Source organism: Oncorhynchus mykiss, chromosome 11, assembly GCF_013265735.2.
Source record: "Oncorhynchus mykiss isolate Arlee chromosome 11, USDA_OmykA_1.1, whole genome shotgun sequence".
NCBI classification, from domain to species: domain Eukaryota; kingdom Metazoa; phylum Chordata; class Actinopteri; order Salmoniformes; family Salmonidae; genus Oncorhynchus; species Oncorhynchus mykiss.
In genome coordinates, this window is record NC_048575.1 from 10771724 (window position 1) to 11060081 (window position 288358).

At 42.2% G+C, this 288358-nt stretch overlaps 4 protein-coding genes across 23 annotated transcripts in view; 1 reads left to right on the top strand and 3 right to left on the bottom strand.

Moving 5' to 3' along the window:
• LOC110535257 (protein 4.1) overlaps positions 1-56108 on the bottom strand; it is a 118054-nt gene extending 61946 nt beyond the window's left edge. For 6 of the 9 annotated variants that reach the window (XM_036934834.1, XM_036934829.1, XM_036934832.1 and 3 more), the window contains exons 1-3: positions 23592-23723; positions 914-1047; positions 385-591 (exon numbers count right to left, since the gene is read on the bottom strand). In XM_036934834.1, coding sequence (XP_036790729.1) covers positions 385-591; positions 914-1036 — 330 coding nt within the window. In that variant the 5' untranslated portion in view covers positions 1037-1047; positions 23592-23723. Of the gene's footprint in view, positions 1-384; positions 592-913; positions 1048-23445; positions 23551-23591; positions 23724-52840; positions 54399-55939 lie in introns of those variants that run through there. The other 3 variants (XM_036934835.1, XM_036934830.1, XM_036934831.1) reach the window with 3 other exon arrangements.
• Positions 56109-64873: 8765 nt separating this feature from the next.
• Positions 64874-81074, bottom strand: LOC110535259 (transmembrane protein 200C). 2 transcript variants are annotated; one of them, XR_005034555.1, is made up of 3 exons: positions 80276-81074; positions 66537-70978; positions 64874-66492 (listed from the first exon to the last, which is right to left on the bottom strand). XR_005034555.1 is itself a non-coding variant. In XM_021620149.2 (2 exons), the coding sequence occupies exon 2, from the start codon at positions 70934-70936 to the stop codon at positions 69308-69310; it is 1629 nt and encodes a 542-aa protein (XP_021475824.1). In that variant the 5' UTR covers positions 70937-70978; positions 80276-81074; the 3' UTR covers positions 64874-69307. The 2 variants fall into 2 exon arrangements, 1 of the variants encoding a protein (XP_021475824.1); XM_021620149.2 differs by having other exon boundaries at positions 64874-70978.
• Positions 81075-100247: 19173 nt separating this feature from the next.
• LOC110535260 (lethal(3)malignant brain tumor-like protein 4) lies at positions 100248-223698 on the bottom strand. Of its 10 annotated transcripts, none has more exons than XR_005034557.1 (21): positions 223596-223698; positions 204289-204395; positions 203304-203401; positions 198844-198898; positions 198490-198578; positions 196064-196168; positions 195517-195652; positions 194897-194988; positions 193751-193902; positions 187487-187563; positions 177694-177779; positions 175988-176098; positions 169342-169456; positions 166221-166332; positions 159284-159466; positions 157237-157386; positions 144108-144175; positions 110128-110297; positions 102885-102947; positions 101828-102037; positions 100248-101541 (listed from the first exon to the last, which is right to left on the bottom strand). XR_005034557.1 is itself a non-coding variant. In XM_036934842.1 (20 exons), the coding sequence occupies exons 3-20, from the start codon at positions 203382-203384 to the stop codon at positions 101882-101884; spliced, it is 1998 nt and encodes a 665-aa protein (XP_036790737.1). In that variant the 5' UTR covers positions 203385-203401; positions 204289-204395; positions 223596-223698; the 3' UTR covers positions 100248-101881. The 10 variants fall into 10 exon arrangements, 8 of the variants coding, with proteins under 8 accessions (XP_036790737.1, XP_036790735.1, XP_036790736.1 ...); XR_005034556.1 differs by having other exon boundaries at positions 101735-102037; XM_036934842.1 differs by having other exon boundaries at positions 100248-102037; positions 198490-198575.
• Positions 223699-253913: 30215 nt separating this feature from the next.
• The window catches only part of LOC110535262 (rho GTPase-activating protein 18), a 38963-nt gene continuing 4518 nt past the window's right edge, over positions 253914-288358 (top strand). Inside the window, exons 1-10 of one of the 2 annotated variants that reach the window (XM_021620151.2) lie at positions 253914-254203; positions 277523-277725; positions 277956-278176; positions 280848-280932; positions 281177-281376; positions 281633-281798; positions 281988-282079; positions 284857-284934; positions 286581-286740; positions 287072-287154. In XM_021620151.2, coding sequence (XP_021475826.1) covers positions 254091-254203; positions 277523-277725; positions 277956-278176; positions 280848-280932; positions 281177-281376; positions 281633-281798; positions 281988-282079; positions 284857-284934; positions 286581-286740; positions 287072-287154 — 1401 coding nt within the window. In that variant the 5' untranslated portion in view covers positions 253914-254090. Of the gene's footprint in view, positions 254204-267905; positions 268156-277522; positions 277726-277955; positions 278177-280847; positions 280933-281176; positions 281377-281632; positions 281799-281987; positions 282080-284856; positions 284935-286580; positions 286741-287071; positions 287155-288358 lie in introns of those variants that run through there. The other variant, XM_021620152.2, reaches the window with a different exon arrangement.

A 288358-nucleotide genomic window follows, 5' to 3' on the forward strand; every position in this document is an offset into this window, starting at 1 on the left:
TAAATAAAGAAAATAAAGAAATATCAGTGAGACTAACTTTGATACATTAAGGTCCTGCCATCTCTGACCACCCCATCTCTATCCCTGGTGAACTCTGCCACACACACACACACACACACACACACACACACACACACACACACACACACACACACACACACACACACCAACCCACTTACTGTTTCACAACCGGCCATGATTGGGAGTCCCATAGGGCGGCGCACAATAGGCCCAGCGACGTCTGGGTTTGGCCAGTGTAGGCCGTCATTGTAAATAGGAATTTGTTCTTAACTGACTTGTCTAGTTAAATAAAAGTGAAATCATTTTAAATAAATAAAAACCTACCTCCTAAACTCCTCTCCCCAAACAGCGAAACAAACCCACCTCCACCATGCAGGTGTAGGCGGAGCCATCAAGCAGGGTGACCTTGCACTGCATGTTCCTGGCGCTGCGGACACTCCGTCCTCCACCGGGAGACCTGGACAGCTTACTGGTGGACGACCTGTACGAGGTCCTGTCCTCCTCCGCCTGCGATGGCTCCAGCTGATTCCCCTGTGGGACCACGCCTTCCTCCGCTCTCTCGTCGCCGTTCTGGACAGGGGGGCACATGTTTTAACACAGCACCGTGGGCATGTTGAAGAGCTATGATTATGATCATGTGTTGTTTTGGACCAAACAGGTTGTGACACGAATGGTCAAGTGGAATAAATAGTTGGTTTGCCGAATAAATCTGACAGGAAAGTTCAGAGAAAATATTTGGATACTTGTTTATTATCATGTGGGTGTTTGATATTGTATCAAATGTTTATGTGACTTCCATTCAAATTCTACCATTTAAATCGAATATAAAAGCCTTTTCCTAATTCACTTCCTGTATGACGATGACGGTGCGTATTTTGTGGGTGTGGCTAACCTGCTCTTTCCTGACAGGCGTGCTGTGGGCGGCAGCCGGGGGAAAAGATTCCGCCTCCAGTGGCGGAGCCGCACTGGCCTCCTGCTGGTCCGCGCTAGACTCTGAATTTGGTTCTGTCGTCATGGCGATTCACCCTACCACACAGGAAATAAAAACACACAACATGAGACGGGAGAATTTGGACGGAGAAAACAGGTACAACACATTGCCCTTATACATGTCCGCATGTCTAGCTACAACTCAGACCCAACTCGTTTATAAGAATACGCTATAATAATAAACTGAATACTCTGTGCATAGATTCAAAATGACAGCTTACGCTCTTAGATATATAGTGCTACCTGAAACAGAAAGGGTTCTTCGGGTTGTCCCCATAGGATAACCCTTTGAAGAACCCTTTTTGGTTCCAGATAGAATCCTTTTGGTTCCAAGCAGAACCCTTTTGGGTTTATATAGGGTTTCCACATAGGGTTCAACATGGAACCCAAAAGAGTTCTACCTGGAACCAAAAAAAGGTTATCCTATGGGGACATCCGAAAGAACCCTTTCGGAACCCTTTTATCTAAGAGTGTACAGCAATGCAGGGATATCATCATATTGACAACCACCACATCGTCCATCTGAGGAGCACTTCCTTATGTGTCAAAAGATGAATATGGGATAAATAAAGAACAACCTGCATGAAGTACAATTCCTTCCTGCCAATGCCAAACATATCTAGGGCAGCTGCCATGATAAGAAACACTTGATGTGAAAGTCAGCATTGATTTGACAACTGATGTATTTGACATGTCTTCAAGTTTGAAACAGAGGTGCCACTACAGTACTTCTCTTTGTAATAAAGCTTGTTTGAGACAGCAGTGATTAAACTGTGATTAAAATGATTGAAGAGTTGTGAGAAACTCCCACTCACCCCAGCACTAATATCTCTCAATGTGTCATTGAGACAGTCCGTCAGTTTTCCCCAAGTGTCTTTCAAATGTAAATAAAGTCACGTGTAACTGGCAACTATAGCAGTCCACTACAATTTACAGTACTATATTTTTGACACGCAAAAAGATGGCTGCCATTTTCTGTCGGCAAACCATAAAAGGACTTAGATTTTGTGCATATGGGTTCCACTGAGTACACACTACTGGTCAAATAACTACTGGTGAATAACTACTGGTCAAATAACTACTGGTCAAATAACTACTGGTCAAATAACTACTGGTCAGATAACTACTGGTCAAATAACTACTGGTCAGATAACTACTGGTCAAATAACTACTGGTCAATAACTACTGGTCAGATAACTACTGGTCAAATAACTACTGGTCAATAACTACTGGTCAAATAACTACTGGTCAGATAACTACTGGTCAAATAACTACTGGTCAAATAACTACTGGTCAGATAACTACTGGTCAGATAACTACTGGTCAAATAACTACTGGTCAAATAACTACTGGTCAAATAACTACTGGTCAAATAACTACTGGTCAGATAACTACTGGTCAAATAACTACTGGTCAGATAACTACTGGTCAAATAACTACTGGTCAGATAACTACTGGTCAAATAACTACTGGTCAATAACTACTGGTCAAATAACTACTGGTCAGATAACTACTGGTCAAATAACTACTGGTCAAATAACTACTGGTCAAATAACTACTGGTCAGATAACTACTGGTCAAATAACTACTGGTCAGATAACTACTGGTCAAATAACTACTGGTCAAATAACTACTGGTCAAATAACTACTGGTCAGATAACTACTGGTCAGATAACTACTGGTCAAATAACTACTGGTCAAATAACTACTGGTCAAATAACTACTAGTCAGATAACTACTGGTCAAATAACTACTGGTCAGATAACTACTGGTCAAATAACTACTGGTCAAATAACTACTGGTCAAATAACTACTGGTCAGATAACTACTGGTCAAATAACTACTGGTCAGATAACTACTGGTCAAATAACTACTGGTCAAATAACTACTGGTCAAATAACTACTGGTCAGATAACTACTGGTCAAATAACTACTGGTCAGATAACTACTGGTCAAATAACTACTGGTCAGATAACTACTGGTCAAATAACTACTGGTCAGATAACTACTGGTCAAATAACTACTGGTCAAATAACTACTGGTCAAATAACTACTGGTCAAATAACTACTGGTCAGATAACTACTAGTCAGATAACTACTGGTCAAATAACTACTGGTCAAATAACTACTGGTCAGATAACTACTGGTCAGATAACTACTGGTCAGATAACTACTGGTCAGATAAGTACTAGTCAGATAACTACTAGTCAGATAAGTACTGGTCAGATAACTACTGGTCAGATAACTACTGGTCAGATAACTACTGGTCAGATAAGTACTAGTCAGATAACTACTAGTCAGATAAGTACTGGTCAGATAACTACTGGTCAAATAACTACTGGTCAGATAACTACTAGTCAGATAAGTACTGGTCAGATAACTACTGGTCAGATAACTACTGGTCAGATAAGTACTAGTCAGATAACTACTGGTCAGATAAGTACTGGTCAGATAACTACTAGTCAGATAACTACTGGTCAGATAACTACTAGTCAGATAACTACTGGTCAGATAACTACTGGTCAGATAACTACTAGTCAGATAAGTACTAATCAGATAACTACTGGTCAGATAACTACTGGTCAGATAACTACTAGTCAGATAACTACTAGTCAGATAAGTACTGGTCAGATAACTACTGGTCAGATAACTACTGGTCAGATAACTACTAGTCAGATAAGTACTGGTCAGATAACTACTGGTCAGATAACTACTGGTCAGATAAGTACTAGTCAGATAACTACTAGTCAGATAAGTACTGGTCAGATAACTACTGGTCAGATAACTACTGGTCAGATAACTACTGGTCAGATAACTACTAGTCAGATAAGTACTGGTCAGATAACTACTGGTCAAATAACTACTGGTCAGATAAGTACTGGTCAGATAACTACTGGTCAGATAAGTACTAGTCAGATAACTACTAGTCAGATAACTACTGGTCAGATAAGTACTGGTCAGATAACTACTAGTCAGATAACTACTGGTCAAATAACTACTGGTCAAATAACTACTGGTCAGATAACTACTGGTCAGATAACTACTGGTCAAATAACTACTGGTCAAATAACTACTGGTCAGATAACTACTGGTCAGATAACTACTGGTCAAATAACTACTGGTCAGATAACTACTGGTCAAATAACTACTGGTCAGATAAGTACTGGTCAGATAACTACTGGTCAGATAAGTACTAGTCAGATAACTACTAGTCAGATAACTACTGGTCAGATAAGTACTGGTCAGATAACTACTAGTCAGATAACTACTGGTCAAATAACTACTGGTCAAATAACTACTGGTCAGATAACTACTGGTCAGATAACTACTGGTCAAATAACTACTGGTCAAATAACTACTGGTCAGATAACTACTGGTCAAATAACTACTGGTCAAATAACTACTGGTCAAATAACTACTGGTCAAATAACTACTGGTCAGATAACTACTGGTCAAATAACTACTAGTCAGATAACTACTGGTCAAATAACTACTGGTCAGATAACTACTGGTCAGATAAGTACTAGTCAGATAACTACTAGTCAGATAACTACTGGTCAGATAAGTACTGGTCAGATAACTACTAGTCAGATAACTACTGGTCAAATAACTACTGGTCAAATAACTACTGGTCAGATAACTACTGGTCAGATAACTACTGGTCAGATAACTACTGGTCAAATAACTACTGGTCAAATAACTACTGGTCAGATAACTACTGGTCAAATAACTACTGGTCAAATAACTACTGGTCAAATAACTACTGGTCAGATAACTACTGGTCAAATAACTACTAGTCAGATAACTACTGGTCAAATAACTACTGGTCAGATAACTACTGGTCAGATAAGTACTAGTCAGATAACTACTAGTCAGATAACTACTGGTCAGATAAGTACTGGTCAGATAACTACTAGTCAGATAACTACTGGTCAGATATATTCAACTGTCTTAAAGGACAAAGTAAGGTAAAAATATAAAATGCTTATTTCCAAAAACAAACCAAAAAACCACTTCAGTCCATTACAGTTCATTTGACACCATATCAACAACTTATTACCATTTTATGATTCCTGTGTGCTAACTTCACATTAATCACTGTAAATATGTATTAGTGTCATTCATGACGTATCCATGCTGTAATGAATCTGCGAGGGAGACTTTGGCCTGCATGGCTGGACAGACGGACGGACGCGCTCACACACGCACACACACACACACACACGCACACACGCCTGTGGCAGGGTTGTCATAGCTGTTGATGCCCTGTCAGTCATAGGTAAAGTTCTATGTACCCCACAACACTGGTCAAAAATTATACCATTCAAACCACAACATGGGACAAAAATATATGATTCAAACCACAACATGGGACAAAAATATATGATTCAAACCACAACATGGGACAAAAATATATGATTCAAACCACAACATGGGACAAAATTATACAATTCAAACCACAACATGGGACAAAAATATATGATTCAAACCACAACATGGGACAAAATTATACAATTCAAACCACAACATGGGACAAAATTATACAATTCAAACCACAACATGGGACAAAATTATACAATTCAAACCACAACATGGGACAAAAATATATGATTCAAACCACAACATGGGACAAAATTATACAATTCAAACCACAACATGGGACAAAATTATACAATTCAAACCACAACATGGGACAAAATTATACAATTCAAACCACAACATGGGACAAAATTATACAATTCAAACCACAACATGGGACAAAATTATACCATTCAAACCACAACATGGGACAAAATTATACCATTCAAACCACTTCTCTTAACTCACGGATGTTTTACAAATGACCCCACAATGAACCAAATATTTAAGTTTTTTTTACTCAGTTTCAACAATATTTTAGTCACAGTGTCAAATATCAGACAAGCCCAAGTACATACTGTTTTGTCAAAATTGAGGTGAAGACAGGTGCACACACACCCCCACCAACAAAGGGCCCCTACCAGGGTTGGGGAGTAACAGACATGTACAAGTAATGGTGCAACTGCTGTCGGCATCCATAGATTATCCAATTTGAATAAACGCTTGGAGGTAAGGATGAGAGCAGTGGTTTAGCATACAGGCGATACGGACATCACTTCTTATTGATATCTACATAGCGCATTGATGTGAATCACACTGCTGCTGTTTCATTTAGCTATTTGGCCTTCACGGATTGTGGGTGTTGTGGATGGCTGTTCACAAATCTAAATGTGTATTTAAACTCAATAATCATTGAATTCAAGAACTTTAAGCTGCCTGTCAATCATTGTTTTTGAAACCAGATGGACAGCCAGTGAAAAATGCGCTCTTGTAACAGATGCACAGTGCGGATCCCAGCCTATGGAAAAATAGTGGGGATCCCAGCCTATGGAATAATAGTGGGGCTTTTATTGCTCAATCTAATTCATGCTGATAAAAATATAAATCCATAGGTCTAATGGACACACGCTCAAACTTGCATGCTTTTGATACACTTAAAGGGGCAATCTGTATTTGCTGTGTCCATTTTTGGACTTAAATTATATTTAAATATATCCAATGATTCTTGAAGAATATCATTTATAAATGCCACATGAGTTTAATTCAACTGTCATACCTAATCAGAACCCAAAATATGAACTTGTTTTTCTCCAACGTTTGTAAACATTGTAAATATAAACAAACGCTGTATAGCCTCATAACATGGTTATAACAATAATTTTGATATCATGGATGGTCAGTCCTTGCGTGCACAGCTGTCTATTAATCTGAGAGTGGTTACAACAAAATCTTAAACAACAGAGTGGGGCTGGCTAATAAATCCTTCGTTTTGGGATTATGTTTAGGTAAAACAATTAGGCTAATCTTTACTTCCATATTTCCAAGTCCTATTCTTGAAGATCAAGGGGTATAACATTTATTGTAATTCTGATAGAGAGGGATTTTAATGTAAAGCTATAATTTAATCGCATTATTATATGCAATAGAAAGCGATGGGTTAGAAGAAGCCTACATAACCAACCTATAAAGTACAATTTAACATCCACATATGGCCAGCTATGTAAACTTTAACATTGATTTATCCTGCAATAGATGTAGTTCAATTTGTAACATACATTTTGTCTTCTTCTAATGCCTCTTAAGGAGGAAGTAATCTAAAAGTAACTGAATGTAATCAGATTATGTTACTGAGTTTGGGTAATCCAAAAGTTACGTTACTGATTACATATTTTGGACAGGTAACTAGTAACTGTAACTAACGGATTACATTTAACCTACCCAACCCTGGCCACTGCGGCCCGTGGCAGTCAGAGTATACGGGGTTCATCAGGTACTACTGAAACAGACCATGTGCTTTACTGAGAAACCAACTCGATGTTGCACTGAAGTTGTTTGAACATTGTACAAAAACAAACTCTCAGCAACACGTCATGAACTGGTGTTGAACTCACTGCATTCATTTCATAACGCATTCATTCAATTAAATGCTCACCATTGCAAAACAATAGCCACTACAAAGACCGCCGAGGTCCACCCAACAACACATCACCTAGTCAGTCTTTACCCAGCATTCAACAGAAGGCTTATCCTTACAGGGTTGTAAATGGACTCCGTGGGGTGTAAGCCTGTGGAACCTTCCCTTGGTTTAATCGACTATCTGTAATATAGGTCAGTGTGCACTGTTGGCCAGGCAGCATGATGTCACACCATAAGCTCTCCCTCTGTTTATTCCAACCAAACAGGTGACAGATTAGAGTAGGCCAGCTAGAAGGACCCCGTTGGCATGGAAACTATTGGTAGGCAATAAAAACGCCAATACCAAAGACCAATCTCCAAAATGACTTTTAGTGATTCTTTCATATCCGAGCTTCAGGGCAAAGCGGATGTAAAAGCTGGAAGGGAAGTGATGCAGACTAGCTATGACAAGAGGCGACATGAGCATGCCTGTGCAAATTAAACAAAATGCTAGAGAAAGATTGCTAATTTCTGATCTAGATTAGAACATGATCCATTTTTTTTTTTTAAACTAGACAACGTTTCCCTCACTTGCATAACCTTAGCTTCATTAGTCTAACGGTGACTGCAAATATTGTATAATCCATTCCAATTAACATATAGAGAAATAATGTGTATTTTCTTCAAAACAATAGACACATTTCTCTAAACAAAGAACTAAACGTCAGGGGATAATTCAAAGAGGTAAAAAGAGTGTCCTTGAGCGGATAGAAGCTAATAGAATTTACGGCCACATTAAACCAGGGCAGTAGACTTTGAAATGAACCGCTCCCAAATGTGGCCTGTTGATGTGCTGATGGGGAAATGGATATCTCTCCAAAGGTAAAGTCGGAAGGGTAAAAGTGGGGAGTGGAACATCCTTTTTAACTACTCCTACAGTCTGAGGTAGGAGTAGTGATGAGTCTGCTGTAGGAGTAGTGATGAGTCTGCTGTAGGAGTAGTGATGAGTCTGCTGTAGGAGTAGTGATGAGTCTGCTGGAGGAGTAGTGATGAGTCTGCTGTAGGAGTAGTAATGAGTCTGCTGTAGGAGTAGTAATGAGTCTGCTGTAGGAGTAGTGATGAGTCTGCTGTAGGAGTAGTGATGAGTCTGCTGTAGGAGTAGTAATGAGTCTGCTGTAGGAGTAGTGATGAGTCTGCTGTAGGAGTAGTGATGAGTCTGTTGGAGGAGTAGTAATGAGTTTGCTGTAGGAGTAGTGATGAGTCTGTTGGAGGAGTAGAGATGAGTTTGCTGTAGGAGTAGTGATGAGTCTGAGGTAGGAGTAGTGATGAGCCTGCTGGAGAAGTAGTAATGAGTCTGCTGTAGGAGTAGTGATGAGTCTGCTGTAGGAGTATTGATGAGTCTGTTGGAGGAGTAGAGATGAGTCTGCTGTAGGAGTAGTGATGAGTCTGTTGGAGGAGTAGTAATGAGTTTGCTGTAGGAGTAGTGATGAGTCTGTTGGAGGAGTAGTAATGAGTTTGCTGTAGGAGTAGTGATGAGTCTGTTGGAGGAGTAGTAATGAGTTTGCTGTAGGAGTAGTGATGAGTCTGTTGGAGGAGTAGAGATGAGTTTGCTGTAGGAGTAGTGATGAGTCTGAGGTAGGAGTAGTGATGAGCCTGCTGGAGAAGTAGTAATGAGTCTGCTGTAGGAGTAGTGATGCGTCTGCTGTAGGAGTATTGATGAGTCTGTTGGAGGAGTAGAGATGAGTCTGCTGTAGGAGTAGTGATGAGTCTGTTGGAGGAGTAGTAATGAGTTTGCTGTAGGAGTAGTGATGAGTCTGTTGGAGGAGTAGTAATGAGTTTGCTGTAGGAGTAGTGATGAGTCTGTTGGAGGAGTAGTAATGAGTTTGCTGTAGGAGTAGTGATGAGTCTGTTGGAGAAGTAGTAATGTTTTTGCTGTAGGAGTAGTGATGAGTCTGTTGGAGGAGTAGTAATGAGTTTGCTGTAGGAGTAGTGATGAGCTTGTCAAGGAGTAGAAATGAGTTTGCAGTAGGAGTGGTGATGAGTCTGCTGTAGGAGTAGTGAAGGGAATGAGCTCAATAAACGCTACAGTCCAGGCTGAAATTACCTATATTAGTGTGTGTGTGTGTGTGTGTGTGTGTGTGTGTGTGTGTGTGTGTGTGTGTGTGTGTGTGTGCAGCTCTACAGACCCTCTCTAATGTAAATCGGGGATTTGTGGATCATAGAAATGCTATGTGTGGTACTCTAAATAGCCAAAAGTGCCCGTCAAACATCTCATTCCAAAATCATGGGCATTAATATGGAGTTTGTCCCCCCTTTGCTGTTATAACAGCCTCCACTCCTCTGGGAAGGCTTTCCACTAGATGTTGGAACATTGCTGCGGGGACTCCCACAAGAGCATTAGTCGTGCGCTGATGTTGGGCGATTAGGCCTGGCTTCCAGTCGGCGTTCCAATCCATCCCAAAGGTTTTCGATGGGGTTGCAGGCCAGTCAAGTTCTTCCACACATATCTCGACAGACCATTTCTGTATGGCCATTGCTTTGTGCACGGGGGCATTGTCATGCTGAAACAGGAAAGGGCCTTCCCAAAACTGTTGCCACAAAGTTGGAAGCACAGAATTCTCTAGAATGACATTGTATGATGTGGCGATTTCCCTTCACTGGAAGTGAGGGGCCTGAACCATGAAAAACAGCCCCTGACCATTATTCCTCCTCCACCAAACTTTACAGTTGGCACTGTGCATTGGGGCAGGTAGCGTTCTCCTGCATCCGCCAAACCTAGATTAGTCCGTTGGACTGACAGATGGTGAAGCGTGATTCATCAATCCAGAGAACGCGTTTCCACTGTTCCAGAGTCCAATGGTGGCCAGCTTTACACCACTCCAGCCGACGCTTGGCATTGAGCATGGTTTTCTTAGGCATGTGTGCGGCTGCTCGGCCATGGAAACCCATTTCATGAAGCTCCAGACGAACAGTTCTTGTGCTGACGTTGCTTCCAGAGGCAGTTTGGAACTCGGTAGTGAGTGTTGCAACAGAGTCAGGTGATTTTTACGCGCTACGCGCTTCAGCACTCTGCGTTCCCGTTCTGTGAGCTTGGTGGCCTACAACTTCGCGGCTGAGCCAGTGTTGCTCCTAAACGTTTCCACTTCACAATAACAGCACTTACAGTTGACTGGGGCAGCTCTAGCAGGGCAGACATTTGATGAACTGACTTGTTGGAAAGGTGGCATCCTATGACGGTGCCATGTTGAAAGTCACTGAGCTCTTCAGTGAAGCCATTCTACTGCTAATGTTTGTCTATGGAGATTGCATAGTTGTGTGCTTGATTGTTTACATCTGTCAGCAAAGGGTGTGGCTGAAATAGCCAAATCCACTAATTTGAAGGGGTGTCCACATACTTTTGTATATATAGTGTATATTGCCATACTGAAAATTGGACCTAGCCAGCTCATACTCTCACTTTTAACAGGACAGTTTTGTTGGAGCCCATCGTTTTATTCTTGTTTTTAACCAATGGGTAGGCTTTTACCTCACTGCTAGAGTTTGGGAAAACATTTGTGATAGAGAAGAAAAAAGCTGACAAAAGCTGAGGACAATCTCATCTCAATCACACTTTTACACCAATTCAAACAAATGTTGGTAAACAGCAAGAAGGCAACAGCTTGGTTTCCTTTCTTTTCCCTCCCCCTCTCGTTTCTTTCAAAGATCTAAAAATATCCCCCAGCATGCTACGCATCTCAGAGGCTGATGGGTAATGATGGGAGTCACTCCGAACACTCTGCCAGAGGGGATGTTGGGATATGTTCTGAGACAGCCCCACTGACCCCTAGGGAACGATAACATCCTCTAACATAGCTGTGACGTGCTGGGGGATATTTTCAGATCTCTGAAAGAAGCATAGGATTGTCTTTCCCCATGTCACCTTTCTTCCATGGAGGGTCAGGGATGAAATCAGGCACTAAGAGTTAAAGAGATTTGGGCAATTAAGTTAGGGCTGGGCTATATAGCCCAAATATCATATCACAGTATTTAAAAAAAATGGATGGTATGACATTATTTGACGGTATTTTGTTTTTTAATAATATAAGTTCTAAATGTGCTTTATGAGTAGTGAGTACTAAGGTACTTTATGAGTAGTGAGTGACCCTAAGGTACTTTATGAGTAGTGAGTACTAAGGTACTTTATGAGTAGTGAGTACTAAGGTACTTTATGAGTAGTGAGTACTAAAGTACTTTATGAGTAGTGAGTGATCCTAAGGTTCTTTATGAGTAGTGAGTAACCCTAATGTACTTTGAATAGAAAGTGATCCTAAGGTACTTTATGAGTAGTGAGTGACCCTAAGGTACTTTGAGTAGTGAGTGATCCTAAGGTACTTTATGAGTAGTGAGTGATCCTAAGGTACTTTATAAGTAGTGAGTGATCCTAAGGTACTTTATGAGTAGTGAGTACTAAGGTACTTTATGAGTAGTGAGTGACCCTAAGGTACTTTATGAGTAGTGAGTGATCCTAAGGTACTTTATGAGTAGTGAGTGACCCTAAGGTACTTTGAGTAGTGAGTGATCCTAAGGTACTTTATGAGTAGTGAGTGACCCTAAGGTACTTTATGAGTAGTGAGTGATCCTAAGGTACTTTATGAGTAGTGAGTGATCCTAAGGTACTTTATGAGTAGTGAGTACTAAGGTACTTTATGAGTAGTGAGTGACCCTAAGGTACTTTATGAGTAGTGAGTGATCCTAAGGTACTTTATGAGTAGTGAATGACCCTAAGGTACTTTATGAGTAGTGAGTGATCCTAAGGTACTTTATGAGTAGTGGGTGACCCTAAGGTACTTTATGAGTAGTGAGTGACCTTAATGTACTTTGAGTAGTGAGTGATCCTAAGGTACTTTATGAGTAGTGAGTGATCCTAAGGTACTTTATGAGTAGTGAGTACTAAGGTACTTTATGAGTAGTGAGTGATCCTAAGGTACTTTATGAGTAGTGAGTGATCCTAAGGTACTTTATGAGTAGTGGGTGACCCTAAGGTACTTTATGAGTAGTGAGTGACCTTAATGTACTTTGAGTAGTGAGTGATCCTAAGGTACTTTATGCGTAATGAGTGATCCTAAGGTACTTTATGAGTAGTGAGTGATCCTAAGGTTCTTTATGAGTAGTGAGTGACCCTAAGGTACTTTATAAGTAGTGAGTGATCCTAAGGTACTTTATGAGTAGTGAGTACTAAGGTACTTTATGAGTAGTGAGTGACCCTAAGGTACTTTATGAGTAGTGAGTGATCCTAAGGTACTTTATGAGTAGTGAGTGACCCTAAGGTATTTTGAGTAGTGAGTGATCCTAAGGTACTTTATGAGTAGTGAGTGACCCTAAGGTACTTTATGAGTAGTGAGTGATCCTAAGGTACTTTATGAGTAGTGAGTGATCCTAAGGTACTTTATGAGTAGTGAGTACTAAGGTACTTTATGAGTAGTGAGTGACCCTAAGGTACTTTATGAGTAGTGAGTGATCCTAAGGTACTTTATGAGTAGTGAATGACCCTAAGGTACTTTATGAGTAGTGAGTGATCCTAAGGTACTTTATGAGTAGTGGGTGACCCTAAGGTACTTTATGAGTAGTGAGTGACCTTAATGTACTTTGAGTAGTGAGTGATCCTAAGGTACTTTATGAGTAGTGAGTGATCCTAAGGTACTTTATGAGTAGTGAGTACTAAGGTACTTTATGAGTAGTGAGTGATCCTAAGGTACTTTATGAGTAGTGAGTGATCCTAAGGTACTTTATGAGTAGTGGGTGACCCTAAGGTACTTTATGAGTAGTGAGTGACCTTAATGTACTTTGAGTAGTGAGTGATCCTAAGGTACTTTATGCGTAATGAGTGATCCTAAGGTACTTTATGAGTAGTGAGTGATCCTAAGGTTCTTTATGAGTAGTGAGTGACCCTAATGTACTTTGAGTAGTGAGTGATCCTAAGGTACTTTATGAGTAGTGAGTGATCCTAAGGTTGCAACACATTCATTCTAAGTCATTTCAATGAGTCTTTCTCCATTCTAATTGGTTTATACTGTTCAATTCAACTTCAACCAAAATCAATCAATTCTGTATTTCCTGCACTCATTTGAGATCATTTTCACACTGCCACGTAGTGCTGCACGATACAATCTAGGCCTTTTTTTTAAACATATGTTGCAATGTCTTGCGATTTAGAGCAAAAGACTTAGGTGAACTGTTGGAATATTGGAAATAGAATGACTATTGTAATTTTAGTAAGAATATGATAGTGGTCACTTTGCATACAGTGTTGTTTGACATGACAATGGAATTGCCAGGGAGAAGTTATTGTGACAGGTTAGGACCAAAGTGTTGGTAAGCGTTTCCTAGGAGACACTATAATCTTTGGCTACATTGATTGTTTTCTCTTAGCTACTTCAAGTAGCTAACATAGTCATGCCTCACGTATTCCTCTTTGCTTTAGAAGATACTGTTGCACAAACAACATGCTGATTTGGGTCTACACCATCACTGGTATTATCAGGATGTATAGCTAATTGGTTTGCTCTGACTCAGTAAATGTATTTGCTAGCTATCTAGCCAGCACACTAGCAATTAGCATTAGTGGCTAACAAGATTTAGACCCAACTTGCTAAGAAAAGATGTATGAAACACAAATGAATAGTGTAATTATAGAACGCTAGAGGATTTATAATAAGCAAAGTGAAAACAGCATCGTTGTCGGCATCATTGTTGCATGTGCTGCGTTGACCATGCAGACTGAACAGAAGTGTCACCTGGTAGAGGAACAACAAATGCGCTCATTGAGTGACGGGGGGCGGGGCTAGGTCTGTGTGGAAAGCGGCGTGGAGAAAGCCAGAGCAGAGAGATGACTCAGGTGGCGGAGTAAAATATAAAAACTGACATTTACACACGGTATATCACATCAAACAAACATCCTACATTCCTCCCCACCTTTATTTAACCAGGTAGGCAAGTTGAGAACACCTTTATTTAACCAGGTAGGCAAGTTGAGCACAAGTTCTCATTTACAATTACGACCTGGCCAAGATAAAGCAAAGCAGTTCGACACATACAACAACACAGAGTTACACATGGAGTAAAAACAAACATACAGTCAATAATACAGTAGAAATTAAGTCTATATACAATGTGAGCAAATGAGGTGAGATAAGGGGGGTAAAGGCAAAAAAAAAGGCCATGGTGGGGAAGTAAAGACAATATAGCAAGAAAAAACACTGGAATGGTAGATTTGCAGTGGAAGAATGTGAAAAGTAGAAATATAAGTAATGGGGTGCAAAGGAGCAGAATAAATAAATAAATAAATATAGTAGGGGAAGAGGTAGTTGTTTGGGCTAAATTAAAGATGGGCTAAATATCGTTATAGAAGGTAAAGTAAAAACCCAAACAGGTCCGTGCATCAATACCAGTATATCATAAAATGCGGTATACCACCCAGCCCTAAATGAAGTCCTTTATTTGTATTTTTGGGCAATTTGGGCAATTCAACTATTTTTCTACTAACCAGAGTCAGATGAATATGAATAAAGATTTCTCTGTGTTTGAAGGTAGTTCCATGAGCCATTGCTAACTAGCATTTAGAGCAATGACTGGGAGTCTACTGGTACAGCTAGCAGAGACATAAACATGGTATCCAAGGACTTCATCTGACTCTGGGTAAGTAGAAAACGGGCTTAGTTTCTAGGAGCAATATTCAATCAAACCCAGGTATGCCTTCCTTGTTTCTGACTGAACAGTGTAACGTACAAAAAAATACTACTAAGTCAAGAATGTTCCATTTGCACAGTGTAAGTCAGGGGACTCCAACCTTTTCTAAAACAAGTCGCAAGCATGTCTTCCCCGGGTCCAAGAGATGTCTTTGGTTCATAAACAGTATTTGGTATGACAGGCCCCATTAAATGATATTTTGTGTTTTTTCAAATTCTGTTTTCTCTGTTTTCTTTTTCCTGGTTTGGGATATTTGTCTTTTTTTAAACTCTCAATATTACAATTATTCATAAAGAAACAACGAAAATGGATGTTCTGAGTCCATGTCAACGCTTAAATCACTCCAGAATACCATTTTTTGTTTTGGTGTGTAATTCCCCTTTAAATGCTTTCTCGCTGTGCAAGGACATTCTTCCCTTCCCCGTATTACTACTGTAGGTTTAATGGTGTCACGGGTTCCTTCCGGAACTTTCATCACGCACACTATTCCCACTGATTAGTATTTGTGTATGTGTGCCCTTTGGTTTCCACGGTCTTGTCGATTATTGTTCCAATGTCCTTGGGGGGGGGGGGCTGTGCTGTATGTTTTGGACTTTCGTGCCCTTGTGGATTGCGCAGATGATTATGGGTTTCTTCCCATGTGGTAATCATTGTGCTAGTGTTATTTTTTTCGAGGTACTCCTCACTCTTTTGTTTGGGTTTCAATCCCGTGTTTTGTGTACATGTTTGTTTGGTCTTCGTCCCCGTGCCTTTACACGACACGCCGTAATTTGGGCCAAATTTAAAAAAAATATTACGCATTCCTGTGCCTGTCTCCCTTGAATCATTTATGCCAACGTGACAAATGGAATACGACCCTGAGTTATAGGCTTATCTTAAAAGGATGGCCTCCATCCATAGCAAGTCAATTCCACTCTTGAGAAAAGCCTTTTTTTTTGTGGTCATTACTCTTGTGTTACTAGTACTACTTAGTTATACAAGATGGGCTGACATTGCTTCAGTCCAAATGATACGCTCTAACTACAGCATACGTAAGATACAGCACTGAAGAGATGTCATACAACATGTAGGCTACTGTGCACCATATTTCCATAAAACACAATCACTATTGTTACACCGTGATAAAATTAGCCTGGGAGAAAAAAAAGACAAAGGTGTCCATTGCTGTGGCAGTTACTATGGCAGGATTACAGACAGTCCAGGCTGAACAGAGGGAGTTTGGGCCAGCACAGCAGTCTTCTGTTGGATTAATATTGCAACAGCAGAGTCAGACATTACTGCCGAACAAGAAAGATCGTGTCACCCATGAAGGTCAGGAAATCCTTTCTGATACAGGAAATTATAAACATAAAATGTTGTAAATGTAGCCATACTGTTTATTTGCTTGAAATATCATGAACATTTGACATTTCTCTATCTTCGTAGTAAGCAGAAATATGAATTATTCAAGCCATCATTTGAAGGTAATTTATTTCTCAGAGGATTCAAAATATTTCAAGCAGAATTAGTCAACTTTCATGGCCAATGAAGCAAGGTGAAAACCAACAATGATCAAAGGGAGAAAGTCAAGAGAATTTCCTCACAGAGACAAAACCCAGTAGTTTCACAAAAAATAACATGTTATCTAAAACAAATGGGTAGCTTCTCCAACCTCTGGTGGAAACTGATGTATGGTATTTTGCACACAAGTCCCAGGGGAAAATGTCTCTCTGGACTACCATTGTGGCATGAATGAATGAATATTCTCTCTCTCTCTCTCTCTCGCTCTCTCTCTCTCTCTCTCTCTCTCTCTCTCTCTCTCTCTCCCTCTCCCTCTCTCCCTCCCCAGTTGGGGCCTAAAATTAGCAAGGCTGTCAATACAGACCGGGTTGAGCATAGCTGTGCAGAGAATCCCTGTGTGTACTGGGATCTGTTACACTACAATCTATAGTCTGTGACTCAGCCCAGCGAAACTATCTCCGGCATGCGTCCTTCTCTCCACTCACAGCTGGAATGCAGACAGCTGTTTGAAAAAGATGGCCGCTCTGACATTTACTGGCTTACTGTATCCGGAGTGTACTTATCAAAAGTCTGTCTCTCTGCCTGAGGTACTGTGTGACTCTTCTAGAGAACATATAGCATCAAACTATGGGCTGTCTTCAAGTCAGACACAGCTGGGTTCAAATGGTGTTTGTTTTCATTCAAATACTCAAGCTGCGTTTGATTGAGTTATTCTGGTGAAAATGGAATAGCCACAGAAGTGGAAACCTCACCAATTCAGCACTCCGGGCAGTCTCAATCAAATGCTCAAAGTATCTAAAAGCAAACAAACTCCTCTGACTAGATATCATCTGAACCCTTCTTTTCCTATCTCTATTTACAGCACAGAGACTACCAACAGCCTATGTCCCCTCTTCAAATATAATTGTATCTTATACTTGCTTCCTCCACCTTGCTGTTCTCTCTTGAATTACTCCCAAAGGCCCAGATTGTCTCCTTCAATTTGATTGCTTTCTTCTCCGTATGGCATCTCCCTTAATCTTACTGTTCCACTAATGGTACCGGTGGGCCGGCAGTGTGCCGGCAGAGTTCAGAGAGCCGCTCCAGACAATTACCCAGTTCACCGCAGCAGCTGGTCCTCTTTACCAAAGAGCCCTTCAATTTAACCATCCAGCAGCCCGCACAGAGGCAGGATTCTCCCCCAGACCTCACAGGGAGAGGGGGGGGGGGGGGGGGGTGTACAGTTGAATAAACACACTGGGGGGAGTTGATGTACGCCATGGATTATGTCTGTTACAACGCGCTGTATCAAGTACGGAAGTCCAGAGAGGACATATGAATTTTAAAAAATATTCCTTTGTTATGTCGAGATCACAACTTATTTATCTCACGATCACTACATAACAAAAGTTGTTTTGTCGAGATCACAAGAGAAACTCTATAAATAGGAGTGACGTATTGCTGATAGATTGACAGTATGGCTGAGCCGGCAGAGGCCTCGGTGGACCAACACATACGTTTCTACTGATTGCTACACAAAGAGATGTTTGGCTACATTTCATGCTAACATCATGCTTTCATTTGTGTTTGGAGCTCATTATCAGTTTATAAATGAGAAAGTTAGCAAGGTAAATGTCCCTTACCTTGAGCTAAGAACTCGTGGGGGAACTACGCCCTTATGGGGCATTTAAACCATGAACGATGCCTGACAGGCAGCCCTGTCTCTCAGGTAGTGTGCCATCCCCGAGACCACAGCCAATCGCATGAAAGCAACAACACAGCTAACTTGGCTAGTCTTGTGAACGAGCGAGTGACCTAGCTAGCTAGTTAGCTAGGTAGTCTTGTTAGCTGGATACCTAGCTAGCTAACTAGCGTGTTATCTATGCTGTTTGTTGCCTTGCATAACTGATATGTGTATAATTGTAAGGGAAACTTCATGTTTTATGGATAATGTTTACATTTACACTGGGTGAGCTTCATTCCTGACAGGCTGATCAGATTCAATTTCTGCCTCAGAGCTTGATCAGATTCAATAGCAGGCTTAGAGGCTGATACATCAGGATGCTGCCTTGTAGGCATTCTGCAAGGAGCCTTACATATGAAAGCATACAAGGCAGCATCCTGACATCTATTGAGTCTGATCAGCCTGCCAGGAATAGAACTCATCTCCTGGACCAGATATGTATCTGTCTATAAAGTACTTTAACAGCTAATCTGCCTGCAAGGAGCCTGACCTATAAAACGGCCTAAAAGTCAGCATCCTGACTTATCCGCCTTTGAGGCTGAAGTTTAATCTGATCAGCCTGTCAGGAATGGAGCTCGCCCAGTGTAAATGTAAATATTATCCACAAAACATGAAGTGTCCCTTATAATTATACACATATCAGTTATGCAAGCTAACAACCAGCATAGATCACAAGCTAGCTTGTTAGCTAGCTCACAATACTAGCCAAGTTAGCAACATTGTTCCTTGCATGCAATTGGCTGTGGTTTTGGGGGGCGGCATGCAGCCTGGGAGACAGTATGCCTGTTAGGCATCGTTCAGGGCTTAAATGTCCCTCAAGCGCATTGCGATCAATGCAGCCACAGGGCTCCTTGATGGGGGGAGGTTATCGTCAATCTGAACATATAAATGGATGACGCGTGGTATTTTCGATTATCTCGTGATCTCGACAAAACAACTTTCGTTATGTAGAGATCATGAGATAAATAAGTTGTGATCTCAACATAACGAGGGAATGATATATTTTTTGTTAATAGGTCCTCTCTGCACTTCCGTAATTAAGGCCTATCACGGAAGAAACCTGTTTGATGAAAAATAGTATTGAGGGCAACATTGATCTGGATGGGAGAGAGGTCCAATCAGCTGACATGGTTTAGATGAACCCAATTATTATATGGGTTTACACATTTTACACTGATGGTCCAAAGCCACACTGCTCATGAATAAGGAATTAGTCCAATACTTGGTATCTACACAAACATGAATCACTACTTTCCTGAAATTAAGAAAACAGAATTGCAATTACAAAAACAACGTTTTTTTATTTATTTAAAAAAAAAAGTGGTATCATTAAAAGAGTCAGCTACTGTAACCTAGCAACCCTGCCCCATTGAAGGCAAAGCAAAGAAAACAGACAGCATTTCATATAGCCTAATACTGATGACGTTAACATTATTGACGAGGCATGCTTACCACCAAATGACCTCTTCAAAAAAAAGCCAATACCATTTCACTAATGAGAAATATGAATTATTCAATCAGGTCCATCTAACTGCAAACAGAACCTGGTTAAGATGGCTAAAAATAGAATAATTATAAGATAGGAAAAAAAATGGAATGATTGGATTTTAGATCCTAATTTTGAAAAATGCATGTACTGATCAGATCGGCATATTAAGCTCCAACTGTTTTTCTGTTTGTTCTTGTCGTAAAGAATATCTCCCATGGAATCTAAAGCAGGATTGCACCACATGGAGTTAGATGTTACAGTAATATCCACAGATCCAGACAATTACAGAGGGTGCTTAAAGGCTGTCATTCAAATGTAGCATACTGTGAAGATTATAATCCATATAGAGCTATAGGCCTATCCATATAGAGCTACAGGCCTATATACTGTCTATAGGCCTATATACTTTCTATAGGCCTATATACGGTCTATAGGCCTATTTACTGTCTATAGGCCTATACACGGCCAGAGTATTACTATTAGAAATGGAGAATACAACCTCGAAAAACCTAGATACAACCTCCAAAAACTTAGATACAACCTCCAAAAACCTAAATACAACCTCCAAAAACCTAGATACAACCTCTATAAAAACCTAGATACAACCTCGAAAAACCTAGATACAACCTCCAAAAACCTAGATACAACCTCTATAAAAACCTAGATACAACCTCTATAAAAACCTAGATACAACCTCCAAAAACCTAGATACAACCTCCAAAAACCTAGATACAACCTCGAAAAACCTAGATACAACCTCCAAAAACCTACATACAACCTCCAAAAACCTAGATACAACCTCTACAAAACCTTGGATAGCGCTTCACATTAAGCACAGAATAAAGTGGTAACAAGTTATGTTCCTAGTTGTTGCTGTAACGTAAAGGTTACAACCAAACCTTTACATAACCAGTGTTAAGTTCCTCTAAACTGCTTATGGTTCAACGCATAGGCTGCATCAGGGAAAGGAACGGCAGTGTTTTGTGAAACTGCATATATCTGTTTCAATGACATTGAATTATCCTGATGACAAAGCAGCAGCACACCTACAAGGCTCCCTGATTGACCTTCAATGGCCCTTCCAGTGCCCACAACAGTGTTACAGGACTTGAACTGGGTCTGATTGTCTCGTCAAAGCCTGTGGTGCTGTCCATGGTGCCCTTGTGCTAAGACACACCTCCTTGAGTTACAAACAAGTGGATGCAGCAAGCTCTGCTAAGCATAAATTACATAAAGCATATCTGATCGTATAAATTAGTCTCCATGCAGTAATTGTGTACTTACACTGCATAGCGGCAGCCTAAAAGTACTGTGAACTCTCTTGGATGAGATAAGGGTGCACAACCGAACGCCTTTATCCTGCCATTGACAGAAATGCCCCAGTAGCTTCACTTTCTTCCTGCTTTGCTCTGAGAAGGCTGCTACTCTGTGACTTGTTCCACTGTAGCCTAAAAGAAGGCTGCTACTCTGTGACTTGTTCAACTGTAGCCTAAAAGAAGGCTGCTACTCTGTGACTTGTTCCACTGTAGCCTAAAAGAAGGCTGCTACTCTGTGACTTGTTCCACTGTAGTCTAAAAGAAGGCTGCTACTCTGTGACTTGTTCCACTGTAGTCTAAAAGAAGGCTGCTACTCTGTGACTTGTTCCACTGTAGCCTACATCCCAGTGATTGAAACAGTAGACACAGGAGACCGAAGCCAATTAACTCTTCTCAGCAAGGACACATGGCTGATTACCAACTGTTCACAACGCTTTCCAAGAGTACACACAGGGAAACATCCAGGATGGGAAAACGTACAATATGTATACAAGGGTCCACAGACTGACAAATCGAGACCAAGCGTTATCATTTGGATGCCAGGTCCACTGGTCCCCTACAATAATAGCCTGAATATAACACACTATAAACCTTTTGGTTATGATAGGAGATTGTGTATGTGACATTCTCCCACGTAACCTTCCACCTCAGCACAGTAGCAGTATTGTTGCAGTAGTCCGTAGTCAGCATAAAGGCACTTTAAGTCATCCATCAAAGTCATGGGACACGGGGATACGACACATCCACAAGGAAAATGGTACAGATCCACTGCTCCTAGACTGAAGAGATCTATACAAGGTTTAAAAGTGCACTGCCATGCCACTTTCTACTATCCAAAATCTTATAACCGTTGAACATTTTGCTATGTTAAAATGAAAGCTATTTCACTAATATTGACCAATGGTCGGCTGAGCTCTGGCCAAGATAAAGGATATTGGGCAGGTATTAGTGAAAAGCACAACAGAAATCTGTGCCAGTTTGTTTATTTTCTCTCTGTTTGACATCAACAGGCTTTGAGTGAGTCACCTTCTGAAGAGGTGTCACTGGAACAACAACACTACCCTACCATGCAGCTAATGTAAGGGAAGCCATGACAATCACTATTCTGTGGACCTTACGTTCATGTCCGCTAATCGGAAAGAGTAAGTATTGATATGGGCACACGTTGAATGACCTACCTCTTCAAATAGGCTATGAAAATAAAGAAGGTTCCAGTTGCCCTGTGACTTTAAACATTTCAAGCAAAGTGGTGCAGGCAGTTATCATAACATCCATCTCATTTCAAGCAGAGTGGTGCAGGCAGTTATCATAACATCCATCTCATTTCAAGCAGAGTGGTGCAGGCAGTATCATAACATCCATCTCATTTCAAGCAGAGTGGTGCAGGCAGTTATCATAACATCCAGTTCATTTCATGTCAGTCATGGCATTTTCTTGTGGTGCAATTTGTATTTTCTACATCATAAATCAAGTGATGATAAAACAAAACACATCCAAAAATAGTAAACAATGGCCAACTACACCTAGATTTTCTGACTCATTTTGCACAATGCACCATCACCTGTGACAGTAAGCATCTGCTCTCACTCTCTAACCATGACGTGGGCTGAAAAATGCCCCATCAGACGGGTAAACCAGGGCAAAGCGGCCACATAGGCGCTCTCCTCTCCTCTCTCCTCTCATCTCCGTTCTCCATCTACCGAACAGCCAGGCCACACCCACCGCATTGCAGAAGCACATCCCGAAAACCGAGACCGGAACTTCACGATTGCAAGTCATAACTGTTATACGCCAGTGATATAGTCTAGTCTACCAGCAACAAAACCGCTAGACGTAACGCATTACGCAATAGTAAAGAGCACACAAAAGCGCACAACTCTCAAAACAGAATATAACCGATAACGTTTGTCTGATGCGCAAGAATCCGTGCGTTATTGTATTATTTGGCCTAGACACTTTTGAACCAGTCGCTACTAGGCAGTAGGCATCGGGCGTTTTGATCACATGGACAATATACAGTATCCCGAGTAAAAATAAACACATACACTAGGCTACACAGCAGCCTATGCATGGTTTCTCAAATTACAATGTGGGACACTGGATACAAAGACTAAATAAAGATGTACATTTCTTTTCGTCTTAAAGGTTAATGTTGCTCTACACCTGAGCAGTATTTGTTGGTGCAAGGAATCCGCTTCGTCACCTACTGTAAATGATGCGACGCCGGCACGTCACATTTTCAGATGAAAACCTCGATAACGAAACTATTTTCTCTCTTTCCACAATTATTGTGCGACTATTGAATTCAACACATGACTCTCCTTTCTGAAAGATGGAGTTAGTAGCATTTTACCGGGTATCCTGTGTCCTCCAAAATCTCTGGTCTAAGGTGCAGTTCCTCCACGCTTTAGCTGCAGACCGGTAAAGTCTCCCCTATGTCATCCTGCCACTGCCTGCAGCAGCCAAAATAGCTTGCTACACTCTACACCGGGGAAAACGGAATTCTGGGATAGCCAAGGATGCCCACCTTATGACAAAACACGACCCACCCACAGATGGATAATACCGGGTGCAGGTTTATACTATTATATGTGCGCAAAATCCCCCTCCTCCAATTGAGAGGTCCTAATAAAATAAATAGGAGCTATCACACATTGGAAACTGACCTTGGGGAACACATAGACTACCTATTCAAACGTCTGTAATACTTTTTAGATTACTATTATCTATTATATAAATCTAAATGAAAACAAATAATTTGCTTCAACTTATTTACATACTGTAGTGAATACCAGGACTTGAACCCAGGTCCAAAACCTGTCAAACCAACACCTTAACCATTATACCAAGAGGTCCAAACTTCTTAACAAAGTTGCTAGTTGTTGGATTAAGGTTGCTACATTAACCCCTTCCCTCAGGAGAGCGTTTCCCCACACTTTTCTCATGCATACACACCACCCCGATGGCCTCACATGCGTCATCCCGCTTCTAACACCATTGTAGCCAAATCGGGAGTTAGCCCTGACCAGGTCTCAAACCCAGCTTGAGCGACTGTCAAGCCAACACCTTAACGGTTACGCCAAGAGGTCCGGCCTTCTTGACGAGGTTGCTAGGTGTTGATTTAAGGTTGAGTTACAACATTGATATTCCACTACATCAGGGTTTGGGATCATAACATGATTATGAGCTATTTGGTCGGGTGGTCCTATATGTTGCATAGTGCCACACCTCAAATCACAGCTGGGCATCGGGTGATGCCATGGGTGCTTCCAAGTTTGAGCTTTTCTGAACAACATATGCATCCTTGAAGCTTTGGTAAACAACTTGCTATAGCTGTAAAGCACTTCTATCTGGCTCTCAGGAAGCACTTGTTAAAGTGGCGGCTTGTGACATAAAAAGTTGAGGAACAAAATTGAGCTAACATAAAAAACAAGCTAATGGGATGACAATCTTTTAAGGTCTGAGCTACCGTCTATCTAAGATGCATAGAACGACATCACAGCTTAAATAGTCTATTACAACACAACTCATAACTACTACCTGAAACCATACACAGCACACCAAATGCATAACATAATGTCTGTCTACTGTTATTGTGCAAAAGACAACCTCGAATCCTGACCTTAAGTTCAGTCTGATAATGACCTTGAGGGGGCCATCTGGGGCCATTTCTATTCAGACAGATTGTCTTGATTCTATTTGCGATATTCATTTATATGAAAATGCCCCTGAAAATACAATTATAATGCTCTGCAGACCTGAGTGCATTAGCTGATATGGTCTGGTGCTATTAATGACCACAAAACCATCAAATTATAAATCAGTTTAGACTGCTCAAAATTAAGATTCATAACAATATTGTGTGTGCAGATTGCTTAGATTAAAAGTTGAATTATGAAGCCAGCAAACATGATTAAACTTAGAAACATTTACGGTCATATTACCAGATCAAACGACGATGAACCTCCCCTTTTATGCTAAAATATGCTAAAAAGTTATAATTTAATAAAATAATTTGTATGACAGGCATATTACATGTGTAAAATCTTAATTTGATCACCCTGTTGCAGAACTTTTATGAACTGTTGGAAATTAAAAACTTGAAGTGTATTTGAGGTTTAAAAATGCTTCTGAATTGTGTCATTACCCCTTTGAAATTTCAGACTTGATTTTCCCTTTAGAAAAATACACTAGATGACCAAAAGTATAGACAAATTGCATGGCTGTGTGTTCGATTTTATACACCTGTCAGCAACAGGTGTGGCTGAAATAGCTGAATACACAAATTTGAAGGACTGTCCACATGCATTATGTATATAAAAGCATGTGGACACCCCTTCGAATGAGTGGATTCGGCTATTTCAGCCACACCCGTTGCTGACAGTCCTCACCGCCGAGTGCCAGGCCTCATCGCCCAACATCAGTGCCTGACCTCACTAATGCTCTTGTGGCTGAATTGAAGCAATGTTCCAACATCTAGTGGAAAGCCTTCCCAGAAGAGTGGAGGCCCCCCCAACCAAGGGGGGTCCAACTCCATATTAATGCCCATGATTTGTAATGAGATGTTCGATGAGCAGGTGTCCACATACTTTGTGTCAGGTAGTGTACTTTTATATATATATATATATATATATATATATATATATATATATATATATATATATATATATATATATATATATATATATATAGTGTATATCACAGGAGGTTGGTGGCACCCGTAATTGGGGAGGACAGGCTCGTGGTAATGAGCCCTTCCATTTGCTCCATTCCGGCCGTTATTATGAGCCGCCCTCCCCTCACCAGCCTCCAGTAGTGTGTATCAACGCCTACAAAAATGGCCATTCATTATAATCCACATAACAAGTCACATTTTCTGTTGCTGCAGGATTACTTTCCTGCTGTAGCAAACGGACTCAAATGAAGTTCCTACATCTGTATTAGATAGCTGAAAAGCTAACCCTGAATTAAAAGATGAATAACAGTACACAAACATCCTAAAACTACATTCCCTTAGAAATATCTGACTTGCTGATTTCCAAGTGAAAACGTTATATAATTATATCATTGACCACCCAGGACACTGTCCCAAAAGCACAAGGCATATATTAATAAGTTAACACCTATTAACGGCCTGCTGATCCAGTACGATTCATCTGAAATTGAATTATTAGCTTTTCCAGGGTCTGACTTCTGACTGTCATCTCATCTACACAAGTTCCATCAGTTCAAAGAAGAGAGAGTGGGCTGAGTGTTGACTGTCCTCATACACCCCCCCCCCCCCCCCCCCCCAACCACCCTGGGGGGACGTCAAAAAAACAAATTTCAGATAGGTGGGATGAGAAGGAAATGGGTTGGAAGGTTCCCAGAGACTGAGCACTCTGACTCAGACCCTTCAGAAAATGTGAAGGGTTGCCTGAGCGGTGCCGACTCCAAGCCTCATTTAGTGGTTGATGCATTTCTGTGAAGGCCAACCTAACTCCTCCAGCTGGCAGCCGAGGTCTGAACGGTGAGCCAGGTTCCTGCAAGTGAGAATGATGCCATAAAGTAGCACTAGCTACACTATATATACAGCAATATGTGAACACCCCTTCAAATTAGTGGATTTGTCTATTTAAGCCACACCCGTCGCTGACAGGGGTATAAAATCGAGCACACAGCCATGCAATCTCCATAGACAAATATTGGCAGTAGAATGGCCTTACTGAAGAGCTCAGTGACTTTCAACATGGCACCGTCATAGGATGCCATAGGATGCGACACAAGCTCACAGAACGGGACCTCAGAGTGCTGAATCGCGTAGCGCGTAAAAATCGTCTGCCCTCTGTTGCAACACTTATTACCGAGTTCCAAACTGCCTCTGGAAGCAACGTCAGCACAATAATTGTTCTTCGGCAGCTTCATGAAATGGGTTTCCATGGCCGAGCAGCCACACACAAGCCTAAGAATACCATGCTCAATGCCAAGCGTCTGCTGGAGTGGTGTAAACTCGCCATCATTGGAGCAGTGGAAACGCATTCTCTGGAGTGATGAATAACGGACAAATTTGTGTTTGGCGGATGCCAGGAGAACGCTACCTACTCGATTGCATCGTGCCAACTGTAAAGTTTGGTGGAGGAGGAATAATGATCTGGGGCTGTTTTTCATGGTTCAGGCCCCTTAGTTCCAGTGAAGGGAAATCTTAACGCTACACCATTCAATGGCATTTTAGACGATTCTTTGCTTCCAACTTTGTTGCAACAGTTTGGGGAAGGCCCTTTCCTGTTTCAGCATGACAATGTCCCCATGAACAAAGCGAGGTCCATACAGAAATGGTTTGTTGAGATCGATGTGGAAGAACTTCACTGACTTGCACAGAGCCCTGACCTTAACCCCATCGAACACCTTTGGGATGAATAGGAACGGTGACTGCGAGCCAGGCCTAATCGCCCAACATCAGTACCCGACCTCACTAATACTCTGCAAAACTTTGCAATACCCTTTTGCTGTACTGTAACAACCTGAAACACCCTCTAACACCCTGTTGCTGTACTGCAACAACCTGAAACACCCTGAAACACCCTGTTACACCCTGAAACGCCCTGTTGCTGTACTGCAACACCCTGTAACACCCTGTTGCTGTACTGTAACCACCTGTAACACCCTGTTGCTGTACTGCAACACCCTCTAACACCCTACAACATCCTCCAACACCCTGTTGCTGTACTGCAACACCCTGCAACACCCTCCAACACCCTGTTGCTGTACTGCAACACCCTGTAGCACGCTCAGCACCCTGTAACACCCTGCAACACCCTGTTGCTGTACTGCAACACCCTGTAGCACGCTCAGCACCCTGCAACACACTGCAACACCCTGTAAAACACTGCAACACACTGCAACACCCTGCAACACACTGCAATACATTGCAGCACCCTGTAAAACCCTGCAATACCCTGCAACATCCTGTAAAACCCTGCAATACCCTGCAATACCCTGCAACACACTGCAACACCCTGTAAAAACCTGCACCACCTGTAAAACCCTGCAATACCCTGTGGTGTTAAAACATTGAGCAACGGAAAACAAAGATGCATATTCCTTATTGAACAAGTCCAGGAAGTCCCTACCTGTTTCAGTCATTTTTCTCTCTCCATTTGGTGCCAAATAAACACGACCCGGGTCACCAAGGAAACGCCAGTCAACTCCAGTGTTTCGGGTGTCATTTTGATGGGCTCCTGTCGCTCTTCGTCACAACGGTACGACTCATTACAATAGACACCTAATTATCGGGTGAAAAATAGGAAAGCCGAGGGGGATTCATTAAACACTTGACTGCATCTGTCGTGAGGGGCAAGTCAATCACGGTTTAATCAGGAACTTAATGACTAAGTATGCTTCAAGAAATACCTGTCAAAACACAAGGTAAGTGAGAAGGTGGAGGAGAAGCAGTGGCAGAGATAAGAACATTGAATTAGCTTTTTAATCATTTTCAAAGACAGAAAACAAACTGTCTTCTAAAACGTGTCTAGTCTGAGCTGAAGCCGACCATGCAAAGCCCTTTATTGTGTTAAGGACGTTCTTGAATTACATTGGCATTTTGGAAAAAATGTATACAAATCTATCATTTGTATTTATTTGAAAAGTACAGTGCATTCAGAAAGTTCTCCGACCCCTTGACTCTTCCACATTTTGTTACGTTACAGCCTTATTCTAAAATTGATTAAATCGTTTTTCTCCCTCATCAATCTACACACAATACACCATAACGGCAAATGTATTAAAAATAAAAAAGTGAAATGTCACATTTACATACAGTCATTCAGACACATTACTCAGTACTTTGTTGAAGCACCTTTCACAGCGATCACAGCCTCAAGTCTTCTTGGGTGTGACGCTACAAGCTTGGCACACCTGTATTTGGGGAGTTTCTTCTCTTCATTCTTCTCTGCAGATCCTCTCAAGCTCTGTTAGATTGGATGTGGAGCGTCACTGCACAGGCTATTTTCAGGTCTCTCCAGAGATGTTAGATTGGGTTCAAGTCTGGGCTCTGGCTGAGCCACTCAAGGATATTCAGAGACTTGTCCCGAAACCACTCCTGCGTTGTCTTGGCTGTGTGCTTAGGGTTGTTGTCGTGTTGGAAGGTGAACCTTCGCCCCAGTCTGAGGTCCTGAGCGCTCTGGAGCAGGTTTTCATCAAGGATCTCTGTGTACTTTGCTCCATTCATCTTTCCCTCGATCCTGACTAGTCTCCCAGTCCCTGCAGCTAAAAGATATCCCCACAGTATGATACAGGGATGCAAACTGATGAGGGCACAAAAAGGTGACACTTATTTTTTTGGGGCACTGAAACATGCAAAAAACCCTGCTCGGGGGAAACGCAACAACAAAGAATATGATCTACATGATCAGTCTCTGTGTGTAAAATAAAATGTGCTTAATGTGAACCTAACCCACAGCTAAAAAATTTTTTTAAAGAAAGCAATCCAATGTTATTTGTTGCCTAGACTTTACTGCAAATGACACTCAAGTCTTGAGAAAAAAACAATATTAATATTAATATTTCAGTTAGCCATGACAGCCTTTATAATAGAACGCTTGTGGCCACACAAAACATCTTAAAGTAGAAATAGAATGAAACAAACAGGCATTCTATTTTTGCTCTATTATAGTGGCCACTATAGTAGACATCGATCAAGTGCACAAGGCTACATGTGTGAAAAAATAACACACACACACACACACACACACACACACACACACACACACACACACACACACACACACACACACACACACACACACACACACACACACACACACACACACATGTGTTACTGTCAAGTTCAACATAACAAAAACAATATCTTTGGGCTACACTGCACATTATTGGCATTATTACATTGTACACTTTCTTCCTGTGGACATATGTTCTACAATGTGGAAGCAAATGTGGGAAAGAGGGAAAGTGTGTGGTGTTCCTTTCACCTCTATAGTGAATAGCATCCAGCTTACAGTAAGCCAGGCCCAGATCTAGCTACACTTTAACCCTGAATCCAAGCAACGCCTCATTTTCACCATATTCTCTCATTCTGAAAATTAACCACATACTGTAGAGGGAAAACACTAGTTAACAGATAGTGGTTAGTTCGTTAGCTAGTTAACTAGTTGGTGACGATAAGCAGAAATAAGGGAGTACCATCTCTCGTTGTAGTCGATGTGAGTTTCTCTTTCAAACAATCCCCTTGTACACAGCCAATAACTAACTAACTAGCTAACGTTAGCCAAAGCAAGCTATCTAGCTACTGATTGTGCAACCCTAAGTGACAGTAAATCAAATCAAAGTTTATTTGTCACGTGCGTCAAATACAACAGGTGTAGACCTTACAGTGAAATGCTGAATACAACAGGTGTAGTAGACCTTACAGTGAAATGCTGAATACAACAGGTGTAGTAGACCTTACAGTGAAATGCTGAATACAACAGGTGTAGTAGACCTTACAGTGAAATGCTGAATACAACAGGTGTAGTAGACCTTACAGTGAAATGCTTACTGACAAGCCCTTAACAAACAGTGCAGTATTTAAGTAAAAAAATAGGTATTAGGTAAACAATAGATAGGTAAAGAAATGTAAAAAAAAAAAAAAAACAGTCGCTATAAACAGGTGGTACAGGTACAGAGTCAATGTGCGGGTGCACTGGTTAGTCGGGCTATTTGAGGTAATATGTACATGTAGGATCAGTTAAAGTGACTATGCACAGATGATAAACAGAGAGTGGCAGCAACGTAAAAGGGGGGGTGGAGGGGTTTGGGGGGTGGACACAATGTATAGTCCGGGTAGCCATTTGAGTCTTATGCTTGGGGGTAAAAGCTGTTGAGAAGCTTTTGGTCCTAGACTTGGTGCTCTGGTACCGCTTGCCATGCGGTAGCAGAGAGAACAGTCTATGACTGGGGTGGCTGGAGTCTTTGACAATTTCTAGGGCCTTCCTCTGACACCGCCTGGTATAGAGGTCCTGGATGGCAGGCAGCTTAGCCCCAGTGATGTACTGGGCCGTACGTACTACCCTCTGTAGTGCCTTGCGGTCGCAGGCTGAGCAGTTGCCGTACCAGGCAGTGATGCAACCAGTCAGTCTCGATGTTGCAGCTGTAAAACCTTTTGGAATCATGAATCTCTGACGTTTGTAACTGGTTTGGCTTTACGATATTCGATCTCGACCAAAAAACAATACTGTGTAAGTCGTGTAGACGCTAGCCAAAGGTGGAAACACCAACAATATTTTTCACCACCTGAAAACCTTGCATGTGCGCGAATATGAAGAATCTACCAGAATGCGTGCAACAAACCCCCAAGACATCTTCTACAGACCCTCACTCAGCTATCACGCAAGGCATCATTCGTTAGTGGTACTCCCTATGACAAGAAGAGCAACAAGTGGAATTAGATAATGAGTGCAGTTACGTATCACATAGCGAAAGACATGGAACCAATTCAAACTGTGGAGGAAGTCGGTTTCAGAAAGTTGATTCGAACTTCAGACCCAAGATACAAGATCGCGAGCCACAGAATGTCGGGACAGAGTTGCCAACGAAATCCGTAACACTGCATTCTTCTCTCCCACTGCCGACGTTCGGTCAAACAAGTTGGCCCTCTGAGAGAGCATTTAGCACTAAGGGCAATGTGTACTTTAAATATTTTTGTATAAAATTTTACTGCATATTTATTTAACTCGTATACCTTTGTTAATGTTTCAAGTTTGCACAGGTTTTCCACAGAAGTAAAAAATAATAATAATATATATATATATAAAATGTGCAATGCCCCCTTTCAGTTTCTACAAGGATAAAGCAATATCATAATTTTTTTTAACATTTTTTTTTTTACATTATATCGTGATATTACATTGTTATCGTCCGGACAGTGGAAAATATTGTGATATGAATTTTTGTTCATATCGACAACCCCTAGGTGGTATACAGAAGATAGCCCTATTTGGGAAAAGACCAAGTCCATATTATGGCAAAAACAGCTCAAATAAGCAAAGAGAAACGACAGTCCATCATTACTTTAAGACATGAAGGTCAGTCAATCCGGAAAATGTCAAGAACTCTGAAAGTTTCTTCAAGTGCAGAGGAGTTTCTTCAAGTGCAGTTCAGAGGAGACTGTGTGAATCAGGCCTTCATGGTTGAATTGCTGCAAAGAAACCACAACTAAAGCACACCAATAATAAGAAGAGACTTGCTTGGGCCAAGAAACACGAGCAATGGACATTAGACCGGTGGAAATCTGTCCTTTGGTCTGATGAGTCCAAATGTGAGATTTTTTGGTTCCAACCGCCGTGTCTTGTAAGATGCAGAGTAGGTGAACGGATGATCTCTGCATGTGTTGTTCCCACCATGAAGCATGGAGGAGGAGGTGTGATGGTGTGGGAGTGCTTTTGCTGGTGATACTGACAGTGATTTATTTAGAATTCAAGGCACACTTACAGTGCCTTGCGAAATTATTCGGCCCCCTTGAACTTTGCGACCTTTTGCCACATTTCAGGCTTCAAACATAAAGATATAAAACTGTATTTTTTTGTGAAGAATCAACAACAAGTGGGACACAATCGTGAAGTGGAACGACATTTATTGGATATTTCAAACTTTTTTAACAATGAATGAGAGTGATGCTGTACAATTTTCCCTCATTTTCAGAGAGCAACTATTACGCCATCTTCCTTCCCTTGTTGCTATGTAACATGGGTATGGTACTGTTGCTATGTAACATGGGTATGATACTGTTGCTTTGTAACATGGGTATGGTACTGTTGCTATGTAACATGGGTATGGTACTGTTGCTACGTAACATGGGTATGGTACTGTTGCTACGTAACATGGGAATGGTACTGTTGCTTTGTAACATGGGTATGGTACTGTTGCTATGTAACATGGGTATGGTACTGTTGCTATGTAACATGGGTATGGTACTGTTGCTACGTAACATGGGTATGGTCCTGTTGCTTTGTAACATGGGTATGGTACTGTTGCTTTGTAACATCTGTATTGTACTGTTACCATGTAACATCGGTATTGTACTGTTACCATGTAACATGGGTATTGTACTGTTACCATGTAACATGGGTATGGTACTGTTGCTATGTAACATGGGTATTGTACTGTTACCATGTAACATGGGTATTGTACTGTTACCATGTAACATGGGTATTGTACTGTTACCATGTAACATCTGTATTGTACTGTTACCATGTAACATGGGTATTGTACTGTTACCATGTAACATGGGTATTGTACTGTTACCATGTAACATGGGTATTGTACTGTTACCATGTAACATCGGTATTGTACTGTTACCATGTAACATCTGTATTGTACTGTTACCATGTAACATGGGTATTGTACTGTTACCATGTAACATGGGTATTGTACTGTTACCATGTAACATCTGTATTGTACTGTTACCATGTAACATCTGTATTGTACTGTTACCATGTAACATCTGTATTGTACTGTTACCATGTAACATCTGTATTGTACTGTTACCATGTAACATGGGTATTGTACTGTTACCATGTAACATCTGTATTGTACTGTTACCATGTAACATCGGTATTGTACTGTTACCATGTAACATCTGTATTGTACTGTTACCATGTAACATCGGTATTGTACTGTTACCATGTAACATCTGTATTGTACTGTTACCATGTAACATCTGTATTGTACTGTTACCATGTAACATGGGTATTGTACTGTTACCATGTAACATCTGTATTGTACTGTTACCATGTAACATCTGTATTGTACTGTTACCATGTAACATCTGTATTGTACTGTTACCATGTAACATCTGTATTGTACTGTTATCATGTAACATGGGTATGGTACTGTTGCTATGTAATATGGGTATGGTACTGTTGCTATGTAACATGGGTATGGTACTGTTGCTATGTAACATCTGTATTGTACTGTTACCATGTAACATCTGTATTGTACTGTTACCATGTAACATGGGTATTGTACTGTAGGACTACATGCAGCAATGTACCAAACATACTGTATGAGGCAATCTTCAGTAAGAACAGAGATCTGCTCCACATTCTACACTAATAACATCTAATCAAGAATTCTGTTTCAAATCCACAGTAAGTCTTCACAAGACTCCAAAATGGAAACGATGCTCAGCCCACAACAGCCAGAAAAATATCCACTGAATGACTGAGAACTCCACAAAGACCTAATTATCTTGTAATCAAAGACAATATAACAATGCAATCAAAGTTATTGTAGAGGCTGATAATCCATTCATATTTGAACATTGGCAAGCTCTTTGTGAAACTCTAGTATCAGTGTTGACAAAAGTAGAAAATGGTTAAATTAGGCTAAACTGTGATGTGACAGAAGGACATTTGTGTGAGCATGTGTGGGTGTTTGACAGAAAATATGTATGTGTGAGAGAGACAACAAACTCAGATAAGCACAGATATCTCTAGCCAACAGATGTACACATGATGCATTGAGAAGATGCAGTTTACACACTGTTTGCTAATTGGCAAGATGTCTCACAGATGTGTGTAGAATACCTACATTCTAAATTCTACAGTTCTACATCGTATATACGACGGCCAAGCGTCAACATTCCATTCTGATATCTCAGCGACGTCTTCCCAATGTGCAAACGCTCTCCACATTATATATTCCAAACACATGTTGATACTTTGGCCAAAGGTGTTTACTGGGAAGGGAGCTCTTGGGATTTATTGTATACGGTGGTCCTATATGGCTCAGTTGGTAGACCATGGCGCTTACACCGCCAGGGCTGTGGATTCGATTACCGGTGCCACCCGTATGTAAAATGTACACACGCATGACTGTAAGTCGCTTTGGATAAAAGTGTCTGCAAAATAGCATATACAGTGCCTTGCGAAAGTATTCGGCCCCCTTGAACTTTGCGACCATTTGCCACATTTCAGGCTTCAAACATAAAGATATAAAACTGTATTTTTTTGTGAAGAATCAACAACAAGTGGGACACAATCATGAAGTGGAACGACATTTATTGGATATTTCAAACTTTTTTAACAAATCAAAAACTGAAAAATTGGGCGTGCAAAATTATTCAGCCCCCTTAAGTTAATACTTTGTAGCGCCACCTTTTGCTGCGATTACAGCTGTAAGTCGCTTGGGGTATGTCTCTATCAGTTTTGCACATCGAGAGACTGAAATTTTTTCCCATTCCTCATTGCAAAACAGCTCGAGCTCAGTGAGGTTGGATGGAGAGCATTTGTGAACAGCAGCTTTCAGTTCTTTCCACAGATTCTCGATTGGATTCAGGTCTGGACTTTGACTTGGCCATTCTAACACCTGGATATGTTTATTTTTGAACCATTCCATTGTAGATTTTGCTTTATGTTTTGGATCATTGTCTTGTTGGAAGACAAATCTCTGTCCCAGTCTCAGGTCTTTTGCAGACTCCATCAGGTTTTCTTCCAGAATGGTCCTGTATTTGGCTCCATCCATCTTCCCATCAATTTTAACCATCTTCCCTGTCCCTGCTGAAGAAAAGCAGGCCCAAACCATGATGCTGCCACCACCATGTTTGACAGTGGTGATGGTGTGTTCAGGGTGATGAGCTGTGTTGCTTTTACGCCAAACATAACGTTTTGCATTGTTGCCTAAAAGTTCAATTTTGGTTTCATCTGACCAGAGCACCTTCTTCCACATGTTTGGTGTGTCTCCCAGGTGGCTTGTGGCAAACTTTAAACAACACTTTTTATGGATCTCTTTAAGAAATGGCTTTCTTCTTGCCACTCTTCCATAAAGGCCAGATTTGTGCAATATACGACTGATTGTTGTCCTATGGACAGAGTCTCCCACCTCAGCTGTAGATTTCTACAGTTCATCCAGAGTGATCATGGGCCTCTTGGCTGCATCTCTGATCAGTCTTCTCCTTGTATGAGCTGAAAGTTTAGAGGGACGGCCAGGTCTTGGTAGATTTGCAGTGGTCTGATACTCCTTCCATTTCAATATTATCGCTTGCACAGTGCTCCTTGGGATGTTTAAAGCTTGGGAAATGTTTTTGTATCCAAATCCGGCTTTAAACTTCTTCACAACAGTATCTCGGACCTGCCTGGTGTGTTCCTTGTTCTTCATGATGCTCTCTGCGCTTTTAACGGACCTCTGAGACTATCACAGTGCAGGTGCATTTATATGGACACTTCATTACACACAGGTGGATTGTATTTATCATCATTAGTCATTTAGGTCAACATTGGATCATTCAGAGATCCTCACTGAACTTCTGGAGAGAGTTTGCTGCACTGAAAGTAAAGGGGCTGAATAATTTTGCACGCCCAATTTTACAGTTTTTGATTTGTTAAAAAAGTTTGAAATATCCAATAAATGTCGTTCCACTTCATGATTGTGTCCCACTTGTTGTTGATTCTTCACAAAAAAATACAGTTTTATATCTTTATGTTTGAAGCCTGAATTGTGGCAAAAGGTCGCAAAGTTCAAGGGGGCCGAATACTTTCGCAAGGCACTGTATCCAGGTGTTAGAATGGCCAAGTCAAAGTCCAGACCTGAATCCAATCGAGAATCTGTGTAAAGAACTGAAAACTGCTGTTCACAAATGCTCTCCATCCAACCTCACTGAGCTTGAGCTGTTTTGCAATGAGGAATGGGAAAGAATTTCAGTCTCTCGATGTGCAAAACTGATACAGACATACCCCAAGCGACTTACAGCTGTAATCGCATCAAAAGGTGGCGCTACAAAGTATTAACTTAAGGGGGCTGAATAATTTTGCACGCCCAATTTTTACGTTTTTGATTTGTTAAAAAAGTTTGAAATATCCAATAAATGTCGTTCCACTTCATGATTGTGTCCCACTTGTTGTTGATTCTTCACAAAAAAATACAGTTTTATATCTTTATGTTTGAAGCCTGAAATGTGACACAAGTTCGCAAAGTTCAAGGGGGCCGAATACTTTCGCAAGGCACTGTATTTTTATTATACTGGCAGTGGTAATATCCCTGAACAATATGGCTATAATGGGTCGGATTGTGACAACCAACCTGACATTGTTTTATAATGGAGTTGATAGTGACAACCAACCCCACATTCCATGTGACATCCATCCCCAACCACCCCCCAATGCTAATGAAGATGCTAGTAACCACATGGCTTGACTTAGTAACTCAGAAATAGGTTTGAAATACAGCACTCCCTTTCCTATTTTCAACAAACATAGTTGTTCATAGATACTCCCATAAAGTAAACATATAAAAATAAAATACCAATATATGTTTATATATTTTCTTTTACCTTTGAAAAACAAATTCCCCTCACTTCAATATTTTGTCACGCTCACATGAATTGAGTTCTTTCAAAGAATTCAGCAATTTTAACCTTAAAAATATTACACAGCTCCATTTAGATTGGAATTAATTAGCACTGTGAGACAACCAACCCAGGTCTCCCCTATGCACATCGACCAGGCATGGTAAACTTTGATAGGAGTGGGGGCCACAACATTTTTCATTAATCATTGAGGGGCTGCAGTTGCTCCCGGGTCTGTGTACCCACATCCATACTCCCACACTGCGAGCAAAACATTTTAGTGGCCCCTTATTGACAGCGCAGAATTTGAAAAAACATTTTAGTGGCCCCTTATTGACAGCGCAGAATTTTTAAAAACATTTTAGTGGCCCCTTATTGACAGCGCAGAATTTTTAAAAACATTTTAGACTTCATTTTGTGCAATTCTACTCACGTTGTCTTGGAGTGTAGAGAAAATGTTGCAGTTTTAAAGCAAGTTTTCTACAATTCAACACATTTTGCCATGTGGCAGAGAGAAGGGTTAACAATTTTATAACTAAATTCATGCAATTCTACATATTTTGAAATAGGGTGGAGAAAAATGTTTGCAGTTTTATTTAATATGATATCTGAGTGAGACTGACTAACAAAATCAGTGGGTGTCACCCCAGCCGGTACTTCAACCATGATAACAAGTTTAGATAGCTGGCTGCTAAACTAATTTAGCAATCTAAAAAATGTTAGCTGACATGAGCTATCAGTGTGTCATGACCGTTGGCCTGGGGGTAGGTTTATGACAGTCATAAATAGCTCTCCCCCCTTTTTCCTCTCTCTACCCTACTGATGTTACATTTGAAAACCCCTTGGTTAACATAGAGATTCTGGGAACATCAGAAGGTGGGGGGAAATGAACTATATTCTGGTAATCCGACCAATTGAACAGAGACATAGGTTGTAAACTATGAAACACACCCCTTTTCTCCCTCCACTATATAAGCCCTTGACGAAAATGTAACCTCCTGTTCCGAGGATGTGAGGACGACGGTCCGATGTCAGAATGGTTCAGATAATAACTACAGAACGAAGCCAACATCAGCGTGAGCTTTGGTTGCGAATGGTATGAACTTTGAACTCTTATTCATTACAGAAGTGATACCTCCTAGCCGTTGAGTTAGCAACAGCAGCTGCAAACGAGGGTTAGGAAGGAACAGACAGAGTATCCCGTCTATCACACAACGACGTTAATACAACGTATTCAATTGACCACCAGAGACGTTCTTCAAAGGACAAAGGACTTGGTTTGGCAACACGGCCTTCCATCTACCACCAACCTACTGAAGCGCAGCTCAGAGTAAATATTTATTGCATTTTCCTTTTCCAAATGGGCGGTAATTTAGAATGCATAAAATACTGTATTTATGATAGCACAGCTTCTTCCTTTGGTCCTCAGTCTTCCCGCTCTTCCACTCAACCCCAGCCCTTTTCTTTTGTGTATCCAGCTGTCATATCTGTTCCGCCCGCTAGGGACGTTTTCCTTTATGACGTCATTTGTAATCAAGGTATGATTAATTCTGTGTATATGTAATTCTGTGTGATTAGTTGGGTATTTACTAAATAAATAATGAAACCCAATTTTGTATTGCTGATTCAACTTGTTAGCCAGGGTTAGTGCAGATAACCAAGAATTTACAACTTTCAGATGAGACTGAATTAAGGTGACGATTAATATTGACTGCTATTGATGTAAAATATTACTAGGTCTTTAAGAGTTTATTCGGAAGATAACACCTCTATAAAAATTATTTTGTGGTGCCCCGACTCTCTAGTTAATTACATTTACATGATTAGCTCAATCAGGTAATATTAATTCCGGATAAATTATTTTATAGAATAGCATGTCATATCACTTAATCCGGCATAGCCAAAGACACGACAAGTGTAACAAGGGGAAAAGTGTTGATGCACAACCACATTTTGAAACTGTGAATTCTTACAGAGTGTACTCAAGTGTAAGGATCTGAATGGAGTACACATTTAAATGTTTCTTCACGGACGATCATAATAATTTTTGCCTGCCAGTGTCAGTAGCCCAGTATTCCATTGTCAGTATCCCATGAGTCGAATAGAAACCCATCACATCGCCAATCACACTTTAGATGAGAGTGTGTGTGTGTGTGTGTGTGTGTGTATGTGTGTGTGTGTGTGTGTGTGTGTGTAGCAAGTGAGTGAGCGAAATAAAGGAAGAGAGAAGATGAAGGGAGCCCTGAATCCTGTTATTACGGGCTGTTCTGGCAGGCAATATAACCAGACGTGATAATGACTGTACAGACAAAATGTACGACTGTTTCCTGAGAGCAAGTCAGCATGGCACTATGTTCGTTTAGAAAACACTTGATGAATTTCATATCGTAAGCATTCCATGTCATGCTATTGATGTATTGCTGATGGGGTCGTATCCATCTGCTGCCAGCAGGATACTGCCATGTAATAGTGTGAAGAGGCTGTGGGAGAGAGGCTAAATCAGATTGTGCTGAAGTGGTGCCCAAGGCTAAGAGAGCCACTCTCCAGGGTCAACCTATAACAGGGCTAAAACACCATCACTTTCTCTTACCTGAGAGTATAGGCCGGGTAATCGTCACTTAGCCTCTCCAAAAAAAAAGCCCTATACACAAATCATCTGTTATCAACGAAATACATCAATTATGTCTCAAATTCCTCAACGTGTTAGTGTGGTCCAAGCACAGATACAGTATCCCGCTGTCAACAACATTCTATCAACATTCAATCAACATTCAATACCTCCCAACTGCCCTAGAAGCTGCCCTTTCCCTTGATGATTACACTGTCTCTTCACACCCTGCAGAATCTGTCCAGCCTATGACCAATCCAGACACACATTGTCCAAAACTGTGATTTAGCCATTGGATTACAGCTAATCTGGATGACTGTAGTAAACCCCCAATCCCTCGCCACCAACAGATTAGTGTTCCATTTCAAATGAACACAGTCACCTGCATTACTGTTGCACACTACTGTGCCCTTAATGTCAAGGATGGAAGCAAGAATGAAATGAAAAACACATCAGTGTGTCAGTAATACCAAGATTTGTCTGATAAACCAGGAGGACTAGGATCCATTTTGTTAGACTAAAACCTTTTGACACAAACAGTGACAAAAACTATTTGTGGCCCATGAGGGAATCAAACCCACAGGCCTGGCATTACCAGCACAATGCTTTAACCCACAGGCTTGGTTACCAGCACCATGATCTAACCCACAGGCCTGGTTACCAGCACCCTAATCTAACCCATATGCGTGGTTACCAGCACTATGATCTAACCCACAGGCCTGGTTACCAGCACTCTGATCTAACCCACAGGCCTGGTTACCAGCACTCTGATCTAACCCACAGGCCTGGTTACCAGCACTCTGATCTAACCCACAGGCCTGGTTACCAGCACACTGATCTAACCCACAGTCCTGGTTACCAGCACTCTGATCTAACCCACAGGCCTGGTTACCAGCACTCTGATCTAACCCACAGGCCTGGTTACCAGCACTCTGATCTAACCCACAGGCCTGGTTACCAGCACTCTGACCTAACCCACAGGCCTGGTTACCAGCACTCTGATCTAACCCACAGGCCTGGCATTACCAGCACCATGATCTAACCCACAGGCCTGGCATTACCAACACCATGATCTAACCCACAGGCCTGGTTACCAGCACCATGATCTAACCCACAGGCCTGGCATTACCAGCATCCTGATCTAACCCATATGCCTGGTTACCAGGATCCTGATCTAACCCACAGGCCTGGTTACCAGCATCCTGATCTAACCCATATGCCTGGTTACAAGCACCATGATCTAACCCACAGGCCTGGTTACCAGCACCATGATCTAACCCACAGTCCTGGTTACCAGCATCCTGATCTAACCCATATGCCTGGTTACCAGCACCATGATCTAACCCACATGCCTGGTTACCAGCACCATGATCTAACCCACAGTCCTGGTTACCAGCATCCTGATCTAACCCATATGCCTGGTTACCAGCACCATGATCTAACCCACATGCCTGGTTACCAGCATCATGATCTAAACCATATGCCTGGTTACCAGCATCCTGATCTAACCCACAGGCCTGGTTACCAGCATCCTGATCTAACCCACAGGCCTGGCATTACCAGCATCCTGATCTAACCCACAGGCCTGGTTACCAGCATCCTGATCTAACCCACAGGCCTGGCATTACCAGCATCCTGATCTAACCCATATGCCTGGTTACCAGCATCCTGATCTAACCCACAGGCCTGGTTACCAGCATCCTGATCTAACCCATATGCCTGGTTACCAGCATCCTGATCTAACCCATATGCCTGGTTACCAGCACCATGATCTAACCCACAGGCCTGGTTACCAGCACCATGATCTAACCCATATGCCTGGTTACCAGCACCATGATCTAACCCATATGCCTGGTTACCAGCATCCTGATCTAGCCCATATGCCTGGTTACCAGCACCATGATCTAACCCACAGTCCTAGTTACCAGCACCATGATCTAACCCACAGGCCTGGTTACCAGCACCATGATCTAACCCACAGGCCTGGTTACCAGCACCATGATCTAACCCATATGCCTGGTTACCAGCACCATGATCTAACCCACAGGCCTGGTTACCAGCACCATGATCTAACCCACATGCCTGGTTACCAGCATCATGATCTAACCCACAGTCCTGGTTACCAGCACCATGATCTAAACCATATGCTTGGTTACCAGCATCCTGATCTAACCCACAGTCCTGGTTACCAGCACCATGATCTAACCCACAGTCCTGGTTACCAGCACCATGATCTAACCCACAGTCCTGGTTACCAGCACCATGATCTAACCCATATGCCTGGTTACCAGCATCCTGATCTAACCCACAGTCCTGGTTACCAGCACCATGATCTAACCCACAGTCCTGGTTACCAGCACCATGATCTAACCCACAGTCCTAGTTACCAGCACCATGATCTAACCCACAATCCTAGTTACCAGCACCATGATCTAACCCACAGGCCTGGTTACCAGCACCATGATCTAACCCATATGCCTGGTTACCAGCACCATGATCTAACCCACAGTCCTGGTTACCAGCACCATGATCTAACCCACAGTCCTGGTTACCAGCACCATGATCTAACCCATATGCCTGGTTACCAGTACCATGATCTAACCCATATGCCTGGTTACCAGCACCATGATCTAACCCATATGCCTGGTTACCAGCACCATGATCTAACCCATATGCCTGGTTACCAGCACCATGATCTAACCCACAGTCATTTAAACCACAACTAATACAAAAAAATGAAGAATCGGTAAGAAAGTGTAATATCAGGAGCGACAGATTGATTCGCTAGATGAAGGGAAGGGAAAGCCACAGGGCCATAAAACAACATTACAGACTGGTCTGCTTCTCCCATCCATCCTCTTTATGGACCCAGCAGCTGAACTGGTGTGTTAGAATTCTCCTCCTGTCTTCACGAGACTGGACTCCATTCAACCAACACACCACCACCACCACCATGCTTAATTCACGAGTTCAATGTCCCATTAAGTAACAGGCATACATGCATTACACTGACTGTACATGGCTATTTACATACTGTTAGACTGATAAAGCATCACTCCTTGTCTCCTCTCCTTGTCTCCTCTCCTTCATGTTGACTGAAAAACACAGGATAAGTCAAAGGAATATCGAGAATGATCACCAATTTACTTTCACCTATCTTGTGCTTGAATGTCACTGCAGAGGAAAGGACTGGTTAAATAGATCCTCAATTATTCACAGCGTGGGGCGAGTCCAGCACAAAGCAGACACGTGTCTTCATTCAACAAAGAGAGAGATGATAGCTACTGGCTGATAGTGATGTAATCGGTAATCTGTCTGTCTGTCTGTCTGTCTGTCTGCATGGTGCGTACAGAAGAGATGACACTGTCTGTCTGTCTGTCTGTCTGCATGGTGCGTACAGAAGAGATGACACTGTCTGTCTGTCTGTCTGTCTGTCTGTCTGTCTGCATGGTGCGTACAGAAGAGATGACACTGTCTGTCTGTCTGTCTGACTGTCTGCATGGTGCGTGCAGAAGAGATGACACTGTCTGTCTGTCTGTCTGTCTGTCCGACTGTCTGCATGGTACGTACAGAAGAGATGACACTGTCTGTCTGTCTGTCTGTCTGTCTGTCTGTCTGACTGTCTGCATGGTGCGTACAGAAGAGATGACACTGTCTGTCTGTCTGTCTGACTGTCTGTCTGTCTGACTGTCTGCATGGTGCGTACAGAAGAGATGACACTGTCTGTCTGACTGTCTGTCTGACTGTCTGCATGGTGCGTACAGAAGAGATGACACTGTCTGTCTGTCTGACTGTCTGTCTGTGTGTCTGTCTGCATGGTGCGTACAGAAGAGATGACACTGTCTGTCTGTCTGTCTGTCTGACTGTCTGTCTGTCTGCATGGTGTGTACAGAAGAGATGACACTGTCTGTCTGTCTGACTGTCTGCATGGTGCGTACAGAAGAGATGACACTGTCTGTCTGTCTGTCTGTCTGACTGTCTGTCTGTCTGACTGTCTGCATGGTGCGTACAGTAGAGATGACACTGTCTGTCTGTCTGTCTGTCTGTCTGTCTGCATGGTGCGTACAGAAGAGATGACACTGTCTGTCTGTCTGTCTGTCTGACTGTCTGTCTGCATGGTGCGTACAGAAGAGATGGGACTGTCTGTCTGTCTGTCTGACTGTCTGTCTGCATGGTGCGTACAGAAGAGATGACACTGTCTGTCTGTCTGTCTGTCTGTCTGACTGTCTGTCTGTCTGTCTGTCTGTCTGACTGTCTGTCTGACTGTCTGTCTGTCTGACTGTCTGCATGGTGCGTACAGAAGGGATGACACTGTCTGTCTGTCTGTCTGTCTGTCTGCATGTGCGTACAGAAGAGATGACACTGTCTGTCTGTCTGTCTGACTGTCTGTCTGTCTGACTGTGTGTATGGTGCGTACAGAAGAGATGACACTGTCTGTCTGTCTGACTGTCTGTCTGTCTGCATGGTGCATACAGAAGAGATGACACTGTCTGTCTGACTGTCTGTCTGTCTGACTGTGTGTATGGTGCGTACAGAAGAGATGACACTGTCTGTCTGTCTGACTGTCTGGCTGTCTGCATGGTGCATACAGAAGAGATGACACTGTCTGTCTGACTGTCTGTCTGTCTGTCTGCATGATGCGTACAGAAGAAATTACACTGTCTGTCTGTCTGCATGGTGCGTACAGAAGAGATGACACTGTCTGTCTGTCTGACTGTCTGTCTGCATGGTGCGTACAGAAGAGATGACACTGTAGGTCTGTCTGTCTGTCTGTCTGTCTGTCTGTCTGTCTGTCTGTCTGTCTGTCTGTGTGTGTGTGTGTGTGTTTGTGTGGTCCCCCCATGTAGGTACTGCTGTTGAGTCAGTCAGAGCAGACATGGCCCATGGTGAGGAGGAGTGGAGTAGCTCAGTGTCACGTTCTAGGGATGGTTACACACACAAGCTTAGTCCCACACACACTGACTGAGGTGATGGAACACTCCTCTTCCATGCTCCAGACTTCCTTTTATTTCTCCCGGCACTCTATCTAATAAGACAGAGACTATAATTGCTTTGCTGAGCAAATGGGCTCTGGCTCTGGCAGCCCCTCAACACAGACCACCTTTAATGATGTCTGAAACCTCCAACAGACTTTTACAGTGGACTCAATGTGAAGAGTGGGCACAATTTGTTGGAGAGAAAGCCAATCACAGCACAGCCAGCCAAATGAGAAGTGGAACCTACAGAGGATCGTCAAAACGCCACGACGTGTGTGTCTCGACAAAGTAGGCTACCCCATCCTCTTTCTGTATTAATAAAATATCTATTAAAAAGTAAAGTCCACGAGGACTGCCACTCCTAAAAGAAAAGTGTGTTTTTGTCACGAACATCCATCTAGAGTACCTATTTGCATTCATTATGTAAGCTCTCCAAGCAGCTGAACTGACGCTGAAAAGCTTTTTGAGTTGATCTAGTCCACAGCTAAGGATACCAATGTTTACCCATTCACCACTAAATACACAACAGGCTACCCAGGCATCCTTCTACAGACAGGGGCACGTCGACAGTGGGGTTATGTCATTAGTGCTTCCCTGTACTTTTCTGTTTCTCACGCTCGATTCCTGTTTTAACACAGCAATCCCAGCTGTTGGTGAAACCTTCGGCCCTGATGTCAGACCCAGGGGCTTGAGATTTAGTGAGGTCAAGAGCTCATTCGCAAAATCCCTAAACAGTTCAAGAACTTTCACATGCTATTTGGAGAACGGCAAAAAACAAGCAAAAATCACCATTACCACCTTGGCTGATGTAGGTTCCTTCACCTCAGTCCATCTATAAACACATAGCCTATTACCTACACAATTGTGATGTTGTACCGCTGAAAAGGAGGGGGAAATAGGAGAAATTATTCACATCAGCGAAGAAACGAAAACATCGGAGATTTTTACGACTGTGTTATTTGCGTGTTGATTGGATTGTAATGTCGACCTATAGGGAAGATAGGCTGGAGATGTTCATATTGAAACATACAGTAGCTTATTTTCTTAAGGTCCTGAAATGTTTATTAAGTTTGAGAACCACTGTACTAACCTCTCTCTCTGTGTCTCCTCTGCTTCCTCCTACATGCATCGCAGCTTCACCACTGAGCGCCACATCACTGTCTGTCTCAATAGCCTCAGTAGTATTATGAGATATCATTAGCGTATTTCTTGCTCCCGCTGAGGTGGGCTTTGTTTAACATTAGCTTCTTACCTCATCCTTCTAGCTGGCTACAGGGCCTTCAGAAAGTATTGATACCCCTTGATATATTCCACATGTTGTTCAAAATGGATAAAACAAATGTATAATCATCTCTAACCCATCTACACACAATACCCCATAATGACATCACAATACCCCATAATGACATCACAATACCCCATAATGTCATCACAATACCCCCATAATGACATCACAATACCCCATAATGACATCACAATACCCCATAATGACATCACAATACCCCATAATGACATCACAATACCCCATAATGACATCACAATACCCCCATAATGATATCACAATACCCCATAATGACAAAGTGAAACATGTTTTTAGACATTTTAGCACATTTATTGAAAATTAAATACAGAAATATCTAATTTACTTAATAAGTATTCACACCCTTTAGCTATGACACTCCAAATTTAGCTCAGGTGCATCCAATGTCTTTTGATCATCCTTGAGATGTCATGACAACTTGATTGGAGTCAATTCCATTGTTTGAACATGATTTTTTTTTAAACACACCTGTCTATATAAGGTCCCACAGTTGACAGTGTATGTCAGAGCAGAATCTATACCATGAAGTATAAGGAACTGTCCGTAGTTCTCCAAGATAGACATGTGATGAGGCATATATCTGGGGAAGGGTATAAAATAATTTCTAGAGTGTTTAAAGTTTCTAAGAGCAAGGTGTCTGCATCATTGGGAAACGGAAAATATGGAACTACCCAGACTGCCTAGAGCTGTCCGTCCGACTAACTGAGCACGTGGGCAAGAATGACCTTGGTCAGGGAGTTGACCAATAACCCAATGACCACTCTGACAGAACTACAGAGTTCTTTGGCTAAAATGGGAAAACCTGCCAGAAGGTCAACAGTTTCTATAGCAATTCACCAATCTGGGCTTAATGGGAGAGTGGCCAGATGGAACCCACTCCTGAGAAAAGGGCACTTGACAGCACACCTGGAGTTTGCAAAAAGGCATGTGAAAGACTCTGTGGTCTGATAAGACAAACTTTTAACTCTTTAGTCTGAATGCAAAACGCTGTCTGGAGAAAACCAGACACAGCTCATCACCCGTCTAACACCATGGTGGTGGCAGCATCACACTATGAGGACGCTTTTCAGCAGCAGGGACTGGGAGACTGGTAACAATAGGGGGAACAACGAACAGAGCCAAATACAGGCAAATCCATGATGAGAACCTGCTTCAGAGTGCAAACGACCTCAGACTGGGGTGAAGATTTACGTTCCAGCAGGACAATGACCCCAAACATACAGCCAAAGAAACGCTGGAATGGCTTCAGAACAAGAATATGAAAGTCCTTGAGTGGCTCAGCCAAAGCCCAGACCTGAATCCCAATGAAAATATGTGGAAAGAGTTGAAGATTGCTATTCCCCACCACTCCCCATCTAACTTCAGCTTGAGAAAATCTGCAAGGAAGAAAATCCTCAAATCCAGATGTGCACAGCTGATACAGACAAACCCAAGACAACTCACAGCTGATACAGACAAACCCAAGACAACTCACAGCTGATACAGACAAACCCAAGACAACTCACAGCTGATACAGACAAACCCAAGACAACTCACAGCTGATACAGACAAACCCAAGACAACTCACAGCTGATACAGACAAACCCAAGACAACTCACAGCTGATACAGACAAACCCAAGACAACTCACAGCTGATACAGACAAACCCACGACAACTCACAGCTGATACAGACAAACCCAAGACAACTCACAGCTGATACAGACAAACCCAAGACAACTCACAGCTGATACAGACAAACCCAAGACAACTCACAGCTGATACAGACATACCCAAGACAACTCACAGCTGATACAGACATACCCAAGACAACTCACAGCTGATACAGACAAACCCACGACAACTCACAGCTGATACAGACAAACCCAAGACAACTCACAGCTGATACAGACATACCCAAGACAACTCACAGCTGATACAGACATACCCAAGACAACTCACAGCTGATACAGACATACCCAAGACAACTCACAGCTGATACAGACATACCCAAGACAACTCACAGCTGTAGTCACCACCAAAGGTGCTTCTACAAAATATTGACTCAGGGGTGTGAATACCTATGTAAATGAGATATTTCTGCATTTCATGTACAAACATTTATAAAAACAGTGTAGATGGGTAAGAATAAATGCATATTTAATCCATTTAGAATTTAGGCTGTAACACAACAAAATGTGGAATAAACCAAGGGGTATGAATACTTTCTGAAGGCACTGTAAGTAATACTAGCCAGAGCCCATCAACATTACTGCAATAGAGGTCTCTGCCAGCAGCTAGCCACCTGACTGACAGACATATCTAGAAGCGACTATTTACCAGCTGTGCAGTCATTCTCCAAAAGCCAGGTTTGGTTTGTTTGGGGGATGTCTGTAGACACGGCAGGAATCCCAGGACGGTTTTAAAATGGCATTTTGTCCACCATCTCGCAAACACACTGTCAGCCCCATCTCAAGTTGCTTAATGCAAGCTGGGGCGGTTTGTTTCACAGCTCAGACTCTCGTCCTGTGCGGCGAGAGGGCGGAGCTAGCCAGCTGAGAGGGTGGTGAACGTGCTGCTAAAAAGGCCAATCCGGGGGACGCAGCCAAACATAATGAACAAACCCCTGTTCATGTTTCCACTAGTTTGTAAAGAGGCAGGAGCTATTAGGACTCAGTCAGATCGATAATAGAAGGGTTCTAAGCATTGATCAATGCTGGGAGCAATATGTACATGTGACCCGTCATTTATTTTCTTTATTGTGTACTAAATATATTTTTTATAATGTTATGTATTTTTTCAAATTAGAAAAGAAAGTACAGCGGTCCGGACCTTGGTATCCGGTCCTTGGTATCCGGTCCTTGGTATCCGGACCTTGGTATCCGGACCTTGGTATCCGGACCTTGGTGTCCTCATATGTAGCAACGGCCATGGTCAGACCTCCAGTGTGAATGACAAGTCAAAAGACCCAAAATCAATGAGCAAGTCGGGCTACTTATTCTTACCCTGTTAAGCATCATCATTGAGACCGCTGACACCAATTGTTCGCTTGACTTGGAACAATATTCTTTCAGTCAATGATATAAAATCCCAGAGACAGCAGAAGGACCAATATTGACTCAGGAGATGAGCTTTTCATCATGGCCGAGTACATCGACAGAAGAGAAGAGCTTTTCATCATGGTCGAGTACATCGACAGAAGAGAAGAGCTTTTCATCATGGCCGAGTACATCGACAGAAGAGAAGAGCTTTTCATCATGGCCGAGTACATCAATAGAAGAGAAGAGCTTTTCATCATGGTCGAGTACATCAATAGAAGAGAAGAGCTTTTCATCATGGTCGAGTACATCAATAGAAGAGAAGAGCTTTTCATCATGGTCGAGTACATCGATAGAAGAGCTTTTCAATCATGGCCGAGTACATCAATAGAAGAGAAGAGCTTTTCATCATGGCCGAGTACATCAATAGAAGAGAAGAGCTTTTCATCATGGCCGAGTACATCGATAGAAGAGAAGAGCTTTTCATCATGGCCGAGTACATCGATAGAAGAGAATAACTTTTCATCATGGTCGAGTACATCGATAGAAGAGCTTTTCAATCATGGCCGAGTACATCGATAGAAGAGAAGAGCTTTTCATCATGGGCGAGTACATCGATAGAAGAGCTTTTCAATCATGGCCGAGTACATCAATAGAAGAGCTTTTAAGGTCCAAAAACGGCAGACATGGTCAATGAACAAACAAATCATTATTACTGTTACAGTCAATGTGCAACACTCATCACACAGTGTATGACAAGGACCTCCACTGAGTCAGCTGAGAGCACCTACCCACTGGGCACATTTGTCAGTTCAATGTTCACTTTTGATAAAGATTTGATAAGACTTAAAACTGAGTCAAATTATTGTTGCTCTTTGGTTTGATGCTGGGGGGGTGGAAAAAGGTCTGTTGATGAGCATTTCGTTTTCCATTAGTAGCCGAAATGTGTAAAACATGAACCCCTCCCTCCGCAACTGGATACTGACTTCCTGACGGGTTGCCCCCAGGTGAGGGTAGGCAACAACACATCCGCCACGCTGACCCTCAACACGGGGGCCCCTCAGGGGTGCGTGCTTAGTCCCCTCATGTACTCCCTGCTCACTCACGACTGCACGACGTACACGACTCCAACACCATCACTACGTTTGTTGACTACTCAACGATGATTGGCCTGATCACCGACGACAATGAGACAGCCTATAGGGAGAAGGTCAGAGACCTGGCAGTGTGGTGACAGGACAACAACCTCTCCCACGATGTCAGCAAGACAAAGGAGCTGATTGTGGACTACAGGAAAAGAAGGGTCGAGCACACCCCTTCCACATCGACTGGGGTGTAGTGGAATGAGTCGAGAACTTCCAGTAAGGAGTTATCATGGTTCACACACATGGACCATGATAATATAGAGGTCCCTACCATCCAGGATCTCTATACCAGCCAGTGTCAGAGGAAGGCCCCTTAAAATTGTCAGACTCCAGCCAACCAAGTCGTAGACTGTTCTCTCTGCTACTGAATAGGAAGTAGACTGTTCTCTCTGCTACTGCACAGGAAGTGGGACCGATGCACCAAGTCCAGAACCAACTAAATAATTAGTTAAATAGTTAACCAAATAGCTACCAAGACTATCTGCATTGACATTTTTTGCACAAATTATTTTAACTCATCACATACGCTGCTGATACTGTTTATTATCTATCCTGTTGCCTAGTAACTTTTTCCCTACCTACAGTATATGTACATATCTACCTCAATTACCTCGTGCCCCTGCACATCGACTCGGTACTGGTACCCCGTGTATTTAACCAATTTATTGTTACTCATTTTGTATTTATTCTTTGTTATTATTTTCCTATTCGTCTCTCTGCGTTGTGGGGAAGGGCCCATCAGTAAGCATTTCACTGTTAGTCTACACCTGTTGTTTACGTAGACAGGTCCCCCTAAACATGTCATTTTATCCAGAATGATCACAAAGGCTAAATTGATACTATATCAGCACTCTTACTCTGAGACCCTTTGTGAATATGGCCCTTACCTCTATTCATTGCAGTTTCGTTCACCTTTTTAAATGGACTCATTGATGCAACATGCATATAGCCCCGAGTCCAGGGTGAGAGGAAGTCGACTTTCAGTGTACAATAGTCACTAGTAGATCTATGATTCGTTGAGTAGACCAGTGTATTGTGAATGGAATCCACTTCTGATCTTGTCTAGTGTGAGATGTGGCAGATTTTATAATATCAAACAACACGTGGAGGCCTTCTCTGGGTGCTGCTGGTGCCGACTGTCATCATTTCTGAGTGTTAGTGTGTGTGTCTGTGTCTGTGTGTGTGTGTGTGTGTGTGTGTGTGTGTGTGTGTGTGTGTGTGTGTGTGTGTGTGTGTGTGTGTGTGTGTGTGTGTGTGTGTGTGTATGTGTTTGAAAGCTAAGATGACAGGAGAGATGAGGGAGTTGGTTTGTGCATAGCTTTGTGCATAGCCCTGCTGGTTCTTCTAACTTTGATGAGGGAGAGCGCAGTGCAAACTGAGATTTTATGTTACAATCTTAAAAAGGAAATAGAACTATTTCATCAGTGTATAACGATCTTGCACTCAGAAGCTCAGGTTACCATACAGTATATTACTTTACCAAAAGTAATCATTTGAGTACAGAAGGCCTTGCACCAGAGTTGAATTACAAAGAATACAGGCACAACAGTGGTTGTTTTCTCCCAATCTACAAGGCAGGGAGCAGGAACACTGGAATAGGCCTAGCCAGGGTATACCAGTGTAATATTTACATCATGCTGAACCGGCACTTTGACAGCACTTGAGCATTCAGAATCATCCCATAGGTTTTGCTATATTAAAAATGTCTGTTCAGTCATTCAAGTTATGGAGCGCTTTATGACTTACTGCTGGGAAAGAAGAATAAGTCTGAATTATACCTGCAGATAAATAAGGATTACAGGAAAACACTGTTCTGGGAGAAAGAGAGAGAGAAAGAGAGAGAGAGAGAGACAGAGAGAGAGAGAGAGAGAGAGAGAGAGAGAGAGAGAGAGAGAGAGATGGTAGGGAATAAGTTACAGGGAAACTGGAGAGAGAGAGAGTAAGAGAGAGAGAGAGAGAGATGGTAGGGAACAGAGAGAGACAGAGAGAGAGGGAAATATTGGAGAGAGAGAGAGAGACATGGGAGGGAACAAGTTACAGGGTAATATTGCCGAGAGAGAGAGAGAGAGAGAGAGAGAGAGAGAGAGAGAGAGAGAGAGAGATCGTTGTGCAGTTGTACCCTACAGTATATCTCACAATTTGTTGACAGGTGCCAAGGGCTGACTCCTCAACCAGGTAGTTCATTTTGTGAGTAAATGTAGGAAGTATGTATTTGTACTCACCATGACAGGTCATATACAGCACATCCAGATTCCATCCACAATTCCATTCAGGTTGATCCGGAGCAGTGTGGGGGAGAAAATGGCATAACAACTCAGTAGTCCAACACTCAAAGTGTAACATGTCATAACATGCCAACAACATAACCCAGAGATCAAATATACCAGTATAATTTTTTGTCAAACAGTTATAATTTAGTCTACGCCAATATTTGTACAGCAGTGCTTATTCCAAGCTGCAACCAGAACACCAATGTTTTTGATAGTTTGCACAACAATCACGGCATGTCAACATTCTTGCCTGCGCAGAGACTAATATTCTAATCTAATATTTTCTCTACAGTCTACTGCCAAAGACCATTGTGCTGTGGCTGATATTAAAGGGATACTTCAGTATTTTAGCAATGAGGCCCTTTATCTACTTCCCCAGAGTCAGATGAACTTGTGGATACACATTTTATGTCTCTGTGCCCATTACGAAGGAAGTTAGAGGTAGTTTCGTAAGCCAACGCTAACTGGCATTAGCACAATGCCTGGATGGGTAGCCTAGTGGTTAGAGCATTGGACCAGAAATGCTCTGGATCGAATCCCCGAGCTAACAAGGTAAAAATCTGTCATACTGCCCCTGAACAAGGAAGTTAACCCACTGTTCCCTGGGTGACGCAAGATGTGGATGTGGATTAAGGCAGCCCCCCGAACCTCTCTGATTCAGAGGGGATGGGTTAACTGCGGAAGACACATTTCAGTTCAAGGCATTCACTTGTACAACTGACGAGGTATCCCCTTTCCCCTTTCTAAACATAGATGTCTATGTTTGGGCCAAATCAAGGCTGGTCCAGACCAAAAACCAACGTCTGTGGAAATGGAAATCAAAGTCGGTCTGGACAGGACCAAAAAAAGACTGCTAGTCTGGACAGGACCAAAAAAAGACTGCTAGTCTGGACAGGACCAAAAGAAGACTGCTAGTCTGGACAGGACCAAAAGAAGACTGCTAGTCTGGACTGGACCAAAAGAAGACTGCTAGTCTGGACAGGACCAAAAGAAGACTGCTAGACTGGACTGGACCAAAAAAGACGGCCAAAAGACCATCTGTCTGGGGTGTAGCCTACCATGTCGGCCTGCATTGGAATGTTATGAATGCCCATCCATGTGGTAGGACCACCGTTTGTAAAACAGGCTGTTGCATTGGCTTAATTAATTAGTCCTAATTCCTGTGACTTAATTAATTTGGCTATTTAAGCTCTGAATATCAGCTACCCGACTTTATCAGGAGTTATCCTGAGCCGATTTGCAACAGGAAATGCAGAAGTTTTTTCTTCTTCGCTCATTTTGACAGATACAAACTTGTAACCACTGATCATGACAATTTAGCCGATGGGGTGAAACTCCTGGACAGCAGCTGTGAGTAGCCTGATCATCCATTCCGTATGGTCCTATTTAGTTTGACCGGTCCTGTTTATAGGATATGTTGTTTGTTAACATGTCAGCACATTTTTTTTATTTGATTGGGAGCGATGCAGCATACCAGCAGCATACCACCCTGCATACCACTGCTGGCTTGCTTCTGAAGCTAAGCAGGGTTGGTCCTGGTCAGTTCCTGGATGGGAGACCAGATGCTGCTGGAAGTGGTGTTGGAGGGCCAGTAGGAGGCAATCTTTCCTCTGGTCTAAAAAAATATCCCAATGCCCCAGGGCAGTGATTGGGGACACTCCCCTGTGTAGGGTGCTGTCCTTTGGATGGGATGTTAAATGGGTGTCCTGACTCTCTGAGGTCATTAAAGATCCCATGGCACTTATCGTAAGAGTAGTGGTGTTAACCCCAGTGTCCTGGCTAAATTCCCAATCCGGCCCTCAAACCATCAAGGTCACCTAATAATCCCCAGTTTACAATTGGCTCATTCATCCCTGTAACTATTCCCCAGGTTGTTGCTGTAAACGAGAATGTGTTCTCAGTCAACTTACCTGGTAAAATAATGGATAAAAAAATGTAGGTTAGGCTAATTGATCGTAGCAACGTGCATGATGTAATTGTCATACATGTTATCTCCAGCCTGTAGGCTACCGAAAAAGCCACACGCTCTTTCTACCATATACTCTCTGCTACATTATTTATGTTAGATTATTTTGGGGACAGAACGTTGGTGGAGGGCTGCAGCAATAGGTCTCCAACAGCACCCTGGAGAGGCGCGCTGGGAATGGACACTAAATATTTTTGACAAATTGAGCACTGCTTATCACAGGGAGGCATCAGCACTCACTTAAAAAAAAGCCCATATGCCACTGGTTGAGAGACATTGTCGTTGTTTTTGGGCAGAATTATGTGGAGTTTTTTTGTGTTGTTGGTGTGTCTTGGTCAGTTTAGCTGCGCTGCAGAGGTCTATATCGGTCCGCTAATGGCTTTTTACAATACCTTTGGATTCCTCAAGTCTAACTCATTGTTGGAAAAGTTTAGTACAAATCGGATGTTGGGTACTAGATTTATGGAGTATTATATGAATCATATACATTAAAATGGCCAAATTGGGTGCAAACAATTAGCTTAATTTCTCAGCAAAATAATGTTGCAGGAATGCTATCGTATCTTTCTCTAATAACAGAAAGAATTTCACAACAGCCTGTGATGGTGGGTGTCGAAATCCTGTTGTGCTTTTTGAAGTGGAACGACCCAGTAGCCAGTCTATTCTCAAGGCATTAAAGCAAATTATCTGCGACGTTACGCACAGAATACTTTGTATAACCAGCTGTTGACGTCATGGAGACAGGATACGGTCAAATACAGTAGCATATCAATACAATTATCAGTCAAGAGAAAACATGGCATTTTCCTCGCGTACGGATGTGGGATATTGTTTTATCAACAAGTCATTTTAGCAAATAACGAAATCCGCAATAGGCAATACAGTTACCTCGAAAATGGTTTGACTACTTCTAAAATAAAACTGCAACAAAGTACACTTTTAAAACAACAGTTGATCTTCACAGTAAAAACACTACTGTGCAGTGACCAAAACAAAACCGAACAGATGTTACTCTCATTCATGCACTGAAGTCCGTCCCGAATGAAACAAGCATAGGGACACTTCATTTGTAAAGATATGTTTACCTGATTCCTATAGATGTACTGTCCTTTCCAGCCCTCTGATACGATCCTCTAAGATAAATAGCGTTATTTCTGAAACGTCTGGTTGGCGGGACGACGTAAATCCAGTCCAGGACAGCGTAGAGCGCCTCTCACACCTGCACAACAGTCCTCTCGCTGTCCACTAACAGTCGACGCTACAACCGAACCATCGCTCCTCACAGACACGCCCCTCTATTGCGCAATTGGTCATCTTCCACACAAGCCATTCCCAGCAAGAGAAGTCACACCCATTCTGGGCAAAGCCTCTTTCCATAACGGGATAGGTCAATCCTCATAGGTCAATGTTACTGTCAGTTAAAATATTAATCACATATGTGGGCTGGCTGTTGGCTCTCCAATCCAGTGGCTTTTATTGAGTGAGATAAATGCTGCTTAGTGTCCCTCTGAGCAAGCCTAATGCTGCTACTGTCCCTCTGAGCTAGCCTAATGCTGCTACTGTCCCTCTGAGCTAGCCTAATGCTGATACTGTCCCTCTGAGCTAGCCTACTGCTGCTACTGTCCCTCTGAGCTAGCCTACTGTAGTCAGAAAAATGTCACCGCTGCTTCTTTCTGCCTAATGCAATGGCTGGAAGGATAGTCTCTGTAATGGCTATTATAATGGGTTTGCATGCACCAATGAATAACTAACCCAAGATAGTAGGCCAGCTGGTTTATTGCATGGCAAATGTCTATTTCAGTCTCTATCTCTGATTGTATAGTCTTCCAATGGGACATAATCAGATTAGACCCTATCTCTGAATGTCAATCATCATTGGAGAAGGCACACAGAAGTACTGATTTCTGATGAGTTTACGGCTTGATTTTCAGCCACTGATTTAGAGGGAAATTCAGAGGCAAAATGCTGGGAGTTGATAAAAAATATGTTTAGGCTATTAACAGACCAACTTGCTCTGGGTATGATAATATATTGGCCATATACCACAAACTCCCGAGGTGCCTTATTGCTATTATAAACTGGTTACCAATGTTACCACGGCTGTCAGCCAATCAACATTCAGGGCTCGAACCACCCATTTAATAATTCCCTTTAGACAATTAGAATGTGATGAGAATTACAAAGGCTGTCACCAGGACACATACTGTCAGTAGGGCTACATCTTCTTAGTACACCTCAGACCACACTCATCTTTACCCGCATCCCTTTGAAGGGTGTGTTCCAACTTTCGTATGAATTATTGAAAGTAAATCTGTCACCTGGAATAAATTGATGCCTCTCGGCCCCCTCCCACAGCACAGACGTGGTCTGCAAAAGACAAGAGAGAGATTTAATCTCTCGAAGTACAAAACTTCTCCCGTCATGTGGGGCCTAGATGCAATGTGATGCAACTTTATTAATCCAATGAAACAGTGATGTGATCTCTGGAAAGTAATTATTTATATGACGGATCACTACAGTAGCCATAATAGCCTGACCTGAAATGTCAGTCCAGTATACTCTTTTATTAGGACGTACCACAAGGAGTTCTGGTATATAAATGGCTGTAGTGTGACAAATGAAATCAGTGTTGTAACAGAAGATAGATTCAGCCGGTATAAATCATGTGCGGTCATTTTGCAGTCACATACTCATTGGAGCACATTGTGCTTCACTGCCATTGTGTCTTACAGACTCACACTATGGTGTGAAGTGTAATACTGGCTTCATGTGGCTACGATTGGAAGTGCAACTGCAAACCACTTTTCACACAGACAATTCTGATTTATATTTATGAATTATGTACATAGAACAAAAGACAGCTCTTCAATAACATTGACACCAGTTTAATAGATCATTAAGCAGCATAGCATCCTGCGTCCCACTGCTGGCTTGCCTCTGAAGCTAAGCATGTTTGGTCCTGGATGGGAGACCAGATGCTGCTGAAAGTGGTGTTGGAAGGCCAGTAGGAGGCACTATTTCCTCTGACAATTATTATTTTTATCCCAAGGCAGTGATTGGGGACATTGCCCTGTGTAAGTTGCTATCTTTCAGATGGGACTTTAAACAGGTGTCCTGACTCTCTGTGGTCACTAAAGATCCCATGGCACTTATTGTAAGAGTAGTGGTGTTAACCCCGGGGTCCTGGCTAAATTCACAATCTGGCCCTAAATACCCTCATTGCCACCTAATCGTCCCCAGCTTCCAATTGGTTCATTCCTCTGCCCTGTAACTATTCCCCAGGTTGCTGGTGTAAATGAGAAAGTGTTCTTAGTCAACTTACCTGGTAAAATAAGGGAGAAAGAAAAGAAAACAAGAAAATACCAGTCAAAGGAAAAATAAAGATACAAATCTGTGCTACAAGTGCTACACAGTGGGGAGAAAAAGTATTTGATACACTTCAGGTTTCACAGGTCACAATTTTACCACAGGTACACTTTTTTTATTATTTATTTTTGTACCTTTATGTAACCAGGCAAGTCAGTTAAGAACAAATTCTTATTTTCAATGACGGCCTGTTCAGGGGCAGAACGACAGATTTGTACCTTTTCAGCTCAGGGGTTTGAACTTGCAACCCTCCAGTTACGAGTCCAACGCTCTAACCACTAGGCTACCCTGCCGCCTCACTTCAACTTTGAGAGACGGAATCTAAAACAAACATCCAGAAAATCACATTGTATGATTTTTAAGTAATTGATTAGAATTTTATTGCATGACATAAGTATTTGATCACCTACCAACCAGTAAGATTTCCGGCTCTCACAGACCTGTTAGTTTTTCTTGAAGAATCCCTCCTGTTCTCCACTCAACCTGTATTAACTGCACCTGTTTGAACTCGTTACCTGTATAAAAGACACCTGTCCACACACTCAATCAAACAGACTCCAACCTCTCCAACATGGCCAGGACCAGAGAGCTGTGTAAGAACATCAGGGATAAAATTGTATACCTGCACAAGGCTGGGATGGGCTACAGGACAATAGGCAAGCAGCTTGGTGAGAAGGCAACAACTGTTGGCGCAATTATTAGAAAATGGAAGAAGTTCAAGATGACGGTCTATCACCTGGGGGCTCCAAGCAGATCTCACCTCGTTAGGCATCAATGATCATGAGGAAGGTGAGGGATCAGCCCAGAACTACACGGCAGGACCTGGTCAATGACCTGAAGAGAGCTGGGACCACAGTCTCAAAGAAAACCATTAGTAACACACTACACCGTCATGGATTAAAATCCTGCAGCGCACGCAAGGTCCCCCAGCTCAAGCCAGCGCATGTCCAGGTCCGTCTGAAGTTTGCCAATGACCATCTGGATGATCCAGAGGAGGAATGGGAGAAGGTCATGTGGTCTGATGAGACAAAAATAGAGCTTTTTGGTCTAAACTCCACTCGCCGTGTTTGGAGGGAGAAGAACGATTAGTACAACCCCAAGAATACCATCCCAACCGTGAAGCATGGAGGTGGAAACATCATCCTTTGGGGATGATTTTCTGCAAAGGGGACAGGACGACTGCACCGTACCTCCTTCCCTCAGTAAGAGCATTGAAGATGGGTCGTGGCTGGGTCTTCCAGCATGACAACGACCCAAAACACACAGCCAAGGCAACTAAGGAGTGGCTCTGTAAGAAGCATCTCAAAGTCCTGGAGTGGCCTAGCCAGTCTCCAGACCTGAACCCAATAGAAAATCTTTGGAGGGAGCTGAAAGTCCGTATTGCCCAGCGACAGCCCCGAAACCTGAAGGATCTGGAGAAGGTCTGTATGGAGGAGTGGGCCAAAATCCCTGCTGCAGTGTGTGCAAACCTGGTCAAGAACTACAGGAAACGTATGATCTCTGTAATTGCAAACAAAGGTTTCTGTACCAAATATTAAATTCTGCTTTTCTGATGTATCAAATACTTATGTCATGCAATAAAATACAAATTATTTACTTAAAAATCATAAAATGTGATTTTCTGGATTATTGTTTTAGATTCCGTCTCTCACAGTTGAAGTGTGCCTATGATAAAAATTACAGACCTCTACATGCTTTATAAGTAGGAAAACCTGCAAAATCTGCAGTGTATCAAATACTTGTTCTCCCCACTGTACTTAGCATTATAAACTGTGTGGTTCGAGCCCTGAATGCTGATTGGCTGACAGCCGTGGTATATCAGACCATATAGCATGGGTATGACAAAACATTTTTTACTGCTCTAATTACATTGGTAATCCGTTTATAATAGCAATAAGGCACCTCTGGGGTTTGTGGTATGTGACCAATATACCATACCTCCTTCAGGTCTTATTGCTGAAGCAAAGTATAGCTTCAATAGTCTTCCCCGTCTCCCTGCATTATTCATTCAAATATAAACCCCTTTATGTCTCATCACTGGCTTTTATTCCCAGTTCAGTTTCTCCAATCAGGTTGCACAGAGAGTGAGGCAGCACGTACGCAGCGCTGCCAGGTTCTTTGTCCTGGTCAAAGTGTGGTGTTATACCCATTACAATGCAAAGCTATTCTCTGAGAAACAGCCAATGTGGTGCATCGCTGGAGGAGACCTGCTGCTCAGTGGATAGTGATAGCATCGTGCAGTGGGGAAAATCACCATGAATAAAACATTTGTTATTAGTGTGGCTTCTCTTACTATTTTGGTCAAAGTGAGTCAGACAAAGCAATAGCTCTTTTGTGAAACTAGGAGAAAATCCAAACACAGATGTGGCTGAAAGTGTTAATATAATTTTGCACGCCCAATTTTTCAGTTTTTGATTTGTTAAAAAAGTTTGAAATATCCAATAAATGTCGTTCCACTTCATGATTGTGTCCCACTTGTTGTTGATTCTTCACAAAAACACAAAGTTTTATATCTTTATGTTTGAAGCCTGAAATGTGGCAAAAGGTCGCAAAGTTCAAGGGGGCCGAATACTTTCGCAAGGCACTGTATATTAACCTTAGAGAGGACCCAGCCACAGAGAGACTCCTTACAGAAAGGACATTACTTATTACAGACAGGTTTGCCATGTCCGCGGATTTACCGCGAAATTTGGATACTTTAAAAACGATGTCACATCCACGTGAAATATCAGAGAGCTTTGTAAGGGCTAGATTAGTATCCACTGGGCATCTGTTTGTTGAGTCAATTTGTATCGAAAGGGGAAAATCTAATCCCTTGTGCTACATTCCCGTTCGGGACTCATTTAGACTCACACATTATAAAAGAAGCTAGGATTAGCTGGTTAACGTGACAGAGCTTCAGACGTCAGATAAACAGGAAATGGTTCATGGACATGTAGGCTGGTAAAATAACTCAGTGTGGAAGAAAATGTGGTGATCCTGCCCCCCTGTGGTCAACACACAAACAAATACGGTCCCTGTCTGTGCTGAGTGTAGTTTGAAGTTACCCCCACTAATGATTAAGGTTAGGATTGGGTGAGGAGAAGTTGAAACTTCCCCCAAGAGCGCATGGCTGCAGTGCACATTTGTGACACGATCACAACAGCTGAAACAGGCGAGGCCACTAGAACAGGCTCTTTATGTGTATGATTTCTTCAATGGTGCAGTTGATTGGACTTGTTAGGAGAAATTCTGCAAGCATTTCATTTAACCGAAATTAATGATGTCCCGAAAGGCAATGTTAGATACGTAACGTTTGCCTTTTAATCCAGGTTTATCCAAATGTAGTTCATCTGTAACGTCTTTTAATCAAATTAATCAGAATAATGATTATGATATGCGTTAGCATTTTGTATTTTGTGCATTAGGACAGGGTGCTGCTTGTGTTTTATGGTTTAGGACAGGGTGCTTTAGGAAATAATGTTGTATTTTATGTTTTAGGACAGGGTGCGTTAGGACAGAGTGTTGTATTTTATGGTTTAGGACAGGGTGCTGCTTGTATTTTATGGTTTAGGACAGGGTGCGTTAGGAAAGAATGTTGTATTTTATGGTTTAGGACAGGGTGCGTTAGGAAAGAATGTTGTATTTTATGGTTTAGGACAGGGTACGTTAGGAAAGAATGTTGTATTTTATGGTTTAGGACAGGGTGCGTTAGGAAATAATGTTGTATTTTATGGTTTAGGACAGGGTGCGTTAGGAAAGAATGTTGTATTTTATGGTTTAGGACAGGGTGTGTTAGGACAGAGTGTTGTATTTTATGGTTTAGGACAGGGTGCGTTAGGAAAGAATGTTGTATTTTATGGTTTAGGACAGGGTGCGTTAGGAAAGAATGTTGTATTTTATGGTTTAGGACAGGGTGCGTTAGGAAAGAATGTTGTATTTTATGGTTTAGGACAGGGTGCGTTAGGAAAGAATGTTGTATTTTATGGTTTAGGACAGGGTGCGTTAGGAAAGAATGTTGTATTTTATGGTTTAGGACAGGGTGCGTTAGGACAGAGTGTTGTATTTTATGGTTTAGGACAGGGTGCGTTAGGACAGACTGTTGTATTTTATGGTTTAAGACAGGGTGCTGCTTGTATTTTATGCGTTATGACAGGGTTGTTGTGTCTTTGGCTATGCCGGATTAAGTGATATGACATGCTATTCTATAAAATAATTTCTCCGTAATTAATATTACCTGATTGAGCTAATCCTGTAAATGTAATTAACTAGAGAGTTGGGCACCACAAAATAATATTTATAGAGCTGTTATCTTCAGAATAAACTCTTAAAGACCTAGTAATATTTTACATCAATAGCAGTCAATATTAATCGTCATCTTAATTCAGTCTCATCTGAAAGTTGTAAATTCTTGGTTATCTGCACGAACCCTGGCTAACAAGTTGAATCAGCAATACAAAATTGGGTTTCATTATTTATTTACTAAATACCTAACTAATCACACCAAATTACACATACACAGAATTAATCATACCTTGATTACAAATTATGTCATAAAGGAAAACGTCCCTTGTGGAACAGATATGACAGCTGGTTACACAAAAGAAAAGGGGCTGGGTTTGAGTGAAAGAGTGGGAAGACTGAGGAACAAAATGCGAAGCTGTGCTATCGTAAATACAGTATCTTATGCATTCTAAATTACCGCCCATTTGGAAAAGGAAAATGCAATACATATTTACTCTGAGCTGCGCTTCGGTAGGTTGGTGGTAGATGGAAGGCCGTGTTGCCCAACCAAGTCCTTTGTCCTTTGAAGAATGTCTCTGCTGGTAAATTTAATGTTGTAGTAGCGTCGTTGTGTGGTAGACGGGATACTCTGTCTGTTCCTTCCTAACCCTCATTTGCAGAGGCTGTTGCTAACTCAACGGCTAGGAGGTATCACTTCTGTAGTGAATAAAAGTTCAAAGTTCATACCATTCACAACCAAAGCGCACGCTGATTGTTTTCTGTTGTGTCTGTCACCTTATAGAACTGTTTAGTTTCTCCTTTGTTAGTTTGTTTTGTGTTCTGTGTTTAATAAATATAATGATGAACACTTACCACGCTGCGATTTGGTCCTCACCTCATTCCAATGACGAGCGTTACAGACAGGGTGTGTCTAGTATTTTCTGCATTACAACAGGGTGCGGCCCGTATTTTATGTGTTAGGACAGAGTGTTGCTCGCAAATGTGTTAGGACACAGTGTTGCTAGTATTTTGTGTTAGGACAGTGTTGCTAGTATTTTATGTGTTAGGACTGTGTTGCTAGTATTTTATGTGTTAGGACAGTGTTGCTAGTATTTTATGTGTTAGGACAGAATGTTGCTAGTATTTTATGTGTTAGGACAGAGTGTTGCTAGTATTTTATGTGTTTGGACAGAGTGTCGCTAGTATTTTGTGTTAGGACTGTGTTGCTAGTATTTTATGTGTTAGGACAGTGTTGCTAGTATTTTATGTGTTAGGACAGAGTGTTGCTAGTATTTTATGTGTTAGGACAGAGTGTTGCTAGTATTTTATGTGTTAGGACAGAGTGTTGCTCGCAAATGTGTTAGGACACAGTGTTGCTAGTATTTTGTGTTAGGACAGTGTTGCTAGTATTTTATGTGTTAGGACTGTGTTGCTAGTATTTTATGTGTTTGGACAGAATGTTGCTAGTATTTTATGTTAGGACAGAATGTTGCTAGTATTTTATGTGTTAGGACAGAATGTTGCTAGTATTTTATGTTAGGACAGAATGTTGCTAGTATTTTATGTGTTAGGACAGAATGTTGCTAGTATTTTATGTTAGGACAGAATGTTGCTAGTATTTTATGTGTTAGGACAGAATGTTGCTAGTATTTTATGTGTTAGGACAGAATGTTGCTAGTATTTTATGTTAGGACAGAATGTTGCTAGTATTTTATGTGTTAGGACAGAATGTTGCTAGTATTTTATGTTAGGACAGAATGTTGCTAGTATTTTATGTTAGGACAGAATGTTTCTAGTATTTTATGTAGTAGGCCATTAAATGAAAAAACAAAGAGACACTTATTTTCAAAAGTCACAACTAGCCATTAGGGCAACTAGTACCAACTTCTTTTTTGTTTTTTTATTTGTAGCTCACATCAATGAAAATAATTCAATTTACTGTCTTTGACTGCAGAGGATGGGCTCACTTTAATGGCTGGAAAAGTATGAATGCATCAAACACATGCAAATGAAAGTAAAATTATCATTACGCGCGCACGCACGCACGCACACGCACACACGCACACACAAATACTATTATCCATGAGCGCTGTAAAGGTAAAGATGACACCATGACAGCAGCTTGGGAATATATAGCAGGCCCACTTGAAGCGCTGCATGAAAAAATCATATATATATATATATATATATTCTTTAACATACCACTAGATGGTGCAAAAAGACGGCATTGTGTATTTATCGGAGCCTACACAGCCATTTGATACAGCAGCCAATGCATGGTCATGAGGTGATCTCAAAATGTCATGCTTTACCTCCCAATTACTAGGCCACATGTGACTCACATCATTAGATGTCCACATGTCATTCTGTGCGCACACCTTGTCACATTGATGTGGGTTATACAGTAATGGAGCTGGGTATGACTAAGACGAGGAGTCATATATCTTATTTGTGGACCTGGGGGGAGGGGGCGCCCCGGCTCACTGATTGTTATTCAAGTTAATGTGTGGGATGCTGAACGGCTTTTTCACCTCCGAAAATGGAAGCTGTAAGCTGTGCTTGGACAGACCTACGAGCTGTTGCGCTGCACTGATGCGCAAGTGATGGTGACAGGGAGAGAGAGCGGTACAGAGAGATGCTGCTAGATGTTTGGGCGTGTTATATAAACGGCATCTGTCGTTACATAATCCAACTCCGGTCTTAGCAGAAACATCACTCTGCATCTAACCCCTTTTCCTTTTAAAGGTGAACATGGGTTAACTCCTTCCACGGTTAACACTTTCTCACTAAGCGACTGTTTTGATGATGCATAGGTTGTTGATTCTACTCGCCCGAAGTCTTAAGTGTCACATTCCTGATGGTAACACAGTTCCCTGAAAAAAATATTCTATTAACATAAACACTAACAACACACTGGTGTGGGTGGAAATCTCAGGTGGAAATGCCCACTTAGTGAACTGTTCTTATGTTTTTAAAGTTGTCTTGGCCTACAAAAATATGACAGGCGGGCCTACCACTGGAAAACAGGGCTACATACCTAATCAGACCCATATCTGTGGTTCAGAGCCTACCTTATAGTAAGTCATGTGATCATACTGTAATATATTCATGCTTCCTAATTTATTCAGACTTGATTTCCTCTGAGTCACTGACACTAAATAGTTGAATGCAAATGTTTACCAGGCTTTCCTAATACTGTCAACATGAGGAATCCAGGCTTATTTTATTTTTCAGCACGATGTGCCTGCTATGATGATAAAACGTCCATAACATTTTGATTGGTCCAAGCAGATCCTCAATGTCATTTACAACAAGTGCAGTAAACTTGATTTGGCATGTCAGTGGCATGTCAGACGATCTGTCATGTAGATCAGATGTTCCTGACAGACATGGGATGTAAAACAATGTGACTGTCGATACTCTCATTGCGTCACGTCAAATTTACTGAGACGAGCTGAACGTGGGATAGATGTGCCGCTTTTATCACTGTCAAATAAATTCAGATGTAGAGATTCTCGAAGGAAATGTATTACAAATCCAGAAAAGTAGGTTTAATGAAGACAATAGTATATAGTATAGTAAGGATTACCTGTGTGCTGTCCCTGTATACCTTGGTGAACATTAAGATGAAGTACTTTTGTTTGTATATCTTATCTGAACATAAACGGGGCCAGGGAGAGGATGTTGGAAAGGGGTGGCAATAAGCCTACGGTTGAGATAAAAATGTAACATGAGGAATGTATTTCTCTTCCAGGTGAAGAAGCCTATATGCCATCGGTCTACACTCTATGTATTTCTCTTCCAGGGGAAGAAGCCTATATGCCATCAGTCTACACTCTATGTATTTCTCTTCCAGGTGAAGAAGCCTATATGCCATCGGTCTACACTCTATGGCATTGGATTTGGTCTTCAAATTGGTATTAATGCTAGACATCACTTGAGAAGTTGTTGTAAGTAGGCTCACTTTAAAAATAATCGTCAAGAGGACTCACAGCTCATTATCTTAATGAGCAAAGAATCGCCACATCAGCTGAAAAACTCTAAGGGAAGACTAGAGGAAATCCGTCACCTGAAGAGAGGAACAGGAGACTGACTACACCAAGTACATATCACCTGAAGAGAGGAACAGGAGACTGACTACACCAAGTACATATCACCTGAAGAGAGGAACAGGAGACTGACTATACCAAGTACATATCACCTGAAGAGAGGAACAGGAGACTGACTATACCAAGTACATATCACCTGAAGAGAGGAACAGGAGACTGATTATACCAAGTACATATCACCTGAAGAGAGGAACAGGAGACTGACTACACCAAGTACATATCACCTGAAGAGAGGAACAGGAGACTGACTATACCAAGTACATATCACCTGAAGAGAGAAACAGGAGACTGACTATACCAAGTACATATCACCTGAAGAGAGGAACAGGAGACTGACTATACCAAGTACATATCACCTGAAGAGAGGAACAGGAGACTGACTACACCAAGTACATATCACCTGAAGAGAGGAACAGGAGACTGACTACACCAAGTACATATCACCTGAAGAGAGGAACAGGAGACTGACTATACCAAGTACATATCACCTGAAGAGAGGAACAGGAGACTGACTATACCAAGTACATATCACCTGAAGAGAGGAACAGGAGACTGATTATACCAAGTACATATCACCTGAAGAGAGGAACAGGAGACTGACTACACCAAGTACATATCACCTGAAGAGAGGAACAGGAGACTGACTATACCAAGTACATATCACCTGAAGAGAGAAACAGGAGACTGACTATACCAAGTACATATCACCTGAAGAGAGGAACAGGAGACTGACTATACCAAGTACATATCACCTGAAGAGAGGAACAGGAGACTGACTACACCAAGTACATATCACCTGAAGAGAGGAACAGGAGACTGACTACACCAAGTACATATCACCTGAAGAGAGGAACAGGAGACTGACTACACCAAGTACATATCACCTGCCGTTGGAAGACAACTGAGCATTTCCACTGTTAATTAGAAGTAGTAATTAAACATTGATGAGAAACCCAGTTTAATCTGAACCATAAGGGAATAGGTGATGCTATGACATTGAGAATAAGGAAGAGTTCTGTGATATGTGAGTTAGAGGCGGAGGGTTTAAAAGAGATGTTGAAAGATTCAGAGCTCACTGCAGGCCATAGAGCGAGAGCGGGAGAGAGGGGAAAAAAAACCCTTCAAGCCTTCACACATCTGCCTTGGCTGGCTGAGAGAAAGGTCAGACAGGTAAAAAAAAAAAAGGAGAGAAGTCAAGTCAGAATTTGGCGGCATAAATGGGTTCAGTGTATATAATCCGTTTCAGGGTTGAATTTATGTTGCTCTAGGATTCCCATGAACTATAGTAAATGAATACATGTTCGAAGAGCACACACAAAGACCCTGGAAAGACTGCAGAGAAGAAACGTTAGGTGTCCTATCCACAGGAAGGTTACATTCAATCCATAATGATCATTCATAAAACTGAGTGGCCACGTTTACATAAGATGCCGACAGCTTGACGATTGGCACTAAAACACAGGGAATTAGTTTGCTTGTAATGGAATACACGCTGCCTTTTTTTTCTGTCTATATTAAAGCTCCTTCTCCCCATAAACAGATGGAAACCTCGCTCTCCCGACTCCCAAGAACCAGAATTCTATACCAAATGGGTTTCACTTACACTCTACTCTCTATCATGTTCTCTCTCTCTCTCTCTCTCTCTCTCTCTCTCTCCCCCTTGGGTTGATAACTTGATTGACAGAATGTCAGAAGGTCACCAATTACAGATGGTACAGATAATGAGACAGCCTAGTATGTTTATTTGAAGACTGATTGACCCATAGGACGACCATGGGATGTTTGACGTGACCATGGTAACCAGCAACAATTGGAATACAATACATACTGCAGGTTTGTCATTGAACAACAGCCAACTACAAAAACAACCCAGCTGCTTTTGCACAGGAGAACATTGATTTGATATTTGTTTTCTACACGGATGGTTACTTGTGGTAAGGTAGTTATGCTACTTGTACCGAGATACAAGTATTGTGCTGTGAATTGTGCTAGTCAGTGTGTGGTTCTCAGTTTCCCTCAGGCAATAGCGATGGCAAAGATATAGATTCCTTAACAAGCAAGTCAAAACTGTTCTAAAAAACTAAACAATAACATATGTCTTGTTCAGAGAATTTTAAGAGACTGGCAAATATGCCAACACTGTGATTACCCACAAGCAAACAGAGATGGTCAATTATGTATTGCTATTAAAGTTTGAATTCAAACCTTCCTCTGGCAACTGACAAAAACGGTGCAAGGACATTGCAGTATAAAATACATGCTGTTGAGACAGCAACTCTCAATCAATATACTACCACAGTATCAGTAGTGACAGTGGGTGGAACAGCCACAATTATATTTCTACACATTATATAAACTATTACATCTAGTGGATGGTACAGTATCTGTACAGTCACCATTTAAAAACGGGCCCTTTTTGGTTAATGTTATCTTTTTGCTGTGAAACTCATTCTGTTGGGCGCGATGCTTCCAACCTACACAAACAAACGCTTGACAAAATACTACTCACACACAGTCTTTACTTTTCATAGCCCACCAAAGACCATGTTAGTTTTTTTGGTCATGTATCGATAATTGCATTTGCAATGAACAGCAAGATACTCTAGATTTCAGATCCTATACAGTTTGTTGTAATAGTCATAATTGCTTGAGCCTGTTGTCAGGTGTCTTTGATCAACACCCTGCCAGTTATCCCGTGTTCATTTTGTTCAAGTAAACTCATTACGCTATTCAGTAATCCGCCAATCAGCAATTATCTAATCAGCAATCGTCCAATCATATGTCTGTGCTCTCCACCTCCTCATCATCCAAAACGGAGTCTGACTGAGAGATCATAAAAAGTTTATCTTTGTTTGAGTATCGCCTTGAGCCCCTGTCCTGTGGTTCCCCGGATCTGATCTCCTGTTCATTGGCTTCTCCTCCATCCCTCTGACACTTAGCCAGAGCCTCCTCTGAGGTCACTTGGCTGAAGGCAGTCATCTCACATGACTCCCTTGACTCAAATGACTCCCCCCCTAGGTTGCCCAGTTTGATGTACCCACCGCCTCCCAGTACTTCTAGGCGAGGGCAGCTGAGTCGCCGAGAACGTTCCACTTTCCAATCGGTGGGGGTGGATGGAGTGATGCCCAGGTCGATGGACCGGGAGTATTCCGTCAGTGCGCTGAGGGACAGGTGGGAGCCTGTCACTCTGTGTCCGGTGGGGGAAGAGGGGAGTAGCTGCACCTGTGAGCCCTGCGGCGCCCCCTGGAGGCTACCACTGCTCTTGTATACTTCTACCGAGTCTTGAGGCAAGAACATGGCCGTCCGCAAAGTCTCTACCTTGGCCTGAGTGGTGGTTTCTGGAACTACGTACCCCACCCGAGCCTCATTGTCTTCCTCCCCAGAGTCGCACAGCGCGGCTCTGCTCCTGCCTGCCTCTGCTTTGGCCGAGGGCCTGCGCTGGTGCTGGTTGGCCCGGTGGTTGGGTTTGGTCATGGGGAGAGTGAAGGCGTTGACCGAGGAGGCCACTATTGTCTTGGTCTCCCACTGTTTGGGGATGGGAATAGGGCTGCTCTGCTGGCCGGCCCCGCTGTGTCTGGAGATAGTGTAGACTGTGTCGGTGAACGTCTGCCTCTCGAGTGACGAGACCCTTGACCTGGTCAGGGAGTGGCATCTGGAGGGGCCCCGACTGCCCTCATCCGGCGAGCCCCCTGAGGGCCAGGTTCCTTTGGCCAGCAGGGCGGCGGTATACGCAGCACTAGGGTTCCCTTCCACGCCTTTGGACTGCACATAATTCACAAAGCCATTGAGCGGCGTGTTCTCCTTAGTCCGCAAGCTGTGGATGTCGATGACTGTGGAGTAGATGTCCCTCAGGTTGATGACTTTGGTCTTCTTGTCGCGGTTCTCGTGGAGCACCGCGTTGGCGCAGATGAACAGAAAGATGCCAATGCCCATGATGAGGGGCCCGAACACCTTCAGCTTGTCTGAGTACAGATAATTATCCAAGAACTCGGCCAGGAAGCCCATAGGAGGCTGCTCTAAACCTGTGCCGTTGGAACGATTGTTACTGACCAAATCCCTATCCATGTGAAATCCGACCTTTGCGTTGTTTGTCCAGTTGCCTGTCAGCCCTGACTCTTCCTTCTTGTCGTAAATCCTTTGGGTATGGCGCGGCGCAGGGTATAGTGGGCTCTCCCTAGGCCAGTAGCCCAGTATGGCCATGGAAATGCCCACCAGTAGGATCAGAATCCCAATGGCCGCCACTACCCCCGAGATGGAGCATAGATTCAGCTTGCCCTTGACCACCACCACCTCGTTCTTCTGCTTCTTCTTGGCTTTCCTCTTGCGCTTGTTCTCGGCGCGGCTCTTGGAGCGCAGTGAGTCCTGCCTCCTGTTGATCCGCAGCAGGCCTCCGGTGGCGATCATGGTTGGGATGCAACGGATGGACGGACAGCTCACTCACTCATCCTGAGGCCAGAGAGAGAGAGGTGAGGGGGAGAGATAAAGGGGGGAGGAAGAGAGGAGGGGAAGAGTGAGAGATAGGCAGGGAGAGAAAGAGGAAAGGTTTGATAATAGCTCTAGATTAACAATATCGATGATGATACTCAAGCAGTCCATAATAGTTAATGCACTGCTGAATTTGCCAGTCCTATTCAGTTGAATAGAGCTACACCTCTGCTGTGCTCTGACTAATTTAGATCATCCCAGGGAAATATGCTAAGTTCTGCTCTTTCAGGATGAAGGAGGAGGGAAACAATAAGAATCAATGCAAAGTGAAGCCTGTTTCCCAGAGGCACTTGCTCACTGGGTGACAGCTCGAGATGTGTGGGAGTGATGACATTTCTGCCACAGCACAGGGAACAGAGTAACAGAAATTAATGTGCACACACAAGTCTGGACACACACACACACACACACACACACACACACACACACACACACGCTCTGGGGTGAATGCACCAAAATGACAAGGCGGCATGGCAGAGCGGGCGAGGTAGACATTCTGTGGCTTCACAATACACTGTTCTAAGATCAACAGGGGATATAAATACACACATCTTAAAGCCTAGCGGACTGTGAAGAATGAAAACAACTGGCCATCCCACACTGCCACACCTCTCCTCTTTCTAATGTAAGGGGCGAGAGAGCAGAAACGCCAGGTAGCACCGTTACTAAGCTGCATAGAGAATCAGGATCACCCTATAGAAAACACTGAATACAGGAAGAAGACTGTCCCTTAAAAGTCTTCACAGTGTGTGTAGTGTACTTGCTGGATCTTGCTATGCACAGCACATCAGGAACGGATTTGAGACTAAACCTTGGGGGACTCCTGGAGTTGAATGATAATTTTTTATTTAACCTTTAACTAGGCAAGTCAGAACAAATTCTTATTTACAATGATGGCCTACCGGGGGAACAATGGGTTAACTGCCTTGTTCAGAGGCAGAACGACAGATTTTTACCTTGTCAGCTCGGGGATTCAATCCAGCAACCTTTCGGTTACTGGTCCAACACTCTAACCACTAGGCTACCTGCCGCCCCATTGGGCCGGACAAGTTTTAAAACTTTGAACTAGGTACATCGTCACTATCAATAGCGATACCAAAAACAATGCCAATACCTAAACAATGAGAGGAGGAAAATCCCCTTGAGATAGAGGCAGATAAGGAGATAAGTAAAAGCATCCAGTGACCAGCAATGTGCCTGTAAAGGTGTTCTAAAGAGTGTTGTGTTACAAGATTGAGATTATATTGATGTTATTGTGCAATGAGTGATGATGGTACACATATGGTGAGCTAATGCACCACCTTGAAGCAGCCAAGCAGCTCTCCATTGAAGAAGGTGACTACAGATCTCCTCACCTAAACCAGAGAGGAGTGAGAGAGGAGAGGAAACTCAGACATGGCTGCTGCGGCAGACCTAGCCCCTCGGCAGACCTAGCCCATCTGACCTGGATGTGAGTCTGATACACTTTGATACAAAGAGCTTTACCATCTGTGGGAGTCGTTAAAAAGATTCTCTCTGCTCTCTGACTACTCTGCTGACTACTCGGAAGAGCCAGTCGAAGCGTGATTCTCCATAACACTGGCACATCTACCACCCCAGGAGGGCATATTCTGATACATAATCCAAGACCTAAATCTTGACCACAAATGTTAATTGAGATGCATGGAGATTGGTGCGCAATGCAGTTACCAGCTGGAGCGAGTGACTCTCTCATGGCGTGAAACAGCCAGTAGCCTCATATTTACTCAACAGCGACCCCCAGCGTTGAGCTGAGTGCAACTGTATATCCGGACCACGGCACCACTCTAAAGGATGTTGCGCTGCTTGCTTAGCGAGTACCGCTTCCTCCTGATTCGGCTCACACGAGGCTCAAACTCAGGACCTCTACCTTGCTAGCACAGGTGACTGCCCTCCTGAAGCATCTCACCAGTCGGCACCATGCGAAAAGCTAGCTATACGCTGGCGCAAGTGGGGACACTTCCGGCTGAGGAGTAAGTTTCACACACCCCCAATGTGTTACATGCACACTTCCCTCTGCTCCCAGGTGTTTCGTTGGCTCACAGACACAGCTGATTATTGATGGCTACCAATTATGACATTGGAACAATGGCTTCAGTGTAACTAATGACCAATAGTCCACGAAAAAACAAACCAAGATATAAGGGTTCAATAAATCAATCACAAATAAATAATTAAATTGTGCAATACACCCTGCATGTGCAACACAAAATATGTTGATTGCTCATCCTCTATCATAAAATGATTATCTTACAAAAAATAGTGAGAGAAATAAAAACACACCACATCCCTGACATATGATCATTTGGTAAAGTGTACCTTAATAATAAAGACTTAAGAGGAAACAGCTCTTTAGAGGGCTAATAAAAAAACAAGCTCCTGGGTGAAAACTAAGCCTCTTTTAATACTCCCCTGGCTGGCAAACAGACGGAGCAGAAAGAAGCACCTGGTGTCAGAGATAATTCAAAGAGACAAGCCAAATGGCTGCTGGGCCCACAGGAGCACTTTCAGGGCTGTACCCCTGCACGCGGCATCCACCCAGCTGAGACTTCTACACACAGCTAGCATAGCGACTAGTGGATGGAGGAGAGAAGAAGCTAGCTGGTAGCTAACAATTTCAGGCAGGCACAAGTGTTTGTGTTGGCATTTTTGCATTAACCCTTGATCATAGAAGGTCAGTCCAATTAAAAAGGGCTAGCTGTGTGTAGGCTAGCTCATTTAGCTTCATATGATGGCTTCAATGTTAGCATCGGAGGGAAAAACTGCCTTTTTTCTCGCAACTCACAAATGATGAGGACAAGGAATTGTCCAGTGAGTTTGACAGCTCACAAATGATGAGGACAAGGAACTGTCCAGTGAGTTTGACAGCTCACAAATGATGAGGACAAGGAACTGTCCAGTGAGTTTGATCAGATTGGCGCTATTACCGGTGAATGGCAGTAATATTTAAATCCATTTTGTTTTATGCGTAGCTTGCAAGTGTAGAGCACACAGGGGGGGGGTATGCCATAAAATGTAAATATCCATCAATCCTAAATCAGCAGGGAGAGAGAGAGAACAGACAGTGCTGACATTTGGCCGGTGACATTTGGCCAGGAATAGCCTCCTGGTTATACATTGCAGCTATAATTCTTCATTTGTGATGACAAATGTACTGTCCAGTTGCAGGTCTAATTAAACCGTTGTTGCCTGAGCATTTCTCTCACTTAGACTAATGAATGGACTGCATAAAGGCACAGGCCTACATCTTACAATAGGGAAAATATACAGTAAGGTTGAAGGCATGCTTTGTTCATTGTGTGTGAGCCACTGTTGCCTGGTGCCTAGGGGTGTAGCTAAAGCAGTGTGATCAAGCTGGGTATTGTGTCAATCCATTAACTAATGTACTGTAACCCTTCACCACATTCACATCACCAGTTACTTTCTGTTCCTGCTCTTTCACGTCACAATAACCCTCAGTAAATCCTATTTCATACCACAGGATAATTCAGTCTTGACCATAATGTCAAGCGCATTATTGAGGGCGGGTGTGGATTGCAGCCTCTGCAAAATGCCAAGTGGAATCCAAGGCAACCCCAGATGAACGCCCACAGCTAGCTGAAATGGATTTGTCTCGGCCAGAATCATTGGCTATTGATGGATCACCGTGTTATATGAATTATAGCACAGTTTTACTCCTGGCAATATATTTATTCTCTGGTATCCAACTGAATTGCTGTCTGCTTCAAAGAAAAATGACAAGTATTTCTCCTCTTTTGTTGAAGGATGCTAGATGGTGTAAAGAACATGGGTTCTCTGTCAGGAGGAAGAAGAATGTCCAGTAGCGATTTGCTTTTTTACAGGCCACAGTTGCCATTTTTAATTATCACTGGCAGTGGCCAATCATTAGAGAGAGCATGAAGTAGCAATCAATTACGTATATACTTGTTAACGCAGTTATAGTTGACAACTTTGAGCTAATTAAAAGCTACAATACAAGTCAACCAATTTTTCTGGGATTTAATTAAACCTGCATTGTGGAAAGTAACATTGCTTTATCTTATGTTGAAACCCCCTATTTCAAATAAGACATTACGTGCATTGTGTTTTTCATGGAGTGTGCTTTCTGCAGTGGGGGTTTGATTGAAATTCAAACTAAAACTGGTGTGACTAAAAAGATACATCATGTCAGTTAAATTAACAACCCCAAGAAAATATCAACACAACCCCTGACTCCTGATTACATTTTTGTACATTTACCAAAGAAATAATTGGACATGCACTGTGGACAGCAAAATGTATTGAGGAACCGAAGCATAACAGGGTTGTATTGTCATCCTCCTGCGAAGTCGATAAGGCATTTATGATCAATGAATTAACCTTTGAACTGTAAGCTGACATGTAACCTCAGTGTCACACACACACACACACACACACACACGAGGGACCTATTCTATGCTTAATGTAAAATAAGAGAGTAGATAACCGTTTACTCCTGCCGTACGGCGGCCTGGCTTCACACACATTCTCAGGGCTGTAGAGGCACGCTGAGGCAGTAGTAACCATTGGATACATCTCTCCATCATCAATCTTGAATGACTCTATAACAACGGCATCATAACTTGATCTCTCCTCCGTTCTCCCAGGACTGGTACATAAGCATGGTGAAATAGTACATACACATGATGATCTCATAAATGGTACATACACATGATGATCTCAGAAATGGTACATACACACGATGATCTCAGAAATGGTACATACACATGATGATCTCAGAAATGGCCACTGAAGTGTTGAAATTAATGATCAGCGCCGGCATGGACTCACTTAGGCTGTGGTAAATTTCAATGACTCGGGGAAAGTTAACAGGCTTGAAGTAAAAATGACATTCTGGTGATGTGGCAATAGCAACGAGGTGCAATTGAGTTGCTCCTTTGATTCTGCCGACCTCCTGGGCAGCACTATTCTCTACCTGTCTCTCCAGTACACCTTAGGGGCCTTCATAATTGGTTATTTTTATATATACATCTATACACACTACCGTTCAAAAGTTTGGGGTCAATTAGAAATGTCCTTGTTTTCCATGAAATTAGTTGCAAAAGGAATAGGAAATATAGTCAAGACGTTGACAAGGTTATAAACAATGATTTAATTTAAATAATAACTGTATCCTTCAAACTTTGTTTTTGTCAAAGAATCCTCCATTTGCAGCAATTACAACCTTGCAGACCTTTGGTATTCTAGTGATTCTATTCTAGAGATTCTATTCACCCCATACTTCCTGAAGCACCTCCCACAAGTTGGATTGGCTTGATGGGCACTTCTTACATACCATACGGTCAAGCTGCTCCCACAACAGCTCAATAGGGTTGAGATCCAGTGACTCTGCTGGCCACTCCATTATAGACAGAATACCAGCTGACTGCTTCTTCCCTAAATAGTTATTGCATAGTTTGGAGCTGTGCTTTGGTTATTGTCCTGTTGTAGGAGGAAACTGGCTCCATTTAAGCGCCGTCCACAAGCTGTGGAATGGTGTTGCAAATAGGAGTGATAGTCTTCCTTCTTCAAGATCCCTTTTACCCTGTACACATCTCAAACTATACCATCACCAAAGCACCGCCAGATCATCACATTGCCTCCACCAGGCTTGACAGATGGCGTCAAGCACTGCTCCAGCATCTTTTCATTTTTTCTGCATCTCACGAATGTTCTTCTTTGTGATCCGAACACCTCAAACTTAGATTAGTCTGTCCATAACACTTTTTTTCAAATCTCCTCTGTCCAGTGTCCGTGTTATTTTGCCCATCTTAATCTTTTCTCTTTATTGGCCAGTGATATATGGCTTTTTCTTTGCAACTCTGCCTAGAAGGCCAGCATCCCGGAGTCGCCTCTTCACTGTTGACATTGAGACTGGTGTTTTGCGGGTATTATTTAATGAAGCTGCCAGTTGAGGACATGTGAGGCGCCTGTTTCTCAAACTAGACACTCTAATGTACTTGTCCTCTTGCTCTGTTGTGCACCGAGGCCTCCCACTCCTCTTTCTATTCTGGTTAGAGACAGTTTGCGCTATTCTGTGAAGGGAGTAGTACACAGCGTTGTACAAGATCTTCAGTTTCTTGGCAATTTCTCGCATTGGAATAGCCATCATTTCTCTGAACATAAATAGACTGACGAGTTTCAGAAGAAAGTGCTTTGTTTCTGGCCATTTTGAGCCTGTAATCGAACACACAAATGCTGATGCTCCAGATACTCAACTAACTAAAGAAGGACAGTTTTATTGCTTCTTCAATCAGAAAACAGTTTTCAGCTGTGCTAACATAATTGCAAAAGGATTTTCTAATAATCAATTATCCTTTTAAAATTATAAACTTGGATTAGCTAACACAACGTGCCATTGGAACACAGGAGTGATAGTTGCTGATAATGGGCCTCTGTACACCTATGTAGACTTTACATTAAAAAAAGGTGCCATTTCCAGCTACAATAGTCATTTACAACATTAACAATGTCTACATGGTATTTCTGATCAATTCGATGTTTTTTACTGGACCAAAAAAATGCTTTAAAAAAATAAAAAAAAAATAAAAAAAGGACATTTCTAAGTGACCCCAAACTTTTGAACAGTAGTGTGTGTATATACAGTATGTACAGTTTATTTAAGGTCTGCTATTTATACCCACCTCTAAACTCCTCTTCGCAGATAGACATAACCACCTTTAAACTCCTCTTCACAGATAGACATAACCACCCCTAAACTCCTCTTCACAGATAGACATAACCACCAACACACCTCTTATCCTCCATCTCTACATAAATAGCAAAATACCTCGACAGCCCTCAGCTTTTCTACTGCAGTATATTGGTCTTTCTACCATGTCTCCTCAATAGAGTTGGATACAGTAGATGTATCACTATGGTATCATCCCCCTCTGACGAACACAGAGACTACTGTACTGTGCCCTCAAACTAATTCTCATCCCCCTCTGACAAACACAGAGATGGCTGTACTGTGCCCTCAAACTAATTCTATGAACATCCTTCACCATTTGGTGCCGTGCGTCAGGGTCACTATAGGTCCACAACTCTATCCATCCTCATAGTGGTGAAGTATCAAGCTCTATCAGACTAGAAAACTCTCAACACTCCACATTTCGGTTCCTGGACTCTGCTTGTCTGTTGAAAAGCACATTAGCCAGCTAATTTCTGACCCAGAGCAACTCTTCAGGTCTAAGGAAAGCTAAGGTCACCAAACCACCTCTGTTACAGGAGCATGCTGAAACATGCCCTGGGGTTCTACAGGAGTCATTGTGATGGGGAGGTGAAGTGTCACAACCTGTGTTGTAGAATAGGAAGAAACCTGTTTCTCAGAATTCTTTATCTGTGTCTGTGCTTTCTGTTTATCTGAGGGATGTTCAACATGCTTTTACTTATGATCCCTGAGGCAATGACCAAACACAATTGCCTATCTTATCAGAATTATATTTACCATAGGAGAACATTTGATAACCATGCATTGACATTGCACCAATTTATAACTATTTAGCAGGTTATAGAATCATAAGATTTCAATGTCAGCTGTTTTCCAAACATAATCCTAATATTCTTGTTTATGTTCAAAAGACAATTTCAACAGACAACTGAAGCACATTTGAATAATTGATTACATAATCAGCGTTATAATGACGAGTTTAGTGCAGGGGAAGTACTGCAGGGGCTCCATGGCCAGATAAAAAATGATAATTTACATGAATATTACACACAGATTAAACAACTATTGACAAAGGGATTGTTTAATAAGTTTAAAGTGTGGAATACAATGTGCTATTATGTTGTTAACCCTGGGAAACATGGGTCTGGGAGGTTCACAGGGATATTACTGTAATCCAGCAATTATACATTTCCGTAGTTCAAAGCTATCCCCAAAAATGTTTTTTAAAATGCACTGTAATTTAAGCTTAAAAACGGCAAAGTTTTCTCTCTGCCTCATCGCAAAATGTGTAGAATTGAAGGATATTAGGTTTAAAGCTGCAAAAACAACAATGTCTGCTCCATGACAAAATGTGTAGAATTGAAGGATATTAGCTTAAACTGCTAAATGTTCTCTCCAATACTAAGAGGTGACCTTTTAAATATTATTTCCCCGGGTCTGACACTTGGTTCGTCCAGCCACTGCATACATCATAGTAAAACTATATATTTTTTATTGCACTCGAGTTGTGTTGTAATTATGAGGGGTACTTTATGAATTTGCTATCAAAGGGGTCCCAGAACAATTTTGGGGGGAGAACCCTGGTTTAGCACACTCAGTTGGTAACTGATCTACAAATTGCTGTTAACAAAAGTGAGGTTTCTGATTATGTGAATGCCCCCTCTTACCTTTCAACTGCCTTCAGTCACAATGTATAGTGAACCTTTAAACCCCGCTAAACCTTCACTGCCCCCCCCCCCCCCCCCCCCCCCCGCATGCACGCGCGCACACACACACACAGAGAGCGACACAGAGGCAGGCACACACACGCACAGAGACACAGAGGCAGGCACACACACGCACACAGACACAGATGATGATGATAATAACAGTTTCAGTTAAGAGGAACACTCAGGTGCCCATGGCAAGGCATATCTATGACCATGCCACAGAAACAGACTGATGAGAAATGCACCTATTGTGCCATTAAACGATGTTCACTTGATGCTGAATAGGAATTTAAATGTAAACTAAACACAGAACAGACATGTCTACTGTAGCAGAATTAAGATTTTAAAAACTATTCAGTAGCCTACATAAAAAATGACGAGGACAGTTATTTAGGCTCGTCGATTTCTGAGTAGGCTATGCAATAATAACAGATGCGCAATGGCCAGTGTTTTTACTGTCTCCACATCTAAACGCATGACGTGTGTCAATTATTCATTCATCCAGTCCTTGGACAGGCAACTGAGTATTCATAAGTGCAGTTGATTAATGTTCAGTAGGCTATTCAAGGATATGATAACATTACAGGTATTGATAGACATGTATGAATTGTCAGATATTGATATGGTGCATTAGGTCCAATACATAGATAACCCCCCCCACCACCACCACCACAGAACAGGAGCAATTAAATTATGTTCAATTTATGCGGTCGTGACAGGAGCCATCTACAGTATAACGCATAAACAAGCACAGTGAAATTGCATGAAATTCAGATGAGACGCTTATTCTAGCCCTAGTTCTTCAATATTATATCAAAACACCTATAACGAAAAGCTTACCATAGAAGACAGGCAAAAACAACCACATCTTAAACACTAAAATAAAGTTTAGATTCCTGGGCGTGGATATCTCATGTCCTAAAAGGAAACTCTGTTCATTCCATGTAATTCCATTTTGGCATAGGTTTAGCGATCTTCAGCAAGGACAACCAGTCACAGTCACTAGGCGCTGTAGTTTTCATCGAGGCTCAAGCTTTTCCAAGTCATCCTGCATCTGGGTGAAAAGCGTATCCCTTTTATTCGGCGTACTCGCGCTCCTCTCCAGGGAGTGTCTTTTCAGCGAGCAGCGCGCCGAGTTTCTAACGGACAGTTTTGAGCTTGCAAGGCAGTGGGTGAGAATGCTGATGTTTCTCTAATTCTTGGGTGTTGTTGCTATGCTACCACCACAGCAGTCATCGACTGAAATTTCGGCAGGATTTTAATAATTGTGTTCTTAACTATCCTCTCGTTAACATAAAGTCCCCATCCATGGTTGGATGTGCAGGTGCGCTGAAAGCGAAGACCAGTCGTGCTGTGCTGCGGTCAGAGCGCGTATGGTGAGACCTTTCCAACGTTTTCGGCTAGAAGTAGGACCAGTGGACTATTGTTAGTGACGCCAACTAAAATGCGCAAGGCACCTGGCGCATTTAGAAACATAATCTATCCAGAAACATAATATATCCAGAACCTTCTATATCTGCCGCATCACATATGCTTCCAAAATTCCTGCAAAAAAACATACCTGTAAATTGCGCGCCTTATTTATGCCAGATACAACGGTAATTATTTTCTGCCATTGAATCTGATTCCACTGGTCACACACTGGTTCAATCAATGAAATGACGTTGAACCAACGTGAAATAGACGTTGAATTGACGTCTGTGCCCATTGGGGTAGGTCTAACTGTCCATCAAAATGTTAAATGAAAAATGATGTTTATATGGGAAGAATGGCTAGGTTAGTGGCTTACCAATAACAGAGACCAAACAGAAATGTGCATTGCACATACAGTATAGTATCTCTTCTCATTCCCAAACAGATTCTGGGGATGAGGAGTACACATTTTGATCCAACATAATCTCACACTCAATTCGTGCAAATATGTACAAAAAGTATTAAAGCAGATGTAATGTGTTTTTGTGGATATTTTCTCTGCAGGTGGAGAAAGTATCTTACTGAATGAACAATTGCACCTGAGGTGTTAGGCTATGTAACAGTAATGAGTATTTCCCAGCACCATGCCGTGCCTACCTACAACATGCACTATGATTTTGATGAATTCATTCTGTAATTATGTGATGTAGCATATATCTTAAAGAAATGCATCCATCAAATGCATATGATATATATATTTTTTTAAATACAGGAAAATTTACTTCATATGTTGCCTTCTATAAACGGGTTTGCTGACAACGTCAGGAAAATGATACACACGCAACAATGTGGCCAGAATGTGTGCATTGTGCCTTCAGAACAGTGCCTTCAGTCAGTAAGTATTCAACCTCTTTGTTATGGCAAGCCTAAATAAGTTCACGAGTAAAAATGTGCTTAACAAGTGTTGAATATGATTTTTGAATTACTACCTCAGCTCTGTACCCCACACATATCATGATCTATAAGATCTCTCAGTTGAGCAGGGAATTTCAAACACATTCAACCACAAAGACCAGGGAGGTTTTCCAATGCCTTGCAAAGAAGGGCACCTATTGGTAGATGGGGGGGAAAGACAGACATTAAATATCCCTTTAGCATGGTGAAGTTATTCATTACACACAAAACTTGTGACAAAGCAATTCACTTTTTGTCCTGAATACAAAGTGTTATGTTTGGGGCAAATACAATACAACACATTACTGAGTACCACTCTCCATATTTTCAAGCATGATGGCTGCATCATGTTATGGTTATGCTTGTAATCGTTAATGACTGGGGAGTTTTTCAGGATAAAAAAAGAGTGGCGCTAAAGATAGGAAAAATCCTAGAGGAAAACCTGGTTCAATCTGCTTTCCACCAGACACTGGGACATGAATTCACCTTTAGGCAGGACAATAACCTAAAACACAAGGCCGAATCTACACTGAAGTTGCTTACCAAGAAGACATTGAATGTTGGCCAAGTTACAGTTTTGACTAAAATCTACTTGAAAGACCTGAAAAGACCTGAAAATGGTTGTTTAGCAATGATTAACAACCAATTTGACAGAGCTTGAAGAATTTGGAAAAGAATAATGGGCAAATGATGCACAATCCAAGTGTGGAAAGCTCTTAGAGATTTACCCAGAAAGACTTACAGCTGCAATAGCTTCCAAAAGTGCCTCTACAAAGTATTGACTCAGGGGTGTGAATAGTTATGTAAATTTGATATTTCTGTGTTTAATTTTCAATCATTTACCAAAAATGTCAAAACACCTGTTTTCACTTTGTCATTATGGCGTATTGTTTTTTTATTTTATTTTTTATTTCACCTTTATTTAACCAGGTAGGCCAGTTGAGAAAAAGTTCTCATTTACAACTGTGAACTGGCCAAGATAAAGCAAAGCAGTGCGACAAAAACAACACAGAGTTACACATGGGATAAACAAATGTACAGTAGATAACACAATAGAAAAATCTGTATGCAGTGTGTGCAAATGAAGTAAGGAGGTAAGGCCATAGTGGCAAAGTAATTACAATTTAGCAATTAACACTGGAGTGATAGATCTGCAGATGAGGATGTGCAAGTAGAAATACTGGTGTGCAAAAGAGCAGAAAAACAAATATGGGGATGATGAAGATAGTTGGTTGGATGAGCTTTTTAAAGATGGGCTGTGTACAGCTGTAGCGATTGGTAAGCTGCTCTGACAGCTGATGGTTAAAGTTAGTGAGGTAGATGTACAGTTGAAGTCAGAAGTTTACATACACTTAGGTTGGAATCATTAAAACTCGTTTTTCAACCACTCCACAAATTTCTTGTTAAAACAAACTATAGGTTTGGCAAGTCGGTTAGGACATCTACTTTGTGCATGACACAAGTAATTTTTACAACAATTGTTTACAGACAGATTATTTCTCTTATAAATCACTTGATCACAATTCCATTGGGTCAGAAGTTTAAATACACTAAGTTGACTGTGCCTTTAAACAACTTGTAAAATTCCAGAAAATTATGTCATGGCTTTAGAAGCTTCTGATAGGCTAAGTGACATCATTTGAGTCAATTGGAGGTGTACCTGTGGATGTATTTCAAGGCCTACCTTCAAACTCAGGGAGTCTTTGCTTGACATCATGGGAAAATCAAAATAAATCAGCCAAGACCTCAGAAAAAAATTGTAGACCTCCACAAGTCTGGTTCATCCTTGGGAGCAATTTCCAAATGCCTGAAGGTACCACGTTCATCTGTACAAACAATAGTACGCAAGTATAAACACCATGGGACCACACAGCCATCATACCCCTCAAGAAGGAGACGCGTTCTGTCTTCTAGAGGTTAACGTACTTTGGTGTGAAAAGTGCAAGTCAATCCCAGAACAACAGCAAAGGACCTTGTGAACATGCAGGAGGAAACAGGTACAAAAGTGTCTACATCCACAGTAAAACGAGTCCTATATCGACATAACCTGAAAAGCTGTTCAGCAAAGGAAGAAGCCACTGTTCCAAAACCGACATAAAAAAAGCCAGATTACGGTATGCAACTGCACATGGGGACAAAGATTGTACTTTTTGGAGAAATGTCCTCTGGTCAGATTAAACAAAAATAGAACTGTTTGGCCATAATGACCATCGTTATGTTTGGAAGAAAAAGGGGGATGCTTGCAAGCCGAAGAACACCATCCCAACCGTGAAGCACGGGGGTGGCAGCATCATGTTGTGGGGTTGCTTTGCTGCAGGAGGGACTTGTGCACTTCACAAAATAGATGGCATCATGAGGTCGGAAAATTGTGGGTATATTGAAGCAACATCTCAAGACATCAGTCAGGAAGTTAAAGCTTGGTCGCAAATGGGTCTTCCAAATGGACAATGACCCCAAGCATACTTCCAAAGTTGTTGCAAAATGGATTAAGGGCAACAAAGTCCAGGTATTGGAGTGGCCATCACAAAGCCCTGACCACAATCCTATTGAAAAATGTGTGGGCAGAACTGAAAAAGCATGTGCTAGCAAGAAGGCCTACAAACCTGACTCAGTTACACCATCTCTGTCAGGAGGAATGGGCCAAAATTCACCCAACTTATTGTGGGAAGCTTGTGGAAGGCGACCCGAAACGTTTGACCCAAGTTAAACAATTTAAAGGCAATGTTACCAAGTACCAATTGAGTGTATGTAAACTTCTGACCCACTGGGAATGTGATGAAATAAATAAAAGCTGAAATAAATCCCTCTACTATTATTCTGACATTTTACATTCTTAAAATAAAGTGATGATCCTAACTGACCTAAGACAGGGAATTTTTACGTGGAATAAATGTCAGGAATTGTGAAAAACTGAGTTCAAATGTATTTAGCTAAGGTGTATGTAAACTTCCGACTTCAACTGTAAGTCTCCAACTTCAGTGATTTTTGCAATTTCTTCCAGTCATTGGCAGCAGAGCACGTGTAGGAAAGGCAGCCAAAGGAGGAGTTGGCTTTGGGGGTGACCATTGAAATATACCTGCTGGTGCGCATGCTACGGTTGGGCGATTCTATGGTGACCAGTGAGCTGAGATAAGGGGGAGCTTTACCTAGCAAATACTTATAGATGACCTGGAGCCAGTGGGTTTGGCGATGAATATGTAGCGAGGGTCAGCCAACGAGAGCATACAGGTCGCAGTGGTGGGTAGTGTATGGGGCTTTGGTGATAGAACGGACGGCATTGTGATAGACTGCATCCAATTTGCTGAGTGGAGTGTTGGAGGCCATTTTGTAAATGACATCGCCGAAGTCAAGGATCGGTAGGATAGTCCGTTTTTTATGAGGGTATATTTGGCAGCATGAGTGAAGGAGGCTTTGTTGGGAAATAGGAAGCCGATTCTAGATTTAATTTTGGATGGAGATGCTTAATATGAGTCTGGAAGGAGAGTTTACAGTCTAGCCAGACACCGAGGTATTTATAGTTGTGCACATATTCTAAGTCAGAACCGTCCAGAGTAGTGATGCTAGTCGGGCGGGCGGGTGCGCGCAGTGATCGGTTGAAGAGCATGCATTTCATTTTACGTGTGTAGACGGGTGAGAAAAATGATCAATTGAATCCAATTTTAATTCAGGCTATAACGCAACCAAATGTGGAATAAGCCAAGGAGTAACAATAATTCCTGAAGGCACTGTAGCTAGCAACAATGACAAGAAGCTGCCTTCTGGGGAATCGTATGTGACTCGTTTCATCTCAGTATATCTTGTTATTGATACCATGTCTCGTATTGAGGTTTTTTGACTGATGTCATGTCTATGCTAATATCAGCTAGCTAGCTGACCAACAACTGTTACGATATATTTCAGACACAACAAGTGCTCATTGTGCAAATGTATTTATGTTTTCAATAAACATTGAGACTAAATATAGTTTAGATATTGTCAACAGTCTAAGCCAACCCCGTCTGTTTTGCCCCATAGTTAAGCAGGTGTAGGTTTTTGTTGCTCGACATCATACCCATCTACTGGTATTGCAGTATATAGCCATTGGAATCCATTGGTGTACAGCTAAACATGTGATCGCTAATTAGTTTAATCATTCATATGCACTACCATGATGGCATAGCAGTCAGACATCCTTTGTCCTCGTCTTGTCGTGTCCTGTGTATATATACAGTGCCTTGCGAAAGTATTCGGCCCCCTTGAACTTTGCGACCTTTTGCCACATTTCAGGCTTCAAATATAAAGATATAAAACTGTATTTTTTTGTGAAGAATCAACAACAAGTGGGACACAATCATGAAGTGGAACGACATTTATTGGATATTTCAAACTTTTTTAACAAATCAAAAACTGAAAAATTGGGCGTGCAAAATTATTCAGCCCCTTTACTTTCAGTGCAGCAAACTTTCTCCAGAAGTTCAGTGAGGATCTCTGAATGATCCAATGTTGACCTAAATGACTAATGATGATAAATACAATCCACCTGTGTGTAATCAAGTCTCCGTATAAATGCACCTGCACTGTGATAGTCTCAGAGGTCCGTTAAAAGCGCAGAGAGCATCATGAAGAACAAGGAACACACCAGGCAGGTCCGAGATACTGTTACAAAAATATTTCCCAAGCTTTAAACATCCCAAGGAGCACTGTGCAAGTGATAATATTGAAATGGACCTGGCCGTCCCGCTAAACTTTCAGCTCATACAAGGAGAAGACTGATCAGAGATGCAGCCAAGAGGCCCATGATCACTCTGGATGAACTGCAGAGATCTACAGCTGAGGTGAGAGACTCTGTCCATAGGACAACAATCAGTCGTATATTGCACAAATCTGGCCTTTATGGAAGAGTGGCAAGAAGAAAGCCATTTCTTAAAGATATCCATAAAAAGTGTCGTTTAAAGTTTGCCACAAGCCACCTGGGAGACACACCAAACATGTGGAAGAAGGTGCTCTGGTCAGATGAAACCAAAATTGAACTTTTTGGCAACAATGCAAAACGTTATGTTTGGCGTAAAAGCAACACAGCTGAACACACCATCCCCACTGTCAAACATGGTGGTGGCAGCATCATGGTTTGGGCCTGCTTTTTTTTCAGCAGGGACAGGGAAGATGGTTAAAATTGATGGGAAGATGGATAGAGCCAAATACAGGACCATTCTGGAAGAAAACCTGATGGAGTCTGCAAAATACCTGAGACTGGGATGGAGATTTGTCTTCCAACAAGACAATGATCCAAAACATAAAGCAACATCTACAATGGAATGGTTCAAAAATAAACATATCCAGGTGTTAGAATGGCCAAGTCAAAGTCCAGACCTGAATCCAATCGAGAATCTGTGGAAAGAACTGAAAACTGCTGTTCACAAATGCTCTCCATCCAACCTCTCTGAGCTCGAGCTGTTTTGCAAGGAGGAATGGGAAAAAATTTCAGTCTCTCGATGTGCAAAACTGATAGAGACATACCCCAAGCGACTTACAGCTGTAATCGCAGCAAAAGGTGGCGCTACAAAGGATTAATTTAAGGGGGCTGAATAATTTTGCAAACCCAATTTTTCAGTTTTTGATTTGTTAAAAAAGTTTGAAATAGCCAATAAATGTCGTTCCACTTCATGATTGTGTCCCACTTGTTGTTGATTCTTCACAAAAAAATACAGTTTTATATCTTTATGTTTAAAGCCTGAAATGTGGCAAAAGGTCGCAAAGTTCAAGGGGGCCGAATACTTTCGCAAGGCACTGTATATTTACATCTTTCTTCACATATCTTTTATATATTTTCTTTTCCAAAAACTCAACTTCAAAACACTCTCCTGCAACCCGCCTCACTAATTAAAAAAAAAGTATTATTTACCTCAAATCTGAAATCCACAATAGAAGCTAGCCAGAAGCTAGCCAGAAGCTAACCAGAAGCTAACCAGAAGCTAGCCAGAAGGTAAACAGTTTACTGGTTAACGTTAGTATTCAGCTAACCATGGTTTGTGGTCATCAGCTATCCTTTAGCTCGAGAAGCTATTGCCAGATCTATTTTTCTCTCCATATCCCCGGATTTCAACCGCAAGCTCTGGACATTTATACCTGGATCTCGCAGCTAGCTAGCTTCTATCCGTGTGACTATTGGCTTACGTCGATCCCTGAGCAAACATCAATTTTTCTGGAGCTAGCCAGCTGAAGAGTTCCATCAGCCACTCCTGGGCTACAATCACCTATTCGGACCCGTTTTACTGCCGATGCAGAGCCCCACCGGGCCTTCACGACTGAACAACCGACGTTATCTGCCCAAGGGAGTTATCCAACTGGCCCCTCCGTCACAACGTTACCTGAACGCCAATCTGCAGCCCACTAATCGTTAGCTGTCTTATTGGCTGCTATCTGAATAGGTCTATCGGAAAATCTTTCTTGGGTCACTATAACTATATCTATTTTGCCAATTGGATTGATCCCCTCTACCACAAGGAAACCCACTAATCTACAGACGGAAACGCACGAGGTGGCTAAACACAGATCTCCAGCCTATGCTAGCTTGCTACCGATGGCCCGGCTAGCTGTCTGAATCGCCGTGACCCCAACCAACCTCACTACTCACTGGACCCTTATGATCACTCGACTAAGCATGCCTCTCCTTAATGTCAATATGCCTTGTCCATTGCTGTTCTGGTTAGTATTTATGGGCTTATTTCACTGTAGAGCCTCCAGCCCTGCTCATATATCTCAATATCTCTCTCATCATCACTCAATACCTTATCCAACCTTTCAGTTCCACCACCCACACATGCGATGACATCACCTGGTTTCAATGATGTTTCTAGAGACAATATCTCTCTCATCATCACTCAATACATAGGTTTACCTCCACTGTATTCACATCCTACCACACCTTTGTCTGTACATTATACCTTGAAGCTATTTCATCGCTCCCAGAAACCTCCTTTACTCTCTGTTCCGGACGTTATAGACAACCAATTCTCATAGCTTTTAGCCGTACCATTATCCTACTCCTCCTCTGTTCCTCTAGTGATGTAGAGGTGAATCCAGGCCCTGCAGTGCCTAGCTCCACTCCAATTCCACAGGCGCTCTCTTTTGATGACTTCTGTAACCGTAATAGCCTTGGTTTCATGCATGTTAACATTAGAAGTCTCCTCCCTAAGTTTGTTTTATTCACTGCTTTAGCACACTCGCCGTGTCTGAATCCTGGCTTAGGAAGACCACCAGAAATTCTGAAATCTCCATCCCTAACTACAACATTTTCAGACAAGATAGAAAGGCCAATCTACTGTAAAGATAGCCTGCAGAGTTCTGTCCTACTATCCAGGTCTGTACCCAAACAATTTGTACTTCTACTTTTACAAATCCACCTCTCTAAAAACAAGTCTCTCACCGTTGCCGCCTGCTATAGACCACCCTCTGCCCCCAGCTGTGCTCTGGACACAATATGTGAACTGATTGCCCCCCATCTATCTTCAGAGCTCATGCTGCTAGGCGACCTAAACTGGAACATGCTTAACACCCCAGCCATCCTACAATCTAAGCTTGATGCCCTCAATCTCACACAAATTATCAATGAACCTACCAGGTACCAACACAAAGCCGTAAACACGGGCACCCTCATAGATATCATCCTAACCAACTTGCCCTCTAAATACACCTCTGCTATTTTCAACCAAGTTCTCAGCGATCACTGCCTCATTGCCTGCATCCGTAATGGGTCAGTGGTCAAACAACCTCCATTCATCACTGTCAAACGCTCCCTGAAACACTTCAGCGAGCAGGCCTTTCTAATCGACCTGGCCGGGGTATCCTGGAAGGATTTTGATCTCATCCCGTCAGTAGAGGATGCCTGGTTATTTTTTTAAATGCCTTCCTCACCATCTTAAATAAGCATGCCCCATTCAAGAAATTTAGAAACAGGAACAGATATAGCACTTGGTTCTCTCCAGACCTGACTGCCCTTAACTAACACAAAAACATCCCATGGCATTCTGCATTAGCATCGAACAGCCCCGTGATATGCAACTTTTCAGGGAAGCTAGAAACCAATATACACAGGCAGTTAGAAAAGCCAAGGCTAGCTTTTTCAAGCAGACATTTGCTTCCTACAACACAAACTCAAAAAAGTTCTGGGACACTATAAAGTCCATGGAGAATAAGAACACCTCCTCCCCGCTGCCCACTGCACTGAGGATAGGAAACCAATAAATCCACCATAATTGAGAATTTCAATAAGCATTTTTCTACGGCTGGCCATGCTTTCCACCTGGCTACCCCTATCCCGGTCAACAGCACTGCACCCCCCACAGCAACTCGCCCAAGCCTTCCCCATTTCTCCTTCTCCCAAATCCAGTCAGCTGATGTTCTGAAAGAGATGCAAAATCTGGACCCCTACAAATCAGCCGGGCCAAACAATCTGGACGCTTTTGAAATTGTTTCAACCCCTATAACTAGCCTGTTCAACCTCTCTTTCGTGTCATCTGAGATTCCCAAAGATTGGAAAGCAGCTGCGGTCATCCCCCTCTTCAAAGGGGGGGACACTCTTGACCCAAACTGCTACAGACCTATATCTATCCTTCCCTGCCTTTCCAAGGTCTTCGAAAGCCAAGTCAACAAACAGATTACCAACCATTTCGAATCCCACCATTCCTTATCCGCTATGCAATCTGGTTTCAGAGCTGGTCAGGGGTGTACCTCAGCCACGCTCAAGGTCCTAAACGATATCTTAACCGCCATCGATAAGAAACAATACTGTGCAGCCGTATTCATTGACCTGGCCAAGGCTTTCGACACTGTCAATCACCACATCCTCATCGGCAGACTCGATAGCCTTGGTTTCTAAAATGATTGCCTCACCTGGGTCACCAACTACTTCTCTGAAAGACTTCAGTGTGTCAAATCGGAGGGCCTGTTGTCCGGTTCTCTGGCAGTCTCTATGGAGGTGCCACAGGGTTCAATTCTTGGATCGACTCTCTTCTCTGTATACGTCAATGATGTCGCTCTTGCTGCTGGTGAGTCTCTGATCCACCTCTACGCAGACGACACCATTCTGTATACTTTCTGGCCCTTCTTTGGACACTGTGTTTACAACCCTCCAGGCGAGCTTCAATGCCACACAACTCTCCTTCTGTGGCCTCCAATTGCTCTTAAATACAAGTGAAACTAAATGCATGCTCTTCAACCTATCGCTGCCTACACCTGCCCGCCCGTCCAGCATCACTACTCTGGACGGTTCTGACTTAGAATACAAATACCTAGGTGTCTGGTTAGACTGTAAACTCTCCTTCCAGGCTCACATCAAACATCTCCAATCTCCAAAAGTTAAATCTAGAATTGGCTTCCTATTTCGCAAAAAAGCATCCTTCACTCATGATGCCAAACATGCCCTCGTAAAACTAACCATCCTACCGATCCTCGACTTTGGGGATGTCATTTACAAAATAGCCTCCAATACCCTACTCAATATATTGGATGCAGTCTATCACAGTGCCATCCGTTGTGTCACCAAAGCCCCTTATACTACCCACCACTGCGACCTGTACGCTCTCGTTGGCTGGCTTTTTTTGCCTTTACCTCCCTTATCTCACCTCATTTGCTCACATTGTATATATACACTTACCTTTCTACTGTATTATTGACTGTATGTTTGTTTTACTCCATGTGTAACTCTGTGTTGTTGTGTGTCGAACTGCTTTGCTTTATCTTGGCCAGGTCGCAATTGTAAATGAGAACTTGTTCTCAACTTGCCTACCTGGTTAAATAAAGGTTAAATAAATAAAATAAAATGTATCTTGTTAATGTTGAGAACCCAGTTCTTCTCCAAGCACCATTATATAAAAAAGCACTCCATCAGATCAATGTATAGGCAACATATCTATGTAAATTGCGATGAGTGCAGCTAACTTCTAAGCAATTGATGGTATGTGTATGGTGTATGGTCAACTGGGGCAGCTGATATCTACTATACATAGATGATTGACTATTGGAGATGCATTACAATATCCATAGTTAAGACCTAATTGGGTAGGATGGAAATGGGTCTCCCATATCAACATCATATTAACACATTTGAAGTGGGGTCTCTCAATAGAATACATTAAAAAAAAATCCATATTGATGCTTGTAGCCTATACTACTACACTTAACATGTTATCCACTGTGTGATAAAACATACAGCACCTACAGCGAAATCATTTTAAATTAATCTCCGCATAGCAGCAAGCCAGCAAATTTCTCAGATAAGCTTGGATTCAAAGATAAAGCAGTTTGCTACTAACAAGGCCCATCGTGTTGAACCAGCCACTCGTGCTGAGAAAGCCCCATGTGTGCCTGGAAAGATCTTTAATAAGGAGGAAACCTCCTCTGCCTTTGATGTGAGCAGCTTCTGCTGCAGCCTATATAGTGAGTGTACAAAACATTATGAACACCTGCTCTTTCCATGACAAACTGACCAGGTGAATCCAGGTGAAAGCTATCTTCCCTTATTGATATGACTTGTTAAATCCACTTAAAATCAGTGTAGGTGAAGGGAAGGAGACAGGTTAAATAGAGACATGGATTGTGTATGTGTGCCATTCAGAGGGTGAATGGGAAAGACAAAATATTGAAGTGCCTTTGAACAGGGTATGGTAGTAGGTGCCAGGTGCACTGGTTTGGGTCAAGAACTGCAACGCTGCTGGGTTTTTCACGTTCAAACGTTTCCCGTGTGTTTCCAGAATGGTAGGCCGTCATTATAAATAAGAATTTGTTCTTAACTGGTTAAATAAAATAAAATGGTTCACCACCCAAAGTACATCTAGCCAACTTGACACAACTGTGGGAAGCATTGGAGTCAACATGGGCCAGCAGAAGGGGGTGCAACTTGATATTAGGAAGGCGTTCTTAATGTTTTGTACACTGTGTATAGCCTCCGTCTGTTGGAACATACAGAGCCATGAATCCCTTTCATTTTCCTGCTCCCAGCAGCCCTCAATACCTCCAAGAACATGCTTGTGTACGCACGCACACACACAGCATTGCACACACACTCAAAGAGCATGTGTCACCACACACTATTATTTACCATGGGAGGTACGCTGTTAAAGAGGCAAAGAGAAAACCCTCTCGTCATCCGTTAGTGTCACAAGACATACAATGATTTGTTTGGGGAGCTCTTCTACAGGCACGCACGCACGCACGCACGCACGCACGCACGCACGCACGCACACACACACACACAATGGGTCCCTCTCCCTGAGGAGTTTTGTCTGCCTTGCCTTTCTTTCCACTAAAGCACCTGGGTCCATCCGGTCCAAGTTAAAATGTGCTTGGTCTGGTGCCTTGTAGTACTGTTTGACTGCTGTACTCAAATCACTGGCTCTTTCCTCCACTTCCACACAACCATAGTAGAGAAGAGAGAATTAAAATGCTCTGCGACAAGAGTATCCCCATAACACTCCTAGAAAGACCTAAAGCAGCAGACCATCTGCTGATGACCAGGGCTGGAGCATTAGAGGGGTTTGCTTGCCCATAGGGAGCCTGCTGCTGTTGTTCATGTTTTAAAAACCAAGGGACTTTTGGCAGGGCGCTTGTCATATTCGGATGCCATTAATGGGTTGTTAATGTGGTGTGTGTGTGTGTGTGTGTGTGTGTAAGAGAATGAGAAAAAGTAGAGAGGGGGGAGAGAATAAGAGGACGGGGGGGAGAGAGAGAGTAAGAGGACGTGGGGGGACAGAGAGAGTAAGAGGACGGGGGGGAGAGAGAGTAAGAGGACGGGGGGGACAGAGAGAGTAAGAGGACGTGGGGGGACAGAGAGAGTAAGAGGACGTGGGGGGACAGAGAGAGTAAGAGGACGGGGGGAGAGAGAGAGAGAGAGAGAGAGAGAGAGAGTGTTCCCAGAGGCAACAACAGGGAATATTGCACTGAGCGAAATTGCACCAACAATTTCCCTACTTTACGCCCAGAGTCATTTATTTCCACTGTTATTATATCGCCGATCTTTAACCCACAGATGAAAAAAAAAAAGTGAAAACATTTATGATCACTATAAAACCTACCCGTATATTTTCTACCAGTGGTAAGAATATATACTGGATCTGCATTCTCAGTTGTACATTAAACAAATGAACACTGCAGTAACTAGATCATTACCTGTAGTGCAGAGAGTTAAAAGGAACCTTCTAATTACAGTTTAAGTCAGTGGGGAGATGGTAATACATCACATAGACTTTGTTTCTCAAGCTACCATTTCCAGTACTGTGCAGAGCATAACTGCATCCAAACACACTTTAAGAGACACCCATCCACAATGTCTATAAGGGTTCGTTACAATGATCACATCAATATAGATTCGATACATAGGCTTACTGCGCACTCTACATCAAGAGACAGAACATAAAAGACGGATGGTTTAGAGGATGACGCCTGCACATGATGTGGGATGTGCCTCCATATACCCTGCTGGGTTACATCAAAACACTCCATACCAGCCATGATCACGTGCATCTATTTTGTTCAGTCAGTGTGTTTGCGTGTAGGTATTTACATATTCAATTATAATGGCACCGGAGGGGATGGCTGACGTTTTACAGGCTCCTAACCAACTGTGCCATTTTGTTTGTTTTTTCGCATCGTTTGTAATTCATTTTGTACATGATGTTGCTGCTACCGTCTCTTATGACCGAAAATAACTTCTGGACATCAGAACAGCAATTACTCACCTCGAACTGGACAAAGATCAGTCTGACGTGAACGATATACCATTTGTCAAGACAAGGCCCAAATCACCGTTATCAGCGTGAAGAAAAGCCAGAGGAAAAGGGGAGGAGGACGGGGTGCCTTGTAAGAATTTGCCATCGAGTAGATAAACCACCACTACCCTCCGTATTATTGGCCAACGTGTAATCATTGGGGAACAAACTGGACAATCTACGATTAAGACTTTCCTACCAACGGGACATTAAAAACTGCAATATCTTATGTTTCATCGAGACGTGGCTGAACGACGACACAGAGCTGGCTGGCTTCTCCGTGCATCGGCAGGATAGAGCAGCTACGTCTGGTAAGACAAGGGCGGGGGTGTCTGTCTATTGTCAAGAACTGCTGGCGCGCGATGTCTAATATTAAAGAAGTCTTGAGGTATTGCTCGCCTGAGGTAGAATTTTTTATTATTATTTTTATTATACCTTTATTTAACTAGGCAAGTCAGTTAAGAACAAATTCTTATTTTCAATGACGGCCTAGGAACAGTGGGTTAACTGCCTGTTCATGGGCAGAACGACAGATTTGTACTTTGTCAGCTCAGGGATTCGAACTTGCAACCTTTCGGTTACTAGTCCAATGCTCTAACCACTCGGCTACCCTGCCGCCCCAGAATACCTCATGATAAGCTGTAGACCACATTATATACCAAGAGAGTTCTTATCTTTATTATTTGTAGCCGTCTCTTTACCACGACAAACAGATACTGGCACCAAGATCGCACTCAACGAGCTGTATAAGGCCATAAGCAACCAAGAAAATGCTCATCCAAAAGCAGCGCTCCTAGTGGTCGGGGACTTTAATGCAGTCAAACTTAAACCGTTTTACCTCATTTCTACCAGCATGTCACATGTGCAACCAGAGGGAAAAAAATATTCTAGACCACCTTTACTCCACACACAGAAACGCATACAAAGCTCTCCCTCGTCCTCCATTTGGAAAATCTGACCATATTTCTATCCCCCACTTGCTCAATACATCATGCCGGAAACTCTAGACCCTCTCCAATTCACATACTGCCCCAACAGATCCACAGATGACGCAATCTCAATCACACTCCACACTGCCCTTTCCCACCTGGACAAAAGGAACACCTACAGTGCCTTGCGAAAGTATTCGGCCCCCTTGAACTTTGCGACCTTTTGCCACATTTCAGGCTTCAAACAAAGATATAAAACTGTATTTTTTTGTGAAGAATCAACAACAAGTGAGACACAATCATGAAGTGGAACGACATTTATTGGATATTTCAAACTTTTTTAACAAATCAAAAACTGAAAAATTGGGCGTGCAAAATTATTCAGCCCCCTTAAGTTAATACTTTGTAGCGCCACCTTTTGCTGCGATTACAGTTGTAAGTCGCTTGGGGTATGTCTCTATCAGTTTTGCACATCGAGAGACCGACATTTTTTCCCATTCCTCCTTGCAAAACAGCTCGAGCTCAGTGAGGTTGGATGGAGAGCATTTGTGAACAGCAGTTTTCAGTTCTTTCCACAGATTCTCGATTGAATTCAGGTCTGGACTTTGACTTGGCCATTCTAACACCTGGATATGTTTATTTTTGAACCATTCCATTGTAGATTTTGCTTTATGTTTTGGATCATTGTCTTGTTGGAAGACAAATCACCGTCCCAGTCTCAGGTCTTTTGCAGACTCCATCAGGTTTTCTTCCAGAATGGTCCTGTATTTGGCTCCATCCATCTTCCCAGCAATTTTAACCATCTTCCCTGTCCCTGCTGAAGAAAAGCAGGCCCAAACCATGATGCTGCCACCACCATGTTTGACAGTGGGGATGGTGTGTTCAGCTGTGTTGCTTTTACGCCAAACATAACGTTTTGCATTGTTGCCAAAAAGTTCAATTTTGGTTTCATCTGACCAGAGCACCTTCTTCCACATGTTTGGTGTGTCTCCCAGGTGGCTTGTGGCAAACTTTAAACAACACTTTTTATGGATATCTTTAAGAAATGGCTTTCTTCTTGCCACTCTTCCATAAAGGCCAGATTTGTGCAATATACGACTGATTGTTGTCCTATGGACAGAGTCTCTCACCTCAGCTGTAGATCTCTGCAGTTCATCCAGAGTGATCATGGGCCTCTTGGCTGCATCTCTGATCAGTCTTCTCCTTGTATGAGCTGAAAGTTTAGCGGGTCGGCCAGGTCTTGGTAGATTTGCAGTGGTCTGATACTCCTTCCATTTCAATATTATCACTTGCACAGTGCTCCTTGGGATGTTTAAAGCTTGGGAAATCTTTTTGTATCCGAATCTGGCTTTAAACTTCTTCACAACAGTATCTCGGACCTGCCTGGTGTGTTCCTTGTTCTTCATGATGCTTTCTGCGCTTTTAACGGACCTATGAGACTATCACAGTGCAGGTGCATTTATACGGAGACTTGATTACACACAGGTGGATTGTATTTATCATCATTAGTCATTTAGGTCAACATTGGATCATTCAGAGATCCTCACTGAACTTCTGGAGAGTTTGCTGCACTGAAAGTAAAGGGGCTGAATAATTTTGCACGCCCAATTTTTCAGTTTTTGATTTGTTAAAAAAGTTTGAAATATCCAATAAATGTCGTTCCACTTCATGATTGTGTCCCACTTGTTGTTGATTCTTCACAAAAAAATACAGTTTTATACATTTATGTTTGAAGCCTGAAATGTGGCAAAAGGTCGCAAAGTTCAAGGGGGCCGAATACTTTCGCAAGGCACTGTATGTATGAATGCTGTTCATTGACTACAGCTCAGCGTTCAACACCATAGTGTCCACAAAGCTCATCACTAAGCTAAGGACCCTGGGACTGAACACCTCCCTCTGCAACTGGATCCTGGACATCCTGATGGGTTCCAGGTGGTAAGGGTAGGCAGCAATACATCCGCTACACTGACCCACAACATGTGGATCCATCTGGGGTGCATGCTCAGTCCCCTCCTGTACTCTCTGTTCACCCACGACTGAATTGCCACGACTCCAACACCATCATTAAGTTTTCTGACGACACAACGGTGGTTGGCCTGATCACCGACGACGATGAGACAGCTTATAGGTGGGTCAGAGACCTGGCAGTGTGGTGCCAGGACAACAACCTCTCCCTCAACGTCAGCAAGAAAAATGAGCTGATCGTGGACTACAGGAAACAAAGGGCCGAACACGCCACCATTCACATCAACGCGGCGGTAGTGGAGCGGGTCGAGCTTCAAGTTCCTCTGTGTCCACATCACTTAGCACCTATTCATGATCCAAGCACATAAACTCCGCTGTGAAGAGGGTACAGCAACGCCTCTTCCCCCTCAGGAGGCTGAAAATAATTGGTATGGGTCCTCAAAGACTCAAAGTTCTACAGCTGCACCATTGAGAGAATCTTGATTGGCTGCATCACCGCTTGGTATGTCAACTGCTCGGCAACCGACCACAAGGCGCTACAGACGGTATTGTGTACGGCCCTGTACATCACTGGGGCCGAACTCCCTGCCATCCAGGATCTCTATACCAGGCGGTGTCAGAGGCAGGCCCTAAAAATGATCCAAGACTCCTGCTACCGAATCATAGACTGCTCTCTCTTCTACTGCACGGCAAGCGGTACCGGAGCGCCAAGTCTGGGACCAAAAGGCACCTGAACAGCTTCTACTCCCAAGCCATAAGACTGCTGAACAATTCATTAAATGGCTGCCCAAACTATTTACTTTTATTTATTTCATCACATTCCCAGTGGGTCAGAAGTTTACGTTCACTCAATTAGTATTTGGTAACATTGCCATTAAATTGTTTCACTTGCGTTAAACGTTTCAGGTAGCCTTCCACAAGCTTCCCACAATGAGTTGGGTTAATTTTGGCCCATTCCTCCTGACAGAGCTGGTGTAACTGAGCCAGGTTTGTAGGCCTCCTTGCTTGCTAACGCTTTTTCAGTTCTGCCCACACATTTTCTATAGGATTGAGGTCAGGGCTTTGTGATGGACACTCCAATACCTTGATTTTGTTGTCCTTAAGCCATTTTGCAACAACTTTAGAAGTATGCTTCGGGTCATTGTCCATTTGGAAGACCCATTTGCGACCAACTTCCTGACTGATGTCTTGAGATGTTGCTTCAATATATCCACATAATTTTACCTCCTCATGATGCCATCTATTTTGTGAAGTGCACCAGTCCCTCCTGCAGCAAAGCACCCCCACAACATGATGCTGCCACCCCCGTGCTTCACAGTTGGGATGGTGTTCTTCGGCTTGCAAGCATCCCCCTTTTTCTTCCAAACATAACTATGGTCATTATGGCCAAACAGTTCTATTTTTGTTTCATCAGACCAGAGGATATTTCTCCAAAAAGTACAATCTTGTCCCCATGTGCAGTTACAAATCATAGTCTGGCATTTTTATGGCGGTTTTAGAGCAGTGGCTTCTTCCTTGCTGAGTGACCTTCAGGTTATGTCGATATAGGACTCGTTTTACTGTGGATATAGATACTTTTGTACCCGTTTCCTACAGCATCTTCGCAAGGTCATTTGCTGTTGTTCTGGGATTGATTTGCACTTTTCACACCAAAGTACGTTAATCTCTAGGAGACAGAACGCTTCTCCTTCCTGAGCGGTTTGACGGCTGCGTGGTCCCATGGTGTTTATACTTGCGTACTATTGTTTGTACAGATGAACGTGGTACCTTCAGGTGTTTGGAAATTGCTTCCATGGATGAACCAGACTTGTGGAGGTCTACAATTTTTTTCTGAAGTCTTGGCTGATTTCTTTTGATTTTTCCATTTCCTATTTCCCAGTTTGAAGTTAGGCCTTGAAATACATCCACAGGTACACCTCCAATTGACTCAAATTATGTCAATTAGCCTATCAGAAGCTTCTAAAGCCATGACATCCTTTTCTGGAATTTTCCAAGCTGTTTAAAGGCACAGTCAACTTAGTGTATGTAAAATTCTAACCCACTGGAATTGTGATCCAGTGAATTATAAGTGAAATAATCTAAATTTTGGGGAAAAATTATGTCCTTGTCGACTTGCCTAAACTATAGTTTGTTAACAAGAAATTTGTGGAGTGGTTGAAAAACAAATTTTAATGACCAACCTAAGTGTATGTAAACTTTCGACTTCAACTGTACATACTGTATTACCTCAATTACCTCATACCCCTGCACATTGACTTGGTACTGGTACTCTTTGCATACAGCCACATTATTGTATTTGTGTTACTGTTTCCTTTTTTTATTTCGCAAATATTTGTCTTATTTTCTAACTCTGCATTGTTAGGAATGGGCTCGTAAGTAAGCATTTCACTGTCAAGTCTACGCCTGTTGTATTCGGTGCATGTGACCAATAACATTTGATTTGATTTGCACAGCAGTGTTTCATTGTCAGTCTGGTTGTGCAGCAGTGGATGACTCATTTGCTGTCAGAACTGAACGTGTCACACCACACAGGACTGCCAGTATCCAGATCAATTGTCGACTCCGTCCACCAGAACACGCTGCTGTGCAAATCAAATAGAAAGTGGTCTTCAAAATAGCACTATCTGCAGATGAATAACTCCCGGCCACAGTACATTTATTTCCATTTCAGTACATAACAATAATGTCAAAGGGGGACTTTGAAAGTTAGAATTCAGTTTGGGCTTGAGGCTTTGCACTGCGGTCGTCCAAAAAAGTATTTAAATAATGCTGAATTAGCTTGAGAAGAAAAAGTTCCAGAGACAACAGGGCCTTTGCACTGTTTATTTGGGTTGTGAAATCACGTAATATGAATCCATCGAGTTGTACAAAGTGTTAATTCCGTGTAAGAAACAGGGTTTACAAATATGTACAGCCCATATATTCACGGTTAAATTAGTTGTCATTTTCATAGATAAGGGAGCGATAAATGAAGGTAGATATCACCCCAAATAGATTGTGAGTCTCCTAAATATGTTTCGGTGGATATCTACCTCCATATTGGAGGTTGTACCAAAATTAAGCGGTATTTTCCATGCACTAAAACAGCAGTCTGACACATTAAAGCAGTAAGAAAGACAAGCAGCATCAGAATAAAATATACCTTTCTGTATGCTCAACATTTTGGGATAGAGAGAAAGTCCCTATAAGGAAAAAAAAAATAGCAGAAAGTACAGTGAAAAGTTTCTTCACATTCCTGAAGTTTCAATGGAGTTTGGTTGCATTTTAGTAGCAACATGTATATGAAGACTAGAGAGCAAATGATAGAGCATTTGTTTCAGTATATAGCTTAAATTCCAAGTTATAGCAAAATATAAGATTAAACTCTTAAATTGTGCAGAAGAGCAAGTATGCTGTTCTTCAATAATAAGAAAACACCTTCAACCTATTGTGACTGTGAGAGAACTTACCCCCAATGGTAAAATGTAAAAACTAAACAGACAATATTGGTCCTGGTCTATCCGAATGGAGCAAAGAGTTCATAAAGACAAACATACATGTTAACTGACTCTAGAGTTACAGTTTCCACAAAAAGTAAGTCTAAGATATCTCAACTAATAAAACATTATAATAACAGAAATTATACTTATTTAGATTATCTTCAGCTCAAAACTATCCCATGGTTTTACATTTTCCTTAAACGTAAATTATTTTTCATTCTTCTAATATGCAAATTAAATAATATTATCAAATTAAATAAATTCTGAATTTAAAACAAAAACCCTTTTGATATTTTCAAAAACAATTTGCTCATATATAATATATTAATTTCCTTCAACTATGCAAACACCTAGATATTTTTCACAATAAATATAGGTGAGTCCATACAAGTACTGTAACATATCATAATTAACATTCATACAAAATAGAATCAAAATGGCAGACACGTTTACAGTATGCATCTCAGTTTGAGTCGGTAGACAGAGATCGTAAACTGGTACCAGAGGTCAACTCCCGTACTGTGATGTAGACTGTTTGTATTCGGAATACACGTAGCACCGTGATGACCCAGAAAAAGCACAGGTTTGTCATGGCTTTATACTGTTGGTGGTGATTGTCACATCTGTAAGGGAAAGTAAAGAAGGGAGAAGTTACAGCGTAAAAGACATAGAAAACTGTGCTGTATATCTGGAAATGCGGGTTTTGTTGAGTTAACCTTCATGACACCTACGTTTGAGTATTAAAGGCAGATTGAGGCTGTGTCCAAGACACACACACACACACACACACACACACACACACACACACACAGTAACCTGAAAGTCCATAGGTCTGGACAGATCATGTATCGGCTTTAGTTTAAGTCCTTGAACTCAAGTGCCTGTAGGCCAAAGAGAAGGAGCAGGAACCTATGTGTTTGACAGACACATAAGATGGGTCTGGTGGGTGTGGCTTCCGATGCTTCATGTGTTGGCGTCGCCGGCTGCCGATTGGTTGTCCTCAGCGTGCTTGAACATTAAGATAGAGTTGTAGATCTTGAGGGCAGGGCCGAGTTTTACACTCATGATCTTGACGATGTCGCGCTGGGTCAGCAGCAACAAGGCCTTCCCGTCGATTTGCTGTTGGAAGACAACCAATCAGATTACAGCATGGGTCAACAGCTGATGTGCAGTCAATTGAACCCAGTGAGAGAGGTAAAAAAAAATCCCTCTCACTCTCTAAGGGCTACAGATGGCCCTATGTTATATGTCACTATATAGAGTATGAGCAGTTTGATCAGTGGACACTAGTCATACAATTCCTATTTAATTTATGAAATGGTAATCAAGTACTTATCAGTTGGATCAGATTGTGATGTCTTGTCCAACGACTAGACATGCCAGTCACAATACACATTTTACATTTGAGTCTTACAATGAGCGCATTCATCTTAAGATAACACATTACATCAAGTACATTTTTCCTCAAAGTATATATCAGCAAATACAGTACTAGTATTTGGGGGGGGGGGGGGGTGAGAGTTATTTACAATAACTCTTCAAAGAGGTAGGGTTTCACAACTGTGGAGCCTCAACTGGGATTGCTGAAAGAGGGATTTCAACAACCAAGAGACCAGTGGCAAATACTGTAGTCAGATTAGCTGAGGCAAATCAAATATGGCTGTGCTCGGAATGCTAATCACTACCGCTATTAGCTTCCAATGAATTGCTTTGTATTCCAGTGATGTCTCCTTACGTCAGTATAATTCTCAACGCAAACTAACCCTAACCAAACACAGGGGAGGGGGGGAAAAAAAGAGGGGAATCCATTCCTCTGGGTGTTTTGTTGCAGACAACTGTAACAGCAAAGGCTACTCCGCACGTTTCCCCTCATTTACTTAGCCTTACGGAGGAAGACAAGCCTTAAAACTCTTAGATGACTCCAGACTGGGAGACTAGAGGAGGTCCAGATGTTGTGTCCTCTTACCTCCCCTTTGAACTGATTGGCTTGTTCATCGCAGCCGGGGAGAGAGTGGATGAAGTCAGCCACCTGGACAAAGACAAGCAGAGGACAGACAGTTTAGCGTCTGGGAGACCGTCTCAATGGCAGATACAGTTGAAGTCGGAAGTTTACATACACTTAGGTTGGAGTCATTAAAACTCGTTTTTCAACCACTCCACAAATGTCTTGTTAACAAACAATAGTTTGACAAGTCAATTAGAACATCTACTTTGTGCATGACACAAGTAATTTTTCCAACAATTGTTTACAGACAGATTATTTCACTTGTAATTCACTGGATCACAATTCCAGTGGGTCAGAAGTTTACATACACTAAATTGACTGGGCCTTTATTCAGCTTGGAAAACTCCAGAAAATGATCTCATATCTTTAGAAGCTTCTGATAGGCTAATTGACATAATTTGAGTCAATTGGAGGTGTACCTGTGGATGTATTTCAAGGCCTACCTTCAAACTCAGTGCCTCTTTCCTTGACATCATAGAAAGTCAAAAGAAATCAGCTAAGATCTCAGAAAAATAATTAGAGACCACCACAAGTCTGGTTCATCCTTGGGAGCAATTTCCAAATGCCTGAAGGTACCACGTTCATCTGTACAAACAATAGTACGCAAGTATAAACACCATGGGACCACACAGCCATCATACCGCTCAGGAAGGAGACGTGTTTGGTCTCCTAGAGATGAATGTACTTTGGTGTGAGATGTGCAAATCAATCCCAGAACAACAGCAAAGGACCTTGTGAAGATGCTGGAGGAAACAGGTACAAAAGTATCTATATCCACAGTAAAAACGAGTCCTATATTGACATCAGCAAGCAAGAAGCCACTGCTCTAAAACCGCCATAAAAATGCCAGACTACGGTTTGCAACTGCATATGGGGACAAACATCATACTTTTTGGAGAAATGTCCTCTGGTCTGATGAAACAAAAATAACACCGTTTGGCCATAATGACCATCATTATGTTTAGAGGAAAAAGGGGGATGCTTGCTTGCCAGACAAAGAACACCATCCCAACCGTGAAGCACAGGGGTGGCAGCATCATGTTGTAGGGGTGCTTTGCTGCAGGAGGGACTGGTGCACTTCCCAAAATAGATGGCTTCATGAGGAAGGAAAATGATGTGGATATATTGAAGCAACATCTCAAGACATCAGTCAGGAAGTTAACTTCTTTGGGAAAGGGGGTGGTATTTTGACGTCCGGATGAAAAGCGTGCCCAAAGTAAACTGCCTGCTACTCAGGCCCAGAAGCTAGGATATGCATATAATTGGTAGATTTGGATAGAAAACACTCTAAAGTTTCTAAAACTGTTAAAATAATAACCCCGAGGACAAACCATTCCAAAAACTTTTTTTCGTCCTACCACTGATTTCAATGGCTGGGACTTTTATAATAGGGAGAAATCGTGCCTGATTGCAGTTCCTAGGGCTTCCACTAGATGTCAACAGTCTTTAGAAAGAGTTTCAGGCTGGAGTTTGGAAAAATTAGCCAGAAATTGTAGTCTTTCTAGGTGGCTCCCATTTTGGCTGTAGTGTTTCCAAGCGCGTGAATGAGAGCGTGTATTTTGGTATTTTTCTCTGGTAAAGACAATAACGATTCTTTAAGACGATTCTCCGTCTTAAACGTTATCGTTTATTTATTTATTTGCATAGGGTACCTAAGGTGTGATTATAAACATTGATTGACTTGTTTGGATAAGTTTATTTGTAATGTTTGGGATTAATTTTGTATGCATTTTGAAGGAAGGAAACGGAGTGGATTATTGACTGAAGCGTGACAGCTAAATTGAGTTTTTATGGATATAAAGGAGTTTATCAAACAAAAATGACCATTTGTAATGTACCTGGGACCTTTTGGAGTGCCAACAGAAGATCTTCAAAAGTAAGGCATATATTATATCGCTATTTCTGACTTTCGTGTCGCAACTCCCTGGTTGAAAATGAATTGTTATGGATTTGTGTGCTGGGCGCTGTCCTCAGATAATCGCATGGTTTGCTTTCGCCGTAAAGCCTTTTTGAAATCTGACATGACGGCTGGATTAACAACAAATAAAGCTTTATTTTGATGTATTGCACTTGTGATTTCACCAGCATCACACTGATCCGCAGGAAGTTAAACCTCGGTCGCAAATGGGTCTTCCAAATGGACAATGACCCCAAACATACTTCCAAAGTTGTGGCAAAATGGCTTAAGAACAACAAAGTCAAGGTATTGGATTGGCCATCACAAAGCCCCGACCTCAATCCTATTGAAAAATGTGTGGGCAGAACTGAAAAAAAGAGTATGCGAGCAAGGATGCCTACAAACCTGACTCAGTTACACCAGCTCTGTCAGGAGGAATGGGCCAAAATTAACCCAACTTATTGTGGGAAGGTTGTGGAAGTCTACCCGAAACATCTGACCCAAGTTAAACAATTTAAAGGCAATGTTACCAAGTACCAATTGAGTGAATGTGAACTTCTGACCAACTGGGAATGTGATGAATTCAATAAAAGCTGAAATAAATCACTCTCTCTACTATTATTCTTAAAATAAACTGGTGATCCTAACTGACCTAAGACAGGGAATTTTTACTAGGATTTCAGGAATTGTGAAAAACTGAGTTTAAATGTATTTGGCTACGGTGTATGTAAACTTCTGACTTCAACTGTATCTTGTGTAATTACCATAGTAACACTTTGCTTGAACTCTCCCAGTCATAAGGCCAACATAACATAACATAACATAACAAGTCATGACTGATCATGACATATGCTATGTCATTCCTTTGAAATTGTTATTTAGGCCTTAAGATGAAGGGTTTCAGTAAATAAAATCAGAGTAAGTGTTGACAGAAAAACAACATAACAGCTATCCCATAATAGCTGATCTCGCTGATGTCATGTTTTTTTTGCATTCATGCTACATGAGGGTGTGCTAAACAGCTGAGCTATAGGACTGATTATGAAACAGCAGTTTGGTCAAGTCTCAGACCCTTCAGACCTCACCTCGCTAACACACTGAAATAACACCTCCCAAAATCTATTACCTCAATGTGCATCACTGGCCAGTCCAAAAATAAACACAGATGTCCCTCTCCACTCAGACCCAGGCCCTGTTCTTAAAATGGATCCTTCCTGCCTTGAAGTAATCACGTATCTGACATGACTGGAAGGAAGAGTGTGTTTCAAGAGAATCTGAACAAGGCCACAGTGGCTAGAAGGCACAGCAATTGAATGTCAGTGTTCATAGATGTCAATGGAGCTAGAGGATGCTGTCGCTACAGGTTATGAGTCTGTGGAGACCAATAAGGTGTTTCCATCTCTGCTATGCAGAATCGTGAAAATGCAGCATCTGTACATGGTTCCTTGAAGGAACTGGCCAGTAGCCTGTACCGGGTTCAAATACTATTTGTTTTCTTTTAAATAATTTGAGCATTTGATTTAGCCTACCTGGAGTGCCAGATGGGTGGAGTTTGCACGCTTAATTCCATTGGTTAAGCTCAAGCTCAACCAAGCACAGCTTAAGTATCCGAAAGCAAACAGGTACCATTTGAATCCAGGTCCACCGTGGTAGGTCTAGCAAGGCTGAAACAGTCTGCTAGCACTAGCTGCAGCGGACTGCATGCTACCTGAGTGACATGTCAAATATCTGGCCTCGACATCAGACAGAGTAATGTCAGTGTCTGTCTACATTACAGTGAGGAGAGACATCTGAACTGCGACATACTGTAGTCCCTGGGTCATGATTAGCTAAATGCTATGTATGAAAGTTCTTTAAAAAAAAACTGATCAAGACATATATTTCTATATATTTCTAAAGTGGGTTGGAGTTCAAATCGGGAAATCTACATTTGTGCTGGAATTACTAAAGAATCAAAACAGTTATCCAGTTTCAAAAGCATCAGCCTGTGAGGATGTTATTACCAATGACAACACTTTACGTACACCATCACCCATTTACTACCAACAATATCAATTTGTAACTTTTGAAAACCTTTCCCAAACAATCATAAATCCTGGTTAACATCCATCCTCCTTGATCCAAGCTTCATCCTAACACACCATACAATTCCGAGTATGTGCTCCAGCGCCACAAATGCAAATGGCTCAGTAAGCGAAGTGTTTTCGTCAGCCATATTGGCATGGTAAACCTCTCCAGCCAGTGTGTGTTAAAGTGTGGCAGGAGTGGTTCAAGCATTAGAAGCCTGTTACAGTCCTGGGTGCGAGAGCAGCACACTTAGACCAGAGCCTTTGCGAGGCTGGTCCCATGGCAATTTAGTGAGACTCCCAGCACTACTCCCACGGAGGGTGGCACAAGAGGACATTCTCCTCTCCTCCACGTCGGCTGCTGACACCCTCTCTTCTTTCGCCCCTTAGGAAAATATGATGGGCTATAATTGGCCTCGCAGGAGTCCAGGCAAAGGGGCCTGAAACATTGACCTTTCCGTTTGAAAGCGCCGCTTTTGAAGAACTTTGACTCTCTCTCTCTTTGATAGAGGGGGGGGTTGTGGGAGTTGAATGCCAGATGGGTTATAGTCATTGTAGTGTCACTGTAGTGGAATGAGTCAATAGATATGATCGGGATCAAGAGCTGGCAGGATAATGAACCCCATGAATGAAAGATTCAGCCTGAGTTTCTAGTACCTTAACTACAGTATGTCCCAGCTGAATGCTGAAAGGAGATGGGAAATGCACAGGACGTACCATCTTAATAGATATGTATGAGAGGGTTGATGAAGATACAGGAGATACTGATGCTCCAGGACTGTGGCTCAGTAGGTAAAAGTGTGATGCTAACAATGCCAAGGCTGTGGGTACAATTCCCAAAAGGATTGTAATATTATTTTTTATATGTTTGCACAGTGCTTTGGATGATAGTGTCTGCTATTACATGGTGCAATGCTAAAACCAATCAATTAGCTACTGGTTAGGTTGGAGAAGTGCTGGCTGATTGGTGATAGTGAACTGTGCCCATTCAGTACTGCTCTTGACTATCAAGCTATAGGCTTAAGCTATAGAACCTTGGCTAAGGACTTCCTGACTATGAGGGGCATGGGTGAAGTAGGGAAACATCTGTAGGCTGGGGGGGGGGGGGGTGTTGGTGGGTGTTACTCAAGCAGTGCTCTTCTCCCTCTAGTCGATCCCTTTACAGTCCTCCTCTCTTTCTCTCTACTGCAATCTCACACCTTCCACTCAGCCAAATCCCCACAACCGCCAAGACAAAACATCCACCTCCGATAAAACTTGATGACATTCTATCCTCCCCCTCTCTGCAGGTTTGCAGGTTGCTGTCATAAGACAAGCCTGGGCCATATTCGGCAGGCACAACACTGAACTTTGCAGATTGAAACGTCCAGAAAAGCCTACGTGATGCCTTATTCTAGACGTCAGAGGGGTGCGTTTGTTCAGCATCTTCGATGCTGGGTTTCTTTACTGATTATTTCACATTCACACAGGTAACACAGCTAGCCACCACTCTTCACTGCTTCAGCCCTACTAACCCTACTGCCGTCCCAGGTGACCCCCCTTGCCTCTCATTAGCCAAATCAAACTCTTTGGAGGACAGTAGCCCAAATTACCATTTGTTCATTCAAACTATAACCCTCTTTGGAATTAACGTGAATGGTTATGATGAATAATAACGTTCCCAATATATATCTGAATGTCCCACAACACGTTGCGTTGCTGTTGTGAGTTCAGAGATAGTCTTGGTTACCTCTACTGTAGCATCTCTCTCTTCAATCTGTGCTGTGAGGGGGTCAGATCTTTCGCTCCTCTTCTCTCTTTCCTATCTTCCCTCCTCTCTTTCTTCCCCCTGGTGTGCCTCATTGGTGCCCGCATTAGTTGGAAAATACTCAAACCCGTAACACAGGTGTTTGACCTCGTTACCGTTGGAGATGCTCAGTGGCGGCAGTGAGGAGCGGAGAAGGTGTGTGTGTGTGTAGTGAAAGGGGAATAATCACATTAAGTCCGGTAGCCTCATCTCATGAATCAACAGAGATGAAGAGAGAGTGCTTAGCAACCGCAGGAGGATCGTGGCGTTGGCCGTATCGCGCACGCCGTTTAGACGGGTACGTAGGCATGTCAATTAATTCTTAAGAGTGGAGCGGCCTCGCTGAGGGATTCTGATATTTCATTTGAGTCTCGTACTCGAACCAGAGAGGCAAACATCCAAGGATTTTTCTTTTTCTCAAGTGACGGCTGACATTTCAATAGATTTGGATTGATATCAATTTGGCTTGACAAAGCAGGTTTAAACCACAATACAAAGGGACTAATAAATGATGCTAGTCTGTTCAATAGAGCAGATTGAGGGAACGGCGAGGACTAACCACATCAATAAAATGATTGAAAACATTATTCATACGCCTACACATTACCACTGCATATCTACCACTCTCTCCTTTATGCCCACAATGCATCAACTGTAAACAAACAGTCAAATCTCTGAGTCTATTTACCACGAGGCTCTCTGGTTGCTAGTGTCAAAGTTTACGGCCACACCTGGTTGCTATGGTGATGTGCCTTTGTCAAGCTCATGAAGCCTGATATCAACAGTAGAAGAGAAATGACAGCGTGGAGAGGAGACAGACTGGACAGTACTTTACATGAGGGAGGACGCTGGTTCCTATAAACCCAACTGACAGACAACTGGGTTACATAACAAACGTTCATATAAAGGGAATAATGTTTTCTATAAGTGAACTAAGGGAAAATAGAATCCTTAACACTGCAGCAAGCCACTTGTACAGCAAAGTCAACAATACAAGGGCCTGTACAATGGCTTATAATAACCTATAATAACCTATTTAAGGGCCTATAATAACCTGTACAAGATACAATACCAGATGAAGAAACAAACTAAGGTAAGACATCGGCTGAATCTCAAAATCACCCCCATCCCCTCACCCCTCCATTTGTTTCAGCAAGGAGGCCTATAAACCTGACTCAGTTACACCAGCTCTGTCAGGAGGAATGGGCTTCTGACCAACTGGGAATGTGATGGAATAAATAAAAGATGAAATAAGTCATTCTCTCTACTATTATTCTGACATTTCACATTCTTAAAATAAAGTGGTGATCCTAACTGACCTAAGACGGGGAATTTTTACTAGGATTAAATGTCAGAAATTGTGAAAGACTGAGTTGAAATGTATTTGGCTAAGGTGTATGTAAACTTCCGACTTCAACTGTATGCGAGAGCGTGTGGATGTATGTGTGCTCTCACCTCATCCACGGTCCAGTGGGCCACGCAGCTGGCCTGCAATCCGGCCACCCCAGGCAGCAGCTTGCAGTGCTGCTCCCAGCACAGGGGTAGGTCCCGTCCGGGTTGAGCCGACATGGCCGACAGGAACACAGACTGGTGGAGGGCCTGCTGCAGGCTATCCAGACTGCTCTCTGGAGGGGGGAAAGAGAGAGGGTGGGTAAACATGTTATTAATGTGTTGCCAATGTGACTGTTAGTGAATGAGTGAGATCACTTACAGACAGACAGACGGACAGACGGACAGACAGAGGGAGAGCGAGAGAGTGTTTATTCAAGTGTACAAAACGCACAGTAGTAAAGTCAAGCGACAGGTCTAAGACTTGAGTTATTTTTTCCTTTTGATTTTGCAGTGCATCAACGAACAAAGCATTTTGCTTTCAGCTTCCTTTCCTTATTTTCCAATAATCTTACATATCTAATACTCTTATGCCATTGTGCCAAAACAGAGGAGTAAAGGAATAATCCATTACTTAGTCCCATTTGACAGCACAGTGCAGATGCATCTCTCTTCATTATCCGTAGCACACAGCGGTAGATAAGAAGGATGAAGTGCTCCTGATTTGTTAGTAGGCCAATGGACTAGGGGATGCACTAATGGTTGTCACGACTGACTGATGAAGAGACCAGCTAAAATGCCCTTTCTATAACCAAGATCCACCCTGAGTTTTGGCAGGCAGCACAAAGTGGGGCGAGCTTTGAGTGTGTGTTTGTGTGTGAGTGGGTCTGTGTGTCAGTGTGTGTGTGTGTCAGTATGTATGGGAGAAAGAGAGTGTGTGTGTGTGTCTCAGTATGTATGGGAGAAAGAGAGTGTGTGTGTGTGTCAGTATGTATGGGAGAAAGAGAGTGTGTGTGTGTGTCAGTATGTATGGGAGAAAGAGAGTGTGTGTGTGTCTCAGTATGTATGGGAGAAAGAGTGTGTGTGTGTGTGTCTCAGTATGTATGGGAGAAAGAGTGTGTGTGTGTGTGTCTCTCTGTGTCTCTGTTTCTGGGTGTGTGAATGCGTGTTTCAGGTCTGTCTGTCCTGACAGCAGGAACAGGGTCAGATATAGGACATGCTGTTTTTCTTCTAGTTGTCTCCTAGCGATGTCTCAACGGAGCAGAGATGAGTTTGACACGCTTGTCAACTGTGACATTTGTCTAGGTTTGCTGCTCCGGTGACCAAATATAACTAAAGTCTTGAGCCTACGCTAAAGGGTTTTTAATAGTTAAAGATGATTATTATGATTAAGATTGAAATCAGTGTGTCATCAGTGTTATATTGCACACAATATGGTATAGTGTGAGGGGATTTCTGTGAGAACTGGAATACATGCAGACAATGTGAACAGATATAGTATCCTTTCGACTGCTAGTCTCAACTAAAATTGCCTTTCTATTGCCTTTCTGCTCTTACCTTTTGAAGCTGTCGTCCAATTACATTTTACGGTGTTGTTTGGTATTATTACGAACAATCTAATAACTTGCATAGACAATGCAATAGATTTGAAGTGCTGTCCAATTAACATGTTTTTTTTTTTAGTTAGATAATGGCTAAATTACAGTTTAAGGTTCTAAAAAGGTAACAGTATAAAGTCACTTAAATTTGTGGATTTTGAGATGACAAGACCTAATACATTTTTTTTTGTATACAATTATTGTCAATTAAACAACTCTAGAGCTCCCTCCATTTAGTTGACTTCCTGCCGACAGCAGACACAGCCACAAACCCTGCCACAGTCTGAATATCACCTCCTTCCTGTTTGTGAAAAAAAAACAGGCGCGACACAGAAAGCTTTAATGTCATTACAGGAACACAGGCCTACTTTGATCATACAACTTTGATCATTGTGCCATGGTACAGCGCCCTTAGAGAAAGGAAGTTCACAGCACAGCCCCGTAATGGGGAGCGCACAATTACGCCACAACAAAATATAGGGCCGAGAAACTAGACAGGGAACACGGATTGGATCACCTTAGCACAGGGTCTGCAACCTTTATGAATGGAAGATAAAAAGAAATCCACGCACACAAAAAAAAAAAAAAGTGTTGAGGGAGCCACACAAGAAATTACAGCCCTTTTCAAGTGCAATAGTGACAATATCTGATATTCAGCACCACGGATAGCAGTCGGATCAAATAAGCATGAAATCTGGCGTTCAGGGTCACAGAGCAGTGAACACAGCAGCAGCCTGGTGAAGTTGCAGGGAGAATTGAATCTCGTGAACATACAGTAAAATATAACATATGCTGTAGGAGTGATGTTACTTTTTGATTTAAAAACCTACCAATGAAGGAAATATTGTTCTCCAGTGATTCATTGAAACACACACATCAAGTTCCACAAGAAGCTGATTAACAAAACATTGATTTTATAAAGTTTTTATAATGCAAAAATAAGGTTTGATTGTAATCAATATTTATTATAATGCTTTAACTGATAACAAAGTGTCTTGTGTTTCTTTGCTTTTATAAATTATTATTGTTATTTTTGGTACATTTCAAAAACAGAATAGAAATAAGAGACTGCGATTTGAAGTTGCCACGAGCAGCACTGCACAGATATTGAGATGAGAGAGATGCAAGACTTGGCTCTCACACAGTACTGCGCATGTGCACGGGTTCGCTTCACGCTGTTACAGCATGGTAGCCACGGGACCAAAACAGCAAAGATGTTGAGCATTGCGCTTCAATCCTCTTAGTTGTTGCATAAATTTACCCACAATGCTGTTTACTTTCTGCATCGATGGAATATCCCTGAGTCTACCTTTAACATGTATTGTCCTGTAGATTGTAACGTAGCCTATCTTTCCAAACCCAAATATAATTTTTGTCAATAAATTTAAAAAAAGACAAATATGTGTCTTTCGGAGGCGGAAATCTAGCCAGGGAACCACAATGGGCAGTATGCAGCCGACAGCATTTGACCCTCCTATTCTAGAACCAACATCCTCCCCCTGTGTTTTCTACAAATAAAACAATAAGGCGTACCATCACCATGCTATTTGATTGGACGACAGAAGAGATCAAACTGAAAAGGTTTTAATCGATGTGAAAAGAACGCAAACATTATTATGTACGTATTTTTAGACAAACAAATTCAATTACCCTGCCCTATTTTGCTCCATCAAAATAACAAGCTCAGGAGAAAATTGACAACGGTACAGTAGTTACCATGGCAATGTTTCTATCTAAAGCAGGGGCTTTACTGTGTTGCAGTGTTTTGGATCTGTCTGCTTTGTTTCAACGACACACACCCCTCCATCTGAGTGAAACTGCGATTTCCCAGCCTTCAGGCTACGGGGGGAGAGAGAGAGCAGAGGAAAACATAAAGGGCCTTTTAAAGCGCCCCCACCCTTCCCCCTCCCTCTCCCTGTGGGCATAGCCAAGGAAGCGTCTTGCTCAAATGTTACTGGAGAGAAGAGATGAATTTCAAACGTGTGGAGAGCCAGCAGACAGGAGCACTGGAGATATGTTAATGTCTGGTGGTGTCCATCTTCTGGGGCGGTATAGGAGTGAGGCAGTGGGCTGCAGGGGGACAGAGCAGACATGGTGTGTCTCACTAGGGAGACATCCTGGCTCCAGGGATGGCTTCTCCCTCATTACTAAATCATCTCAACGTGTGTGTGTAATAATAATAATCCAAATTAATGTGTGTGTGTGTGTGGGTGTGTGTATGTATGTGTGTGTGTGTGTGTGTATGTATGTGTGTGTGTGTGTGTGTGTGTTACTGCTAAGAAATAATATCAGACAGCTTGACAACGCGTCAGGAGACTGACACTCCACCGTGTGATAATAATTATAATACAAAATAATAATGTGTGTGTGTGTGTGAGAGACTGCATAAGAAATACCAGACAGCTTGACAATGCGTCAGAAGACTGACACTCTACCGGTGTCCCATGATCTGTGACAGTAGGACCGTGAAGCCTCGTCAAGTTATTTACGTATTTAAATGATTGAGTGTTCCTGATCGATTTACCGACACCTGAATGCGAGAGTTATGGAGTCCAGTGAACAAGTCAGGGCAGTTTGATTCTGTAATGCTGCGAGCCCCAGGACTTCAAACACTGCGCTAACAGACCAAAAACAAATGGATTTCCTGGCAAACACTTCTTAAAACATTCTGAGAATCCCCCGTGGCGGTTGCATTTTTTCCATCCCCCAGGGAGCATGAAACTCCTGTCAGTACAAAACAGACCGCTGCTACCAAAGCCTGCATGCGTTTTAACCATATACGGACTACCTGCACACCTCCCCCGAGAAACCAATTTGCTTACTGCCGGGTTAGCGCTAGAGCTAACAAAAGCTAATCTAATCTAACGTGTCAGTAACAGCAGACCTCCGGTTTCACATTGAAGCACACAAACTACATCCACTATCATGCCCCCAGTGATGAAGGCACTCTTGTGGTCACTGGATTGATGGTAGCAGCACCGCCAGGAAGAAACAAGAACATTTAGTAATGTTTCGCAGCATTAATGACACGATAGCGCTGACCTCACACTGTGTATTTGAGTGGAACTATTAAATCATGATTAGTAGAATAAGATAAGATTTTTGTTTTGAAAACGCTTTGATGTTACTTATGATAAATTAGATGGATTCCTATGGTTATTAGTAAGCATAATCAATTGTGATGGAGTTAATGATAAACCGCCATTCAATCTTCAAACTTTTTTTTTTTACAACTTAAGTGGGGAAGCTTAAAAAGAGTCTTTACATCCTCAGCTCATACCGTTTCAAAATGTCACGGACCAGTGGAGTCTACCGACGTTGGGGATGTCCTCTGCAGTTCAGGACCACATCTGACCCATGTCCATGTTCGAGGAGAATACAGTGACGTACAGAAGTTTAATTATCACTGTCCAGACCTGGGATAACTATAGTTTTATGCTTTGTTGAAAGCAACTCATTTTCCAGGGGAACAAATAGTAACTTTGGAGGTGACTAAAAACTAATTGAATACAGATCTCTGAAAGTGTCTACTTTTCAAAACAGATCTCTGAAGTGAATACTTTTCTAAACTATTTGAATACAGATCTCAGGAAGTGACTACTTTTCTGAAACTATTGGATTGGCTGCCTTCAACTTATGGCAGGGCTACATTTGGAACTGCATGTTGAAGATAGAAACATAATGAATAGAGAACATACAATATCCTATACTATTCCACTCTATTTGACAATCATATTTGAGCTACACAATATATTTTTTTTTTACATATACAGTGTACTAGACTAATTCAAATGTAATGGTTGTAGTTTTTGTTTCTTCAAATATTATTCGTTTTTTTGAGACATGGAGTTGAAACTATATACAACTTCATTTGACTACCTTGAATATTTGAAAAGTTGGTATTTTCAAATAAACTACAAAATATAACTATTTTCTGCCAAGGTATGCCACAGTCATCTCTGTTAAATCCATCTCTGCTCCTCCTCCAACTTGCTCACAAAACAGGCCTGATCGGTCATTACAATGGAAGAGAGGGAAGAAGAATCCATTCTGCCATGTGCTTCAGCCAATATACAGCAGTGTCCGTGGCTTCATATTGTCAGTCAAAATTCAAATGGCTCTTAACCACAGTTCTGAAAGGCTGTGTCGCTGAAGACTCATGTGCGGATGATAAGTAATAATGTGAAGGTGGTATAACTGAAGGTTGAATGAAGGTTGAATGAAGGTTGAAAGTCTTCACGTGGCAAAGGGAAGACCTCCAAACAGCAGCACCTCAAATACAGATTGGCATTAATAAATAAATAAATAAATAAATAACTCACCTCATAAAAATAAATGTTGTGTTGTTTTCCTTTAAATGTGAAACTGATGATGCAACAATGAATAACAAATGATGGGTGCCCCTCTTTCCACTGGGATTCTCTGCCTCTAACCCTATTACAGGGGCTGAGTCACTGGCTTACTAGGGCTCTTTCATACCATCCCTAGGAGGGGTGCGTCACTTGACTGGGTTGAGTCACTGATGTGATCTTCCTGTCTGGGTTGGCGCCCCCCCTTGGGTTGTGCCGTGGCGGAGAACTTTGTGGGCTATACTCGGCCTTGTCTCAGGATGGTAAGTTGGTGGTTGAAGATATCCCTCTAGTGGTGTGGGGGCTGTGCTTTGGCAAAGTGGGTGGGGTTATATCCTTCCTGTTTTGCCCTGTCCGGGGGTGTCCTCGGTTGGAGCCACAGTGTCTCCTGACCCCTCCTGTCTCAGCCTCCAGTATTTATGCTGCAGCAGTGTATGTGTCGGGGGGCTAGGGTCAGTTTGTTATATCTGGAGTACTTCTCCTGTCCTATCCGGTGTCCTGTGTGAATTTAAGTATGCTCTCTCTAATTCTCTCTTTCTCTCTCTCAGAGGACCTGAGCCCTAGGACCATACCTCAGGACTACCTGACATGATGACTCCTTGCTGTCCCCAGTCCACCTGGCCGTGCTGCTGCTCCAGTTTCAACTGTTCTGCCTGTGATTATTATTATTTGACCATGCTGGTCAGTTATGAACATTTGAACATCTTGGCCATGTTCTGTTACAATCTCCACCCGGCACAGCCAGAAGAGGACTGGCCACCCCTCATAGCCTGGTTCCTCTCTAGGTTTCTTCCTAGGTTTTGTCCTTTCTAGGGAGTTTTTCCTAGCCACCGTGCTTCTACACCTGCATTGCTTGCTGTTTGGGGTTTTAGGCTGGGTTTCTGTACAGCACTTTGAGATATCAGCTGATGTACGAAGGGCTATATACATACATTTGATTTGATTCGCTGCGACCAAATGACTTTAAAGCTCAATATTCACCGCGAAACATGACACGCCATTAGCGTAGAGGACTCCACTTAAAGGCAGAGTGCAGTGAAAAACATGATTTGTCTGTGTTATATATATATATATAAATATATATAAATAAATAAAAGATAATCATAATCATGATAAGAGCTAGAAAAGACAGCCTGAAACGTCAACCTGTTTTGGTGGGATTGTTTTGGACTGCCTGATGACATCACCAGCTGGTAAATTGGTTGTTAGATCAACAAGAGAGCTCCATACCTCTTTTCCAATAACAGCTAGTTTTCCCCACTCCTAGACAGTCCAAGCAAAATTCTTGCTTGCTATTTTTGTTTGTTTTCAATTAAAATGGTCAAAAACAAATCACAGTAAGTTTTTGTTACCCAGAAATGATTTGATATTGATATCTCATATAGAGAGGCAATGCAAACAGTTAACGCTTTTGAAGACAGTATCGTTATATTACATATGCAACCATTTGCATATACCATGGCCAGCATGTAGCCCCAAGGGATCTGCATCCGCTGTGTAACAGCATTGATCTTTCTTCTTTTCTACAAAGAAACACTGCCAACTCTAGATTCATTGCCGAGTCATTGGCTGGTTCCAGGTGATTAATCATTGGTAGTACTCTGGCTCGTTTATAAAATGTTATAAGAAAAGAAAACAAAGTAAAGTGGCCTGTACTGTGATTGTGATGTGAGCTATTATACACATTCAGATACGTAACTCGTCTAGACCTGAACACAAGCACGCTTCAAACTAAGAAGCAGAGGTCATCACATTCAGCTATTTGGTCCTTCAAATCGGTGTCCAGAATTTTTACAAGCAGGATAATGAGATAATAGCCACAGCTGAAAATAAAAGATCTGCTCATCGTGCTGCGCATGACTCATCGTTGAGCAGCGTCTGAGAGCCATTGTGTGTGTGTGTGTGTGTGTGTGTGTGTGTTCTGAGTGGCCAGCTGGGACATTGTGACCCTGCATGCTCCTCAGGGGAAGCAGATCAGACGCGTATGTGAAGTGAAGATGCTCCGTCGCACTCTGTGGGTCCTCCTGGGTCCTCTCAGCTGGGTACTGGGGTCCCGTGAGACGGCCCTGTCACATATTACACACACTGTGGTGCTAGCTGAGGCCTCCAGCTATACTCTAGTTCAGGGCTCTCCAACCCTGAGCGCTACAGGGCAACCCTAATCTACCACACCCGATTCTAATAATTAGCTGGTTGATAAACTGAATCAGGTTAGTTACAACTTTGGTTGGACGCAAAAACCTACAGGATGGTAGCTCTCCAGGAACAGGGTTGGAGAGCCCTGCGTCTAGCTGCTAGAGGCTGGGCAGAGAGAGAGAGAGTAGAGAGGGATAGTTTTGTGCCAGCCTGCCAGGCAGCACCAGTGGAATCCTAGGTTTGTGACCACCGCACTGCTAGCAGGCACATACAGAGAGACCCGGGATACAAATGCCATGGCAATGGTCACAGCGTATTATATGGGAGACTACGGGAGACTGGCGGCTTGTCAAGGCTGTTTTTTGTATGCATAGGTCTGTGCCTCCCCAGGCAAAGGAGTCACTCCGTACCTCCCCAGCAAAGGAGTCACTCCGTACCTCCCCAGCAAAGGAGTCACTCCGTACCTCCCCAGCAAAGGAGTCACTCCGTACCTCCCCAGCAAAGGAGTCACTCCGTACCTCCCCAGCAAAGGAGTCACTCCGTACCTCCCCAGCAAAGGAGTCACTCCGTACCTCCCCAGCAAAGGAGTCACTCCGTACCTCCCCAGCAAAGGAGTCACTCCGTACCTCCCCAGCAAAGGAGTCACTCCGTACCTCCCCAGCAAAGGAGTCCCGCCGTACCTCCCCAGCAAAGGAGTCCCGCCGTACCTCCCCAGCAAAGGAGTCACTCCGTACCTCCCCAGCAAAGGAGTCCCGCCGTACCTCCCCAGCAAAGGAGTCCCGCCGTACCTCCCCAGCAAAGGAGTCCCGCCGTACCTCCCCAGGAAAAGGAGTCCCGCCGTACCTCCCCAGGAAAAGGAGTCCCGCCGTACCTCCCCAGGAAAAGGAGTCCCGTCGTACCTCGCCAGGAAAAGGAGTCCCGCCGTACCTCGCCAGGAAAAGGAGTCCCGCCGTACCTCCCCAGGAAAAGGAGTCCCGCCGTACCTCCCCAGGAAAAGGAGTCCCGCCGTACTTCCCCAGGCAAATGAGTCACGTTGTACCCCCCCAGGCAAAGGAGTCACGCTGTACCTCCCCAGGCAAAGGAGTCACGCTGTACCTCCCCAGGCAAAGGATTCACGCTGTGCCTCCCCAGGCAAAGGATTCACGCTGTGCCTCCCCAGGCAAAGGAGTCACGCTGTACCTCCCCAGGCAAAGGAGTCACGCTGTACCTCCCCAGGCAAAGGAGTCACGCTGTGCCTCCCCAGGCAAAGGAGTCACGCTGTGCCTCCACAGGGAATGGGTCACTGAGTAGCTAATACAACGATGAATGGCTATGTAGGTCTCGTATGGCTAAGTTGGTAGAGCATGGTGCTTGCAAAGTCAGGCTTGTGGGTTCGATTCCCACGGGGGACCAGTACAAAAAAAGTTTGAAAAAATAATGAAAATGTATGAACTCTACTGTAAGTCACTCTGGATAAGAGTGGCGTCTGCTAAATGACTAACATGTATTATGGTGAATCACACACAAACATCGTCATGATTATACACACAAAGCAGCAGTGAAAAAAACTAAGTTATTTTGACTGAAACATTTTTCTTCAGAAAATGTATTCAAGAATGACAGCAAACGACAGACAGCGAAATATGCCAGCTCTTCTTCCAACAAACTGCTGCGTATCCTCAAAATGCAATCCTTAAGGATATGGGTGTTTCAAATCAATGAGATATCACCTCAGCCAAGTGCCATCTTTAAAAGTGGCCTCTGCTGCAAATGGGGAATGACTTGATTGCAAAGTCCCTATTTGCCATGCAAATGAACTGAATCCCTCCAAAATATTTCCACTGCATTTCAGCCCTGCCACAAAAGGACCAGCTGACATCATGTCAGTGATTCTCTCGTTAACACAGGTGTGAGTGTTGACGAGGACAAGGCTGGAGATCACTCTGTCATGCTGATTGAATTTGAATAACAGACTGGAAGCTTCAAAAGGAGGGTGGTGCTTGGAATCATTGTTCTTCCTCTATCAATCATGGTTACCTGCAAGGAAACACGTGCCGTCATCATTGCTTTGCACAAAAAAGGCTTCCCAGGCAAGGATATTGCTGCCAGTAAGATTGTACCTAAATCAACCATTTATCAGATCATCAAGAACTTCAAGGAGAGTGGTTCAATTGTTGTGAAGAAGGCTTCATGGCACCTAAGAAAGTCCAGCAAGCGCCAGGACCATCTCCTAAAGTTGATTCAGCTGCAGGATCGGGGCACCACCAATACAGAGCTTGCTCAGGAACGGCAGCAGGCAGGTGTGAGTGCATCTGTACGCACAGTGAGGCGAAGACTTTTGGAGGATGGCCTGGTGTCAAGAAGGGCAGCAAAGAAGCCACTTTTCTCCCCAGGAAAAACATTCAGGGACAGACTGATATTCTGCAAAAGGTACAGGGATTGGACTGCTGAGGACTGGGGTAAAGTCCTTTTCTCTGATGAAGCCCCTTTCCGATTGTATGGGGAATCCGGAAAAAAGCTTGTCTTGAGAAGACAAGATGAGCGCTACCATCAGTCCTGTGTATTGCCGACAGTAAAGCATCCTGAGACCATTTATGTGTGGGGTTGCTTCTCAGCCAAGGGAGTGGGCTCACTCACAATTTTTGCCTGAGAACACAGCCATGAACAAAGAATGGTACCAACACATCCTCTGAGAGCAACTTCTCCCAACCATCCAGGAACAGTTTGGTGACATACAATGCCTTTTCCAGCATGATGGAGCACCTTGCCATAAGGCAAAAGTGATAACTAAGTGGCTCGGGAACAAAACATTGATATTTTGGGTCCATGGCCAGGAAACTCCCCAGACCTTAATCCCATTGAGAACTTGTGTGTCCACCCGCCACAAACAAAAACCCACAAATTCTGACAAACTCCAAGTATTGACTACGCAAGAATGGGCTGCCATCAGTCAGAATGTGGCCCAGAAGTTAATTGACAGCATGCCAGGGAGGATTGCAGAGGTCTTGAAAAAGAAGGGTCAACACTGCAAATATTGACTCTTTGGATCAACTTCATGTATTTGTCAAGAAAAGCCTTTGACACTTATGAAATGCTTGTAATTATACTTCAGTATTCCATAGTAACATCTGACAAAAATATCTAAAGACACTGAAGCAGCAAACTTTGTGAAAACTAATATGTGTGTCATTCTCAAAACATTTGGCCACGACTGTACAACAGTGGAGATACATGCAGTTTGGCCCCTTCAGGCAGCTCCCAAACGGAGCGACAAATTCAAAACCTAGTTCATCAAATGAATTACTCCCACATACATGATTGACGCCGCAAGTTTATAGTCAACGTTTCCACTGATTTTTCCCCCCAAGCAAACACAGACTCAAGCCGTTGGGCTATTTGAAGTTGCACCTGGCTTAACAGAGAGACCGTCTGTACACTTGTCTGTTTGAATGAGGCCGTCTGTACAATTACAATGCTGAATAAAGTGAGTTTGTACCCTCAACAAGCCATAACAAGTCCCTTTCTGAGTGGGATGAAACCTTTGTGTGCCAAGCCCAGATCCAGTTTAAATAGCCTACAAAAAAAACTGAGCTCTCATTTATCAGCTTGGGAAATCAACTTTTTTTAAAAAATGACTCGACACAATATCTAAGATGAAAATACAGCAATAGTGAGTGAACACTTCCAATTAGCCACTTTCTTTTTGGAAATGACATCTGTAGTCATGGTACATTATGAACTGACTGGCTCCTTTAAGAATGTACTCTTAGTGAGTTGTGACACATCCCCTCAACACAGCAATTCCCCAGGGATATCACGTTCCATAAATGCCCTGAAAGGCACTTCGGAGTCTAGTGTACCTTGGGGTCTGAAATGATTGACATCCTAGATAAAGGCGAGTTATAATGACTGTACAAAATCAATAATTAAAATACTGAGCTATTTTGTATGCCCAAAGAAAATTGTTTTCTAGTAACTCAATTGCTCAGAGAAAAACTGTTACTGTCTATTTGTGCAAATCAACTAAACTAAAAACTAGACATGCTAACCTCTGACCTTTAACAATAACGGGGGAGGTTAGCATGTCTTGGGGATGTGGTCTTTGTGTGAATAATTTTGGACCCCGCTATATATCTAGGGGCATTGATCAGTTCAGAATGGTGTCACCATACATTTTTCAGCAGTGTCTCTGAAATGCTTTTGTCTCGATCGATCTTTCCTGATTGTTTTTTTTGTCACAGTCTTCAACCTGTTACTGTCAGTCCTTGTCCTTTCATTCATCATGACGATGGAGAAAAACAAAAGGGTATCAAAAGGATTTCTCCACCTTTTGTTGCCGTCCATAAATATGTTAAATGAACAACCACTTGACTTGAGTTGCTGAGAGTCATGAAATTAATATTTACCAGAGAGCCTGAAGCAAGGCTTCCAAAATGCATGAGCAGTTCTGAGAAAAGACAATGAATCATTCAGCTTAGCAGAAAGACTCGTCGGCAGGTGGGAGAAGAGAAATATCCCTGTTTCACAAGATACGTAGGCTTTTTTAACCCCCTGCATTGTATTAACCAGCATGGGAAGTTTATAGAGGGTCACGAGAACCATCAGTGACTACTTGATGTGCGTCTTTCTTAACTTCTATTCAAAGGCTTCATCTAAATTGAGGCGCTGCCTACCGCCAAAAATATAGTAACTGGCTAAGGAGTCCAGAAACGAGGAAGGGAACGACATACAATAAGATCACGACTAAAATAACTTCACCTATAAAACATCGTTGTCTCATCATCATCCTCCATAGTGTAGTTGATGACTTGCCAGGTATCCATGGAATAACACTGTTAATCTGTTTAAGAAAGAACATGGAGGAGGAGGAGTAGAAGCAATTCAATTAAATGTGGCTAGCTGAGGGGCATGGTTAGCATTAAGACACTAAACCTAATGACATGCAATCATACATCCAGGTACCAAAATGACTCATTCATTTGACAATGACTGAATTGCATATTAGTACTGAATGGTGGCAATTCCAACATTCATAATTCTGAACATTGTTGATAATTTACGAGGTAACGGTTGTAAATAAATCCTACATTATTTGGAGTGACTTTGAATGATTCAGTCTGGTCAAGTCTCCTCTCTTAATACTCACTCACCTCTTAATAGGCAAATTAATGCACTAATTTATGGACTCATTAACTGATTGGATCAAGAACTGACATTTCGAGATCAGGATGTGAGAAAAGGGCACAGAACAAGAATGTCCTGCCCTGTAATACCAGTCAAGTGAAAGTGACAAATGTCACCTGAGAGATCCTTCAGACAAAATGTATGGGTTGCTACTTTGAGAATCTTTCACTTTGACCTACAACTAATTGATAGATGGCGTTGGGGAACTAACACACCCAGAAAGAAACATTGGGAAGGGAGAGATTGATGGACACACTGATTAATAGGCACCAGCTCATGAACTAAAACTCTGTTGGGTGCTTTAACAAATGACATTCACTTGATGACGCATGCTTACCTTTGTCAATAACATCGCTTTTTAACCAAATTTGTTTCACAAGCCCCAAAACTGGTGTCCCTGAACAACAGATATAAACGTTAATGATTTGAGGGATGCTTGAGGGGGTAGGAAAATGTGTCAAGAAACAAAGTATTTGAATATTGGGGCATCTACAAACTCAGTCAACCAAAGTCAACAATCTGCTATTGGGGCTCCCGAGTGGAGCAGCGGTCTAAGGCACTACGTCTCAGGGCTAGAAACATCATTACAGACACTGGTTCGATTCCAAGCTGTATCACAACCGGCTGTGATTGGGAGTCCCGTAGGGCGGCGCACAATTGGCCCAGCGTCGTCCGGGTTAGGGCTTGGCCGGGGTAGGCCGTCATTGTAAGTAAGAATTTGTTCTTAACTGACTTGCCTAGTTAAATAAAAGGTGAAATAAATAAAAAGTGGACCTGCTATTCTGTTCTACTATTGCTAGAACCATGCAGTCTACATACACTGAGTGTATAAAACATAATAAACAGCTGCTCTTTCCATGGCAGACTGACCAGGTGAATCTAGAATTTGAATGTGTCAAGAACTGCAATGCTGCTAGGTTTTTCACGCCCAACAGTTTCCCGTGTGTATCAAGAATGGTCCACCACACAAAAGGACATCCAGCCAACTTGACACAACTGTGGGAACCTTCGGAGTCAACACGGGCCAGCATTCCTCTGGAACGCTTTCGACACCTTGTAGATTCCCCATGCCCTGACAAATTTAGGCTATTTTGGAGGGCAATAGGGGAGGAAACTCATTATTAAGAAGGGCTAATGAAAGGATCATTTGGCAGAGTTTGTTGCCCCACTCAAGATCCAGAGCTAAACCTTGGATAACTGTTCTTTGGACAGGGGCCAGACATAACTAATCATAAATAGACATTTTATTATTGTCACAGCCAAGTCACAAAGGGGGTTTCAGATCTTAAACACGTTACCCTCTCTGCTGATAGTTCCTCATCAGTTAACTGGATTCAACAGACATGGATATTATCGTTGTGACATGTGTTGATTATTATGGGCTAGCTAGCCCATCAGGGGTTTGGCTGTAACTGCCATTGGACAGACTGACAGACAGTAAGGGGGAAATTCAGACTTCCTCGCCATTTCACTTCTGTGTAGTTGGAGTCAGATGAGAACAGTGACACACTCTATTCCTATCTACAACTTCACTCCAGTTCCCGTAGCACATCTTTCAACAGCAACCCAGGTTCTTCCTCCCTCAGCTCAGAGCACTTACAAAACAAGATGAAATGAAAGCCACAGCCCCTCGATCCCTGGAGATGATGACGACAACTTTGATAATGATGCATTTTTACTAAACGTGCCCCAAAGGACATCAAACTGGCTGTAATTCTGAGGCTGCTCTGTGGCCTGTAGATTTGCATAATGTATTCCTGTGGTTTCTACATGAGGGCTCAGTTCTGGGCTTTGATGCAGGGGACAGGGCCTGATGGGATCGTTGTCTCCACCTTTTATCTAGGCTAAATGCAGGCTAAACTGGAGAATGGAGGAGACAGCCTCCACAAAGATGTCGCAGACATGTTGAGGTTTACAATTACTGCAGACCGAGCAATTGACTGTAATGAACATGATGGGAGACAGAGAGCTGGTTTCAAGTGCAGGGCGCAGCAGGTGTTTATTTGTAAAGGACCACAGGAAGAGGCAGGTAGCTGGGTCCAGGGGCAGGTAGAAGGTCATTCACAGGAGGAGGCAGGTAGCTGGGTCCAGGGGCAGGTAGAAGGTCATTCACAGGAGGAGGCAGGTAGCTGGGTCCAGGGGCAGGCAGAAGGTCATACACAGGAAGAGGCAGGTAGCTGGGTCCAGGGGCAGGTAGAAGGTCATACACAGGAGGAGGCAGGTAGCTGGGTCCAGGGGCAGGCAGAAGGTCATACACAGGAGGAGGCAGGTAGCTGGGTCCAGGGGCAGGTAGAAGGTCATTCACAGGAGGAGGCAGGTAGCTGGGTCCAGGGGCAGGTAGAAGGTCATTCACAGGAGGAGGCAGGTAGCTGGGTCCAGGGGCAGGTAGAAGGTCATTCACAGGAGGAGGCAGGTAGCTGGGTCCAGGGGCAGGTAGAAGGTCATTCACAGGAGGAGGCAAGTAGCTGGGTCCAGGGGCAGGCAGAAGGTCATACACAGGAGGAGGCAGGTAGCTGGGTCCAGGGGTAGGTAGAAGGTCATACACAGGAGGAGGCAGGTAGCTGGGTCCAGGGGCAGGCAGAAGGTCATACACAGGAGGAGGCAGGTAGCTGGGTCCAGGGGCAGGCAGAAGGTCATACACAGGAGGAGGCAGGTAGCTGGGTCCAGGGGCAGGCAGAAGGTCATACACAGGAGGAGGCAGGTAGCTGGGTCCAGGGGCAGGTAGAAGGTCATTCACAGGAGGAGGCAGGTAGCTGGGTCCAGGGGCAGGCAGAAGGTCATACACAGGAGGAGGCAGGTAGCTGGGTCCAGGGGCAGGCAGAAGGTCATACACAGGAGGAGGCAAGTAGCTGGGTCCAGGGGCAGGCAGAAGGTCATACACAGGAGGAGGCAGGTAGCTGGGTCCAGGGGTAGGTATAAGGTCATACACAGGAGGAGGCAGGTAGCTGGGTCCAGGGGCAGGTAGAAGGTCATACACAGGAGGAGGCAGGTAGCTGGGTCCAGGGGCAGGTAGAAGGTCATACACAGGGGGTCCAAAAAGGCAACAGTACAGGCAGGGAAGAGGCTAGTAACATCGTCCGGGAGATCAGGCAATAGGTTGATAACAGGAAATCCGAGTACAGGCAGGGAATAGGCAAAAGGCATCGTTAGTGAGACAGGCCAAAACTGTCATACATGGGAGGATTAAATTATGGGAAAACCAGAGCTCCCGAATAGAAGTGTGTCACAAAACAAACAATACTTACAATGATGGGGTGCAAAGAACTGAACCAAATAGTGTGTGATAATGACATACAGGTGTGTGAACAGGTGATCAGAATTCAGGTGATTGGGATCTGGAGAGTGAGCAGCGTTCAGGGGATCTATGTGTTGGAGAGTGTGAGTTGGAAGCAGACTTTACATCAACACCCAAGTTAGCAAATGGAGGGTGAATGGGTAGACTAGAGGGTAAAGGATGATCAACAATTCTTCACAGAAGCTTTAGTGTAAATATAACAGTGAAATGTGAACAACGCAGAGCGAAAGAAAACAGAAGAAAAGTTTTTTTTTTAAATAAAAAAAGTTAAACTCGTAATAATAGATACATAATGAGTAAGGATAACTTGGCTATATACAAGGGGTACCAGTACCGAGTCCATGTGTGAGGTCATTTAATTAGATATGTACATATAACTAAGAATAAAGTCCGGGTAGCTATTTGTATAAATTGGAAATGCTGTAAATGCCAATACAAAATGTCCGACATTTTTCTTCTCTGGGGCTGAAGAGAAAACAATACCATACCACAAAAAAAATCTACAAATCAGCCTGTTGCATTTGTTCAGTGACTTTATATTTCTTCTTCCAAATGTGCCCTGTTTACTATTTGCCACTCAAATAACAAATAAAAAGTTTGGAGAAGTTTTTAAATGTTTGCTTTCCATAATCAAACAAACAGAGACCAATTGTGGAGTACCAATTGTGTTGAAAGTACTAAAAGGTAGCCATTGTTACCACATTTACTACACTGAACAAAAATATATATACAACTTGTAAAGGTTTGGTCCCATGTTTCATGAACTAAAAACAAAATCCCAGAAATGTTTCAAATGCACAAAAAGCTTATTTCAATCAAATTTGGTGCACAAATTAGTTTACATCCCTGTTAGTGAGCATTTCCCATTTGCCAAGATAATCCACCCACCTGACAGGTGTGGCATATCAAGAAGCTGATTAAAAAGCATGCTCATTACACTTCCTTATGCTGGGGACAATAAAAGGCCATTCTAAAACACAATGCCACAGATGTCTCAAGTTGAGGGAGCGTGCAATTGGCATGCTGACTGCAGGAATATCAACAAGAGTTGTTGCCAGAAAATGTAATGTTCATTCCTCTACCATAAGCTGCCTCCAACAGCGTTTCAGAGAATTTGGCAGTATGTCCAACCGGCCTCACAACAGCAGACCACGTGTAACTACGCCAGCTCATTTCCTGGGGGATCGTTTAAGGCCAGCCACCCGGACAGCTGATGAAATTGAGGAGTATTTCTGTTGGTAATAAAGCCCTTTTGTGGGGAAAAACCAATTCTGATTGGCTGGGCCTGGCTCCCCAGTGGGTGGGCCAATGCCCTCCCAGGCCCACCCATGGCCGTCAACCCTGGCCGTCAACCCTGCCCAGTCATGTGAAATCTTTTGATTAGGCCCTAATGAATTTATTTAAATTGACAGATTTCCTTATATGAACTAACTCAGTAAAATCGTTGTATTTATATTTTTGTTTAGTATAGTTAATAAATACCATTGAAAACAGTATTTGTAATATTACGTGCTACCCAAAAAGTTGATTCTTTCATGATGTGAAACGTCTTCTCAGATGCTGGGGGAGACACAGGTCCCTGTAGTGCGATAATCCATGGACAGATCCTCTTTATAAGATCCATCAGTCTTGTCAGAGAGAAGTCAGATAGCGGCCCTTCTGATAGGGGCCCTCTGCTCCACCAGAGGCTCCCGGACAATCCTTCAATCATCTCTTGCGCTCCCCGCAAACGAGAAGGGAGCTAATCTGATTGGTTTACACAACGGCCCTCTCACCCTCTGGAGTGTGCGAAAGAGGCAGGTAGTGTGGGGGGGGTCACATTTGACTGACAATAGGATCTAATAAAATAAAAATGCTGAACATGTTCCTTCGGAGACGGCTCTGGGCGAGATGGTGAGTGAGATAGGCCGGTGATATGTGTGTGCGTGAGCAGTCTCTCTTATCTGAAAGGTTTAAGTGTACAGCCCCTTTATGAAAAACCCTTTTATAAAAGTGCTGACAGGCTTTTATAGAGTACTTGTTCCAGCACACGGAGGCTGTGTGTTCCATAGATGATACTGTGTGTTCCATACATGATACTGCTTTTAGCACAGAGAGACAGTGGCAGAGAGAGTGAAAGGAAGATACCTGTACATTGACCCCACAATCCTGGCATTGCAAATGCCACGCTTTACCAACTGAGCCATACAGAACCACAGAGAGGGGCGAGAATACATTTACACACAATATATTCAAATCGAGAAAAAAAATCTAAATTGCGTAACTAGTGCTATCTGTCACGCCCTGATCTGTTTCACCGGTCTTTGTGCTCATCTCCACCCCCCTGCAGGTGTCGCCCATCTTCCCCATTATCCCAAGTACTAATACCTGTGTTTTCTGGTTTGTCTGTTGCCAGTTTGTCTTGTTTGAAAAGCTTTGCGTTTGTCCTGTCAGCTCCTGTCTTTTCCCAGCCTCTCTTTTTCCTCACCCTCCTGGTTTTTGACCCTTGCCTGTCCTGACCCTGAACCCGCCCCTCCTGACCACTCTGCCTGAGCCTGCCTGTCGTCCTGTACCTTTGCCTCTGTTGCTGTAATAAACATTTTTACTTTGACACGGTCCGCATCTGGATCTTACCTTGTCCTGATAGTTATCACTACATTCAGGAGGTGTGTGTCACCGAGGCTAATAGTTTTTAAAATTGGTTTAGGTGAATAAAATGTTTTGGAGGGTAGCGTAACAACCACATTATACACTCTGATCTACTGGAGCCATTTATGATATCTTGTAACATCCTAATATGACACAGGCATGTTCCATATAGGGATTAATGACACGGAGGATATTGGGTACAGAAGTCTGGCTATACACAGATAAAACATTCAAATCAAGGCAGCAGACTGCAATTACATTTTCTATAAGCCACTATGTCAAAACAAACAACTGTTCTGAATCACTGCACATGCACACTAACCCCCCCACAAAGACACAAAGGGCTTGAGCAATCATTCATGCACACTAACCCCTCACAAAGACACAAAGGGCTTGAGCAATCATTCATGCACACACACACACACGATGCACTGACAAATACAGGTCAGCAGAGAGCCTAGTCATTACTAAGCACACCCAGTGCATAACCTTCTCTGCCTCCCTCCTTCTCCCTCCTCCCCTTCCCACCCCCAAATCAGCAGTTGGTAAGACATGAGGACCCTGTGTAGGAAGTGAGCGGGCAGGGGCGCGACGAACTCGCCCTAGTTATCGGCCGAGCTGGCCATACAGCTTCTTCCTCAGCTGCTATGGCAACAGACAGATTATACGCTGTCAGGACTGTTTACTGCCCCCTAAAGCCAAAATAACGGTAATTAAAAATGGCACCGATTCGCCACTGATAACACCCATGTCCTCACAACAGTGACTGGCAATGACATCAAAACCAACTTGATATTTAAACAAGGATTATTGTGGATGGCATAGCACTAAACCAACCCAAAAAGATCCATTCAGGCTTTCACCTCTACCCTGAAATTCCAACTGCCTCAAAAGCTCTGCTGTTTCATACCAGCGTGATATGTAAATAAAGATATGTGAGAAGACAGAAAAGATTGCAGCAGCTTTAGCCCATATTCAACAGCAACAGGGAAATGTGAGCAGGCCACGGGAGGTGGGGGCCACTTGGGCACTAGAAAATGATTGTGTCTGGGGTGCATCTCTCCCCAGCCAGTATCAGATAGGGACCATCTGTTTCCCTGCACAGTTAGGAGACTGAGATATGACCTGCTCTTCAATATTCAGTATAGAGAGAGCGAGAGAGAGCGAAAGAGAGCAGGCGAGAGAGAGAGAGAGCAAGAGGAGACTCTGGGGCTACGACAGATTGCCATCCAAAGAGAAAGAGAGCTGTGCATCACATAGTGAATCCTCAAAAAGGTGCAGAGTAGTGAGAGTTATATAGAGTTGTGTGTCATGCTGCATCTATGGGAGGCCCGATCAGGCTCATGCACACACTCTTCTACTGTTATTCCACAGTGGGAACTGGAAACGCAAGTCACGAGTCAAGATATTTCAATTGCAGTTGGCGAGGATGACCTGATTACAATAACACAATCATTTATCACATTAAAATAATTCACATTATTTCATACAGATGGATTGCCCTGACACCAAGTGTATTCAACCATAAGACGGTTATGAATGAATCAAAACCAGAATATGATTGTCTTCTAGAGCGGGACAAGAAATGTAAACTACAGAGCCGTACTGATCATTGCAGTGTCACAGTACACAAATGTTTTAACTATACTACAGTGTTGCGGTACTCGAGTCCAGGATTCAAGTCATGATTTTCATGACTCGTCTCAGACTAAACCAGTGGTGACTCGGAAGCCACCAGTTGTAACTTTGTTGTCAGAAAATCTCTCTTTTGCATATTTCAACATGCTAGCTTAGGGGTTCCCATGACCCCATTTAGATTCCATGTGAAAAAATTACATAATTTAACAGCCAATGTTTATTTTTTATTTGCGGCTATGACAGTCAATGCAAATTAGTCTGACGTAATGTATCTTATCTCGCCACCACTAATGAGATGGGTGTGCTTGACGCATGTCGCGCCGGAGCTTCTCAAAGTCAGGAGGCGTGGTTGACAGTGCGCACCTCATCTCTGCTGTCACATCCAACCTGGATGGATATTTGGTTTTAATACAGACGAGAGCACTGAATCCAGCTTCACACAGATATGAAGGGTAGCATGACTTTTATGGTGCTTTAAAGACAACTGGGAACTCTAATAAAAAATATGGAGGTCAAATCATGACATCAGTGATCTTCAGGTCAGAAAGTCAGAACTTTAGAAAGAGACCAGAGTTCCCGAGTTGGAAGTCTGAGTTGGATGACGGGTCAAAGCGATTTTTTCCAGTCAGAACATTTTTTTTTTTAGTTCCCAGTTGTCTTGAACGCACTGAAGTTGGATCCGAGTTCGTAGTTCCGAGTTGTCTTGAACGCACTGAAGTTGGATCCGAGTTCGTAGTTCTGAGTTGTCTTGAACGCACTGAAGTTGGATCCGAGTTCGTAGTTCTGAGTTGTCTTGAACGCACTGAAGTTGGATCCGAGTTCGTAGTTCCGAGTTCCCAGTTGTTTTGAATGCGACATTAATGCTCAAAAGTAGATATTATTCCCTTTGAGTCAAGAACCAAAAACACCTCTGTAGTGACCCGTGAATGCTTTCGGTCACATGACAGCTCAATCAGCTGTTCGATATCACTTACTGGCATGTCAACTGAGCCAGGATCACAGTCAAACGTATTGGGAATTAGGTCCCAAAGTGCTCTTCCAAGCGTTGGAGGTGAGCAGTCTGTGCTCAGCTCTTTTGCCGCCAGCTGTTCTCAGTGTATCATACAATGTGTCCATATGGCAGAGGGAGACACATTCATAGAATGCAGAGGTCTGCCCGCCGTCCCACCATAGATGGAGCCCCATCTGTGCAAAAGCCCACCATTCAATCCCACGGAATCAGTTTTTCGTCAATCTTGCCACGCAGCACACTGAACATCCCCTGTGCCGTTTCATGCTCGAGAATTGTGAGACAGAACAATAAGTCCTCGTGAATACCATCCAACATGTTTAGTTGACTTTTGTTCATGTCTGGCCATCTCGGCCCTCACAGCTAACATCCTTTTGGAGAGCATAAGCTGAGTCGTTCAGTCAGTTTCCTCTTGATTGCTAGCAATAACACGAAGAATGTATGCTATCTGACAAAAGTATCGATAGGAGTTTCTAGGTCTCTGCCTCCCCACACATTGTTTTCACCATATCAATTGTGGCCGGTAATATCAAAGTCTCTGCAACAGTGTGTGGTTTCATAGCTTAGCGGCCCTAGACGTTCACCATGAGAATGATTTAAGTACAACACTCAAGTGCTCTCTGGTTGAATTATGTCCTTTAGATTTGAAAACTTTTCATTTAGATTTTTAAGATTTACCACATTACGATGATTTTGAGATACAAAATATGATATCGCCTTTGTATATATTTTATTTCTTCAGGATTTTGAAAATTCTCCCGCGACCCCATGTTCATATTAGGTGACCCCACATGGGGTCATTTGGGCAGCGCTGTCCTAGCTACAGCAAATAGCTAGCAAATGTTTAGGTAACTGGATGATCTATTTAGCCTTACAAAATGTGCAACAGTAACTACGTTTCCACAACAGCTGTGATGGAAACAAGAGGTTTTGGTACAATGTTATAAATGCAGAAAGATCATTTGTTTGTTCCACATGGTGGGATCTTTTTGTGTCTGTAAAATTAATAATGCAAGAAATGGCAGTGGAAATGCCTATAATATGCAAGTATTGATATAATTACTTTAGTAAACTTTTAGTGATACTTAAGTACATTGTATCCCTGGCTATTTAAAAAATAAAAATACAATTGTGCCATCTGGTTTAACATAAGGAATTTGAAATGATCTATACTTTTACTCAAGTATGACAACTTAGTCATTTTTCCACCACTACAGCATTTCTTTCACATGACCCATCGATTTAGACAAGTGTGTCTGTGTGCGTCATCTATTTTTATCATCTGGACACTTTGTTTCCCTGGGAATTTTCTTTATTGTAGGCTACTACCACTTTTAGTCTTTATCACATGACCTCATGTGAATCCTTAAAGAGAGGGGTGGGGCTGGCTAAAGAGGGTGTGAACATGCTGAATAGGAGAGCTCTCTAGTAGGAGAGCTCTCTAGTAGGTTCCAAAATAAGGCCCTTTTCTGAAAAGGGAGTTTACAAGTTTATCACCTTTCAAAGTATAATTACTTTCCCATTGTTCCTCTGCTGTGTATGATATACCATTTTGTAGCTCCGAGTCTCTACTTTAATCCAATGTAAAACACTGAAATTCAAATTGTGCTACATAAGACCGAATCCAGGTGGAGAGTCACATGTGGAATCATGTAATAACCAAAGAAAAGTGTTAAACAAATCCAAATATATTTTATATTTGAGCTTTGCACACTCTTGGCATTCCCTCAACCAGCTTCACCTGGAATGCTTTTCCAACAGTCTTGGAGTTCCCACATATGCTGAGCACTTGTGTTTTTCCTTCGCTCTGTGGTCCAACTCATCCCAAACCATCTGAATTGGGTTGAGGTCGGGTGATTATGGAGGCCAGGTCATCTGATGCAGCATTCCATCACTCTCTTTATTGGTCAAATAGCCCTTACACAGCCTGGAGGTGTGTTTCTGTCATTGTCCTGTTGAAAAACAAATGTCAGTCCCACTAAGCGCAAACCAGATGGGATGGCGTATCGCTGCAGAATGCTGTGGTAGCCATGCTGGTTAAGTGTGCCTTGAATTCTACATAAATCACTGACAATGTCACCAGCAAAGCCCCCCCTCCCCACAAATTCACACAGTCTCCTCTGAACAGTTGATGTTGAGATGTGTCTGTTACTTGAACTCTGTGAAGCATTTATTTGGGCTGCAATTTCTGAGGCTGGTAACTCTAATGAACTTATCCTCTGCAGCAGTGGTAACTCTGGGTCTTCCTTTCCTGTGGTGGTCCTCATGACAGCCAGATTCATCATAACGCTTGATGATTTTTGTGACTGTAACTGAAGAAACTTTCAAAGTTCTTGACATTTTTCGGGATTAACTGACCATGTCGGAAAGAAGATGGACTATAATTTCTCTTTGCTTATTTGAGGTGTACTTGCTATAATATAGACTTGGTCCTTTATAGGGCTATCTTCTGTAAACCACCCCTACCTTGTCACAACACATCTGATTGGCTCAAACGCATTAAGGAAAGAAATTCCACAAATTAACCTTTAACAAGGCACACCTGTTAATTGAAATGCATTCCAGGTGACTACCTCATGAAGCTGGTTGAGAGAATGCCAAGAGATTGCAAAGCTGTCATCAGGGCATTCAGAGGCCACAAAAGGGGGAAAGGAAATCTAAATCCAAGCCCAGTCCATTTCATTAGTCCAGGACCTGTCTGCTAGGCTGAGAGAGAGACGCAAGGAATACATTCCAATCAGACAGTTCATTGGAGTAAAATTGGATCAAGTCTCAGTTCCGCTTCCCGGCAGTGCTGTGGGTATGGAAGGGAACGCAAAGCATGGAATTCAGAAGCCCTAATTAAAGCTACAAAAAGCCTTCCCAGTTGAAGGAGGAGAGCTCCCTGCTTTGAGAAGGAAAAAACCATCAGCTCACTAGGCTACATACAGTGATGCCCAATACAATCTATACTCTACTTTCCCCAAGTAACTGTTCTTCTCTATGAAGTAACAATACAAGTTGCCATTGGCAATGGGCTACATGGACACTGAAAAGACAATTCAAAGGGGCGAAATAAAGCTTCTGTCAATAACTGTTCTATGGATGTCCATGTGTGTGGAGTGTAGGTGTATATATGAATGGGAGTGTAGGTGTATATATGAATGGGAGTGTAGGTGTATATATGAATGGGAGTGTAGGTGTATATATGAATGGGAGTGTAGGTGTATATGTGAATGGGAGTGTAGGTGTATATGTGAATGGGAGTGTAGGTGTATATGTGAATGGGAGTGTAGGTGTATATATGAATGGGAGTGTAGGTGTATATATGAATGGGAGTGTAGGTGTATATATGAATGGGAGTGTAGGTGTATATATGAATGGGAGTGTAGGTGTATATATGAATGGGAGTGTAGGTGTATATATGAATGGGAGTGTAGGTGTATATATGAATGGGAGTGTAGGTGTATATATGAATGGGAGTGTAGGTGTATATATGAATGGGAGTGTAGGTGTATATGTGAATGGGAGTGTAGGTGTATATGTGAATGGGAGTGTAGGTGTATATGTGAATGGGAGTGTAGGTGTATATGTGAATGGGAGTGTAGGTGTATATGTGAATGGGAGTGTAGGTGTATATGTGAATGGGAGTGTAGGTGTATATGTGAATGGAAGTGTAGGTGTATATATGAATGGAAGTGTAGGTGTATATATGAATGGGAGTGTAGGTGTATATATGAATGGGAGTGTAGGTGTATATATGAATGGGAGTGTAGGTGTATATATGAATGGGAGTGTAGGTGTATATATGAATGGGAGTGTAGGTGTATATATGAATGGGAGTGTAGGTGTATATGTGAATGGGAGTGTAGGTGTATATATGAATGGGAGTGTAGGTGTATATATGAATGGGAGTGTAGGTGTATATATGAATGGGAGTGTAGGTGTATATATGAATGGGAGTGTAGGTGTATATATGAATGGGAGTGTAGGTGTATATATGAATGGGAGTGTGAGAGATGGTGAATATGAATATGTGTACGACGGTGGGAGAGAATGGGTGTGTGGATGCACAGGGTATATGTTGGGGGGGGGGGGGTGAATGAGAATGGATGAGTAAGTTGATGGATGGATGGGTGTCAGAGGTAGGGAGGGTGGAAGGATGGGAGGTAGGGACTAGAGGTCGGCTGATTAATTAGGGACGATTTCAAGTTTTCATAATCGGTAATTGGCCTTTTTGGGCGCCGATTACGGCCAATTACAAGCTTGGCTTGGGTGGGCAAGAATAGGATGTAGGGACTAGCTTAGCTTGCGTGGGCAGGGATGCAAGCTTAGCTTGGGTGGAGTAAAAGGGGGAGAAAACTCTAAATGCACTGAGTGTACAAAAAAATTGAATAATTCCTCAATTTAGCTGACAGATAGTTAATCCAGAGATTCTAACCTTTGCCCGGATTCGGCATTTGTAGTTCTTTATGATAGCCACATCAGCAGCTAATTAGCATTTCATATTGGGGGGGGGGGGGGGGGGGAATACAGGCAAATGCATTGATAAAAGTCACTTTGCCCTAGAAAGATTTACACGGATTGCAAAACGTTATGCGTTTAGAAACACAGCCCTTTTTTTAAAGTGTTTCTAAAATCCCCTATGGGAAGAATTAAATGGTAGAAAAACGATTGGAACCATTTCCTTGTTATGGGTATTATGACTCATACTGTGGAACTCTATTTGATTTTTTTTCTAAATAACTCATGACCTACAGCAGGGGTCTTCAACAGGTCAATTGCATGTACTCAAACTGTCATAAACAAATCTCAAAAGAATCAGACAACGCAAGCTCCCAGCTACTATCTGTCTAATCAACACAACATTGATATTATCCTACCTCTGGTCAGCCCCTATTGGCTTAAAAAATACAAAATAACACAACATCTGCCAATTAATTTCCAGCAATATTGCCCCTGTCTGTCTGTCTGTGTGGTGCGTGCGTTTGTCTATCACTCTGTGTGTAGCCAGTTGATGTGATAACCATCTTGTGGGTTGACAGAAATACCTTCCCCAAAACCTTCTCAATTAAATGTTAACTGCAAAGTAGGCTTACCTGGAAGAAGTATATCATGAGTGAGAACAGTATATATATTGTATCTATTTGTTATTTGCAAACTTTGCCATGAAATGAGCAGCAAAAGTACAGAATCATTGCTAGACCTGCACATTAGACATCACACTCCTCACTTGCTACTGTAGATGCGCAATTAAAAGGGCCAGAAGCGCAATTAATGGGGAATTTAAATTTGTTAGTGTTCTTCCAGACCTATAACATTTTTCTCCTGATGTGATTTAAGCATTGACATGTTTTTTGTCTAAAAATAAATCAATATCTAAAACCAGGAAAAATGAGGTGACAAAACAATTTGGGAAAATATAAAACAACATTTTATTGGGCCACCCTTAGAGTTGTTTATTTACCAGTTCTTTTGACAGAAAACAGCACTACTTTATATTGTACACTAAGGACACAGGGAAGAGGAGAAGAATGTGCCTATTTGCAGCTAGAAAAGTAGCTCTCGTGCTAGAAAAGGTTGGAACCCCTGATCTACAGCAATGCTTTAAAGTCGACGACACAACACATCAGATACTTAGGATGCGTAATAAGTGACAACAAACAACAAATACAACTTTATCCCGTTACTAAACAATTTGAAAGCAGATGTAATTAAAATGGGAAATTTTCCCAAAATTCTTAAAGTAGAAAATATCTCTTCAGAATGGCATGGCTCCCAAAGTTTATTTATTTATTCCTCGGTAATACCAATTACCCCAATGAAGACATTCTTTAAGAAAGTATACTTGGTCATAACAGACTGTATATGTGACTCGTTTCAGGAAACTAGGCGTATGTTGCACGCCACTACTTCACAGGAGAGCCATTTTTTGGCAGAAATGCCTTCTGGAACATGTGAACTTTCATGTGCTTTAATAACAAACCTGTATTCTATCCATAAATTAGAAAAAAAAAGTTCAATTATGAGCCTAGTTGGTTTAGCCATGGAAGACAGGAACCTTCCCGCTAGCCATGATTGGCTGAGATAATGGATGAGCTGGACATGACGGGAGATGAGCTTGGATTGGTCTGCAATGTAGCATGTTTCTGTCTATAACATGAGTTGTTCAGTACGTGTTGACAGTCCTTTCTACTGCGCCGTTTTTTAAAGATATAACGTTTGCCATCGAGAACGATAAAAGCTTTGATATTTTTCTCAACAACATTGACAACCTGAATTTAGCAGGCGCTGTCGACAGATCAGTTGGAAAAAGTGATGGGCTACTTTCAGCACACAACACGGTCAGAGTGAACCGGAGTGACTTGACACAATGCCGGCCAAACAAGATACAGCTACAAACTAAACGGAGTTAAATGATTCCAGTCTGCCGTGAAGCGTTCATCCATGTATATGGGCAAGAGTCTAGCTACATTTTCAGATATACGTTTCATTTTTATTAGTTAGCTAGGAAACATTGCTTGCTGGCTAGCTAGCTATGATCTGTGTAGTAATATTATTTGAATCAGAAAGCCATTTGCATTGCTAGTTGAACCTAGTTTGTTAGCTTTAGCTACCTGCAGATTCATACTACAGCTATGACAACGTTTGAACTTGGTAGTAGTATGAGTTTGGATTATGCCGGGTCATTGTTTAGCTAGGTAGCTATCTACATGTCTAAACAAAAGACTCCACATTGGCCGGATTATTACATGACCCATCAAATTAACCAGGTGTGTCTGGGGGGTGATTACGGCCATCTATTGTATTTCATGAAGATGTGTACATGTCTTGACAATAGTGACCCATCCACTTAGCTAGGTGTGGCTTGGGGGTAGTTATAGCGGTAATAATGGTAAAATATTCATAAAAACTTTCTGTTTTTGATATTGCTACTATGCAAGTAACCACTACAGTGTACCGTTTACACCTTCTGTATCCTGTGCAAGTCACAAATAAATGTTGATTTTATTTGATATAGGTGCTTACCACATTGCCTCACATGTGAATCCTTAAAGAAATGGGTGAGGCTAATGCTTAAGAGAGTGTGAAGGATGCCAAATGGGTGTAGACAAAGAAGAGCTCTCCAGTAGGTACCAAAATATTCAAGGGCCATTTTCTCAGAAGAAGGGTTACAAGTTAATTCACTTTAAAAGCAGAATTATGTCCCATTGTTCCTCAACTGCAGTGTATGATATAACATTTTGTAGTTCGGAGTCTCTACTTTCATCCAATGTAAAAAACACAATTTCAAATTTTGCTACATAAGACCGAATCGAGGCGGACGGTCACAGATGGGCAAATAAAACTCATATGGAATAAAAAAGGAAAGTTTCACATCTTCCTAAGTCTGAGGCTGGTTATAGGGTTGAATATTTTCCCGGTATTTTAGAAATGTTCCTTACCGAGAATAAATCACTTTTCTCCCGGATAGCCTGATATTTCCCGCCAAAATCGGAAGAGCCATTCGAAAGCATTATAAAGCATATAAGTGTCTGGATTTTATTAGAGCTTTGATCAGCATGACAATTCTAAACTGATGCTACCTGAGCCTGATGAGCCCTATATTAAATACATTCAATGAGAACCTACATTAACATTTAATAAGCCCAAAAAAGCCTATATGATTGTGCCGTTATCCAATACATAGCCTACATATATGATATGGGCTACTGCACATTGCACATGACAGAAAAAGCCCATAGATATAGCTAGCTATATGCTATCTTTGGTAAATAAAGGAAACTAGCTCCAGCAGGCTAATCTTTTTTGGGTGTAAACTGCATTACTGTACTGTATTATATGGACAGGAAGTACACACATCGTTCAAACCATGATAAAGCAGAAGAGAACATGCCATTCTGGTGCAGCACATGCGGCCTACGAAGTTACAAGTGTATAGGCTAGCGAATTTGATTTTAATTTTGAAATATAATAGGGCCTATTTATAATTAGTAGGCTGACGCATATATAGCCTACCTTTCATAATTCCCCTGTTATTAGCCTACCTCCGCTTTCTATCTCTATTGTTGCTTCATTCATTCCCTGCTATCAACAGTTAACTGAAATACGTGTCGTTGTCCTTATCTTCATCATTCTAATGACATCCTTGAATAATATAGGACTAGAATTAGATGCAGAAGGTTTTCACTTCTCTTCAATAAGATTGAATGGTTATGGGTCTGAATAAATAACTGCTATAACCTACAGCCGTTCGCTCTTCTTTCAAACTACGCGTGAGTTCTATTGGCTGCTGTATTTAACATTCAGCAACAAACAAAAAGAGTGATTGTGTTCCACTTCGAATAATCTATTGGTTTAAGAAATACTAAAATAAATAAATAAATGTCCAGCAAGCTATTCCAGTCTACCTTTTCCTGCATGGGATTCCAAGAGCTAAGGATCATTTTAAAAGGAGAGGCCAGCGGAGCTCAGGTGCTTGCGTATTGTGCAAGAGACAAAGCCTATGTTAGAAGCTTATTATGTAATAACCAATCATTAATTAGCTACAGTATATACAGTGCATTCAGAAAGTATTCAGAACCCTAGACTTCATCTACATTTTGTTACGTTACAGCCTTATTCTAAAATGGGTTAAATAGTTTCCCCCCCTCATCAATCTACACACAATACCCCATAATGACAAAGCAAAAACAGGTTTGTAGAATTTTTTGCATAAGTATTCAGACCCTTTACTCAGTACTTTGTTGAAGCCCCTAAGGCAGCGATTACAGCCTTGAGTCTTCTTGGGTATGAGGCTACAAGTTCGGCACTCCTGGTTTGTCTTGGCTGTGTGCTTAGGTTCGTTGTCATGATGGAATGTGAACCTTCGCCCCAGTCTGAGGTCCTGAGCACTCTGGAACAGGTTTCATCAAGGATCTCCCTGTACTTTGCCATGTTTATCTTTCCCTCGAGCCAGACTAGTCTCCCAGTTCCTGCCACTGAAAAACATCCCCACAGCATGATGCTGTCACCACCATGCTTCCCCGTAGGGATGGTGCCAGGTTTCCACCAGGTGTGACACTTGGCATTCAGGCCAAAGAGTTCAATCTAGATTTCATCAGACCAGAGAATCTTGTTTCTCACGGTCAGAGTCCTTTAGGTGCCTTTTGGCAAACTCCAAGAGGGCTGTCATGTGCCCTTCACTGAAGAGTGGCTTCTGTCTGGCCTTTCTACCATAAAAGCCTGATTGGTGGAGTGCTGCAGAGATGGTTGTCCTTCTGGAAGGTTTTCCCATCTTGACAGAGGAACTTTGTAGCTCTGTAAAAGTGACCTTACAGAGCCTTGGTCACCTCCCGAACGGAGAGAGGTGAGGAGAACAGAGAGAGGTGAGGAGAGATGAACGGAGAGGAGAACGGAGGAGGTGAGGAGAGGAGAACGGAGGAGGTGATGAGAGGAGAACGGAGAGAGGTGAGGAGAACGGAGGAGGTGAGGAGAGGAGAACGAAGAGAGGTGAGGAGAACAGAGAGAGGTGAGGAGATATGAACGGAGAGGAGAACGGAGGGAGGTGAGGACAAGAGAACAGAGAGAGGTGAGGAGAGGAGAACAGAGAGAGGTGAGAGAAAATCTAGAAGAGGAGGAGACGATTTGCATCTCCGTGCCCTCTGCGGTCTGTCACCTGTCGGTGGCAGCGGGCGGGGCTCCACCACACATCACTCTCTCCCGTTCTCTCTCTCTAGCCACGGCCGAATCAAAGTGACTGAAGTAGTCCTAACAACAACCAAACGCTACCTTCACACCTGTCACTGTATCACAGTCTGTCACATCTGACCCTTTCAGAAGGGATTTCAGCTATGAGAGAGTCCACGGGTGGGGTGATCCGGCAAGTCTATTCTGTCAACTTGCCATCCGACAGCTGATGAGAAAAATAACAAAACATTTAAAAAGAGGAAACAAATGACAAGAATGGGCATTTCTGCTGCGGGGAGTGAGAAGTATGAGATTCCTGCGTATTCTTCAGTTTAATTTCTCTTTGTGTGTTGATCTCTCACCATCTTATCACATTGTCAGTACAGAATGTACTAAATTAAATCCAGGCCCCAGAATCAATCCTCCACAGTAGAGTAAGGATCAGTTTGTTCAGTGAGGCAGCAGAGAACAAACCCATGGCAGAAACAATTGGGGCCTTGTGGCCTGGAGGTAAGGCGAGTGTGGTGTGTGTGAAAGTGTGCGTGTTTGGCTCTCTGTGTGGGTGTGTTTACTATATGTGTGTGTTTGGCTCTCTGTGTGTGTGTGTTTACTATATGTGTGTGTTTGGCTCTCTGTGTGTGTGTGGGTGGTCTGGCTGGCAGCTGCTCCGGCCGTGGCAGTAATGCGTTCTGTCGTCACACCTAGAGCTCTTTCCCCTCCTCTTATCATCCTCACAGGAAGGGCTGCTGTCGCGGGAGCTAAAATTAGTATCGCACTCTGATAGGCCGTAGGAGAAATGCACTCGGCCCGAAAAGGGCTCCATTCAGGCGACGCCGTGTTTCTTTTTCCTTGGTAGAAACTGACAGCGTAACAAAGAAAAAGGCACACGTGCACATACACACTAACCCCCCCCCCCCTACTTCTCTCCTGCTGACTGCGATTCAAAATGGGTCGTAGGCTCTGTTTTCCATGGAAACCACCCACCAATTCATAACAATCAATGAAGTTATCCGATGAAGGAATCTAGATGTTGTTGGGCCTCAAAATTGCTGAGTAGTGAAAAGAAAAACCTACAGTGTATTCGGAAAGTATTCTGACCCCTTGACTTGTTCCACATTTCGTTAGGTTACAGCCTTATTCTAAAAATGACCCCTCATCAATATACACACACACACAATACCCCATAATGACAAAGTGAAAACAGGTTTAGACATTTTTGGAAATAGTCAATTCAATGGTACATTCAATTGATTGGACAGGATTTGGGAAGGCTCACACCTGTCTATATAAAGGTCCCACAGCTGACAGTGCGTGTCAGAGCAAAAACCAAGCCATGAGATCGAAGGAATTGTCAGGACTGAGGCAAAGATGAACAGAGCAAAGTACAGAGAGATCCTTGATGAAAACCTGCTCCAGAGCCCTCAGGACCTCAGACTGGGGAGAAGGTTCACCTTCCAACAAAACAACGACCCTAAGCACACAGCCAAGAAAATGCAGGGGTGGCTTCGAGAAAAGTCTCTGAATGTCCTTGAGTGTCCCAGCCGCCAGAGCCTGATCAAACATCTCTGAAAAGTACTGAAAATAGCTGTGCAGTGACACTCCCCATCCAACCTGACAGGGCTTGAGAAGATTTGCAGAGAAGAATGGGAGAAACTCCCAAATACAGGTGTGCCAAGCTTCATACCCAAGCAGACTCGAGGCTGTAATCGCTGCCAAAGGTGCTTCAACAAAGTACTGAGTAACGGGTCTGAATACTTATGTCAATGTATATTTTAGTTTAATAATTTATCAATTTGCAAAAGATTATAAAAACCTGTTTTTGCTTTGTCATTGTGGGGTATTTTGTATAGATTGATGTGGGGGAAAAAACAATTTAATCCATTTTAGAATAAGGCTGTAACGTAACAAAATGTGGAACTAGTCAAGGGATCGGAATACTTTCTTAATGTCCTGTATCTAAAGGTTTGCGTTTTACTTGAGGTTTTTGAACCACTCTTGAACTCCATTACACATGTGCTCACAGTAATCAAAATGAGTGATTGCGGGGCCAGGTGATCCAGTGACTCATGACTAATACTGCCTTTCTACATGAAAACGACCAATTTCACAGAGAAATTGCCCCGTAACAACCGTGACTGACATCTAATACCTCAAGTCAAATTGGGTCTCCGACCCTCCAGTGATGTATATTGCTTGTTGGCAAAACCAGCCATCTTCGTAGAGAGCAACTACCTTTCAAATGCTATGCAGCAGGCAAGCTGCTTATACAATTAAAACCAGTCACTGGCTGAATCGCTTTTGGTGATGAGACTTAACTTGAAAAAGGGCATTCTGACCCCGTCCAGTGGTATAACAGAGCACAGGATTAAGTGTGTGTGCCTGTGTGTAACATGTTTTCATGTGTATCTGAGCTATTCCTCGTACAAGCAGAAATACAATCGCTATGATGCGTTTTACATCATATGAACATACGATACTCCAGAGAGCCAGCGAAGCGAGGGAACGCATCCAAATGATGACAGCACATCACTAATACCAATTAACGACAACCTGTGAACCATCTACCCCAGCTTTTTCAATTGAAACTCAGCCCACTCAATGAGGAGGGGGAGAAAGCTGGAAATGGCCAAATCATGCCTTACCTTCGATCATGCTATTCAAGTCAATCTCTTCGTCCTCTTCTTTGACTCGCAGATATTTAGTTGTGAGTCTGGAGAGAAGAGAAAGAGAGAGAGAGGGGGAAAGAGAGAAAAAGAAATAAAGAAAGAGAAAAAGGAGAGAGAGAGAGAGAGAGAGAGAGAGAGAGAGAGAGAGAGAGAGAGAGAGAGAAAGAGAGAAAAAGAGAAAGAAAGCAAAAGAGAAAAAAAAATATTATTTTACAGAGGAAGCAATTCACTTACAGGGCCAGCTTTGAAGAGGACCTGCTTTTAGGTCATAACAAAGGAGTGAATATACCCCTGGGATGGCTTACATCAAAGTACAGTATATCGCCATGATGAGAAGGCCTTACCAAGAAAACCTTCCAAAATGACTTATTCAAGTGGGTTGGAGCACTTAACAAAACAAGCAGATTGATTTCTTTTAGCTCACTTTAATCCATTGTCCAGGATAAAAACCTGACTGGCGTTTCGACATCAAGCTGACGTTTCCCTCAGAGTGACCTGACCATGGCACTTAGCTCCTATGTATAGCCTAGTGGCCCATTGAGACAATAATAAGAAAATAATAATAATAATAATAATATGTTTAGGTAAATGGCACAAAATAATACTAATAAAAAAGTACATAGGTGATATTTGGGTGTCAGTGAATCTGGAGAGACACAGAGACCCTCAAAATCAAGGCAACAACACTATAGAATGAGGACAGAGAAATATCCTTGTTTAGCCCCACAGTGGTCACCAACATTTTCTGAGTCAAGATCACTTTGAGTCAAAATGCAAGCCGAGATCTACCGCTCTGATTTTTATAACATGACTTAAAAAAAATATAAGCCTATGCAAAATTAACCAATTATAAACAGTACTGTAACAATGATGTTTGTGCAGTAAGCTATAGGTCCAATACATTTTCACAGCATACTGGCTTTGCTGGAATTTACCTGTCAATGCATTGTTTGGGGATTTAAAAAAAAGTATATTTCAAAATTTGAGGTAGGCTATATGATCACACCGGTAATAGATCCATTGTTGTATTACTTATTACACAGCTGAATGAGCATACATTTAAATAATTAGCTTTTTATTTTACTGGGCTGGTGGTGACTGATCTGATGGTCCGTCTCAGCGGAGGGAGAGCGCAGCAGACTGAGGGTCCGCCTCTTAACATCCCTACTCTCCCTTTCCTCCACTGACACTGACCAAAAAGGGACACCGTCTTCCAGCTGATGGCAAAACTCGATTAGCACCGCATTATTTCTGCCTCACGCACAAATTCATGTTATTACTCCGATGAACAGAGAAAGTGAAATATTCCTCGATATTAAAAAAGACCCAAGCCGCTAATAATAACACAAGTCTACAGAGACACGTTCCTACTAATTCATTACTGCTGCAGTGCTTGTTGTAGCGCTGAGTGGAAATAGGAAGAACGGGAATTTTATGGTTTATAAAAGTGTTGACAATGCTGAGTAAGAACTTAAACATGAACTCACTCATAAAAACAGCAGCTCTTTGCTGAAATGCCTTGGAGATCGACAATCGCAATCGACTTGACCACTGGTCTAAGGAGTACTGCCAGATCTATAATTATTTTTCTGAGGTCTTGGCTGATTGCTTTTGATTTTCCCATGATGTCAAGCTAAGAGGCACTGAGTTTGAAGGTAGGCCTTGAAATACATCCACAGGTACACCTCCAATTGACTCAAATGATGTCAATTAGACTATCAGAAGCTTCTAAAGCCATGACATTATTTTACAAGCTGTTTAAAGGCAAAGTCAACTTAGTGTATGTAAACTTCTGACCCACTGGAATTGTGATACAGTGAATTATAAGTGAAATAAGGAATTGTCCGTAGAGCTCCGAGACAGGATTGTGTCCAGACAAAGATCTGTGGAAGGGTACCAAAACATTTCCGAAGCATTGATAGCATTGATAGTCCTCAAGAACACAGTGGCCTCCATCATTCTTAAATTGAATAAGTTTGACTTTTCCTAGAGCTGGCAGCCCGGCCAAACTGAGCAATCAGGAGAGAAGGGCCTTGGTTAGGAAGGTGACCAAGAACCCGAAAAAGCTCCAGAGTTCCTCTGTGGAGGTGGGAGAATCTTCCAGAAGGAGAACCATCTCTGCAGCACTCGGAAGTCACTCCTCAGTAAAAGACACATGACAGCCCACATGGAGTTTGCCAAAAGGCACCTAAAGACTCTCAGACCATGAGAAACAAGATTCTCTGGTCTGATAAAATCAAGATTGAACTCTTTGGCCTGAATGCCAAGCATCACGTCTGGAGGAAATCTGGCACCATACCTATGGCAAAGCATGGTGGAAGTAGCATCATGCTGTGGAGATGTTTTTCAGTGCAACGGACTGGGAGACTAGTCAGGATCGAGGGGAAGATAAGAGAAAAGTACAGAGGGATTGATGAAACCTGCTCCAGAGCACTCACGACCTCAGACTGGGGAGAAGGTTCACCTTCCAACAGGACAACAACCCTAAGCACACAGCAAAGACAACGCATGAGTGTCTCCGAATGTCCTCGAGTGGCCCAGCCAGAGCACGGTCTTGAACCCAATCTAACATCTCTGGAGAGACCTGAAAATAGCCTGTGCAGTGACGCTCCCCTTCCAACCAAGACAGAGCTTGAGAGGATCTGCAGAGAAGAATGAAGAGAAGAAACTCCCCAAATACAGGTGGGCCAAGCTTGTAGCGTCACACCCAAGAAGACTTGAGTCTGTGATCACTGTGAAAGGTGCTTCAACAAAGTACTGAGTAAAGAGTCTGAATACTTACAGTACCAGTCAAAAGTTTGGACACACCTACTCATTCAAGGGTTTTTCTTTATTTTTTATGTTTCCTACACTGTAGAATAATTGTGAATACATCAAAACTTTGAAATAACACATGTGGAATCATGTAGTAACCAAATAAAGTGTTAAATCAAAATACCTTTTATATTGACGACTCTTGGCATTTACGTAGTGCTTATGAAGCCTTTATAAGATGGACATGGTTTAAAGTGGGACAGTTTTCTCAACGAGAAAGACCTGGACCAAGGTGCCTGTGGACAAACTACAGCAACACATCATACAGGTGCACGCTTTCAAAAAGTTACGGCTACTGCAAAATTCTCTCGTCTTGTCATTTAGCTGCGAAACGTCTTCAATTACATGCTCAGAGGCAGTAGAATGAATGCATGATGCCTGGCCTGAATATATCTGGTGGCGCGATTGAGATTAGAGGGCCGCATCACTGTAGCATAACTAGAAAGGACACGGCTATGTACACATGATGACATTGACTTAAATAGGAATGTCTGTCTTAGTAAATCTATGGAGCATAACTCTATGGAGCATAACTTTGAATGCGTATCCTCCAAAAGGCATAACACCTGTCTGCTCCACTTCGGAGAAGTTCCCTCATTGTCATCTCCTGTCAGACAGTGATTTAAAGGAGATTATACTGAGCCTCTGCCCTTCTTCCTGGATGACGTTACTTCTACAAGAGGATATTGACAGATCTAGAAGCAGTCAGAGACCATAACTGAATCCCCAATCAAATCTACTGCAAATGTCACACAGAAAAGGAAATGTTAAACCCTGCTGTTTGTAGGTAGATCATTTCTGAAAATGATGTGAAAAATAATTGTTGGACTGCTATCTCCTATGTAAACATGCAGTGCAAACTATTGAGAACCACTGAAAGGATTTTAATTCAGACCTTCAGACTACTGTATTGCCACCTCTTCTAGTGTGGGACTTACGTCTTCAATAATAAAGTGAGATAGTGAAAATATTTTATCGTTTGAATTGGTTACTTAATCCCAAAAGATTTTAGAGTGGCCTAACCTTAAATTCCCACAGTGAGAAATAACATTTTGAGTTGGCCAATTAATGTGCAGAAATTGCATGATGACTCATCCTGAATTTAATTCCGCTGCAATATCGACCGCTCCATACATTTAGTCTGAAAACTGTTGTCCCGAAGTCGTTTGTGCTAATGCCAAAATGAGGGTCGTTGTGATTGGCTTTGACACTCTGATTGGTTAGAGACGATCCAATGTCTTAATTCATGATTTGTGTAGGCCGGCTCTGGCCCAACCCATCGGTTTGTGGGACCAGTCAGAATGTGTTCGCATTATACAAGACATTGGGGAGGAAAGAAAATCCAGACTCATCGTGGAAAATAAATAAAACGCAAGTGGGCGTGGAGTTGGACCAGAGCGATATAGCCTGTGTAGTCAGGCTCGTGCAGAAAAGCCATATACTGGCTTTGAGAATGGCCTGACTGTCAAAATGTCCCGTACAAATGTTTTGTAGTCAGTGTGCAGTATGACATGCAATGCTCTGAAAGAAGAGTTGGCTACAGCACATACAGTACAACAGTGGTCACCAAACCGGTCGAACGCATTCTCTCCATAATTTCTATTTAAAAAAAACACACCTGTTACAGATACAGGTATCCTGTGTGTATTTCTTTTCTCTCCTTCTCCCCTTACAGGTGACAATCATCATTCCCCAATCACATCCCCTTTCCCTTGGTTTAAAAACCCATTCAGTTGTTTTCTCTGTGTCTCAATCTCTCTCTTTGAGCTCTCGTTTGTTTACTCCTACATGTCACTTTGTCCCACTTGTGAGTATTGTTTTGGTTATGGTGTTTGACTGTTTGTTTGATGGTGGGAAAAGGGGGTACCAAGACATGTCGCCCATGGGCATACACAACCCGTAGGAATAATTTGTCTAAATACCCTAGTTAGAACTGGGCGGACCACCCACTGTATTTTATTGGTTAGTTAGCTAGCTGTTGTTGAAACAGGTAGACTAGCTTAGCTTTGTTTTTGAATACTTGTGATTTTTTTCCTTGGGTCCAGCTCAGCCCCTTTTCCTGCCCCCCCTTTACCGTGTGTTTAAAAATAAACCATGAGTGTTTTACGGTAATTTAGTTGTGGTTTTTCGTTCTCACTGTTACTTTTTCACTATTATACTTTGCATGAGTTATGCTACGGGTCTCGTTGCCTTCCCCCCTAGACTGCAGGGCCAAAGGGATTCGTAACAGAAGTGGGGGCTCGTCCGGGATCTGTCTTTACGGACACCCATGCTGCTCGTGTTATAGTGGTCTAGTTCAGTGTTGAGCGTCATAGCTTATGTAGCATTAGTGTTTGCAATTTGTTGGCTATTGTGTAGTTGTTCAAAATGGATACTTTTGATTTGAATTCCTTTTTGGATAACCCTACGAGGGAGGTTTTCGACAAATGTCGTCGAGTTGATTTACTGACCTTGGCTGACCATTATTCTGTATTGATTCCGCAGAGTTAAGTTAAAGCGGAGGTTAAGCAACTAGTGTTAAATGTTTTGTTGGAAGAGCAGATGCTTGTGTTACCGCTGCCTAAGCCTACTACCCCTGTAGGGGATGTTGCTGCTCCTCTAAGCCCGTTGGTGTCTGAGAACGAGGGCGAGGCTAAAGCTTTAGACACATTGCCCTGTTTTGATCCCCTCTCCCCACAGTCAACCGGTGATGCCAGGATGTCCGTTCAATACAGTTCCAACTGGAGGCGGAAGAGAGAGCCGATACAGCCTTGCTTACTTATTTAGCACTGTTGGCGGTAGGTGCAGTTGATTCGGCTTGCTTTTGGACTCAGAAACTGATCTTGACTGAGGAAAGATTGGTGAGCCCTGCAGTACAGGTATGAGACAAGACTACTTCAGATTAGAGGTCGATCGATTATGAATTTTCAAATGCCGATACTGATTATTGGAGGACCAAAAAAAAGGCAGATGCCGATTAAATCGGCCAATTTTTATTTTATTTATTTGCAATTATGACAATTACAACAATACTGAATGAACACTTATTTTAACTTAATATAATACAAAAATATAAATAATAATGAAACGTTCAATTTGGTTTAAATAATGCAAAAACAAAGTGTTGGAGAAGAAAGTAAAAGTGCAATATGTGCCATGTAAGAAAGCTAAAGTTTAAGTTCCTTGCTCAGAACATGAGAACATATGAAAGCTGGTGGTTCCTTTTAACATGAGTCTTCAATATTCCCAGGTAATAAGTTTTAAGTTGTAGCTATTATAGGAATTATAGGACTATTTCTCTCTATACCATTTGTATTTCATTAACCTTTGACTATTGGATGTTCTTATTGGCACTTTAGTATTGCCAGTGTAACAGTATAGCTTCAGTCCCTCTCCTCGCTCCTACCTGGGCTTGAACCAGGAACACATCGACAACAGCCACCCTCGAAGCAGCGTTAGCAGGCAATACTAATGCATGGCATTACCTATGCAGAGCAAGGGGAACAACCACTCCAAGTCTCAGCGCGAGTGATGTTTGAAACGCTATTAACGCGCACCCCGCTAACTAGCTAACCATTTCACATCGGTTACACCAGCCTAATCTCGGGAGTTGATAGGCTTGAAGTCATAAACAATGCAATTCTTGAAGCACAATGAGGAGCTGCTGGCAAAACGCACAAAAGTGCTGTTTGAAAGAATGCTTACGAGCCTGCTGGTGCCTACCACCGCTCAGTCAGACTGCTCTATAAAATCATAGACTTAATTATAACCTAATAACACACAGAAATACGAACCTTAGGTCATAAATATGGTCAAATCCGGAAAATATCATCTCAAAAACAAGATGATTATTCTTTCAGTGAAATACAAAACCGTTACGTATTTTATCTAATGGGTGGCATCCATAAGTCTAAATATTCCTGTTACATTGCAACCTTCAATGTTATGTCATAATTACGTAAAATTCTGGCAAATTAGGCGGCCCAAACTGTTGCATATACACTGACTGCGTGCAATGAACGCGATATTGCCTGCTAACCTGGATTTCTTTTAGCTAAATATGCAGGTTTAAAAATATATACTTTGTGTATTGATTTTAAGAAAGGCATTGATGCTTATAGTTGGGTACAGTCGTGCAATGACTGTGCTTTTATCGCAAATACACTTTTGATAAATCATCCCCCTGCGTTGCATCGATTATATACAACGCAGGAAACGCTAGATAAACTAGTAATATCATCAGCCATGTGTAGTTAACTAGTGATTATGATTGATTGTTTTTTTATAAGATAAGTTTAATGCTAGCTAGCAACTTACCTTGGCTTACTGCATTCGCGTAACAGGCAGTCTCCTCGTGGAGTGCAATGTAATCAGGTGGTTAGAGCGTTGGACTAGTTAACTGTAAGGTTGCAAGATTGAATCCCCGAGCTGACAAGGTAAAAATCTGTTGTTCTGCCCCTGAACAAGGCAGTTAACCCACCGTTCCTAGGCTGTCATTGAAAATAAGAATGTGTTCTTAACCGACTTGCCTAGTTAAATAAAGATTAAATAAAAGGTGTAAAAAATGTTTGTTTTTTAAAATAATAATAAATAAAATTGAAAATCGCCCAAATCCAAAAATACCGATTTCCGATTGTTATGAAAACTTGAAAATCGGCCCTAATTAATCGGTCGACCTCTACTTAAGATTATGACACTACATACAGTACCAGTCAAAGGTTTGGACACACCTACTCATTCTAGGGTTTTTCTTTATTTTTACAATTTTCTTCTATTCTGTAGAATAATAGTGAAGACAGCAACACTATGAAATAAAAAATATGGAATCATGTGGTAACCAGAAAAGTGTTAAACAAATCAAAATATATTTTATATTTGAGATTCTTCAAAGTAGCTACCCTTTGCCTTGATGACAGCTTTGCACACTCTTGGTATTCTCTCAACTAGCTTCATGAGGTAGTCACCTGGAATGCATTTCAAGCAACAGGTGTGCCTTGTTAAAAGTAAATTGTGGAATTTCTTTCCTTCTTAATCTGTTTGAGCCAATCAGTTGTGTTGTGACAAGGTAGGGTGGTATACAGAAGACAGCCCTATTTTGTAAAAGACCAAGTCCATATTATGGCAAGAACAGCTCAAATAAGCAAAGAGAAATAACATTCCATCATTACTTTAAGACATTAAGGTCAGTCGATACGGAAAATGTCAAGAACGTTTCCTCAAGTGCAGTCCCAAAAACCATGAAGCACTATGATGAAACTGGCTCTCATCAGAGTATAAGATCACTAGAGTTAGCAGCTTCAGAAATTGCAGCCTAAATAAATGCTTCACAGAGTTCAACTAACAGACACAGCTCAACATCAAATGTTCAGAGGAGATTGCATGAGTCAGGCCTTCATGGTCAAATTGCTGCAAAGAAACCACTACTAAAAGGACACCAATAAGAAGAGACTTTCTTGGGCCAATAAGCACGAGCAATGGACATTAGACCTGTGGATATCTGTCCTTTCGTCTGATGAGTCCAAATTTGAGATTTTTGATTCCAACCCCTGTGTCTTTGTGAGACGCAGAGTAGGTGAACAGATGATCTCCGCATGTGTGATTCCCACCGTGAAGCATGGAGGAGGAGGTGTGTGCGTGGGAGTGCTTTGCTGGTGACATCGTCAGTGATTTGTTTAGAATTCAAGGAAACACTTAACCAGTATGGCTACCACAGCATTCTGCAGCGATACACCATCCCATCTGGTTTGCGCTTAGTGGGACTATCATTTGTTTTTCAACAGGACAATGACCCAACAGACCTCCAGGCTGTGTAAGGGCTATTTGACCAAGGAGAGTAATGGATTGCTGCATCAGATGACCTGGCTTCCACAATCACCAGACTTCAACCCAATTGAGATGGTTTGGGATGAGTTGGACTGCAAAGCGAAGGAAAAGCAGCCAACAAGTGCTCAGTATATGTGGGAACTCCTTCAAGACTGTTCAAAAAGCATTCCTCATGAGGCTGGTTCAGACAATGCCAAGAGTGTGCAAAGCGGTCATCAAGGCAAAGGGAGGCTACTTTGTTTAACACTTTTTTGGTTACTACATGATTCCATATGTGTTATTTCATAGTTTTGATGTCTTCAATCTATTTTTACAATGTAGACAATAGTAAAAAATAAAGGAAAACCCTTGAATGAGCAGTTGTGTCCAAACGTTTGACTGGTACAGTAAATACATCATGTACAGTAGCAGCTGTACTTTTGAATTGAGCCTGAAATCGAGGCACTAAAGGCAGTTCCCATGGAAGAAATGTCAGTATTTCCAAGACTGGCCCGAGACAGAAATAACCTTGAGGATCAGCCAAGTTGAGCAAACACCATCCCAGAGGAATAGTTTGTTGATGTTTCATGATATTCAAATCAGCTCAAAGAGCAGCAAGTTCATGACTTAAAAGTCTCCAGGGGTCTCTTCTCCCCCCCAATTTAAAGTTGAGTCGACAAACATCCAACGATTAATGAGACGAAAAGAGGGCGAGGGGGTAGGACGGCCCAGGAAACTAATCAACGATTCATTATATATTCATTTTTTTTAAAAATGTAAACAAACGGATGTATGAGGGTGGTTCTACCAATTCTGTACCTTTTGAGAAGTGTAACTTGGTAAAAAAAAAAACACATTTGATTTCACCTAATTTGTACACTGTCATAAATAGCATATGTTCAAAAAAAGTATAAAATCCCATCAAGATGTTAAGTTAAAAAATGACTATAGTAAGTGCCCATTAAGTGCCAAATAAGAGCAAACGGGGCTGACCCTAACAGAGTTGATGATTTCATCTTAAATCAGCCATAAATCCTATTGTGACAGGGGGAACGGAAGCTTGTTGTGTGCAACAGGGAGGGGCAATTGAATGCGAGCTTCATAAAAATGTTGAAATCGCTAAAAACATTTCTATCCTGTCTATCTATGGGTATCATAACACACCCGAAAATGGACAAAAAGAGTAGAACCAGCTCACCTACTTTTACACGATGGTCTCACTATTACATTTTCAATGTTTCTTTTGAAAAAAAATATTTTAAAAGGACTAGTTTCACCACATTAAAACAAGAGTTCAGTTCACGTAAAAGTTGACCTTTAAAATGAGGCACAGACGTAAATGAATCACTCATCACATTAAATACATTATAATCTTCAGAAATGACTCTGTCAAAGCAACAAAAAAACTTGCGCTTTAAAATGATGGTAAAAACTTTGAGACGTTTTGAAGCTTAAGTGGGTTAAAATCTTCATAGAAGTCACAGAGGGTACATAGAGGGACATGTCAAAATGCTGAATGAACCTGATTTATTGAATTCTCCATGTGGTCGATATTAAAAAGGTCACTTAATTTAAATAAAACAGGCTTTTAAAATAAATTAAAAATTGCACTCATTCCGTGGAAAGATGTATGAATCCTATAGAAAGTGATGCTGTGCATAATTTTTTTATTTTTTGTTCTATGCCTTTACCGCCCTTTCTCAAGCAGATTATGGACAGAATAAGATAGAGAGGAGACAAAATATGACTGCTGCATTGCTGCAGAATAAAGGCATACTGGGATTTTATTTTTACTGCATCACGAGGGAGAGATGCCAGGTCAGGAAATATTGATACAGATGTCTTGCATAACAAACTCCAATGTATGTTTTTTGTCAAATACAGTCGGATCAGCTACAATCCTAATTTTAGGCTTAGGCACCTCTCTTTTTTATTTAAGAGGAAACTTGCATAATCTTCAAGGCATGCGGTAATCTTTCACAAAGGGTTTAACCATCAGTTCCTCCTCTTAACAACAGGAGAACCTGTCTAGCCCCAACAACAGGAGAACCTGTCTAGCCCCAACAACAGGAGAACCTGTCTAGCCCCAACAACAGGAGAACCTGTCTAGCCCCAACAACAGGAGAACCTGTCTAGCCCCAACAACAGGAGAACCTGTCTAGCCCCAACAACAGGAGAACCTGTCTAGCCCCAACAACAGGAGAACCTGTCTAGCCCCAACAACAGGAGAACCTGTCTAGCCCCAACAACAGGAGAACCTGTCTAGCCCTAACAACAGGAGAACCTGGCTAGTGTGTGCCTGGCTAGTGTGGGCTGTATGAGGGGAAAACCATTAAATATCAATCTCACTAGGATGCAGGGTTCTATAATCTGCTTGCTCTATATGATATTATTGTGCCCTCCCTCCCTCCTGCTGCTCTCTCAGGTAACATCTGCGACAGTACGGCTCTGTAATGACAGAGCATTTGCGTTTACATGAGCTTTGGACGAGGCGGGGATGTCTCTCCCATACCACATCAGTCTGCTGACAGGAGAGGGTAAATCATAGTGGCCGAGGTAGGGATAGTGATGAAAACACAATCTGTAGGGATCTGTAGCTATTTCATTTATGAATTTATGATTGCTTAGACTTTGGCTAGAAATGTCTTGGGGTAATATTTGGTTTGACTTGAATCAATACTGCAGATACAGTAGGATTCTGTTCTAATTTAAAATAGGTTTTGTGGGATTAGGGAGATTGGAGGTTTAATTGAATCAATCCAGCATTACGTGTGTGTGTGTGTGTGTGTGTGTGTGTGTGTGTGTGTGTGTGTGTGTAAACAAATGCCTCGTATTTAGTGACAGAGGGGAAGAAAGAAAAAGAAAATGTTACAATTTTATTTTGGACTATATTATATTATAAAATCAATACTTTGACTCAAACTCGTTAGCTAGCGCTAGTCGGCTGTACCTGCGCCAGTATTGTTCATCTTATATCTTGTTCTCCATCGTCTTTTTATATAGTCAGCCAACATGTTTACAACACTTTTATATCCCTGACTGATCAAAACACATTTTCTCTCTGCAGAAGACATATAGTGTGCAATATGTTGGATAAATATAGAATCGTATCGGCACCTAAGTATCATGGGAAGTATCGTATGGCGAGGTCCCTGGCCTCCGCATCCCTACTCGTGTCTCTGGGATCTGCACAGCATCGAAGTGCTCTGACCACACTCCAACCACAGAGACAGACTGAGACGAGTGGAGCCAGTGGAGCCCAGGGCCAGTTCTGGATCAGTGCCCCTGCATCAACACCCTGTCAACCCCACCGGCAACAGCCCCAGGGAGCCTCGCTAAAAGCCGGGTGGCAGCACAGGCGGCTGTATAAAAAGGCCCTGCTAGAAAGCACAGAGACCGATGTGACGGAGACGCAGAGCAGTCCCACACTGACTCAGAGAGAGGAGATGCAGGTGGTGCTATAAGATGATGCAGGTGGTGCTATAAGATGATGCAGGTGGTGCTATAAGATGATGCAGGTGGTGCTATAAGATGATGCAGGTGGTGCTATAAGATGATGCAGGTGGTGCTATAAGATGATGCAGGTGGTGCTATAAGATGATGCAGGTGGTGCTATAAGATGCAGGTGGTGCTATAAGATGATGCAGGTGGTGCTATAAGATGATGCAGGTGGTGCTATAAGATGATGCAGGTGGTGCTATAAGATGATGCAGGTGGTGCTATAAGATGATGCAGGTGGTGCTATAAGATGAGATGCCTAACGCTTTCATATAATATTGACAGAGGAGGAAATTGGACTGGGAGGAGATACCGACGCACAAAAGTACAATTCAAAATGGCTGCCATTTGGAAGATACAGTACAGTACAAATGATCAGACCTCCTATTTACAAACAAAAATAAAATAATACAGATTTAATTTCAAGAAATTCAGCTCAGTAATTACCTCCTCTCACTCAAAAATCAATCACCTGTCGTACATATCCTAACAACATGGTCAACAACTACTATGGTTCACCAGAGTAACCGGTCTTATCCGAAGATGCAGAGTAGTGAAACCACACTACCTCATATTCTCCCAGCACGGTAGGGAGATCGGAGGGCCTCACAATACCATTTGCACATATTGTGTTGACCCGAACCATACAGTGCTGACTTGTAATATTCCTTTCACGTTGTCGTTTGCAGCATGGATACATATTCAGGCCAGCTCAGTACAGCTCAGATAGCTCAGTAGTCTAACAGGGCTCCCGAGTAGCGTAGCGGTCTAAGGCACTGCATCTCAATGCTAAAGGCGTCACTACAGACACCCTGGTTCAGATCTAGGCTGTATCACAACCGGCTGTGATTGGGCGTCCCATAGGGCGTCGCACAATTGGCCCAGCGTCGTCTGGGTTTGACCGGTGTAGGCCGTCATTGTAAATAAGAATTTGTTCTTAACTGACTTGCCTAGTTAAATAAAAGTTACACAAAAAAAGGTCTTATGGCCTGAGGTGTAGTGTATAGTCTACCTGCTGGGTAGCCGGCCTCTCTTCCCCAGAGAAAGCAGTTTCTGTCCCTGAGCCGTGGCTGGTTCCTCCCTGGGCTCTCTCTTCACCAGGGGGTTGGCTGGGGGGCGACCTCTGAGGCGAGAAGCCCCCTCGTACCCCGACAGCATTACCCTGAGAGAGAGAGAGAGAGAGGGTGAGTGGGAGGGAGAGAGAGAGAGATAGAGAGAGAGATGGGGGGGAGAGGGGGAGAGAGAGAGAGAGGGGGAGTGGAGAGGGAGAGAGAGGGGGAGTGGAGAGGGGGAGAGAGAGAGAGAGAGGGTGAGTGGGCAGGGGGAGAGAGGATAAGAGGGAGAGAGAGAGAGAGAGAGAGAGAGATCGAGAGGGTGAGTGGGCAGGGGGAGAGAGGATAAAAGGGAGAGGGAGAGATCGAGAGGGTGAGTGGGCAGGGGGGAGAGAGGATAAAAAGGGAGAGAGAGGATAAAGAGGGTGAGTGTGCAGGGGAGAGAGAGGATAAAAAGGGAGAGAGAGAGAGATCGAGAGGGTGAGTGGGAAGGGGAGAGAGAGGATAAAAAGGGAGAGAGAGATCGAGAGGGTGAGTGGGCAGGGGAGAGAGGATAAAAAGGGAGAGAGTGAATGATGTAGAGAGAATGGGAGGATAAACATTAGAAAGACAGCTACACAGGCGGGCAGAAAATCAATAGGGACTGCAAATAGCCTTAGAGGAGATGTGGGACGTCTACATATAGTTGATTTTAATTATTTAAGATCAACATGTGTGTTTAACAGGAGACATGAAGTTCAGGTGAGGATGCTCTCTGCTAAAGACAAGGATATGGGCTCAATTTCATACAACCACACGTTACAGTGTTGCCATAGCATGAACAAATGTTTTTGTCAGTACTACAGTGGAATAATAACACAGAACTGTATTGGATGCTGTAAGAACAGTGTCTAGACACACCCAACAGCGAGATTCCTCCGTAGTCCGCACTGAGAGGTGCATGCAGGAGTACCAATGGTCTTGCTTTTGTACTATAGGCCCAGACCAAAGATAATAAAATACAAATTTAAGGAAGCATTTTCACATACTGTAAGCGATCTATAATCACTAAAACAAATGCTGACCTTGAACGTAACCACTAGTACAGCCTACTCTTATAGTCTTTGGCAGGTACCACAACTTGACACCATTCCAAATCATATCACAAACACAGCATTACTTTAATTAGCTTCTCTAAACAGCCCGACAAATGAAATTTTAATCTGACATTACATCCGAAACATTAAAGACGCCTCGGAGTTGATAATCAAGTTTGTTTTATATCAAAACTGTCCATCACGGCTCGGCTCCCGTTAGGCTATTAGACTTGAAAAGCTTCCTACTGTAAACTCTGGCAGGCTAGCCATCCACAGCCCGACCGGGCCTAGATGGATGGAGCAGACCCAATGCAATTGCAGAAAATCCCTCTGAGCAGCGTGTAAACTAAGCCGATCAGCGGTGCTGAGTCGGCGTTTAACCAAACACTTCTGATTCTAAACACTTATGTATCTGCTGTGGACACGGTGGGAAAATGCAATTCACCGCCCTTAAAAACGTATCTGACAGAGAAGTCAACAACACGTGATCTGGCTCGTCTCCATCGCTGGACAGAAACATTGTCACCTTGGAATTTGCAGAGAGCGGCGTGCGGTCCTCTCTTATGCCTTTTAGATAAAGCCTTAAAAATGTCATGACAGCTGCTCCTTTGCTAGATTAGAACAGAATCAGGTTCCTTCACTGGAATGGGAGACAATGGTTAAATTACATTGGATTGCATTTAGCCAAGTCTTCCCTCCTTCCAAGGCTGTAGGCAGTTTCAATTAGAAATCTCAGTTGGGTAGCGACACCGGCACAGTGTTTAAAGACTAAAAATGCATCCCTTCCTCCTCCACTCATCGCTTATATCTGACATGTCAGGATGGGTGAAAGCTTTCATTAGTGAGGATGGAAGGAAGAATTTTAACCCGTTTCAAACATGGCCAGCTAGCCACCCTGACGCGTCATCACAATGACATCACACCCCCTCACCTGTTCTCCATGGGAACATCCTGGGGTGGCGTGGCTTCCTCCTGATCATCGGCGGTGCACAGCCTCTTGGTCTTCTGGACAAAGTGCACAGGGACAAAGGTGATTTGCTTCTCGCCGCCCAGACGGTCGGGCAGCACGGCCTCCTTCTTCATGTTGATGTCAGAGTAGGGACAGCCAAAGGCACTGTGGAGAGGAAGGAGGAGGGAGGGGTGAGAGAGAAAGAGAGAGAGAGTGACAGAGACAGAGAAAAGTAGACAGAAAGATTGAGCAAGGAAGAAAGAGCGAGAAGAGAAAAGAAAGGGCGTCAAGCTCATGCACTTCTCAGTCGGCCAGCCCAGGAAGCAGCAGCAGGACAAGTTTGGCCCAGTCTGTCACAGCGTATTAGTCAAACCGGCCCTTCAAAATTACGATGCGGAGAAAACCAGTGTAAAAACTGCTCAGCGTGTGGTGCCGAGTTCCAGGCCATCAGACACAGTAAAGAGTAGAGACATATTGCTATTGTGTGGCTGTTCAAAGTATTTAATTATATGAATCTCTAGGCTTCGCTGGGCTAGAGCACATTTTCTGCAGCAAATCACTAGTTTAGAAATTCCGATGCTAGCTCTGTATGTCTGAGGATTCAAGTCCTTTCCCCGCTCTCTTCCTCTCCCACTCCCCCCTATTCCTCTCCCCTCCCTCCCATACTTATTTTAGTTCAGTGAATTTCCACTTTAGACCGTGACTCAAGCGGCAACAACGTTCCACAAAACAGCAAGAAGACAAACCTTGAAATAAACATGAAAAATACATTACAAACCACAATGAAGAGGCCAAAAAATGCGATGAAGAAATGAGAGAATGCAGCAAATGAAGTATGAAATGGAGTGAAAGATAGATAAAGAGAGGGAGACAGAGATACAGAGAGAGAGAGAGAGAGAGCGAGAGCACAAAGCTCTTCAATGTTTTTCCATTGATATTAGTCTAATACCTCTGAGGGTTCTGATACTAATTAGCTTGATGCCGTGTCATTGACAGGAGAGAACTGAGAAACTCTTTATTTTGGGGACTTAACGCATTCACATCTGGGGATGCAACTCCATCTGGCTGGCTGGGAAGGTGACGCTGTTCTCGTAACACACACACACACACACACACACATATATACACACACGCACACACACACACCCCATGACTGACTAAGAGAACATTGGTGATGAAAGACTGAGTAATACCTAAAATATACTGCCCTTATAAACAGAGATGTGTAGCATCTCTTACCTTTCCACACAGAGCCGAGGGGACCTGCAGCCCCATCTGCAGAATTAGCAGACTCCACTTCTTTCAAGTTGAAGCTGTACTTATCTTTTAAAAGGGATACTTCGGGATTTGGGCATTTTTATGTCGCTGCGTCCAGTATGAGCCAATGCTAACTAGCGTTAATGCAATGACTGAAAGTCTATGGTATCTGCTAGCAATAGTTAGCAATTGCGCTAACGTTAGTTAACAACCTCCTTCAAACTGCAGGCAGAGACATACAAGTGACATCCATGGGTTCATCTCTGGGGAAGTAGACAAAGGGGCCTCATTGCCAAAATCCTGAATTTTCCATTTAAGGCCTTGGCAAACAGTGGGAGAGTATAGATCTACAGATACAGCTGGCAACTCTCACATTCTTATGCCTGAAAAGCTGGCCAACCATGACCGACAAAAGACAGTAACGAGTGGAAGAGGGGTCCCCAAAAGTGTCACAGCAAGCAACTGAAGCAAGTCACTGGGGTGAGGGCCAACTGCTCTCGTTTGTTTTCCGCATTATTATTTTCAAGGGAGGACATCCCCAAAGCAACATATCCAGGCGTGCTTTGACGTGACAACTGTCAACCAAGTGGCCAAACTCTGTCAGCTAGGGGGCCAACAGAGCTAAGTGGGCGGCCGTACCGCCTATATAAAATGGTAGAGGAAAGACTGGTACGTACAGCTAGTTTCAGGGCATAGGAGTGAGAGGTCAGACGACGAAGAGGAGTTCCTCTAACCCCATCATACAGTCTTCACGCTCCACTACAATCCATATGCTCCCTTTACGCATCTCAAGTCTGGCCATGAATTTGACGAAATTCCACTGGAAACAGGAGTAGATAAGAAGACTTACGAGCAGGAGAGCGAGAGAGAGAGAGAAAGAGTGAGAGCGAGAGAGCGAGAGAGAACCCTGTTGGAAGGATACTGGGGTAAATCTAGAAAATGTTGGACCGAGAAAGATACACAACGGCCAAATCGGTTTTTGTTATTTATGTACTTACAGATATAGTAATTAATCAAGTTATTATGCGTTTACTGCTGAGCTGCTAACACAATGCGATTCTCCTCACACACACACACACACGTATCTGCTGCCATAACTTCACAAGCACACACAACTATCCCCGTCTTCCGCCTTGGGACCAACTAAACCGTAGCGCGGACCAAGGAGAAACACAGTTATGTAAATTTTTGATAAGGGTATTGGAACTGAGCCTTCTGCAGACTGGAGACTTTAAGCCCGGGACGAGACAATTTATGTTGACTCCCGCTGTGGAAATCCACAATGCTTGTGTTCATTAAAATGGAATGATGCATGATGGGACAGCAGAACCACTAGCAACTGAAGCAGGAGGAGCTCAGAAATAGACTGCAGCAGCAGAAGTGAGCATTGAGAAGAAGGAGATGGGTCTGTCACCATACTCTGTGTCCTTTCCTCCAATGCAGATAAAGATAAGATAAGAGATAAGGTCAATTTGAGGAAAGGGTCGTGCTGGATTGTTCTGAAATTCAGGAAAGAGCTAAAGCGGGCCCTTTCCAATCACGTTATCTCAAGGTGATCTCGATGGAAATCGACATGACTAGTTTTTGTGCGGGGTCATAAGCTGCCCCTTTAAGGTCTAAATGTTAAATAACAAATATAATGTATAAAAAGGTCAAAGGTCCCTCAACGCATACAACGCATAAATATTCACGTGGGGTAATGAGATTGCATAACTGCTCGCTCAAACAGTACATGAACTCCGGCAACCTCAGTTGAGCCACCTCAGGAGTTGTAGTGATGAGACAAGATAGTAGCTACTAAACAATTGGACACCACGGAATTGGGGAGAAAACGGGGTAAAAAAAAAAAAAAAAAGATTAAGGATTCTGGAGTGTACTGCCTTGCGGGGGTATTAAATACAGTAGCTTCCATGTACTGCTTTTGTGTTTTCCTTGTTTTAGTGTTGGTCAGGACGTGAGCTGGGTGGGCATTCTATGTTGTGTGTCTAGTTTGTCCGTTTCTATGTATGGCCTGATATGGTTCTCAATCAGAGGCAGGTGTTACTCATTGTCTCTGATTGGGAACCATATTTAGGTAGCTTGTTTTGTGTCGGGGGTTGTGGGTGGTTGTTTCCTGTCTGTGTTCTCTGCACCAGATAGGACTGTTTTGTGTTGGGGTTTGTGGCTGGTTGTTTCCTGTCTTTGTGTTCTCTGCACCAGATAGGACTGTTTTGTGTTGTGTTTTGATGGGTGGTTGTTTCCTGTCTTTGTGTTCTCTGCACCAGATAGGACTGTTTTGTGTTGGGGTTTGTGGGTGGTTGTTTCCTGTCTTTGTGTTCTCTGCACCAGATAGGACTGTTTTGTGTTGGGGGTTTGTGGGTGGTTGTTTCCTGTCTTTGTGTTCTCTGCACCAGATAGGACTGTTTTGTGTCGGGGTTTGTGGGTGGTTGTTTCCTGTCTTTGTGTTCTCTGCACCAGAGGACTGTTTTGTGTCGGGGTTTGTGGGTGGTTGTTTCCTGTCTTTGTGTTCTCTGCACCAGATAGGACTTTTGTGTTGGGGGTTTGTGGGTGGTTGTTTCCTGTCTTTGTGTCTCTACACCAGATAGGACTGTTTCGGGTTTTGCCACGTTTGTTATTTTGTATGTGTGTAGTGTTCACGTTATCGTCTTTTATTAAACATGTTGAACACTAACTACGCTGCATTTTGGTCGTCCTCTCCTTCCCAGGAAGAAAACCGTTACAACTGCAGAAATGACGGAATACACTTCTATGGGAGTGAGTGTTTTACTTTTTTTTTTGAATCATAAAGACAATAGGGAGAACTACTCTGAAGAGAACCTCAACCTTTCAGAGAGAAACATATTTAAGTCTGTCATAACAAAAGAGGCGATTACATTTCTACTTCATTTTAATGCATGCATATAGAATGCAAATGAGTTGCTAATGAGGTTGGGTTCGAGACGGGTTTTCTAAAATGTGGTGGATTTATTTTTTTCTGCAGCAGGGCTTATACGTAGAATGGTACTGTGGTTGAGGAGTCGGTCAGGAGCCATTGTAATCATTGGTCTTTCAGGAGGATCCCACAAGTGGAGAGGGCCGGAGACAGAAGAATATGCATGGTCTCATTACATTCAGCGTTGATTACATCCTTGGAAAAGGTGTGGTACAAAAATAGCAGAGGGCGAGTTGAATCCTCAGACAGATGCTCAGGGGGGAGAGAGAGCGTGCGCGAGAGAAAGAAAAATAGTGAGAGAGAAAGAAAGAAATAAAGAGAATGAGAGCGAGAAAGAGAAAGAGATGCTCAGGGAGAGAGACACAAGATAGAAGGGTAGGCTACAGGGTAGATAGGAATCCTCAGACAGATGCTCAATGAGAGAGAGACAGCGAGAGGGTTAGGCTACAGGGTTGGCTTCACCAGGCTTCGTCAGCCTCCCCTTTGTGGAGGCACTCCTACAACCTCACTGTTGTTGCATGGAGCCAACCAACCGGCAGCTTATCTATTACCCAATGACAACAGCGTCCAAGTCTCACCTTGCCAACCCCAGCTGCTGGTGGATAATACCTTAATTTGAGGTATTATACCTTCCTAATCTGGATCAATGGAACAAACAGCAAATTGAGCAAAAATAAATGATGCCCCTAAACAATGGTGACATTCTATCAGGAAAGCCAAGCTGGGCGTAGGTCTGGCCTAAACCATCCTTAGCTATACCAGAAAGGATTTGATAGGTATAAGCAATATGCTGAACGTCCTTCCAAGCCTATCAGGGGTTCGATACTACAACCAAAACAGTTGCATTTTTAGTTCACAATAACCTTATTTGAAATGTTTACCATCATGATTTATTTAAAAAGCAGTAAAATGTAATTAACCAAAATAAAGCAACTTTCTGTAGAGGCAAATATGGCCCAAGACAGGAGAGGTTTAAGGAAACTCTCCAGGCCAGTCAATCATCCCCGTCAGTGGGCAGCTTAGGCCAGTGGAAAAATATTGTAATAATTCTATTTTCAAATCTAGGCCAGTGGTCATCAACCGGGTTGATCAAAAACAACAACTATAAAAGCCTTGCGTTTCTATTTGTTTTTATTCATCTCGTGCTGTTGGTGGTAGGTACACCCGTTTCAGCTGCCCTGCTCGCTAAGTAGGTGAATTGTTCCCATTCTGAAGGTACAAAAACCACCTTCCCGGCGGTCCCGGAAAGCAAATCAAGTGCTCAATTGGAGGTGTACCTGTGGATGCATTTCAAGGCCTACCTTCAAACTCAGTGCCTCTTCGCTTGACATCATGTGAAAATCAAAAGAAATATGTCAAGACCTCAGAAAAACAATTGTAGATGGCAGCATGTGGAAGGAAAATTATGTGGATATATTGAAGCAACATCTCAAGACATAAGTCAGGAATTTAAATCTTGGTCACAAACCAGCTCTGTCAGGAGGAATGGGCCAAAATTCATGTGGAAGGCTACCTGAAACATTTGACCCAAGTGAAACAATTTAAAGGCAATTCTACCAAATACTAATTGAGTGTATGTAAACTTCGGACCCAAAAACTGAAAAAAATCAATCACTCGACTATTATTCTGACATTTCACATTCTTAAAATAAAGTGGTGAACCTAACTGACTTAAGACAGGGAATTGTTACTAGGATTAAATGTCAGGAATAGTCTGGAATAGTGAAACTGAGTTTAAATGTATTTGGCTAAGGTGTATGTAAACTTCCGACTTCAACTGCATGTCTATCACTTTGTGTAGCCGTTAGCGATGCTAATGATAGACTAACCATTTTAGGGTAGATGGAAAGGTAATGAAAAGTGCCTGGCAGAAACATGATTATTTGCGTCCCTCCAGTTTTTTGGAAAACTCCATCACAGGTGCGCTACAGAAACACCGCTAACCAAACAACTGTCTGTCCGGTGCGCACCGGAATTACAAGGGTAAAATACATTTCTCAAATTTATCCCAGCCCCCCAAAAAATGGTCCCCTGACGTGGTTTAGTTTAGAGTATTTATTAGTCACATGCACAGGGTCACAGATGTAGTTGCGAAGTACAGTGAAATTCTTAAGGTACGAGCTCCAGTGCAGGTCAAGAGGAGTGAATGGGACAATAATATATCTGGTACATATTTACAACTGTAAATAAGCTTTGTTGTGGACTTAACATCAAATTGTGTTTGTTTTTCTATTAAAAAAAGTGATTGAGAGTGAAAACCTTAACTGGGGGAAATCAGTCCTCCCCGTTTCTTTTTTCTCCGTGATATCATTTTGGTATTATTTTAACAGTCTATTTTCTTTGCTGTTCCAGTAACTATATCTAAATCAAATGTAAGAACACAAGGGCTTGCTAATTTAAAAGATGGCTAGTTATTATTTGCCTGGTTCTTTATGAAATGCAGGCACATTACGGGACATAGGCAGGGCCATTATCAATTATTTAAAAAATATATATTTTTGGGCGACCAAATCATGTGCTGGTGCCACAAACTGAAACAGTTGGTAACACCAATGCCACCAGTGTAAAAAGTCAGTGTAGAATCCTGCTTTCAGAGAGCAAGGTGCTGCTAATAACACATTGCTCATCCCTTTCAATCCTTTCAGATCTCCGTGAAGTGCTTTAGAGATTAGGGTTGTTACTGGACCGGGCCATAGTGTCAGACAGTGTTGTCATCAACGGTTGTCTTACCTGTGGTGTCCTGTGTATTTGGCCCCTTTGATGTGGCCCACGCCCCTGCAGCCCGGGGTGGGACACACTCCCTGGGTCACGGAGCTCTTAAGGTCAGAAGATCCTGCATGTGCTGCATGGGGACGAAAACAAAACCAACAATCACAAGCCTTGCTTCATTTGAGGATAATGCTCAATTGTTTTTGGTGTTTGGTATTTTCTTAGGATCCCCATTAACTGTTGTGAAAGCAGCAGCTACTCTTTCTAGGGTCAACACAAAACATGACAACATTAAAAAACAAGAACAGCTCAAGGACAGAACGACATACTGTAGATTTTAAAAAACGGCACACAACCTAAATATCAATACATACACACAACCTATATAGGTCAAATAGGGGAGAGGCGTTGTGAGGTGTTGCTTTATCTGTTTTTTGAAACCAGGTCTGCTGTTCATTTGAGCAATATGAAGTGGAAGGGAGTTTGATGCAATAATGGCTCTATATAATACTGTACGTTTTCTTGAATTTGGGGACTGTGAAAAGACCCCTGGTGGTATGTCTGGTTGGGTAAGTGTGAAAATGTCAGATCTGTGCGTAAGTTGGAATTTTCAACACTTTCATGTTTCTGATATTAAAGAAGAAGTGATGCAGTCAGTCTCTCCTCAACTCTTAGCCAAGAGAGACTGGCAAATAATCTGTATTAGCCCTCTGATTACAATGAAGAGCAAGATGTGCCGCACTGTTCTGGGCCAGCTACAGCTCACTAGGTCTTTCTTTGCAGCACTTGACCACATGGCTGGACAATAATCAAGATAAGACAAAACCAGACCCTGCAGGACTTGATTTTTGGAGTGTGGTGTTATAAAAGCAGAACATCTCTTTATTACAGACAGACCTCTCCCCAGCTTTACCTGTCAGCATCCACAGCTAATGATGCCACTGAATCTATAAGTTTTGACCATGACAGTTCACAATCTAAGGTAACGCCAAGTCATTTAGTCCCCTCAACTTGTTCAACAGCCACACCATTCATTACCCGATTCAGCTGAGGTCTAGAACTTCGGGAATGATTTGCACCAAATACAATGTTCTTAGTTTTAGAGATGTTCAGGACCAGTTTTATTACTGGCCACCCATTCCAAAACTGACTGGAACTCTTTGTTAAGGGTTTCAGTGGCATCATTAGCTGTGGATGCTGACAGGTATATGGTTGAATCATCAGCATAAATGGATACACAGGCTTTGTTTAATGCCAGTTGCCTGTCATTGGTCAAAATAGAAAAGAGGGCCTAGAGCGCTATCCTGCGGTACACCACACTTCACATTTTTGACATTAGAGAAGCTTCCATTAAAGAAAGATAGATAGCTCTGAATCCACGATATGGCAGAAGTTGAAAAGCCATAACACATACGTTTTATCAACAACAGGTTATGGTCAATAATTTAAAATGCTGCACTGAAATCTAACAGTACAGCTCCCACTATCTTCTTATTATCAATTTCCTTCAACCAATCATCAGTCATTTGTGTCAGTGCAGTACATGTTGAGCACCCTTCTCTATAAGCATGCTGAAAGTCTGTTGTCAATTTGTTTACAGAGAAATAGCATTGTATTTGGTAAAATACCATTATATCCAACAGTTTGCTTTGGCTTTAGAGTCAGCAACCATCTTCAGTAGCTTTCCATCTAAGTTGTCAATGCCAGGAGGTTTGTCATTATTGATCAATAACAATAATCATTCCACCTCTCCCACACCAACTTTACAAAATTCTAACTTAGTGCTTTTTTTCCCCATCATTAGTTTTTTTATGCATGAATACGATAGCTCACTGTCCGTTGTTGGCATTTGTTGCCTAAGTTTTCCCATTTTGCCAATGAAGTAATCATTCAAATAATTTAACATCAAATGGTTTTGTGATGAATAAGCCATCTGATTCAATGAAAAGATGGAGTTTAAAATGGTCTTTCTGCCAATAATTTCATTTAAAAGTAGTCCAAAGTTTTTTTCCATAATTCGTTCTATCATTGATCTTGGATTCATAATACATTTTCATTGTTTGATTTAGCCAATAGGCAAGTAGTAGGTTAACTTGTATCAGCAACTGCAGTCAGTGGTACAGGTATCAGTGGTACATGTAACCCATGAGTGATGAGTAACTAAAACTGAGTTACAATGCATGGAAAAGGCCTTACACAGGGTTAACTGGGGAAGACCAATACATACCAATACATAGTTTGTGTGTCAGGGTAGACAAATAGCCCTTATGGCTTTGCTTATGTGGTAGATTTTCAAAATGAAGAGATTAAGACCTCTAGAGTGACATCCAAAATGTATTTTGCCATAATACATCACCCACCAAACTTTTACCACAAACCAAAATAAGATCTACGGTATTCAAGTCAGGTTTATGGCCTGTATTGCTGTTGCCAAGATTAAACAACTTATTTCTCCCCGACATACTCATGTACACACAGACACATTTCATTGGTCGTCCCAGACGTGTTAACCCAAAGGGGGAAGTGAAGTGATTTGTTACAGTCTCTGAAGGAGATGAGTCCTCCACTTCGAATAAGATTAGACTTGTGTTTCTTATTTCTAAACTTGTTTTCCGTTGCAGTCATTTATATTCTACCCCTAAAAACAATTGGTCAGCGGTAAAACGTCAAGAAAAACTAATCACGGCCAACATTGAAAGAGAAAAACAGATGGCATTCTTTGAAGATCAAGACATTTTCAAGGTCAAGACATTTCATGCACTGTGGCAACCTGTCAATCACAACGAAGGACTACTTGGAAATGGAAAAAAAAGTTTGTTTTGGGGCTGTATATGAAGATTTGTAGCGCACTACAAATCCCTGTGCCATAGAAAATACTTTGCACCATTCTATCAGCTGTGCTCTAATGTCAGTGAGATTTACCTCTGAAAGGGACAGGGTCAATACATGGGCTATGGAATGGTCCTTGAGAAGAATGGAGTCTACTGGTTTGTGTGTAGGTGAGGGTGTTGGAACGGTTAGTGAAGAACGCACACTCGCAGATGTGCGCACACACACACAGAGAAAAACACAAGCTCATGCATGCACTGACGCGCACACACACACACACGCATGCACACACACAAAGGGGTTGTGAACTCACAGGGGGGGGGTTCCAGGGGGTGACCTGTCCGGGCACACCAGCCCACAGGGTGAAGGTCCGGCAGGTCAGAGTCCACCCAGAAGTCAAACTTCTCATGCCAGCCATCAAAATGGATCTGATTGATACAGAGAGAGAGACACCCACACATACACACACACACACACACAGAGAGAGCGAGACACAGACAAAGACCGAGAGAAAGAGAGAAATTGATACACACAGAGAGAGAAACAAACAACCACATTAGTATATCATTGTTCTTCATAAAGTGTGCTGTGATCATGTAGAGTAAAATGAAATTTGTATTGAATAAACTTGAAATATTTAAAGACCGAAGTAAACAAAAATTTTAGAACATCAAGTTTAATGATCATAGAGCTGGTTCAAAATACAGTACCTGCTCCTAGTAGAGGACTCTTTGAAACTACAATGGAATATATATATATATATATATATATATATATATATATATATATATATATATATATATATATTTTCAGCTTTATTTAACCAGGTAGGCAAATTGAGAACAAGTGCTCATTTACAACTGCGACCTGCCCAAGATAATGCAAAGCAGTTCGACACATACAACAACAGGGTTACACATGGAGTAAAACAAACATACAGTCAATAATACAGTAGAAAAATAAGTCTATACACAATGTGAGCAAATGACGTGAGATAAGGGAGGTAAAGGCAAAAAAAGGGTAGTAAAATTAAAGTAAATACAATATAGCAAGTAAAACACTGGAACGGTAGATTTGCAGTGGAAGAATGTGCAAAGTAGAGAGATAATTGGGTGCAAAGGAGCAAAATAAATAAATAAATAAATAAATACAGTAGGGGAAGAGGTAGTTGTTTTGGCTAAATTATAGATGGGTTATGTACAGGTGCAGTAATCTGTGAGCTGCTCTGACAACTGGTGCTTAAAGCTAGTGAGGGAGATAAGTGTTTCCAGTTTCAGAGATTTTTGTAGTTCGTTCCAGTCATTGGCAGCAGAGAACTGGAAGGAGAGGCGACCAAAGGAAGAATTGGTTTTGGGGGTGAGCAGAGAGATATACCTGCTGGAGCGAGTGCTACAGGTGGGTGCTGCTATGGTGACCAGCGAGCTGAGATAAGGGGGGACTTTACCTAGCAGGGTCTTGTAGATGATCTGGGGCCAGTGGGTTTGGCGACGAGTATGAAGCGAGGGCCAGCCAACGAGAGCATACAGGTCGCAGTGGTGGGTAGTATAAGGGGCTTTGGTGACAAAACGGATGGCACTGTGATAGACTGCATCCAATTTATTGAGTAGGGTATTGGAGGCTATTTTGTAAATGACATCGCCGAAGTCGAGGACCGGTAGGATGGTCAGTTTTACAAGGGTATGTTTGGCAGCATGAGTGAAGGATGCTTTGTTGCGAAATAGGAAGCCAATTCTAGATTTAACTTTGGATTGAAGATGTTGGATGTGAGTCTGGAAGGAGAGTTTACAGTCTAACCAGACACCTCGGTATTTGTAGTTGTCCACATATTCTAAGTCAGAACCGTCCAGTGTAGTGATGTTGGACGGGAGGGCAGGTAGCGATTGGTTGAAGAGCATGCATTTAGTTTTACGTGTATTTAAGAGCAATTGGAGGCCACGGAAGGAGAGTTGTATGGCATTGAAGCTCGTCTGGAGGGTTGTTAACACAGTGTCCAAAGAAGGGCCAGAAGTATACAGAATGGTGTCGTCTGCGTAGAGGTGGATCAGAGACTCACCAGCAGCAAGAGCGACATCATTGATGTATACAGAGAAGGGAGTCGATCCAAGAATTGAACCCTCTGGCACCCCCATAGAGACGGCCAGAAGCTCGGACAACAGGCCCTCCGATTTGACACACTGAACTCTATCAGAGAAGTAGTTGGTGAACCAGGCGAGGCAATCATTTGAGAAACCAAGGCTATCGAGTCTGCCGATGAGGATGTGGTGATTGACAGAGTCGAAAGCCTTGGCCAGGTCAATGAATACGGCTGCACAGTATTGTTTCTTATCGATGGAGGTTATGATATCGTTTAGGACCTTGAGCGTCATTGAGGTGCATCCCTGACCAGCTCTGAAACCAGATTGCATCGCGGAGAAGGTATGGTGGGATTCGAAATGGTCGGTAATCTGTTTGTTGACTTGGCTTTCGAAGACCTTAGAAAGGCAGGGTAGGATAGATATAGGTCTGTAGCAGTTTGGGTCAATTGTGTGTCCCCCTTTGAAGAGGGGGATGATCGCAACTGCTTTCCAATTTTGGGGAATCTCAGACGACATGAAAGACTGGTTGAACAGGCTAGTAATAGGAGTTGCAATAATTTTGACAGATCATTTTAGAAAGAAAGGGTCCAGATTGTCTAGCCCGGCTGATTTTGTAGGGGTCCAGATTTTGCAGCTCTTTCAGAACATCAACTGATTGGATTTGGGAGAAGGAGAAATGGGGAAGGCTTGGGCGAGTTGCTGTGGGGGGTGCAGTGCTGTTGACCGGGGTAGGGGTAGCCAGGTGGTAAGCATGGCCAGCTGTAGAAAAATGCTTATTGAAATTATCAATTATAGTGGATTTATCAGTGGTGACAGTGTTTCCTATGCTCAGTGCAGTGAGCAGCTGGGAGGTGGTGTTCTTATTCTCCATGGACTTTACAATGTCCCAGAACCTTTTTGAGTTTGTGTTGCAGGAAGCAAATTTCTGCTTGAAAAAGTTAGCCTTGGCTTTTCTAACTGCCTGTGTATTTTGCTTTCTAGCTTCCCTGAAAAGTTGCATATCACGGGGGCTGTTCAATGCTAATGCAGAACGCCATAGGATGTTTTTGTGTTGGTTAAGGGCAGTCAGATCTGGAGAGAACCAAGTGCTATATCTGTTCCTAGTTCTACATTTCTTGAATGGGGCATGCTTATTTAAGATGGTGAGGAAGGCGTTTAAAAAAAATAACCAGGCATCCTCTACTGACGGGATGAGATCAATATCCTTCCAGGATACCCCGGCCAGGTCGATTAGAAAGGCCTGCTCGCTGAAGTGTTTCAGGGAGTGTTTGACAGTGATGAGTGGAGGTTGTTTGACCGCTGACCCATTACGGATGCAGGCAATGAGGCAGTGATCGCTGAGATCTTGGTTGAAAACAGCAGAGGTGTATTTAGAGGGCAAGTTGGTTAGGATGATATCTATGAGGGTGTCCGTGTTTACGGCTTTAGGGTGGTACCTGGTAGGTTCATTGATAATTTGTGTGAGATTGAGGGCATCAAGCTTAGATTGTAGGATGGCTGGGGTGTTAAGCATGTTCCAGTTTAGGTTGCCTAGCAGCACGAGCTCTGAAGATAGATGGGGGAAAATCAGTTCACATATGGTGTCCAGAGCACAGCTGGGGGCAGAGGGTGGTCTATAGCAGGCGGCAACGGTGAGGGACTTGTTTTTAGAGAGATGGAGATATATATATATATATATATATATATATATATCTATCTCCAACATAAACAACATTATACGCAAACTATACTGAACAAAAATATTAAATGCAACATGTAAAGTGTTGGTCCCATGTTTCATGAGAAAAAAAAAATCCCAGAAATGTTCCATACGCACAAAAACATATTTCTCTCCAATTTTAGCCACAAATTTGTTTACATCCCTGCCAGTGAGCATTTCTCCTTTGCCAAGATAATCCAGCCACCTGACAGGTGTGACATATCAAGAAGCTGATTAAACAGCATGATCATTACGCAGGTGCACCTTGTGCTGCGGACAATAAAAGGCCACTTTAAAACGTGCAATTTGTCTCAAGTTGAGGGAGCGTGCAATTGGCAGGCTGACTGAAGGAATGTCCACCGAAGCTGTTGCCAGAGAATTGAATGTTCTCTAACATAAGACACCTCCAACATCATTTTAGAGAATTACGTCCAGCCGGCTTCACAACCGCAGACCACATGTAAAAAAGCCAGTCCAGGACCTCCACATCCAGGTTCTTCACCTGCAGGATCGTCTGAGACCAGCCACCCGGACAGCTGATGAAACTGAGGAGTATTTATGTCTGTATTCTGATTGGCTGGGCCTTGCTCCCCAGTTGGTGGGCAGGTCTCCCAAGTGGTTGGGCTTATGCACTCCCATGGCCGCACCTTTGACTGATTTCCTTATACGAAATCATCACAAATCAGCCGGTTACATTTCTCCACAAGTAAGTCCCCAATCAATACTTTACATTGCCAGAACGGCACAATAACATCCAGATGAAACGTATTTTGTTCCAGCAATACGGTGCATTAAAACTAAAAGCAGATCTACCTAGGTCGGTGGAGACCCTAGGAACCTGAAGAGTTAACCAATCCTGTGAACGGGTTAGGCAACTCAGGTGCCTATACTTCAAACAGCAAAGTTAGATAAGACTGAAGTTTATGAAATAGGGCCTTGATTACACCTCCTTATTTCAAGATGCATGAATTATACATCATGCTGCTTAAAGCTAATCAATGAATCTTTCTCATTAGCGGGCAAGGGTTCTCATAGTGCTACTTTCAGTGCAATATTAAAGTTTCCACCAAAATCCTAATTTATACTAACACCACCACCACTTCGACTGATGCCTCTCAAAACTCGCCGTGTTTTTAGATTCGTTTCCAAATCTATTAAAACCATGCTGACAAGCTGCAGCTCATAACCATGGTTCAGTGGTCCTATAGTACTGACAAGCTGCAGCTCATAACCATGGTTCAGTGGTGCTATAGTACTGACAAGCTGCAGCTCATAACCATGGTTCAGTGGTGCTATAGTACTGACAAGCTGCAGCTCATAACCATGGTTCAGTGGTGCTATAGTACTGACAAGCTGCAGCTCATAACGATGGTTCAGTGATGCTATAGTACTGACAAGCTGCAGCTCATAACCATGGTTCAGTGATGCTATAGTACTGACAAGCTGCAGCTCATAACCATGGTTCAGTGGTGCTATAGTACTGACAAGCTGCAGCTCATAACCATGGTTCAGTGGTGCTATAGTACTGACAAGCTGCAGCTCATAACCATGGTTCAGTGGTGCTATAGTACTGACAAGCTGCAGCTCATAACCATGGTTCAGTGGTGCTATAGTACTGACAAGCTGCAGCTCATAACCATGGTTCAGTGGTGCTATAGTACTGACAAGCTGCAGCTCATAACCATGGTTCAGTGATGCTATAGTACTGACAAGCTGCAGCTCATAACCATGGTTCAGTGATGCTATAGTACTGACAAGCTGCAGCTCATAACCATGGTTCAGTGGTGCTATAGTACTGACAAGCTGCAGCTCATAACCATGGTTCAGTGGTGCTATAGTACTGACAAGCTGCAGCTCATAACCATGGTTCAGTGGTGCTATAGTACTGACAAGCTGCAGCTCATAACCATGGTTCAGTGGTGCTATAGTACTGACAAGCTGCAGCTCATAACCATGGTTCAGTGGTGCTATAGTACTGACAAGCTGCAGCTCATAACCATGGTTCAGTGGTGCTATAGTACTGACAAGCTGCAGCTCATAACCATGGTTCAGTGGTGCTATAGTACTGACAAGCTGCAGCTCATAACCATGGTTCAGTGATGCTATAGTACTGACAAGCTGCAGCTCATAACCATGGTTCAGTGATGCTATAGTACTGACAAGCTGCAGCTCATAACCATGGTTCAGTGGTGCTATAGTACTGACAAGCTGCAGCTCATAACCATGGTTCAGTGGTGCTATAGTACTGACAAGCTGCAGCTCATAACCATGGTTCAGTGGTGCTATAGTACTGACAAGCTGCAGCTCATAACCATGGTTCAGTGGTGCTATAGTACTGACAAGCTGCAGCTCATAACCATGGTTCAGTGGTTCTATAGTACTGACAAGCTGCAGCTCATAACCATGGTTCAGTGGTGCTATAGTACTGACAAGCTGCAGCTCATAACCATGGTTCAGTGGTGCTATAGTACTGACAAGCTGCAGCTCATAACCATGGTTCAGTGGCGGTATAGTACTGACAAGCTGCAGCTCATAACCATGGTTCAGTGGCGCTATAGTACTGACAAGCTGCAGCTCATAACCATGGTTCAGTGGCGCTATAGTGTTCCACCAGGGAAGTTAGCAGGCTTGACCCGTGTGCTACACAAAGAAATCCTTGTATGTCTAATGTAGCACTAACCACGAATGGATGCCGAGAGGGTTCCGGTGAAGACGGATGTGACGCGATAGGACAAATATGGTGAGAAATAAGACACTCTGCTCTGTCAATCATCAACTGTATAAACACCCAATACACGCATCAGGCATGTGCGCAAACTCATTGGCATGCAGTACAAACACACACAGGGCATGCGCTCTGGCACACACACTACCAAGTCTCAGTACAAGGCTTGTTAGTGGTTTAACAAGAGCAGCACCACCAAGTGGCTTCTGCAGACTCTCCAGCCTGCTCATTTCACAGAGACACAGTCTTGAACAGATGTGGTGTAGGAGCTGCCAGCTCAGTTTCATCTGCCATGTCACTCAGCAGGCCTCCTCACCCCCAATCCCTTACTGCTTTCCACATGCCCTCTTCTCATCCCCTCACCATCGCAATCATCCTTTAAATTTGGTTCACTATCAATCCTTCTCCTCTCACTACATTGTCCTCTCTTACCCCACCTCTTCACCTTCCTCCCCCTCACCTTGACCCTGTAGTCTTCAGTGTCTGAGACGGTGGCCACACGGACCAGCATGGGGTTCCTCCTGTCCACCGTCTCCAGCTTCATGTTCACCGGGAAACTGTGAGGAGCTCTCTGATGGGGAGGAGAAATGAGAAAGTGAGGGGAGCGAGAGAGACATAACGCAGGGGTGGAGATGGAAGACAGGAAAGGGCTGTCAGTCACACTGTACCCAGTTCTCTGAGACAGGAAAGCAGAGCATGCCGAGTGGATGAAAGCAGAGGTGGGACAGGCCCCGTCAGCCAGAAACTCAGCCAGAGGAGAGGATTTGAGGGTGTGAAACTGTGTGGAGCTGTGCCGATGTCATGCAGGGAAGAGGAAGTTGACAGTGGAGATCTTAAGGGCAGAGAGGAAGTCTGAGTTTGACACAGGGAGTTTCTGAATGAGAATGACAGGGGCCGTATCCATAAATCGTCTCAGAGTCTAAAATTGGTCGTAAGTACTGAGAATAGAGACATTTTACACCTACTCTTATATGTAAAAAATAAAAGCTATGCAAGAAACATTTTAGTCATCCGACTAAGTAAACAGATATTTTAGGACACATCAAGAGCTGTCCTAACCAGTTAAGAGTTATGCAAGTATGTTGATAATAGAAAAGGGCATTGAGTCAGTGGTTCATGCGCCACACGTGTCATGAATGTTTTGATATTACTATATGATCAATCTATAAATAATCTACACCTACATGCAACAGCATCTATAAATAATCTACACCCACATGCAACAGTATGTCTGGAGCTTTTGAAAATGATTTCACATGATATGCCCAAATACTTATAACCACAGGCTAAAAAAAAATAATAGTATTTTTTTATTTTATTATTTAATTAACCTAAATCATGTTATTCGAAGTTATCCCTTTGGAGAGCAATATCATGTTGTTAAAAATATGCCTTAATTGGGCATGCCTATAAATTGGTAAATCGAAGCCATCTAGGGCCCACGTTAACTTTGAATGTGTTCAATGAAAATGGACCTTTCAAATGTTTTATACAACATTATCGGCAAGTGATTTGATGCCAACTGTGCCAAAGCAATTTAGAGTTGTTAAAATGGGAGCATCAGAATTGTTAAAAAATATTTAAAAAATGTATGCATGCCAACACGCCAAGAATTAAGAGTAGGCAAAGTGATCATGTCAGGTGAAAATTATATAAATCGTTTTAACATTGCAACATTTCATGTATAGTTACATAACCAACCGCGATGAGGCATCGCCAGCTGTGCATGCTTCGGACAACCACGAAAACAATGTCAATGAGCGTCATCACTATCTTTCCTTTGCGGTACCTCCAAAAGGTTGTGATTACCAGCTGAGATAAACTTATGAGTTTATTTTTTTGAGATGCTTTGTGGATACGGGCCCAGGTCTGGAAAAGTGACAAGCCGATGTCAAACTGAGGAAAACATGACTTGAGTCATTATTGTGAAAAGGAACCTAACCACAACCGTTATTAAACTGCCTTCAATTTCAATTGTTTGTAGGAGTTTTTTCAGACAATAAAGGATATCATTATGAAACACTAAAGAAGCCGTTAGATTGCAGCAGAGACTTGGAACAACAATGGTGCCGCGTGACTCTCTCTCTCTCTCTCACACACACACACACACAGCGCTGTCTGATACAAAGCTAGCCAGCTGTTCTGTGCCTAGCGCTTACTGCTTACCATACAGAAAGCCTGGCTTGGAACTGCCGTGGAACCATTGTCTTCTAAGTACTCCTCCCACAGGAAATGTTCTGGATTGGGGTGTCCTTGAACATAATCCAAAACACAATCCGATTAAAACACGGTGAATCGCGCACGCACATGCACACACAAACAACTTCAAACTGGGACCATAAACGCCATTACAAACGAATTAAAAAGACAAATGAGCTTGAAAACTTAGAATGTGACACACAAACACACACAATCCCCGAGCTGACATGGTACAAATATGCCGTTCTGCCCCTGAACAAGGCAGTTAACCCACTGTTCCTAGGCCATCATTGTAAATAAGAATTTGTTCTTAACTGATTTGCCTAGTTAAATAAAAAGTTGTTTTTTTTTTATTTAAAAAACATATCGCCTGGTTGCGGAGGGAAATTATGTTTAGCTAGCGGAGGTTGAGTTGTGGGAGGCTGCCATTAGTAAGTGATTAGTTCTACTGGCCACTGCCTCAGTAGTTCTTGTTAAATCTGCCAAATACAGGAGAGGAAAACTAGATTCCATTCTAGTAAAACATCAAGAGAAAATGCATGGGTGCATCTCAATAGACTAAAAGTGGCCTCCTGCTAGCAATATGGCAGATGCATCTGCTACAAGGAATTTATAACACATTAAGACAAAATATGTTCTGTGAATAGAAGCAGCTGGAAGTCTGGTAGTAAATCTGTTGGTAAAGAGCCTACAGATGGTTCAATATATGGGGTAATGAGCACTTTCACCTTCGCAGATTCTCAGGGCAAGATATAACATAATATGAGTAAGTACACCTGTCTCTTCCTTGACTATAGGAATACGTTCCAGAGCTGCAGTTGAGGAGGAATCATAATGTATAGGTCAGCAATGCTGAGTCCATATTAAGTTAAAGGATTTGGTTTGAACACATTCCCTTCATATTGATGTTTGATGCAATCAAAAGAGAGTCACAGACAACATTGGTGAAAACTGAAGTTCACAGAAAAAATTTAAACATTCAGGGCAATACCAGAAAAAATATACATTTTGTCCCAGATGCCATCATGTTGGTATTCACAACTTCAGCCCTGGGGGGACTGCACCCATCAAACGTTTGGACACACCTACTCATTCAAGGGTTTTTCTTTATTTTTACTACTTTCTACATTGTAGAATAATAGTGAAGACATCAAAACTATGAAATAACACATATGGAATCATGTGGTTTCCAAAAAAGGTATTAAACAAATCAGAATATATTGTTGATTCTTCAAAGTAGCCACCCTTTGCCTTGATGACAGCTTTGCACACTCTTGGCATTCTCTTAACCAGCTTCACTTGGAATGCTTTTCCAACAATCTTGAAGGAGTTCCCACATATGCTGAGCACTTGTTGGATACTTTTCCTTAACTCTGCGGTTCAACTCATCCCAAACCATCTCAATTGGGTTGAGGTCAGGTGATTGTGGAGGCCAGGTCATCTGATGCAGTACTCCATCACTCTCTTTATTGGTCAAATAGCCCTTACACAGGCTGGAGGTGTGTTGGGTCATTGTCCCGTTGAAAAACAAATGATAGTTCTACTAAGCGCAAATCAGATGGGATGGCGTATCACTGCAGAATGCTGTGGTAGGCATGCTGGTGAAGTGTGCCTTGAATTCCAAATAAATCAGACAGTGTTGCCAGAAAAGCAACCCCACACCATCTCCTCCATGCCTCACGGTGGGAACCACACATGCAGAGACCATCCGTTCACCTACTCTGCGTCTCACAAAGACACGGTGGTTGGAACCAAAAATCTCAAATTTGGACTCATCAGACAGATGGTGTCCATTGCTTGTGTTTCTTGGCCCAAGCAAGTATCTTATTGTTATTATTGGTGTCCTTCAAGGGAAAGGGGGACACCTAGTCAGTTGTACAACTGAATGCCGTCAACTGAAATGTGTCTTCCACATTTAACCCAACCCCTCTGAATCAGCTGCCGTTGAAATCAACATCCACGTCTTCGGCGCCCGGGGAACAGTGGGTTAACTGCCTTGATCAGGGGCAGAACGACAGATTTTTATCTTGTTAGCCTAAACAATTTGAATTTCTAGCTTTAAGTCGTACAACTAGGTTCTAATTCAAAAGTAACTGGTTCTGCAAGTCTACCGCCCTCCCTCCACAAATAAATGTTTGTTTTATTTAACTAGGAAAGTCAGTTAAGAACAAATTATTATTTACAATGATGGCCTACCGGGGAGCAGTGGGTTCCCTGCCTTGTTCAGGGGCAGAATGACATATTTTTACCTAGTCAGCTCAGGGATTCAATCCAGCAACCTTTCGGGTTACTGGCCCAACGCTCTATCTACTAAGCTACCTGCCACCCCAGGTAACCTAGTTAACTAGTCTCACTATTTTTTTTACTTCTGAGATGTTTGTCATAGGTGACTTTAACCTGTCCTGGGGAACCCAAGACTCAGTCAGTTTAAAAGATTTGTAATAACCTAAACATCCCTCCGTTGATTACCAAACCCACACAACCAAATCTGAGGGACTCTAATAAATCAACATTAATTGACCATATCTTTACAAATACGGCAGAAAAATTTGTGGCTAGGGGTGTTTTCTCCCTGGATATTAGTGATCACTTTCTATTGTCTGCATTAGATATGTTTGGTACTCCTAAGGCAAAACCATGTACAAGGAGAAAATGTCAGAAATTGTGAACAAGCTTTTTTACCATAGCGACTTCAATGGTATCTTAGATATACCGCATTCTGACATGGCTCCAAATTCACTTTATTCATGTTTTTAACAACATTGCAGATTAGCATGGCTAAAAGTACTGACTACGGCCGGGACTGTCAATCCTTCCGAGAATTGAGAAATCTGTGTAAAACTTGTTTGAAAAGCAACATCTGATTATTATATTAACACTAGCTGACTGTACAGGAAATACATATAAATTCTGGAAACTGTGAAATCATTAAAGGGTTGCACTTCCTCTACTCTTCCCTTACAAATTAATGTAGAGTCTGGCCTTATTACTGATAACATTGATATCATTAATTAATTTAAATCAACATTTTAATTCTGCAGGCTCTCTCTTGGAAAAAACTCAAAAACCTACTCACTTTGACAATGTACTGGATGTTGCTGGGGGAATTATACTGAATAATTTTGAAAATGTCCGTCAGGGATTTTCCTTTTGGCAATTCACAGACAATTAAGTCCTTGATATGTTGTTGGCATTAGACATAAAGAAATCTACAGGGGCCCACCATTTGGATCCACGTCTGCTCAAGTGTGCAGCATCCCTCATTGTGGGCCTAATAACCTAATAAAATAACTAATTAATTTAGCATATCTACACTACCGTTCAAAGGTTTGGGGTCATTAGGAATGTCCTTGTTTTCCATGAAAACATACATGAAATGAGTTGCAAAATGAACAGGAAATATAGTCAAGACGTTGACAAGGTTATAAATAATGATTTTTTAAATTGAAATAATAATTGTATCCTTCAAACTTTGCTTTCGTAAAATAATCCTCAATTTGCAGCAATTACAGCCTTGCAGACTTTTGGCATTCTAGTTGTTAATTTGTTGAGGTAATCTGAAAAGATTTCACCCCATGCTTCCTGAAGCACCTCCCACAAGTTGGATTGGCTTGATGGGCCCTTCTTACATACCATACGGTCAAGCTGCTCCCACAACAGCTCAATAGGGTTGAGAACCAGTGAATGTGCTGGCCACTCCATTATAGACAGAATACCAGCTGACTGCTTCTTCCCTAAATAGTTATTGCATAGTTTGGAGCTGTGCTTTGGGTCATTGTCCTGTTGTATGAGGAAATTGGCTCCAATTCAGCGCCGTCCACAAGCTATGGAATGGGGTTGCAAATAGGAGTGATAGTCTTCCTTCTTCAAGATCCCTTTTACCATGTACACATCTCAAACTATACCATCACCAAAGCACCCCCAGAACATCACATTGCCTCCACCAGGCTTGACAGATGGCGTCAAGCACTGCTCCAGCATCTTTTCATTTTTTCTGCATCTCACAAATGTTCTTCTTTGTGATCCGAACACCTCAAACTTAGATTAGTCTGTCCATAACACTTTTTTTCAAATCTCCTCTGTCCAGTGTCCGTGTTATTTTGCCCATCTTAATCTTTTCATTGGCCAGTCTGACATATGGCTTTTTCTTTGCAACTCTGCCTAGAAGGCCAGCATCCCGGAGTCGCCTCTTCACTGTTGACATTGACACTGGTGTTTTGCAGGTACTATTTAACGAAGCTACCAGTTGAGGACTTGTGAAGCATCTGTTTCTCAAACTAGACACTAATGTACTTGTCCTCTTGCTCAGTTGTGCACCGGGGCCTGCCATTCCTCTTTCTATTCTGGTTATAGCCCGTTTGCGCTGTTTTGTGAAGGGAGTAGTACACAGCGTTGTACGAGATTTTCATTTTCTTGGCAATTTATCGCATGGAATAGCCTTCAATTCTCAGAACAACAATAGACTGACGAGTTTCAGAAGAATGTCCTTTGTTTCTGGACATTGAGCCCACAAATGCTGATGCTAAAAATACTCAACTAGTCTAAAGGCCAGTTTTATTGCTTCTTTAATCAGCACAAGTTTCCAGCTGTGTTAACATAATTGCAAAAGGGTTTTCTAATGATCAAATAGCTGATCCAAGTTTATCATTTTACAAAGGCTAACAACGTGCCATTGGAACACGAGTGATAGTTGCTGATAACGGGCCTCTGTACGCCTACGTAGATATTAAAAATGTAAATCAGCAGTTTCCTGCTACAATAGTCATTTACAACATTAACAATGTCTAAACTGTATTTCTGATCAATTTGATGTTTTTTTTTTTTTAAATGGACAAAAAAAAAAAAAGTGCTTTTCTTTCAATAACAAGGACATTTCTAAGTGAACCAAACTTTTGAACGGCAAGTTTCCAAATTGAGCAAGTTTCTCACTATAATTACTTGGGTATCTGGATTGATGACAAGTTGTCTTTTGAAACACACATTGAAAACTTGACAAAGAAGCTGAGATCTGATATATATATATATATATATATATATTTTTTTAGTTCTGAAAACAGAAGGAAAATTGTTCAAAGAACACTTCTCTCTGTAATAGACTATGGTGACATTATTTATATGCATGCGGTAGCCTCGGTTTTGAAACCATTGGACTCAGTATTCCATTCAGCAATACATTTTATCACCGGGGATGGTTTTAGGACTCATCATTGTATTCTTTACTCTTCTGTCTGTCTTATTTATTTACAAAGCAGTCTTTCAGAAACTTCCTCCGCACATTACTTCATTGATTCGTTTTTAGACGTACAAACGACCAAACCCGTTCTCAGGGATGGTTAACTCTGGAGGTCCCTTTGGTCTGCACAGTATTGGGAAAATCTGCTTTTAGTTTGTTTGTAGTAATGTTTATGCAGGGTTGTTGTGTTTTATTTGTAAACGTACACAGGGATTTCTTGTTAGAGTTCTCATTGAGACTCACTGTTTAAATAAAGGTTAATAAAAAATAAACGTTTTCTGAGCTATTTTTTCCCCGCTTTGTCATTATGGGGAATTTGTGAGAAGATTGAAGTTGAAAATGTTTTTATTGAATCAATTTTAGAATAAGTCTAACGTAACAAAATCTGAATACTTTCTGAATGCACCGTGTATATAGAGCACCAATCAAAAGTTTGGACACACCTACTCATTTTTCTTTATTTTGACTATTTTCTACATTGTAGAACAATAGTTACGGACGTCAAAACTATGAAATAACACATATGGAAACATGTAGTAACCAAAAAAGTGTTAAACAAATACAAATATTTTTTAGATTCTTCAAAGTAGCCACCCGTTGCCTTGACGACAACTTTGCACACTATTGGCATTGTGTTTTATTACAAATTATGTAGTTGATGATCCCTGATAGACTGTTGGTATCTCTCAGCACCACATATACACCCCTAAAACTACTAAAGCTGAGCCAAGGACTATCGGGTCTGATAGGAGCTGAGAGAGCGAGAGAGAGAGCGCTAGCAAAAAGCAAAAGAGAAACCTTATTTCAAATGGTAAATTAATGCTCTCTGCACAAGGCATGGATCAAATAGTTAAAATAATGTTTTACCCAACAGCTGTGGTAACAGAAACTATAATGTCTCTCTCCCCCCGTTCTACCCCCTCTTCACCCCTATTTCCCTCGCTCTTCCCATTCGCTGATCTGATGTATGATGATTGTGCTACAGAATCCATTTAACAGCACATCACCCCGCTCGCTTTTAACTGGAAAAACAGATGCAGTTTTGCGACACACAGGAGAATGTTAGCCGAATGGCACAACCAAGCCGCCTATTAGATTGTAGAACAGGAGAGGGAACGAGGGAGAAGAAAATGGAGAAATAGAAATAGGAGAGCGAGAGAGCCTAGAGGGTTTTGATATCCTCTCAAATGCTTCAGACTTGGAATCCTCACATTTTTGTCATTTATCAAACACTCTTATCCAGAGCAAATTATAGTTTGTGCTTTCATCTTACGATAGCTAGGTGGGACAACCACATATCACAGGAAATATGTAATTTATTGAGGAAAAGTGTATCAGCAAAGTCAGAGCTAGAAAGGAGGGGTTGGATTCAGGTGCTTTCAGAAGATGGGCAGGGTCTGCTGTCCTATCTTCAGGGGGAAGCTTGTTTCACCATTGGGGTGCCAGGACAGAGAAGAGCTCGGACTGGACTGAGCGGGAGCTGCCCTCCCGTAGGGGTGGCAGGGCCAAGAGACCAAAGGTGGCAGAACGGAGAGCTCAGGTTGGGGTTTAGGGTTTGAGCATAGCCTGAAGGTAGGGAGGGCAGTTCCTCTTGCTGCACTGTTGGCAAGCGCCATGTTCTAGTAGTGGATGTGAGCTTCAACTGGAAGCCAGTGGAGTGTGCAGAGGAGTAGGGTGACATGGGACAACTTGGGAATGTTGACCAGGTGGGCTGCAGCGTTCTGGTTAAGGTTCAGGGGTTTGATGGCACAAGCAGGGAGCCCAGCTAACAGCAATAGTCCAGACCGAAGATGACAAGGACCTGCACCGCTTCCTGTGTGAGGTAAGGTTGTACTCAATGGATGGTGTAGTAGAGCATGAGCCAGCAGGATTGAGTCACTGCTTTGATGTTTGCAGAGAACGACAAGGTGTTGTCCAGGGTCGCACAAAGGTTCTTTGCACTCTGGGAGAGCAACACTGTGGAGTTGTCAACCATGATGGAGAGGTCTTTGAGCGGGCAGGCCTTCCCCGGGAGGAAGAGAATCTCTGTCTTGTCGAGGTTGAGGTGATGGGCCGACATCCAAGCTGAGATATCTGCAAGGCACACAGAGATGCGTGCGTCACCTGGGTGTCAGAAGGGGGGGGGGGGGGGGGGGGGGGGGGGGGGGGGGGGGGGGGGGGGGGGGGGAGTAGTAGTTGAGTGTCATCCACATAGCAATGATAGGAGTGACCATGTGAGGATATGACAGATCCAAGTGACTTGGTGTATAGAGAGATGAGGAGAGGGCCTAGAACCGAGCACTAGGGGTACACCAGTAGTGATGCAGACACAGATCCTCTCCTCGTCACGTGGTAGGAGCGGCCTGCCAAGTAGAACGCAATCCAAGAGTGTGTAGAGCCTGAGTCGCCCAGCCCTGAGAGCGTGCAGAGGATCTGATAGTTCAGTGTCGAAGGCAGAGGATAGATCTTGCAGGATGAGAACACAGGAAAGAGAGCCAGCTTTGACAGTGCGGAGAGCCTCTGCGTTACAGAGAAGCAAAGTCTCGGTTGAGTGACCCGTCTTGAAGCCTGACTGGTTAGGGTCAAGAAGTTCATTCTGAGAGAGATAACAAGAGAAGAAGGTAGCCTAGTGGTTAGAGTGTTGGGCCAGTAACCGAAAGGCTGCTAGATCGAATCCCTAAAAATCTGTCGTTCTGCCCCTGAACAAGGCAGTTAACCCACTGTTCCTAGGCTGTCATTGTAAATAAGAAATTGTTCTTAACTGACTTGCCTAATTAAATAAAGGTTCAATAATAATAATTAAGTGCCTCATTTTAGGATGATGCACGTTGGCAGTTTGAAGAGACTAAAATCTAATATTTTGGCATAAATCTGATTCAAATGTGTTTTTTTCCTGCAGTCTGAACAGCCAAAAAATACATGGAATCAGGTATTTTAAGGCACATTTCAAACCACCTTTGAAATCAGATACAAATCTGATTCATAGCCATGCAAGTTGTGTCTAAACAGTCTGATTTTTTTTTGCCATTGTGGTTTTTACACTGTTATTTGACATTTCTTGTTGCTTGCTAGCTACTCTGTTAACAGTTTTGACAAGAACATGTGGGAGCAGGCTATCTTGTTAATTGTTTACAAACAAATGAGTGAATATGCTAGAAAGATCAACAGCTAGCGGACTGCTGTGGCTGGCTAGCTAGCTAGTGGACTGCTGTGGCTGGCTAGCTAGCTAGTGGACTGCTGTGGCTGGCTAGCTAGCTAGTGGACTGCTGTGGCTGGCTAGCTAGCTAGTGGACTGCTGTGGCTGGCTAGCTAGCTAGTGGACTGCTGTGGCTGGCTAGCTAGCTAGTGGACTGCTGTGGCTGGCTAGCTAGCTAGTGGACTGCTGTGGCTGGCTAGCTAGCTGGTGGACTGCTGTGGCTGGCTAGCTAGCTGGTGGACTGCTGTGGCTGGCTAGCTAGCTGGTGGACTGCTGTGGCTGGCTAGCTAGCTGGTGGACTGCTGTGGCTGGCTAGCTAGCTGGTGGACTGCTGTGGCTGGCTAGCTGGTGGACTGCTGTAGCTGGCCAAAAATGACTCATTTTGAAAGTTGGATCATCTTATCCTTTGAGGCTTTAAAAGTGTTCTTACCACTATGATTTTGAACATTCAAAACAACTGGGAAATGTCCACGACAGGCATTATTGTGACCTTAGCTTGCTACAGAAGTGAGTGATAGGAAGCACAAGTACCACCACCAATCAGTCTAGATCACTGCACACACCCCCCTCGTTACTATGACAACTAGTGTAGCCTTGTCAGCACATGACTGCTGTCTGAACACATACAATTTGGTCACTGTTTGTACAGTCAGTATTCCAAAATGGATCCCTGCCCGTTTCGCTATAAAGCTAAGGGATGGGGCTGGAGAAATGTAACCCAGCTCAAATTCAAACAGCGCTAAGGACTGACCATCCATGATATCAAATGTATAGTTTTAACCATGTTTTGAGGCTATAGTGTTTGTTTACATACATACATATTTGGGTTCTGTTGGGGTACATCAGATGAACTAAGCTCATAAGGCATTTATAAGTAAAATTCTTCAAGAATCAATGGGCATATATAATTATGTCCAAAAATGGATGCAGCAACCAAGAATTCTAGCTTTAAATAAGTAGGGGGTGGAAGGGGACAATTACCAGCAAATTAGAGGGGAAATGAAATTGATTACTCGAGTATTGGGGCTGCAGGGTAGCCTAGTGGTTTTAGAGCGTTGGACTTGTAACAAAAGGTTGCAAGATCGAATCCCCGAGCTGACAACGTAAAAATCTACTATTCTACCCCTGAACAAGGCAGTTAAACCCACTGATCATAGACCATCATTGAAAGTAAAATGTTGTTCTAAACTGACTTGCCTAGTTAGATAAAAGGTAAAATAAATAAATAAATATGGGGACTAAAGTAAGGAATGAGTTAAGGCCTTTTTGACAGACATTAGCCACACCGCATCCAAAGTGACTTTCACACAACACATATATACAGTATTGTATCTACTGGGCAAGCTACTCACCCTGAGGTGCAGTGAGAGGTCGTCCGTGGTCCTGGCACCAGCCCACTGGGTGGATGTGAGGGCTGCTGGCATCACACCTAAAATGCACATCACACTATAACTCTAAATTTGTTTCTTATTGATTTTTAATTTAATGTAATATTGTTCTTGACAAAGTACAGAACAGTAATAGACATAGAATTGTACATTTATGTGGACCCCAGGAAGAGTAGCTGATGGAGGTCCCAACAAAATAAACCAAACACACCACTAAACCACAGCATACAGTACATTATCTTCCTACATACACACACTTCCTCAACTAAACACACACACACACACACACACGTATTTCAATCCTCCTGGGGTAGCACATAACAATAACCTCAACATGCAATTTGCATTTAAAATACAAAGTTAATGACCAGGAGAATTTTGAAATAGGGCTCTGACGAGAGGTTCTGGGAATGGATTCTCAATCCTTGTAACCCGTGCGGTTATTAAATATTAGCGATAGCGATGTTTCTGTGCAACTTTGACGTTCAATTTTCTCTCAAGATGGCCAAACAATTTGTAGGTTGATGTAGTGCCCATCGGTTATGAATGTTTCCACTTCTGTGTTGAGAAGTCGTGTTTTTACAGTCGGTTCCTGATATTAACCACTTAGTTGATTGACGCACTGGTGCATAATATAAAAAAATACTAATAAAAATCACCATCACAATCTGTCAGTTTAAGCTCGAGATATGTTATTTTACTTCCACAAAGGTCCGCGATATCGGCGGATGCGGTGGACTGCAGCACCCCCTGAAAAAAAAAAAATCTGCTGTTTTTTTGTAGAATGAATAAAAACTTTTAATAGTGCCCTGGGTCTTTACTAGTCCTGTATTAGAGGGCCAATATAGCCGTCTGTAGCACGGGCTACATTGTGAGGGTGGAAAGACATGCATCTTTGTTCCAGCTAAACTTGAACAGGACAGTAGGCCTAACTACCTTTAAAAATCGTGTTTTAAAAAAAAATGTAACGCTTTATCGTCACCAGATAGTGAAATGTGTTGTTCTCATGAAGATCTACGACAGTAGTATTAGACTGAAAGATAAGGTCATTTCATCAAACCTGAGAGGCTCCCCGTGCTTATTAATTGCTCATTCAACATAGTGGTTGCTACTTCCCTCAATCCAATTTTAACCGTTTCCCTTCCTAACTGATTTACATTCCCTGAGGTCAAGCAGAAATGTTTCCTTAGCCAAATATTCCCAGATTTTCAAATTAAAAAAAAGGCCACGAGTGATGCCATACGTTTTTTATCATGTAGGCTACACTGTCCTGCAAAATCATCCTGTTGTCCCACATTTGGGTATTTTAAAAATGTGGTCACTCGGTGTGACCTACAAACTATTATGACCACTCTATGGAAAGGGGAGACTCTCACGTTGTGCTCTATGACCCCAACAAGTGTCACTGGACTCGTCTGAAGGTAACCGACACCGGTTTAAAAAATGTATGAAGGTAGATTTGTGCCTACCCCCAAAAAAGGGGTTCAATGCATTTCTCTGGGCTACAGTAACAAAGGCTAAAATTAATATTTAATCAAATACTTGTTTTATTTATTTTATACCTAAAGGGGTCAAAACATTCCAAATCAAATAGCAGAATGATCCATAGTATGAAGATCTTAAAACAATTCCATGTCAGCTTAGAAACTCCCCCCCCCCCCCCCCCCCCCCCAACGACTTAATCCTTCAAAGTCTAAAGAGCACCAAAAACAACTATCCATGAGCCTTAGCGTTTCTACCACCACAAAAACAGACCCTGGGTCTGTTCTAAAGTGACTGCAAAATTTGGTCAGATGCACCTGTGACAGTGTGCTATTGAGTGCCATTGTGTGTTTGCGAACAGATCTCATGGTTTATTTTAGGGCTGTGTCTGATAACTTAGCTAGCTAACAGAAATTAGAAATGCAACATCACACCTAACCAACAACCGCCATGTTTCTCAATTTCAAAGGAAAGATTCCATTGGTCACGTGACTTGTATATGCTCTGTGATTGGACAATACAGAGCACAACGCTGTATGGGATAAGTAGTTTGTTTACACCCCAACTCTGAAATGTACACAGTCTTGTTGACTTTTTTCAAATATCACAGTTCTTAAATGCGATTACTAATCTTTTGAATTAATGCTTAATCCGGGAGATTGTTGTACCTAATCAATGTTTGGAACACCGCAACCAGCATGTTGTTGAAATGTGTATGCTAAAAATGAGTGGGTGTGTCAGTTCCGGAACCATAACTGCGAAAAGAGGGGCGGGCCCATCTGAGGCCTATTTCACTTACTGTACAGGCCGGCTAGATTAACATCTACCTACATACACATGCAATCACACAACAAGTGCAATTCCATTAGATTTGTGTGTGCTCTGAAATGATACAGCAGCGGTGCGATTCTGCTGAATAGCCCAGTTGCACAGAGTGGAGGCTTGCCTGACTGCTGTCCCTTGGGCACTATAATTTGACCAAGAATCCCACAAATCCTCTTTGGTGAGCGTAGCGGAGTGGCTGAGAGAGTGAATGTGTGTGCGTATGTGTGAGAATAACCAATCATGGGGTGCACCGAGTGAACGATTTCCAGATTGCTGTCCCTTGGGCACTATAATTTGACCAAGAATCCCATACATGCTCTCTGGTGAGTGTAACGGACTGGCTGAGAGTGAATCTGTGTGTGTGTGTGTACATGCAAGTGTTTTGTGCTTGTGTGCAAGTTAAACTGTGAGTGTAGGTGTACATCTGGGTGCGTGTGAATGCAATGAGCTGTGTCGACCCATGCTTCCTGTGAGACAAGGAGGCTAGGAAGCTAGCAGATTCTCCTCTTTTGGAAAGTCTCCGTAAGACATGAAAAAAGGAGGGGAAAAAGGACAAATAAAATCACCACTGCAAAATATCTCCGCCAGGCAGCTCTGTGAACAAAACGGAGAAGACTGTCAGTTCTCCTCTTCAACTATTACATCTAGTGACACTGACTTCTGTTTTTCTCCCACATCAGGCTTTCACTGGATGAATTGGGCCATGCGTCACATGACATGTAAATCAAACTCCTCTTGAAAATAAGCGGGCAAATCACCACTGATTCACTGACATCGGTACGAGAGAGAGAGAGAGATGCAGAATTGAAGATCATACATGTACACACACGTGCGCACCCGCACGCACACACCCTTTACTGTTGATCTATACGTCACTCTTTATGTAACAAAGCTGCATGCACTGAGTGCACAAAATAGTCCATGCTCTATGACAGACGGAACAGGTGAATCTACGTGAAAGCTATGATCCCTTATTGACGTCACTTGTTTAATCTACTTCAAATCAGTGTAGATGAAGGGGATGAAGCATTGAGACAACTGAGACATGGATTGCGTATGTGTGCCATTCAGGGGGTGAATGGGAAAGACAAAATATTGAAGTGCCTTTGAACAGGGTATGGTAGTAGGTGCCAGGCGTAGTTTGTGTCAAAAACTGCAATGCTGCTGGGTTTTCACACTAAACAGTTTGCCGTGTGTTAAGAATGGTCCACGACCCAAAGGACATCCAGCCAACTTGACAACTATGGGAAGCATAAGTGTCAACATGGGCCAGCATTCCGGTGGAATGACTGACACCTTGTAGAGTCCATGCCCCGACAAATTGAGGCTGTTCTGAGGGCAAAAGGGGGATGCAACTGTGTTCTTAATGTTTTGTACACTCATATATATATATATATATATATATACACAGTGCCTTGCGAAAGTATTCGGCCCCCTTGAACTTTGCGACCTTTTGCCACATTTCAGGCTTCAAACATAAAGATATAAAACTGTATTTTTTTGTGAAGAATCAACAAGTGGGACACAATCATGAAGTGGAACGACATTTATTGGATATTTCAAACATTTTTAACAAATCAAAAACTGAAAAATTGGGCGTGCAAAATTATTCAGCCCCTTTACTTTCAGTGCAGCAAACTCTCTCCAGAAGTTCAGTGAGGATCTCTGAATGATCCAATGTTGACCTAAATGACTAATGATGATAAATACAATCCACCTGTGTGTAATTAATCAAGTCTCCGTATAAATGCACCTGCACTGTGATAGTCTCAGAGGTCTGTTAAAAGCGCAGAGAGCATCATGAAGAACAAGGAACACACCAGGCAGGTCCGAGATACTGTTGTGAAGAAGTTTAAAGCCGGATTTGGATACAAAAAGATTTCCCAAGCTTTAAACATCCCAAAGAGCACTGTGCAAGCGATAATATTGAAATGGAAGGAGTATCAGACCACTGCAAATCTACCAAGACCTGGCCGTCCCTCTAAACGTTCAGCTCATACAAGGAGAAGACTGATCAGAGATGCAGCCAAGAGGCCCATGATCACTCTGGATGAACTGCAGAGATCTACAGCTGAGGTGGGAGACTCTGTCCATAGGACAACAATCAGTCACATATTGCACAAATCTGGCCTTTATGGAAGAGTGGCAAGAAGAAAGCCATTTCTTATAGATATCCATAAAAAGTGTCGTTTAAAGTTTGCCACAAGCCACCTGGGAGACACCAAACATTTTATTTACTTATTTATGTTACCTTTATTTAACCAGGCAAGTCAGTTAAGAACAAATTCTTATTTTCAATGACGGCCTAGGAACAGTGGGTTAACTGCCTGTTCAGGGGCAGAACGACAGATTAGTTACTAGTCTAACTCTCTAACCACTAGGCTACTCTGCCGCCCCGACATGTGGAAGAAGGTGCTCTGGTCAGATGAAACCAAAATGTAACTTTTTGGCAACAACGCAAAACGTTATGTTTGGCGTAAAAGCAACACAGCTCATCACCCTGAACACACCATCCCCACTGTCAAACATGGTGGTGGCAGCATCATGGTTTGGGCCTGCTTTTCTTCAGCAGGGACAGGGAAGATGGTTAAAATTGATGGGAAGATGGATGGAGCCAAACACAGGACCATTCTGGAAGAAAACCTGATGGAGTCTGCAAAAGACCTGAGACTGGGACGGAGATTTGTCTTCCAACAAGACAATGATCCAAAACATAAAGCAAAATCTACAATGGAATGGTTAAAAAAATAAACATATCCAGGTGTTAGAATGGCCAAGTCAAAGTCCAGACCTGAATCCAATCGAGAATCTGTGGAAAGAACTGAAAACTGCTGTTCACAAATGCTCTCCATCCAACCTCACTGAGCTCAAGTTGTTTTGCAAGGAGGAATGGGAAAAAATGTCAGTCTCTCGATGTGCAAAACTGATAGAGACATACCCCAAGCGACTTACAGCTGTAATCGCAGCAAAAGGTGGCGCTACAAAGTATTAACTTAAGGGGGCTGAATAATTTTGCACGCCCAATTTTTCAGTTTTTGATTTGTTAAAAAAGTTTGAAATATCCAATAAATGTCGTTCCACTTCATGATTGTGTCCCACTTGTTGTTGATTCTTCACAAAAAAATACAGTTTTATATCTTTATGTTTGAAGCCTGAAATGTGGCAAAAGGTCGCAAAGTTCAAGGGGGCCGAATACTTTCGCAAGGCACTGTATACACACACACACACAAAATAGTACATCAGTTACAAAACAACATTAAGGTGTAATCTATCAATTACTGACACTAAACATCAGTAAGCATATGGCCCTGTCTGGGGGTGTCATCAGATGGGGTCACAGTGTCTCCTGACCCCTCCTGTCTCAGCCTCCAGTATTTATGCTGCAGTAGTTTATGTGTCGGGGGGCAAGGGTCAGTTTGTTATATCTGGAGTACTTCTTCTGTCCTATCCGGTGTCCTGTGTGAATTTAAGTATGCTCTCTCTAATTCCCTCTCTCGGAGGACCTGAGCCCTAGGACCATGCCCCAGGACTACCTGACATGATGACTCCTTGCTGTCCCCAGTCCACCTGACCGTGCTGCTGCTCCAGTTTCAACTGTTCTGCCTGTGATTATTAGGCCATGCTGGACAGTTATGAACATTTGAACATCTTGGCCATGTTCTGTTATAATAATAATAATCTCCACCCGGCACAGCCAGAAGAGGACTGGCCACCCCACATAGCCTGGTTCCTCTCTAGGTTTATTCCTAGGTTTTGGCCTTTCTAGGGAGTTTTTCCTAGCCACCGTGCTTCTACACCTGCATTGCTTGCTTGTTTGGGGTTTTAGGCTGGACATTTAATTTTTGCAATTTCTCATCAACTTACAAAAATCTAATTTCAAAAGAATGGAAAACAGTTAGAACTGAATGACTGGTGTCTCACCAGTAGTCATAGGTGTCGTCCCAGTTGTCAAAGTGAACCAGGAAGCGATTGTCCACGATGTCGGCCACCGAGGCCACACACACCAGGCACGGGTTCTTCCTGTCCACTGCCTCCAGTTTCATGCCCACCTGAAACTTAGAGGTGCTCGTGGTCTGTGGACACACACAGAGACACATCAGTAAGGGCTCAATTATTTGACGACGTAGAAATCATGCATTCATGTCAATCGAGGGTTTGAGTAAAAATTCAAATAGCATACACTGATTCTGACCTAAAGGCTTGAGGGCACCAACTTTGAGCTTTAAGATAACATTTGATCATATCACATACACTGATTGGACAAAACATTAACAAAACCGGCTCTTTCTATGACACTGACTGATCAGGTGAATCCAGGTGAAAGCTATGATCCCTTAATGATGTCACTTGTTAAATCTACTTCAAATCATTTGAGACATGGATTGTGTACAGCACTTTGAGATATCAGCTGATGTACGAAGGGCTATATAAATACATTTTATTTTATTTGAATGTGTGCCATTCAGAGGGTGAATGGGAAAGACAAAAGATTTAAGTGCCGTTGCACTTAGGTGCCAGGCGCACCAGTTTGTGTCAAGAACTGCAACCGCTGCTGGGTTTTTCACGCTCAACAGTTTCCCGTGTTTATCAAGAATGGTCCACGACCCAAAGGACAGCCAGCCAACTTGACACAACTGTGGGAAGCATTGGAGTCAACATGGGCCAACATCTCTGAAGAACGCTTTCGACCCCTTGTAGAGCTCATTCCCTGATTAATTGAGGCTGGTCTGAAGGAAAAAGGTGGAGTACAACTCAATATCAGGAAGGTGTTCTTAATGGTTTGAACACTCAGTGTATATTGTCCTATACACCAATCAATTCCCTTCATTAAAGTCACACAGTACCTCTCAGTCAATCTTTATTTGAGCTTTTGCCACTAAAAACAAAACTACAGAAAGTAAAGCGGTGTTTCTTTTAAGCATTGTGGGAGGAGCTTTACAACAGCCACTGGGACACATTGTTCTGTTCTGCTGTGTGAATGAAGGTCAGCTTTTGGCCCCAGGCGTCCTTTCAGGAGAAAGAAGCACTAAGCTTATGTTGACTCCCACAACCTGACCAAGCACTTACACTGTTATGAGATTCAAACAGATTCTGTGGTGCAGCTGGAGCGTTACAAGACTCTTGGTATTTATCCCAGTTAAACTCGACTTCGTTGTAGCCTGAAAAAAAAAAAAAAAAAACATGTGCAGGAAAATAGGAAGGGGGTGAAGAAAGGAGAGAGAAAATAAAATGCGATTAGGGTTGTGAAAAATATTGCTGTGCCAGGCACATTACATGACTCCCAACAGACTGCCGCGTATTAGCACTAAATGCTGATGGTGTGGAAATAAGATGAGGCCCTTGTAAGAAAAATTAACCATGCATAGTTTAAAGATCATTCTCCTGTTATGTGTTGAAGTCTATTCCGTTAGAATCAAACAAGCACAAGCTCTTACACAGAAGCAATACAATTCTATCAAAACAGACAAAAGTGAACAGCTGAAGGGACCTTTCACACTACTGAGCAAAGACAAACCGAGCTGTACTGAGCTGGCCTGGCTATGCATCCACCATAGTTGCTTGCCTTGAACCATGTTGATAAGGACCATGTGAAAAAAATTATATATTGGTTTGGGTCAGCATGATTAGTTACCGTGAAACGGGAAAAGAGAAAAAGTGTAACACTGTGCCGATCTGCTGTAGATCACCTTTTGGTGGGTGGAGCTTGTGTCCTGTCGACTCGCACCATCCGGCTGGCCTGATGTCGGCAGAGTCGGCGTTTAACCAGAAGTCATAGCATTCAGAGTAGCCGTCGATGTGGAGCCGCAATCGGTAGCCAATCACCTTTGAAAAACAAAATGCAGTAAATATATGTATGGATGTACATGCAGTCCATATCCCAAAACACCAATCCACAGCACGATGTCATTCCGCATATATACATACATACATATATACATCTTGTATATTTGGAAAGTGGTCGATGTGATACGCAGAGTCCAAGAGCTTAGGTAATGACTCGTGACAATTTCAACACAAAAGGGATGGCATAAAAAGATAATTTAAAACACAAAACTACCAAGGCCCTCGTCAGTAACAGTTATGGACTATAATTTCCCCCACCCACAACAGTGCTGTCTGGACTTCAAATCACAGACCCAGTTAAAGTGTGTGACACGCCCAGTGTGCTGGGAGAGCCCTTGGTGTGACCCACCCAGTGTGCTGGGAGAGCCCTCCCTCTACCCTGCAGCTCACCTCTGCCACAGACAGGACACAGAACATGGAGGGGTGGAGAGGGTCGATCCCCTCCAGCCTCATCCCAGCCTTGAAGCCACTTCTGCTCGAGGGGAACGACTGGGCCTGGGATGGAGGGAGAGAGAGGAAGATAAAGGGAGAGAGAGTGGGAGAACATAAGAATGAGAAAGTGTGAGGGAGACAGCAATGGACATACAGAGAGAAAAGTAAATGAGAGGAGGATGGGAGAGAGAGAAAGTGAGAGACAATAAGGATAGAGAGTATAGGACAGAGCAGAGCTAGCAAAAAAGGAGATAACGAAACGACCAATAGGAGACCAGGAGAATAAACCCAAATGTTGATAAATAAAATATCCTCACTAGAAAACCCAAACCTGTAGTAGGAAATATAACTCTAGAAAATCCAAACCTATACATTTACTATGAAACATAACATTATTGTGCTTCCATTTTCATGGAGGCTGAACCCCCACGCTCAAGTGTGTCGCGGCAGCGCAGTTGCCGTGGAAATGGGTGTTTGTGCCTCCAACGGAACAGATGTCAAATCCCTTCATAGAAAAATGCATACAGTACGCTGCACAGAGTGTTTGTAGCAAAGGACTTAGTCCAGTGTAAATGATTGTTATGGAGCGAGAGATGGGGGGAGGGGGGGGGGCATAGGCAACACTTGGGGGGAGGGGGGTGTCTTGATACTGTAAACATTTAAGGGTCTTAAGGAGAGAGATATGGGGGAGGGGGGGGCATAGGCAACACTGGGGGGGGGTCTTGATACTGTAAACATTTAAGGGTCTTATGGGGGAAGGGTGACATAGGCAACACTGGGGGGGGGGGTCTTGATACTGTAAACATTTAAGGGTCTTAAGGAGAGAGATATGGGGGAGGGGGGGCATAGGCAACACTGGGGGGGGGGGGGGGTCTTGATAATTTAAACGTTTAAGGTTTAAACATTCAAGTCTCAAATCCTTGCTTAATCTACACTGCGGTCTAATAGTTGTGCTGTGTCCGTTCTCAAATTCACAGTAATTAGAAACAATGGGGACATCCTGGTGTCCACCACCACCCACCCACGCGCATGAGCACACACACAAAGTGTGATTTTCATCTATTTTGCAGGCCCTTGTCGACCCATTAGAAATAAGTCCTGCAGAAAAGCAGTAGGAAAGGGGAGGATCTGTGATTTCTCCGCAGTTTTAGCACATGGTCCTCCCCCTCTCATCTGAAATCTGGCTGTGTGATCTACAACTCCAGCTACTGCGATAGGGAAACTATTTCATCAAGGACAACTGGTTGCAATTTGCTTTGTTCTAAAATAAATTAAATAAAACATTAAAATCACTTGGAGAAAATACATAACAAGAAACAAAAGTATGTGGACACCTGCTCAGCCAACATCTCAATTCAAAATCATAGGCATTGATATGGAATTGGTCCCCCCTTTGCTGCTATAACAGCCTCCACTCTTCTGGGAAGGCTTTCCACTAGATGTTGGAAAATTGCTGCAGGGACTTGCTTCCATTCAGTCACGAGAGCATTAATGAGGTCGGGCACTGATGTTGGGCAATTAGGCCTGGCTTGCAGTCGGCGTTCCAATTCATCCCTAAGGTGTTCGATGGGTTTGAGGTCAGGGCTCTGTGCAGGCCAGTCAAGTTCTTCCACACTGATCTCAATAAACCATTTCTTTATGGACCTCGCTTTGGGCACGGGAGCATTGTCATTCTGAAACAGCAAAGGGCTTTCCCCAAAGTATGTGGACACACATTCAAAACAATGTGTTGCCGCAATGTTGCAAGCACAGAATCGTCTAGAATGTCATCGAATGGTATAGCGTTTAGATTTCCCTAGCCCAAAACCATGAAAAACAGACCCAGACTATACATTTGTCCTCCACCAAACTTTACAGTTAGCACTATGCATTGTGGCAGGTAGCGTTCTCCTGGCATCCACCAAACCCAGATTTTTCTGTCAAACTGCCAGATGGTGAAGCGTTTCCTTCTGCTTCGGAGTCTAATGGCGGCAAGCTTTACATCACTCCAGCCGATGCTTGACTGAACTTGGGCTTATGTGCGGCTGCTCTGCATCTTTTGAAGGGGTGTCCACATACTTTTGTATATAATCTACCTTTGCATAGTCCCGTAAACTATATACTGTACAGTAGGTCCTTAACATTCTTCCTTTCAAATCAACAGACCATGTTTAACATCAAGCAGCTGGCTTATGGCCTTTAAATACAAATCATAGCTTTGGTGGCCTGTATTCTAGTTTAGTAAATTACATCTCGGACTGAATACAGACAAATGGGGAACTACCTGGACATTTTCATTTTCTGTTGCAAAATGTTCCGTTGTTACGGCGTGCCTTAATGTATAGGGCTCTCGTGTCAAGCTTTAGTAGTAGATAAACCTACTGGTTGATGAAGGTGATGCTTACCTCAGTGAACAGTCTGAGGGGAACTGCTATGGCCTTCTCCTCTCCCAGGTACTGTTCCCACGACCAGGCCTTCTTCTTACCAATCACTGCTACCACACCACACTCTGAGTTACATCTCTACTTATGATAGCACAAGCCAGATTCCAGGACACACATCCTAGTCTAAAAACTTCACTCAATGGAGAATCCCTGTGTGTAAATATACATCAGTACTCCACAGTACATAGCATATGCCAGCCATTATAATTTGATATCCCTTTAAACATACTCGATGCATTCATATCAATAACCAGTAGTATTTTAGTATTCAGTTATGATCTGATTGTTGTTATTAGCAGCATTTCCAGAGTTTACCTTGTGTGCTGGTCACTTTGTTCTTCATTTTTGCTGCGTCCTCTTTTGGTCGCTCCTGAAATAACACAGTTGTTACAGGTATAGAATCTTAATTCGATCACTGTCGTCTTAATTTGATCACTCGGTTGTCACAGAGAATTTTCCTGCAGAGCAGGAAATGCAACAACAACAAAAAATACTAACTAAAACTGCATCAACCCATACAAAAATGTCCATTAATTATAATCTACATAATAATTCACATTTCCTGTTGCTGCAGGATTATTTTTCTGCTGTGAGAAACTGGGAAAATGAAGATAGGACATCTATAGTTGGTGAAAGAAACTTGAGTAACACTTCACTACAAAAGTGCAGTCAAAAACGTGATTGTCCTGTGATTAAAATAGTATTCAGACCCCTTGACATTTTCCACATTTTGTTATGTTACAGCCTTATTCTAATTGATTCACTCGTTTTTTGCTAAATCATAAAAAAAAATCAACTGAAATACACATTTACTTAAGTATTCAGACCCTTTACTCAGTACTTTGTTGAAGCACCTTTGGCAGTGATTACAGCATCGAGTCTTCCCGGGTATGATGTTACAAGCTTGGCACACCTGTATTAGGGGAGTTTCTTCAGTTTTTTATTTTATTTGAAATATTTTCTACATAATAATAGTGAAGACATCAAAACTATGAAATAACACCTATGGAATCATGTAGTAACCCCCAAAAAAGTGTTAAACAAAACAAAATATATTTTATATTTGAGATTCTTCAAATAGCCTCCCTTTGCCTTGACAGCTTTGCACACTCTTGGCATTTTTTTATAAATTTGCAAAAATGTCATTATGGGGTGTTGTGTGTAGATAATTTTTAAAAAAAACTATTTAATCAATTTTAGAATAAGGCTGTAACGTAACAAAATGTGGAAAAAGTCAAGGGGTCTGAATACTTTCCGAATGCACTTCCCAAAGTTGGGTTTGCATCTAAAAAGGTGAAAATAAATAATGTAGCTATTGAGGCTACCTGCCACTTTATGAGATTCATTTCTGTTAATTTCAAAAAGAGAGAATTTAGAACATAATTCTCCCGAGATGTCAATCACAATTTGAAATGTGGCAGGGTCACCCCCATCCCTGCCTCCAAATTACAGAAAAGCTGTTGCAATTTAGAATTTTCTTCAGAGGTGGAGAAGAGTAGCTGAGGATGAGGAGAAGAGCAGCTGCCAAAAATATTCCTCATGCCAGGTGACAGAAAAGGAAGAAGATCATTTTCTTCAACTGCTTACAAAGCAAGAGTTCTCACAGAGATAGCAAACACAGCTTTGTAGTTGGGCTGGGTTCATCTGGCAATATAGCTAGAACTGGCTTGCTTGATAGATGATTTCTAGTTAAAAAATTATCACATTTTCCCTGCCTATGGACAGACCCCAAACAATGTACTGTAAGTTAGGATTTTGTAGTCTTTTGCTAGGTAGTTCCTGGACATTAACCTCTTACTCTTCATCTTGTGTGGAATTATTTCACTGATTTTCTGTCTCGGCATTATCCACAGGGTAACTGTCAACTTGAGTCTGAAAATGGACACTGGAGGTAACGGAATCTGCGGTGTAAGCATCCATTTGATGTTCATGAACATTTGTCACGACCTGATTAGGTCAGGCTACCTGATTTGGTAGGGTGCATTGTAGCTAAGCCTTACCCTAACCTGGCATATCAATGCGCATCAATGCGCCTAACTTGCTACGTTAATTATCCTAACCTGTAATTTCCCTAACCTGTCATCGATGTAGACAGAACCGTTGCTAACTTTGGAGCCCGGACTCATAGGCTAGTCACACATTAACCCCTAATTCTTCACCTTGTGTGGATTTTTTCCCCCCACAGAGACTCTTTCACATTATCCTCAGGGTAACGGTTTACTTGTTTAAATACCTTATTTTCAAATACAGATAAGCGCACAGAAGTAATCCGTACATTATATCTTTAAGAATTGGCTTTCTTCTTGCCACTCTTCCATAAAGGCCAGATTTGTGCAATATACGACTGATTGTTGTCCTATGGACAGAGTCTCCCACCTCAGCTGTAGATCTCTGCAGTTCATCCAGAGTGACCATGGGCCTCTTGGCTGCATCTCTGATCAGTCTTCTCCTTGTATGAGATGAACGTTTAGAGGGACGGCCAGGTCTTGGTAGATTTGAAGTGGTCTGATACTCCTTCCATTTCAATATTATCGTTTGCACAGTGCTCCTTGGGATGTTTAAAGCTTGGGAAATCTTTTTGTATCCAAATCCGGCTTTAAACTTCTTCACAACAGTATCTCGGACCTGCCTGGTGTGTTCCTTGTTCTTCATGATGCTCTCTGCGCTTTTAACAGACCTCTGAGACTATCACAGTGCAGGTGCATTTATACGGAGACTTGATTAATTACACACAGGTGGATTGTATTTATCATCATTAGTCATTTAGGTCAACATTGGATAATTCAGAGATCCTCACTGAACTTCTGGAGAGAGTTTGCTGCACTGAAAGTAAAGGGGCTGAATAATTTTGCAAGCCCAATTTTTCAGTTTTTGATTTGTTAAAAAAGTTTGAAATATCCAATAAATGTCGTTCCACTTCATGATTGTGTCCCACTTGTTGTTGATTCTTCACAAAAAAAATACAGTTTTATATCTTTATGTTTACTTTCGCAAGGCACTGTATATTTATTTCAAATATTAGTACATGCAGTTGAAGTGAGAACTCTACATACACCTCAGCCAAATACATATAAACTCAGTTTCACAATTCCTGACACTTAATCCTAGTAAAGATTCCCTGTTTTAGGTCAGTTAGGATCACCACTTTATTAGAAGAATGTGAAATGTCAGAATAATAGTAGAGAGAATGATTTATTTCAGCTTTAATTTATTTCATCACATTCCCAGTGAGTCAGAAGTTTACATACACTCAATTAGTATTTGGTAGCAACACGCTTAAATTGTTTAACTTGGGTCAAACATTTTGGGTAGCCTTCCACAAGCTTCCCACAATAGGTTGGGTGAATTTTAGCCCATTCCTCCTGACAGAGATGGTGTAACTGAGTCAGGTTTGTAGGCCTCCTTGCTCGCACATGCTTTTTCAGTTCTGCCCACAAATTTTCAATAGGATTGAGGTCAGGGTTTTGTGATGGACACTCCCAATACCTTGACTTTGTTGTCCTTAAGCCATTTTGCAACAACTTTAGAAGTATGCATGGGGTCATTGTCCATTTGGAAGACCCATTTGTGACCAAGCTTTAACTTCCTGACTGATGTCTTGAGATGTTGCTTCAATATATCCACATAATTTTCCTCCTTCATGATGCCATCTATTTTGTGAAGTTCACCAGTGCCTCCTGCAGCAAAGCACCCCCACAACATGATGCTGCCACCCCCGTGCCTCACGGTTGGGAGGCTGTTCTTCAGCTTGCAAGCCTCCCCCTTTTTCCTTCAAACATAACGATGGCCATTCCTTCCATTTTTGTTTCATCAGACCAGAGGACATTTCTCCAAAAAGTACAATCTTTGTCCCAATGTGCAGTTGCAAACCGTAGTCTGGCTTTTTTATGGCGGTTTTGGAGCAGTGGCTTCTTCCTTGCTTAGTGGCCTTTCAGGTTATGTCGATATAGGACTCGTTTTACTGTGGATATAGATACGTTTGTACTGGTTTCCTCCAGCATCTTCACAAGGTCCTTTGCTGTTGTTCTGGGATTGATTCTCACTTTTCGGACCAAAGTACGTTCAGCTCTGGGAGACAGAAGGCATGTCCTTTCTGCGTGGTATGACGGCTGCGTGGTCCCATGGTGTTTATACTTGTTCATCTGTACAAACAATAGTACACGTGGTACCTTCAGGCTTTGGAAATTGCTCCCAAGGATGAACCAGACTTGAGGTGTACAATGTTTTTTCTGAGGTCTTGGCTGATATCTCCATGATGTCAAGCAAAGAGGCACTGATGTCAAGCAAAGAGGCACTGAGTTTGAAGGTAGGCCTTGAAATACATACACAGATACACCTCCAGATACAGATACACCTCCAGTTGACTCATGATGATGTCACTTAGCATATCAGAAGCTTCTAAAGCCATGACACCATTTTCTGGAATTTTCCAAGCTGTTTAAAGGCACAGTCAACTTAGTGTATGGAAACTTCTGACCCACTGGAATTGTGATAGTCAATTATAACTTATGTAATCTGTCTGTAAACAATTGTTGGAAAAATGACTTGTGTCATGCACAAAGTAGATGTCCTAACAGACTTGCCAAAACTATAGTTTGTTAACAAGAAAATTGTGGAGTGGTTGAAAAACGAGTTTTAATGACGCCAACCTAAGTGGATGTAAACTTCCGACTTCAACTGTATATGTATTTAAAATATATGTCAATATATCAGGCTTCTGTATGGGGTTAGGATATGATCAAGAGCTCAGGTTCGGTCGGTCCAGGCCTACTCACTCTCAGACAATATTCCTCCACCACGCCTTTGCTGGAACTCACACTCAGTTTTATTTTCTTCCTATCCTCTGCCTGCATCATTCGAGACAGGATCGATTCTACAACCACATAGGGGGAAAAAAGCAACATGAAACACACACACATAGGCCAACAGAATGCAAAAAAATCAAATCAATTGCCATTTAAAATTGTGCATTGCGTTAAGTTGAGACATCTCAATTTATTCCTACATGTAATTTTCCTTCTGAACAGAGTGAATGAAAAAGCCCCCACATTCCTTCTATAAAAACATGAAAGCACTCTGAAGTATCCCCCTTTCAAACAAAGCAGATTACATTCCTAGTCTTATGTGCACTTCAATTGTTCGCCTGAGACGTAAGCAGCTGGACCGCCTCATTGCCTGTAGTAGGAGACAAAGGCGGAATTGCCCCCCCCCCCCCCCCCCCCCCCAAGTACAGTAACCCATGTGTATTGTGTATAGAGGACATGAATGCATCTCTTTCCCTGGTACATTATGTAAATTGATGTCTGATGGAATTTGGATTGAGTTCCTGGTAAGAGATAAAGACAGCTTCGCATGAAAGTCAAATTAAGTGAAATGGGGTCTGTGGTAGAGGGGGTGGCCGCCACTGGAGGGGCCCGGACTTTCACAAAAAGGCAGAGAGAAGCAGCGCCTGTGAGCCTTCCGAAGCAGATTAATGGATTGTACTTTAGTTACCCGGAAACAAAATGGATTCACTATATAACTGTAATACTTCCTGCTCTAACACAAAATGGTTGCCCTCGGGCCTTGTCGCACTCTAACTAAAGATTATCTGTGTTGAAATATCATAAAGGAAATCTCAGGGCTACAGAGAAAAATAATCACAGTGTAACCTTAACACACCACAAAACGGACTGAAATCATCATTTTGACCATTGACCACAGCTACCCTACTGTTAAGTGAACTCTTTAGTGTTTCAGTGAACCTCCATAGTGACTCACCGTTTGGTATTTCCTTCTGCCCAGTCCTTCGGCCAATCAGGGACTCAGTCTCCCAGTTTCCATTCCAATCACATTCTATGTCTTCAGCAGATCTATTTGAGGCCTAGCTATAGACAAAACAAATCAATAAACAATGGATCAAAATGACAGCCAAACATGCCAGTCAATGAATGCAAATTATTTAACTTTGTTTACACAACAATTCATGTATGCATGTGCCATACTCTGAAAAGTTGAAATGAGATTTCTCTGTGTAAACAGCGTCCCCAAAACCACCCAGATATTTAGTTTTACAAAACGGTTTGTTTATAAATTACAGCTTAAATACTGCAATGAGGATTTGATTGAATGGCTCCCATATTCTCCATCTAAAAGCTACTGCTTCTCAGGCAGTCAATATCACCTTCCATATTATATTAGGGGGCCTATTAATTGGTTGAAGGTTTCCAGGAGGTGTGACAGAGAGGGGGAGGGGAGCCAGTGCTCGAGGTCCCTGAGGGTGAGTGGAGGTGGGGCTGGTCTGACTGCAGTCTGCAGGCCCTCTGATTAACTGGGAGGAGTGGCTGCAAAGGCTCTGGGCATTAGGGATAGGCATTTGAAATTATTTCAGTATTATAAAAATATTGTATATCTGGATACTGTCATTTCTGGACTATTAATATGTATTTTGTACATGTTTTTTTTTGTATTTCACCTTTATTTAACCAGGTAGGCTAGTTGACAACACCTTTATTTAACCAGGTAGGCTAGTTGACAACACCTTTATTTAACCAGGTAGGCTAGTTGAGAACACCTTTATTTAACCAGGTAGGCTAGTTGAGAACACCTTTATTTAACCAGGTAGGCTAGTTGAGAACACCTTTATTTAACCAGGTAGGCTAGTTGAGAACACCTTTATTTAACCAGGTAGGCTAGTTGAGAACACCTTTATTTAACCAGGTAGGCTAGTTGAGAACACCTTTATTTAACCAGGTAGGCTAGTTGAGAACAAGTTCTCATTTACAACTGCGACCTGGTCAAGATAAAGCAAAGCAGTGTGAACAGACAACACAGAGTTACACATGGAGTAAACAATTAACAAGTCAATAACACAGTGGGGGAAAAAAGAGTCTATATACATTGTGTGCAAAAGGCATGAGGTAGGCGAATAATTACAATTTTGCAGATTAACACTGGAGAGATAAATGTACGTAAATAAGTCGCACATGTCTATAAGCCGCAGGTGCCTACCGGTACATTGAAACAAATGAACTTTACACAGCCTTTAAACGAAACACGGCTTGTAACAAAAATAAAAAAAATTGCAGTGAACAGTAGCCTACCAAGAAAGTCATTGGTCACTATCTTCCTCCTGTTAGAGTTGCGTCAATTCGAATCTGGTATCAGGATAAATATGACAACGAGTCACCGATTGTATGCTATGTATTTTTTATTAGCTAAGCAATATAGTGGTAAATGCAATTGCACTGAAACCACTGAAGTCATCTCCTTCGGTGTCGGAGTTGAATAGTCTCAGAATTGCTTCATCCGATGTTGGATCGCTGCCCTCTTCAACACGCAGCAGTACAGCCTTTCAAAACCTGTTGATGATAGTGGATTTTTTGACAATGCTCCACGCTGTCAGCAGCTCTATTTCCTTTTCCAACAGCGAGATCGATCGCCTTCAACTTGAAAGCTGCATCATTAGCATTTCTCCGTGTCTTTGCCATGATGAGGGTGACAAAATGACTACCGTAATCAGAATGATGGGAAGTTTGAGTGCGCTCGATTTACGTCACATTATGTGATGGTGCTCAGATTTTTGGAGGCATGAATCTTGTGAAAGCGGGAAAAATCGATAAATTAGCCGCGTCATTGTATAAACCGCGAGGTTCAAAACGTGGGGAAAAAAGTAGCGGCTTATAGTCCGGAAATTACAGTAGTCAAAATGTGTTTTAAAAATACACTAGACGACCAAAATTCTGTGGACATCTGCACATCGAACATCACATTCCAAAATCAGGGGCATTAATATAGGGTTAATGTAACAGCCTCCACTCTTCTGGGAAGGCTTTCCACTAGATGTTGGAACATTGTTGCGGGGACAAGAGCATTAGTGAGGTCGAGCACTGATGTTGGGCGATTAGGCCTGGCTCGCAGTCGGCGCTCCAATTCATCCCAAAGATGTTTTGATAGAGCCCTGACCTCAACCTCTCTGTGCAGGCCAGTCAAGTTCTTCCACACCGATCTCAACTAGCCATTTCTGTATGGACCTTGCACGGGGGCATTGTCATGCTGAAAACAGGTAAGGGCCTTCCCCATACTGTTGCCATAAAGTTGGAAGCACAGAATCGTCTAGAATGTTGTATGCTGTAGCGTTTCCCTTCACTTGATCGAAGGGGCCTAGCCCGAACCATTATTTGTCCCCCATTAAAACATTACAGTTGGCACTATGCATTGAGGCAGGTAGCGTTCTCCTGGTATCCACCAAAACTGCCTGATGGCAACGCATGATTCATCCCTCCATTGAACACGTTTACTCTGCTCCAGAGTCCAATGGCGGCAAGCTTTACACCCCTCCAGCCAACGCTTAGGAATTGCGCATGGTGATCTTAGGTTTGTGTGCAGCTGCTCGTCCATGGAAACACATTTCATGAAGCTCCCGACAAACAGTTCTAGTGCTGGCGTTGTTTCCAGAGGCAGTTTGGAACTCGGTAGTCAGTGTTGCAACCGGGGACAGATGATTTTTACGTGCTTCAGCACTCGGCGGTCTCGTTCTGTGAGCTTGTGTGGCCTACCTTTTGACGGCTGAGCCGTTGTTGCCCCTAGACATTTCCACAGTTGCCAATGTTTGTCTATGGAGCTTGCATGGCTGTGTGCTAGATTGTATACACCTGTCAGCAAAGGGTGTGGCTTAAATAGCCGAATCCACTAATTTGAAGGGGTGTCCTCATACAGTGAGGGAAAAAAGTATTTGATCCCCTGCTGATTTTGTATGTTTGCCCACTGACAAAGAAATGATCAGTGAATGGTAGGTTTATTTGAACAGTGAGAGACAGAATAACAACAACAATATCCAGAAAAACACATGTCAAAAATGTTATAAATTGATTTGCATTTTAATGAGGAAAAAAAGTATTTGACCCCCTCTCAATCAGAAAGATTTCTGGCTCCCATGTGTCTTTTATACAGGTAACAAGCTGAGATTAGGAGCACACTCTTAAAGGGAGTGCTCCTAATCTCAGCTTGTTACCTGTATAAAAGACACCTGTCCACAGAAGCAATCAATCAATCAGATTCCAAACTCTCCACCATGGCCAAGACCAAAAAGCTCTCCAAGGGTTCTTGTCAGGGACAAGATTGTAGACCTACACAAGGCTGGAATGGGTTAAAAGACCATCGCCAAGCAGCTTGTTGAGAAGGTGACAACAGTTGGTGCAATTATTCTCAAATGGAAGAAACACAGAAGAACTGTCAATCTCCCTCGGCCTGGGGCTCCATGCAAGATCTCACCTCGTGGAGTTGCAATGATCATGAGAACGGTGAGGAATCAGCCCAGAACTACACGGGAGGATCTTGTCAATGATCTCAATGCAGCTGGGACCATAGTCACCATGAAAACAATTGGTAACGCACTACGCCGTGAAGGACTGAAATCCTGCAGCGCCTACTCAAGAAAGCACATATACATGCCCGTCTGAAGTTTGCCAATGAACATCTGAATGATTCAGAGGACAACTGGGTGAAAGTGTTGTGGTCAGATGAGACCAAAATGGAGCTCTTTGGCATCAACTCGACTCGCCGTGTTTGGAGGAGGAGGAATGCTGCCTATGACCCCAAGAACACCATCAAACATGGAGGTGGAACCATTATGCTTTGGGGGTGTTTTTCTGCTAAGGGGACAGGACAACTTCACCGTATCAAAGGGATGATGGACGGGGCTAATTGATAATTAAAAAACAATTTTGTAATCATGTTAGCACAACTGAAAAATTTACGAGATCTTCAGTTTTTTGGAAATTTCTCACATGGAATAGCCTTCATTTCTCAGAACAAAAATAGACTGACGAGTTCAGAAGAATGGTCTTTGTTTCTGGCCATTTGGAGCCTGTAATCAAACCCAAATGCTGATGCTCCAGATACTAAACTAGTCAAAAGAAGGCCAGTTTTGTTGCTTCTTTAAATCAAAAGTTTCAGTTGTGCTAACATAACTACAAAATTGTTTTTTAATGATCAATTAGCCTTTTAAAATGATAAACTTGGATTATCTAAAATACGTGCCATTGGAACACAGGAGTGATGGTTGCTGATAATGGGCCTCTGTACGCCTATGTAGATATTCAATTTTTATTTTTCTAAGTCTGCCGTTTCCAGCTGCAATAGTCATTTACAACATTAACAATGTCTACACTGTATTTCTGATCAATTTGATATTTTATTTGAAAAGGGACCAAAAAAATGTGCTTTTCTTTCAAAAACAAGGACATTTCTAAATGACCACAAACTTTTGAACGGTAGTGTATATGAAACATCAATGGAGACTTGCTTGTGCTGGTGAACTGCACTGCTTGTTTCAGCAAAGGGCTGGTGGAGGGGCGAGAGATGAGCAGGAGCCGGTGTGTGCGACTCTGTGTGTGTGTTGTTCCAAACTGTTTGGTTACTTCTCTGTATCTTTTCAAGGTTAAGTTTAGGCATTTATTACGAATTAACTCTGAATGGTTATGATAAGGTTCAAGGTTTGGGATAGGCTTAAGTCGTCCAAGTAATTGAATATTAAATATCCGTTTGGATATTCGAATAATCGCAGTGCATCCCTACTGGGCAAGGGGTGGAGCTGTGTGTCCTAACCCTCCCCTCCCTCACTGGGATCCATTGATCAAATGGTTTCATTTGACAGTGAAAGAGCCCCCAGGAGGTTTTTAGATGTGTGTGTGCCGTACAGAAGATAGCAAAGAAGACCAGGTTTGTGGGAGTAAAGACAAAGGGCTAAATCCTAACCTGTATGTGTGCATGTAAAGTACAGTAGGCCTAACTCTTCATGTAAATATTACACTGATGCCAATGGTAACTGTGTAAAAGTCTCATGATCTTTAGGCTTCATCCCATTGATGTCACAGTATGTCCTAAGACCTACAGTAAATAACGACATTGAAGTGGTTGGTATGATGATAGTGTGAGGCTGGCAGTCTTAAATAAGCACACCACTATAGCTGAAAAAATAAATACAAATTTTCCAGTGATCTCCACTGCAGTTATCCAAAAAGACAATTACGCCCCAGCAAATACACAGGCCTTAGCAATGCAGCGCGAACTGTGTACCTGAATTAATAAAATTGTCAACGGATGAATGCTGCCACCATGACACGATGAAAGAGACCCAGCGATTAGGGGAGCTAAACAATGGCCGCTACCATAGTGTGGATTATGGGGGAGCCCGTGGGGGGAGGGGGGGGGGCTTTGGATGCTGGAATTATTTTGCCGTGGACGAACATGCTAACTTTTTGAAGTAATTTGTTTGACAAATCAGATGAAAGTATCTTGAATGGTTGTGTTCATGACACATTAAAAGTTAATAAATGTTCACAGTTTAAATGACATCTTTATTATTAGGCCCATAAAAATGTTTTGTGCTAGATTCCATTTACCTTGATGGCTTACACCAACTTTCTCCACATCCCAGAGACCCCTTTTTCACATTTGAAAAATGCCCCCGCCCCCTTTTTATGATTGTTTATTGAGCCTATATTAAATAAGGCACCAAAATCTTGATTTTGTTTAATTTGAGAGACCTAGAAAAATGCTGGTTTTGATGCTCATTTTCTGCAAGTTTAACAAAACTCATGTAATCTTTTAGGTAGCCTATTTAATAATAAAAACAAAGTCTAGACCTTATTTCCCCAAATGTTATTTCGCTACCAAATGTATTATAATTTATATGAACCCTCATTTCATTACACATATTCTCTTTTACAGAAAGTGAATAGATCAATTGATAGCAACAGAGACACACATTGTATAATATTACTTCCCAAGCAAATACTCCTAGACTTTAGAAGGCAGGTGCTCAGCTTTTGAATGTCACAGACAAATCAAAGATAGGTGCCACTCTAGCAGATGGGGGAGTACAGTGAGTGAGTGAGTGAGTGAGTGACAGACAAAGGGAGCAGGGAGGGAGAGACGGCAACTAACCAAGCCGACTCGCACTATAGTAGAGTAATAGCTGCCAAAGCTAGGTTATTCATCATCCAATAGGATTACGTAGTACTTGTCTTGACTGCATCAACCGGGAGAAGCTAGTTAAGATACTTGGCTATCATCGTTAGCTAGCTAGGCTAATTGAGGCTGCATGCAATTTCTCATCCTACAGTTACAAATAACAACAACTTAATTCAGAATATTAAGCAGCTGCCTAACTGTTGGCTCATGGTCGTTGTAGCCTATCCTTCTCCTTTAACTGTAAAATCTGTCATTTTAATTCCATCTTCCATTGATTAAATATCTCATAACTTCTGCCACACACGGAGGCTCTATGACTGCAGTCTATTGCCGCTTTGATGACTTATGATTGGCTAACAACAAGCTACACGTGGCACGCTCCACTCTCTTTACTGCAAGCAGTCGCATTCGGATCTGTAAGGGCCCTTCCGGACAAGTCAGTTAAAATAACACAAACCCGAGACAAGTGGCTGATCCGACCCAGACCTGTGACTCGAAAATTCGGTTATTCGGTTACAGGTGGTTCCGTGAAGGTCACAAATGAGCGCTGTTACACACCCATGCAGGAATCTAATGAAGTTAATAGCAGGCCGTGCATGGGCAAATAACAGCATGCATCATTCTCCAGACAGAAAGGTGTGCGAGAGAATTTGAAAACAAATCCAATTTTGATGTGTCCATTTATTTTCCCTTTCGTACTTCCAACTATTTGGACAAGGTTACAACACTGTACCTACAGTTCCTTCGGAAAGTATTCAGAATCCTTGACTTTTTCCACATTACAGCCTTATTCTAAAATGGATTACATTTTTTTTTATCCTGAGATATATACAGTGCCTTGCGAAAGTATTCGGCCCCTTGAACTTTGCGACCTTTTGCCACATTTCAGGCTTCAAACATAAAGATATAAAACTGTATTTTTTTGTGAAGAATCAACAACAAGTGGGACACAATCATGAAGTGGAACAACATTTATTGGATATTTCAAACTTTTTTAACAAATCAAAAACTGAAAAATTGGGCGTGCAAAATTATTCAGCCCCTTTACTTTCAGTGCAGCAAACTCTCTCCAGAAGTTCAGTGAGGATCTCTGAATGATCCAATGTTGACCTAAATGACTAATGATGATAAATACAATCCACCTGTGTGTAATTAATCAAGTCTCCGTATAAATGCACCTGCACCTGTGATAGTCTCAGAGGTCTGTTAAAAGCGTAGAGAGCATCATGAAGAACAAGGAACACACCAGGCAGGTCCGAGATACTGTTGTGAAGAAGTTTAAAGCCGGATTTGGATACAAAAAGATTTCCCAAGCTTTACACATCCTAATGAGCACTGTGCAAGCGATAATATTGAAATGGAAGGAGTATCAGACCACTGCAAATCTACCAAGACCTGGCCGTCCCTCTAAACTTTCTGCTCATACAAGGAGAAGACTGATCAGAGATGCAGCCAAGAGGCCCATGATCACTCTGGATGAACTGCAGAGATCTACAGCTGAGGTGGGAGACTCTGTCCATAGGACAACAATCAGTCGTATATTGCACAAATCTGGCCTTTATGGAAGAGTGGCAAGAAGAAAGCCATTTCTTAAAGATATCCATAAAAAGTGTTGTTTAAAGTTTGCCACAAGCCACCTGGGAGACACACCAAACATGTGGAAGAAGGTGCTCTGGTCAGATGAAACCAAAATTGAACTTTTTGGCAACAATGCAAAACGTTATGTTTGGCGTAAAAGCAACACAGCTGAACACACCATCCCCACTGTCAAACATGGTGGTGGCAGCATCATGGTTTGGACCTGCTTTTCTTCAGCAGGGACAGGGAAGATGGTTAAAATTGATGGGAAGATGGATGGAGCCAAATACAGGACCATTCTGGAAGAAAACCTGATGGAGTCTGCAAAAGACCTGAGACTGGGACGGAGATTTGTCTTCCAACAAGACAATGATCCAAAACATAAAGCAAAATCTACAATGGAATGGTTCAAAAATAAACATATCCAGGTGTTAGAATGGCCAAGTCAAAGTCCAGACCTGAATCCAATCGAGAATCTGTGGAAAGAACTGAAAACTGCTGGCTCTCCATCCAACCTCACTGAGCTCGAGCTGTTTTGCAAGGAGGAATGGGAAAAAATGTCAGTCTCTCGATGTGCAAAACTGATAGACATACCCCAAGCGACTTACAGCTGTAATCGCAGCAAAAGGTGGCGCTACAAAGTATTAACTTAAGGGGGCTGAATAGTTTTGCACGCCCAACTTTTCAGTTTTTGATTTGTTAAAAAAGTTTGAAATATCCAATAAATGTCGTTCCACTTCATGATTGTGTCCCACTTGTTGTTGATTCTATGAGACTCAAATTGAGCTCAGGCGCATCCTGTTTCCATTGATCATCTTTGAGATGTTTCTACAACATGACTGGACTCCACCTATTGGTAAATTCAATTGTTTGGACATGATTTGGAAAGGCATACACACCTGTCTATATAAAAAGGTCCCAGAGTTGACAGTGCATGTCAGAGCAAAAACTAAGCCATGAGGTCGAAGGAATTGTCCGTGTCGAGGCACAGATCTGGGGAAGGGTACCAAAACATTTCTGCAGCATTGAACGTCCCCAAGTGCACAGTGGCCTCCATCATTCTTAAATGGAAGAAGTTTGGAACCACCAAGACTCTTCCTGAGCAATCGGGGGAGAAGGGCCTTTGTCAGGGAGGTGACCAAGAACTCGATGGTCACTGACAGAGCTCTAGAGTTCCTCTGTGGAGATGGGAGAACCTTCCAGAAGGACAACCATCTCTGCAGCACTCCACCAAATCAGGCCTTTATGGTAGAGTGGCCAGACGGCAGAAACTCCTCAGTAAAAAGGTACATGACAGCCCGCTTGGAGTTTGCCAAAAGGCACCTAAAGGACTCTCAGACTACGAGAAACACGTTTCTCTGGTCTGATGAAACCAAGATTCAACTCTTTGGCCTGAATGCCAAGCATCACGTCTGGAGGAAACCTGGCACCATCCCTACGGTGAAGCATGGTGGAGGCAGCATCATGCTGTGGGGGTGGTTTTCAGCAGCAGGGACTGGGGTCTAGTCAGGATAGAGACAAAGATGAACGGAGTAAAATACAGAGAGATCCTTGATCCTTGAAAGCCTGCTCCAGAGCGCTCAGAACCTCGAACTGGGACAAAGGGTCACCTTCCAACAGGAAGCACACAGTCAAGACAAACAAGCTTGTAGCATCATACCAAAGAAGACTCATCGCTGATAAAGGTGTTTCAACAAAGTACTGAGTAAAGAGTCTGAATACTTATGTAAATGTGATATTTCTGTTTATAATAAATTAGCAAACATTTCTAAAGACATGTTTTTGCTTTGTCATTATGGTGTGTAGATTGATGAGATTTTTTTTTCATCCATTTTAGAATAATGCTGTAACCTAACAAAATGTGGAAAAAGTCAAGGGGTCGGAATATTTTCAGAAGGCTGATAATGTAAAACTTTAAATGTCTTCACAGGGCCTCCGGATTTAGCAGAAGTCTAAGGCAATGCATCGCAGTGACACCAGAGATTCTGGGTTCAAGTCCAGGCTCTGTCACAGCCGGCCACGACCGGGAGGCCCATGGGGCGGCGCACAATTGGCTCAGCGTCGTCCGGGTTAGGGAGGGTTTGGTCGGCAGGGATATCCTTGTCTCATCGCGCACTAGCGACTTTTGTGGCTGGCCGGGCGCAGTGCACGCTGACACGGTCACCAGGTGTATGGTGTTTCCTCCGACACATTGGTGCGGCTGGCTTCCGGGTTGGATGTATGTGCATTGTGTCAAGAAGCAGTGCGGCTTGGTTGGGTTGTGTTTCGGAGGACGCATGGCTCTCAACCTTCGCCTCTCCCGAGTCTGCACGGGAGTTGCAGCGATGAGACAAGACTAACTACTACCAATTGGATACCACAAAATTGGGGAGAAAAAAAAAGGGGTAAAAAATATATAAATAAAAAAATGTCTTCATTTTGAAACCATTGAGAGTGCAATGTTGACCGTTCATGTCGACTCTTTTTTTTTCTCACTTTTGTTTATTTCACTTGCTTTTGCAATCTAAAACACATTTCCCATGCCAATAAAGCCCTTTGAATTAAACAGAGAGAGAGAGAAAGAGACAGAGGATGACATGGTACTCAGCTGCAGGACATTGTGTTTATATACCCACTACGTGCTTTTAAAGTAAAGGTCATTATTATATGTTAAATTGAAAAAAATCCAACAGGTTTTTTTCTAGAACTGAATTGGTTGCCATTTTCACGCCTCCACAATAAATCAGTACAAGACATCTCCATCATGAGCCTGGCTCCTTTATGTCCCTTTTGAATGACAAGAAATTGAAATATCTGACACACAGAGGCAGGCCTGTTTGTGTTCACAATAACAGAGCTCGCTATGAGAATCCAATAAACACTGCATAAAAACACCATTCACATTATAATGGAGACTCCACAAAAATGTTCAGTAGAGGGAAAAAAGGAAGAGAGAGAGATAGACAGCAGTGACATATGCTCATGGTGAGCCAACACTTTCGGTGCATTCTTGGCAAAAGGAGGGAATTGAGTCGGTCCTTTCGCAACATTTCCTGATCTCTTCACAACATTATGAACATTTTATATTCTGCCTGTTATAGCTAGAATCTTTAATTGCTATATACATTTAACTGATAAATTAATGAAAAAATAATTTATTTTGAAAGAATATAACTTGCAAATGTCTCATGAGCCTAGTTCAACGGTCGTAAATTTGTAAACAATGTAAATGTAAACAAACACTGTGTAGCCTCAAAACATAATTAAACTATAATTGTATATCATGGATGGTCAGTCCTTGCGTCCATATCGTTGTCTATGAATTAGAGTGGTTACATTTCTCCAGACCCATCCCTCACCTTTTTACGAAAACAGAGGAAAGGCCTGGCGCTTGAAGACACGGCGTTTGTAGCCAATAAGAGCTTTTCACCCTACAGTTAAACTCTCCCTTTGTCAGAGCAGCTGGGCTCAGTCTCTCTCTATGTGCTCTGACAATGAAGAGCAAAACAAAAATCACTGTTCAACCGCCCGCGGGACAAAAAAACAATTGTAATCTGTCCTAATCTGACTGATGGCCAAGGCCTCTGCGTAGTCTGCCATCAGGGTGACATATCTCTGAGACATCTAGAATTGCTCACTAAATTCATCTGGGTTGTGACGACTGCTACAGGTGGATCCTCAATTATCTCCTGTACCATCTGAGAATACACCCACACCTGAGTTTGGGGATTAACACAACAGATAGAGAGTTACAGAACACTTGTTCTCTGTTCTATTATTTACAGAGAAGTGTCATCGCTGGCACATTAGAACCCAGGCTGAATTCAAATATACAGGTATTATTATGTGATGATGTCAAGTGTCAAATGAAGCCTGGTAACTACATACGGTCTGAAGAACAAACAAAAAAAAGGGGGGAGGGGAAATTTAAAGTCATTCATCAAAGCGAGGGAAGGGGAATTCATACAACTACACGTCTCGTCATGCTAGACACAGTTGGGTTGCGTCAAACCTTTTTTCAATAAACTCCTGTGGAAATTCCTCTAACTCACATCTTTTCCCCATTCAAAATGTAATTACTATCCATTTGCAATGCAAGGAAGAAAATGTCTAAAGCAGTGGAAGAAGACCAGAACAACCATTTTTGACCATTTTTTATAGGATTAAAACACATCTCCTATGGCTCCAACTGCTCCATCCTTCATTTCGATTTGAGGATTATCAGTAAACCCAGTTGTTTTTGTCTACGACAGTGTACAAACACTAACGCATGAGGGAACTTTGGCTAAGAGTTTTTGCAGCTTTAGTTGCAGCAATGTGGTATGTTAAGGGACTAGGGACCACACACTTCCCCCCCCAACACAGCATGAGGTTTCACAAATTCACACATTTTTCTGTGACTTAGCAAATACCCACGTTGCTTCAACACAACAAAAGGGGACAGAGGCTGGAGAGCATAGAGGGTCATGGTGAGTCGGAGGATGTTTATTACGCCCTGGGTGTTCACATTTCATATAAACAAGCTTAAAGGAAATGCAGCAAACTGGGATTGGGAATTGCCTATCGGAAAAGCTGGGCAAGTGATGATTAGCACAACGACAAGTTGTGACAAAACGTGCCCAACTCTAATTGGGTTTCCAACAAAGAATGACTACAGGGTACGTCCTGTTCTATTCTGTTGCAAAGGGAAAAAGGCAATTTGTTCTCAAAGCTAAACAATGCTTCCAGATTGCATGCTGGTGGCACTCTCAATATAACCCTCAAGTCCAGTAAACTGTCTCCTGAATCAAAGTATGCTTGATCAATAGGCGCTCTGAAGCTGGTGAGAAGAACATAACACGAACACATTAACATTCTATTGAAACGAGAGACAGTTTTTTGTTATAAGCAATCTGCTTAGTCGATGCCACATAAGCTTATAGCACAGTAGAAAAGAATAAATTGGGCTTAAAATGCCCTAGACTTACAACGGCAACAAATGTCACCATGTTATCATATAGGCTACGTCAAAGTGCATATATGATGAGAATAGATATTATATATGCACAATTACACTCAAGATTTGGCTCTCTCAGTACACTATAAATATGTTCAAAAGAATTATCCTGAAACCAGTTTGTACCTCATCTAACTTTCTTTGATGTCAGACCAGCCTTGACACTGACAATAACTCAATTCGATGTCAAGTCATAATGAACAGGTCCGATATCTGACAAACGCATGGTATCCATGAATGAAAAACACATTCAGTTAATATGCATCATGTCGCTCTTATTCATCGAATTTCTGTGATATTTCCAATCATCAAGGTTTCATGGCTTGAGACAAGAGAAGAGCTAGATTTTCAAGATTCCTACAACATGTCTGCTGTTTTTTTTTTTTTTTTTATGGATCTTGATCAATTGATATAACTTGACAACATCTGTTATCATTTTGCATATTGATAAATAACCATTAAGGCCATTAAAACTGAAAGTCAGTCACTCTCTTAGATAATACCTTAGTGTTTAATTCATAACCAGAGAATGTTTTTCTATTTCAGTTTTAAAATCACATTTCCAACTACAGTGTATCTAGCTACCCATTTCATTGAGATAAAATATCACAGATTTAATGCAGGGATTTGACTGAAACGATAAACTTGTGTCACATAACTAGTAATGACTGGTTGTTATAAGTGAAGGCTATATGCAGAATTCAAAGTGACAGTGTTTCTTTCCGATTGAGGCATGGACTTTCATGTTGCTGAAATGGCAGTGTGCCCCCGATCTGTGACTTGCTTTCCTCCTATTGAAATCTAAAACAATGGACAACTTGCGCCATGTCAAAAATGTACATAGAGTGTTTTGTCCTTTAAAAGTTGCAGCGTACTGCGGCGCAGCTTGCATGGCACGTTATTTAAGTGTGAACCACTGGTACCATTAATGCTAGTTAGTGCTACTTTGACCACCAAAGGGCATCTTTGAAAAGCATTTGATAGCCTTCAATAATGGCTGTACTAGAGAATTTAAAACCTTTTTTGTAAGAACATAGTATATGGGACTGATTTTTAAGAAATGTTGCTTAATACTATGGTGTTTATATTCAAAGAAAAACCCTCTGGGTTTCCATTAAGATGGAACGGAAAATATGGCACTGTACAGTGTGATGGTCGGTGGTAGGCTACAGTACTTTGCTATTTAGCTGAAGAATCCCTGTGTCGTGCGGGCACGCGGGAGACCGGGGTTCAATTCCCCGACGGGGAGGAAGGAGTAGGTTGTCCTTATAAATAAGAATTTGTTCTTAACTGACTTGCCTAGTTAAATAAAGGTTATACTAAGAGCATGACATTTCTACACCCTAATTGTAGTCTAACCAATACCCAAACGGAGATTAAATGAAAATAAAAATCTCATTGATTTATCAAGACCAGTCCCCATGCTTCTCTTAGAGCAGGGCGAAACAGTGATAAAATAGTTGTAGGCTTTTGCTTCAAATCCTATTGCTTCTAACTTCAATATGCTACGCCACTTTTAACAGCACATTACTCAACACTAGTGAGAATCATGTCGCCTACGTTAGGCCTACAGTATATCGAAAAATATGACTCTCTGCCAATAATTACATATAGAGGATTCTAAATTAAAACCAAAAGCCACCTCATGGGTCTCCCGGTGGCGGCCGGCACGGGTATTGAACCTGCATCTGCAACAATGCATTTTGCACTGCGGGAGCCCCCATCCACAAAGTATCAAAATACAGAGAGGTGTTGGTAAAGGTATATTGTCCTGCTAATAGCTCATAATGGTCTATTATAATACTGTACATGGTGTCCAGGTCAGGATAACCAAAACATTACTTTATTAAAAGAGTATCAGAAAGAATGTTGGTACTTATTTATTTTGATCCCAAAGCCATGAATGAGTGTGTCACTCAGCTTTATATAGGTGCCGGCTAGACAACTGTGCCATCAACTTGAGAATATATAACGATATTTTAGGTTGTTTCGTTTAAAAAAAAACTAAAGTGAGCGATTGTAATTTGAAAAGGCCAAAATCATTTTGGTAAAGGACAAAAAATGTATTTCTGTTTTTAGAAGGAGAGAAACACTGGGCCAATTGTGCACTGCCCTATGGGACTCCCGTCACGATTGGATGTGAAACATAAAAATACTTTTTGTGGTATTATTCATTTGTCTTTTCTGGTGGGTTAAACTGAAATTGCAACTGATGACAGCCGGTTGTGATACAGCCAACCAAACATAGAAATACATTTGACTATAGAATTCTCCCCCAACCTCCTTCTAGGCAAGTCTATCGTCCAGTTACCTGCTAATAGCCATGTTGGCGCAGTACAACATGACCGTGTGTGTTTGAAAGAGTATTTTCCAGTAAGAAACCATTTGTTTCCCTTCATTGGACTAATTTGTCCAAATATTTCTGTAATTCAGTGATATTTATTCCCATAATAATTCACTATTCACTACGATAAACGGGAATCCCACCATTACCCCTGGTGAAACAAAACCGCAACTCTTCAGTGAAGAGCACTTTTTGCCAGTCCTGTCTGGTCCAGCAACGGTGGGTTTGTGCCCATAGGCAATGTTGTTGCCGGTGATGCCTGGTGAGGACCTGCCTTACAACAGGCCTACAAGCCCTCAGTCCAGCCTCTCTCTGCCTAATACGAACAGTCTGAGCACTGGTGGAGGGATAGTGCTTTCCTGGTGTAACTTGGGCAGTTGTTGTTGCCATCCTGTACCTGTCCCGCAGGTGTGATGTTCGGATGTACCGATCCTGTGCAGGTGTTGTTACACGTGGTCTGCCACTGCGAGGACGATCAGCTGTCTGTCCTGTCTCCCTGTAGCGCTGTCTTAGGCATCTCACAGTACGGATATCGCAATTTATTTCCCTGGCCACATCTGCAGTCCTCATGCCTCCTTGCAGCATGCCTAAGGCATGTTCACGCAGATGAGCAGGGACCCTGGGCATCTTTCATTTTCTGTTTTTCAGAGTCAGTACAAAGGCCTCTTTAGTGTCCTACGTTTTCATAATTGTGACCTTAATTGCCTACCGTCTGTAAGCTGTTAGTGTCTTAACGACCATTCCACAGGCACATGTTCATTAATTGTTTATGATTCATTGAACAAGCATGGGAAACCGTGTTTAAACCCTTTACAATGAAGATCTGTGAAGTTATCTGGATTTTCTGTCCTGAAAAAGAGACGTTTATTTTTTTGCCTAATTTATATTGCCCTGCTAATAACAGGGTTAATAATATATCTGTGAGAATAGGGGGGCATTTATAGTTCTAAATTAATAATAAATCACTGTTTTAAAAAAACACATTTTTGAGATGATTTCATTTTCAAATAACGTAAGATTAGCGAGAAAGGGGCCATTCTTGAACATGGGGTGAGACATTGTTACTCATTTGTAAATAAAGCTAGTTTGTTATTTAGAATTATTTCTTTCCGTTTTTAGAGGGGGAAACCAAAAACATTCAGTCATCTCATGGGTCTCCCAGTCGAGGCCGGCATGGGTATTGAATCAGCATCTGTAGCAACACAGCTTGACATGCTATGCAGTATCTTAGACTGTGGCACCACTCAGGCGCTGTCCAACTTGACCGGTCGGGAGTAGCCTACACTACTACAGTAAGAGAAAAATAAAATTAAAAAAACTTTTAGTAAGTAATACTGAAGTTGTGCACACTTTTCAGTTTCTATTTAGGTTTATGTTGCCCATTCATTGTCAGAGACACAGTAGGACCCAAAAGCATAATCAGTGTTCTAACTCCCCCTTGCACTGGTCTGGAGCAATGAAGTGGTGACGCAGGGTACCGTACTAAACCACAAATTATCTCTAAGTCCCGCAGCATAATCGCAAAACCTTTCAGTGGAGCAAACGCTTCACGCAAAGAATTACAAACCATTCAACATTGTTAAAAACGAACACGACACAACTAAAACTATACACTTAAAACAGACGAGGTCACTGAAATGTTTTGCCAAGAGCGAAAGCCAAGCCAGTACTGCAATACTGAAGTAATTAAGTTAGAAAGATGATATTCATGATAGAAACCACTGTCAAACTTAAAGGGATAGATAAACAAGTCTTACAACGCATTATAACTGCATCGTAATGCATTTTACCTGCAGAATTTAAGACAAGTGTAACAGCATTGTTTTGAATGCTTTACAGTCAGTAGAATATGTAAAATGACTGTACAAAAAGTCTCTCTTAACCGGACTGTAGACTATACAATGTGCAAGCCAACTGTAAAGACGAATAGTTGACTTCTGACATCAAGTGTTCATGAAAATAGATAAAACATACGCTCAGCTTCCAAATAACCCCTCATCCATCAGCAGTAAGCATTTACCATTCAGAAAGGGGGGAGGAAAAAGTGTTCCCTTCGCTCATATCACATGACATGTTCACATCCAAGTCCAAGTTACAAACTGACATTTTACAGTTCGGGACAATGATATCAGGTCTCCACCAATCTCCTTTTAATGTGAGATGACATACCGGCTTCACTTGACAGCAGAAGCAAAATGGAAAAACTTAGCAATGACTTTACCAAGCCAGTGCAACATTCTCTATAATAGAGATATTGAAGGCACAGCGTAGATTAGAATATGGTTCCATGCATGTTGTCAGTTAAGATATAATTTACTAAACTCAACGAGGCAATAAAAGTCACAGTTTAGCCAATTTGTTATCGTTGAATAGGTTCTTCCACTGGTACACAAACTGAAGAGGCTTCTCAAGCCAAAACACTTTATTCATGTTTTATCTGTGTGCTACAACAGGAAGTGTTATGTGGCAGCTATATTGCGGCGTGAAAGGCAGAAAGCATATGAACTACTTCCCGACACTGACATCAAAATAAACACCTCAACAATATAACCTTTAATCTGACTTTTTGACAATCACAAGACAAGATACAACATCAGACACCTTCAAAGCAAATGGAAATTAAGTATTGAATATAAATAATTAAATATATAACAGCAGCAAGTCCATGTAGCAGTGATGATATAGAACAGGGTTATTCAACTCCTACCCTACGAGGTCCAGAGCCTGCTGATTTTCTGGTCTACCTGATAATTAATTGCACCCACCTGATGTTCCAGGTTTAAATCAGTCCCTGATTAGAGGGGAACAATGAAAAAAAAAATCCAGTGGGACTGGCTTAGAGGTCCAGTTGAGTTTGAGGGCTCTATGAAATAATATACATTAGGGTCTATTTTCTTAGAAATACGACTAACAAGTAGTGTTTCACTAAGTAATAATAATTGAATGACCAGAGAACTAAAGGGGGGAAAACCTGTTTGACAAAGCAACAATACATTGTTTAAGGCAGCCCCCGCATCTCTCAGATTCAGAAAGGGTTGGGTTAAATGCTTTACCACACACTGATTAGGAATCCCCTTTTCCTTTTCCTTGTTTGTGAAAAAGGGTTGGGTCTTCTGGGGGTGTGTGTGCTGGGGGTGTGTCTGCTACTATTTTGGTTTAGGCATATGTATTCTTATTTTGTTACTTTAGTGAAGTTTGACTGTGGTAACATTTTACTGCATTACAGTCATACAAACAAGCCCTTACATTCTTTACTCAACGGGTGTATTTTATTCCCAATTTACAATTTTTTTTCTTCAAGTAAATGATGAGTGTGCATCTACTTGTATCTAATCATTGAATAGGATAAGGGTTTGACAATTATTAGTAGGGGTGAATGATTGTTAGAATAAGAACACAATTTTAATCATTAAGAATCAGATATTATTTTATATTTTACATTTTCTGGATAGTTTGTGTTACAGTGACATTTAGAAAACACGAAACAAGTTGCCGTTTAGGCCTAAGGTTTTATAAACAAAATATGAGAAGCTTTATAGACTACACCTGGTCAGTTCAAATAAACAGAAAACGATTGTTGTTAAACAGAATGTCGAGGTAATCTAAAATGTTAGAGCCAAGACCACTTTGTAAGGTGCCAAGATGAAACTGAAACTCCAGCCAACTAGAAAACAGCTTGAAAGAGAAAACAGTTCTGAAGTCAAGGAAATAAAAACAATGTAGCGAAGCTTCATCAAACAACTTCTTACCATTGTTTACATGTCTCCTCGCACAAGGACAGATGCAACTCATCACGTAGCTACCAAAAACGCTAACGCGCGGAGGAAACATTTCCGAGAACAGTCAGAAAATTATAGTTTCACTTAGCTTGACTGCCGTGCTACGCATTGTGTTTACACTCTCGTATCACTTGTTTGGAAAATGTTTCAGCAATAAATTGACGAATACATAGACGTAGTTGATTTTACTTAATTTAGTGGGTCAGTAGTTGACGGAAGGGGCATATTATATGTTCGTTTGCTTAATAGGAGAAAACATGAGAGATTAGCGCGAGAATAGCCATCTCAACACCTCTGAAAACGATGGGAAAACCCGACACGCCATTCGAATAGTTTTCGTCCTACAAAATGCAGCTCTTCCATAGTGTGTGCTTGGTCAAATTTTAAAAACAAAGTACAGTAACCCAGCGGTTGTATGAAATTATGAATTCCTTACCAACACGGCTGTCGTTTTGCCCCTCAATGTTGTGACAGGAGGAATAGTGTTCTCTCGCTGCGGTTGTGCGCATGCTCTCGAACAGCCCTCTACTGGAAGACTCATAACTAAATATTAGATGGCGATTGAACAGGTGTGAAATATGGTGGCTGGGCAGACGATAAGGAAAAGGTGGGCTACAAGACAAGGATTGTATAACAGTCCATACTTTCTTGTAAATATAATTGGATATTAATTAAAAAATACTCACCTACTGTCAATAAATCAATAAAAAATTGACAATTTCATGTAATGGAATTGAATTTCATGCAATCCTGAAATTCCTAACATTTTTAGCAGAGTGGTCTATACATTACACCCGAGTTAAGAATAGAATAGACAGAGTTAGAATAAACATAATTCATATAAATGGTGAAGAATTTCACGGAATTCCTATTACTCAAATTTTACTCAGATTTTTAAATCTGGCCTCTCTTCGGCTTCCTCTTATTTTGATTCAAACTTGAACTATTGAATCTATTCCTGGACACAAAGATGGGTTCATAAGGAAGATAGAATGGGTTCATAAGAAGATAGACTGGGTTCAAAAGAAGATATAATGGGTTCAAAAGATGATAGAATGGGTTCAAAAGGAAGAAGATAGAATGAGTTCATAAGAAGATAGAATGAGTTCATAAGAAGATAGAATGAGTTCATAAGAAGATAGAATGAGTTCATAAGAAGATAGAATGGGTTCATAAGGAAGAAGATAGAATGAGTTCATAAGAAGATAGAATGAGTTCATAAGAAGATAGAATGGGTTCATAAGAAGAGAGAATGGGTTCATAAGAAGATAGAATGAGTTCATAAGAAGATAGAATGAGTTCATAAGAAGATAGAATGGGTTCATAAGGAAGAAGATAGAATGAGTTCATAAGGAAGAAGATAGAATGGGTTCATAAGGAAGAAGATAGAATGAGTTCATAAGAAGATAGAATGGGTTCATAAGGAAGAAGATAGAATGAGTTCATAAGAAGATAGATTGGGTTCAAAAGATGATAGAATGGGTTCATAAGGAAGAAGATAGAATGGGTTCACAAGAAGATAGAATGAGTTCATAAGGAGATATAATGGGCTCATAAGGAGATAGAATGAGCTCATAAGGATATAGAATGGGTTCATAAGGAAGAACATATAATGGGTTCACAAGAAGATAGAATGAGTTCATAAGAAGATAGAATGGGTTCATAAGAAGATAGAATGGGTTCATAAGAAGACAGAATGGGTTCCTAAGGAGATATAATGGACTCATAAGGAGATAGAATGGGCTCATAAGGATATAGAATGGGTTCATAAGGAAGAACATAGGATGGGTTCATAAAGAATAAGATAGAATGGGTCCATAAGGAGATATAATGGGTTCATAAGGAAGACGATAAAATGGGTTCATAAAAATATAGGTTGGGCACATTTGCACATAATGATCTGTGGCTAGACTCCTGTTACGTTGTGAACTAGATAAGTCATGTAACCTGCACACAACGACTGATGTAGCTAGTGTAAATTATATTTGTATGACTCTGCTCTTTCTATCTCCATACAAACACCTCAACAACATCCCTGATGTATTTCTGCCAGGTCGCATAAGTAATTAATGATCACTCTCCCTGTTCTGTTCGTAAAGCAAGGGTTGCCCTGGTGACTGGCTGCAGCAATGCAGAGGCCTGAATAAAATATTATGCTACAGTTATTTTAAATAAATAACGGAATTGGACATGTTTCTTATGTAACTCTCTATTGTAGCTTCTGGTTCTGTGCCCTTGTTGCCAATTTAAACAACGCTCGTCATCATGATCTGACTGACTGTTCCAATCAAGTCCAATTGATGGCCCATGGAGCTGTCATTTAAAGCTTTTCCTTTCCTTCTAGTGGGCAGTGGTGTAAAGTACTTAAGTACAAATACTTTAAAGTACTACTTAAGTAGTTTTTGGGGGTATCTGTACATTACTTTACTATTAATATTTTTGACAACTTTTACTTTTACTTCACTACATTCCTAAAGAAAATAATACACTTTTTATTCCATACATTTTTCCTGACACCCAAAAGTACTCATTGCATTTTTAATGCTTAGCAAAACAAGAAAATGGCCCAATTCACATACTAATCAAGACAACATCCCTGGTCATCTCTACTGCCTCTGATCTGTTGGACTCACTAAACAAAAATGCTTCATTTGTAACTGATGTCTGAGTGTTGGAGTGTGCCCCTGGCTATCTGTAAATAAATAAATATAATAATAACAAATTGTGGGGTCTGGTTTGCTTAATATAAGTAATTAGAAATTATTTGTACCTCTACTTTTGAATACTTAAGTATATTTAAAACCAAATATTTTAGATTTTTTGTCAAGTAGTAGTTTACTGGGTGACTTTCACTTCTATTTGAGTCATTTTCTATTAAGGTATCTTTACTTTTACTCAAGTATGACAATTGGGTACTTTTTCCACCACTGCTGGTAGGTGTATCAACCATAGAAACATAAGTACTAGAAGAGGAAAAAACCCTCAGACCACGACCATGGATGTTCTAGTTTTTCTATTTCTATCCTGTAGGCTCACATCTCAATGCTTATTACATCAGTGCCTCACCTTGCACCAGAGTACCATGAATATTTCAATTTAGAGAAATCCAGAGAAAATAAGGAGTTCTCTAGTTAACACTGTTGGATAGATTTACTGCTGTCGCTCCTCTCTTGAGCTCAATAGAGGGGTGAGTACAAAGCCCAGTTAAATGCACTAAACATCCATTTTGCACTATACTTAATTCCGGGCTCCCTCTAGGATCTATGGAGAAAATCAGCCCACTCAGTGTTTGTTTTGTGGAATATAGCCAATTGCTTGAACTTGCTTATCAAACAGATACATAGGCCTTCAAAAAGACCAAGGCACTCTTCATATAATTAATTAAAATGCCTTTATTTGTATGGCATGTAACATGTAACATGTAACATGTAACATGCCATACTAATAAAGGCATTTTAATGAATTATATGAAGAGTGCCTTGGTCCTCCTTTCTTTTTGATGACCAATTCACCCCTTTTACCAAAGAGCACCTTGTGTCTACCAAAATGTATTTCTGTGTACCTTAGTAGCACTTCCCTTCCTCCTCTTTCTACTAGATACACAGGCCTAGTGGTTTTCAACCATAGACCAAACAACTACTGCCAAGAAAGAGTAGGCTTAGAGATCAAGAAGTGTTCTAGCTTCTTCTCTGAGCAAAACTGATAGTTTAGGTTACACATCGATTGTAGTATCTGCACTTAGCAAAATCTATTGATCCTCTCCCTCACAGGGAATAATGAATTATGCAAGGATGTTTCCCCAAGGGTTCTGACACAGCCGGACCCTGTGGAGTTCACACTGGTAATGGACAAAAGACATGCCTAGGATTCCCCTCAACTTTCCCAGTTGCTTTGAATGTTCAAAATCATAGTGTAAGTACACTTCAAAGGATGATCCAACTTTCAAAACAAGACCTTTTTGGATAGCCACAACCGTAAAACATCATGCCAGCTGTTTACCTCGATAGCACACTCAGTAATTTGTTGTTCCAAACATAATTTGTGACATGGAATCTACGTGGAAAATACAGTGCATTGCGAAAGTATTCAGCCCCCTTGAACTTTGCGACCTTTTGACACATTTCAGGCTTCAAACATTAAGATATAAAACTGTATTTTTTTGTGAAGAATCAACAACAATTGGGACACAATCATGAAGTGGAACGACATTTATTGGATATTTCAAACTTTTTTAACAAATCAAAAACTGAAAAATTGGGCGTGCAAAATTATTCAGCCCCTTTACTTTCAGTGCAGCAAACTCTCTCCAGAAGTTCAGTGAGGATCTCTGAATGATCCAATGTTGACCTAAATGACTAATGATGATAAATACAATCCACCTGTGTGTAATTAATCAAGTCTCCGTATAAATGCACCTGCACTGTGATAGTCTCAGAGGTCTGTTAAAAGCGCAGAGAGCATCATGAAGAACAAGGAACACACCAGGCAGGTCCGAGATGCTGTTGTGAAGAAGTTTAAAGCCGGATTTGGATACAAAAAGATTTCCCAAGCTTTAAACAGCCCAAGGAGCACTGTGCAAGCGATAATATTGAAATGGAAGGAGTATCAGACCACTTCAAATCTACCAAGACCTGGCCGTCCCTCTAAACTTTCAGCTCATACAAGAAGAAGACTGATCAGAGATGCAGCCAAGAGGCCCATGATCACTCTGGATGAACTGCAGAGATCTACAGCTGAGGTGGGAGACTCTGTCCATAGGACAACAATCAGTCGTATATTGCACAAATCTGGCCTTTATGGAAGAGTGGCAAGAAGAAAGCCATTTCTTAAAGAGATCCATAAAAAGTGTTGTTTAAAGTTTGCCACAAGCCACCTGGGAGACACACCAAACATGTGGAAGAAGGTGCTCTGGTCAGATGAAACCAAAATGTAACTTTTTGGCAACAATGCAAAACGTTATGTTTGGCGTAAAAGCAACACAGCTCATCACCCTGAACACACCATCCCCACTGTCAAACATGGTGGTGGCAGCATCATGGTTTGGGCCTGCTTTTCTTCAGCAGGGACAGGGAAGATGGTTAAAATTGATGGGAAGATGGATGGAGCCAAATACAGGACCATTCTGGAAGAAAACCTGATGGAGTCTGCAAAAGACCTGAGACTGGGACGGAGATTTGTCTTCCAACAAGACAATGATCCAAAACATAAAGCAAAATCTACAATGGAATGGTTCAAAAATAAACATATCCAGGTGTTAGAATGGCCAAGTCAAAGTCCAGACCTGAATCCAATCGAGAATCTGTGGAAAGAACTGAAAGCTGCTGTTCAGAAATGCTCTCCATCCAACCTCACTGAGCTCGAGCTGTTTTGCAATGAGGAATGGGAAAAAAATGTCAGTCTCTCGATGTGCAAAACTGATAGAGACATACCCCAAGCAACTTACAGCTGTAATCGCAGCAAAAGGTGGCGCTACAAAGCATTAACTTAAGGGGGCTGAATAATTTTGCACTCCCAATTTTTCAGTTTTTGAGTTGTTAAAAAAGTTTGAAATATCCAATAAATGTCGTTCCACTTCATGATTGTGTCCCACTTGTTGTTGATTCTTCACAAAAAAATACAGTTTTATATCTTTATGTTTGAAGCCTGAAATGTGGCAAAAGGTCTCAAAGTTCAAGGGGGCCGCATACTTTCGCAAGGCACTGTACATGTGATTTTTTTTAAGTAATCACCATTAAACTGTTGTTTCGAGTGTGAAATTTCCACCGCAGTATTGTGTCACCATGGTAATCAATTTTCAACATCAACAAACCTTGTAAAAAATCTTTAGAAGTTGTACCTTTGAAACAACGTCAGACCTTCAACGTAATATCCACTATAAGAAAAAAAAACTATAGGCTGGGCATTACCTCCTACTGGAGAGGTGATCTTTCTACAGCTATCCCTTTGGTCTCACTGTCAATTACCACATTTTTATCTGCAGACTCAAACAGCCTTGGTTTCTCAAATGACTGCCTCGCCTGGTTCACCAACTACTTCTCAGATTTCAGTGTGTCAAATCGGAGGGCCTCTTGTCAGGACCTCTGGCAGTCTCTATGGGGGTGCCACAGGGTTCAGTTCTTGGGCCAGCTCTTTTCTCTGTATACATCAATGATGTCGCTCTTGCTGCAGGTGATTCTCTGATCCACCTCTACGCAGATGACACCATTCTGTATAATTCTTCAGATACTGTGTTAACAAGCCTCCAGACAAGCTTCAATGTCGTACAACTCTCCTTCCATGGCCTCCAACTGCTCTTAAATGCAAGTAAACCGTAAACTCTACTTCGAGACTCACATTAAACATCTCCAATCCAAAATGAAATCTAGAATTGGCTTCCTATTTCGCAACAAAGCATCCTTCACTCTTGCTGCCAAACATACCCTCGTAAAACTGACTATCCTACCAATCCTTGACTTCGGCGATGCCATTTACAAAATAGCCTCCAACACACTACTCAGCAAATTGGATGCAGTCTATCACAGTGCCATCCGTTCTGTCACCAAAGCCCCATATACTACCCACCACTGCGACCTGTATGTCCTCCTTGGCTGGCCATCGCATCATATTCGTCGCCAAACCCACTGGCTCCAGGTCGTCTATAAGTCTTTGCTACGTAAAGCCCCGCCTTATCTCAGCTCACTGGTCACCAAAGCAGAACCCACCCGTAGCACATGCTCCAGCAGGTATATTTCACTGGTCACCCCCAAAGCCAATTCCTCCTTTGGCCGCCTCTCCTTCCAGTTCTCTGCTGCCAATGACTGGAACGAATTGCAAAAATCACTGAGGCTGGAGACCCATATCTCCCTCACTAACTTTAAGCACCAGCTGTCAGAGCAGCCCAGCCAACTACCTCATCTCCATACTGTTTTCTTTTTTGCTTCTTTGCACCCCAGTATCTCTACTTGCACATTCACCTTCTGCACATCTATCACTCCAGTGTTTAATTGCTAAATTTTAATTATTTCGCCACTAAGGCCTATTTATTGTCTTGCCTCCCTTATCTACCTCATTTGCACACACTGTATATAAACTTTTTTTCTCAATTGTGTTATTGATTGTATGTTTGTTTATTCCATGAGTAACTCTGTGTTGTTGTTTGTGTCGCACTGCTTTGCTTTATCTTGGCCAGGTCGCAGTTGTAAATGAGAACTTGTTCTCAACTAGCTTACCTGGTTAAATAAAGGTGAAAAAAACATCTAGGGCTTTTAACCAAGCCCAGCGCTGCTTAGCTTTGATATTTGCCACTGACTATTATCAGTGCGCTACAGTGAGAAGGATTGTTGAGAAATCTCCACTTCATAGATTCACTGTTGCTTTCGAAGTCATTCCAAAGGGTAGGTTTAACACAAGGGTTCCCAAACTTTTTCACTTAGTTCAGTTCTTTGCACCCCATCACTGTGAGGTATGGTTTGTTTTGTGACACATTTATTTTGGGGCGCTGGTTTTCCTGTAATTTAAGCTTCCCGTCTATGATAGTTTTTTCCTGCCTCACTAACAACGCCTGTTCCCTGCCTGTACTTTAGCCTATCGGATTTCCTGTTATCTACCTATTGCTTGATCTCCTGGACTACATTACCAGCCTCTTCCCTGCCTGTACTGTTACCTTTTTTGTACCCCCTGTGTATGGCCTTCTGCCTGCCTCTGGACCCAGCTACCTGCCCCTTCCTGTGTATGACCTTCTGCCTGCCCCTGGACCCAGCTACCTGCCTCTTCCTGTGTATGACCTTCTGCCTGCCCCTGGACCCTGCCTCTTCCTGTGTATGACCTTCTGCCTGCCCCTGGACCCAGCTACCTGCCTCTTCCTGTGTATGACTTTCTGCCTACCCCTGGACACAGCTATCTGCCTCCTCCTGTGTATGACCTTCTGCCTGCCCCTGGAACCAGCTACCTGCCTCCTCCTGTGTATGACCTTCTGCCTGCCCCTGGACCCAGCTACCTGCCTCCTCCTGTGTATGACCTTCTGCCTGCCCCTGGACCCAGCTACCTGCCTCTTCCTGTGTATGACCTTCTGCCTGCCCCTGGACCCAGCTACCTGCCTCTTCCTGTGTATGACCTTCTGCCTGCCCCTGGACCCAGCTACCTGCCTCTTCCTGTGTATGACTTTCTGCCTACCCCTGGACCCAGCTACCTGCCTCCTCCTGTGTATGACCTTCTGCCTGCCCCTGGAACCAGCTACCTGCCTCCTCCTGTGTATGACCTTCTGCCTGCCCCTGGACCCAGCTACCTGCCTCTTCCTGTGTATGACCTTCTGCCCGCCCCTGGACCCAGCTACCTGCCTCCTCCTGTGTATGACCTTCTGCCTGCCCCTGGACCCAGCTACCTGCCTCTTCCTGTGTATGACCTTCTGCCTGCCCCTGGACCCAGCTACCTGCCTCCTCCTCTGTATGACCTTCTGCCTGCCCCTGGACCCAGCTACCTGCCTCTTCCTGTGGTCCTTTACAATAAACACCTGCTGCGCCCTGCACTTGAAACCAGCTCTGTCTCCCCTCATGTTCATTACACTCTCTAACATATGCAATGACAAACATGACAAGAGGAACTGATGATGCACTACCAGATTTAGAAATTGCACCTTGTGCATTCTACTATTACAGCTTTCAAGAATCAATTTAAAGCCGGACTGAGTTCCTTTAAAAATTCCATCAACAGCTACAGTTTAAACAAACAAAAAAACAGTCGATTGATATACCAATGCGTCAATCTAGTAAGTAACATAGTAAAAAAAAAAAAAAAAAAACACCCTTCAAACTCTGTAAAATAAAGATATCTGGTATTTTCATTCCGTGTCATAGCTCTAATTTCCTTGTTAAATTAAATTACCTCAAGCACAACATCCGTAAACTATACATCTGGGCCCTTTTGTAAAAGTATCAGAGCGATGGAGTGTAATGAAGTTGGAGTTTTGGGTTTTCTGTCAGTCAGTGCAAAACACACTGTTGTCTGCCAAGAGATCGCAGATCGACGCACTTTGGTCTATCAAATGTGATTTTGTCTTTGTATGGGGTGACAGAGATAGATGGGGTAGGGTATGTACAGTGGGGCAAAAAAGTATTTAGTCAGCCACCAATTGTGCAAGTTCTCCCACTTAAAAAGATGAGAGAGGCCTGTAATTTTCATCATAGGTACACTTCAACTATGACAGACAAAATGAGAAAAAAAATCCAGAAAATCACATTGTAGGATTTTTTATGAATTTATTTGCAAATTATGGTGGAAAATAAGTATTTGGTCAATAACAAAAGTTTATCTCAATACTTTGTTATATACCATTTGTTGACAATGACAGAGGTCAAACGTTTTCTGTAAGTCTTCACAAGGTTTTCACACACTGTTGCTGGTATTTTGGACCATTTCTCCATGCAGATCTCCTCTAGAGCAGTGATGTATTGGGACTGTTGCTGGGCAACACGGACTTTCAACTCCCTCCAGAGATATTCTATGGGGTTGAGATCTGGAGACTGGCTAGGCCACTCCAGGACCTTGAAATGCTTCTTATGAAGCCACTCCTTCGTTACCCGGGGCGGTGTGTTTGGGATCATTGTCATGCTGAAAGACCCAGCCACGTTTCATCTTCAATGCCCTTGCTGATGGAAGGAGGTTTTCAATCAAAATCTCACAATACATGGCCCCATTCATTCTTTCCTTTACACGGATCAGTCGTCCTGGTCCCTTTGCATGAAAACAGCCCCAAAGCATGATGTTTCCACCCCCATGCTTCACAGTAGGTATGGTGTTCTTTGGATGCAACTCAGCATTCTTTGTCCTCCAAACACGACGAGCTGAGTTTTTACCAAAAATTTATATTTTGGTTTCATCTGACCATATGACATTCTCCCAATCTTCTTCTGGATCATCCAAATGCTCTCTAGCAAACTTCAGACGGGCCTGGACATGTACTGGCTTAAGCAGGGGGACACGTCTGGCACTGCAGGATTTGAGTCCCTGGCGGCGTAGTGTGTTACTGATGGTAGGCTTTGTTACTTTGGTCCCAGCTCTCTGCAGGTCATTCACTAGGTCCCCCCGTGTGGTTCTGGGATTTTTGCTCACCGTTCTTGTGATAATTTTGACCCCACGGGGTGAGATCTTGCGTGGAGCCCCAGATCAAGGGAGATTATCAGTGGTCTTGTATGTCTTCCATTTCCTAATAATTGCTCCCACAGTTGATTTCTTCAAACCAAGCTGCTTACCTATTGCAGATTCAGTCTTCCCAGCCTGGTGCAGGTCTACAATTTTGTTTCTGGTGTCCTTTGACAGCTCTTTGGTCTTGGCCATAGTGGAGTTTGGAGTGTGACTGTTTGAGGTTGTGGACAGGTGTCTTTTATACTGATAACAAGTTCAAACAGGTGCCATTAATACAGGTAATGAGTGGAGGACAGAGGAGCCTCTTAAAGAAGAAGTTACAGGTCTGTGAGAACCAGAAATCTTGCTTGTTTGTAGGTGACCAAATACTTATTTTCCACCATAATTTGCAAATAAATTCATTAAAAATCTTACAATGTGATTTAAAAAAAATGTTTTCCTAATTTTGTCTGTCATAGTTGAATGGTACTTATGGTGAAAATTACAGGCCTCTCTCATCTTTTTAAGTGGGAGAACTTGCACAATTGGTGGCTGACTAAATACTTTTTTGCCCCACTGTATGTAGGTCAAGTATCGTGACCGATGTGACAAATCTCTTTTTTTTTCTTCGACTGTAGCTGCCGCACGATGACGCAGTATTTGAATGAATCATCACTCATGGTAATTCTGTTGCCATCACTACTGTGCTCAGTGTAGGCCACAGACATATAAACACCAACCAAAACAACTATGATAATAACAGGGACACATTGTACTAAAAGCACAGTACTACATAGTGTAGTGAAGTCACTGCAGCCATACACGGCAGTTAACAATAATGGTCAGATTAAATATCATGGCATCAAATATTTTTCTCAAAGGTAGATAGGAAAATACATGTGGATATAGGACAAACAATGTAATACAATTATTGTACAAATATTTTAAGTACTATAAAAGACATTGTCTGCATGGACGGCCCATGACAAATGTTTTCCTTGACCCTGAATAAAAGGCAAGGCACAAAGACCACAGTATGAAACTCCCTCTGAAATGTATGTCTGGCATCCTTACTCACAATTAAGATTAGATCACATTATTGGTCAATTGCACACAAGGTCCAACACATTTAACCCAACCCCTCTGAAAGACACACATGCAGGACATACACACACATATAGAGGTTTTGGAGAGGTGCGGGGGGCTGCCACACTGGGCGCCCGGGGAGCTGTTGTTGTGGGGGGTTAAGTGTCTTGCTCAAGGGCACAACGGTAGGCAATGGCATCTAGGATTTGATACCAACAACCCTCCGGTTGCCAGCTCACTTCCCGACTGATTTTTCCTACAATCCTCCTGAGCTTTATGCTACAAAGCTCCCCTTCCCTGCCCTTTGAAGCTTATTGAGGTCAACTATTGCCAAACAGAAAAGCCAACAATGGACCAGTAAAGGAAGAGTGACAATATACATTTGACCTTTTGCACATGCCTCGAGCCTGCCTGTGTCTGTGGACTTTAAAACTACAGCGAAATATGAGCCCTTGTAATCTTGTAAACTATTTGGGTCAAATGAGAGTAAAAGGCTATATGGACACCCCTGAACCGCAAACCGATACATCATTTCAGAATTGGTGAAAATTAGGTTAGGGTTAAGGGTTTGGTTATGGTAAGGGTCAGTTTACGGTTTTGGTTAGGCATTTTGCAGGTCAGCAGTGTCGTTATAGCCTCTCCCCAACTAGGGCTCCTGTGTGGCGCAGTAGTGTAAGGCTCTGCATCTCAGTTTTGTCCCTGGTTCGATTCCAGGCTGCATCACATCTGGCTGTGCTTGGGAGTCCCACAGGGCGGCGCATAATTGGCCCATCGTCATCCGGGTTTGTCTGATGTAGGCCGTCATTGTAAATAAAATAATAGTACCAAGGAGCGCCAAAACATGTCAAGCAGTTGGCACTGCTGTCACCTCTTTTGACCACTAGTTGGTGCCAAGGCCCCAGGGTTGCGGTCTGGAAGCACCATTTCGACAGTGCCCAGTGGATAGCTTCGGTATTGCAGTTTGACTGAAATCTGTCCCAGAAAGAACATCATTGAATTATTAAAATAATTGTTGCTGAGGCAACAATTATTGTTCCATCACTCACAGCCGAAGATATTAAACATTTTTATTCATGCTCTAACGTCATGATAGGAAGTGGTGGTTGGTTTATTTAGCTGTCCATGTGCTGGTAGAGTTCCCCGCAGCATGTTCGCACGATACTGCTGTCTGTCCTGTGCACACTGAATGCTAGCAGGCACGTGTGTAATCCCAGTAAAACCATATATACAGTAGTAAGATGGCAGCTACGTATGCAAATGTGAGTAGATTAGCCCTGAAAACAACGGGCACTGTCTCCAGTTCATATATACCTCAATGGTTGGAGTTCCAATACTGCTTCGAGCAGAATAATGCTGCTGTATGTCTCTGCTCTGGTTGCTAGCTTGATCAGAGTTGAGAAAGTTATTGGCTCTGCTTACAATAACAATAACAATAAGGTTGAGGAAGGCAAACCAATGACACCACAGGAAGTAGAATCAGATTTTTACATCTCTGTGTCCAGTATGAAGGAAGTAGGTAGATTCCTTCATACTGGACACAGACATAAAAATGGTATGCTCGAGTTCATCTGACTCTGGGGAAGTAGATAAAGGGCCTCATTGCCAAAATCCCAAAGTATCCCTTTCATCAAAATGGTCAATAATGAATTAAAATGGTATCTAGGAACTGAAAAACATAATGTAGAATCAAATTATAAGACAGAGTCCCATGGCAACATGCTTATTCACATACAATCTGAAACAACACAGTCAAATCATATTTACTGTATATCCCTCAAACTCAACTCTGAACCTCGAAGCCAGTTCCACTGCATTTTTTCAATGTTCCCCTCTAATCATGGACTGCTTTTTGACCAGGGACACCAGGTGTGTGCAATTTATTTATTAGGAAGAACAGACCAGCAGGCTCCGGACCTCGTAGGGTAAGAGTTGAGTACCCCTGCTGTATATGATAAACAATCAAGCATAGGCAACAATATAAGGTGTCTGAAAACCCACATATCACAAACCTAATTACTACAAAACCTATTTTACTATGACAATATTGGACATCCAATGTGTGACAACCCAGTGTCAGACAGCCTACTAAGGATGATTAGTCACCAGGAGATGGCAGTATGTACACTGGTAATATTCACCATAATACTGGTTTGCATCTATTCAAATATAGGCCTGTATTGTTACAGGCAGCATAATTCATAATTTATTAACTTTTAATTGCATGTGTTTGTGTAATTCCATTCTAGACATTAAAATGAGCCTTTCCTCACAATTTTCTCTCCACCAGCCTCCACTAGTTTGGCTGGCCAATCAGAGACGAAGGGTGACCAACCAAGCAAACACCAAATGTGAAGACCCAGGCACATTAAACCAAGCAATAATTCCATGAAAAAAACAATCCATCAAATGATGGGGTACAACTATAAATCCGTTCTTTGAACGTTGACAGAAAGATACAATACAGAAAATGCATTGTTTGCTGTCCATGTGACAGTGGGAACGCTTGACCCAAACACTGTTGTTCCTCAAACACAAAGAACAAGTGCCCAAGAAACATATTCATTCAGTCTGAAACGTTATATTGGACCGACAACCAAACATTACCTTGCCGCTAAGATTTAGTGATACAGCAAAAAACAGCCTAGCCTATGAGCACGTTAAATTATCCAGGAGTGTTTCTGATGCCTTCGTCGCCATGCTGTTGCTTTGGGGACAATAATTACCTTTCAGTTTCAAGCCGATAAAATTAGATCAGACGAGGGATGCATCACAAATGGCGCCCAATTCACTGGTCAAAAGTAGTGCACTATATAGAGAATAGGGTGGCCGCCATTGGGAACGCACCCTAGTTATGCTGTTGTGCCTCTGCCTATGCTGCCATGGGTTTAATTTCCTCTGACTGACACAGTCCATTTGCAATTTCCACTGCCGCTTTTATGAAACTGGTTCAACTGTCAGACTGCATTGGAAGGTGTCATTTACAGTAAGAAGTTGTAGAAAAGTAATAGTGGGAGAGAGAGGACTATCTTTGAAAGTGTACAAATCTTGTAAAGTGTTATTTATGTGACTTTCAGGTCATTTACACCTAGGCCTGTACTACACAGATCATTTTTTGTCATAGTGTAAAAATACTGTAAATTGCTTCTTCTGTAATATATTATTTCCCTGTCAACCATCACCCATAGTGCCATAGAACATCTAGTACACTCTACACCACCTAAGCTTAGTACGATGTATAGATGTTATAAGACCTGATTTTACTGTAGGTCCATTCCTCGTATAAGGCACGGATGTGGCGTGTGGCATGTGGCGTGTGGCGTGTGGGTAAATCATGTCACATGAACTGGATTTGAACCTACCATTTTAAACCTTATTTTATCAAACTGTCATCTTTTTCTTTTTACGCCAGATAAGATGGTCCAGCACCACATTCAGAGAATTGTTTTTATTTTTGGTCTTATTCTCATTTCTGTAAAGTTTAAAATAAAGGTTGAAATCCAGGTCATGTGACATGATTAACCAAAACACAGGACCCTACGCATATCCTAGGGTTTAACCTCACTCCTTTAATAGCCAGTAAATACCGTATACAGTATGTCATAGACCTAAATACGGAAAAACTATATTCCCACAACACCTCACCAAAAGCAACTACATTTATTTAGAGATTAGATTGAAATACAGTACCAGTCAAGAGTTTGGACACAGCTACTCATTCAAGGGTTATTCTTTATATTGACTTTTTTCTACATTGTAGAATAATAGCGAAGACATTAAAAATATAAAAGAACACATGGAATCATGTAGCCACGCTTTGCCTTGATGACAGCTTTGCACCCTCTTAGCATTCTCTCAACCAGCTTCACCTGGAATACTTTTCCAACAGTCTTGAATGAGTTCCCACATATGCTGAGCACTTGTTGGCTCAATTGGGTTGAGGTCGGGTGATTGTGGAGGCCAGGTCATCTGATACAGCACTCCATCACTCTCCTTCTTGGTTAAATAGCCCTTACACAGCCTGGAGGTGTGTTGGGTCATTGTTCTGTTTAAAAACAAATGACAGTCCCACTAAGAGCTAACCAGATGGGATGGCGTATTGCTGCAGACTTGCCTAGTTAAATAAAGGTTAAATAAATAAACAAAAAGAATGCTGTGGTAGCCATGCTGGTTAAGTGTGCCTTGAATTCTAAATAAATCACTGACCGTGTCACCAGCAAAGCACCATCACACCACCTCCTCCATGCTTCACGGTGAGATCATCCGTTCACCTACTCTGCGTCTCACAAAGACATTGGAACCAAAAATCTCAAATTTGGACTCATCAGACCAGATTTCCACCAGTCTAATGTCCATTTCTTGTGTTTCTTTGCCCAAGCAAGTCTCTTCTTATTATTATTGGTGTCCTTTAGTAGTGGTTTCTTTGCAGCAATTCGACCATGAAGGCCTAATTTACACAGTCTCCTGAACAGTTGATATCCGTTAGTTGAACTCTGTGAAGCATTTATTTGGGCTGCAATAGCTGAGGCTGGTAACTCTAATGAACTTATCCTCTGCAGCAGAGGTAACTCTGGGATTTCCTTTCCTGTGGCGGTCCTCATGAGAGCCAGTTTCATCATAGCGCTTGACGGTTTTTACGACTGAAATTTTCCAGATTGACTGACCTTCATGTCTTAAAATAATGATGGACTGTTGGTTCTCTTACCGTATTTGAGCTGTTCATTCCACAATATGGACTTAGTCTTTTACCAAATAGGGCTATCTTCTGTATACCAACACCACCTTGTCACAACACAACTGATTGGTTAAAATGCATTAAGAAGGAAAGAAATTCCACAAATTAACTTTTAACAAGGCACACCTGTTCATTGAAATGAATTCCAGGTGACTACCTCATGAAGCTGGTTGAGAGAATGCCAAGGCTGTGCAAAGCTGTCATAAAGGCAAAGGGTGGCTACTTTGAAGATTCTCAAATATAAGATATATTTTGATTTGTTTAACACTTTTCTGGTTACGACGTGATTCCATATGTGTTATTTCATATTTGTGATATGAAATATCTATTACTCAACAATGTAGAAAATAGTCCAAAACTCTTGAATGAGTAGGTATGTCCAAGCTTTTGACTGGTACTGCATATAAACGACATGAGCTGCTCTCTCTGTAGTTTTACAAGACAAAAACATTGTGAATGTAATTTTAGGTCAGCACTCCTTTCAAACCCTTTCCACTGATATCAGTCTAATTAAAAGCTTGATCAGATATCTGCCTGCGTTAAATTACTAATGTGTTCTACAGAGGTGAACTAGTGGATAGACGTTATAACAGCACTCAACTTATCTATTGAACAATTAAATACATGAACATTAAAATCAACTTGATGACTATCACGCTCATAACTCCACTATACTTTCAATATGCTGCTTTCAAATAAAACAAAATACCCTGCTCTTGTTTCAGCTTTTAGAATGCATTTGTTTGTCTTCCTTGTCTTCCCGAGTCTTCAATCGTTCAAGAAGCAAGCAGATCCGTGGAAAGGAGAGACATTTTTCACATAAACAAAGTAAAGGTTCTCCCTGTGCTGGTTGGCCTGTGGAGAGTATCCGTGTCTCTCGGCAGAGGATGTACTGCTACACACTTTCCATGCCAAAAACAACTCTGTGTACCAAACGATCCTCGCCAGGAGGACTCTTGCTAACAGTAAGTGTGTGTGGTGTGTGTGCGTGAGTGGGGGAGGGAGGGAGGGAGCAACCTTCAAAATGTCACAACAACAAAATAACACATCTTCCTACAGTATTTTAATTAGAAGAACATGTCACTGTAGACCTGTGAAATCCTCCGCTTCTTCAATCTAATTCTAACCTTCCTGGAATGTCAAATAACTGCCATTGAGCACAACAGACTACACACACCGCTCTATCATGATGACAGAGCTGTTCCTTTTCTAAGGCGTTGTGAGGGCACTTGGCACTAGACCGGGCACCACAGTGCCCTTCACAGTAAAAAAAAGGTGGAAATGACATGCATTCCCCCTCTGAACCCCTTATTCTACACCCCCACATTAGGAATGTGTTCAGTAAGTCACACCGTGTCAAAATATGTTGCAACGGGAAAATATATATATATATATATATATATATATATATATATATCTTATTAGTCAGGTTCAGGTAGTACCTCCCCTTGTCAAATCGTCCCCCCCCCCCCCCCCCCCGACTGAACAGGACCATGATTCAGCCCACACACAATAACAGGGGCATCACCAATACACCCCCTTGTAGCCTGTGGAACAGTAACACTTCCACCCTAATATTACCGTATAGCTGTAATTATAGCTGTGAGGATATTATGTGTCAGGTGGATGACAGTAATGGTACAGTAAATGGACACCTTGGGGGCAGACTGCCTTCAGAAACTCTCCAGGAAACAACTGTTTTCATTGTAAATAATTCTCACTTATCTGAGAGAAAGAATGAAAAAAGAACACTGGTAAAGAACCAGCCATTTTGAGTCATTTGAAACATTTGCTATAGAGATACTGTATATGACAAATTTGAGACATACAGTCGTGGCCAAAAGTTTTGAGAATGACACAAATATTAATTTACACAAAGTTTGCTGCTTCAGTGTCTTTAGATATTTTTGTCAGATGTTACTATGGAATACTGAAGTATAGTTACAAGCATTTCATAAGTGTCAAAGGCTTTTATTGACAATTACATGAAGTTGATACAAAGTCAATATTTGCAGTGTTGACCCTTCTTTTTCAAGACCTCTGCAATCTGCCCTGGCATGCTGTCAATTAACTTCTGGGCCACATCCTGACTGATGGCAGCCCATTCTTGCATAATCAATGCTTGGAGTTTGTCAGAATTTGTGGGTTTTTGTTTGTCCACCCGCCTCTTGAGGCTTGACCACAAGTTCTCAATGTGATTAAGGTCTGGGGAGTTTCCTGGCCATGGACCCAAAATATCAATGTTTTGTTCCCGAGCCACTTAGTTATCACTTTTGCCTTATAAAGGTAAATAATAAATATGGCAAGGTGCTCCATAATGCTGGAAAAGGCATTGTTCGTCACCAAACTGTTCCTGGATGGTTGGGAGAAGTTGCTCTCAGAGGATGTGTTGGTACCATTCTTTGTTCATGGCTGTGTTCTTAGGCAAAATTGTGAGTGAGCCCACTCCCTTGGCTGAGAAGCAACCTCACACATGAATGGTCTCAGGATGCTTTACCATTGGCATCAAATCAAATCAAATTTTATTTGTCACATACACATGGTTAGCAGATGTTAATGCGAGTGTAGCGAAATGACACAGGACTGATGGTAGCGCTCATCTTGTCTTCTCAAGACAAGCTTTTTTTCCAGGTGCCCCAAACAATCAGAAAGGGGATTCATCAGAGAAAATGACTTTACCCCAGTCCAATCCCTGTTCCTGTTGCAGAGTATCAGTCTGTCCCTGATGTTTTTCCTGGGGAGAAGTGGCTTCTTTGCTGCCCTTCTTGACACCAGGCCATCCTCCACAAGTCTTCGCCTCACTGTGCGTGCTTGGGCGCCATGAAGCCTTCTTCACAACAATTGAACCGCTCTCCTTGAAGTTCTTGATGATCCGATAAATGGTTGATTTAGGTGCAATCTTACTGGCAGCAATATCCTTGCCTGTGAAGCCCTTTTTGTGCAAAGCACAAGCACAAATGACGGCACGTGTTTCCTTGCAGGTAACCATGGCTGACAGAGGAAGAACAATGATTCCAAGCACCACCATGATTCCAAGCTTCCAGTCTGTTATTCAAATTCAATCAGCATGACAGAGTGATCTCCAGCCTTATCCTCGTCAACACTCACACCTGAGTTGACGAGAGAATCACTGACATGATGTCAGCTGGTCCTTTTGTGGCAGGGCTGAAATGCAGTGGAAATATTTTTGGGGGATTCAGTTCATTTGCATGGCAAAGAGGGACTTTGAAACCAATTGCAATTAATCTGATCACTCTTTATAACATTCTGGAGTATGTGCAAATTGCCATCATACAAACTGAGGCAGCAGGCTTTGTGAAAATGTATATTTATGTAATTCTCAAAACTTTTGGCCACGAATATACATGCTTATAACAAGTAGTGAAGTGTTACAGATTCGTCATAAAGAACGGACTTTGAGAGATGTCAAGTCTTGACCTGTCTGAACAACATGTCAACACCAAGCCAACTGAGCTAACACATTTTGTTTGTCAGTTCTTCAAATAGACAGATCAAGCACCGCTCTTGTTTTTATGAACTTAGATATTCATATGCAATGAGTGTCTCTGGTCATGATAGGTTCAATGGTTGGGATGCTTGGACAAGACGGTATGTTCGTGAGACAAGAAACACAAACAGTCTATTTGTCATATACATACATTTTACTTGGTGATGTTGTATGAGTGATGTGACTCGTGATACAACTCCTAGAAATTGAGATAAAAGTTTGCATGCATATATATATATATATATATATATATATATATGCATGCAAACTTTTATCTCGCATACAGTGAGGGAAAAAAGTATTTGATCCCCTGCTGATTTTGTACGTTTGCCCACTGACAAAGAAATGATCAGTCTATAATTTTAATGTAGGTTTATTTGAACAGTGAGAGACAGAACAACAACAACAAAAATCCAGAAAAACGCATGTCAAAAATGTTATAAATTGATTTGCATTTATATATATATATATATATATATATCATTAAATCGTGACAATATTAAAACTATCCAAACACATACAGATGAGTCAACTATGATTACTGCACAGAAAAGGTCATCACTCTCCCATCAATGTAAACAGTAGGCATCCGTATTAGTGGAGTTCTCTCATCACATGGTGCCTTCAACGCCATACGTCTGCAAACCATGCCTGAAGCTATAGAAGCAGTAGGAGTTTGATGGTGATAAATAGACCTGCCATCGTTTCTGAAAACATGTTTTCGAGACAAGCTGAGCTCCCACTGCTTGGGTCAGGGAAAGCAAATCACTCTGCAATGTGGACATATTTATGTCTGTGAAAAACCAGAGCTCTTCATATTTTCTGATACTGATTACCTCAAAGACATGTGTGTGTGTGTGTGTGTGTGTGTGTGTGTGTGTGTGTGTGTGTGTGTGTGTGTGTGTGTGTGTGTGTGTGTGTGTGTGTGTGTGTGTGTGTGGTAGATTTCCGATGAAGATGTGACTGTGTTTACTGCAACACTGAACAAACACAGACAAATCGTAGGCAAAAGAACGACTGCCTTAATCAAACAGGGATTTAAACAGACTGCAACAATATAGCATGCTTATTACAAGAAATTCAAATTCCAAGTAACCTACCAGTTTTGTGGTCTTGAGACCTGACAGATGTTCCTTCACTGAACCTCATGTTGGTCAATCATTGGATGATAGAATGAACTTTGACAGCAAAATGTAAGCTACGTGTAAGAGTTGAAACCAGATTACGTTCAGTATGTTGTTTCAACCATGTAAGGGCATTGTTTAGCTAGTAAAAGCCTCGTGCTTACAAAGAAAAACAAGCCCTGACATCTAGACACTTTTAAGCTCTGTGCAATCAGAAATGTCATCCTAAGACGGAAAATCCTGGTTGGCTTGTTTACATTAGTCTGTACGAAACTGGATCTCTGTGTTTGGTGGGTGGCAAGTACATACAAGTCATAGGGCCTAAGCTGAGGAGTAACCTTTTTATCCCTGAGCTTGGAGGGTCTGCTGATTTGTAAAGACAGGTGAAACACAGACAGAAGATATGGGGGGAAACTTCATTTGTCACCATTGAACTGACCAGGACCAAACATATCACAAGATGGCGTCACTCCAAACAAGAGATCAATCTGTTGGAATTGCAGATGACGTAGGGAGGTAATCAAAGTTTAAACGCAAACAGCCCTGAGACATGGCTCCAATTAATAATTTTTTTTTCAAAAGTACTTCAGTTACAAAACTGTGTGAAAGTGAGAGACGAGACATGGCTACTTCCTCTACTCTTACTCTACTCTGATTGCTAATTGTTTTGTCTGTGTCCAAGTAGCCTACTCCAGTGTTGAAATGTCTTCAAACCCTGTGGTTACCAATTTTTATTTATTTTGACATATTGTTCTGATATATAATCAAACACAGGCCTACCAACTGGACACAGACATCAGCTCAACAGCTAGATATGATTTACATTTGAATGAGTTGTCAGCTGACATAAATTCAACGTGAATTAAACCAAACATACAGCATAACCACGTCATTGGATTTAGGTTGAAGGTTTGGTGACAAAAAAGACAAACATTCTCGAAATTCCTTTACGTTTTACACATTGATTCAACGTCATCACATTGAATTGATTGAATTTTGGGGTTGAAATTATGTGGAAACAACATTGATTCAACCAGTTTGTGCCCAGCTTGAATGTTTTTCAGCAAATGAAAGGAACTCCGTATTTAGGAATGTCTGTCCATGGAATGAAGGGTCAGGGTCCAGAGAAGGAGCGTTGGAAAATCTGAACATTCCTGAGGGGAAAAATAGTCTCACATCAAGGAGTGTCCACTCTGTGCCGACCCTCCAATACCTCTCCTCTCCCCTTCCCTGTCTTCACACCCCTTCCCTCTCCTCTCCTCTCCTCTCCTCTCCCCTTCCCTGTCTTCACACCCCTTCCCTCTCCTCTCCTCTCCCCTTCCCTGTCTTCACACCCCTTCCCTCTCCTCTCCTCTCCTCTCCCCTTACCCTCCCTGTCTTCACACCCCTCTCCTCTCCTCTCCCCTTACCCTCCCTGTCTTCACACCCCTTCCCTCTCCTCTCCTCTCCCCTTACCCTCCCTGTCTTCACACCCCTTCCCTCTCCTCTCCCCTCCTCTCCTCTCCCCTCCCTGTCTTCACACCCCTTCCCTCTCCTCTCCCCTCCCTCACCCCCCTATCCTACTGTGACACCATCTGCTGTTTCCGCTTCCACAACTGCCACTGTGTGTCACAAGAGACAGCACTGCCAGCACAGCCACACATTAATACACATCAATACTGCATAGCCAGACATCAAATTCCCTGTCTTTCTGTTAAATAACTGTGTTTTTAGTAGATATGCATGATGCCATCATGTAAGCATTTTATGTATCAAAATGTATGCAGTCACTACTTACTGTAAGTCACCATGTGTAAGAGCTAAATGACCCCAAAAAATTATACAAGTACAATTTTGAAAAATATAAAATTTGAACTGCCTTTTTGTAGGCATATATGAAGGATTGCCTGAGTTTTCCTTAAATTTGAGCATTTTCCTGTTTTCCCACTTAACTAATCAAGAAACAGCATTTTAGTTCATTAACAATAATCAACATCTTTGGACGAGAATATGCTAACAAACCCATTCTTTTCATGCACTTTTTTGGGGTCAATGAAACCCAAACTATCCTTTTGAAACGAGCTTTCAACTGAGTTGCCCGGTGTTTATGTAGTTTTGCTATGCAACTACTGTGTTTTCCTAGTGGGAGGACTGTCAGAAAGGAAAGGTCTGGTTTCCCCAACCTATAAAGAAAGCTGGCTTTAGTGTTCCTACTATGGTCTGACGTGGATACACTGGATTGAGAGTCCGTAAGGTTGCTCTGCTAAGCGATACCCTTCTGGGTTGGCTTGGCTGCACGGTCAGCTCGAGTTTCCCAGCTTCTTTCATTCGCCTAGTTTCCAGCACGTTACGAGGTGCTGCATTATCTCTTGTCTAAATCACCATGGCAGTGGATCGGCCCATGTCAACCCCTAATCCCCAGAAATATGACGTGATTAATAACAGCTCTCATGCTGCAGCAGCGGCTCCTCAAACGCCCATCTCTCATCATTAGGCTTACTAAAACAACAACTCGTCTTATGGCATACATTACGGATATGGTGTTCAAGCAATCAATTACAGTGACAGTAACATAATAAGCTGCTCTGCCTCTGAATATGTGGGGAACGGATGTGAAAACTGTGGAGGGATAGCTGATTACATACAGTGGGGAGAACAAGTATTTCATACACTGCTGATTTTGCAGGTTTTCCTACTTACAAAGCATGTAGAGGTCTGTAATTTTTTATCATAGGTACACTTCAACTGTGAGAGACGGAATCTAAAACAAAAATCCAGAAAATCACATTGTATGATTTTTAAGTAATTAATTTGCATTTTATTTCATGACATAAGTATTTGATTACCTACCAACCAGTAAGAATTCCGGCTCTCACAGACCTGTTAGTTTTTCTTGAAGAATCCCTCCTGTTCTCCACTCATTACCTGTATTAACTGCACCTGTTTGAACTCATGAGAAAAATGACAGACCAAATTACATGCTTTGTAAGTAGGAAAACCTGCAAAATCGGTAGTGTATCAAATACTTGTTCCACCCACTGTATGTCTACTCCAGGTGTCTTCATCCTAACAGAATGTGCCGGACACAGATGTTCTGTGATACAGATATATAAACCACATCGGTGTTCTGTGAAACAGATATATAAACCACATTGGTGTTCTGTGATACAGATATATAAACCACACCGGTGTTCTGTGATACAGATATAAACTCAGCAAAAGCAAAAAAATAAACACCCTCTCACTGTAAACTGCATTTATTTTCAGCAAACTTAACATGTGTAAATATTTGTATGAACATAACAAGATTCAACAACTGAGACATAAACTGAACAAGTTCCACAGACATGTGACTAACAGAAATGTAATAATGTGTCCCTGAACAAAGGGGGGGTGGGGGTCAAAATCAAAAGTAACAGTCAGTATCTGGTGTGGCCACCAGCTGCATTAAGTACTGCAGTGAATCTCCTCCTCATGATTTGCCAGATTTGCCAGTTCTTGCTGTGAGATGTTACCCCACTCTCCCACCAAGGCACATGCAAGTTCCCAAACATTTCTGGGGGGAATGGCCCTAGCCCTCTGATCCAACAGCTCCCAAACGTGCTCAATGGGATTGAGATCCGAGATCTTTGCTGGCCATGGCAGAACACTGACATTCCTGTCTTGCAGGAAATCACGCACGGATTCAACCCTTTACAATGAAGATCTGTGACGTTATTTGGATTTTTACGAATTATCTTTGAAGACAGCGTCCTGAAAAAGGGACGTTTATTTTTTTGCAGAGTTTATATAAACCACAGCGGTGTTTTGTGAGGGGATGTTTATGGAATGATTACACTGGGGGTCTTTTCCCCATTTTTAGTTAGCAAGGGGCAAGATTGGACAGACTGTTTGGGATATTTGCATTTTGTATTTATTAAGGATCCACATTAGTTCCTGCCAAGGCAGCAGCTACTCTTCCTGGAGTTTATTAAGGATCCACATTAGATCCTGCCAAGGTAGCATCTACTCTTCCTTGAGTTTATTAATGATCCCCATTAGATCCTGCCAAGGCAGCAGCTATTTTTCCTAGTGTCCCGCAACATTAAAGCAGTTATGTACAATAAAAAATATTACATGACATTACATGGGGCTGGCAAAATGGAAAGTGTGTGTGTGTGGTGTGTGTGATTGTGTGTGTGTAACTTGCACACAGATGCTACTTGGAACAGGAAAACCCCTTAGATTTGGGACACAAAATATATTGACAAACTGTGTTTCCCTTTGCATTCATAACATGTACATTTCTGTGAAGAAAAAAACAGACTTCCCGCTGGATCCTATACCTAAAAATAGTAGTCCCCTTTACTGGCTCAAATAGCCAACCAATCAGCCTGTTACCAACCCTTCGTAAAATTTTGGAAAAAAATGTGTTTGACCAGATACAATGCTATTTTACAATAAACAAATTGACAAACTTTCAGCATGATTATAGGGAAGGACAGTCAACAAGCACAGCACTTACACAAATGACTGATGATTGGCTGAGAGAAATTGATGATAAAAAGATTGAGGGGTTGTTTTGTTAGACTTGTGGCTTATGACATTATTGATCATAGTCTGCTGCTGGAAAAAAGTATGTGTTATGGCTTTACACCCCCCCCCCCCCCCCCTGCTATATTGTGGATAAAGAGTTACATGTCTAACAGAACACAGAGGGTGTTCTCCAACATAGTCCAGGTAGAATCAGGAATTCCCCACGGCAGCTGTCTAGGCCCCTTACTTTTTAAAATCTTTATTAATGACCTGCCACTGGCTTTGAGTAAAGTGTGTCTATGCATTCGGATGACTCAACGCTATACATGTCAGCTACTACAGCGACTGAAATAACAAAGCGTTGCTTTTAGAGTGGGTGGCAAGGAATAAATTTGTCCTAAATATTTCTAAAACTAAAAACATTGTAGTTGGGACAAATCATTCACTAAACCTTAAACTTCAACTAAATCTTGTAATAAATAATGTGGAAATTGAGCATGTTGAGGTGACTAAACTGGTTGGAGTAACAGTAGCTAAGATGGGGAAAAGTATGTCCATAATAAAGCACTGCTCTACCTTCTTAACAGCACTATCAGCAAGGTAGGTCCTACAGGCCCTAGTTTCTACCTTCTTAACAGCACTATCAACAAGGCAGGTCCTACAGGCCCTAGTTTCTACCTTCTTAACAGCACTATCAACAAGGCAGGTCCTACAGGCCCTAGTTTCTACCTTCTTAACAGCACTATCAACAAGTCGGTCCTACAGGCCCTAGTTTAGTCGCAACTGGACTATTGTTCAGTCTTGTGGTCAGGTGCCACAAAAAGCGACTCTGAAAAATTGCAATTGGCACACACGTACACAGGAATTTTGTACTACAGGTCGTGGTGGAGTATGGGCTTGAGGGCACACAGTGTGTTGTGAAAACTGTGAATGTATTGTAATGTTTTTAAAAATGTATAAACTGCTTTAATTTTTCTGGACCACAGGAAGAGTAGCTGCTGCCTTGGTAGCAGCTAATGGGGATCCATAATGAATACAAAATACAAATATAGACAAGCACAGATTTAGATGACTCACACAGTCGAGCACGTCAGATGGGCTGTGGTTTAATTGCAATCAAAACCATTTGTCTGAATAATTTATGTGCTGGCTCACAATTTGTGCTCTCCACGACATGTCAACAAAGACATTAATATTCTCTCCACCCGAAAACGGTTGACATTTTAAGCTGCCTGATCGAATAAATCTCAAGAACTGAGAAATGAACGTAGCTGGCCTAAAAACACATCTTGGAATGTACATATCCTCATGTCCTAAAGTAATATTTTCCCCTACTTTATTTCAAAAGTCACTTGTTGGTACTTTACAGTATGGTCATATTTGTCTATGTTGGCAGCTTAGTCTGACCAAGGGCCACTGTCTCAACGATTTATCATGTCTGTGGCTTATGTTCGGTTTTCTACACTCCCAGTTCTCTCAACACCATCCCCCCCCCCCCCCCCCCCCCCCCCCCACACACACACACACACACGCTATAGTAGCTCTGACACAGTCAGCAGCTTGTTCGTCTCCAGCTGTCCTCGACTTGCGGCCCTCTATCATTACCCACAAACCACTGCCTCGTACAGGGCAGGGCGACAGACGGGTCGCACATCAATGGACATGTTTTTACTGAGGCGTTGCTCAGCCCTAAAAGGAAATGTTTTGGTTTGAATGAATGAAGGGGGGGATCAGTGAGGCTCCTCTTCGCCTGCTGGGACAAAAATGGGGGAGGTTGAAGTTAAACAAAACTAACGTTACACCTTGAGACTGAAACAGGTTGAGTTACCGCAAAACACCAGATAGCATCTTTGCTCTACAGAACATTTTTTTTTTTTTTTACTGCGCCTCATCGTCGTATGGCTTTCAGTGCCTAAAAATGTTGCTCTATCCTGTTACCCGTTGGATAGCAGAGATGAAATACCCGGACTGTCTCTCCCTGCCATAGATACACTGAGAAACGTTGAAATGATCTTACACTTTATCTTTTCACTATCCCCAATAAGTCAACAAGGTACATGCCAATCTTTATTGCCCAAGACCTTTGAACTCCATCAGGATGAGGACAACAATGTCTTAGGAAACGTGATGGGAGCTCAGAAACACACCAACCAAGATGACTTATTTTCCACTAACATCAACTGGGACTCCTGCCAAATCCTCGGATTGTCAGATAGGAGGGCTATCTATCCACTTAAATGGGATCTGTCTACAGTTCACATTAAGATTTCAACAGGGATTATAAGGGTGGTTGTGGAGGCTAGGGTGGCTGACAATTACAATGTATCTCAATCTACAGTGTCATTGAAGGTATTGCAAAAATGATTAGTAGGATTCCTTTGTACAATACTGACTCTCGAGACACTCACTGTAACTTCCAGTTTTTACATGCATTCCAATGACTGTATAAACATTAATGATCCTACTCCTGCAAATAGCACATTCATAGGCTACATTGAATCTCTTCAGAGGGAAGCAAAGATGAGGGCTCTTAGGTGAATGAGGAAATGTGCTAATCAGCCAATGTGCCTCACTGCGATAGTCCTCCACTTCCCTGAATTCCCCTGCATAGTGCCTCAGTTATGTAAGTCACCGGGCTACAGAAGATGTGTTTGTTAGTTTTTTTTATTTTTATCACTTTGGTACTGTTTTCACAATGATGTGGTACATTTAAAAAAAGAAATGTTGTACAAAACTCCAAACTGGTCACAATTGTAATGCAGCCAGTCTTTCATTCAAAACCTGTAATTGTGCGTTCATTTGGATTGTAAACATCTCTCATCAAACAACCATTGATTCAAAATATACATCTATTGTGAAATGTAATGAGAACATTGGTTAAATCACCAAAACACAACATAGTGATATGTTTAAATGGTTGTTGTTTTAACTACCAGTTAATCCAATAGCAAACAATGCAACATACGCGTTTCAAATCGCCCTTATAAGTACAGTACTATAAATTACAGTTATCCCATTAGGCGATAGACTTACCCAACAAATCTATAATTTCCACAATATCTTTCCAATGTGTAATTAAGGTGTGCTCAATGAAGACATCCTCTACAAGCATACATGCAAATCAAATGTTATTTTTCAGATTTAATCACAACATGGGTGTACTGTCTGTAATGAAATGTAAGAAATTCAATTTAAGAAATTAAATTCATGAAAATAAAACAATGTTTAGCACACATTCATTTGCATCAAGCCTGTCTTGAGCATTTGGCCATAAATTCTCATCCACATCCCAGTGAATGTCCTCATTGTTCATGCACTGCGCGAAAAACCTTTGGCAGCGCGAATCCAAGCTTGACATTGGTCTGCATTGATGTCCTCGCATGCCCATCCATGGCCAGGAGGGTGGCACACTCATGGGGACGGGACGGCGCTCGTACACCTCCCACCTCCGTGCTGTAAAAAACTCCTCAATAGGGTTAAGGAAAGGAGAGTATGGGGGCAGGTATAGGGTCACGAATCGGGAATGGGCCCGAAACCATGCCTGAACCACCTGTGCATGGTGGAACCTGACATTGTCCCACACAATGACATAGGTGACCCCCTCACCTTGACAGGCCTGCTCAATTTCCTTGAGAAAGTGTGCAATGTTGTAGGATCCAAGTAATGACCTAAGTCCTACCACACCATCTTCAGTGAAAGCTGTGCACATGGAGATGTTTCCCTCACGTTTTCCAGGCACTTGGATGGTCGCCCGTTAGCCGATGAGGTTCGCCCATGGCGCAGAGTTTTTGCCAGGTTGAAGCCCGCTTCATCAACAAAGATATCTGTGTGGTGGTTCACAGCAAAATCAAGCACCATCACTAGGATCTAGGACCTGTCTGCTCGACTGACATGTCGAGAAGGCAGAGCAACGCCCTATCATGGACAGACCTCTTCCCATTTTAGCAACCATTGAGCCTATATGTTTTGACCATAAAGGCTTGCTATCTAGGGATACACCCAGCAGTCTCCTCAACTTGCTCAATAGACACACTATTACATCTAAAAGAGGTTTAGCATTGAGCGAGTGATTTGTCCCAAAAATTATGATATTTTAGTTTTAATGATAAGAGAATCATATCAAAAATATTGTGAGCATTTTCATTGTGAAAGGCAATTACTTTATATGAAAGGTATTTCTAGATGAAACACTGATTAGGTTTGGTGAAAACATTGCTGTGTGATTTTGTGTGTTGTACTTATCAATTGAAAATGTTCTTAAAGTAAAAAAAATAGCCTTTTGATGATCTGTTTTTTGTACTAAGAGTTGTGAAATTTCACCACCTACTTGTGAAAATAGTACCAAAGCGATAACATTAAAATAAATAAAAATCTAACCCCTATACTATGTAGCGAGCGTGGAGACTCTCTCCCTCCCAACAGAAATGCCAAAGCACAAGACGCCTGTTAACCCTTTCATTTCTATTCAGAACATGGCAAAACGTCAGCATTACTCAGTTGGGATGAAAATACACACAGTGTGCTGAGAAGATTCAGAGAATATTCAATTATAACATTTTACATTGTTACAACACATGGCCCAGGTTAGCTCATAAGAAATGACTACTTCATTTGGTAGAGACAAATTGAGTTCATTAGGGCTGTCTCCCCATTGTTGAGGTCTGTACATTTAAAATTGACCAGGTTATATGAGTTATACTGTATGAATTCACTGTTGGTCACTACCTATCAGATCAGTGTGCTGAATGAGGGGAACCACCCCACATGGACCTCTCATTATGACACCATTGGACAGATTATAGGCTATGCAAGGCCCTGTGTTTTGTGCAATCATGTGACAAAGCAAGATTTTATCCTGTATTTTAAACCTTATACAGAAATGAGAATTACACCAAAAATGAAAGCAATTGTCAGAGGACGGTGCTGAACCATCTGACTGAAAAAGAAAAGGGGACAGTTTGATGAACATCTCTAAATAAAAAGTTCAAATCCAAGCATGTCACATTACTGCACAAAACACAGGGCTCTAGATGTCACTGTTGGTCAGTACCATTGACACAAAGGTTACTACCTATCAGGTAACTTGAGTGAGAACTTCACCACTCCTTATTCAACTTGTATGGGATGGTAGAGACTTTCCCCGTTACCTGAGCTCTAGCAGCACAATGACAGTGATTGGGGTGAATTAATTCGTCGAATTCCATTGGTAAATGTTTTGTTTGCCATTTACTTGAGGAACCGAACAGAAACAAACTGTGAGGGACCTTGCTACATTAATTTTTCCAATATAAACTATTTTTTTGTTGTAAAACATTTTCCATTTGGAGTAAATGGTTTCGATTGCAAACCGTTTTGCAACAGAGGAAACGCTTTACAAGGGAATCTGACTAATGAATATTCCTCTGGTGAGGTGGTCAGTTTCTATAATCTCTCAACTGACAATGTCAACAAAGCAACTATACACATAAAAACATAATGAAGATGGGAACGATGGAGACAAGGGGGCATACAAAATCACCACTGACCTTTCAAATTCTGTCACTCAGTGAATGATTTTATTTAGCTATTTGGTTTAGAACAATACAAGGCTGAAGAATGATATAAAATAAACACGTTTAATAATGTTGACATTTGCCCAAAGGCCTATTTCATTTACATATGGAAGTGAGATGTTTTATGCAAATAAGGCCGACTTCCACTGGGTCGTCCTCTCGAGCCGTGGTGTCGGGTTTCACCGCGAGCAGGCATGAGAGTAGGAGCGGTCGATTGCTTCATTCATTTTCTGACAAGAGTAGCGCAGCGTGTGCCAATGCAAAGTAGGCAACACTCAACCCCGCTGGTTAACAGTAGCTAGGCGCTTACTTTGGTATGATATTTTGGCGGTGAGCGATGGAAATGAAAGACTCGTGCAGTGTCATTTTAACAGCATACCATTCATACGCACAGTCCAGGATACATTTGGTGGATGAGGGCTATGCGCCTCCAAGACACTCTCCTTGCAGGTAACTGGCACTTTATTGATGGAAAAGCTGCAAGATAAATGAACAAAATGTATGTTTACCTGTTTAACTAGTTTGTTATTGTGTATCCATTGATATAACGTTCAAACATATGACTGGGTAAAGCGCTTTGAGAGCGAGAGCGTGGGAAATTGGGACTTTAAATTATAGTGTCTGCTGTCAGAAGTTTACTGCCTCGCTACTGGCGGTGATGGTGAGTAGCCTAGCTCTATACAAAAAGCTTTGAAGATGTTTATGGAATTAGTGCGTTGGTTTCTGCTGAAGTGTCTTGTTGGTTTCTGCATAGCACCACATACGGTATGTGACACAATTCTGACACGCTTAAGACTTGAAGTGATTCAAGTGTAGCCTATCAAACAAAGATGTGCCTTTGAAAATACGTTCTTAGCCTATTGGATGCATTAACTGCACATTTGCAGGATGATGTTGCCTGCTGGCACTGATCTGACGTCAGTTTTACATTATAGCTTCTGATGGGTCACGAGATCAGGATTTGAGCATTTCTACATCAGGAAAGCCTGAAAACATTGTTTGGGTATCTCAGATTGTTCTGGCAATTCTCTGATAGAATCAAACTTGGTAGGAAGCATGTTTGATATGTTGTTTCTTTCATTTGAGTCACAAACCATTTAAGAAAATCATGATGAAAGTGGCCATTTTAATCCCCGTTTAAGACCTATAAGACCTATAAAAAAAAATGATTAATTAACTGTACATGATAGACATATTGGTGTCAGTGACAAGATGGAATATGTCAAGATTCAGAGTATTTTTTGTTTACATTATTAATTTATTCAACATAAATATTAACATGAAGTACCCCTCTTTTTTAAATTTAGTATATTTTTAGACATTGTTTTTAACAATATACTCTACAAGTACCTTACATTTCCAGAGTGGGTGCTCAGCTACTTTTGAAGGTATGATCCAGTTTATGACCACCACACACACGGTGAATGGGAAAATGGATTCAAAGGAAACTCCCTCTGCAGGTGATTGGTTAATGACCTATTAGTAATGGGCGAGTTGGTTTTTTTATGGCCCAGTGCCCCCGGTGGGTGGAGATTTCACTTAAGGACCTATTGAAGGGTCTAAAATGTATAAATTCTGCCCACCTGGGACATTCAAATGAACTTGCCTATTGTTCAGATGGAGAGGTATAGCTCACTCTGGCTGGGTTGACTTTCAGGTGAGTCAAACAAAACTCTCAATTTGCAGGCAGTCACTTGGCAGGCACTGCACAGAGCACAAGGGGACATTTATAAAGCCGATTATGTCTGGGTACGGCCATTGAACATAACAACTGTCATTATGTGTAATTATAAATAGCTATTTATTTTTTATATAGACACACACAAACAAAAGGAATAAGACATTGTTCAGGTTTCACCATGTCTCCCGTGGTGGATTTAACAAGCCAATCATCTAGGATTGCGGAGTCGTATTAATTAGGGCACACCGTAGCAAAACATTTTGCAACAGAAAACAACAATGTGTGTTTGTTATTAGATAAGTTCTGGTAGGCCTTGTTTAAGTCTGTTTTCCTCTGTTTTGTGCCTAGTGAATACGACTGTAGACTGATTGATTGAACTGCCAGGTCACTTCACCTAGCTGTGTGTGTGTTAAGGTTTGCAGGGCTACACTCATCTGGCATTGAACTGGAATGTTTATTGATGGAGTCCCCTGTTTATTATGGTTCTTGGGAAGTAACCACTGTGCTGTAAATTTAGACTTCACACAACATTTCACAGCCTCTTTCCTCCATTATAACCATTAATTCATTACATAAAGGGAAATATATACCACATTAGACCTATAGAAATGTTAGGCTAAAATAATATAGGTAAAATATCCTTACAATTATTTTTAAAGTCTTAAGTATATCTAAATCTGTTCTTGAGTAAGAAATTAACTCTCACACGCCATTGACTAGATGTTCTGTTATTTGAACACTTTCTTAACAATTCACTCTATTTCCAATGATATGTGAGATCGCTGTTGACTTGTACTGTAGTAGGTACGATACGGTCTATGGTCTGTACTGACCGTATGTTCCACTGTGTTGCCCCACCTGAACAACCTCAGAACAGCTGTCCTCCCAGCATGCCCAGTTGTGGCCAGTTTGCCCAGACGCTCGGTGTGGCTACTTGTCCCGTGTGTGTACTTGTGCGTGTCATTGACGGGTGATGTCAGCCACGAGCTACCCGGGGTCAGGCACCGACAGGGGAGCTAATCTCTTTTTGTGTGCCATGCCAAAAAGATGTTTACCCTTGGGATATTATGGCTTCTTAGTATTGCTCTTGAATTAATTTACGTTTAAATATTTTTTTTTAGTGTGAAAGTTTATCAAATGTTTCTGTGGTGAAAATTGTAAGAATATTTTGGGTGAACATAATAATCTGATGTCAGTAATGTGTTAAGACAAAACGGGCCACATGTTTTCACATGGAATGATGCTTTGACTACCAGTACAAGGTTAGATAAGCATGGAGAACATGGTGGTTCTCTCCCTCTGCTGTTTTATAAAAGGGTATCAGAACATACAGTAGGCAACATCACTTATAGTAATGACCCTTATGATGTACGTTACAGTACTTTCACTGATCAGACTGACATTATTACAACTTTCATCCAAAATATGAGCTTGTTTTACTCCAATGATTGTAAACAACGTTCATGTAAACAAACACCGTATAGCCTCAAATTTCAAAATCGTGGATGGTCAGTCCTTGCATCCTTCTTTGTCTATACATTTGAGCGGTTACATTTCTGCAGCCCCATCCTTAATTATTTTGTTGTTGTACATTTGTTATGTTAGAGTCACTCAGATAACATACGAGTACAGCATAAAACCAATGTGTAGAATTGCAGGAAATTAGCTTTAAAACCGCAAAATGTAAAACACGCTAACTTTGCCTCCACTGCTGAAAAAAATCCTCGGGGAAATACTGAAATGACAAGTCATCTGAAGATCTGAGCAATAACTTTAAGGAAGGACTGAAGGTTTGTCTAAGAACAGAATTCTCTCTGGAATCAGGTTTTGCCAGATTAACTGGTGACAACATCAGGACAATTCATTGACATTTTAAGGACACACTTACTGCTTCAGCTGTTTAAACTGTTCTAGTTGTATTTTAGCCTTCAGCTGTTTAAACTGTTCTAGTTGTATTTTAGCCTTCAGCTGTTTAAACTGTTCTAGTTGTATTTATCCTTCAGCTGTTTAAACTGTTCTAGTTGTATTTTAGCCTTCAGCTGTTTAAACTGTTCTAGTTGTATTTATCCTTCAGCTGTTTAAACTGTTCTAGTTGTATTTATCCTTCAGCTGTTTAAACTGTTCTAGTTGTATTTATCCTTCAGCTGTTTAAACTGTTCTAGTTGTATTTTAGCCTTCAGCTGTTTAAACTGTTCTAGTTGTATTTATCCTTCAGCTGTTTAAACTGTTCTAGTTGTATTTTAGCCTTCAGCTGTTTAAACTGTTCTAGTTGTATTTTAGCCTTCAGCTGTTTAAACTGTTCTAGTTGTATTTTAGCCTTCAGCTGTTTAAACTGTTCTAGTTGTATTTATCCAGGCCACTAAAGCCTGTGCTTTTGGGAGTGGGTTAATTTATTTTAATGAGAGCTCAGCTTTCTTTATTAATTAGTCCACTTTAGTAATCATTAATCATCATTTGACCCATAAAATAATTTCATAATTTTTTAATCTCCCAATCTAGCACCATTTGAAGTGAATGTTGAGTCAAAGCTTCTTGATTGTTGAGGGCACAGCTGGTCACACCACCACAACTGATGATTAAAAAACAGAAAGGTGGCACAAAATAATTGAACACAGAGAAATCAGATGGACACAGAGAGGATCCACCTTCACCACACTGAGAGCGCTACTGTACACTGGGATCATGTGTCTCTCACTCCCGGGTGACATCATTCCCTCCCACAGGCTAGAGCTGTGTGTGTGCGTACGCACAATCATGCACTCTGTGTTTTGGCGTGTGTGCACCTTTTTCGTTTCGGGACCGGCACGTGGGTTTGTGCATTTGGGTCACTGGCAGGATTATTTTCAAAGCTTACCCTCCATTGAGTTGTCAGACACACAATGGTAACCCTTGGCACACGGGTGTCTCCCCATCAATGTGCCTATTGTAGCTGGTGAAAGACGGGCTCTTTGCTGTCTTGCAACCGCTGCTGTGGTAATTAGGGTTATTGCTATATTGGTAGACTGTGCTGTTAGGCTAACGGAGATGTTTTGGAACAAACACGACTGAAATCTATAAACATCGATATTGGGTGACTGTTTATGGGTGGCTATTTATGGGTGACTGTTGGTGGTTTGACTGTTTGGAATGGATGGCTAGTTACATGTAGGATTTTTGGTAATTCCATGATTTTTATTTACCTTTATTTAACTAGGCAAGTCAGTTAAGAACAAATTCTTATTTTCAATGAAGGCCTAGGAACAGTGGGTTAACTGCCTTGTTCAGGGGCAGAACGACAGATTTGTACCTTGGGGGTTTGAACTTGCAACCTTCCGGTTACTAGTCCAACGCTCTAACCACAAGGCTACCCTGCCGCCCCAGGGTAGCCTAGTCGTGGTGGTGTGTCCAGCTGTGGCCTCTAGATTGGGAGATTTAATTTGAAATTATGGGTCAAATGATTACTAAAGTGGGCTAATTAATAAAGAAAGCTGAGCTCTCATTAAAATAAATTAACCCACTCCCAAAAGCACAGGCTTTAGTGACCTGGATAAATACAACTAGAACAGTTGATAACGGAGACTCAGATTTTTCGCTTTAAAATGAATGCCAAACAAAAACCATTGATTTTCAAACTCTATGGACAAGGATTACATTAAACAATTTACACTGAACATTTCACAAAAACATATTTACTGGAAGTACTGTGCAGATGTGTATTTTGCTAACAGAATTACGGTAAAATCTCTTTTTTTTTTTAAGCGACCACGTTTTCCAAAAACTCTTGGCTCTTTTTTTTCTCATGGAATTTACCATATCCACATTCAGTGACTTCACTTGTGAAGTGTGTTGATGTCACAGGAGAAGTCTGTTGTGGATGGTAGCTTAGTCTGTTGTGGATGGTAGCTTAGTCTGTTGTGGATGGTAGCTTAGTCTGTTGTGGATGGTAGCTTAGTCTGTTGTGGATGGTAGCTTTTCTATAAATCACTTCCCATTTCACTGTAGTGTTTTTACAGCATGTTTTGTATTTGGGCAACGTGACGAGGAACTACAGTGACCAGCCTGAGGAAGTTGTTCTTCTGCCTGACTAAATGGACCAGCAAAACCCATTTGAGAGTTTCAAGAATTTTCTGTTTCTATCGACACATTTTTATCACCTTTTGACATGCACCTGTGATGAGAAATGCATGAGAAATGCATGAGAAATGCATGGGAAATGCATGCCTTGTTGAAATGGAAATATCACTGTGAAGCAATGCAGTCTGTTATTTTGTGGTAAGGGAGATACACTTGATTGACGGGTCAGATACGTGTGCCCATTTATTTCTGAGGTCATACAGCTCATGACTTTTATTACCTAGTGAGTGAACATGTCCCCTAAAGGCACTCATAACCTGACAGGTTACAAGGAAACCACAATGGAAGGAAAGGTTCGGTAGTTCATAATGGGGATTATCAGAAACGAGAATGAGGTTTGTCTCTATAACCTGTCTCCTCCCCTTAAGGGATCATAGCTTTCACCTGGTCAGTTTGTCATGGAAAGGGCAGGTGTTCCTAATGTTTTGTCCACTCAGCAGGTTAGGTGAACTGAATTTTAAGTGTGCGTGCGTGCGTGGTCACTGAAAATGTAGTGAATTTGAACTTTACCACTTAAGATGTGACCGAAACGAAGCACACTACTCAAGTACTTCCCACGTTGACTCAGTGTTGACATAGTGGAATTGAAACCCCCTTCCTACGGTGGGACAGAAATACCTGCCATAAATCCTTTTTAAATAAAACACCTGAATGTGCAGTGGGATCATTCCATATGAATTCAATAACTTTCTGACTACATACATGGACAAACGTGTATGTAAAGGCTTGGTTCAAATCCAAAGGGGTGCAGTCAAAGTTATTCATATGGAACGACCCAGTGATAAAATGCGATAGGTTAGCAATAAATAGGACGATGACTGAGACAAATGAGCGAGTGACTGCCTGGTCTGGCATTTTTGTCAATGCTGCCTGTCCACATTCCACTCCTCCGCTCTCAGGTAGGACTGAGTGAGAGATGGATGCTGTACATGCTGACTGACGTTTAGGCATTCATCATCTTCCGGAGGTAGAGAACCAAGCCATCCAGAACAGTTGATCTACTTTGTTGTTGCTCTCCATACCTGAGGGGCTTGGGGTTGGAGAGAGGCACTGTAATGTTATACCTGAGTGGACTGGAGAAAGACTGATCTACTCTGCTGTGTTTCTATACCTGAAGGGCTTGGGGTTGGAGAGAGGAACTGTAATGTTATACCTGAGTGGATTATGACTGGACTGGAGAAAGACTGATCTACTCTGCTGTGTTTCTATACCTGAAGGGCTTGGAACACCGAGAGAGGGGCTGCCACTATACACAAGTAAACAATTTTTTAAATTTTTTTAAATGTAACATTTATTTAACTAGGTAAGTCAGTTAAGAAAAAAAAATCTTATTTACAATGACAACCCACTGTTCCCCGGAAGGCTAACTGTCTTGTTCAGGGGAAGAACAACAGATTTTTACCTTGTCAGCTCGGGGATTTGATCCAGCAACCTTTCGGTTACCAGTCCGACACTCTAACCACTAGGCTACCTGCCGCCCTGCACACCTGTAACCGGTGTGAAATGGCTAACTAGTTAGCGGTGGCATCACTCGCTCTGAAACCTTGAAGTAGTTGTTTCCCTTGCTCTGCAAGGACAAGCTGCTTTTGTGGAGCGATAGTTAATGATGCTTTGTGGGATTGTTGATGTGTTCAGAGGGTCTCTGGTTTGAGCCCAGGTTGGGGCAAGGAGAGCGACGGAAGCAACACACAGATTATTATAAAAGCTGTTCTGTCCTGATAAAGGGGAAGAGGTTGGACAGTTGACAGCGACTCTATTGTAAACCGTTGAGGGTGAGCGGCTGCTTTATCAGCTGAAGAATTGTTTATTTGCTGTGGAGGATTTATTGTTTTATCATTCTATGCTGCACGTGAATGATCGATTACGCAATCCTCCCATCTCTGTATTCAGAACTTTGTTGTCAGGAAAGTAGTTTTGATTTTACTGCAATTTGAGTTAACTGACTGATGTGACAGGATTACTGGAACGTCTTATTTAAAAATAAAAAAATGACAATAAGAAGACCGTGATTTGTGAGACTAATGACTACTTTGTACCTAGATCCATTTTTCATGGAGAGATGTTGGTTGTTACTGTAGTGCTGACCTTTGGCTGGAAACAGCCTCTGAAGTCATAACATTGCACCTGACAACTATAACAATGTAAAGATGATCTTTCAACCAGAATAATTCTGTGGATAATATCAAATGAACACGATTATCTCTCTAAAGTAGAAAAAAAGATACGGCTGATATGAGTGTTAATTTTGTCCTCGTTTCACTGCCTCTTCCTACAATAATTGCTTTGTATAGCACGGCAGGAGGCAGTGTCAATTTGAAAGGGAAATTATCACTATGGAGTTGACATACGCTCTGCTCTCTCTCTCTCTTTCACACACTCACACTGTAGTCAGTTGTGTTGTGTAGTCCACACTGAGATGGAGTTGGACATGCAAGCCTGACAAAAACGGTAGGCAACTCTCATGGTTGAAAGTCTTTTAAAGGCTGTGCCCCACTACAATGGGGCCTCTCAAGCATCATTTGATGTTCTGAATCTGTTTGGGCAACAGATGGTCACCTGTGCCCCAGCAAACAGCAGCTCTTTTAAAACTATGAATGTTGTCACCCTAAAATACTCCAAATGTCATTCCAGGGTATATATAACCTGTTCTTTTTGAGCCTGTTGGCCAGATGTTAGATTTAATTTCTATATTATGTGAACTATTTTTAAAGTCTGTTTTTAGTTCTACTGAATGCACTTGGCTCGGTTTAAAGAGCTCATGTGCCTAACTTGATAGAAACTTCCAGTGTAGTGAGGGAGACTTTATCACGTTGCTGTGTCATACTGGCTGGATGTCTGCCTGCTTGAACACCAATAAAACATGAAATGACCCAGGGCATCGATACATCACTCAGAGATGCACAAAAACAATTTAACATTACGAAATGGGTGAACCTTTCCTTAAACGTTGTCACATTTACAGTGCATTCGGAAAGTATTCAGACCCCTTGACTTTTTCCACGTTTTGTTACATTACAGCCTTAAATGTCCCCTCGTCAATATACACACAATACCCCATAATGACAAAGCAAAAACAGGTTTTTATAATTTTTCTGCAAATAAAACCCATTTTAAATCTGAAATCACATTTAACATAAGTTTTCAGACCCTTTACTTTGTCGAAGCACCTTTTGGCAGCGATTACAGCCTTGAGTCTTCTTGGGTATGACGCAACAAGCTTGGCACACTTGTATTTGGGGAGTTTCTTCCATTCTTCTCTGCAGATCCTCTCAAGCTTAGTCAGTTTGGATGGGGAGCGTCGTTGCACAGGTATTTTCAGGTCTCTCATGAGATGTTCGATCAGGTTCAAGTCCGGGCTCTGGCTGGGTCACTCAAGGATATTCAGAGACTTGTCCCGAAGCCACTCCTGCGTTGTCTTGGCTGTGTGCTTAGGGTCGTTGTCATGTTGGAAGGTGAACCTTGACCCCAGTCTGAGGTCCTGAGAGCCCTGGAGCAGGTTTTCATCAGGGATCTTTCTTTACTTTGCTCGGTTCATCTTTCCCTCAATCCTGACTAGTCTCCCAGTCCCTGCTGCTGAAAAAAACACCCCCACAGCATGATGCTGCCACCACCATGCTTCACTGTAGGGATGGTGCCAGATTTCCTATAGATGTGACGCTTGGCATTCAGGTTAACTTCTTGGTGACGGGGGCAGTATTGAGCAGCTTGGATGAATAAGCTGCCCAGAGTAAACTGCCTGCTACTCTGTCCCAGATGCTAATATATGCATATTATTAGTAGTATTGGATAGAAAACACTCTGAAGTTTCTAAAACTGTTTTAGTGATGTCTGTGAGTATAATAGAACTCATATGGCAGGTGAAAACCTGAGACAAATCCAACCAGGAAGTGGGAAATCTGAGGTTTGTAGTTTCATTTAAGTGATTGCCTATCCAATATGCTGTGTCAATGGGGCCAGATTTTCCCACGGCTTCCCACGGCTTCCAGCAGATGTCAACAGTCTTTAGAAAGTTGTTTGAGGCTTCTATTGTGGAAGGGTGTCGAATAAGAGCTGTTTCAACAAGTGTACTAGGCTGAGGCCAATCAGTTGTTTACTGCGTGGTCACGCGGCGCGCTGTTCCATTTTCCTCTGTAATGAATACACTATTGTCCGGTTGGAATATTATTGAAGATGTATTAATAAAATACCTAAAGATTGATTGTAAACATCGTTTGACATGTTTCTACAAACTGTATTTCTCTGGATGTTTTGGAGGCATCTCCTTTCTTTTTTTTTTTTACACCTCTCTTTGGTTGGAAAATGGCTGAATGATTTCTGTGACTAGTTGCTGACCTAACATAATGATATGTTCTGCTTTTGCCGAAAAGCCTTTTTGAAATCGGACACTGGTTGGATTAACGAGAAGTGTATCTTTAAAATGGTGTAAACTACTTGTATGGTTGAGGAATTTTAATTATGAGATTTCTGTTGTTTTGAATTTCGCGCCCTGCAATTTCACTGGCTGTTGGCGAGGTGGGATGCTAGTGTCCCGAACGATCCCAGAGAGGTTAAAGAGTAAAATCTTGGTTTCATCAGATCAGAGAATCTTGTTTCTTTTGGTCTGAGAGTCCTTTAGGTGCCTTTTTGGCAAACTCCAAGCGGGCTGTTATGTGCTTTTTACTGAGGAGTGGATTCCGTCTAGCCAATCTACCATAGGCCTGATTGGTGGAGTGCTGCAGAGGTGGTTATCCTTCTGGAAGGTTCTAATCTCCACACAGAAACTATGGAGCTCTTTCAGAGTGACCATTGGGTTCTTGGTCACCTCCCTAACCAAGGCCCTTCTCCCCCAATTGCTCAGTTTGGCCCGGCGGCCAGCTATAGGAAGAGTCTTGGTGGTACCAAACTTCTTCCATTTAAGAATGATGGAGGCCACTGTGTTCTCGGAACTTCAATGCTGCAGAAATATTTTGGTACCCTTCCCCAGATCTGTGCCTCAACACCATCCTGTCTCAGCGCTCTACGGGCAATTCCTTCGACCTCATGGCTTGGTTTTTATCAACTGTGGGACCTTCTATAGACAGGTGTGTGTGCCTTTCCAAATCATGTCCAATCAATTTGAATTTTCCACAGGTGGACTCCAATCAAGTTGTAGAAACATCTTGAGGATGATCAGGATGTACCTGAGCTCCATTTTTGAGTCTCATAGCAGAGGATCTGAATACTTATGTAATTAAGGTGTTATTGTTTTTTAATAAAGTTGCAAAAAAAAAAAGCTTTCTCTTTTATGTGTTATTGTGTCTAGATTGAGGAAAATGTATTTAATTAATTTTAGAATAAGGCTTTTGAATATTTTCAGAATACACTGTAAATGGGGGGGGGGGGGTTCTAATGTTTACCTAAATATATGGTTTGGTTGTTTATGTGATTATGGCAAATTTCAACGACTTCACTTTTTTTCATTCACCATTTCTTTTTTTTTTGTTTGTCAACAGATCAGGAGTTTACAGTCCAATAACATTCATATAATAGTACATCTCTAGTCTAGATAGATATGTTTTGTATGTCTAGTTGCTCTTTGGCCATTTGGTAATGATGGCGTACCAGGCTCCAGCTATCTTTTAAAAGGCCAAACAGGATGTAACTGCTGCAGTCAAGAGTAGCCTGTTTCTCACAATGGACCTTCATTCCATGAACAATAACACACACAACATGCACTGCTTTCCCTTCCAAATAACTGACATCAACTTGTGATGTTACAGGCTGTTTGTAATGTAACTACCAGGTTTGAAAATACAGTTAAAGGTACTTTGTTGAAGAAGGATGAGTTGCCATTTTACAGTATTATTGGCGGCCATTTTCAATTTGTACTGCAGATTTGACAGTGACGTAATGCTAGGCTAATCAACAAAACAGATGGTGTGCCACACACTTCATGCCACACACACTACATGAGCTATTTTGGCTGCGGGAGTCTAAAACACGAGTTCTGGACAAAGTGGAGACAACACAAGATGGTATTCCATTGAATTTCCATAGATGGACATTAGTCATGGGCAGCGACGTTAGTCAACATATGATGACACTTTGTTATGTCATGACCAGCATGTGACCACTGACCAGGGCCTATCATCCTTTTATCAAGGTTCTGGACCAAAACATCCCCATACAACTCATGAATCGTTACTGATGTTTTGGGTCGTATCCCACTCTTCATACAAACCCCCATCCGTCCACTAACGCCACTCAAGCAACCTATACATTCCCAATCAAGTGTATTAATCAGTGATGCAGCCATTACATCCTTGTTTTTATTTGATCTGTAGTTGGAGGATGTAGCCTGCTGTTATGTTGTTAATGCCCCTGCTTTTTACCAGACCTGTACTAAAAAGGGCACTCTGTGCTCACAGCCCCTCCTTTTTAGTGTGTTGTGTGTATGTATGCGTGTGTATCTATTTTCTTTGAGGCCATAATGACCTTAGTGAACCCAGGTAGATCTGAGGGTGTTGAGGGTCTGCAAACTAAATAGTGGCTCCTGACCCGCGGCGCTAGACCAGACTCTGCTGTGTGACTGGTAGAAGGGGAATTGGCTCTTGCTCTTCACTAACCTGTAACAGGGGCCTTGTATGCATCTTCTGATGAGAGCAGGGGGGGGGGGGGGGGGGGCTTGCTGATGAGAGCAGGGGGGGCTCACTGATGAGGGCAGGTGGGGGGTCTGGTGATGAGGGGGTGTTATGATAATGGCAGGTGGATGAACTGGCGATCAGTCGTCTAGCTAGCCCCACTCAGATAATCAGATGTGTAGGAAGGGAAAGTCCCATTTTTGTCTTTTAATGTCACCTGAAGAAAGTGTTCAAGAAAGAGACAGAGGTCAGGCCCATAGTACGACTGGTCAAGGAAAAGATTGATAGCGGACTGACTTTGGATCAGTTGTTGGTTGGGCTTTAGCCTACAAACCAGAATGAATGTAATGCTAGCTGTGACCAGGTCTGGACCATATGCACCAGACCCCCATGTGTATTTTTGGAAAGCCAGATGTTCCAGCCCCTAGCCAGGGGCTTATTAAGGAAAATGAGTTTTAGTTTTGACCGTCACACTGATTTAAGATCAACATGTGTTGTTGTTATTTGCACAGTTTTAAAGTTGTTAGGTTTTAGACACATGCGCTACAGTCAGCAATTTGGAACGTGCACTATTTTGATTTCATCGCTTCGTAAAGTGTATGGCCAATTGAATCAGTAGGAGATCTGGGAGAAGGTTTTAGCTGATTCACTTATGAAGGAAGGGGATGCCAAAGTGGCTTTGGCAGGTTTTGAAGGGCGCGCTTCCAATACTTTACTTTCCAGCAGTGGGCCACTGGCTGCACAGGAGAGCGGTCTTGGTCGGACATGTTTTAAAGCTGCAGTGAGTGAGTCGAAACACGTGTAAATGGTTATGCTTTTCGGGGGTATTGTTGTTGGACTCTGGCCTTGGCTCTCAGGCCCTGGTGTTGACATTCTTGGAGGAATTAGGTCATGATTGGAGGGCTCTTGGTTTTCTACTCCGATTACAGACCTCCGTACCCACTCCCTGCCCTCGCTCTGCTTTCTATCCATCAAGACCAGGCCAGCTCCACATGTTTCCAGTTTCTCCATCACCATTGACCTACATATGTTTGGGGAGGGGGGAGGGGGGGTCATTTAAGGAAATATTCATATTTTATCTTTGATTTTGAATTACTTTGGTGCTCCAGTAATGATCTGATGTAAAAACAATCAAAATATATTTAATTGAAATGATTGTTTTGAGCAGAGCTTTTTGTAAGTTTTTCACTTATAACAGGACAGCTGGGATGCACAGCAAGAGTTATTTGAAGTTGTTTGTATTCCAGGTTTGTCACATTTTAAGAGGGATCTGTATTTATACTATTCCTAATTAGACTCATTATGGGTTAGGTTTGCCCTTAATAGAGCCATTTCTTAAATGTACCACAAGTTAACTGCCATGTCCTCTCTCTCTTTCTCCCTCACTGTCTTTCTGACTCTTTCTCCCTCACTGTCTTTCTGACTCTTTCTCCCTCACTGTCTTTCTGACTCTTTCTCCCTCACTGTCTTTCTGACTCTTTCTCCCTCACTGTCTTTCTGACTCTTTCTCCACTGGATCTGTCAGAAAGAGAGGGAGCGTGAAAGAGGTGCAGAGATGTGGGCATGTAATGACCTTTAAAGAGGCAGTTGAGGCTTGGCGAAGATTAAAGCAGAGAAGAGGAATTGTAAGCAGTAAATATGTCGGCAGGGGGGCCGGGGAGCGGAGAAGGGGAGGGGTGGAAGAGAGACTGGGAGAGAGGGAGTGAGGGAAGGAGGGGAGAAAGCTGGACTCTGGAAACTTGTGTGCCGCGGAGTGGGAATGGGATGGAGGGAGAGCGCGAGAGAGGTGTGTGTGTGTGTGTGTGTGCGCGGGTGGGAGGAGAGATGAGTCTCTGTGGAACCCAAGCTCTGTCTGTAGGAGGATATCCTGAGATAGTTGTCTCTGTCTCTCGCTCCCTGCCTGGCTTCAAACAGATTTGTTTATATACTCTAGACAGGCACCTCTCTCTTTTAGATCACTAGAGTTCACTCGCTCCCCTCTTCTCTCGAGCTGGATGAGGAACTGAAAGGTAATGTGATTTTTCCTCCTGAAGTGTGAGTGTGTGAGTGATTCTTATGAAGTGGAACATTAACACATGGACTGTCTGTATTGATGGTGGTGTGAATGAATACATATTGTATTTACTAAGATATTTCCTTAAAGGAACATTCAGTACCTTTTAGCCAGAGGTCATGGATTATGACTTCTAATTCCATTTAGTTATTTGTATGAATGTTTTGATTTTTGTGAGGGGCAAAGATATTTCGGAGCAACTTTTTATTTAAGATATCCTACCAAGAAGCACACCTGAAGACTTAGGGATTGTAGTACATTCATTATATCTGAATTGACTGTAGTGGAACGGTACCCACATGATGGAAGAGAGAGGTTTTTGAACGGAATGATGGTTCTATAGGTTTCCTAAGCTGTGGTATGACTACTGTATGTATCCGCTGTGGTATGACTACTGTATGTATTCACTGTGGTATGTGTACTGTATGTATCTGCTGTGGTATGACTACTGTATGTATCCGCTGTGGTATGACTACTGTATGTATTCACTGTGGTATGTGTACTGTATGTATTCACTGTGGTATGACTACTGTATGTATTCACTGTGGTATGTGTACTGTATGTATCTGCTGTGGTATGACTACTGTATGTATCCGCTGTGGTATGACTACTGTATGTATTCACTGTGGTATGACTACTGTATGTATTCACTGTGGTATGTGTACTGTATGTATTCACTGTGGTATGACTACTGTATGTATTCACTGTGGTATGTGTACTGTATGTATCTGCTGTGGTATGACTACTGTATGTATTCACTGTGGTATGACTACTGTATGTATTCACTGTGGTATGACTACTGTATGTATTCACTGTGGTATGTGTACTGTATGTATCTGCTGTGGTATGACTACTGTATGTATTCACTGTGGTATGACTACTGTATGTATTCACTGTGGTATGACTACTGTATGTATTCACTGTGGTATGACTACTGTATGTATTCACTGCTGTGGTATGACTACTGTATGTATTCACTGTGGTATGACTACTGTATGTATTCACTGTGGTATGTGTACTGTATGTATCTGCTGTGGTATGACTACTGTATGTATTCACTGTGGTATGACTACTGTATGTATTCACTGTGGTATGACTACTGTATGTATCCGCTGTGGTATCACTACTGTATGTATTCACTGTGGTATGACTACTGTATGTATCTGCTGTGGTATGACTACTGTATGTATCTGCTGTGGTATGACTACTGTATGTATTCACTGTGGTATGTGTACTGTATGTATCCACTGTGGTATGACTACTGTATGTATTCACTGTGGTATGTGTACTGTATGTATCTGCTGTGGTATGACTACTGTATGTATTCACTGTGGTATGACTACTGTATGTATTCACTGTGGTATGTGTACTGTATGTATTCACTGTGGTATGACTACTGTATGTATTCACTGTGGTATGTGTACTGTATGTATCTGCTGTGGTATGACTACTGTATGTATTCACTGTGGTATGTGTACTGTATGTATCTGCTGTGGTATGACTACTGTATGTATTCACTGTGGTATGTGTACTGTATGTATCTGCTGTGGTATGACTACTGTATGTATTCACTGTGGTATGTGTACTGTATGTATCTGCTGTGGTATGACTACTGTATGTATTCACTGTGGTATGTGTACTGTATGTATCCGCTGTGGTATGACTACTGTATGTATTCACTGTGGTATGTGTACTGTATGTATCTGCTGTGGTATGACTACTGTATGTATTCACTGTGGTATGTGTACTGTATGTATCTGCTGTGGTATGACTACTGTATGTATTCACTGTGGTATGTGTACTGTATGTATCTGCTGTGGTATGACTACTGTATGTATTCACTGTGGTATGACTACTGTATGTATCTGCTGTGGTATGACTACTGTATGTATTCACTGTGGTATGTGTACTGTATGTATCTGCTGTGGTATGACTACTGTATGTATTCACTGTGGTATGTGTACTGTATGTATCTGCTGTGGTATGACTACTGTATGTATTCACTGTGGTATGTGTACTGTATGTATCTGCTGTGGTATGACTACTGTATGTATTCACTGTGGTATGTGTACTGTATGTATCTGCTGTGGTATGACTACTGTATGTATTCACTGTGGTATGTGTACTGTATGTATCTGCTGTGGTATGACTACTGTATGTATTCACTGTGGTATGTGTACTGTATGTATCTGCTGTGGTATGACTACTGTATGTATCCACTGTGGTATGTGTACTGTATGTATCTGCTGTGGTATGACTACTGTATGTATTCACTGTGGTATGTGTACTGTATGTATCTGCTGTGGTATGACTACTGTATGTATCCACTGTGGTATGACTACTGTATGTATCTGCTGTGGTATGACTACTGTATGTATCCACTGTGGTATGACTACTGTATGTATTCACTGTGGTATGTGTACTGTATATATCTGCTGTGGTATGACTACTGTATGTATCCACTGTGGTATGTGTACTGTATGTATCTGCTGTGGTATGACTACTGTATGTATCCACTGTGGTATGTGTACTGCATGTATCCGCTGTGGTATGACTACTGTATGTATCCGCTGTGGTATGACTACTGTATGTATCCGCTGTGGTATGACTACTGTATGTATCCGCTGTGGTATGACTACTGTATGTATCCACTGTGGTATGTGTACTGTATGTATCTGCTGTGGTATGACTACTGTATGTATCCACTGTGGTATGTGTACTGTATGTATCTGCTGTGGTATGACTACTGTATGTATTCACTGTGGTATGTGTACTGTATGTATCTGCTGTGGTATGACTACTGTATGTATCCACTGTGGTATGTGTACTGTATGTATCTGCTGTGGTATGACTACTGTATGTATCCACTGTGGTATGTGTACTGCATGTATCCGCTGTGGTATGACTACTGTATGTATCCGCTGTGGTATGACTACTGTATGTATCCGCTGTGGTATGACTACTGTATGTATCCGCTGTGGTATGTGTACTGCATGTATCCGCTGTGGTATGACTACTGTATGTATCCCCTGTGGTATGGGTACTGTATGTATCCCCTGTGGTATGGGTACTGTATGTATCCCCTGTGGTATGGGCACTGTATGTATTCACTGTGGTATGTGTACTGCATGTATCCGCTGTGGTATGACTACTGTATGTATCCGCTGTGGTATGACTACTGTATGTATGGGTACTGTATGTATCCCCTGTGGTATGGGCACTGTATGTATGGGTACTGTATGTATCCGCTGGCGTATGGGCACTGTATGTATCCGCTGGCGTATGGGCACTGTATGTATCCGCTGGCGTATGGGCACTGTATGTATCTGCTGGCGTATGGGTACTGTATGTATCCGCTGTGGTATGGGTACTGTATGTATCCCCTGTGGTATGGGTACTGTATGTATCCGCTGGCGTATGGGCGCTGTATGTATCCGCTGGCGTATGGGTACTGTATGTATCCACTGGCGTATAGTGAATCACAGGAAGCCATAGTGACTGTAGTATAGCCTACCGTACATAATGAGTCACTGGAATGGTGTCACCCTGTCCCTACACTACCAGCACCTGAGTTAGGAATCTCTCCATCTAAAACTCTTTACTCTTCAACTTGAATTTATTTGAATAAACCTCCTTAACATGACCTGAGGGGAAATGGCTGGGTAGAACTAAGTGTGTCTGTGTCATACATACCTTAACTGTTCTGTATTTCACCTAATAAGGCTTCTTTCATTTTGGGGTTGAACCAGATGTTTCTTGATATTTTAGAGACTGGAGATTAACCACTCTGTGAATCAACTGAGGTGTCTTAGTGTGTCTACTATTGACTCTGTTCTAGGAAAAACAACCTGGGCCAGTATTCACAAAGTGTCTCAGAGTAGAAGTACTTATCTAGGATACATTTAAAAAAAAAAAATTTTTAAGATCATAAGATTTCTAAGATGTTTTGTGTATACTGGTCCTGACCTATGCCCCCTCAGTTGCCAGCATCATAGCAGGTGACGTCGCTGTTGTTCAGAGACGGTGAAGAGTTGTTTTCAAGTTGTATTAGTACGGGAATGAATGGTATACATCCTCCAAACGAAATGCTTCTGTGCTGAACAGCTGTCACCCACACACACACATCCAAACCTGCTCTTCAACAAGCACAGCATATTTCTTTGTGTCAACAAACCAACCTTACACATGGAATTGTTGTTTTATTCTGCACACATGGATTCCTAGAAAAAGGTTGTGTTCATTTGAATTGTCATGATATGTGCATGAGGAGGCCTGCGTTTCTAAACCTATATCAATAGGGATAGTCATAAGCTCAAAGTGTTCTTAGCTTATTCTTTGCCTCTACAGCCCATCATACTAGCTACTCTTCCTGTAATGAACGGCATACTGTAGACCTGTATGTTATTCTGTGAAATCTCATGTGATAGCATGAGGGGTGTGAGGGTGGAGGGGTACCCAGGGGAACAAAAACCCATTAAAACAAAGTTCCGCGCCATCCACACGCCCAGCATGCATCATTCTAATCAATAACATCCCCCCTAAGTGTGGCCAGGGCCAGCTTCCTGGCACACACACACACACACACACACACACTTATCAATATTTGAATACAAACAAGCAGGCATACCTTTTTCCCTGAATACTGATGTGCTTTTGGCCCTACGTGAGCTTGCAAACAAAATTGTTCATTGTGCAGCAAATTTAATTTGAACAGAATTGAATGACATTGGGATGGTTTCCATGCTGAATAGATAGTAGGAAATCCCTTACAGTCCTAGGGAAGACCCCTTTAACCTTCCCCTTGAATCCTATTCATGTCCCTCCTCCAGCTGTAGAGGGGGAGAGAAGGGTGTGTATGACACTGCCCTCAGTACTCTGCCACGTTCCTTTCCAAACCTATCATTCTTTGGACCAGGAACCCCCTATCCCAGCATTGACCTGGTCCATCAGACTCCATCGGACCGGACCGCATCAGACACGGGCCCAGCCATACAGGTTTAAGGGGCCAACAAGCCACAACAAGGTGCTGCTCTCCTGACCACTCATAACTCTGCCTGTCTGAAATGAAAAGGCCTGTGATGTCACGAGGCCTCTCTGTAATTAGGAGTTGTAATGGGAACCCGGCTGTGACTGGAAGCAGGCAGACCTGTGGGAAGAGATGGCTTTATAGGAGGATGGATGGACTCCGCATGATGATGGACAGTGCATTCTGAATGTATTCAGACCACATTTTTCACATTTTGTTACTTATTCTAAAATGTATTAAATGTTTTTTGTTTCTCATCAATGTACACACAATAGTCCAAAATGACAAAGCAAAAACAGGTATTAAGATATTATTGTATAAAAAAAATATATATATTTTTGACATTGACATAAGTATTCAGACCCTTTACTCAGTACTTTGTTGAAGCCCCTTTGGCAGCGATTACAGCCTTGAGTCTTCTTGGGTATGAAGCTACAAGCTTAGCACACCTGTACTTGGGGAGTTTCTCCCATTTCTTCTCTACAGATCCTTTCAGGCTGGATGGGAAGCGTCCCTGCACAGCTATTTTAGGTCTCTCCAGAGATGTTCGATCGGGTTCAAAGTCCAGGCTCTGCCTGGGCTACTCAAGGACATTCATAGACTTTTCCTAAAGGCACTCCTGCATTGTCTTGGCTGTGTGGTTAGGGTCGTTGTCCTGTTGGAAGGTGAACCTTCACCCCAGTCTGATAACCTGTTTCAGAGCGCTCAGGACTTCATCAAGGATCTCTGTACTTTTCTCCATAAATTTTTCCCTCTCCTGACTAGTCTCCCAGTCCCTGCCGCTGAAAAACATCCTCACAGCATGATGCTGCCACCACCATGCTTCACCGTAGGTATGGTGCCAGGTCTCCTCCAGATGTGACTCCTGTCATTCAGGCCAAAGAGTTCAATCTTGGTTTCATCAGACCAGGGAATCTTGTTTCTCTTGGTCTGAGAGCCCTTTAGGTGCCTTTTGGCAAACTCCAAGCGGGCTGTCATGTGCCTTTTACTGAGGAGCGGCTTCTGTCTGGCCACTCTACCATAAAGGCCTGATTTGTGGAGTTCTGCAGAGATGGTTATCCTTCTGGAAAGTTCTCCCATCTCCACAGAGGAACTCTGGAGCTCTGTCAGAGTGACCATTGGGTTCTTGGTCACCTCCCTGACCAAGGCCCTTCTCCCCCGATTGCTCAGTTTGGCCGGGCGGCCAGCTCTAGGAAGAGTCATGGTGGTTCCAAACTTCTTCCATTTTAAGAAGGATGGAGGCCATTGGGTTCTTGGAGACCTTCAATGCTGCAGACATTTTTTGGTACCCTTCCCCAGGGTAGCAGTTTTCCCTCCTGTATCAGTCACTGATTGGTAAATTAGTCTAGCCAGCTATCTAAATTTGTTGTCAAATTACAGATGGGGGGACCCCCATTGATTTTGTATTTTCTCTGCCCCATGGCAAAATGTGTAGATTACAAGAAATGTGAAAATAAATATCTCCACTGTTGAGAGGAGGGCCTCTAAAATGTTTTACTCGCAAGTTGGGACCCCCGCAACAATTTTACTTAATGCCCCCAATAGGCTACGGCCGGCACTGACTGCATGTGTGGGTATGGATACACAGACCCGCGAGCCACTGCGGTCCCTCATGATGAGTTGTGATTTTTATGTGGCCCCCCCCACTCCCATCAAGGTTGCCCATCTCTGCCTAACATGCTCATACATGTGAAGTGGAGCACAAGCACCCTCATTCACAGGGGTGTTACAAGTACCCAATTTCATACTTGAGTAAAAGTAAAGACACTGTACCTAAATACAGAATTACTCAAGTAAAGGTTACCCAGTAAAATACTAGTAAAAGTCTCAAAGTATCTGGTTTTAACATGTGCTTAAGTACAGTGGTTGAAAAAGTACTCATTTGTCAAAATTGAGTAGAAGTATTTAGTTATAGTAAATGTTATACATAAAATTCCAACACTCAGACGTAATTTACAAATGCAGTATTTGTGTTTAGTGAGTCTGCCAGATGACAAAGTGTTATAGGTGTGTGTGAATTCGACCAGATTGCTGTCCTGCCTGAACATTCTAACTGTAACTAGTACTTTTGTCAGGAATTTAATGGAGTGAAAGTTGTCAATAATATAAATAGTAAAGTGCAAATAACCCCCAAAAAGGACTTAAGAATAATTTAAAGTACTACATAAGTATTTTACCCCACTGTGCATTCGTGTACATGCACGGCTTATAGCAGCTCCAGCCGCAACTCGCGTTTCTCCTAATGAATAGTTTCATGCTGGGTCTTATTGTCTGTCTATTACCCCCCCCCCCCCCCACCCCGCAAGTTTTATGTATTTATCGTTGTTTTCCAAAGTTCAGAGGTTAATTACAGCCCAGTTTCATGTTAAGTTACATGGTTTCACTTCACTATTATTTACAGTTTGTTTAGAAACATTTGCTTCTTTCGTTATTTCATGAAGCTAAAGAATCTGCTGTTTTGATTCTCTGAGTGGATGCAGTGTTTAGGAGGGAATAAGGGAGAACTCTCTCCAGAAAGATGTTTATCACAGATATAAACTGTGGTCGAGTGCCTAAAGTAGTTTTCTTCTTTATTAGGAATGGTGATTCAGCCCCCCCCAATTCATTTCTGAATGCGTAATGGTTTCTATGATTCACAGTGTGACATGCTGGCCTAAGTGATACTGGGCTCATTTTGCAATGAAAGATAAGATAATCATTCTTAGACTAGCCCCCTAGCTCCTCCAGTCCAGTGTTTTCAGTAGGGGCGTGGTGAGTTAAATTCCCCTCCTGTCAGTCCTACCAGTCAACAGTTTAGACACACCTACTCATTCAAGGGTTTTTCTTTATTTGTGCTATTTTCTACATTGAATGTAGAAAATGTAATCAAGGCAAAAAGTGGCTACTTTGAAGAATTTCAAATATATAATATATTTTCTTGATCGGTTTAACACTTTTTTTGGTAACATGATTCCATATGTTATGTCATTGATGATGTCTTTACTATTATTCCACAATGTAGAAAATAGTAAAAATAAAGAAAAACCCTGGTACTGTAGTTTCTAGTGTCTGATCTAGGTGTATCCGGTGTGTATATGGTTTATAAAGTACAGGGGTTTTGAGAAGTGTAGTTTCTAGTGTCTGATCTAGGTGTATCCGGTGTGTATATGGTTTATAAAGTACAGGGGTTTTGAGAAGTGTAGTTTCTAGTGTCTGATCTAGGTGTATCCGGTGTGTGTATATGGTTTATAAAGTACAGGGGTTTTGAGAAGTGTAGTTTCTAGTGTCTGTCTGATCTAGGTGTATCCGGTGTGTATATGGTTTATAAAGTACAGGGGTTTTGAGAAGTGTAGTTTCTAGTGTCTGATCTAGGTGTATCCGGTGTGTATATGGTTTATAAAGTACAGGGGTTTTGAGAAGTGTAGTTTCTAGTGTCTGATCTAGGTGTATCCGGTGTGTATATGGTTTATAAAGTACAGGGGTTTTGAGAAGTGTAGTTTCTAGTGTCTTATCTAGGTGTATCCGGTGTGTATATGGTTTATAAAGTACAGGGGTTTTGAGAAGTGTAGTTTCTAGTGTCTGATCTAGGTGTATCCGGTGTGTATATGGTTTATAAAGTACAGGGGTTTTGAGAAGTGTAGTTTCTAGTGTCTGTCTGATCTAGGTGTATCCGGTGTGTATATGGTTTATAAAGTACAGGGGTTTTGAGAAGTGTAGTTTCTAGTGTCTGATCTAGGTGTATCCGGTGTGTATATGGTTTATAAAGTACAGGGGTTTTGAGAAGTGTAGTTTCTAGTGTCTGATCTAGGTGTATCCGGTGTGTATATGGTTTATAAAGTACAGGGGTTTTGAGAAGTGTAGTTTCTAGTGTCTTATCTAGGTGTATCCGGTGTGTATATGGTTTATAAAGTACAGGGGTTTTGAGAAGTGTAGTTTCTAGTGTCTGATCTAGGTGTATCCGGTGTGTATATGGTTTATAAAGTACAGGGGTTTTGAGAAGTGTAGTTTCTAGTGTCTGATCTAGGTGTATCCGGTGTGTATATGGTTTATAAAGTACAGGGGTTTTGAGAAGTGTAGTTTCTAGTGTCTGATCTAGGTGTATCCGGTGTGTATATGGTTTATAAAGTACAGGGGTTTTAAGAAGTGTATGTCTGACGTAGCCTATTCTTTTCCCCTCAATGTGTGAATCTGGTATTTTGAAATTGAAATGTTTTTCACAGTTAAACCAATTCTGGTATGACAAAAACGGCCTACAATCTCCTCCCCACCTCCCAATACCAACCTATTGACTTACTGACCTCCTCCCTCCCCACCCCAGGAAGGTGCAGTACCAGGGGATAGACCTACTAGGCAGGATGAGTTCTAGGGGGACCAGGCCCTCTCCCCCTCCCAGCCCACCGGAGCGGCCGGCGTCACGGGACTCCCAGGACTCCATGGAGGACTACTGGAGCGAAGTGAAGAACATCGAGGAAGATGGCCAGCGGGGCCACGAGGACTTGCTGGAGAGGGGCAGTATGGACGGTAGGCTACATACTTACCAGGAAATTGTGCTTTTAGCCATTTATAGACCTAGGGTGTGTTGAGTTGGGCTCAATTCTAGTTAAATTCCATTAAACTCTGGAAATATTAAATGGAATGGACACCAACACTTGATGTGCTCTTTTGATGTCCTTCCCATAGAGATGGAGACACATTTAGATTCTGATAAATGCTATGGATACTGATTTATCTCTGACTCTTCTGCATTCCAGAGGCGGAGCTTGAAGAGGCGTGGCTGCAGGATGCGGGTCTTTCCACGCTGGTGTCGGGGGCGTTGGGGGAGGGGCCTGCGGAGGCGCTGCTCTCCACGCTAACGCGCTCGCAGGCAGCCATGGTGAAGAAGCGTGTGGATAATTACACCCTGACCGTGAGGAAGAGGAGCAAGCAGCCGACTAGACACGTCCGAGACATCTTCTCCACGCCAGACACATCGGTGAGACAGATGGCTTCAAAGAGATAAAGGGAACACTTTTTGTTGTTTATGATCCATCTACGGTGAGGGTGCTTTGGGTTAAGCATTCAGCAATTGCGTTTATGGAGTTGGAGTCTGTATATTTCCCATTGAAATCCTAAAATGAAACGAGTTGACATGAAATCTGTCTCATGTCTGGCCCTTTGTCGGCTATAACTGGTGCCTCTGACCCTCAGTGCCCCTATGACCTCAGTTCATCTGGATATAACCATCTCATCTGGCATACTGATCCTCTGGCAGAGCCAGACAAGCCTCTGTAATCTCAGTACGTATCCTAATCCTGTGTGTCAGAGATGGAATAGAGTAAGGAGAGGAGTCCAGTAAACATGCTTCAGATACTCAGGATGTCACCCCCACCCCCCACCCCAGCATTGGTATGGGCCAGAACCATTATAGGCATAATACATGGCTTTGGCACGGGCCATTGTTAGAGGAGCGGTGTTGGATGGTGGAAACACGATGAGCTCTTGCTTAGCCCTATAATGCAGCTCTCAGCTGGTGTGGGCAGCTGTCCCCTCTTTCTCCAGAAATAGAATTGCCCCACTGACTGGCTGGGAGCTGGAATGTGAAGAAAGTTTTACATGAGAAGGGCAACAGGGAAGTCCCATACTGTTTTCAGATGGCGGTGTAATGCATGCACTGCTGAGATCAAATGGCATCCTATAGCACAGCAGCATTGTAATTCTGTAGAAGGGTTGGTCGTATATCAGGTAGCAAGCCCACAGATTGTGTTCGGCCTAGTGGTGTCTTTGCAGTTGTCTATCAAGGGAAGTTGAGGCAAGTATGCAGACTGCACCTCAGTATCTAGCTAGCTGATATGACTAAGACTAGCCCTCCCAAGGCTATTGTGTGGCTATGTAGTGTTGAAAGAGATTGAGATATTTACAGCATGAATGAATGGGAGGGGTGATAGGACCAATAACACCCCCAACCAAAGAGTGCCACGAGTGCCTCTGTCAGCACTGCTGTGTGGTGATGGCAGGAGCCTCTAGGGTGAGTCAGATGTGGAAGGGAGCACAGGATTATGAGTCACACCACTTAGTCCGGGACACAGAGAAAGCCTTCACTCTACTTAAGGCCTCACAATCTACTGGCAGGCCCCATCGTTTACTGGCAGGCCCCACAGACTAGTGCAGGCTACTGGCAGGCCCCACAGCCTAGTACAGGCTACTGGCAGGCCCCATCGTTTACTGGCAGGCCCCACAGACTAGTGGCAGGCTACTGGCAGGCCCCACAGACTAGTGGCAGGCTACTGGCAGGCCCCACAGCCTAGTACAGGCTACTGGCAGGCCCCACAGCCTAGTGGCAGGCTACTGGCAGGCCCCACAGCCTAGTGGCGGGCTACTGGCAGGCCCCATTGTTTACTGGCAGGCCCCACAGACTAGTGGCAGGCTACTAGCAGGCCCCACAGACTAGTGGCAGGCTACTGGCAGGCCCCACAGACTAGTGGCAGGCGACTGGCAGGCCCCATATCCTAGTGCAGGCTACTGGCAGGCCCCATAGCCTAGTGCAGGCTACTGGCAGGCCCCATAGCCTAGTGCAGGCTACTGGCAGGCCCCATAGCCTAGTGACAGGCTACTGGCAGGCCCCATATCCTAGTGCAGGCTACTGGCAGGCCCCATAGCCTAGTGCAGGCTACTGGCAGGCCCCATATCCTAGTGCAGGCTACTGGCAGGCCCCACAGCCTAGTGGCAGGCTACTGGCAGGCCCCATATCCTAGTGCAGGCTACTGGCAGGCCCCACAGACAACTGTTTGTTTTAGTATGATTAGGGAAATGGATTAAGGTGTCCAGGGCATTGAGTCTGGGCTGTAAACCAATCTAGAAGCATAAAAACATCCATTCAGTCTGGGTGAGGAAAAATTAGACCGTAGCCTTTTTGTCATCTAATAGTGAAAGATGGTGGTAACTCCTTTTTTTGTGTTTGGTTGGTGGATTGTAAAAGGACATCGTTGAAAAGAAAAAGCATGTAGTTATTTTAATTGCTTAACATGACATTGTATTTGTCACGTACACCGTTTACAGCTGGCATAAAAGGTGCAGAGAAATGCTTGTGTGCTAGTTCCCTCAACATTGCAGTACAAGTATACCATGACGTATATGTACCATTGTGTATTTAGGCATACCGTAAGTATTTACCTGGATATATTATGGACTCAAGCTCTCTGTCTGTGCAATGGATATTTGGGTACATGTAACCTATAGTTTCTAGGCTGTATTTCTCTATCGCGGTGCTGCTGACGATGTGGTTTGGCTCCAGTCAATTCTGGCAGCGTTGTGCGTAACCGTTGACCATGCTCTTTTCACTGACTTGTATGTATACAACAGAACAAAACAGCTGGCTCCTGTTGAAACCTCCTTTGTTCCGTTGATATCCACTTTCCTCTCTCCCCGTGTCAGCAAATGAACCTGCGCAGCCGTAATATGGAAGTCAATTCACAGGAATTAAACTAGCACATCGCTGTTCTGACATCTGTTACTGTGTCTGATACTGCTGGTGTTCATTCGGTTCACAGAAATGACTCCTAAATCCTTTCACCATAGTTGAATGCTGAAAGATCATCCGTCTTTTCATGTGTCCCACACGTTGAATGAGAATAAATGATGATCACGTATGTCTCCTCTCCTTTTAGCCAGTTGATCCCATACCCCCTGTCCCCCCCAAGTCACCCAATGGAGACATGCCTTCCAGATGCGTCCACCGGACGTCTTCTAGAGGTGAGTCGTCTCTCAATATGTTACCACCATTTATTGTTTGGTTTGATGTGGTTGGCTGTGGTTACCCCTCCCTGTGAAGGAACCCCTCCAATGGGTTGAATGCTTCTTATGATCGTTTCAATGTGAATAACACAATGGACTTGTATCATTCCCATCTGATTGGTTGGACTGATGTCTGTGCTTAAGGGGGAATATACTGGTGATGTAGCTATCATTGAGACTGGTGTGTGTGTGTGTTTTCCAGTGAGGCCTGCGTGTCCCAGCTTCTCCCAGAGCACAGAGAGACGTGTTTTAGAGTGCCCTCACTGCCCACCACCTCAGGACACCTCTGACTCCCTGTCTTTCGAGGTGCCCTACTCAGAGGGCACCACTGCCCACCACAGGGGCCGCCAGGGGGACTGCCAGGACTGCCAACGCATCCACAGAGATGACCATGACCTGCCAGTGAGTCTCACCTCTGACCTTTTTGTTTAAAGGGAAATGGAACTAAAAACAACAGTTATTTAGACAGTAGGAAATGAGAGGGAGAGACATATTGAAGGGGAAGGGGATGTATAGGACAGAAAGTGGCAGAGCGAGGATTTGAACTCCTGCCGTAGGCGGCTTTTTGTGGACTGGAGGCAGCTGTGTTAACCACTAGGCCGCCCTCCAGGAACCTGTTTGAATATGTAAAATGTGTGTTGTCTTCGGTCTTGTACAGACATTTCAGCTGCCCAGGCCTAAACTGGGCCTCACCCGCATCCAGGACCTGTCTTGTGAGGACATGAAGAAGATCGGCTACATCTCTTTGATTGAACTGACCACCTTCTACGACGGCCTGGGCATCGAGCTCAAACGCAACCGAGCGGCACGTAGCAAGGCCAGAGGTGGGTGGCTGGTTGACTGGGTCGTGTTCAATGTGCACCAAACAGCAGAAAACACATGTAAACATGGCGGGACTAGGCATTCTATGATGTTTTCAGATGCTTGCCATAATGAACACAACTCTGGTGTTGCACATCACGTTTTTACATGAACAGTCCCTCTGGTTTGAACGTTTCCCTCCCGCTCCACAGAAAGTGGTATATTTGGAGTTCCCCTGACCACTCTACTGGAGAATGACCAGAAGAAGTTTCCTGGGTCCAAGGTTCCTCTTGTGTTCAGAAAGGTACTGTTCCTGTTTTTAGTTCTATTCGTTTGCTTCAGCTGTCCTTTACTTTGGGGTTATTCTGCATTGCCATTTATGGGGGCCTTCTACTTAGCACTTCTATGGGTCAGTTAAACAGTCTCTCTCCCTCATTTCCTTACTCTCTCTCGTTCTCTCCTTCCCTCAGCTCTTCTCCCACCCTCTGATAACCCATAGTACACTGGCCCTCATCACGTCCATCATGATATTCCTACTGAACTAACCCTTTCCCAGAACCAACCCTTTCTCAGAACCATTGACTACAACACACTACCCATCTTCTCCTGTGTGTGTGTTTTAGTGAGATAGTTTGTGTTAATCCTAATGTGTGTCAGCACAAGCCAACTCACTGCCTGCCCTTCTCCAAGATCCTATTTCCCCTCCTGTTTCTCTCTATCAGCACTTGGCAGCCTGCTTAAGCATTGGTTTCTCACGTGTTATCACAAAGACATTCTGGAGAGACTAAATGTCAGAAATGTACCATATGCTCCTGTTAAACTTACCGATCGGGGGAGAAGTGTCAAGTGATTAATCATAAACTGAATTATATATTCATTTGTGTTGTCAAATCAGCTATGGATGTATGTTAGTTATTGTCTATTTCTATCATAGAATATGTTAGCTCTGATAACTCATATTTTTTTTATATACGCTACAGTTCAAAAGTTTGGGTTCACTTAAAAATGTCCTTGTTTTTGAAGGAAAAGCACTTTTTTTGTCCATTTAAAATAGCATCAAATTTATCAGAAATAAAGTGTAGACCTTGTTAATGTTGTAACTGACTATTGTAGCTGGAAACGGCAGATTTTTTAAGAAACAGCTCCATTAAATAGTAACTGCAAAACCCCAGTCTCAACGTCAACAGTGAGTCCAGGATGCTGGCCTTCTAGGTAGAGTTGCAAAGAAAAAGCCATCTCAGACTGGCCAATAAAAATAAAAGATTAAGATGGGGGCAAAATAACACAGACACTGGACAGAGGAACTCTGCCTAGAAGGTCAGCATCCCAGAGTCGCCTCTTCACTGTTGACGTTGAGACTGGTGTTTTGCAGGTAATATTTAATGAAGCTGCCAGTTGAGGACTTGTGAAGCATCTGTTTCTCAAACTAGACACTAATGTACTTGTCCTCTTGCTCAGTTGTGCACCGGGGCCTCCAACTCTTTCTATTCTGGTTAGAGCCAGTATGCGCTGTTCTGTGACGGGGGTAGTACACAGCGTTGGATGAGATCTTCAGTTTCTTGGTAATTTTTCGCATAGAATAGTCTTCATTTCTCAGAACAAGAATAGACTGACAAGTTTTAGAAGAAAATCTTTGTTTCTGGCCATTTTGAGCCTTTAATCGAACCCCCAAATGCTGATGCTCCAGATACTCAACTAGTCTAAAGAAGGCCTGCTTTATTTCTTCTTTAATCAGGACAACAGTTGCAAAAGGGGTTTCTAATGATCAATTAGCCTTTTTAAAAAAAATGATAAACTTGGATTAGCTAACACACAGTGCCATTGGAATACAGGAGTGATTGTTGCTGATAATGGTCCTCTACACGCCTATGTAGATATTCCTTTAAAATTCAGCGCCGTTTCCAACTACAATAGTAATTAACAACATGAACAATGTCTATACAGTATTTCTGATCAATTTGATGCTATTTTAAATGGACAGAAACATTTGATTTTCTTTCAAAAATGAAATTTCTAAGTAACCTCAAACTTTTGAACGGTAGTGTAGGTGGGACAGTAAATAAACTGTGCTGAAGAAAATAATGTCTTACTGTTTTAGAGTCTTAGCAGCTGCCAGTCAGTCAGCCAGTTAGGGGGATGACCCGAACCTTGGCATTGCCAGGATGCCATATGGTATCCTATTCGCAGCAGTCATTCCTGTCCAACCAGAATTAGACTTAAATACTCTTGTCACACTGACTGTCTAGTCTCACAGGGCGTGTATAGGACTAGAGTATGGGGTATCAAGGTGGTGTTTAAAAGATTTGGTAGATAACAGCAACTTCCGAAAGGGAATTATAGGACTTTTTTTTTCTTTTGAAGCGCAATGGTTATTTCACTGCTATGTCAGTGTTGCTATATATTTTTGCTGACCTGGAAATGGGTTTTTGCTGGATGACTTGATGAAGGAGGTTACTTCAGGATTATGATTTTGTTTGATCTAGTAAACAGGTGGTTATTACCACACAGTTTACTTGTGTGGTAAAAGTTACGGAGTGCACCTTTTTAAGGCGAATATTGTATCTCTTCAGTCCCCAGTAAGAGGCAGGAAACAGGAGGGTTGTCCCTTTGTTTTGGAGTGTACCACTTGTGTGAGAGACGGAGGGTTCTGATAGCGTTATCTCAGGGCGCTGACTTAGGCACATCTTTCCACTCCTGGAATGTAGAGGCAAAACGACTGAAGTCGCCAACCCAGACCTGAGTCTTGTTCAGTAGGGCAATGGAAAACAAACACATCAAGGGTCAGAGACTGAATCTGTGGACGCTTTTATCACTAGTTGTCAATATGAATTGAATGCTGTTTTTTTTTTGTGGTTTTGAAAACTTCCCTGTCACAAAAAAAGAACTTCCCATTAGGGTCTGACGGCTCTAAGTTGTTCTGTATGTTACCAACAATGCTTTGGCTGTGAAAACCGGAAGATGAAACAAATGCAGTCACGTTAGGTTGGTTTTGTTTACGGATGAGTCAGGTTCACATTGGAATGTCCCTCTTGGCTTGTTACATTTTTGTTTCATAAAACGTGTACTCTTGTGTGTTTACAGCTCTTGTCCAAGCTGGAGCAGACAGGACTACAGACTGAGGGGATTCTCAGAGTACCAGGGTCTGCCTCCAGAGTAAAGGTAAGACACCCTAGATACACACACACACACACACTGGAGTTTGTCACCCTATAGCTGTCAACCACCAATCATAGCTCTGTGACATTGTAAAAACATTTCACAGAAGGGAAAGACAGCAATAAATCAAAACATTTTGTAATTGACTCTTTCTTGTATGAGCCCAGTGTAGAGGTTTACGGTATCCACATTCACGTTGTAAAGGACAGCTTCGTTTTCAGTGGCCTAGAAGAATGGTTGTTTTGGCAGGAAATGACATCATGCTCATAAACCATGTTAATGACTGACCTATTTCTGCTATCTAAAACACAAGGCAGTGTCCCTCCTCCCTACACTGATCTCTCCCCTTATCATTCCCACATTCCTTCTCTCTCATGCAGTCATTCTGTGTTGGTGAGATTGGTGCAGGTGTGTGTGTGTCTGTACACAGTGATTGAAAAAGTACCCAATTGCCATACTTGAGTAAAAGTAAATATACCTTTTTAATAGCAAATGACTCAAGTAAAAGTGAAAGTCACACAGTAAAATACCACTTGAGTAAAAGTCTAAAAGTATTTGCTTTTATGTATACTTAAGTATCAAAAGTAAAAGTATAAATAATTTCAACTTCCTTATATTAAGCAAACCAGACCACACAATGTTCTCGTTTTATTTATATTGACGAATAGCCAGGGGCACACCCCAACACTCAGACATCATTTACAAACAAAGCATTTGTGTTTAGAGAGTTCTCCAGATCAGAGGCATTAGGGATGACCAGGGATGTTCTCTGTTTAGTGAGTCCTCCAGATCAGAGGCATTAGGGATGACCAGGGATGTTCTCTTGTTAAGTCTGTGAATTGGACAATTTTCCTGTCAAAATATAACGAGTACTTTTGAGTGTCAGGGAAAATGTATGGAGTAAAAACTACATTATTTTCTTTAGGAATCTAGTGAAGTACAGATTGTCAAAAATATAATTAGTAAACTACAGATACACAACTACTTAAGTTGTACTTTAAAGTATTTTAACTTTACACCACTGTGTGTACATGCATGCATATCAATGTGCTTACGTGTGTGTAGCATGTCTCTGTGTGAAAGGGTGCACGTGCATGTGCTTTGCACTCTTCAACCAAAACATATTTTTTACTAGTAGATCCATACTGAGTCGAGGCCCCTGATACACAGCCAGCCCAGGGGCCCACAGATGAACCCTGTCCAGACAGAGTGAGCCTTCACTGACTCTCTGATTAAAATAAAAAAAATACATTTGAACCTTTATTTAACTAGGCAAGTTAGTTAAGAACAAATTCTTATTTTCAATGACGGCCTAGGAACTGAACTGCCTTGTTCAGGGGCAGATTGTTACCTTGTCAGCCCAGGGATTTGAACTTGCAACCTTTCAGTTACTAGTCCAACGCTCTAACCACTAGGCTACACTGCCGCCCCATTGTCATCTCCACTCCCCCAGCATCAATTCCAGGCTGCGGAAGACCACCCTCTCTACCTCTCCCTACCCTCTGGTCTGAATACCCTCCTTCCATTATTAGACCAACCCCCCCCTCCATTTTGATTTGTTAGGTGCCATGGCAGGTCAACCCAGGTGACCTATAGAGTTGAGTTTTACCAGAGGAGGAGCCATTTTGATTTGTTGTTGGTTATTGCAGCATCTGCGCCAGGAGCTGGAGCAGAAGCTCTATGAGGACCGGTTTGACTGGGAGCAGGTGAGGCACAATGACGCAGCGGGTCTGCTGAAGATGTTCATCAGAGAACTGCCTTATCCTCTGCTCACGCTCCAGCACGCTCCTGCCTTCTCCGCCGCACAGAGTGAGTACGCACACGCACGCAGGCCTACCTACACTCTTATGATGAAGTGGATACAGTACATATGTGACTAGACACCCTCAAACTGGTCAGCCCTTTATACACCCAGCGAAGGTTCATTAGCTGCCCAGTAGGCAGAGACTCTGTCCAATTCTACCGTCCTTCATACAGTATATCACCATGGTTAACATTCATTACAGTACATGTAACATTAATATGTATGATTAATTGACATGTTTTCTCTAAAGTATACTCTTAACACTTAACACTGATAAGAAAGGTTATGTGTGTGTGTATGAGAGATTAGTGTGTTTTCTGCTCTGTATCTTCTCAGATATCTCCTCTCCCAGACAGCAGATCCAGGCCCTGCACCTCCTCATCATGCTGCTACCTGAGCCCAACAGAGACACACTCAAGGTGAGCGTGACTATGACCCTAAAGGTCAAGTCAACATTTTATTCACCCTTGGTCTCTCTGCGCAGGGTTCGTCGCCTTTGTGGCTATTCTAGGACTCATGACCATGGACAGAGAGACTACTCTTTGAACTATGATCTCACAACCCAAAACACACACATACGCACTTATCCTACCCAACCTTAAAATATCTGAGTTTTGTTTTTAATTGGGCAACTGTGTCCAACTATGCATTTCCGATGCATTCCTATGACTCATTAGCCAATCGTCACAACCACAAGTGACTGACATTCCATTCTAAGGAGCGTTTCGTAACATGTAAACAAACATCAAGTGTTGCTGAACCCTTGAGCCTCAGTCGAGGCAAAATATGATGAGTCATCTTGGCGCACGTGAAGTGAACCGGAAGAACAACAGTCATGTTTAAATGTAGCTCCATGAAGGGGTTATTGTCTGAAGTTTAGATGAGAGGTTTCTACTCTTAGTAAGGTGGGTGCTTTAGTTTATTAGGCTCCCCATTTAGATACTGTACATTCAGCAGCTACTCTTCCTGGGGTCCATTAGATACTGTACATTCAGCTACTCTTCCTGGGGTCCATTAGATACTGTACACTCAGCAGCTACTCTTCCTGGGGTCCATTAGATACTGTACATTCAGCAGCTACTCTTCCTGGGGTCCATTAGATACTGTACACTCAGCAGCTACTCTTCCTGGGGTCCATTAGATACTGTACATTCAGCAGCTACTCTTCCTGGGGTCCATTAGATACTGTACACTCAGCAGCTACTCTTTCTGGGGTCCATTAGATACTGTACACTCAGCAGCTACTCTTCCTGGGGTCCATTAGATACTGTACATGTAGCAGCTACTCTTCCTGGGGTCCATTAGATACTGTACACTCAGCAGCTACTCTTCCTGGGGTCCATTAGATACTGTACACTCAGCAGCTACTCTTCCTGGGGTCCATTAGATACTGTACACTCAGCAGCTACTCTTCCTGGGGTCCATTAGATACTGTACACTCAGCAGCTACTCTTCCTGGGGTCCACATAAAATGAACAAATACATGACAAAGTACCGAACAGTAATAGACCCGAACAAAATAAGATATTAAATATACCAAGAGATAAAAAGATTACACACTATTCAAATCTACATATTCATATTGTTATATACAGTAGAGTTAAAATAGATATTTAGAAAGAG

Coding starts and splice junctions, on each gene's coding strand:
- LOC110535259 (XM_021620149.2), bottom strand. CDS start 70,936: ATGATCGCCACCGGAGGCCTGCTGCGGATCAACAGGAGGCAGGACTCA.
- LOC110535260 (XM_036934840.1), bottom strand. CDS start 203,384: ATGATGCAGGCAGAGGATAGGAAGAAAATAAAACTGAGTGTGAGTTCC. Junction 166,333..169,341: donor CCCCCTGGAACCCCCCCCCT/GTGAGTTCACAA, acceptor GTCCCCATGCAG/CACATGCAGGATCTTCTGAC. Junction 144,176..157,236: donor AGAGGCCGGCTACCCAGCAG/GTAGACTATACA, acceptor TCTTCTCTCCAG/ACTCACAACTAAATATCTGC.